This window comes from Gouania willdenowi, chromosome 6 (genome assembly GCF_900634775.1).
Source record: "Gouania willdenowi chromosome 6, fGouWil2.1, whole genome shotgun sequence".
NCBI classification, from domain to species: domain Eukaryota; kingdom Metazoa; phylum Chordata; class Actinopteri; order Blenniiformes; family Gobiesocidae; genus Gouania; species Gouania willdenowi.
In genome coordinates, this window is record NC_041049.1 from 63,333,700 (window position 1) to 63,571,454 (window position 237,755).

At 38.4% G+C, this 237,755-nt stretch overlaps 7 protein-coding genes across 10 annotated transcripts; 4 read left to right on the forward strand and 3 right to left on the reverse strand.

Annotated features, from left to right (window-relative positions):
- Positions 1-41,889: 41,889 nt before the first annotated feature.
- Positions 41,890-69,111, forward strand: trpm1b (transient receptor potential cation channel, subfamily M, member 1b). The gene is made up of 28 exons (XM_028448324.1): positions 41,890-41,968; positions 42,045-42,130; positions 43,573-43,649; positions 45,004-45,199; positions 46,698-46,911; positions 47,151-47,275; positions 47,354-47,525; positions 49,480-49,654; positions 49,723-49,846; positions 53,350-53,422; positions 53,507-53,607; positions 56,149-56,331; positions 56,405-56,539; positions 56,635-56,685; positions 57,502-57,642; positions 57,738-57,767; positions 57,856-58,148; positions 59,156-59,384; positions 60,154-60,285; positions 60,357-60,485; positions 60,585-60,713; positions 63,254-63,505; positions 63,578-63,752; positions 64,461-64,481; positions 64,567-64,711; positions 64,794-64,999; positions 67,504-67,636; positions 67,734-69,111. Exons 1-28 carry the CDS (start codon positions 41,890-41,892, stop codon positions 69,109-69,111), a joined length of 5,184 nt encoding a protein of 1,727 aa, XP_028304125.1.
- A 2,158-nt stretch (positions 69,112-71,269) lies between these two features.
- Positions 71,270-80,458, reverse strand: LOC114465311 (ras-related protein Rab-8B). Its single transcript, XM_028450235.1, has 8 exons — positions 80,196-80,458; positions 77,307-77,367; positions 77,138-77,198; positions 75,337-75,414; positions 75,152-75,241; positions 74,997-75,062; positions 73,174-73,224; positions 71,270-72,188 (listed from the first exon to the last, which is right to left on the reverse strand). Exons 1-8 carry the CDS (start codon positions 80,317-80,319, stop codon positions 72,096-72,098), a joined length of 624 nt encoding a protein of 207 aa, XP_028306036.1. The 5' UTR covers positions 80,320-80,458; the 3' UTR covers positions 71,270-72,095.
- A 2,324-nt stretch (positions 80,459-82,782) lies between these two features.
- dhtkd1 (dehydrogenase E1 and transketolase domain containing 1) lies at positions 82,783-99,548 on the forward strand. The gene is made up of 17 exons (XM_028450825.1): positions 82,783-82,951; positions 84,567-84,719; positions 85,584-85,795; positions 87,728-87,922; positions 88,040-88,309; positions 89,030-89,201; positions 89,938-90,136; positions 90,225-90,537; positions 90,943-91,027; positions 91,104-91,243; positions 92,172-92,322; positions 92,424-92,530; positions 94,158-94,322; positions 94,396-94,478; positions 94,621-94,787; positions 98,028-98,113; positions 98,625-99,548. The coding sequence occupies exons 1-17, from the start codon at positions 82,783-82,785 to the stop codon at positions 98,724-98,726; spliced, it is 2,769 nt and encodes a 922-aa protein (XP_028306626.1). The 3' UTR covers positions 98,727-99,548.
- A 2,568-nt stretch (positions 99,549-102,116) lies between these two features.
- Positions 102,117-144,721, forward strand: camk1db (calcium/calmodulin-dependent protein kinase 1Db). Of its 2 annotated transcripts, none has more exons than XM_028450155.1 (11): positions 102,117-102,571; positions 121,625-121,756; positions 123,443-123,517; positions 127,448-127,586; positions 130,302-130,428; positions 133,891-133,966; positions 135,595-135,707; positions 138,313-138,391; positions 139,119-139,206; positions 140,870-141,029; positions 143,072-144,721. In XM_028450155.1, exons 1-11 carry the CDS (start codon positions 102,477-102,479, stop codon positions 143,197-143,199), a joined length of 1,212 nt encoding a protein of 403 aa, XP_028305956.1. In that variant the 5' UTR covers positions 102,117-102,476; the 3' UTR covers positions 143,200-144,721. The 2 variants fall into 2 exon arrangements, with proteins under 2 accessions (XP_028305956.1, XP_028305957.1); XM_028450156.1 differs by lacking the exon at positions 102,117-102,571 and adding an exon at positions 106,309-106,370.
- Positions 144,722-149,507: 4,786 nt separating this feature from the next.
- ucmab (upper zone of growth plate and cartilage matrix associated b) lies at positions 149,508-155,129 on the reverse strand. Its single transcript, XM_028450157.1, has 5 exons — positions 155,062-155,129; positions 154,890-154,958; positions 153,850-153,945; positions 150,410-150,508; positions 149,508-150,341 (listed from the first exon to the last, which is right to left on the reverse strand). The coding sequence occupies exons 1-5, from the start codon at positions 155,102-155,104 to the stop codon at positions 150,262-150,264; spliced, it is 387 nt and encodes a 128-aa protein (XP_028305958.1). The 5' UTR covers positions 155,105-155,129; the 3' UTR covers positions 149,508-150,261.
- Positions 155,130-158,078: 2,949 nt separating this feature from the next.
- Positions 158,079-211,094, forward strand: LOC114464916 (cyclin-dependent kinase 17-like). Of its 3 annotated transcripts, none has more exons than XM_028449583.1 (18): positions 158,079-158,362; positions 183,323-183,471; positions 190,641-190,697; positions 193,328-193,492; positions 193,942-194,075; positions 201,392-201,514; positions 202,552-202,608; positions 202,926-203,040; positions 204,369-204,463; positions 204,552-204,614; positions 206,210-206,333; positions 206,502-206,622; positions 206,872-206,969; positions 207,059-207,164; positions 208,014-208,056; positions 208,556-208,646; positions 208,729-208,806; positions 210,251-211,094. In XM_028449583.1, exons 2-18 carry the CDS (start codon positions 183,345-183,347, stop codon positions 210,286-210,288), a joined length of 1,635 nt encoding a protein of 544 aa, XP_028305384.1. In that variant the 5' UTR covers positions 158,079-158,362; positions 183,323-183,344; the 3' UTR covers positions 210,289-211,094. The 3 variants fall into 3 exon arrangements, with proteins under 3 accessions (XP_028305384.1, XP_028305386.1, XP_028305385.1); XM_028449584.1 differs by lacking the exon at positions 158,079-158,362 and adding an exon at positions 166,063-166,189; XM_028449585.1 differs by lacking the exon at positions 190,641-190,697.
- A 1,593-nt stretch (positions 211,095-212,687) lies between these two features.
- LOC114466078 (ETS domain-containing protein Elk-3-like) lies at positions 212,688-230,453 on the reverse strand. The gene is made up of 5 exons (XM_028451529.1): positions 230,224-230,453; positions 223,130-223,338; positions 220,479-221,147; positions 215,507-215,629; positions 212,688-213,057 (listed from the first exon to the last, which is right to left on the reverse strand). The coding sequence occupies exons 2-5, from the start codon at positions 223,334-223,336 to the stop codon at positions 212,959-212,961; spliced, it is 1,098 nt and encodes a 365-aa protein (XP_028307330.1). The 5' UTR covers positions 223,337-223,338; positions 230,224-230,453; the 3' UTR covers positions 212,688-212,958.
- Positions 230,454-237,755: the final 7,302 nt, after the last annotated feature.

Here is a 237,755-nt window from a genome sequence, read left to right on the forward strand (position 1 = left end):
AATAAACCCATTTTCATTGTTAACCTCAATTCGGAATTACTATTTCCATGTAAACACGAAGCAGAACACTTTAATTACGAATAATTTAATTCGGAATAAGTAATTCAGAATTAAAAGACATCATGTAACCGTGGCCATTGATATAGCATCAGGTGCAGACAATGGCAAGGGAGGCTTGTGACTGTTTGTACATTAGAGCTTCATAGGATAAGATGATACACATCATACACACCACACATGCCAACACCCATGATTTGTCCTCATGCAATATCACTAGTATTTTAGGGTTTTTTTACAGCGTATTCCCAATAAAACAGCTGAGCCATAAATAGCCATCATAAGCAACCAGAGAATAGAGAGCTGAGCAACAGATGGCTACCCTTCATCTTAGCGTTTATTCCTAGGTCTGATTTACACGAAAAAGACATTTTTCTAAGAAAGACCAGCTTCTACGTGTAGTGTAGTCCCATGCACCACCCACATACAAAACCTGTTTTTGTTTTTCTCAGACAATTTTCTTTGTTCGTGCATTGACTATTTGTTTACAGATGTAAACAGGATGCGCAGTATAAACCTCATGGGGATACATGTACCCCTGGGGCTAAGCGATGGCACTACAGGGGGTACTTGAGCGAGAAAGAGAGAGTGGAAAATTAACAAATGAAAGCATTAAAAACGTGGCCTCATAATGTTTATTTTTTTGTTAAAAATGATAATCGGACTAAATATTACCAGAAACTCACAAAACGACAACAAAAGCACACAAAATACGAGAGAAAAGTACTGAATAATGGAAAGAACAGAAAATGACAAAATACACAAAATGACACCAAATACACACACTAAGAGAGAAAGATACTTACTATTACCACCAACTCACAAAACAACAACAAAGACACACTAAATGAGAGAAAAATACACAAAAATAACAGAGAAAGCATACAAAAGATAAAGAGAAAAATACTTACAAAAAAAGGAGAAAGGAATCAAATTAGGATTTTAAGATTAATTTATACTTGGAACAGCATTTTAATCATTCTAGGACTAAATATATTGGTAATATACAGTAGACAAGTTTCTTAGGTGCAAACAATACGAGGTGCACGAACAACCAAGGGGCAAAAGACTGCTTTGGAATAAACAGATATTAATGTCGTATTGTTTGTAAGTTCTCCTTCACTCAATTGCAATAAAATGTAATTTCAAAAAAATTTTCATTGCATCACAATAATACTCAATTTACCAGGATGTGGTATGGCAGCAGGTGGTAACGTTAAAGTCAAAGAAATAATGCTTATGACGAGGTTACTTTACAGTTTGTCAACATTTGAATATATTTTGGCAGTCTACAGAAAAAACAAAAAATAGAACAAACAACTGTCCAACTAATCAGTCATTCTGGTGTAGGTTGAAGGTAAAACTTATCCACACCTACCTATATATACAGTTTATACATGCACATCAAACATATATACATATATGTTCACACATGCATACACATGCAGGCTTCGTGGTTAGCATGTCTGTCTCACAGCACGAAGGTCCTGGGTCCAAGCCCTGGTGTGGAGTTTGCATGTTCTCCCCATGTTGCGTTGGTTTCCTCCGGGTATTCCAGCTTCCTCCCACAATCCAAAGACATGACTGTGATTTGAGTCTCTATATTGCCCGTAGGACTGAATGTGTGTGTGAGTGGTTTGTCTGTCTGTGTGTTGCCCTGCGATGGACTGGCATCCTATCCAGGGTGTACCCCCGCCCAGTGCCCATGTGAGCCGGCAGACCCCCACAACCCCAAAAAACAGGATAAAGCAAGTCTGAAATTGGATGGATGGATATAGTGTGGCAATATGTTGCACAAAAACCCATCTATATAAAATATCTGTCTTACTCTAATTTTTGGGTGGGTTGCGTCCCCGTTATCAGCTGTCTCCACCTCCTATGTATCTAATTCTGCATTTTCTTTGCTAATGGGTGTGAGCATAGAATGGTTGCAAAACATGAGCCAATACAAATTAAAAAAAAAGAATCACACAGCAAAAATAACTACAAAATGATGTGAACCTTCTGGGCATCAGAGATTCAAATGAATAAAGCAAATACATAAAAATAACACAGGGAAATTAGAATAGCACACATTATTATACAAAAGTAAAGTTCCGCTTTATTTGCACTGTTGAGTCAATTGGTTGAAGCCATGCTTGAGGAAATTGAGATTCTTTTGTGCGTGATGTTTTTCAAGACAGATAGCGAAGCATGGTTGCTTCCTTTCCACAAGTGTGCAAATATAACTCAAAAACATCCTCTGAGAAACTTTGTGGTTCCTGCCAACTGAAACAAGGTCAGCAGCTACAGGTGACGACTTCTTCAGTTCTTCCCCAATCGAGAAACGTGTAACAAAAGGGTACAAAATAAAACCTATAAATATGATGATGCTTTCCATTCAGTTATCCAATGGTGCTTCTTTTAATCTACATCAGAAATGACATTTTAAGATGAGTTTGCAGGTATTTGAACCCAACCAGGTTAGAAATAGCACATTATCATCAACTAAAGCACTGGTCAACAACCTTTCTGAAACTGTGAGTACATCATAGGGACTGTATAGTCCAAAGGGCTACCAGTTTAAAAATAGGTTATTAAATGCTTCATTTTCACGGTTTCACTTTAACTAGATGGTAAGATAATAATAAAGGCTAGCATTAACTTAAAAAGGAAGGAAATGTTTGAGTTTCAACATGCAACACTTTATTTACTAATCCTTATACTAACAAACCACTTTTAGCTAATTTTATAACATTTGTAAAACGTAACAATTGTCATATTTTGAAAATCCACCTGTTTTTAAAAATATGTTATATTATATTGTATATAACATACTACAACCAGTACACCAAATCTGCAACACTTGAAAACATTTGTCACAATGTTTCAGTGAAAATAAACAATTCAAGATGGTAATTTAATACTAAAACTTTATCACATGCAGCAGTAATTAACTCTAATAGGCACCACATCTATCATATGTATTTATGTACCTTTGTGAGTTTGAATCCTGGAAAGTAAGGGGGGCCATCACATGGTCTATGCGGGCTACCTGGTGACCCCTGAGCTAGAAAATCCAAGCAGAAAACAAACCAGTTGCTGCAATTGATAATTTCCACTGTTTTCTCAAGTCACTTGTTAAAACCAAGAACATTCTCAGCTGTGGTCTTGCACTTTTGCAGCTTTTTTCCATGCTTTGTTGGCCAGCAAGTGTAATTAAAGCCCATTTTATGGAGAGAAACAAAGAAACATGCCCTCCACTAGTACATGATTAGACCTGCCTTCCTACGGCAGCTGATGCTCTCCTCTGAGAATGAATGCACACTTTCAGCATTCTGCACAAAAGCCTGCACCAGAAAGTTCCCAGTGTTCAGCGTGAGCGAAGGGGATGTGGCATTCAGAAGGCCATCTGGCTGTATTATTTTACATATTCTCTCCCCACAAAAACGTTGCGTTCTTCTGTTCCTTGTGGTGTTTCGGCGATCCTTTCTCATGAGAGAAAAGCAAGTAAGTCTAGTTCCTCTTTCACAAAACTACTTCTCAGTGCTGTGTGAGTGTCAGGCTCCAGAAAAGCACAATCAGCAACGCCATCAAGCAGCTGTAGAAGTGATCATACCGTTAAGATTCAAAGGGAAACTAAAATATCTCTCTGTTGCTGAGGCAGCGATGTGATGATTCAAGAGGCCTTTTGTACATTCTGAGATATTCACACCAACCCCTCCTCGTGCAGTTTCCAAACAACACACTGTCTGACACTGACATAATGTTCTCAGGCAGGAACAGCCATTTCAGTGGCCTCTTCACTTTGGTTTGTAATGTTTCAGATCCTCAGTAAATACAGGACGGCCTGACCATTAAAGGGGCAGTATTATGAAAAATTCACTTTATAATGGTTTTACTACAGTGATATACATCCCTTTAACCTCATTCAGATGGCTAAAGTTGAAAAAGTTCAATTTACTCCCTCCCATGTTATTCCACGTTTTGTAAAAAGTCAGCTCCAAACGGACAGTTTGGATTTTCCACCCCTTATGCGTCATAAGGCGGAAACTCCTCCTCCTCACAATCCTGGCTCCTCCTACCATACATAAGAATGTGAGCTCCTCCCTCTCAAACTACCTCACAGGTAAAAGAAACATAGCAAAGGCAGGTTCGTATTACAGTTAATATCACAGTTATTATCTTTACGTTCAGTAATCCATTTCAGGTGTTAGCCTGCCCGAAACGTCACTGTGGTGCCAAAAAACTGGTGAGTATCGTATTTTTCAGACTATAAGGCGCACCGGATTATAAGGCGCACTATCAATGAATGGAACTGACTGGGTCTATTTTAATACATAAGGCGTACCGGACTATAAGGCTCACTGGTTTGTTTTTATTAATATTATTATTATTAAGACGCATTAAGCGAAATAAAATAGTCAGATTAGTCAAACTTTATTCAACTCATTAACAATAACTCTCAACATTGTTCAGGTTTAACACATAAAATACAGAACAATACACTCACTTTTTCAGTTCAGTATGTTGAAGCACAGTAATTAATTTCATGCATAAGGCGCACCTGATTATAAGGCGCGCTGTCGATTTTTGAGAAAATTAAAGGATTTTAAGTGCGCCTTATAGTCCGAAAAATACGGTAATTGCAGCAAGCCTTTAGCTTTTTCTATCTTCAGAACTGTAGCCTTAACTTTGCTTTTTTGGGTTGTTGTCCAATTGAAAAAGTTAAACTCTAGTTCCCTAAGGGACCAAAAATGAAAAAAAATAAATAAATATTATTAAAGAATTTTCACAATAAACAAAGTATCCCAGGTTGTTGCTAATTAGGTAATCTGGTCAGTGTACTAACGCTAACCCCACACAACTACGACTGAAAAGAAAACTTGAATGGTTGAACTGGACCACAGACCAATGGAAGAAGGCCTGATAAATCATCTACTCGTCTCACAACCTACAAGACCTAATTGGATCTGCTCTTAAGGTTTATTATTGGCGGTGGCTATTCGTATCAATATACTGACATTCTATCCGTACGCAGCGCCCCTCATTGGCCAGTTTAGGTGACGTGACTAACCCTAACCCTTAAAATTGTTGCGACATAGGGTTATAACCTAACCCTAATTCTAAACCTAACCCTAAGACGCTACATACGTGTACTTCGGTAAACGTACCAATAGCACCGGGAGTTGTCCGTACGGCAACCGTACGAATACGCACTTTCTTTATTATTACCAGATGAATTAGATACTTTTACAAATGCCACAACAATGTTATATAATAAGCAAAAATATTACAAATAGCAAAACTTTTTTACAACTGTTGAAACAGATTTACAATGGTGCATTGTAAGTGTAGGTACAGCAAACTATAAAGTCACTGCTTTGCTTATTTACTCGGAAAGTTTTGACCTTATTTCTGGGATAGATAATGTTTTGCCCGTTTTATGGACTCCAACATGGGCAGTTACGGTAATTTTTTCTCTTCTTGTGGATGGTCACTGGAGTTTATAAACAATGTGTGCGAAATTTCACGGACTTCAGTAAAGTCAGAAAGACATTGACACATTCTGATTCATCAGTTCAATAACTTGGGATAAAAAAGTGGTACAAGCACAATCTACACCTCTGTCTACTCACTGTAACACATGAGAGCACACACTACAGAACTGTTTTATTCAATAGAGTCTGTCTGCTTTTTTTTTTTAGATAATATTGTAAGATTGTTGTGGTATTTGTAAATGTCTTTTGCACTTCTCAGGCACCGTAATTTGATGATTCCTTAACATGTCACGGTTGGAATTGTGATCACAATACTACAGCAGCTCATTAGCAGGGTTTCTTCTTTGTGAGTCAGATAATAGCAGCTAACTTTAGTCTATTAGCTGTAGACAGAATTTGTTCCTTTTATGCTACGTTAAGAAAATATGCTGTAACCTTGATATTATCAACTTGATTTAAATTCATATCCATAAAAGGATTCTCTTGAAGTAAGAAATTGCTTACAATCAGGGGTGGACTGGTCATCTGGCACACTGGACATCGTCTCGGTGGGCCGTTGACCCAAAGCAGGCCGGTCTGCTTTGCTAAGTTTTTTTGTTTTTGTTTTTTTTTTTTGGAACGAACAAATGGAGGCAGTCATGGTCCAAAAGTGGCAAAAACGTGGGAAGAAAAGAGTGTGAAGTGACTGAAATTGACCAAAAGCAGTAACAAGTGGCCAAAAAATGGGCAATTTAAGAGGAACCAGCTGGTATGTTATAGAAAAGTGTGGCTTAAATGGGCAAAATGTGGCAAACAATTGTGAAAAAGGGCAAAAATGGGGAACAAAAAGAGGCAAAATGTAGGATTAAACGGAAACAAGTGATATTCACTGGGCAAAAGGTAGCTTGATCGGATGAAAAGCGGCAATAAATGGTAAAAGAAAGGACAAAAATTGGGTAAAAGTGTCAATAAAAACTTACAAAAATGGACAAAAAATAGTAAAAAAAAAAAAAAAAAAAGACATTTATTTGTAAAAGGTACTGTAGCTAATGTCTGAAAAAAGTGTCAGAGATTTTAAAAAACGGGCAAAAATGGTTGTACAGTTGTTGCAAAATGGCCAAAGGAAATTGGTAAAAAGTTTCCCCCTTTTATGGTTTTCTGGGGGAATAATAATAGCCACATGTTGAGCATCACTGACTTAATAACAGCTTCTATATGGTGTCTGATAATGTAGTGGACTGGTCTGGACAGAAAATTCCAGGGCTGATATGAAGTCCCAGTCCACCACTGGTTACAATAAACATCAGGTGATACCAGGTAAAAACACAGTGTAATGTGCTAACACCTGATAAGAAGCACTAAACGCTTCAATAAATTTGACAAAGTGTTCGAGTGCTACACGTGTTTATCCATAAACTAAAGGACTGGACAAATAAAAACTTTGACACAGTGTTAAACAGGGAACATTTTATGTCACCACCCATTAACCTGCACTTAATATCTAACTCTATAGCTAACAAACATAAGAACAACAATCAAAAGTTTTCTGACAGGATGACAAACTAAATTCGTTTTTGTGCGTTTTCTGATTTCTGGTGTCATTTATTAAAAAGGGTAACGTTGACTGAGAGAAAACAAGCTGGTGTGTTTGAGTAGCGATGACTCTTTGTGGTTTCTGTTCTGCCTCCGTGTTGTTCTGCAACACTTACTCATGGTTATTGACATAGTCTACTCCGTGACTAATGATGACAAGAAAAGCTGCATTTTCAGCTATTAAGACCAGCACTGGATTAGTCACACAGGTGTCGAAGAGCAAACGTGTAAATGAAGTACACGTGTGAGTCAACAGAGAGCACAGACCCCACCCACCCCTCAAGCATCGACCCACGTGTGCTCAGGTTTCAAAAGGACGCCGTCAGTGAAATGTTGTTATATGTAGTTCCCGTAAAGTGCAGATGAGTCAGTCAGGTGTAAGGGAAACAAGTAAACAAGTCCAAACTGCATCATATCGTGACAAAGTGCAGAACACCAGCTGTCTAGCAGGATCCGCTGGTTGTGTTCCTATTATCAGTGTTTGGCTGTCACAACATTACCTTGACACTGAGACATGCAGCGTTCAGCACGAGGCTGAACAAAGGCTGAGATAATCAGATTTAAATAGTTTGCTGTCATGGACAAACTGCTGTAAATTAGGGTGAACAGATTTTTAAAACTCAAAACCGGGAGATTAATTTCACCAAAGAAGACAACAGATTTTCAAGATGCTTTTATTTGTATTTAAAAAAGGTGGCATAAATTACATTTTGTATCTCTTCCTTTTTGATGAAATGTAATATTGCAACTCCTGAACCAATTTTAAAGTGTTCATCAGTAAAAAAAATTTTTTTAAAAAAAAACAATATTTTAAGTCAACATAAAATTGTTTTCAATACTCAAAAAAACTTGTTTGGCATGTTGAAGGAGAACGCATGAGAGGAAGCAAATTAGTAATATTGTCAATGCCATGACATCAATCAATCAGCATTGAGTTGCAAACGCGTGGAAGACTTTTGAGCTCTTTAATTGGTTTATATTACAAGTGCTACTATGGCAACTGCTGTGATTGACAGCTCACAGTCAAAAGAGATCACGTTTTTAAGCAAAATGCGCTTTCAGGGTTTTTTCTGTCAGTGGCATCAGACCAGACATCAATTTCTTAATAAACTAGACAAACAGGACTGAGCTCGTGAAAAAACGGAACAAATCAATGGTTTGGGGGAAATCGACCAGGACACGGGACGTGAATCAGAATCAAATGTTCTCAACATTGACATAGTATTACATGTATTATACCAGGGGTCACCAACTTTTCTGAGCGACTTCATAGGTACTGTATAGTCCGAAGGTCTACCAGTTAGAAAAGAGGTTAAATACATTTTCACGGGTTCACTTGAATTAGACGATACGATAATAAGGAAGGCTATCAGGCACTTTAAAAGGTTGGAAATGTTTTTATTTCTCCTAATTGATTCAATTGTTTCATTTTCTACATTAAATAGAAAATCCTCATGTTGCTATTTTACTAGCGCCTAACAAACAACTTTTAACTAATCGTAAAACATGTAAAATTTGTAAAATCCACCTTGTGTTTAAAAAAAAAAATATTTTATTTATATCATATTATTATAAATAACATACCACAACCCATACGCCAAATCTGCAGTATTTACAAACATTTGTCACAATGTGAAAATAAACATTTAAAGATGGTTAATTTTTTACTAAAACGTTATCACGTGTAGCAGTATTTAACTCTACTAAGAACATCTGTCATCTGTATTTATCATTGTGAGTTTGAATCTGTAAAGTAAATCATATTTTAGATGGAGCTCATTGGTGACTAGAGCGCCTGAGGGCCCCTCACATGGTTCATGAGGGCTACCTGGGGTCCGCGGACCCCTGTGTTTAGTATTTAGGCACTAGTGTCATGATGATGGCACCATAATGCAACCTCGGCTCCCACTCTACAACTGGTTTGTGCTGGTTCTCAGTCATCCAGGTCATGTTGACTTTTGGTAGATATAATTGAAGCTATTACAATCACTCTACAACTTTAATCTAAAGCAGTGGTTCTCAAACGTTTTGGGCTCAAGTCCCTTCTTTCTCTTATTTCTGAACCCAAGTCAATGATTTGGCTTTATTAAAAAAAAAATGAAGGTTTTTGAGAAAATTTCAAACATAACATACACTATGAAGTAGAAAAACGTATAATTCAAAAACTAAAAGAAAGCAGTGGCGCCTGAATTACGGCTCCAACATGCTGCAACAGATTGCGTTAATCCCGAACCGGTTTGCTTGGATGGTTTAGGATTACCCGTGATGAACTTCAGCGTTTCTCATTAACCGCCTTTTAAAAACACGCAGAGCACAAAACAGAACTGTACATTATATTTAAGGCTAAAATTACAAAAGGTTACATTTTAAAAGTTTTCTCATATCCTGTTTGGGCAATATCACTCTATCAAACCTTTTCTAACATTTCACATGAAAATAATTAAAAGTAAAAAAAAAAAGTATGATTATGTTGGATCAGTGTCAGTATAAACCAACACCCCAGGCTGCAATATCGGTATCGTATCGGGAAGTAAAAAAGTTTTTTGCGCACACCCCGAGCCTTTTTATTTTCCTTTTAAATGGTACCACATTTATAAAAAACATACATTGGTGGGATGAGTATGTGGGTTGCACCACAATGCACACAACAAAAAATAATCTGCAATAAAGGCATTTCCCTACTTGTATTATTATTTCAGCAAGTGGGCCCATGTGGCTCCACCTTAAGACGGGCATACACTGTGTGATTTTTGGCCCATTTTGAGCCGATTTTCGACTCGTGCGACTATTTTGTGGGATCGTGCGAGTCTCTGCTAAATCGTGTGTCATGCATCGTGTGGTATACATGGGGTCATGAGAAGCGATGAACACCTCACAACCAGCTCCCGATCAACAATCGTATGGTCATCAGGAAATCAAACATGTTTGAAATCCAGTCACTCCTCGTGAGGGTATCTCACAGTTGAAGCAGTGCCACGGACCGGCTTACCGTAAACTCTCACACTGCGCATGCGCGAACACCGTAAGACCGCTGTAAGATTGACTTTTCTTTTTTAAAGCTCTTTTTGCTGAGATTTGCGAGTGTCTCTCCACTTCCAGGTTTTTCTTCTTCGTCTGTTTTAATGGCGACACTTCAGAGTTCTTCTTCTTCTTCTTCTAATTTGTATGTTGCACTTCCGGAAACAAGACGTGTCGTGTATGAACGTACAGTGTGAGCAGTCAGATTGTGTCAGAGTGTCGGTCCGTACAGTGTGAGAACATGATTTGTGAGTTGCGCACATTCGGGCTCTGCGTCTGAGTCGCACAGTTTGAGCTGGAGCTGAGTGCAACGATTGAAAAAAATCACACAGTGTATCCTGGCCTTTAGGATCCAAACTGTAAAACAGTTTCAATGGATTTTCTTTATACTGAAAACACCAAAATGAAGGCTTCTGAAGGCCTCAAGGCAGTACGTAACTGATCATTTTGGAGAGGAGCTTGAATAAACAATACTACAAGTCCTTGAGGAATACCACTACTTCTATTACTTTGATTAATAAATGTATATTTATAGAAAGCACTGTATAGAAATAATACAGTAGTTTTAATTGTGCTTAGATCAGCAGAAACCGCTACATACAGTATGTTCTTTTATGAGCGTTTCCAGGTGCTGCTACATCACAGCCAGTTTTTTCCTCATTTTTACAATCTTTATGATCACATAATTGTTGTCTGGAAGAGGTTTATTACTCAGCATGTCCCTGAAAGAACGTATTTACAAGTAGCTATAGCTAAAACGTATGTGCCGAAAGAAGATTTACTTTAAGTGTGGAAGATTATAGGTTATACGGAGCTTAGTCATGTCCTTTGAGAACCTTGTGCAGACGTCTTTTAAATCCATGTACGTGCATACCTGTGATAGTCTGTAGGGAACCTATGCAATTAGGCAGTGCAGTGCTAACCTGAAGAATTCAAGCATGTGCACTCAGTGCACTGTTCTAAAAACCTCACAAAGGTCATCCATGACAGCTTGGTTAGATAATCTTTTTTTTTTTTTTTTTTTTTTTGCTTTTTCAGCAAAAACAATTGAGTTGGAACAGGAAACTTAGCAAACTGGTAGCTTTGGGTGATGTCTGATGGTGATGGCTTAATGCAGTGTTTCTCAAATGGGGGTACTTGTAACCGTAGGAGTACACAGTGGCACTACAGGGGGTATTTGAGGGAGAGAGAGTGGAAAATTAAGAAATGAAAGCATTAAAAATATGGGGTTTCATGATGTTTATTTTTTTAGGAAAAACTGATAATCATACTAAATATTACCAGTAACTCACAAAACGACCACAAAAACACAACAAATAAGAGAAAAATATACTGAATAACAAAAACGACAACAAAATGACACCAAAAATACACACTAAGAGAGGAAAATACTTACTATTACCAGCAACACACAAAACGACAACAGAGACACTAAATGAGATTCAAATACACAGTCACTACAAAATACACAAAAACCACGGGAAACATATGAAACAACCAAAATACACACACACACTAAGATAGAATGAGTGAAATATTACCAACAACACATCAAAACAACAACAAAAACACACAAAAGAAGAGAAAAATATACTGAATAATAAAAAGAACAGACCAAAAACACAAAATGACACCAAAAACACAAAATGACACCAAAAACGCACAAAATGACACAAAAAACACACAAAATGACACCAAAAACACACAAAATGACACAAAAAACACACAAAATGACACCAAAGACACACAAAATGACACAAAAAACCACACAAAATGATGATAGAAAATAGTCTTGATTAGAACACGAACTGAAAATACAAGGATCAGTGCTGGTCCCACATCAGGAGTGAAATGACCGTAAATGATAAACATAAACGTGTCTCCACTTGAAAACCCTCAGCCTGACATTTGAAAAATCCTCAAAACATTAACTGTCACAAACAATAATTTACATTGATTTATTGTGACCAAGCTAAGCACTTCAGTGAATTTATAGTTTGAAATGGTTCATCCATTACATTTATAATACCAGGAGGGGAATAAAACATTATTAAATATGATTACTCACCTGTTTATGCATAGAATTTTATTACACAAAGATAAATATTTTTGCCACTAATCAAGAGCCCTGAGTGAATTAAACCTTACAACAAGGTATCAATGGTCCGCCTCCTTTCCTTCTTTAAAATCAGTACATGACAAAGTTTTTTTCAAATTTTTCAAAAATGCTGTTTTTTCACCAAAAATCAACCTAGCACTAATCTTTTGGTGTGAGAATGGCCTACACCACTCTACACACAGACAGACAGACAGACAGACAACGAACTGATGACAATAGCCTAAAACTATAGAAATAAATCTAGGAGGCACTAAATACTGTTTCATTCCACTTATTTACAAAAGGAGATGTGTGTTATCACTCATTCATTCCATCATATGATTTATAGCTGTTTTTTCACAGAATTCTGAGCAAAATGTAGAAGTCGGGTATAACAGGGTACTTGGTTTCAAACGTAAGAGAAAGGAGGTCCTAAAGCCAATAAAGTTTGAGAACCACTGGTTTAATGAGCACTCAGGCAATAGTCTGGAACACCTTGGGGGCCATGGCTGCACGAGCTTTGCTGTCCGTGCATTCAAAGAAGTTTTGGACGTGTTGTTTAAGATAGAGTTCAGTGGGGTTATCATCCCCCCCCCCCCCCCCCCCCTTTGCCTCTCCCTGAAGCGCTCACTGTTCAGCTACACAACAGAGGCAGCCTTCTTCACGACTATGTTAATCCCGCCTCCCCCACCTCTGCGCTGCTTCCTCGACACTACACACCAACACAAAGAACACACACTGCAGCCGTACTTCACACACAGCACTTGTTGAGTTTCATGTGGCATCATTTGAAGAAACAGGACAACGGCTCAGCGCTGTGATGTGGGAGGGACGAGTCGACTATCAAACATGAAGAGTTGAGTTTGCCAACGCAGGCTCCGATCTACGTCACTCCCCTGACCTTGCAGAGCTATGACTGCGTACCACCGTCATTGTTGCCTCACAGTATGGGAGCTTTGTCTACTCGACACAATGTGGCACAAAAGGGCAAAGTGAAGCGAACACAGTTTTGCTTTTGCACTCATTTGCTGGTCAGAGGTGGCCCTATTCAAAATGCATTGATTGGTGAGTGCAGTGGCGGGAGAACTGGGGATGTGCCTTGCAGGCAGTGAAACACACTATTCAGCTGGATGGTGCATTAACTGCCCTGCCCGTTCTTTACAATGAGCATCCTTTTTCTAAACCCTTTTAGCTTGAGCACTTGAATGCCATCGTACTCAAGAATAGCTCTGAGCATCATAAATGTGATACAGTGAAAATACTAAACCTATCATGACGGTAAATAGGGCTGGGTGATATGAAACGTGCATTTATCTCAATGATTTTTCACAAAAAGGCAACATTTGTAAATATCTCGATATGAATTACTCAATAAAATCTACATTATTTTCTGGGATTAACAGCCCTGACGTTTTTTAAAAAGTTCAGTTTTCAAGCACCGAAACGTCGTTTCCATGTAAACGGAAAGCCAAAATGCAACAAAACTTCTGCATTTTAGTTAAAACGTGTTTTTGACCCAAAGAATAATAATTTGATTTTCTTTCAACCATTTATTTATCCTGGAGATTGAATATGTGAATTATTATTGTTAAAAGTGAATAGCCAATTGGGCTTTCCTGTAGCTTTTGCACAAAAGATTGCTAAAGTTTTTGAATTTTGGGATATTTCAGTGATTCATTGTCATGATTATACTATTTTCCCATTAGTTCTTGAAAGCTTACTCTAAAACTACAAGATTCAAACCAGCATTTAAGTTTTTTGCGATATACTATACTTCTGGTCTTAAATGTTTTTGAAACATATGAAATACAGACAAGAGGTCGTCTAACATTTTGTCAGACATTCTACCAGCAAAATAGTTCATAGTGATACAGCATTATATACAAATGAATGAACTCTTCATGTGAATTTCATAAATATACAAGTTAAGGAGATATCCTTAATCGGTTAAAAATCGATGCAAATAAAAAGTGATTAAAATGGATACAGCATAGTATGTGCTTCAATACTCTGCTTAAACAATAGGGGGCGCTGGGACTGTTTTAGTGATGCTTGTTTAGACATCACTGTCTCTGGTTCAGCCCAACCCAAGCTCGACAGAACACGACCCGAACCCGTCTGACCCGAAAGAAGCCGATGTCTCTTTAGGCAATAACCTGTTTCAGCCAGACACTATTCACGTCCATGTGCGTGAGGTGAGTCAGCATCTTTCTCGCGCTAATAGAAACGCATCACCTGATTGACTGCGCAACATCTCAACCCGTGGTATAACGATCGAAATTAAGCCTGAACACGCAACACGCGCACACACACACATACGCACACAGTGTCAAACAGTTGAAACGGTTTGTACGAAGGTTATAAGAAGAAAATATATTAGTAAAAAAAAAAAGTCTTGACAATTTAAAATAAAACAATAGGAATCTGTATTTTGACTAATCTGTTTTTTTAATCCAAAATATGATCTCTATGTATTGAAATTGAAAGAAGTTAAGTGTATAATTACGTCCCAATCTTTGATTTTTTTTTTTTTTTAATCGGGATTAGATTTGAATTGCTGGTTGAGTGTATATCTTACACCTTACACTACGAGTGACCAGATTTTTAATCGGGACAGTAATTTAACATACATTTCAACAATAGTTTAATTTGCACACTTTTATTTGTAATGAAAAAAGGTTACATTAATTACATTGATTTTTTTCTTCCCTTTTGATGAAATGTATTAAAAAAAAAACTTCTGTTTGGCATGTTGAAGGAGAAAGCATGAGAGGAAGTGAACAGGTAATCATGTCAATGCCACTTTTGAGCTTTTGAATTGGTTTATGTTGCAAGTGCTGCTATGGCAACTGCTGTGATTGACATCTCACAGTCCACAGAGATCACGTTTTTTAAGCAAAATCTACTGCTGCTCTCAGGGTCTTTTCTGTCAGCGGCAACAGACGTTAATTTCTCAATAAACGGGACTGATGTGAAAAACCGGGACAAATCAATGGTTTGTAGGAAATTGACCGGGACACGGGACGGAACTCTGAAAACCAGGACTGTCATGGGTAAATCGGGACGTCTGGTCACCCTACCTGACACCCTTACTCCTAAATATTTGATTTGATTGATCATCACTGAATCTGGCTTTTGTGCTGAGACATCTGGTAAAGTTTGAGGCGGATTTTGTCCAGAAAGGAAACTCTAAGACTTACAGTAAAAGTGAGTTCATATGTTGCTTTTTATAGTGTTTTACATTACCTGCTCGATGCTAACCCCAACTGTTATCTAACTATTGTGTTTTTACGGTTTAGTTGAGCTGCTTTTCTTGCAGTTGGGAGCAGCTATGACTCACCACAGCCCTGTAATTTCACAGACTGGCGCTCCACCTTTAATTTCTATGTGGCTGTAGACTGGGGAGAGTTCAAAAGAAAATCAGGTCAGGATATGAAAACATGGGATTTTCAAAGAGGTCCTGTTACATCACATGACTGTTTCTACCACACGGAGCAGAGTGTGCACCAAAAGTCAGCGGGTTCGAATTGGGGCGAGGCTCCACACACACATACTGGAGCCGCACACAACCTCAAGCTGGGCGCGTGGATCAGCCTGACCGCGGGAAAATATTGCAGTGTGAGGAGGGAGTTAAAACACACACACAGAGAGAAAGAGAGAGCGGAAGTTGCAGCGTCCCCCTTAAAAGCTCCTGTGCGTGCCTGCGTGCGTCGTGCCGTCGCTGCCACTACTCCTCCTTGCGGGGGGACGCACAGCTTTTTATCCTTAGATGACCCCGATGCTGAAGCAGGAACATCCCGTTCCTGAGATATTAATAGTTCCCCATGCGTCACTAAAACTGTGGTGCACTAGCTTTCCTAGACATGCAAGTGAATCGCCAAATTGTGCCAGCAACACATTCGCCAGCAAAGCAAACATGATTATGAAATAATCACCATCCTCCACTAAACAGGGCTGCTACTGCCTTCCAACCACTCCATGGAGGTGTTACACACGTGCACGCTACAGTCAACCTGCTGATACGATGCATCCACTGCACCGTGCATGTCTCAGCTTTAGTTTTGCAGCTTCTGTGCACTGATGAGTGTCAGTGCTCATGAGCTAAAAGTCCACACAGCACAATGAGCCATATGTTGACTTAGTCATTCCCTTCCCCCAATCCTGAAACCAAGTCAGGCTACAACCACAGATCCTGGCCTGCATCATTCTACAGAGGAGGGAGGGATCGAGGGAGGGAGCAGGTTTTCTGTTGCTATGTTCACTGGGAGTCTCCTGTATGCAGCTGGCTGTCTTTAGACTTGTTGTATTTAGGTCAACATGAGTCAAACAACTCAGACAGCCCGAAAACTTAACAAAAGCACTTTTCCTACCGCACAGCTGCTAATCTGTATCTATGGCATGCAGCACAGAGAAAACACAACCTCACACAGTCATCTGTGTTGCTCTGATATTTTTCCAGTTGAATCTTTTCCACACTGTGATCACATTGCTTCTACACACCTGCAAACACATGCTCACCAGTCCAGGACTTTTCTCCCATAAAACGCCCAAATGAGAAGAGTGAAAGTACATTTAAGAGCATTAAAGGAAGAAAAGTTCAAAGAAGAATCTTCCGCTGAAGATACATTTTTGTAGTTATTGTCAGAGTTAAAGTGTCAGTGATTAAAAAATAAATATATCACTGCACTTGACTAACCACAGACGGAGATCCTGAGGTTTTACAGTAGAAGAAGAGTCGTTGGGCTCATAAGCGCCCCCCACTAGAGGAACGCGCATTACCTGCCTTTTCATTGTGGTTTCTGATCGATCAGCAAGGCTAACACATTACACACATACTGTATGTTCGAAAACCAGGGGCAAAGAATGGCATTTAAAACATGTTGGTGACACACACTAATTCAATATCATGCAGCACATATTGTGAGGAATTGGTTAATCCAAAGTGATGACATTGCTATTTTACCCCTAAAAATCTGTATATTCTCCTCTGGCACACTTGGTATGTGGTCCCAGAAGTAAAATTAGTTTGAGACACTTGAGAACCACAAAATATCACACATCCTAAAATCACTCTCGGCTTGGTTATCTGTCTAAAGTATGCAGCTGTTGTCCCCACAATGGGGTTTTATTTACTCCTACTTGTGTTCAGAGGAAGTGTCTGTACGCATGCACTTATATTGGTTCATTGCAACATCACACTGCCATCTATTGGCCTGGCATGTATACTACATTGTGTTCTTTTTTTGATTCCCGCGGTCTCATGTAAACAGAGATTGTTTTGAAAACGTTGCCGTGGGAATGTTGAACTTTTTGGAAAGAAAAACAAAAATGTTGTCGTGTAAACGGGGCTCCAGAGTTTAGGCCCAAACATAGCCGGGCGGAACGTAGGCACCGCGGACTCCACGCGTAATGTGCTTTCATAGTTGAAAGCACCGGGAGTGCACTGCCACATAGTAGTTTACGTGAAATCCTACATTTCCCACAATCCATAGCGCTTCTCTGTAGTCCTTGTACTCTTTCTGGGACGTGTTTTAAAGGTGTCGGTACTTTTGTAGCTAATCTGCCAGTCTGTCCTCTAAGCTGGTCCCATCTCCCCTGCTCTGTTTCACCAGACCATGAAATGCAGGTCGGTGTTACATCTAATGTGGGTCAATGTGGAAAATACACGCCGAGCAGTGTTTTGTGTTTGTTTGAGCCTTGAGTCAGGAGTTGGATTTTCAGACAAGACGAGAGGACCTTAATGGATTTGTGATGATAACTGAGTGCTTTAGCCTCTGGATTTGAATGTGATTTTTTTTGTCTCATTATGTGTGTGTTTTCTCAGTTAAAAGAGGCTTGAAAGGTTAAACATGGTTTAGCTGTCAGTGCTGCTCTTATTAGATGACTTATTAGTCATTTTAGACAACAGTCCCATACACAGAACAGCAGCAATATAGATGACATGCACTAAAACCGTAACCCTAACTCTATCACAACGAGGGCCACAAACATCTGATTGTATCTGATTCGAGGGCCACATGATCAATATTCATGTCAGCATTGAGAATAATGACCAGTTAGAGCATTAATACAGGGGCGAATAAGGATTTTGTCTTTTTTTTGGTCTTTGTCTGTGGTTTTAATGTCTTATCAGTTTTTAGTCATAATGTGTGTTTTTGTTGTTTTTATGTTCTTGGTGTAATTTTGTTTATTTTTCTGTCACTTTCTGTATTTTTGATGTTGTTTTTTGTATTTTCCTGTTGTGTGTCTTTGGAGCGATATTCTGTAACTTGCTATTGTTTAGTGTGTTTTTTGTAATCATTTTGTTTAAGTGGTTGTTGTGTCTGTCTTTGTTGTTATTTTATGTTGTATGAGTCATTTTGTGTAATTTGGGATTTTTTTTGTGTACTTCGTGTATTATGTTGGGCTTCATATTCCTTCCAACTTCTTGTATTACAATTTTTGGGGATTTGCTTTGGAGGCCGCAAAAAATTAGACTCAGGGCCACATGTGGCCCCCGGGCCACCAGTTGCTCATGTGGACTGAAGGACCAGTTTGTCCAGTCTCCATCTATAGAGCTTTCACACGATCAGATTAGGTCTTTAAAGATTTGTCTGCTCTTGAAGCCCCAACTGATTACCTTCGTACTATTTGCTTTAGTCCCCCACTACCATCTGTGTTTTAGATCGTCTGAGGCAGTTCTAATTACAGTCCCAGGCCAGGACCCATACATAATGACAACGCTGCTATGATCAGCAGGATTAGACAGGTGCTCGTCTACTAGCTTTGACTCCAGCTTTAATGGTCTGCAACAGAATGGAGAATCAATGAGGAGATGAGAGGTTCTCTGACCTCTTGTCACTTAGGCACATGAACAATGTTGTAGAATTTCATCATGTGAGCTGCAGACAGCTAATCACAGTGATTATAGTCATTATTTATCAACCGTAGCCATGAAGATTTCACTGACTAATAATCTACACTCATCACCGTTTGATGAGTGTAGATTAAAACTAATACTTAATGTGAACAAAAGCTACCGTTCATGATTAAATCTATGACTAAAAGCAAACGAGGAGCAAACTAGAACAAAAGTGAATCACTGGCCTTCTTGTCTGGCGAAGAAACAAAATAATAAGTATAAATACTTCTATGCATCTGTCTACGAGACTCCACATCCCACAATGCAATGCACCAAACTGTTTGACTCACTGCCTTCTACTGTATATCCCCCCAACTAATAGGTCTCATGCAACGAAAACAAGAGCACTTAGAGAGCGCAAACCTCTGCCAAATTCCTAATATCCTTTTCTCCAAATATTCACAGTTACCTGAAATGCGCAATCCGCATCCGATCAGTATGAAACTCTGTGGAGTAATTGAAGAACCAACCCGACATTGACTGAGTCACATTTCATAAAGATCGGTCAATTACAAACTCAGATATGAAGTTATGAAATTTTGCCAATAATGAGAAATAGGAATTTTTAGATTTTTTCTTAAACTCACCCATAATCAGTATATTGATCTGAATCACATCCCAAATTTATTGGAATCTTCCATGGCAGTAAGGTATATATTTGGTAGAAATTTTGTCAAAATCCATGAAGCACTTTTGACGTAATCCTGACGTAAACAGACGCAAACCATTTCTTTTGTTGGTGGTTCTAATATTATGGCCGGAACGTGTAGAGAGTAGTGTTAGAAAACGTTCCACATCCGCTGGTAGTCAGCACTGTGATCAGATGACCTTTGACCTGTTTAACCTCTCTGTTAGTGCACAGTCACTAACGTCAGGTCTTTGGTTCACCATCACTGAGAGCTCTCTGTGTATCTCAGCACTTGATCAGTTCACCCATCACTTACCTAATCCCGAAACAAACAGGTGACCGGCCCTTTAAATGACAGTATACACTTCTGCTTTATATACTGTACATCATCTGGTTTGAAGGATATTTCACATATTACTATAACCCATAATTGTTGATCAATAAACACGACTGTTGATCTTGATCTAGTTATTTTGTTAACAAACACTCAGAAGCCAAAACCTCCCATGCAAGTCAACGTAGTTTCTATATGATTAAAGGCATACTGTGTAACTTTTGGCCACTAGGGGAACTAAACCTGTAACTTTCACATCAAGCGCCCCTAGTGGCCACTGCCGCAGCACTGTCGCAAAAATCAACAAACAGTCAGTCGGACCAGCCTCCCTTGTCTTTTGATTAGAGGTGTCCCGATCCGATATTGATATCGGATATCGGTCCAATATCAGCCAGAAAACAAATATCGGATTTTATCGGCCGGCATCTAAAATCACCGATATAAGCTTTCCGATAAAATTTTCCGCTCCAGCACTTCTATCCATAGGTGACTGTGGTTCACACTCCAACAAAGTAACCTACTGTTGCTGACTATTGTTCTCTGTTTGAGTAACATCACATGATCAAGCCTTTTCTAACATTCCACACTACAAAATAAGTAATAAAAGTATGCATGATTTGTGCTGATATCATATCCGATCAATATCGGTATCGGCCGATACGCAAGGCTGCAATATCGGTATCATGTCGGAAGTGAAAAAGTTGTATCGGGACATCCCTACTTTTGATTGTGTATGCAGACAGTAGTTGACCTGTAACTTCGGGATAAGAATTGGCTCTAAGGGCTGGTTTGGTCGGGCTGGGGTGCGAAGCAAGGCTGGGCACGGGCCCCGGCTGGAGGAGCAGCCACCGCTGCCACCCTCCTTTCCCCACCGCCGGAGGCCCGCCGCTTGTCCCCCCTTGCCGCGTCGGTGTTGCTCCCCCCCACTCCCTCGTCTCACCGCCATTGTTGGTGGGTCTCGGCGGCATCTTTTTAGCCTCCTCAGAAGCAGTTTTAAACTTTTTGCCTCGGCCATGACCAGGTGTTGATCAGGCGGAAAATTACTAGCAAAAGTCTTCGCCCAATGAATATATCCGGGCCTGTGGTCACGTGACTGCTGTAAAGTGAAACGTTCTCCAGGCATTCTCCAGGTCACATGACCTGGCCAATGACGGTCCATCTCTCCAAACTTACATAGTCAGTATTTGAAGAGGGAAGCCCCACTCGGAGCATTGATACTGTCAAGCGCTGCATATTGGCCTGAGGAAACATTTAAAAAAAACTCTTTAGGTCAGAAAGTCAGCTGTGTGCATTTAAATAATTAAAATGTTTTTTGTGGATTAACTAAGCAATATGTTAACTGATAAAATGCGCTGTTGTATAAAAGCAATATCACACAGGAGGTCATGTTGTTGTGAAGAAATAATCACACCACTGCTGATATTTCACACAACAGCTTTTATACAACAGTTCTACAAGCGCATTTTATTAGTCAACAGTAATAAGTGACAAGATTATGATTTGCCTGTTTATTTATTTAATAAAATAGTTCCATAAGTTGAGAGCACAAACACACACATTACGTTCACACTGCAGGCAAATGTGACCCAAATCCAATCTTTTTGACCATATACGATCTGTATCCGATGTGTTAAAGACAGTCTGAAAAGCAAAATTCTGATATGAATGAATTCTGCATCATTGAAACCACTGACATCCCTATTATATCCATATATGGTATATATATATATATTCCACCACTGTTGACTCCGACTCTGCGTCCAGTCCGCTGCAAATATGTAGCAGCATCACAGGAAACGGCCAGAGCGATAAACCTGGATCTTTTCTTTTTCACTCTCCTTAAAGTTTTGAAGTGTTGACTTCTCAGCGTCACACACAGTCCTACACTGGACACCTCCTTATTTACAGTATTCCGTAAACACATGGGGTCAAATGACTTGGCTGTAACTGTTGTATAAACTGGAATATTGTAGCATCAACAACAGCCTGTGGCTCAGATTAAGCAGAGAAAATATTCACCCTTTTTGGTCCCTAATGCTCAGTAATCCCATGGCTTCTGGTTGAGGAGGTAATCACAGGAGCACAGTGAAAATTCATGCTTTTGTTTGTTAGGATCCAACACCTTTAAACTGTGGTCTGATGTAAGGATAGCTGCGTCATGTGGCTTCAGTTCCTGGTGCAAAAACGTTGATCAGCAGTCCAGTTCTTCTTGTCTGTCTTGCTGCTGATTCCTGTTTGTGTATCTTCAACACCGGTGCAGGAATTTGGAGAATGAGGGAAATAATGAGGGAGATAAACTTTTTCGTATGAATCCCACATCAGGTTGGTCAGATTTTAGGCCATTCTGGATGCAGCCAAGCAGCAATTACTCAACACTACGACTGCCAATGATGAGTGTCTTCGCAGGAATATACAGTCACACACAAACTTTCAGACTAATCTTCTGATAAAAGAAAACGGTTTCTGTTCAGTTCATGGTGACAGATTGTGAAATCAAGTCAGTGATTGGTCTAACTTCCTGCAGTTTGAGAAAGTTGTTGTTTTACAGCCTCACTTCAACATATGGATTCCTTGTTAACCTTTGCATGGGCCCCAGGTCAGTGTTAAACATTCGTCATGCAGCATATGCTGAACGAGCAGCAAAATAGAGATATGCAGCATTGCTGTCTTGGGGATTCATGAATGCCTCTCTACAGGAGGGTGGGGGACAGGGTTTCTAGGAACGGCTTCCTTCTGATAGCTTGCCAATGAGCCAAGCTTTGTGTGTCTGTGTGCGTTTGTGTGTGTGTGTGTGCATGTGTGCATGAATCAACAAGAAGAGTAAAGACGTCAGACACTTGCAGACCTTCAGTCTGCCACACCTCCTTCCTGTCTACTTCCCTAAAACCGATTTTATGCTGACAGCAAAGTAAAGAGGCTGCACTCACTACACGATCAGATGATTAGATCAGATTTTATTATCATTGCACACATAAACTAAACAGTATGCACTTCTGAATTAGTCCTCACTTTATTCATGCCTGTCTATAGTTGTTGACAATTGAAAATAAGTTTATGGTGTTTTGGTGGTTAGCAAGTAACAAGAGAAGGAAAGAAGAACAGCAGCAACAATGGAATCTTAAAACAGTATGAGTGAAGATTTAGACACACAAAGCTAGTGTCACACCAAAGGAAGAAACCACCTCTGGGAAAGTTCTATACCTAGGGGTGGACTGGCCATCTGGTATACCAATAGGTCGGTCTGGTCTGCTATGTTTTTGGGGAGGGGTTTATGAGCGAGTGGAGGCAGATATGGTAACGGGTGGCAAAAAATGGTCCATAAGTGGCAAAAACATGGCAAAAAAAGAGTGTAAAGTGACTAAAATGGACCCAAAGCAGTCACGAGTGACCAATAAAGAGGAACCTGGTGGTATGTAATGGAAAAGGGTAGCTTTAATGAGCAAAATGTGGCAAACAATAGTGTTAAAGGGCAAAAATGTGATACAAAAAGAGGCAAAATATGGGGGGGAATGGTAAGATGTGGTATTTATTGGGCAAAAGTTAGCTCATTGGGATGAAAAGTGGCCAAAAACTTAAAGAAAGGACAAAGTGTCAAAAAGAACTTGCAAAAATGGACAAATAATAAGGGAAAATGGGTATTTATTGGCAAAAGGTTGCTAAAGTCTGAAAAAAGTGTCAGAACTTTTTGAAAAGAATGGGACAAAGGAAGTTTCAAAATTGTCAAAATAAAAAGGTAAAAATGGGTTAAAGTGACCCCCTTTTAAGGTTTTTTGACATAGTGGAAAAGTGCAAGGTAAGCTGAAACAGCGGCTTGTATGAGCGATGCGACTCCAACTTGTAAACAGAGCTGTGCACAAGGAAAACTGGGCTCGTGCACGCTCTCTCGCACACGTAGGCATTCCCTCTTGGAAGCAGGTAGAGTGTTGCGCATGTGCAGAGGGTGTTTCTTTTTTAAACTTTGTTAAAATCATCCTCTATACCTTTAATAACAGCTTCTACATGGTATCCACTGATAATATAGTGGGCTGGCCTGGACACAAAATGCCAGGGCTGACCATCTGTCCCAGTCTACCCCTGTCTACACCTGCTTATCTCATTCAGATTGATACAGAGCGAGTTATGCACGACTTTGCATGTTCTCCCCGTGCTTGCATGGGTTTCCTCCAGGTCCTCCGGCTTCACCCCACAATCCAAAAACATGACTGTTAGGTTGATTGGTCTCTAAATTGTCCATTAGTTGTGAATGTGAGTGTGAGTGGTGGTCTTGGTGTGTCTATGTGTTACCCTGCGATGGACTGGCACCCTGTCCAGGGTGCACCCTCGCCTAACGCTCAATGAGAGGTGGAGATGGGCACCAGCAGACCCCCGCGACTCTGAAAAAAAGACAATGGAAAATAGATGGATGGATGGATGGATAATGAGCACGACCATTGTTCTTGAATAAAGAGGATTTTTCTTCTCTTTGGACCAAAAGCTGCACATTTTAAAGGTATTACAGTGCTGTCACTGAAGATGTTTGCTACTATAATGAAATTTAAAAGCAACCAAAACCATATATACTTAATTTATGCTGGTGGCATGAAACCAGAGAACATGGAAAAAGGAGGAATCAAAGAGTAGTAGGCCTGGAAGACGAAAAGAGAGGAAATTAACAGAAGTGGATAAACAAACATCTTTCAAAATGTAAAACAGAACAAAAGAGAGAAAAACAAAACACTTGAAAAGGAATTTACAACAAAATGATGGAAAATTTGTGACATTTCAATTGAGGATGTTTCTCAGAACTAAACTCAGAAAAGGCTGCAGTCTCTTCCCCAAATAATGTTTCTTCATGAGGAAGATATTTGTGAAATAAATGTGAGATGTTTGACAACAGGTCCATGTAAGACAAATACATCTTAAAGCAAGTCATGTGTCCTCTATTTTAAGTTTATTTTAACTCGCCTGTTTTCCGGAGTTTTAGCCCTCTGAAAAGTCACTCTAATGACACTTCTAAAAACAGGCTGTTTTTGTGTGTCTGTAGATGCAGACTCCACACCACAGCTTTATTATCATAGCGATTGTCTTTTGCTATCCAGTATATCCACACAGTCTTGTTATTATTTTCAGCCAAAACACTGCACATTACAGTAAAATACATGGCTATTTAAGCGGCTATTGTGATTGTGAGTCCGACAAACACTTCTTCAGCGTGTGTTTATCACAGCAGCAGCAGCAGCAGTAAATCATTAAAAAGGAGACATATCATGAAAAATCGAAATTTGCAGTTTTTTTTAACACATATGCGATAACTTGAGTGTCCATCGGCAGTGTCCAAAATGTGAAATGAAACCATCCAGTCCTTTGTTTGTGATCTGTAAAAGTCTTACAACACAGAGAAAAGTGCTCCGTTTCAAATTTTCTGAGTTTGTGATGTCACAAGCTAAACTCCACTGGTGACAGGGGAGAGAGAGGACTGATCACTTCTGTGGCTGTACGTTTACAGCACTTATCATAGACAGCGCCGCTTTTACAGTTTAAATGATCAACTTACGAACAGAGCGCTCTCAAACAGCTGTTTTATACGTGGTGTTAAACCTCTTCTGTTGCTTGATTCATGTTATGTTTTGACCAAACCCCACCACAGTCACTGCCTTCTCCTCCTCACCTCTTCTGACCACAGGAATAGTCCATTTAAGACAATAGTCCATTGTTCTGTCCTACAGCTGTGGGTCTCAAACACATGATCAGATCACATCAAAGGCAATACGAGTCGGAATACAGTTCCTAAAAGTGAAACTGATTGTGAGCGCTTACTCAGCCTTTAAAAATCCCATATCGGTCGACCTCTATGTGAAATAGTTGGAGAGGGAGGAGCTCACTTTCTTATGTAAGGTAGGAGGAGCCAGGATTGTCAAGAGGAGTAGTCATTGGACCATTATGAGTCACAGGGCAGAAAAAATCCAACTCTGTAGAAAAACTATTATAAAGTTATTTTTTTATAATACTGCCCCTTTAAAGCAAAGAAATCCTTTGTTTTCTGGTGTTATTCCTATGTAGTGAGGAGCTTAGTCACAGACACAAATAGAGCAAAAGAAACAAGCCCTGACACCATCTAGAAACCACTAAACACCATCTTCTGACCAGAGCTTCAGTGTCAGCAGCACACGTGCACCATTCTGTGTTCAGTCTAATCTTACATTGACAACCAACCCGGTGTCATTTTGTCTGCTGGGTGTGTTTGTCTCTGTTGCACTGAGGGACTAAACACACCTGAAGGTCTCAGGTGAGGGTGTTGTTAGTTTCTGCAGCAACCAGGCCAAACACTGGGGGTTCACCAAGTGAAAAACCCACAAGGTTAATCGTTGTGTGGTTGTTGTCGATCACGCTGATAATAAAAATTAAAAAAAACCCCAAGATGCTAATGTCCCTTTGTGTGTTAGAGCCAGTCATCCTGCACTGTGTGAGTGGGTGAGAAACAAAAGGCTTCCACTCCAACGTTAAACACACTAAAGGGAAACATGTACTTTTCCTAGAACGCCTCCTCCATCAAAAACACATGTGCTTGTTGTTTCACCCTAACCCGCTTTCCAGCTGTTGGCTTCAGGCCTTCTGTCTTCAGGGTTTGAATTAGTCACACAGGGCATTTACAAATTAACAAGTCAAACAACTCAGAGTAAATTGAGACTAATGGAAAGCAGCAGAGAAGCTTCTAGTAACTCTGCAACAATGTCAATAGACATTTAGTTGTTTATACACTGACGAATAAGTCAATGCTGGATGAATCCAGCACAGGACTCACCAAACACCCAACGTCATTTAGACGTTCTTTTTGGGGTTAAATCTGGTCTTTCCGAAATTGGGGTGCGAAATTGCGGCAAAATGTGTTCAAATTTAGCCCCAGTATATTTGTTGAATTGGACCATACAACGGGGGGGGGGGGGATTAGCGTCAAAATTGGTCCAAATTTAGCCCCAATATAGTCGTTGAAATTGAGTTGTTATTGGGCTGTCCAACTTGGTCCACATTTAGCACATTTGGTCCAAGTGTGGCCCAAAAATAGTAGGACTTATGATTAAGGGTAAGTAGCTCAACAATTTTAACCCTTTTATTTGTTTATTTTTAAAAATAAGAAGAAAATGGTATTGTAACAACTTCAAACACAACAGCCCACAAACATAAACCAAAAACACAAATCTGGCCATGGTACAAGTTGACTACAAAGGTTCTCACAATTAGGTATTACATATTAGGAAGGTTTGATATAACACTTTGAATTAATCAATTAATTAGATAACTAACTTACTAAACTTTGAATTTTTCTACCAAACATTGACGTTGTTTAGTTGTGTGTCAAAAACCTTGTTGAAATGTCTTTTCAACCCTATTTTGCTATGTGGAGAACTCTGGAGGTAGACTTGTGTCTTTATTATTCAATTTAAAAAAAAAACATTTTCAAGAAAAAATTACAAAAAATAAATATTTTCAATTAAAAAAAAAATGTAAGTGTTCAAATGCAAAACAATATATGAGACCCAAATGATTGCATGTGAACACTTTTTTTCTTTGATTGAAAATGTTTATTTTGATTAAATATTTTTTATTTATTTAAATGTTTTATTTTCTTAATGAATGATAAAAACACAAATGTACTACCCATAATATGGCACAAATACCAAAAACATGACTTCAATCATAAAAAGTGTTCAAATGCAATTATTTGGGTCTCAAATATTTTATTATTTTTTTTGATTGAAAAGGTTTTTTTATTGAAGTTTTTCTTTTTTTAATTAAATTTTTTTTCTTTTTAATTTTAAATTCAATATTAAAGGCACAGATCTACCTCCATAGAGAACATCCTCTGAAACAAGCAGAGCACAACAAAGACTCTCTCACAGATACTCTGGGAACAATGGTTGAAAGTTCTGCTTCAGCTGTAGCAGAAGATGAGAGCGCCATCTAGCGGCTGAAATCATAGACATGTCCTCTTCTTTGCACCTGTGCCTCAGTCTCAGTCTGAGGTTGTGTCAGTGAAGGCTTTGTGTGGTACACCGTGTTCTCCACTGTGATGCACTGCAGCTGTTACATGAAGCCAAGCCGGGGTTATTTAAGTTCACCATCCTGCTACAGTCACTGTGAGAATCACAGAGATGCAACTCAGCTCATTGGGTTTTATTCCTGCAGGAGGAACTTTTTGTGTTTTGAAGGAAGACAAAAGTCACACACTGCAAAATAAACTGTTCACACATGCTTATGCATCATCTGCTCTGCTTCTTTGTTGGTATTAGTGCAGCTGGGGATAGAAAAGCCAAGGGAAATGGATCTGTATAGCGCATTTCATACACGGGGCAACTCAATGTGCTTTACATGATCAAAAAGTGCAACAGAAAACATTCAACAACTTAAAATCAATAAGAACATTAAAAATCATTTAAAATCATCAACAAACACATCTACAACAACATGACCAAAAATCTCCCTCTCAATCATACGCAGTAGAGAATAAAAAAATGCCTTTAATTTTGATTTCAAAATGTTCACATTGGATGCTGACTTCACTTCTTTGCAGCATAACAACTAAAAGCAGCATCACCATGTTTACTGTGAGCTCTGGGCTCCACTATCTGACCTGTGTTCATAGATCTGAGAGACCTGCTGGGTTCATACCTGACTAACATCTCACTGATGTATTCTGGACCAAACACATTCACAGATTTATACACCAGCAGCAGAACTTTAAAGTCTATTCTGAGGCTGACCGAGAGCCAGTGTAAAGACTTTAAAACTAGAGAGGATGTGTGGTTGGTTCCCAACAAATACCCAATGCCATTTAGACGTTCTTTTTTTGCTTAACCTGGTCGGTTCGTCTTATCCTTGATTTAGCTCAAAAATAGTCGTTGAAATTGGGGTTTTTTGGACTGTCAAAATAGGTCCAAATTAGTACCAATGTAGTCATTGAAATTAGGTTTTATTATTAGACAATCCAATGTAGTCCACTTGTAACCCTTATTTAATCGTTGAAATTGGGGGGATTTTTGACCGTGAAACATGGTCCAAATTTAGCCCCAATATAATCGTTGAAATATAGTTGTTATTGGATCGTCCATCTTGGTCCAGATTTAGCACAAAGTGTGGCCCAAAAATAGTCATTGGAAGTAGGACTTCTCATTTGGGGTAAGTAGCACAACAATTTTAACCTTTTTATTTATTTAAAGAAATAATAAGAAAAAATTATTATAACAACTTTAAACAGCCCACAAACATAAACCAAAAATACAAATCTGACCCTGGTTCGAGTTGACTACAAAGGTTTTCTCAATTAGGTATTATATTTTGAGAAGTTAAGATCCAACACTTTTAATCAATTGATTAATTATTTACAAAATTCTATCAAAATGTATCTTAAGTGAAGTACTACGACCAGCAAAAGACTTTCACTTTTGTACCAAATTTTGACGTTGTTTAGACGTGTGGCAAAGACGTCTTTTCAATGGCTTTTCAACTAGATTTTGCCGGGTGGGTAAGTTATTGAATCATTCGGTCCAAATAAAGATTGAATACCCTCCAGAGCAGGCATTAGTGTTTGTGTTGATACATCTCTCTTATCCCTGTTTCAATCAGAAATAAAAGGGGTTAAAAGTGACCAAAAATGGTGGAAAAGGTAGTGAAATGGGATTTTAAAAACCACCAAAATTAGTTAAGAGTTGCAAATTGTGAGTAATGATAATGAAACTTAAAAAATGTTGGGAAAATTAGTTTATGCTGGCAAATAATTGGGCATTACAAATTTTGAATGTGATTAAATTGACAAAAATAAACATAAAATGTGGTGAAAAGTACGGTTTACAAACACATTTACATTTTTGAGCAAAATACTTTTACAAATACCACAGCAAATTTACAATATTGAAAACAAATTTACATAATTATCTTAAAAAAATACAGAACGTGTGTTTCCACATTTGTAAATTCGTTTTTTTTTTTTTTTACCTTTTGTAAAAGTGTTGCAGTAATTTGTAAATTTGTTTTCAGCTTTTAATTTTTTGCCCTCATTTGTAAATGTGTTTTGCACTTCCTCCATAGAAAAGGGGTGAAAGGTGACAATATATGCAACATTAGGTGCAAAAGTGGTGAAAAGGGTTTATAAGTGCCAAAAATGTGTTGAAAGGGGAAAAATATACAGAAGAGGGTATAAAAAGAGTTAATAAACCCTTGATACCTCTGGACCTGCCACTCGGAGGGAAATTCACTTTGTACTATTCATGTTTTCTGATGTTAAATGACTGTAATATGACCTCTCTGCTCTGCTACTATTCATCATGGAGACAAACATGCTATAATCTCCTGCACTAACCAATGCAAAGCCACCCACAGATAACAAAGCCTATTTGTGTCTGCTTACAGGGAGAATTTATTGTTTATCTGTTGTGAGAAGCAGACGCGTCTCCTGGCTGCAAAGGAGGAAAAGGAATAAGGAACAAGACATTGTTATTCCTCTTTTCCAGTGTAAACACTACAGCAGGTATGGTGTTATCAATGTCTGTTTATGAAAATGGAAATAATTGCACAATAGTGTCTGTGGGATTTTTGTTTTTATTTGTTCTCAGGTTCTGCTAACCTTCATGATTACTATTATAGTCATTTAGATGGAAGGTGATTAGTGATTATTTAGTCCTCTTTGTTATTTATGATGCAGACTGTGTAGACAAGGTTCATTTTAGGATGTTTTAAAAAGTGTTTTCCACTTTGTTTCCAGCAGAGGGCGTCAGTGTGACGTCTCATTTTGCTCAAATTTGCATTTTCAACTGTGCAACTCTTCATGAATTATAAGAATTTAATTAGAGGTGTAAAGAGTATATATATATATATATATATATATATATATATCTACTACTCAAGTAGAAGTACTGTTACTTGATTGAAATTGTACATAAATGTAAATAAAAAGTAGCTCAATTACATATAAGTCAAAGTTAAAGTTACTAGTTACAATTGGAACTTCATTTATTTTCCACAAAGACATCTAAATAAAATAAAAGGTTTGTCAAAATGTGAAATTTAAAAAATAAAATAACACCAATGAATTCAATTCAAAATAAATTAAAACAAAAAGCATCAGGCTCTAAGTATAGCTACATTTATGAACTCTAAACCAGTCACATGCCAAATGTGCCATGTGGGTAACAACATAATAGAGGTTTTTCACAGTGCGTCATCAAACCAGAAGTCGCCATATTGAAGGTACTCAGCAGGTAAAAAAAGCAGATGCCGAACGTCAAACGAAAGGAAATGTTTAATTGTTGCCGTGTTTTTGGCTGTACCAATCGTGAAAAACATTTCGTTTTATAGACTGACAAAAGTTACACCTAGATCTACGAGGCAAAAATCTGGACAACATCTGAATTTGTTCGGCCCATTTCTTGTCAGGAAAGTTCATTGTTGATAGCAGCGGCTCTTAAAGGTATTGTGGACGGTGTTTAAAAAAGAAACGCCCTCTCCACATTTTGAAAAAAGATGCGCATGCGCAACACGCCTACGTGTGCGGGAGAGCGTGCACGAGCCCCGTTTTCCTCGTGTATAGCTCTGTTTACAAGTTGGAGTCGGCATCGGTCATACAAGCTTACCTACCAAAAGAAGATTTGCACTTTTCCCACTATGTCAGACTCGCCACCGGTAAGTGAAAATCCATTTTCAAAGGACCCGGTGCGCACCGGGCACGAGCACGAGCACGTACGACGGCCTTTCATAAACATGATTGACAATTAGGAGGACCAATAGTCTTGATGATCCACCTGGAAGCTAAACATCGTCCACAATACCTTCAACTAATTTTCTAGTGTGACGATAATAATATAATTCATATCAAGCTACTGCATGTGGCATTATTATATAATATAATCACATTTAATAGCCTGCTACAGTAGCAACAGTTGTTAAAAAGTAGAGCTAAAACATGCTGTATTTCTCATTGTATTCCAGGTAAAAGGTCTGATCTTTATCAAAGGATGACCCAGATTGTGTTAGGGTTAAAACCAGGTAGTTGATCATATCAGGATACGTAATAGACTGAAGACTCTCCTGGTCGTCATTGATCCAAGACGAGAAAGCCAACTCGTATGGCTCTGCACCACCAATAAACCCTAACTTTTCCAAATATTGTGTCTTTTTCTGTGGACCAAGTCCTTCCCTGTATGCTTTGCATATACAACATACTTTAAGGAGCTTTTCTGTGGTTTCGGACATTTATCCATCGCAGTGTTTACCTACGAGTGTCTCCAATATGGCCGCGCATCGGGGTTACTGCCCAGAACGTGACGTATAGTGAAAACCATTGATAGATAGAAACCACAATCTGAAACCAAGAAAGTGGTAAAATAACCTCCATTCAATGCTGTTTTGGTGCGTTGCATTGCGTTTAATCCGATCGGTCGGCCATGACGTGATGGATTTATTTGTTGTCTGGTCATTTCATTTTTAGTTTTTTGTTTCACAATGTCCGTTGATCATTTTCAAACATTTATGAGGAAGTCTTGGAGAAACTTCTTGAATGCAACAAGTTGGGTATAATAATTCTTAAAGCAGAACCAGTCGCTACTTGTGGGATCAAAGCTGTGGAATCCAATCCAAGTATTTTCTTGATACTTCAGACAGGAAGACGTTTTGTGTTTTCCAACTTTGACGTGTGCAAACATCTTGACGTCCTCCCTGTCAGACACACTGAGCCTAATTTGTGGAACAAGATGGCTCCTAGCCGGCTAACTTTAGCCTCACAGCTTGCACAGTCCCTCTAAGCCATCTTTTTTTGGTGTTATGGTGTGCCAAAGTAGATTTACCTTCAATAACCATTTATGAAATCTCTATCCATTAGACGCGCTTCATAAGAGCTGGCAGATTTAAGCCTGATTACGGGATGCTCGGCACAGGGAAAGGGTCTATGTGTCAAGTGTGTCATCGAGTGATTTATATCCCTGACAGGGATGTTGGTCTCCTCAGTTGGTAGAGACCTGCAGAGACGGGAGAAGTAGTAACATCTCCATTCTACACTGATGGTGTGGTCACTAAAGTTAGAGTGTGGATGCTTTGGTTCTGTGGTGGAACTCGTAGCTCTTTGTCTCCTGCTGATGCTGCTGATCTCTGACCTGAGGCTGATCCAAGGATCCTCACGTTCTAAATCTTCAACATGGACCCCAAAGGGCCAGCCGGCACCTTCAAACGGTCCTCTCTTAAACGCAGCACCTCTGGATCACAAAAGGTAGGAAGAAGCTTATAGAAGCGATGTCATGATCAACAGGTGATATCATCTTTATCTGTTAATCAGGGATGGACTGGGATGAAAACTCAGCCCTGGCATTTTCTATCCATTATCTACATTATCAGTGGCACCACTTAGAAGCTGTTATTCAGTCAGTGATGCTCAACATGTGGCTCTTTATTTCCTACTTTTAATTATTATTCCCCCAGAAAACCTTAAAAGGGGGAAAAATGTCAACTCCTATTTCCTTTGGCCATTTTGCAACTTCCTTTGTCCCATTATCGTCCCTTTTGAAAAAGTTCTGACACCTTTTTTCAGGCTTTAGCTACCTTTGCCAATAAAATCCCTTTTTTCCTATTTTTTGTTGTTTTTGAGACTTTTATCCAATTTTTGTCCTTTGTTAAAAAATTTTGGCCACTTTTCATCCAAATAAGACAACTTTTGCCCCAAAAAATACCACTTGTTTTCGTTTTTACCTACATTTTGCCTCTTTTTGGTCATTTAAGCAACTCTTTGCCATTACATACCACCTGTTCCTCTTTTTTGCCCTATTTTTGGCCACTATTGACTGCTTTTGGCCCATTTTAGTCACTTTTAACTCTTTTTTGCCACTTTTGTACCATTTTTGGCCACCTGTTACAATGTCTGGCTCCGCTCGCTCATCAAAGAAAGAAATGTAGCAGACTGGACCAGCCCACTGGGACGATGCCCGGTATGCCAGATGGCCATTCCACCTCTGCTGTTAAGTATTTTAAGGACAAGTTAAAAAAAAAAAAAAAGTAGCACTTAAGTTTAGATTGAGCCTTTTTTGTGACATGATTGTTCAGATGACTTGTCATGTGCCGAGTATCACATGGAGGTTTTACAATGAGCCAGTGGTCAGGGCTGGTGAGCACATGCTCTGCACTCATACCCTTTAAAGTTACCCTTAAGTGGTTTTTAAAGCTGGGCCACCAGTGGCTCCAGTGGGACGTACAGCCTAATCCTCCATAATGGCTCACTGTGAGTGGCTATGTGGACGACAGATTAAAGACGAAAAATCTGCCATCTTGTGATTAACACACAGCTGTAAGCATGTCCTTGAAAGCTCATCTATCATATATATCAAAGAGCTCAGAGGTGATAAGTTAAAAAAAAAAAAATTCTTATGTTAACTAAAGTTGTTTTAATTCAACAAGTCTGCAAAAATGTATTTCCAGCATGACTCATGTGATCGGATCAGGGGGGTGTTGGGGGGGTTTACCCCTGGCTCGTGAGCTGCATGTGATTCGCTACTTTTACTCTTCACTAAGCAACTTCTACCATTTATTTCTAGCAGGTCCAGTTTGAAAGAGAATGATCGTACAATTGCCTAAAGCACACTTTGTTTCGTTCTACTATAGAATATATTATATATATTAATGGTGGTCAGCCACCCCTGATACAGATATTAAAATTAGATTAATTTCACTCTTTGCTTCTGCCATTTCTGATGAGAATTCATACAACACTGACCAATAAATGACCCTGGTTTGTGTACATTACATTACAGCATTGTTTAGTGAGGTTTATGTGCTTTACATAATCCGCAGCCTTTCTCTACGAGGTTTAACACAGAAAAGCGATCAGCGGTTGCTCTGGCACTCAAATGAATGGTGCCATTTTAATGAGATTCAATAAGTTACCAAACTCTTTGGCAGCCCAGATGGTAGGGAAGTTTTATTGTCATTTTATTCAGATTGTACACTCTTGTTATGTCATTCTGATGGTCACTATTCAATACCTTAGCACTGAATTATTGACATGAGAAGCATAAAGGAGAACAAAATTGACTTTGGAGAAACAAGAGCACATTGTGGAATATGTGCTTGGAAAGTCTTAAAAGAAATCAGCCGAGTGTTTTATCTGTCGCTCTGAAATGAAGGCTCACATGCAGTCAGGTGAGAAATGAATTGTAGTCCTTTGTTGTGCAGCCAGTGTGATGATGATTTAGGATAAGTTTGTACTCAGAGACATGGCTTGACTTGGTTTAAAAAAAGAATGGATCCATGTAAAATCCTTTAACGTGGTTAAACCTCATGCTGTTATTTAGCTCATATGACTGCGTGACCCCATGTGTCAGGATCAGGCCTGGAGTCGTCGTAGAGCCGAAGACTATTGGGAGTCGGAATAAGTTCAACAACATTGAACATTACACCTCTATTAACAGAAGATACTGAAGGTGTTAAAATCCCAATTGATTCTAGAATATTTTCTATTTGCTTTATCTGTATTTTCATTATGAAGTGCTATAGAAAATACAACTACACAATCCTAAGGCAAGTATGGAAAACATGTATAAAACACTGAGGAAATGATTTAAAAAGATAGAAACTTGACAAGAAGGCACGAAACACTGATTAAACCAGATAAAACTGTACCTAACACTAGTAAAGCAAAATGGCAGAAACATGTAATGACAGAATTTATTATTGAAGCAACAATAAATCGCTCAAAACTCCAATAATTTCAGAAAAATTAAAGATGATAATGTCTTGTCAAAACTTCACAGAAGCTCCAATGAAAATAGACAGAGCTAGACAGCATAGTAATAAAACAATTTTTATATATATATATATACTGTACATACATACTGTACAAAATGCAAATAACTTATTTTCAATTGGAAATCTATGAATAATTAGTGCACATTTCCTATTCTCATTTTTACTTTAAAAAAGCAAACAATATCTGGATTTTCTTCCCTAATCCACCCACTATTTCATATAATTGCAGTAATCATTGCACAAACTTTAAAAATCGAGTCCATTGACAAGATGTTGCCCTCTAAATTTAAACAAAAAATGATCATTTAAAAAAGTGAATTTTGAATAAAATCCTGCAAACATTAATAATCCAACTTAAAAGACTAAAACATACAGTATGCCCTCATGTGCTTAGAGTATATACTTATTTTAAACTGAAAAAATAAAGTATACTTTCAGAGAGAGAGAGGGGAAAACCAACAAATGAAAGCATAAAAAATATGGTGTTTTATAATGTTTATTGTTAGATTAAAAAATGATAATCATTTTAAATATTACCAGGAACTCCCAAAATATACGTTGCAGTACACTGAAATGTATACAATAAAGTATATTTACTTCATACTCGCATCCAAACTTTTGATAAACTTAGTAAAGTATTTAAATTACCTTTAAGTATATTCAGCTTGTGAATGTGCAGATTTTAGTGATTGCAGCCTAATTAATACCTTTATAGCCATAAAATGCAACACATTTATATTTTGGGAATTCTTATGTTTTTATTAAAAAAAAAAAAAACACAGGTCTATTGGTAGAATAGTTAAGTTAACAAGTCTATGTGAAATAAAGTTAAAAGTATATCGCAGTGTATATATTATAACAAAAAGTTCTCATTTAAATGGAAGTGGGTTAGATTCTAGTATAGTCATTTTACCTGTTATACATTTGCTTGAAGTATGAAATAAAGCTTGTGGTAAACTTAAATTGGGCCAATGTAGTCCCAAGAAGTATTAAAAATGTTGAAGTATACTGCTAGTATATTGGGTAAGTGTACTTGGTACCTAAAAGTGTAAATTATACTTAAACTATACTCAAGTATACTTCGTATAATGCAATTTAGGTATTCTTCTTTTTGATAAGGGGAAACATGCAGAGAAGTTTTTTCTGACATTTGACTTTAAAATCTGAAATCTCATTCTCCTATTTTCCATTCAGACGTTCTCAGAGAAAAACAGCAGCAGCAGCAGCGTCTTATGACCCCCTCACTCATCAGCGTAATCAGTGACATGTTGGACTCGTGACGCTAACTAGATTTTCAAACTCATGAGGACAGTGAACGCATTTACCAGCAGCACTGGTGGAAAACACACAGTTAAGCAGCTCTTTGTCCAAATGTACTTTTGTATTTGAAAACATCCAAAAGGGAGTTGGTGATATGTTTTAGTCAGTAAATAACGGAGCACACAGGCTTACCACCTGTCACTGTGCATAAGGCTCCAACCACGGAACCAGTTAAACACCAAAGACCAGCAATTAGTGGCTTTCGTTCTAAACCTCAGCTGGTTCCATCACATTCCTCAGGACCCCCAAATCTTCTCTGATCCACCTACCTCTGCTTGCTCTAAAGCAGGGGTCACCAACCTTTCTGAAACTGTGAGCTCTATCATAGGTACTGTTTAGTCCATTGGGCTACCAGTTTAAAAAGAGCTTCTTAAACACTACATTGTCACGGTTTCACTTTATTTAGAGGGTCAGATAATAAGGTAACTTAAAAAGGTAGGAAATGTTTAAGTTTCAACATGCAACACGTATTCAATTGTTCAATTGTCTACATTTCATTTAAAATCCCCATGTTGCTATTTTACCAGCTACCAACACACTTTTAACTCTTTGTAAAACATGTCAAATTTCTAAAATCCACCTTGTGTTTTTTTTTTTAATATGTTTTATTTGCATAATTTTTATTACCAGAAGCACAGAAGCGGTAAAGTTAAGTTTTACCCTCCGTTTGTCTGTGTGTCTGTTAGCAAGATAACTTAAAAAGTTATTAACGGATTTTGATTACATTTTCAGGAAAATTGATAAATGGGACAAGGAACAGGTGATTACATTTCCGTGATTTTCTGGCTACCAAAAGAATATATGTATATATATATATTTATATATCCCATTCATTTTCCCACCCACACTGTGGAACTTCTTGTTGATGATGTCATAGGTTCTCTCAGAACACACTTTGTTCCAATTAGGAAAAGAAAAACTAAAATATAACTGGCCCTCACGGAGCATGATTTGTAACAGTGTTGCAATATTTTAATAAATAATTGACAATTAATAATATCATTGTTATTTCAAAAGCTAAAAGTATGTTTTGATCATCAATGAATCTAATAGTGTATATTATAAAATCAATGTAGGACTACAACATAGAGTGGAAATCACAATATGAGTGGAAATGAGCTGCTTGGCTGATGGCTACAGTTACCCTAACCACCGTGGTGTCATTACGAAGTCTGATTTATTGATCCTGTCCTATGCTCCTTTAACTTGAACAATTTTACTACCTCATTCTTTAAGTTGCTGAACATTTCAACCTGCATTTTGGATTGCAGCAGTTCATGTTATGGTACTGCAGCAAAAATGAAGTAGAAAGCGGCCGCCGGCTGATTTGATCATTAATTTGATTAGGGGTGTCCCGATACAATATTGATATCAGATATCAACCCGATATTAGCCTGAAAACGAATATCCGATATCGGATTCAATTTTCCGGATTCTCCATTTTTTTTTTTTCTTTTTTCCCAATTAATTTTTTATTTATTTCATTCAACTGTAGAATACTGTAGATATTATGATGAAGGTTGAAGTTTTCCTCATACCTACTGTTGCTGACTATTGTTCTCTGTTTGAGTAACATCACATGATCAAGACTTTTCTAACATTCCACACTACAAAATAAGTATTTATTTATTTTATTATTTTTTTTAATTAAAGAAAAAAAATTATGTATGATTCATGCTGATATCGGATCAATATTGGTACCGACCAATACGCAAGGCTGCAATATCTGTATCATATCGGAGATGAAAAAGTCGGGATGTCCCTAAATTTGATACATTAAACAACGCATCGATGCAAGTCAACATGATCAATTATGTTACTAACCATTTTTGCATAATTATTTAAAAAATAATAATTTTCTTTTATGTCCCCCTCTTCTCAAACTCTGCCTATGGTGTGAATATGTCATAAATAAATTAAATTCACTCAGATCTAAGACAGAATTTATTTTTTTAAACTGTGAGTATGCAGTGTGGGTAATTCGTAGCTTCACTGAAACAAATTGGCTGTGATGTGGTTGTTACTTAAGCTGTGGGTCAGGAGACCAGGGACCATGTGATTCTGGTGCAAAGAGAGATGAATGTATAGCCCAGTGTGGATGTGACCTTACTCTCACAGAGGCTTTTATCAGCAGCATCATGCCATGAGGCTTTTAAAGACAACAATAACAAGGAAGAAATTAAAGTAGAAATATTTAATCGTAGTTTGAGAAAATGAGATTTTTCTTTTCCATTGTGCACAAATGGCTTTTGTTTTCTGTTGTAATGAATGTTGTTGATTGTTTCCAGGCTTGGTTTAAGTCGTGTTAATGTGCTTGGTGTGACACAATCGGATCCAGCAGCAATGGGGTCTTTAAGGGTTTTTGTTGTCGAGTTCCTCAAAGGCTGGTATTTAATGAGCCAGTTGGATTTTGGTTCTAATTGCTATGGTTAATGAGTTTAAGTAAGCTGAAATAACGTCGTGTCGGCCCAAGCCTTCTGGAAATGAGCTTTGTTTTGTTTTGTTTTGGCCGTCTAATTAACAATGACCCATGTGCATTAAAGACAAAAAAAGAAATGTTTTAATCAGACTGAGAAACAAAAGAAAAGTGGGAAATGTTTGGGGTGCTGTTGGCTTCTCTGTGTCACAAGCCATGCAGGGGCTCATGGGGCTGCTCACATGGCTCACCGCAGCCATAAAAGGAGCGATTATGAAATCATCCGCATGAGAAACGTTTCAAGCTGAAAACTTTGTGCTTAGTTTCATCTTCCAGCTCACCTGATGCTTTCCTTTGCTCTTTTAAACCCCGAATATGCACAAAACAACAATAAAAGCCAGTTACAGGCAATGTGATTTAAACAGGCTATTTAAATCCAGAGGTGAAAGTAATGGATCACATTTCTGAGTAAATTATTATCATTATTTATTTATTTTTAATTTTTTTTTTTCCATTTCATGGCATATTGAACATAATCCATATGTTATTAATCAGAATCAGAATCAGAATCATCTTTATTCGCCAAGTGTATGTTGTACACACGAGGAATTTGACTCGGTCAACTGTGCTCTCTCCAATAGTGAAAACAAAAATTTTTCAACAATAAACAATCAGCTAGAAAAGATGATAATAAGTATAAACATAAGTATAAATATAACAGTAGTTAGACTAGAATGTGCAAATAACAAGATGATAATAATAATAATAATAATAATAATAATAGTATAAAAAATAATTAAATAGATACAAAATAAAAATTAAAAAATAAGATAAAAGAAGGAAAATAATAGAAAAGAAAGATAATAATAAAATATAATAATAATAATAAAAGGAAAATAGTGCAGTAGTCATGCCATTTCTGATTCTACCAATAATGTTGTTACCTTCATGGCCCATTTTGCACAGTTATAGAGTTATAACTTACTATAACTATAACTTACAGCCTATTAATCTATTTATTTTGAATTTAATTTATTGGTGTTATTTAAAAAAATAAACATATATACATACATTTTGACCAACCTTTTATTTCATACAGATGACTTTGTGGAAAATAAATGAAATTCCAAATGTGGTATATTTGGTCTCTTCCTTTTTAAGTTTCTACATGAGATGTTTACTGTATGCAAGAGAACCGTGGCAAGATTTATTACCAAAAATAAACATGGGGAGTGAAAGTAACTAGTAACTTTTACATTGATTACTATTTGATTGAGCTATTTTTTACTTGTACTTGAGTATTTTATGTATGACTTACTTGTACTTGAGTATATAAAATGACTCAAAAAATCTTAATATGACAACAAAAATGCACCAAATTACCTGTAGTACAAACAACATGACTCCAAAAAACACACAAAATGACTCAACAAAGAACCCACTTAATGACTCAAAAACACAAAATGACACAAATATACAAAACAAAGACAAAAAATATACAAAACGACAACAAAAACACGAAATGACCCCTAAAAACATAAAATGACCCCTAAAAACACAAAATGACACCAAACACACACGAAATGAAAGACAAATATACAAAATGACATAAAAAAAAATACACAAAATGACAGAATAATGTACAGAATGAAATAAAAAAGCATGAGATGTTTACTGTATGCAAGGGAACCGTGGCAAGATGTGGGGTGTACGTAACTAGTAACTTTTACTTTGAGTACTATTTAATTAAGCTACTTTTTACTTGTACTTGAGGAGTTTATGTATGACTTACTTGTACCTGAATACTATTTCAGTTAACAGTAACAGTACTTCTACTTGAGTAGAATATAACAGTACTCTTTGCATCTCTGCTTAAATCTAAATCAGTAATGGTTCTCTTCTACGTTCCACTCGACATATCTAAACAGGATGGAATGAAACTTTTTTTTTTTTTGTGCTCATCTTCAAAAAGCATGACAGGTGAAAATAGAGATTAACTGCAATTAGCGTTGACTGACCTCGCACCCAACTGGATACCAGTAATGTCTTAACAAGGCGCCTTCCAATCCAAAGGAATTCCCACATTCCAATTTTCTCAATTATGCAAATTGTGTTGAAATCAAAGTGGGAAAACTTTTTCAAGTGAAAACTTAGGGAGAATCAGAGCAAAAACTGCAGTGCCTTTTTAGCTCGGCCGCTAAGCGTCGTCCTCCACACTGGGACGGGAAGGCAAAGAAAAGAAAAGGAGTTTCAACAGATTGGGAGATTAGGGGCCAGTTATCAAAGTAGATTTCTTGTTCAAGCCAAGGATGAAAATACCCTGTGGGCATGGAGAAGGGTCATGGGACTCCCTAAAGGATTACCTTGAACTGGAGTCATGGGACCTGGGTGAACAAAGAGCCTGCTCACATGCTCATCATATTAACCAGCCCTCATAAAGTGCAGAAGTTTCATGTCCTGTGAGATTCAGTGGGACCAGTGGCTGGAGGAGAGCTCTGCTGGGACACTGAACACTTCAGCCCACTGACACCACTCTCTGCTACACCGTGTGTAAGTGTGTTCTATCCACAAACCCGCTTCTTCTCCTTCTTCTTCCTCTTCTTCTTCTTCTCATAATTTTGGCAGGAAATCATGGATTGGATCCTTGTTTGTTGTTTGTGGCAATACATTTCAACACTTAAGAGTGAGTCAGGATGTGAAAAATGAAAATCAGCAGCTAAACTCAAGCTACAGATGAGTAACACTGAGACCAAACCCAATGAAGAACTACTTTGTTAAATCATTAATTCAGCCAACTTTTATTTCCAGTGTTATTGATTAATACAGCAGCTTAACGGAGACAAGTCCTTCCAAACCATTTATTTACCAATTTATCTTTTATTTTATAAGACAAAAGTTGATAACTTGAAATATATCTGATATACATGCTTTACTAATGTCTTTTTTTTGTTTTTGGTATGGTTAAAATGTAGGGCAGTTTTCAGCGTTGTTGATGGTTAAACAGGCAAACTCGACCCTGTGAAGCTAGTGTTGTAGTACTCGAGTAGCTCTTGGTTTTGAGACCGGTCTCAAGACCAGATTTGAAATGTCTTGGTCTTGTCTTGGTTGTAAGTGCATCTTTACTCGGTCTCGGAGTGCCCGAACTCAAGACCAACAAAGATTTCTGCAATTCTCCAACTTTACTAATGTGATAATGAGGCGAACAACTTGGAAAAATGATAAATATCTTCAATTCATGCAGTAACTTTTTTTTGTCTGTCAAATATGTTTTAAAGAAACTTTAGAGAATATTTTTTAACTGTTTAACCTTGTCATGGTTTTTTAAATGGATTTAATGGCCTTGGTTTTGTCACGGTCTTGGCTTGTCTCATTGGTCTTGGTGTTGACTTGGCCTCAACTCCCAAAAGTCTTGGTCTTGTCTTGGTCTCGGTGCGTTCTGGTCTCGGGCAAGACTTGGTCTTGGATAATGTGGTCTTGAGCACAACACTAGGTGAAGCATTTCTATGTATGTTTTTAGTCGTGAAGCAAAGCGCTGCAAACAGCTTCATGAACTATTCTGTGAGTTTTATCTGAAATCCTGAGGTGGTGATCATGAGTAAAGTATAAACTAACTTGATGAGCGTAGAACTTGTTGCAGTTGTCCTTTCTGTGTTTTCCTTGTAATCTTTGCTTTAATTGGAGGTTTATTCCTGGATGTCGCCTTATTGTCAGAAAAAATCTCACAATAACAATAAAAATAAGAAAAACAACTGCATTGGCCGTAGAGCGCCTGTTTGATGCTTTTCTCATTTAGATAGTTGAAGTTAGTTAGACTTAAGGAACTAAAATAAGGATTCTCAGAGAATGTGTGTGTGTTTGTGTTTTTCCTCTTTTCTTTCTTACCTAATTTCTTTCACGGGGATTTCTAATCGTACGGGCATGACTGCCTTGTGACTGTGGTGTGACAGAGTTTCATTTGAGCCAAACATTGTCTTTGTTTTGTGCCCCTGCAGGCGCAGAGAGCCTGGATCGAACGGACCTTTGTAAAGAGAGAATGTGTTCACATATTTCCCAGCAAAGACCCAACACGGTAAATCAAATCATCTATATTCATTAAACTTTTAATTTGAACTATATTTATGTAATTGCACAAATATTTCAAATTTTGACTTAACTCATAAAAATGGCATTAGCTTATGTGCTAAATCAAATGTAAAAGTTTTTCAGAACATTTTTAGTATATATAATAAAATTCCGCTTTCATTCAATGAAGTAAATGTTTTTGGTTTTTTGTTTTTTTTAATTAAAACGCTTTTTCCTGGAATTTATTTTTGACCATTGAATTGTAATTTTTACAACCCCACACTGTAAACCTGAATAAGTTAACAGAATTGAGGCAATTTTTTAAAAGTTGATTAATTTAAAAATCTAAATTTTCCAGAACTTAAAAGGTTGATGACTGGGTTCTTGTACTTTTTGATAACAGTTAAATTTAAGTGCTATATGAATTAATTTTAATTTTTAATTTGAAATAACAGAAATAGCAGGACTCTTATCATTCTTATCATGTAATTACTTAATTATATTAAGTTGTACTTAAGTTGTGTTTTTAAGTTATGCTTACTTATTAACAAATATTGTTCCATTTGCTTGAAAAATATTAGTTAATGTTTCTCAAAAAGGAAGAAAATATTACACCAACCTGACATAATTAAGTTAATAGAGCTTTTTACTTAATTACTTTGAATGTTCGGGTTTAATAATACATTTTATATTAAAGCTAAACAGTATACAGTGATTAAAAGCACAATAAAGTAAGTAAAAACTAAAACTAAAGTTGCACAAAATACAAATAAATCAGAAGTTACAGAGAGCGTGCAACTCGGAGTAGATGGGTTTTAGTCTGAATATGAATGTTTATCAAACACGCCTGTATTTAATTTACATCAACTACCAATCACTAAAAGCATGTTAAAAAAAAAGTACATAATCAGAAACAGTGTAAATCTCATGTAATGGAACAGGTTTTCTAAGAGAAATATCTTTAGATCACTTTGGATAGATTTTCTGTTAATGAGGCTACGATGCAACGTGGCGATAAATGGAGATAATCTTTAAATTGCATGTTAATACTCACTTTCACGCTCCTTCTTCTACTTTATTCTTGCCTTTTACTGCTGCATAACAGCAAATGAAAAGCAGTCATCAGATGATATTCAGGATTAAAGAAGATTTTTTTTTAAAGCCTCCTAATGCGTCGTTACTAACGAGACACTTCGGTGTGACAGAAAAGTAAGAGCACGGGAAGGTTTTTGCTCATTTTAGGCGCATGTTTTACACTTAAAAAAAGCCTTTTTACTGTGATGTAAACGTGTGTAGATGCAACACAATTATTTTGGATGAATCGCTTTAAGTCCCAGCTGAGTTATCTGTGATGTGTGCAGATGTGCCTGTGGTCAGCTGACCACGCAGCACGTGGCCATCCCGCCTGGTGCCAACTCAGTAGAGGAAGCCCACCAGCTGGTGCAGATTGATGCCCCCAAGGATAAATGGTCGGTGATTAAATACACCAGGACGTACCCGACCGACTCCTACGGCACCATCGAGTTCCAGGGTGGGGGGTTTGTCAACAAAGCCATGGTGAGTCTCAGGCAGGGGTGGGGTCATTTATAATTGTAATCGCCTTAATTGATAGTTAATTACACTTAGGTTTGCTGTCATAATTGTAATTAAATTGTAATTGAGTTGTTTAGATAATTGACTTTGTAATTATAATTGTCATGAAAATTCTGCAAAAATTGTCAATTCTAATTTAACACAAAATTGGGGAACCATGTTACAGTTCTATATGTACAGTTCTACACATATGTAGTTGATAATTATTAAAATATGGTTAATATCAAGTTTTCCCACATTTTACCATTTAAAAAAAAAAAATTAAATCTAAGGGTATACAGACACAAAAAAGTTAAAACCAGGGTTTCATTTGTAATTGCAATTCAAAAATATGTTGCTGTTGTAATCGTAAATGAATGAATGTAATTGAGCTCAGATAATTGACTTTGTAAGTGTAATTGGCATGAACATTTTATAAAAACTGTGAATTACAATGTAATTAAACGCAAAACTGGGAAACCATGTTACAATTCTATGGCTTACACATATGTAATTAACAATTATTAAAATAACTCGAGGGGTATACTGACACAAAAATATTAAAACCTATATTTTCATTGATTAGGAAGCTTAACAAGGTAAACAATAGATAGGAAATAAATTAGGTTTTTGGTTTTTAGTGTATTTTACAGCTGATTTAGGACCTGTTATCATAACAGATGCTAACAGAAAGCTAACACAAGAGGAAGGTTAACTTTTATTAGGTTATTTATTTCAGGCTCAGTAATTGTGATTGATTGTAATTGAACTTAAAGGTAGGGTAGGTAATTTTCTCCAGATGCACTTTTTCACTTTTTGGTTGAAATTGTCTTCATATCCTGACAGAAATTGAGATCTTATGTGCTCTGAAAAAGGAATGAAGAAAATCTGTCATCTGTAGCAGCTGTAAACCTGTAAAAACTTTGACCAATCAAAAAAGACGGTTCGGGTTTTTTTTTTAACCAATCACGTCTCCCTGCTCGTTCTCAACACCTCGCGTGCACAAGCCCTCACTCAAAGTGTGTCACCGATGACAGAGTTAAAACTGAGTTTCTGGCCACGTTTTTTAACGTAGATAATGATAAAGTTTAGTGTTTATTTACCGCTGAATGAGACATGAGACAACATAGTTTCTACACAATACAAACGATGAGCTTTGGTCTGCTATTGGAGCACTGGTGCTCGTGCATGTGAGTGAGGGGCGTGGCTTTAGAGGGAGCACAGAGGTGAGAGGGGGTTGGGAGGATGCTACAATCACAATCATGCCAACTTTTGAAAATTACCTACCCTGCCTTTAAGTCATTGAGAACCTAAATGTAATTGACTTTCTAAAGATAAAAGAAGAATTGAATTGGAAAAATTGCTGGTCGCCCTATTCCTAATTGAACATGGGTAATTGAAAAGTATGTAAATGTAATTGACCCCAACCCTGGTCTCAGGAAAGGACCTCTCCAAATGTTTTGTCATGTTTGACTTCCTTCAGTATATCCGAGTTTCCTACGACACCAAACCAGACAATCTCCTGCATCTGATGGTGAAGGACTGGCAGCTGGAGCTCCCCACCCTGCTCATCTCTGTGCACGGAGGTCTCCAGAACTTTGACCTCCAGCCCAAACTCAAGCAAGTGTTTGGCAAAGGTCTGATCAAAGCGGCTGTCACCACTGGAGCTTGGATCTTCACAGGCGGAGTGAACACAGGTGGGATAAAGCTTTCAGGGTTCACTGCGCTAGTAACACATTAGGTGATTCCCTTTGCTGAGAATTGTCATTTCGTAACACCTCATTCTGAAAATTCCTGGAAGAGATTTGACAGGTCCATTGTTACGGGTTTAAGCTTAATTCTTACCAAATTACTGGAATCCGTCCCATATTCAAAAACTCATTAGGTTTTTGACTGATTTGTCTAAATCTCTCTGTTTTGCTCATTACAATGAAAGGGGTGATCCGCCATGTCGGAGATGCATTGAAGGATCATTCATCCAAGTCACGAGGAAAAGTGTGTGCAATAGGAATTGCACCGTGGGGAATATTGGAAAACAAAGAGGACCTTATTGGAAAAGACGTAAGAATCCTTCGTCTCACTGCAACAAAGTGTTCATACTTACGTGTTTTTTTGTGCAACTAATTCATTTCTTCACAGGTAACAAGACCCTATCAGACGATGGCGAACCCACTGAGCAAACTGGCAGTGCTCAACAGTAGCCACTCCCACTTCATCCTCACCGACAACGGGACGAGTGGAAAATACGGCTCAGAAGTGAAACTGCGTCGGCTGCTTGAAAAACACATTTCTTTGCAGAAGATCAACACGCGTGAGTCAGTTAGTTGACGTTTGAAATCCTCCATGTTGTGTGTGAGTGTCAGAGTTGGGGTCAATTACATTTTTCAGTTAAAATTATGTTTTCAATTATCCATGTTCAATTACAACTCAATTACGATTAGAGAAACCAGTAAGTTTTTCAATTACAATTAAATTACAATTTTTTTTTATCCTCACAACAATTATGTTCTCAATGACTAAAGTTCAATTACAATTACAGAGCTTGAAATAAATAACCTAATAAAAGTTAATCTTGCTCTTGTGTTAGCTTTATGTTAGCATCTCTTATGATAACATGTCCTAAATCAGCTGTAAAATACACTAAAAACAACAACTATCATCTAATTTATTTCCTATCTATTGATTACTTTGTTAGGATTCTTAATCAATGAAAATATAGGTTTTAATATTTGTGGTGAGGGCGTCTGAGCCTTTTTTGTGTCATTATACGCTTAGATTTCTATTTTTTTTTTTAAATGGTAAAATGTGGGAAAGCTTGATATGAAACATATTTTAATAATTGTTAACTACATATGTGTAGATCTGTACATATAGAACTGTAACATGTATCATTGACAATTTTTATAGAATTTTCATGGCAATTACAATTGCAAAGTCAATTATCTGAACTCAATTACATTTTAATAATTACGATTATGAAAGCAACAAATAATTGCGCCAGCACCATAATGGTAATGAATTATCAATGAATGTGTGCGTGTGTGTGCCTGTGTGTGCGTGTGTGTGTGTGTGCGTGCGTGTGTGTTGAATCAGAAGATGAAGGTACCTCTGTGACCTGTGGGCTTCCCTTTGTCATCCTATGCCTGGAGCTCAGATAAGGCAGGGACAGCAAAGGGATGCTCAGCCGTCACCTCTGTCCTCACCCCCTCCTTCCTCTGGATTCCCTCTCCATCCTATAAGTTCCCAAAGTGGGGTACGCCAATTGTCATATGGGGTACGTGAATAAAAAATAAATAAATAAAAACAGCTCGACAAAGAGTCTCCACACAAATCTGACGTCAGCTATATTGAAGTGATGATTGTGTTGCATTACTGGAATATGTTCATTCAACAAATGTTTGATAGATTTTATTTTTCCAAAATAAACGAGATTGTTTCTCTCTGAAAATGCCAGTACGCTAATTAATTAAATGAAGCAATAATTCTGAATAATCAGAATCAGAATCAGAATTCCTTTAATAATTCCAGGGGGAAATTGCTTTTGTTACAGCCACAGAAAAAAAAATCACAAATAAAAGAATAAAACGTTTAGCAAAGACAAAAGAAAGAATAAATGGTAAATATGTGTATAATTAAGTAAAAGGCTGTTAAAAATAGAGATCAGATACACACACATTACAGCTAATGTGTGATGTGTGTTTGAAAAATAATAATTAAAAAGATATTTAAAAAAAAAAATAGAATTTTAATCCGTTTTTACCTACATTTTCTTTCGATTTTTTTATTATTTTTTTCACCTTACCAATTACTAGACATTTTAGGCGACCCCATTTTAATTCTAGGCGACCCCACATGGGGTCCTGACCCCAAGGTTGAAAAAAACTGCAAGAACCTAATGACTTCATATCCATTGTTTGTATTTTATAAATGTGCTCTACTATATTTGAGTGGTTTATTGAATATTGTGTTTATGACATACTCCATTTTTAGGGCAGCTGTTTTTTTTTTTACTTTTATTTTTTTGGGGGGGGCGGGGGTATAACTAATATATATTTTCTTCACACGGGGCCCTTTTCATTCCATTATAAATAACCTAAACATCTTTAAAATGCGTTTTCGTACATATATATAAAACAGACTTCTGAGGGTACTTTACCCACCCCCAGTCCGACGCCCCTGGGTATAGTAGTGTGATCAGTTTGGGAACCACTTTTCTACATGAATAAAACTCAAGATGAGTGACTGTTGGTTTCTGTGCGCCCCAGGTTTGGGTCAGGGCGTACCGCTGGTGTGCCTGATCGTAGAAGGAGGCCCAAACGTCATATCCATCGCCTTGGAGAGTCTCAGAGACGAGCCCCCCGTCCCAGTGGTAGTGTGTGATGGCAGCGGTCGTGCATCTGACATCATTTCCTTCGCTCACAAGTTCTCTGAAGATGGAGGGTGAGGTGTTAGCAGTGTTCCACCACGGTTCCTTATCCAAGTACTGAAATGTCAATCCCCTCCTCCAGCCTGGTAAATGATGACGTCAGAGACCAACTTATGGTAACAATCCAGAAGACATTTAACTATAGCAAAAGCCAATCACAGCAGATCCTTCTAATGGTAATGGAGTGTATGAAGAAAAGGGAGCTGGTGAGTGAACCTAATGTCCACTTCATCGTCCTCATCCTCGTATTTGTGTTATGTGTGTTTGGAATAAATGTGTTTAATAAACATTTGTGAGTTGTGATGCATCTAGTCTCCATCATCATTCATTTTCTTTTCCATATAAAATAAATATATTCACAGTGACCCTGTTTAAGGTTAGGAAAAGACTTTAGAGCCCTGATCTAGTTTCAATAACACACTCAGACAGAGATCTCTCAGATAACAGATTAATCCCAAATATCTCACAGTTTCTTTAGCGTTTGCTCGAGACTTTGGTTCATAAATTGCAGACGCATTTGCACATTTCTGGCAGATTTCCATGGTAATGAGTGCTAAGTAGTTTTTCTAATACTCCATGCACATAATCTGAGTACTCCATACATTTGTGGGGGGAAAGATCAGCACTTACTGCATCTATTCAGAGTAAGCATGCAGCAGCACACAGATGGAGAACAGGCTCCATCCCGCTAATCCTCAACCAGGTTCCACTCAGCTGTCAGTCTACATACAGCTCTCATTGCACACTCTATCTGGAACGCATTACACTCTGCACCTAATGGTCCAACACCAATGGATAAGCAACTGACACTGTTTCATTTCCTCAAAGATCTTAGCATTGCTGATCTTTTTACATCCGATTTATTCGTCGCTAACTCTCAGTCATATCCGTCTTTTAGTGAGTATTTTAATGTATGAATATGTGAAACAGTTACACTGTTCATCCTATATGTGTCTGTGACAGATGAATAAAAACACTAACAAGAGAGCTGTAAACCCTTATTACAATTATTTGACTGGCTTATAAAGCAAACAACTGTCCAAAAGACTAAAGGACAATGAAATATTCTTCACTGCACATTATTAACGCATCCCAGGGTTCAACCAAGGCCTCGCACCAAATCTAATCACATTTACTGCTTTGCATGTGACCGAGCCATCAGTGTAATTTTATTCGATATCCTTGAGCCTGTCACAAAGGGAGTGTTATTATCACCCTGAAGAGTGAATCAGCTGTTTGTGTTTAAAAGCTCAGCCGCATGCAACAAGAAAAAAACACTTCATAGCACGTGGTTACAGTGGCATTCATTCATTCATTCATTCATTCATTCATTCATTCCATCAGGCATTCATTCATTCATTCATTCATTCATTCATTCATGTAGTCAAAGAGTAACTAAACCCCTGCTTTCTCCTGACCTAACGCTCTTCTTTGTGCACCGTTTGACTATTGCAAACTGTCCACTGCAGACACAAACCACACAAAACACTTATCTTGACAAAACATCAGCAAATTATGAGTAAACTAGCAGCAGTCAGAGCCGTATAGAGAGAGAGAGTAGCGTCAACAGACGTCCAAAATGCATGATTCGTGTAAGACTGAATTTTGGCGAGTTAGTGGCGGGCCTTTCGAATCCATTGACTCCTAACTGGGATTTTTGGTACTTTGTCATCAATAACTGCATTGATTTACAATATGTATACAGTACACCATCATATGTATGTGTATATACAATATATGTTTATGTAGTTCCATTAAAAAAAAATGTCCTAACGTAAGTTCGTATTAATAATTAGTGTAAACGGCTTACCTGCTTTTTTGACATAGTTAAGGCCAACATTAATTTGGTTAAAAAATGTGTTAATATGTATTGTATACAGGATGTAATGTTTTGAATTTTCAAGAATTAAAAAAAATCGGTCATTAAAACACACCACATCCAGACAGGACACATTGAAAACACATTTATTATGTTCATACATATATAAAAATAGACATTAGATTTTTTACTATGCACATATGTACCAAGATAAATTCATTAAATAAATGTCTAACAAAGTCAGAAACATTAATAACTTGTCATGCAGTTTGCGGTGCTGTATGGGGATGCTCCACTCGGGGGTGAAAATGTGCGGCTTCCCAACCGAACCAGAGAGGAGAAAGAAATGGTTAGCCAAAGTCAGCAGGAGCGATCTAAAAAAAGAAAAATCAGGAATATAACAATAAAAACATCTGTGATGATCAAAGACTTCATTTGCACTTTTTCCACAATTAACACAAATGAAAATCTGATTTAAAAAAAAGAAAGAAAGAAGATATGTAGCCTATGTGGGTAGATAAAACTGTGAAGTAAACGCTGTGTATCTGCTAATAGAAGAATTTAGATTTTTTTTTCCTTTTCTTTTGAACATGAACACAACAGCAGTGTATCTCACAATGAAAAAAAATGATAATAGTAATAAAAATTTAAATACAAAACATTTAAATAAAAATGTACTGGTTTTGAGGGGATAATCCACTAACATGCTTTAATACACATGTTAATGGATTTAGATATGTTGATAATAATAATAAAAACATCTTATCCGCTCGAGCTCCATTGGCTACAATAGTAAAATGATCGCTTCCAGGACAAAATGTGAGGCTCCATGAGCCGCCATTGCTGTAAAAAAAAAAAAAAAAAAAAACCATTGGAATGAACGAAGTTGTCGCAACTCTCTCTATCTACAGCTCTGGGAGCAGTTAGCTGCTAGCTAGCGGCTAAACAGCTAAAACAGTTGACTTCAGAGGAACACCAATATGTGTTCAGAACATTAAAAAAATGTATCAAGATAATTTTATGCTTAAAGCATAACTAAAATGCCTTGATTATGGGCGGGGCTCCTGGAGCAGGTAAGACACACCCAGTCTATACTATATGCTAACTAGCTACTCAATACTCAATATACATCTCTATTGACTATTCTCTCAACCCAACCTACTCACCATAGATTGTAGAGCACACAGGTGCTAGTTTTTATAAAAGGGGCGGGGCTAACAGTGCTTGTTTTTAATGAAAAATGCAGAGCCGTTTAGAGAGAGAGTTGCGACAACGGAAGTTTGAAGTGCTTGACTGTCACGTGATTCCTGTTGACTGAAATAGTTACCGGAAGTTATTGGCGGGCAATTCGAATCCATTGATTCCGAGCGACATAACTGGGATTTTTGGTAATTTGTCGTCAATAATGAGTTAATAACGCACCGTTAGATACTCTGATGATAATAATAATAATATCCTATATGATTATTTAAACGTGTTACCGTTCAAAAGTGTATCACTAACTGTCTACTCCGCTCTAGCTCTATTGCGCTGCAATAGCCAACTGCTCACTGAACCGCCATTGATGTAAAAAAAAAACAGAAAAAAAAACGGTCGTGAATGGTGTTGTTACAATTCTCTCTCTAAACAGCTCTGGCAAGATAGTACCTAAACATCACATGATCTTGTTCTCAGCCAATAGAAAAAATCAATTGTAATAGCCTGGTTTCAACCCATAGAGGGCAGTCACTCTGACATTTTATAACTAAATAAGACAAATTGGACCAGGATCAATCAACAGCACTACTTTTAAATCCAAATACATTTGTTGGTTTTGGGGTTTAGTTATTCTTTAATCAGTAACTTCATCCATTACCAAAGACCAACCTGCAGTTGTTTGTTTACATGTAGATCACAGTTTTCAGAATGGGCTCAGAAGGACAGCAAGATATTGAAATGGCGATTCTTACAGCCCTTTTAAAAGGTATCACCAAACATTTCATCAAACTTCTTCGTAATTTCCTCACTTTCTTCATCTTTTACTTCTACCTATTTTCCTCTGTTTCAGGCACCAACGCTTCAGCACCAGACCAGCTTAGTTTGGCTCTGGCTTGGAACAGGGTGGATATTGCTCGTAATCACATCTTTGTTTACGGACACAATTTACCAGTGAGTGTTATTGATTTATTATTAAATGTAGCTATATTAGTGATTAATTTCAGAACCATGATACAAAAAGTGCAAACACGGCAGACAATCCGAGGCTGACACATTCACTACTGATCAAATGACACACTTTAATTGGATTTGACGAGACCTTGCAGAACCTTTTGTAGCAGCCTACCTGCTCTCCTCCTAAATAGACCCTGAATGTGTGCAGGAATGTGTGAGCCTGGCATGACATTTGTCACAATGGAATGTATTTTGAGGACCAATCATATGATGATAAAGCTCTACCCTTCCATTTTGGTCTAAGGAATACAGCCCTGGCATTTTGTGTCCAGACCAGCCCATTACATTATCAGACATCAGTAGCCGTTATTAAGTCAGTGATGCTCAACATTTCCTGTTATGTGTTCATTTTAATTATTATTTCCCCAGAAAACTTAAAAGGACGGAACTTTGACCCCTTTTTACCTTTTACTCTTGGCCAATTGACAACTTCCTTAGTCCCATTTTTCAGCCCCTTTTCAAAATCTTTTTCCGACTCTAGCTACCGTTTGTCAATAAAATATCCTTTTTTCACCCTATTTATTGTTCGTTTTTGCAAGTTCTTTTTGACACTTTGTCCAATTTTTGTTCTTTCTTTAATATTTTTTTTTTGACACTTTTCATCCTATTTAGCTACGTTTTCCCCAGTAAATACCACTTGTTTCCTTTTTTACTATTGTTAAACACATTTTGCCTATTTAAACTTTCCTTGGCCATTACAAACCAACCTGGTCCTCTTTATTTGACCATTTTTTGGCCACTCTTGACTGCTGTTGGCCCCATTTTAGTCACTTAAAACTCTTTTCTTGCCACATTTTTGCCACTTTTAGACCATTTTTGGTCACTGTTGCCAGGTCTGCCTCCAAAAAAAAAACGTAGTGGACCAGGCCGGCCCACTTTGGGTGACGGCCCACCGGGATAATGCCAGGCATTCCAGATGGCCAGTCTACCCCTGCTTCAAACTTAGAATATCACCACAACTATACACAGCATTGTAGAGCTCATGACAGCCAAATAACGAAGACTGAAAAACAACTATCAGAACAACCCAAAGGTAGAGTAGAGTAGATACAAGTACATACGAGTAAAGTAAATACGAGTATAGATACGAGTAGAGTAGATATAGAGTAGAGTATATACGAGTAGATTAGAATAGATATGAGTAGATACAGGTATAGATACCAGTAGAGTAGATACGAGTAGAGTGGAGTAGGGTAGAGTAGAGTAGAGTAGATACGAATATAGATAAGAGTAGAGTAGATACGAGTATAGATAAGAGTAGAGTAGATACGAGTATAGATAAGAGTAGAGTAGATACGAATATAGATTAGAGTAGATACGAATATAGATTAGAGTAGATACAAGTAGAGATAAGAGTAGAGTAGATACGAGTAGAGTAAATATGAGTGTAGATAAGAGTAGAGTAGATACAAGTAGAGTAGATACAAGTAGAGTGAATACGAGTGTAGATATGAGTATTTGTAGAGTAGAGTAGAGTAGATACAGAGTACAGTAGATACGAGTAGAGTAAATACGAGTATAGATACGAGTAGATATAGAGTAGAGTAGATATGGAGTGGAGTAGGGTAGAGTAGATACGAGTATAGATAACAGTAGAGTAGATACAAGTATAGATAACTGTAGAGTAAATATGAGTGTAGATAAGAGTAGAGTAGATACAAGTACATACAAGTAGATATGAGTAGAGTAGATAAAAGTACATGCAAATAGAGTAGAGTAGATATGAGTATAGATCTGAGTAGATACAAGTGAATATGAGTAGATACAAGTGGATATGAGTAGAGTAGATATTAGTAGATACAAGTTGAGTGGAGTAGAGTAGGGTAGATACAAGCATAGATACACGTAGAGTAGATATAGAGTAGAGTAGAGTAGAGTAGAGTAGAGTGGAGTGGAGTGGAGTAGATACAAGTAGAGGAGATACGAGTAGAGGAGATACACGTAGAGGAGATACGAGTAGAGGAGATATGAGTAGAGTGGAGTAGAGTATAGATAAGAGTAGAGTAGATATAAGTGGAGTAGATACAAGTAGATATGAGTAGATACAACTACATAAGAGTAGAGTAGAGTAGAGTAGAGTAGAGTAGAGTAGAGTAGAGTAGAGTAGAGTAGAGTAGAGTGTATATGAGTAGATACAACTACATACAAGTAGATACGTGAAGAGTAGATACAAGTACATACAAGTAGAATAGAGTAGATATGAGTATAGATATGAGTAGATCGATACAAGTAGATATGAGGAGAGTAGAGTAGAGTAGAGTAGATACAACTACATACAAGTAGATACGTGTAGATACAAGTACATACAAGTAGAATAGAGTAGATATGAGTATAGATATGAGTAGATAGATACAAGTAGATATGAGTAGAGTAGAGTAGAGTAAACTGGAGTTCAGTGGGGTCGAGTTGTTTTGCAAAATGGATTAAAACAATGTATTAATAATCAATATAGTCACATACAGACTGTTGTTTCCTCAGCCAGCTGGAGCCATTGCTAACACCACCACCGCTTCAGCGCCAAAACCGGAGCGACAGAAGAGCCCTGCTGGAGCTCCACGTAACAAAGCTGCAGCACGGGGTAAAAAAGGCAAAGGCAAGGGAAAAGCAAAGCCTGAACCTCCTGAGGAAACAGATCCCAGGAAGCTGGAATTAATTCGCTGGGTATGAACGACTTATTTCAACTTCCCTCGTGATTGTGAAACGTAACCACTGTGTTGCATGCTTGACCAATCAGGTGAACTCTCTGGAGCAGGCCATGATGGACGCTCTGGTACTGGACAGAGTGGATTTTGTCAAACTACTCCTTGAGAATGGAGTCAATATTCACCACTTTCTCACCATTCCAAGATTGGAAGAGTTATATAACACGGTACAAGAAATAAAAAACAAAAGCAGGTCTGATTGTATGAAATAACACCTTGAGAGCGTATTCAAGGTTAATCTTTTGTTTGTTTGTTGTTTCAGAAACTCGGCCCTGCAAACACACTGCATGCTGTGGTCAGGGATGTCAAAAAGGTGAAATGTGCTTTTCTGCAATAAAACACATCTACCCAGGGTTGGGGTCGATTTCAATTCAATTCAAATACGATTAATCTAATTATCTAACTATAATTAGATTAGAATATTTTTTTATCCTCATAAAGTAAATTATAATTGTGTTCTTTAATTACTAAAGTTCAATTACAATTAATCACAATTACTGAGCCTGAAATAAATAATTAAAAGTTAACCTTCCTCTTGTGTTAGCTTTCTGTTAGCATGTCTTATGATAACACGTCCTAAATCATCTGTAAAATACACTAAAAACAAATATTAATATAAATAAATATAATCATCTCATTTATTTCCTATCTTACCTTGTTAGGCTTCCTAATCAATATATTTGAATATTTTTGGTGTGGGCATCTGAGCCTTTTTTGTGTCACTATACACCTCTATTTATATATATTTTTTAAATGGTAAAATGTGGAAACACTTGGTATAAAACACATTTTAATAATGCACTACATACTGTATGTGTAGAACTATACATAGATAGAACTGTAACATGGTTCCCCAGGTTAGAGTTAAATTATAATTGACAATTTTCATAGAATTTTCATGGCAATTACAGTTACAAACTCAATCACAATTTAATTACAATTACGACAGCAATTACGACAGATTTTTGAAAATACAATTACAACTATAACTATGCCATAATTGTAATTAATTATGAATTACGCAATTACGATTCAAATTGACCCCAACCCTGCATCTACCACCACCAAAGCTGTGTATTCACACATGTCACATTCTGCTATAATACATATTGGTGGTTGTTCTTTGCAGGGAAACCTTCCTCCTGATTATCAAATCACCTTGATTGACATTGGCCTAGTCCTGGAATACCTCATGGGCGGAGCTTATAGGAGCAATTACACTAGGAAGGCTTTCCGTAACCTCTATAATAACTTATATGGGCTGAAGAGGGTATGCATGGATGGAGAGCAATAAATGACTAATGCTTGGTCAGTTTATCTAATAATGTGTGACAGTAACTGCTATAATGTGTTGTCTCCATGCAGCCAAAGGCACTCAAGCTTCTAGGAATGGAGGTAGGCCATCTTATTTTGCAACAAAATATGCTCAGTCAGATGAATCCGTCAAACCCTAAACACATTTAACATTCCTGACTGTGTTCAGGATGACGAACCGAGAACAAAAGGTAAGAAAAAGAATAAAAAGAAGAAAGAGGAGGAGGTGGAGATCGACATAGATGACCCAGAGGTCTGTCGATTTAAGTTCCCCTTCCATGAGCTGATGCTGTGGGGGGTGCTGATGAAGAGACAGAAAATGGCACTCTTCCTGTGGCAGCGTGGAGAAGAGGCCATGGCAAAGGCCTTGGTTGCGTGCAAACTCTACAAGGCCATGGCTCATGAGTGCTCAGAGAGCGAACTGGTGGACGACATCTCCCAAGATCTGGAGAACAACTCCAAGTCAGTGCTACACGTGTAACACCCTCACTTAAAACTATTCTCATTTACATCAAATAATATTGCTTTACATTAGGACAGTGTTTCTCAAATGGGGGTACATGTACGTGAGATGGCACTACAGGGGGTACTTGAGAGAGAGAGAGAGAGGAAAATTAAATGGATGCATTAAAATATGGGGCTTTACAATGTTTATTATCAGTTAAAAATGATTATCTACTAGATTTTACCAGCAACTCACAAAACAACAACAAAAAAAGACAAAACAAAGGAAAAATAACAAACAACAAAATACACAAAATGACACCAAAAACACATGCATCAAGAGAGAAAAATACTTTTACTATTACCAGCAACACACAAAACAATAACAAAGAAACACTAAATGAGAGAAAAAGACACAATATCACTACAAAATAGGCAAAAATAACAGAGAAACTTACAAAACGACATAAGAAACAACCAAATGACACCAAAAACACACACACTGAGATAGAATAATCAAAATGATAGGAACAACACACAAAAAACGACTACAATAACACAAAAATTTGAGAAAAATATACAGAATAAAAAAAAGAACAGACAACATACACAACATGACACCAAAAACACACAAAGTGATGTCAGAAATGTCATGAACTGAAAACACAAGGATCAGTCTTGATAAAAAAGAAATAAATCTATTCAGGAAACACTAAATACTGTTTCATTTCACTTATTTACAAAATGTGAGTCTTTAAAATGTGTGTTATCACTCATTTATTCCATCATTATGCTCAATAGTTGTTTTTTCCGCAGAATTATGAGCAAAATCTTCTAGTCGGACATAAGGGGGGAACTTGGATTCAAAAGTTAGAGAAAGGGGTACTTGAGCCAAAAAAGTTTGAGAACCACTGCATTCGGACATACAGTATATGCTACTTAATTTTCAGATGAGCTACAGTTTCTTTTGGGTGAAATCTTTTGGACTTTGAGAAGCAAAACTAAAGTTTTTGTTTCTCTCACAGAGAATTTGGACAGTTGGCCTACGAGTTACTGGACCAGTCGTACAAACACGACGAACAAGTGGCTATGAAACTCTTAACGTACGAGCTGGTCAACTGGAGTAACTCCACCTGTCTGAAGCTGGCCGTAGCCGCCAAACAGAGAGACTTCATTGCCCACACCTGCAGCCAGATGTTGCTCACGGACATGTGGATGGGATGCCTAAGGATTGGAAAAAACCCCGGCCTTAAGGTTAGCAAAAGCAATACTTCCACCATTGCCTTCCATTGGTAGACACCAGGGTTGGGGTCAGTTATAATTGTGTCAATAAATAATTGATAATTAATTACAATTATGGTGTAATTATAATTGTAATTTTAGAAATCTGTTGCTGTTGTAATCCTAATGAAATTGTAATTAAGTTCAGACAGTTTGACTTGTCATTGCCATGAACACTCTATAAAAAATGTCAATTATATTTCAAAACTGGGGAACCGTGTTATAGTTCTATGTACATTTTATATGTAGTTAACAATTATTTAAGTGTTTCATATCAAGCTTTTTCACATTTTACCATTAAAATAAATTGAAATCTAGGGGTATACTGACACAAAAAAACCTATATTTTCATTTATTACGAAGCGTAACAAGGTAATCAATAGATAGGAAAGAAATTAGATGATAGATATTTGTTTTTAGTGTATTTTACAGCTGATTTAGGACCCGTTATCATAAGAGATGCTAACAGAAAGCTAACAGAAGTTGAAGGTTAACTTTTATTAGGTTATTTATTTCAGATTCAGTAATTGTGATTAATTTTAAATGAACTTTAGTAATTGAGAACGTAATTGTAGTTGACTTTCTGAAGACAAAAAATAATTGTAATTGAATTGTGATTGGAAAAAATGCAGGTCACTGTAACTAATTGAATCCATTTCCTCCATCAAAAATTGTCTTTCTTGTGAAGAGATTTGACTGATTTTCTTTCTTTCTGAAGTAAACACTGGAATATGTTTTGTAGGTCATTCTTGGAATCATCTTTCCACCATTGATTCTTCTGCTGGATTTCCGTATTGGGGACGATGCTTCTTATCAGGCACCCGGAGGCAAAGACGAAGGGAAAGACAAGGACGATGACAACAAGTCAAGCAAGGTCAAAGTTTATTTTGACCAAGTCAGATGATTTTTTTGTTAAAATATAAAATTATGTGCTGCAACTTTCAGGACCCCAATGATGCAGTTTCAAGAAAAGGAGACGAGGAAGAGGGTAGCACTGATGTCCATAAAATCCCTATTGGCAAACGCTTTTTTGAGTTCTATGATGCACCTTTCACCAAATTCTGGTTCAACACAGTAAGTCTCTTTCTTGAATGAAATACAAAGAAATCCTTATTTAATTTATTGAAATACTTCTCTCTTTTTTATATCTTTCTATTTTTTGCCTTTGGACAGATTTCCTATCTTGGATATTTGATGCTGTATAACTACATTATCCTGGTCAAAATGGAGCGATGGCCATCTATACAGGAGTGGACTGTCATAGCGTACATTCTAACACTTGGCACTGAAAAAGTCCGACAGGTAAAATGCACGAATGATGTCAGCTATGGCGGTAGATTTGTATCTTTATTATTCAATCAAAAAAAAACTTATCAATCAAAAAAAAAAGTTTACTTCAATTAAAAATAAATATTTCTAATCAAAGAAAAAAAGTGTTCAAATGCAAAACAATATTTGAGACCCAAATAATTGCATTTCAACACTTTTGAAAAGAGGTTTTTTTTAATTGAAAAGGTTTTGTTTTTAATTGAAATTATTTTTTATATATTTAGGCCATATTATGGGTAGTACATTTCTGTCTTTATTATTCATTCTTTAAAAAAACGAAAAGAAAAGTGTTTGAAAGCAAAAAATAATTGAGCCACAAAAAACTTTTTTTTTTATAAAAAAAAAAAAAAAAGAGCTTCAAAACCTTTTTCACTTTAATTTAAAAAAATTATTTTTTTAAATGTATTATTATTATTTTGCTTTGAAACAGTTTTTTTCTTTGATTGAAATTTTTTTTATTTATTTATTTATTTTTTCTACTTTATTTTAATGTTTTCTACTTGATCTAAATGTTTTCTTTTTTAAGACACTGGCTATCCGTACGTAGACGAATCAATATACCGACATTCTACCCGTACGTAGCGCCCCTCATTGGCCAGTTTAGGTAACGTGATAGGTCACGTGACTAAGACGCTACGTACTTGTACTTCTGTTGGCTATTACTATGTAGATTCTTAAAGTATGTTACGGACATGCTACGTATTTATGAATTGTTGTAATCATACGTAGTTCCCCTCATTGGCCAGTACTTCTGTTTGCTATTAATACATAGATTCCTAAACTACGTTACGGACTAACTAACCCTAACCCTAAACTACGTTACGGTCTAAATAACCCTAACCCTAAATTACGTTAGGGACTAACTAACACTAACCCTAAATTACGTTACGGACTAACTAACCCTAACCCTAAACTACAATACGGACTAACTAACCCTAACCCTAAACTACGTTACGGACTAACTAACCCTAACCCTAACCCTAAACTACATTACGGTCTAAATAACCCTAACCCTAAATTACGTTACGGACTAACTAACCCTAACCCTAAACTACGTTACGGACTAACTAACCCTAACCCTAAAATACGTTACGGTCTAAATAACCCTAACCCTAACCCTAAACTACATTACGGTCTAAATAACCCTAACCCTAAATTACGTTACGGACTAACTAACCCTAACCCTAAACTACGTTACGGACTAACTAACCCGAACCCTAAAATTACGTTAGGGACTAACTAACCCTAACCCTAAACTATGTTACGGTCTAAATAACCCTAACCCTAAAATTACGTTAGGGACTAACTAACCCTAACCCTAAACTACATTACGGTCTAAATAACCCAAACCCTAAATTACGTTACGGACTAACTAACCCTAACCCTAAAATACGTTACGGTCAAAATAACCCTAAAATTACGTTAGGGACTAACTAACCCTAACCCTAAACTATGTTACGGTCTAAATAACCTTAACCCTAAATTACGTTACGGACTAACTAACCCTAACCCTAAATTACGTTAGGGACTAACTAACCCTAACCCTAAACTACGTTACGGTCTAAATAACCCTAACCCTAAATTACGTTAGGGACTAACTAACCCTAACCCTAACCCTAAACTACGTTACGGTCTAAATAACCCTAACCCTAAATTACGTTAGGGACTAACTAACCCTAACCCTAAATTACATTAGGGACTAACTAACACTAACCCTAAACTACGTTACGGTCAAAATAACCCTAACCCTAAATTACGTTAGGGACTAACTAACCCTAACCCTAAATTACGTTAGGGACTAACTAACACTAACCCTAAACTACGTTACGGTCAAAATAACCCTAACCCTAAACTACGTTATGGACTAACTAACCCTAACCCTAAATTACGTTAGGGACTAACTAACCCTAACCCTAAATTACATTAGAGACTAACTAACACTAACCCTAAACTACGTTACGGTCTAAATAACCCTAAACCTAAAATACGTTACGGACTAACTAACCCTAACCCTAAACTACGTTACGGACTAACTAACCCTAACCCTAACCATAACCTTCTGAAGTGTATTTGAAGTTCTTGCCAGTGTGAATTCGTAGGCGTTTCGCTTGTTCAGCCATTTTTTGTCCGTACCGAATGGTCACATGGTCATCGGCCAGGTACAAATAGCACCGTGAGTTGTCCGTACGTCTACACACGGCTAACCACTTTGTTTTTTTAAATGAATAATAGACACAAATGTACTAGCTGTATGGCTCAATTACAAAAAGAAAACTTCGATAAAAAAAACTCTTTTCAATCAAAGAAAAAAAAGTGTTCAAATGCAATTATTTGGGTCTGAATTTTTGGGGGGTTTTTTTTGCATTTTAACACTTTTCTTTGATTGAAAAGTTTTTTCTGTTCATTGAATAATAAAGACACAAATCTACCTCCATAGTCAACATGACTGAATCTCAACTCGTATTTGAAATACAAAAGCATGTGAAGAACTTAATAAAACTGCTGCTCTTCAGATTTTAATGTCAGAGCCAGGAAAGCTGAAACAGAAGATAAGCGTTTGGATGGAGGAGTACTGGAACATCACTGATCTGGTTGCAATTTCCACCTTCCTCATGGGACTGATGCTTCGGCTACAGCACGAACCGTATATGGGCTATGGCAGAGTCATCTACTGCATCGACATCATATTCTGGTACATTCGTGTCTTGGACATCTTCGGAGTCAACAAATACCTGGGACCCTACGTGATGATGATTGGGAAGATGGTAATGACTAACCATGACACACAGATCAAATGAGACCTTCACACTAAATTCTGCTTGGTTCTTTCATTGCAGATGATTGACATGATGTACTTTGTGGTAATCATGTTGGTGGTGCTCATGAGTTTTGGAGTTGCTCGTCAAGCCATCCTTCACCCGGATGAGGAGCCCACATGGCGGCTCGCCAGGAACATTTTCTACATGCCCTACTGGATGATCTATGGAGAGGTTTTTGCAGACTCGATAGACCGTAAGACTAGAATTCATAGTAAGATTCTGTTTCCTGATTTTGGGCAGATGATCAGTGCTGCAATAAATTCTGTGCTCTGATGTATCAATAAACTTGACTTTAATACTTTGTCTCCCCCTGGTGGTACATGGATGATAACTCTTAGCATGTGGGAAATACTCTACTTATAAACACGTTCTGTTTCAAAAGGTTGTTTGTGAGTCTTTTCAGTCAATAGGCAAATAGACTTTATCTTTACGTAGCTTGTCATGGGCTACAAGGTCACTTTACAAGTGTAAAAACCTTAAAATGCTTTAAACAAGAACAAGAAAACAACTTTGAGTGAACTTGTTTGTAGGTCAGAGGAAGAAGTTTACACCATTACTTCCCCAATTATGATCATCTGCCTTCAAGTTTTTTTTCTCTCTGTGTTTTTTTTCTGTCAGGGTGAAGGTAATTCTAAACCATATGGCAAAAAAATTATAGCTAAATTCATTATTATGTGTGGACTTTAACAACAATGTTTTTCAAACAGAATAATGTGGGTTTAAATTGAGGGTCTTTTAAATATGAAGTATGATACAAAGTTGAATACTTAGGGATTGGATCAGCCACTTGAAAAAAGCTTTGACATCAGCTTGATCTTGACAGAAACAGAGGTGTGAAAATTCAGCATTTATCCATTTTAATGCTTTTTCTGTGCTTCTCTCTGACTGTGTTTTTATAAAGTTTATGCAATGGAAATTAACCGTAAGTAACCTTTGATTAAAGACATGTTGATCTCTTTATTAGGTTCAGTCCTCGGCTCTATTGCATTGCACTCCTCTCTCCACAGCTCCATGTGGTGAACACCTATATGATGAAGATGGGAAGAAACTTCCTCCCTGTATCCCTGGGGCCTGGCTTACCCCTGCTATTATGGCCTGTTACCTTCTCGTGGCAAACATTCTCCTGGTTAACCTGCTCATTGCTGTCTTCAAGTAAATATACATTCCAGTCTGTCGCTCCCATTACGTTGTGGAGACACCTTTTTACAGTTACGGTTCACGTTTTCTCTCCTAGCAACACTTTCTTTGAAGTAAAGTCCATCTCCAACCAGGTGTGGAAGTTTCAGCGATATCAGCTGATCATGACCTTCCATGATCGTCCTCTTCTGCCTCCACCTCTCATCATCTTCAGCCACCTCTACATCCTGTTCAACAGACTGTTCAAAAGATGTGCCAAGAAGAAGCAGGAAGGAGAGCTGGATGAAAAGGACCGGGGCCTCAGTGAGTTTCTTACACTGCTCTAAAACATAGAATAACATCCCCACAAATAAAATAGTGAAGTTGGTGATGACATTTGTGGTACCTTTGTAATAAACAAGCCGAAACCGAGTCAAATTCCTTCCTCGTATGTACAACATACACTTGGCGAATAGAGATGATTCTGATTCTGATAAGAGTGGAAGTGAAACATGCTGAATCCGTGTACCCTTTGTTCTTTGGTTATTCCGTTTTAAAACCAAATCAAAATAACTAATAAACGGTGTGGTTATTTTGTTTTCTGACTTCTAACCAAAAAAGAAATACAGAAAAATCAAAAACCAAACAAGCAACGGTTTTCTGTTATAGAATTAAATTAAATTTGAATATTTATGGGTAAGGTCTATTCAGGGGTACTGGAGAGGAGGGTCCGCCGGATAGTTGAACCTCGGATTCAGGAGGAGCAATGTGGTTTTCGTCCTGGCCGTGGAATTGTGGACCAGCTCTACACCCTCAGCAGGGTCCTTGAGGGGTCATGGGAATTTGCCCAACCAATGTTTTGTGGACCTGGAAAAGGCATTTGACCGTGTCCCTCGGGGATTCCTGTGGGGGGTCCTCCGGGAGTATGGGGTATCGAACCTCCTGATAGGAGCTGTTCGTTCCCTGTATGACCGGAGTCAGAGTCTGGTCCGCATTGCCGGCAGTAAGTCGAAATCGTTTCCGGTGAGGGTTGGACTCCGCCAGGGCTGCCCTTTGTCACCGATTCTGTTCATAACTTTTATGGACAGAATTTCTAGGTGCAGTCAGGGCGTTGAGGGGGTCCGGTTCGGGGGCCTCAGTATTGCATCACTGCTTTTTGCAGGTGATGTGGTCCTGTTGGCTCCAACATACCGTGACCTTCAACTCTCACTGGATCGGTTCGCAGCCAAGTGTGAAGCGGCCGGAATGAGAACATCCGAGTCCATGGTTCTCGACCGGAAAAAGGTGAAGTGCCTTCTCCAGGTTGGAGATGAGGTTCTGCCCCAGGTGGAGGAGTTCAAGTACCTCAGGGTCTTGTTCACGAGTGAGGGAAGGATGGAGCGAGAGATCGACAGGCGGATTGGTGCGGCGTCTGCAGTGATGCGGAGTCTGCACCAGTCCGTCATTGTAAAAAGGGAGCTGAGCCAAAAAGCAAAGCTCTCGATTTACAGGTCGGTCTACGTTTTAACCCTCACCTATGGTCATGAACTTTGGGTCATGACCGAAAGAACAAGATCACGGGTACAAGCGGCCGAAATGAGTTTCCTCCGTAGGGTGGCTGGGCTCTCCCTTAGAGATAGGGTGAGAACCTCAGTCATTCGGGAGGGGCTCAAAGTAGAGTCGCTGCTCCTCCGCATCGAGAAGAGCCAGATGAGGTGGCTCGGGCACCTAATTAGGATGCCCCCTGAACGCCTCCCTAGTGAGGCGTTCAGGGCACGTCCCTCCGGAAGGAGGCTCCGGGGAAGACCCAGGACACGCTGGAGAGACTATGTCTCTCGGCTGGCCTGGGAATGTCTCGGGGTCCCCCCGGAAGAGCTGGAGGAAGTGGCCAGGGAGAGGGAAGTCTGGGCCTCCCTACTGAGGATGCTGCCCCCGCGACCCGGAAACGGCTAAGCGGGAGAAGATGGATGGATGGATGGATATTTATGGGGAAATTAGGCTGAGAGCTTCATGTTTTGATCTCACCACACAAAGGGGGACCACAGACTTTTATTCCCGGACAAAAAAAAGGAGCAACACATAAGTCACATTACTGATGAACTGGTGAATAGAAACGCAATTAATACTTAAATAAATACAAACCAAAAATGGATGTTACAAAAATCACACATGATATATGTGATTAAAGGAACCAGAGGTGGTGTAATGAATCTACTGGTGCTCCTCGTTGAATGTGATCAGTTTTTGTGTGTGTTGACGGCTGCCATTAGTGGCTAGGCTTACTGCCCTCAAAAAAGCTGTAATTGTTTTTGCAAAAGTGAAAATGGTAGAAGTTCTAACATCTTTTCTTCCTCAAACCAGCCTCACAGTTGATAGTCAGTCACCTGTTCATTTGGATACTATTTGGACCGTAACACTGTTTGGTAAAGTTGGCAGATAGATTCGGACTTCCAGCATCAATAACTCTTTCACGAAACGTCATAGACACACAAATTACGCATTTGCCATCGGTGTGAGGTGGACAACATGATACAAGATCATTTTTATCAAACGCAGCTGAGTAAAAGTCCCCTCTGTGTGGTGAGATTAAAACATCATGCTCTCGTCCATAGTTTTCCTGTGAATAAACAATTATCACAAACAGAACAAGACTGAATTTTAAAACAGAAAAATGCTGCTTGTTTGTTTTTTTTTTTATTTTTCTGTATTTTTATTTTGGTTTGAAGTCAGTAAAACAAAATAACCACACTATTTGTTATTTTGATTTGGTTTCAAGACGAAATAACCAAAAAACGAAGGGTACACGAATTAGTAAAACATCCTGATATCTTTTTGTAATTTTTCTTTAGAGCTCAGGTTAAATCCAGAAGAGCTGAAAAATCTGTATGAGTTCGAAGAACAGTGTGTGGAAGAATATTTCCGTGAGAGAGAGGATGAACAGCAGTCCTCCAGCGACGAACGCATCAAGGTTACCTCAGAAAGGTAAATGAGTAACCGTAAAGTAGCTCATGGTGCATTCAGTATTTAAAGTATTTCTTCCGACATAGAAACGTATAACATTCTTACGTTTTCAAAACAGAGTTGAGAACATGTCAATGCGCCTGGAGGAGGTGAACGAGAGAGAGAACACAATGAAAGCCTCTCTGCAGACAGTGGACCTTCGTCTGGCCCAGTTAGAGGAAATCCACGGACGCATGGCAGCAGCTTTGGAAAAGCTTGCCGGACTGGACAAATCAGAGTTAACCCGAACCTACTCCCGTAATTCTTCCGTATGCGACCCTTCATCGCTCTTGCGTCAGGGCAGCATTAACAGTGCAGATGGTTACAGTCTTTACCGATTCCACATGGACATGGAGGAGATCTCATCCAAGCAAAAGGATGCAGAGGATGTCAAAGGCGACCTGGAAAGACAGCGGAGTCTGCGGCAAGCATCAAGTGTTGGTAACCTCAATGTCAAGGACGTTGGTCAGACCTTGGATGTTGACAGTTTGGAGAAATCGCGACCCAGCTCATGTGTGGACATTCTGATATCTCCATGTGAACAAAAGCCTGCCTCTTCAGGATCAAGTCAGGAAACCATATGCACCATTAAACATGGTAGCACAATGCTACTTGACAAAATATTGGACCTAAACAGACTAAAGCCTGCAACCCCTCCAAAAAGGACTAAATCCTTGAAACTGTATTCAGCTGAGGATCAACCTACATCTCCCGTGACCAAGAGGAGAACCATGAGCACCATCATCATCAGCCCCCCTGATGATCAAAATGAAGTACCAAGTCCTAAAGAGAAAGCCCAACTGCCAATGGGAACCTCATCTCTTCCAAAAAGGACTAAATCTCTGAGATATGTCCCAACAGAAAGCCAAGCCCAAACTTCTCCAATCACAAAGAAGAGGGCTATGAGCAGCATTATCTACAATCCTGTTAATTCCAGTGATGATGAGCAGCACACTGCAGACTACAGGTCACTGGTGGAGCAGGTCAGTAAAGCTCCAAATCAGTGGCCAGATAATTTAGAATATCAGGTGTATCAGAGCACTCTGGGTCACATACCTAAAGTATCAATGGTCAGAACGCTTAACCAAGCCGTTTCAGAGACCACCACACCTGCAGAGCTTAAACATCAGAGTAAGTCTGAGGTAGTTCCTTCAGAAGAAGAGCAACCCCTAGAAACAACAGAACCAGAACCACATCCAAAACGGACAATGGCGAGAAGAAATCTCTCAGATACCACAGATTATCTGACTGTAACCAATGAGCAGTACTTACCCTCTCACAAGTCACCAAGTTGGAATGCTAGGGAGAGGAAATCCAAGTCCATGAAGGAGCCCAGGGCCTCCAGCTGTGAGAGAAATGTTGCTGATGTGAGAAAAGAGGATTCTGGCGAGCGAGAAGACGGTAGAAAACAAACTGAGGCGACGGAGATGAAGGACAATGCACAGGAGAAGAAATGAGCAGAAAGGACAATAAAACTAGTGAGAAATGCAATAAAGATTTATTATGCACTTGATTTATGTTTAAGATGTATACATTATACAACTTAAAAAAAAATATTATAAAAATAAACTAAAAAGTGCTCCAAAACACACATGGACAAAGATATCTCCATTTGCAAACATTTCTGATGCACAATGGGTCATTCTGAAAAGCTCTGTGACTTCCAGCTTGGTGCTGTGACAGGATGCAGCTTTGCAATAAAATGGTCGGTGATAATTCATCCCTGCTGGATATGCAACAGTCAGCTGTAAGTGATCATATCAGGAAGTGGAAGTGTTGGCCATGAAGCAGAAGAACACATAAAATACCAGAGCAGGGTCAACGACCGCTAAAGCACATTGCACGTTAAAATGGCAAATCCTAACTTCCGCTGGTATATTATAATCTATAAATTATTTAAGCCATTTAAGGAGCATAACAGCATTTTTGTAACATAATGGCATCAATGAAAAAACTTGACTCAGGGCTATGATATTCTTAAAGTGAACCTATATAATTGACCTACTGGGTCAAAACTTAGCTTTCATCTATTACACTGTGAGTGTTTATAATGGTTTTTATGTTTATAAATGATTTTTTTTTTTTTTTACATTTCAGCTGGGTTTGTTGAACTCACATTGCTTGTGACATGGAAATAACACAAACATATCAAAACAACAATGTATGTGAGCATATCAAAATAAAACAACAATGCTTGTGAAACAAAAGTCATGTTTTTTTTTGTGTCCGATGCAACATGGGTTAGGGTTACACTCCAGTTTAGCCTTTGCCAGATGCCTAGGCTACTATGTGTAGATCAAGCAGGCTGCATATCACATCAAAAGCATAAATTATTGCTTGAATTATACAAAAATGCACAGTCTCTCATCTCCACTAAGTTTCCATGGCCGAGCTGCTGCTGCATGTGTTGGATGGAGTGTAGTATTGTGGTATATAACATAACCTAACCGCTAGAGCGGGCATGGGCTCGTCTGTGAACGGTCACATTTACAGACCGTGGAGTCGCTGTTAGCTTACCAATAAACAGGAAGAGATTCGTCACTTTTATAATAACTATTGACTAGGCCACTGGGAGTGAGGCCCAAGGCCAAGGCCCTGATAATACTGTATCATGTTTTTCTGCAGCCAGTGCCTTCTCCTCGCTCTCCTCTCTCTGCTCTGTGTCAGGTGTCGTGAAGCTGATGATGGCAGTTCCTGATCTGTGGTTCACGGCTCAACTAGTCTGAGACTCTGATGTTCTATCTCTCTATCCTGTTCTGTTGGTCCTTCTGTCCACTAACTCCAACCAGTCGACGCAGATGGCTGCCACCTCTGAACCTGGTTCTGCTGGAGATTTATTCCTGTTTAAAGGAAGTTGTTTCTTCCCACTGTCGCTAAATGCTTGTTCATGTGGATCTTGTTGGGTTTTTGCTTTCTTATTATGAATTTTATATTTTGATAAGCGCATTGAGATTACTTTGTTGTAAATTGCGCTATACAAATAAAGTTGAATTGAATTGAATAGTAAAGTCGGTACGCTACGGGTCTTTTGTTTTTGTTTTTTTGACAAGCAAGTGGAGGCATATATGGTACCAGGTGGCCAAAAATGGTCAAAAGAGTGAAAAGTTACTAAAAGCAGTCAAAAGTGGCCAAAAAAGAGGAAATAAAGTGAAGCCAGGTGGAATGTAATGGCAAAAGGTAGCTTTAATGGGCAAAATGTGGCAAACAATAGTGTAAAAGGGCAAAAATGTGGAACAAAAAGGGGACAAAATGTTGGGAAAAAAGGAAACAGGTGTTTTTTATTGGGCAAAAGTTAGCTTATTTGGATAAAAAGTGTCAAAAAGAATCAAAGAAAGGGCAAAAATTGGATAAAAGTGTCAAAGAGAACTTCCAAAAATGGACAAAAAATTGGAGAAAAAAAGGGATATTTATTGGCAAAAAGTAGCTAAAATCTGAAGAAAAAAAATGTCAGAACTTTTTGAAAAGGGGCAAATATGGGATGAAGGAAGTTGCAAAATTTTGATAAAACATTATTATTACACTTCCTGTTGGTGAAATAGTGATTTATCTGAACATATACTCCATTATTTACTTTACATAGCGAATCATGAAATAAAAGTGAATGCAGAGCAGTGCAAGTCAATAAAATATTTGTTTTTTATTGTCGTTACTTTCCACTAATGAAACACAACAGTTCACAATCAGTCACGTCACAGGTTTCAGCATCACTGTTTTGATGTTGGACTGTTGGGTGGAAAAACACATTCACTAGATTAACAACAACATCCTTCTGTCTTTTAATCTCAAATACTTTTTGAAACCCTTCTTTTCCCTTTTCACACAAGCGGTGCTTGCTAACGACACCTCAGAGGTATTGAGACAGCTTCCATGCAATACTGACAAGTGTTAACATCATACACAAAAAAAAACTCTCACATTTTCCTTCAGACACAAAAATCTGCATAAATAAAAAAATCTTGAAATAGGAAAGGATATTTAAGTTGTATAATTTCATAATTTCTATTATAATGGTGTGACTTATAGGCACAGAAATTATGTTAAGTGCTACTGGAGATACTTTACATGAGGATACACAAATACAATCAATGAGAGCTCAGATATGCTCGTATACAGTGTATATTAGGTAGTAGATATAAAATGATGCTACATTAACTCAAACAGTCTTTTAGGTATTTTGTGGCTGTGGAATATTTAAGACATTGAACTGAGGTGAATCCTCAGGCACTGCAGGGTCACAGTCCGAAAACGCAAGGCTTTTGCTTGAGTTGGTACAAATGATTCCTCGTTCCTCATTGATCCTCTTCTATGGTTACATCTCAACCTCTGGAGAACCTGTAACCTCAGCAGGCTGTGGTAGCTGCTGCTGCTGCTGCTGCTGTGGAAGCATGTGAGGCAGGAGTTTCAAAAAACAGTTACACTAAAAAGGCTGGAGTCACGCCGCCTAAACCAGTGAACACTTAAAGAGTTTGATTCTCTTTGACTTCTTCTCTGTGATTTTCACAGGTTTGCCTGATCCTCCTGTATTGTTGTCAGTCTGTAAAAAAACAACGGTGGAAATAGTTTAGTTTGAACACCAAATCAGCGATTAAATGTAACATTAAACAACATCTAAGTGCTACCATGTTAAATTACAAAATTATAATTTCAATTTGCAGACACATTTATTAACGCAAGGTGTTGTACATTGAGTCTCATAATAACTTTTGCAAAACAGTTGAATTATTCCATGACTTTTCAAGACTGGAAAATAGTTTTTAAAACCTTTAAATTGTCAAAATGTATAAAACAAATGTTGTGCATATTTCAAAAACAACTTCAGCTGACCAAAGTGCTGTACAATTTTTTGGAATTATTATAATTAACTATCAATTATTTATTTATTATTATTGACAATTATGAATTTATCAGATACTATTATCCAAAGTGGCATACAGAAACAGTTACCACTACTAATACGCGCACACACAGACACACACACGTATGCTGTAATGATCGCCATCTGAGGACTGTCCTTTTAAGGGCCCCATGGTAACGTAGGGATGGAGCTTTATTGTTACTTTTCTGTTGTCGTCCTGTCTGAAACAATGTATAAGCAGTGTTTGATCTTCCCCTGCTTACAATAAACGTGCAGTGTGATGATAACAAGTTGTCTTGAGTCCTGTTTACAATGTTATCGATCCGCGGAGACCTCCGGATCTCTACAGCGTGCACACACTCAGTGTTCTACAGTGGACAGAGGGAGGCGGAGCATTGCTATTTTAACGCAAAATGAACTATATCGATATAAACGATATTGTCCCGTGTGATATCGTGCTTACAAATATATCGATATATCGCCCAGCATTACTTGGAACTATCAGAAACCTTCTGAGATGCATCAAGACAGCAGAAAATGAAATGCTCACTTACTCTAAGACCATGTTTGCATGTTTCTTTTTCATTTGTGAGTCTTGTATCAACATTCAATAATGGCATTTTTCATGATAAGAACTTCCTAAAGATATGTTTTTATTACTTACATTCTTAGTGCTGAGATTGTGTAATATGTCTCTTCCCATGGTATAAAAAGCCTGAAAAAGGAGAAGAGAAGATGGTGAAACTGCAGTGCTAGAACGACAAAAGATTCCATTCTTAAAGCAATGCCAACCCATCACATGAGTGCACCTTAAGCTGAATAATAAAACTTTACTACTTATTTGTGTAAGAAATGTCTTTGGAATCATTCATATCAATTTTTGACTTTCACATACACATAAACGTCATACATTTTTATATGTGGGCATCGCCATTTTAGATATTATAGCCAAACAGCTGAAGTAGGAAGATGCCTTAAAATGGGTAAAAGTCTACTCTACAACTATATAAATGGTCTACTTCAATTAGTAATCACGACGTCACAGTGTGTCAAACATGTCAACCTTCAAAAGCGTACATTTAACCACTTAAGCCCCAGCCACTTTTCGCCAAAAATCACATACCCATAACAAACAACGTTTTTCTAAGTTTCTATATGACCTGCATGGCGAATTTTTGTTCAGATTTAAGTAGGAGATGATGTGAAATTTTGGAAATATATGATACTGAGTGACAACAAATCGTATTTTAAATACAGAAATCTGTAGACCACCCAAAAAAACCTAGAGATTTACTGTACATCAAATATAAAGCCAATTCTCATTAACGAAGGCTATAGAAGCAGAAATATTTGAACTATTGTATGGACATCAACTGCAGCAAGTTTGGTGATAATAATAAACATTAGGCCAAAGATACACATGTTTTTGTACAAAAAAGTTCAGGCAGAAGCCCGATTTGCCACAGCTGTGCCAAAGTTTGGAAACAAGTTTGGAAACAAGTTTGGAAACAAGTTTGTAGCTGTAATATGTCAGTCAAATTGATTCCAATCATTATTAGTCTTATGTTTGACTACTAGGTGTTGCAATTTGGCTTCTGGTCTTTGCGGTGCCATGCGTAATGCTATTTTTGGTTCCACTCTTTGGTGCCGTTACGCATGCGTCTAGTTCATCAATGCTTTGACCAATCAGAATGTCTGACACTGCGTTGTAAAGCTCAGAGCCTGCAGAATTTGGTGATATCAAGCACTATGGGAGTGGGCTTTAGCCCTGGCCAATCACAGCTGGATAAAGGAGGGACCAGCCATTTCATGCTCGAGCGCTACGCACCACATTGGACAGATTTCTCAACTGAGGAGTGCTCAGATGTGTATAATGGCGGCATCTGTTTGACTACACGATTTGGATTTATCAAAATATGGAGTTTTATTCACATTGGAGCAACTTTTGATAAGAAACAACAAAGGTAAGACACAATTTGTCATCATTGCTGACTTTTTCCGCTGTGTATTTACTGATTTTGTGGCGTTGTTTTGGTACGTAACATACCCGACTTGTACATCAGTGGATTCAGGTTGGCCTGTAGTTTCACGTAAGGCTCTTTTTATAGAGCTCTGTGTTTATTTTCTGACTCACAGCATAATAGCCTGTGCTGTGGTCTTTTGTTCTGATGGTGGGTTGGCTACAGTTTTAGCTGAGTTTCATAGGATTACAGTGAGGTACAGAATGTGTGATTTCATTCATTATTTACACCATTAAGACCCGTGAGAGTTACGGAAGCTGGAGCTGCCCCCGCCGGCGGGTCCGTTGGGGTTGAAGAGGTATTAAAGTCCTTTTTATTGCATATGCAGCTACGAATTGGCCTCTCATTCCTATTAGTAAAGTTTACAAATAGTTGAGCTGTTTTTGTCATTTGGGTTGAGAATCCCTTTAAGTTAAATCTTGTAAGGTGCCTCATTTAAAAAAAAAAAAAGAAAAACTTGACTTACCTCTTCTACATTTAAGCTTGACTTTGCACTAGTTTCCAAGAACTTTACTCCATAATCGATTGCCAGCTATTTGAAACGTAGTCAGAATGTTACGCATTGTTCAGAAGGGATTGGAAAGAGTTTATTCAGTCTTAAATATGGCTGCTCAGACTTACTTTTTCACCTCGGTCTTTGGACACCTGTCTCCTGTCAGTCATGTCACATTTGTTACCCAGGATCATCTTCTCTACATCAGATGTAGCATGCTGGGGAAAGAGGAAACATCAACTTATATAGTATGAATGATTTAAACCTATTGTTTTTAGATCCTTATTATTTTGTTTTTGCATTCAGAGCTTACCTCTTCAATATTCCTGATCCAGTTTTTTATGTTTTCAAAGGACTTTTCATTGCTTATGTCATAGACCAACATGATGCCCTGTGGAGAATCGACAAAATCTGACACATTACAGGTTTGCATTGTGTAACAAGTCATTTCAGTCTAAAAAAATTCTGAAATTTTTACTAATTGTTCTGTGATTATTCAATAGGCACACTGTTCACATAAAGAAAAAATGTTTTTGATCCCAAGAAAGAGTAATCTTTATACTTTAAATTAAAACAGAGATTGTGGTGACCCACAAGTGAGACTATAGAGACATTCACCAAAGGACTGTGCCTTTAAGGGAGGGATGCTATGTTTCCGGGTTTATGTGTGTGATGCATCATACTTCTCCAACTACCGAGGCTGCAATACTTGTTGAAGTGGAAAGTAAAGTGATCGGACACATCTCCGTCTCTCGTCTCCTCACTTATCACACTCCACAAGATCAGATTTTTTTCTTACATTCCTACATGCAGTTATGGGCCAATGAATATAGCCAATATAGTAAAAAAAGTACTTTTTCAGATTTCAAGAGACTGTCACTCAAGACCCAATGCATATATGTGACAAATCATTAGTGATGTGATCAGTCTATGTACATAGGTCGAAGCTGATCAGATTACAGGGAGCTGAGGCATATGCTAACATGCTCCAGACTCAAACACAAACTTTTTTCCATTTTCGAGGAGCTGGTATGTCCATCAGAAAGGATGTATAGAAGATATTTTTGTATACTGTATTCTATATATACAGTATGTATTGTGAGTAGACAGGGGTGGACTGGGACAAAAATTCAGCCCTAGCATTTTCTGAACAGACCAGTCCATTACATTATCAGAGACACCATGTAGAAGCTGTTATTAGGCCAGTGATGCTCAACATGTGGCTCTTTAAGTCTTAATTTTAATTATTATTCCCCGAGAAAACCTTAATAATAGGGGGAAACTTTTTAACCCCTTTTTACCTTTTTTCTTTGGCCATTTTGCAACTTCCTTTGTCCCATTTTTGCACCTTTTCAAAAAGTTCTGACACTTTTTTCAGACTTTCACTACCTTTTGCCAATAAATATCCCTTTTTTAACGATTTTTTTTTTGTCAATTTTTGCAAGTATTTTTGACACTTATCAAATTTTTGTCCTTTCTTTAATTTTTTTGGCCACTTTTCATCCAAATGAGCTAACTTTTGCCCAATAAATATCACTTGTTTCCTTTTTTTCTGCTACATTTTACCTCATTTTGTTCCACATTTGCCCTGGTTCCTCTTGACTGCTTTTTGCCTATTTTAGTCACTTTATACTGTTTACTTGCCACGTTTTTGCCCCTTTTAGACCATTTTGTTTCAGTCAGTTTGGCCACCCGTTATGATGTCTTCTGCCTTCACTCGCTCATCAAAAAAAAAAAAAGCGTAGCGGACCAGACCGGCAAATTCGGGTCAGCGGCCCACCGGGGCGATTCCCGTTATGCCAATTGGCCAGTCCACCCCTGATTAGAGTAGGTAGAGCTGTATTACTATACCAATTTTTAGTTTCCTATGTGATGTAGTTCCTGAGATATTATATATTATATAAACATACCCCCTCACTAAACTGTCAAAATCTCAAAAAGTATTAATCAAATCAAGCAAAAAAAGTACAGTGTGACTATTGAATAATCACAGAATAATTGGTTAAAAAAAAATCTGAATTTTTTTGAGACTGAAGTGCTTGGGATACTTGTTGAAATGACATGGAATGACCCTAAATTGATTAAATAGTTCCAAATTAAAATAGAGGCCCTACCATTGCCCCTCTGTAGTACGCTGTAGTGATGGTGCGAAACCTCTCCTGCCCTGCAGTGTCCCTGTATGGACAAAAAAGGAAAATAACGTTTTCCAACGAAAGTCAGCATTTCCTCAAGTTCAAATTGAAAAGAAAATAAGGGTGAGAAGCCAAGTGAAATCACACCAACCAGATCTGCAGTTTCACCCTCTTCCCATCCAGCTCTATTGTTCGGATTTTGAAGTCTATTCCTGCGTTTGCGAAAACAGGAAGATGCAATTAGAACACACACACACCCTAGCTGCACCGATTATTTCAATGACATCATAGAGTTTATTTGGTGCCTGGGATTCAAAGAAAACATAGTATTTTTGTGGAAAAATTATTTCTCTTTGTGAATTAATTTCATTATTTATTTATTTTTTTATGTCATGTTAAGAAAAAGCAGATTAAAGATAAAAAGTATGAGGGTTTATCATTATACATAAAAACAAAAACAAAAACAAAAAACAATCAGGGTTGGGTCAATTAGATTTTTAAATTACAATTACATCTTCAATTATCAATGTTTTTTCCCAATTACAATTAAATCACAATTATTTTTTATCCTCAGAAAGTCAATTACATTCTCAGTTACTAAAGTTCAATTTCAAATAATCACAATCACTGAGCCTGAAATGAATAACCTAAGAAAAGTCAACCATCCTCTTGCGTTAGCTTTCTGTGGTGTGAGTGGTCTAAGGTGCCTGACTCAAGTATTCTTCTTTCTGCTAATGTGGGTTCGAATCCCACTTAGACATATATATTTTTTTAATTTTAACATATTTAACATGGCAAATACATATACAAAAAAAAACACTTTTACACTTTTTAGAGTATTTCCTGGGTTAGGGTTGAAATGAAACGGTTCGCGGGGTAGCTAAAAATAAATATGAGCTAAAATAAAACTGACAGAACTTGAAGTCACGTGGTGCACCTATCACATGACCTAAACTGACCAATGAGGGATAGACATGCTAACTGGTCCTAAATCAGCTGTAAAATACACTAAAAACAAATATCTATCATCTAATTTCTTTCCTATCAATAGGTTACCTTGCTAGGCTTCCTAATCAATGACAGTATAGATTTTAATATTTTTGGTGTGGACATCTGAGCCTTTTATGTGTATTCTACTTATGGTCAAATGTGAGAAAAGTTTGATATGGAACACATTTTGATAATTTTTAACTAAATATGTATAGAACTGTAACACGGTTCCCCAGTTTTGCGTAAAAATTATAATTGACAATTTAAAAATAATTTTCATGGCGATTATAAAGTAAATTATCTAAACTCAATTACAATTGAATAACAATTATAAATTACAATTATAATTACGCCATAACTGTAATTAATTATAATTACGCCATAATTGTAATTAATTATCAACTAGAATTTTTGCATTTCCTGAAGAAAATGCAAGTGAGGATGCATGTGCTGGCCCGCGTCGCACTACATTAGCATAGCATTAACCTAGCAATAGCCTTAACGTTGTAATAACTTAGCAACAATCGCTAAAACCAGTTTATATACTAGTATAAGTAAATTCCCAGTATGAGCTGAAAGTGAACAAACAGCTGAAGCATTAGTTGAAAAGCTTAAAAAAGGTTGAAAAAGGTCAAAAAAAAGGTTGAAAAAGTTTGAAAAGGTTGAAATGGGTTGAAAAAGTTTGAAAAGGTTGAAATGGGTTGAAAAAGTTTGAAAAGGTTGAAAAAGTTAGAAAAGATTGAAAAAGGTTGAAAAATGTTGAAAAAGGTCAAAAAAAAGGTTGAAAAAGTTTGAAAAGGTTAAAATGGGTAGAAAAAGTTTAAATGGGTTGAAAAAGGTTGAAAAGGATGAAAAGTTTGAAAAAGGTTGAATAGGTTGAAAAGTTTGAAAAAATTGGAAAAAGGTTGAAAAAGTTGAAAAGGTTTGAAAATGGTTGAAAAAGTTGAAAAGGTTGAAAAAGTTGAAAAGGTTGAAAAAGTTGAAAAAGTTGAAAAATTTGGAATATTTTTAAAAAGTTGAAAAAGGTGGAAAAGTTTGAAAAAGTTTGATGAACCTAGTGTTAGCATTTACATTTAGCCTTAATGAGCTAGCATTAGCATTGTGCTAGCATTAGGACTGCGTTAGCATTGTGCTAACATTAGCATTGTGCTAGCATTAGCATTGTGCTAGCATTAGCGTTGGCATTGCGCTAACATTAGCATTGCACTAGCATTAGCATTGCGCTAGCATTAGCATTGCGCTAGCATTAGCATTGCGCAAATATTAGCATTGTGCTGGCATTAGTATTACGCTGGCATTAGCATTGCGCTGGCATTAGCATTGCGCTGGCATTAACATTGCGCTAGCATTAGCATTGCGCTAGCATTAGCATTGCACTAGCGTTAGCATTGCGGTAGCATTGCGGTAGCATTGCGGTAGCATTAACATTGCAATAGCATTAGCATTGCGCTAGAATTAGCATTGCACTAGCATTAGCATTGCGGTAGCATTGCGCTAGCATTACGCTAACATTAGCATTGTGCTAACATTAGCATTGCGTTAGCATTGCGCTAACATTAGCATTGCGTTAGCAATAACATTGTGCTAGCATTAGCATTGCGCTAGCATTAGCATTGCGCTAGCATTAGCATTGTGCTCGTATTAGCATTGCGCTAGCATTAGCATTGTGTTAGCATTAGCATTGTGCTAGCATTAGCCGAATACAATAGTGAGGATGCCAATGCATCCTCACTAATAATAAAGGGGAACGAATACAATAGTGAGGATGCCAATGCATCCTCACTAATTACGCAATTACAATTATAATTGACCCCAAACCCTGCAAACAGTGCATTAATTATGTGTGAAGGACAAACTAATTGAGCAATAATGTACTGGTTCACTGAGATTTGGCTCCATTGTCATTGTCCTCCTTCATTGCTTATTTAAACAGACTGAATAATATAATGCATTAATATGAGCTTCCGGGTTACTAATACCTAGCATTAGAACAGCGGTGGTGTTCTATGCTGTTCTATCTGCAGAACACACATTACTACTACTCACTCACCTATTGTAGATATGAAGGTGGTGTTGAAGGAGTCCTCGCTAAATCTGAACAGCAGACACGTCTTTCCAACCCCACTGTCGCCGATAAGCAACAGTTTGAAGAGGTAATCGTACGTTTTTGCCATTGAAGCGGACTTGAAGCGCCTATGTCCGGTTAATGTGAAACCGAGCTACCGGGAAACCCCGAGTCAGTCTGTAGCCGTCAGCTGTGTGAGGGAGAGGCCGGTAGATGCAGGCTGTGTCCGACTAGTCCCTCCTATCTCCTTTTCCTATCCACTGTTCCGTAATCCCGAGGATGACGTCACGAGGTAAAGGAAAGGTGTTAGGAGAGAAGTTAGGAAACGGCCATCACGTTTGCTCTGATTATCAGACGCACTTCAACTAGGTGACATCAATGAAAATGTAATAAACTTAGAATACTTATCAATGCTAGTGTGTTAGTGGCCATCTAATGAACTCTACTAATGAACTAGTAGAGTAGAATCTTCTAAAAACCATGTATAAAGCTCATCTGGAAAGTTTACCAAACAATTTGCAAAACAGATTCACCAAGAGAAAAAGTAGATATGAACTAAAAGGGACTGAGGTTTTCACAAAACCCAGGTTTCAATCGGCTGTAAAGGAAAGTCCATTTATGTGTTTAAAAAGTAAGTTAAATTATCAATGTTACAGAAATAGAACACTGCAGAGTAGCAGATCAACTTTATTTTGTGTTTTGATGTCTTGTAATTGATGACGGCTCAAAGGAAGTGTAAATCATTTTGTGTTGTTAGGGGGCAGACATTATAAGTTTTTACTTCTTTCTGCTCCTTTTCATTCATGTAAATACTGTTGTTGCAATTTTTTTTAATTGAATGAAATAAATAAAAGAATTAAATAAAATAATAGTAAAACCATTACATTTATTATTCAGTTAATTATTATTTTGGGCAAATTCCACATCCACTGCATGAAATGGACAGAAAAAAAACCCCTATTTTATTTGCTTTAATAATGAACTGCACTGTTACCTGGACACTAAAAAATACATCAACACCAAGAAAGCTACAAGGACTCTTTCTGTTATTGAAGAACTGAACATAACCTTTTGAACTCCAACCTTGGAATGATGTTTTCCCTTTGTAAAATGTGTGTATATATGTATATATGTGTGTTTGTGCTGTGATGAGTGTTTTGTTAACTGTAAAAAAAAAAAACAAAAAAAAAAACTAAGTGACGTAATAATCTGACGGCTGCGAATGTTTGTGGACGTCTGCCGTGGTAAAAAATTACAAATTTCCGAAAATGAACTAAAAGCACATTTATAACACTTTCTGCTGAAATAATCACAAGGTTTGAATGTACTACGAGGAACAAAAGTTGAGAATGGTTGCTCACACTCACCTTCAGAAATATGAATTATGTTGAATAAAAGAAACATAATGTGGCTAAAAATGTCTCTGATTTCTTATTCTTGAACCACAGAGTGTCTGTTTTATGTTATAATCTGATAATATGTCTTACATATAATAAGATATGGGTTTTAGATTATTTATTTAAAGTTGTTCAAGGCACATTATTGCATTGGTAACTTACATGATCTCTGTTACTTGTCAGCGCTAGGGTGTGCGTGTCCCTTTAAATGCAAACCTGCACTTTTTGTTCATCCTCCACAGAAACAATTAAACATTTATTTTTTAGTTTTGTAAAGACAAATGTTTTTTGGACTGACATTCACAGCTGGCTGTCTCTAAAGATCAATGTACCACCCTTTTATTCCAAATATATCATTTATTTCACTGACAATTTGGACTCGCGTATCTCTGATGTTATAAATGTTGTTATTGTAATCGGTAAATATTTTATTCATACTTGTAAATGGAAAGACTCTACTCCTTTGTGTAATGTGTTTATTATTTGGTTCACTACCTACTTCAAGTCTCTTAAACTAGTCAAACATACCAAAAAAAAAAAAAAAAAAATGTATAAAGAAATCAAAATGTCCTTGCTCTTATAAGTTGTCATTGCCTTGTATGTGCCCTTTTCCTTTTGTCTGTATTAATTATTTTTTGTTTGCTTCTTCAGCGAGTGCCAGAGGGTATTATTGTGCCTTGTTCCCTGATTTAAAATGTATATGTATTGTATGTATTGTTTGTTAAAAATAAATAAATAAATAAATAAATATTTAAAAAAATAAATAAATATTGTCAACTAATTGTGGGTCAACATTATCTCGTCTACTTTGGTAAAGAATGCATCAGTGTTTCCTAGGCTAAAGGAGGTAAAAAAAGAGGAAGCATTTAGCCTCTTTTCCTGAGTTTAAAGAGAACTCGGACGCTCTTTATCATGGCCACCACTTAAACACTTCCGGGGTTGAAGGAACAGTGGCTAGCAAAGGAGATAGGAGGGACTATTCGTGACTGCAGGCTGAGGAGAAGTGCACATTGTTGACGTCACTTTTCTTCTTCGTGGCTGTTTTTGACCGCGTGTGCACAGAGGCGTGGTGAAATGTCGCCTCCCTGTGGTCACAGCGACCGTCCTCCTACACTACAGCATGGCCGCCGCTCTGTAGCAGTCTCTGTCACATGTCAGAGTAACTGAAGCTGAACATGTCGGCCGTGTTGCTCCTCAGAGGCTCACTGAGCAGACTGAAGCCGGCTAAGGTCCTTAATGGCGGCTGCTACTGCTGCTACCACACCGAGAGAGGAGTCTACGGTTACCGACCGAAGCAGAGCGACCGACACCAACAGTTGGAGAGAGACGGTTCACTGAACCAAGGTCAACACACACTCATACATGACTTATTAACTTTAATAAAAAACACTTATTTACTTTACTTAAATAGCGTTTTTACTGAAGCGTAGAACTGCCACTGGGGAAAATATTTTAGATCATTATATTGTATGAACAATATAGTTATATTGTACAAACATGTTATATTGTACGAATAATATCACGTTTGCACAATATATGTTCGTACAATATAATTAAATTGTAAGAAAAATACAATATCATGTTTGTAAAATATAATTATTTAATGTAGTACAATATAATTATATAATTTTGTACAATATACTATATTGATGTTCGTACAATATAATTATATTGTACTACAAACAATATAGTTATATTGTATACGAACAATATCACGTTTGTACAATATAATATCATATTTGTACAATACGCTATATTGTTCATGAACCTACTATATATAAGGTAAAAAAAACAACTAATAATATAAGTAAGCAAGAAAGAGAAAAAGTAAATTAGTATGAGTTAATAAGTTAAGTTGTTTTTTTTTTTTTTTAATTTTAATATCAATACACATTGTATTATTGCTGTAGTAAACCAAGGAAATGGTTGGTTGACCAAAGACTATGGCACACGTAGCGATTAGTCGACTCAAAAAAAAAAAAAAAACGTAGAATGAATGAGCAGGTGCAGAGGAGGACGAGGAGAAAGAAAAAGAGACAAATATTTAGTTTTGGCGTTTTGTGGAGCCGATTTGCTTTTAAACACAGACCTTTTATGATATGAACCTTATTCAAGCTTTGACCCGAACTCGACAAAACAAAAGCCACGCTCGTCTGTTGCATCAGGAAGTGAATCTGATTGGATCGCTCAGTTGACCAATCCTGAATGAGACTGATGTTAGTCCCTCCTACCTCGTTAGCATACGGACATAGAAATGTGGAAATAAATAATTGTGGAAATAAATGAATGTATAAATAAATAAATGTGGAAATGATTAAATGTAGAAATAAATAAATGTATACATAAATTAATGTAGAAATAAATAATTGTATACATAAATTAATGTAGAAATAAATTTAATACATTTAATTATTTATGTCCCATTTATTTTCCAGTTTGTATTAATTTATTCACGCATTTAATTATTTATTTATTTATTCATTCATTCTTTTATTTATTTATTCCAATATTTATATATGCATTTATTTATTTATTTGTTTATTCATACTTTTGGCAGGTTTGGTCCTCCATACAAACAGTGCATTGCCCTACATTCTATACAGTTGTGCCAAATAAACAAAAAAGCTAGAATTTGAGAAAACAAACAAAAAAGCATTAAACAAATGACCGTAAATTCTCCCAAAGGTCCTTTTTTAGTCCCATTAATTAGATTTACAACATTATTATTATTATGATGATTGTGATTATTTTTAATAATCACAATGATGATGATAATAATAATAAATAATTTGATTAAAAACCAGCTTCACATATCAGACCAAAAAGTTAACACAACAAATTCAGAGTAGAGACCTCCATTTTCCATATTTCAGGTGTTTTTACTTGTTGCTGTGACTGTTGTTGGTGTGATGGTGCGTTCAGGGTCCTCTGATTGACTCCTCCTGTGCTCTGTGCTCAGATCATGGCTTGGCACGGCTGGTGGAAGCCTACAGAGCACATGGACACAAAGCTGCTAAGATTAACCCTTTACTCCCCCACAAGCCCGTGGTGGACGCCGTCCCAGAGATAGACATGCTGAGCGGGGCTGTGACAGGAGTCCTCAACACCTCCGGTAAGACACACCACACCACGGAGCAGGGTTGGGCTCAATTATAATTGTTATCGCGTAATTGATTATCAAATACAATTATGACATAAATGTAATTGAAATAATTTGTTGCAGTTGAAATCATAATTTAATTGTAGATAAGTTCAGATAATTGACCGGGGTTGTGGTAAATTACATTTTTCAGTTACAATTACATTTTCAGTTATCCATGTTTAATTACATTTCAATTTATGATAACAGTTACTAGCATTTTTTCCAATTACATTTAAATTACAAGTATATTGTATCCTAAGAAAGTCAATTACAGTTTCGTTCTCAATGACTAAAGTCAATTACAAATAATCACAATTACTAAGCTTGAAATAAATAACCTATTAAAAGTTAACCTTCCTCTTGTGTTAGCTTTCTGTTAGCATCTCTTATGATAACGGGACGTAAATCAGCTGTAAATATTTTATATTAACATAATTTATATAATTTAATTTCTTTCCTATCTATTGGTTACTTTGTTAGGCTTCCTAATCAATGAAAATATAGGTTTTTATATTTTTTTTTAAATGGTAAAATGTGAAAAAGCTTGATATGAAATATATTTTAATAATTGTTAACTTAACATGTTACATAGAACTGTAACATGGTTCCCCAGTTTTGCGTTAAATTAATATTGACAATTTTCATAGAATATTCATGGGAATTACAATTAGAAAGTCAATTATCTGAACTCAATGACAATTTAATTACGTTTACGACAGCAACAGATTTTTAAAATTACAATTACACCATTATTGTCATTAATTATCAATTACATGATTACAATTATAATTGACCCCAACCCTGCCTCTCTCTCTCTCTGTGTGTTTCCTCCAGGCCTGAAGCACTTTGGTAAGGCTCAGGCTGCTGCAGAGGAGGTGCAGGTCTACCTGGAGAACACCTACTGTGGTCACATGTCTGTGGAGACCGATCAGCTGAGCAGCCTGGCGGAAAAGCAGTGGTTCACCGACCGCTTTGAGGAGCTCAAGCTGCACAGATTCTCCCCTGAAGAGAAGAGGAGGCTCGCTAAGATCATGCTGGAGTCGCAGGTGAGCCGTGCTCTGTGTGGCTGCAGAAAGGCGTCTCCATGGAAACCTGGCAATGTGAACCTGTTGGCTGTGTTCAAAATGGCCCACGTACTCCACACTTAATGAGTATATATTATTTACTACAGTGGTCCTCAACCTTTTCAGCCCACAACCCCTAAAATAAATAAAGGTGCCAGAGATTTGGGCCATAGTGTACAGTCAACTTATAGATGTAAATCCTTGTTTTAATCAAGAATAAAATGGGTTGAAAGTGTCCAAAAATGGTGGAAAAGGTGATGAAATAGTTAAAAGTTGCAAATTAGAGTGGCCAAAAACAGAGAGAAAAAGTCGTAAAAAGGGTGCGAAGTGTCAATATTGGCTTAAAAGTAGGAACAATTAGTTCAAACTGGCAAATAATTTGCATGACTAATCGTGGATGTGGTTAAATTGGCAAAAAATAAGCATGACATATGGTGAAGGTTGATCGATCAGTGTCGATTTCTCTTATTTTGGGGGATTGGCGATCGTCCGATATGAAACCGATATTTTCCGCCAGTCTTTTCTATCTCTGCAAATGTCTTAAAGTCCGTCATAAAGTCAGCCGCTGTCTTCTTCCACGTGAAACACTGTGATTGCCTTTATTTGTTAAACCAAAATACTGCTGTGCACTTTATTTTTGGCAAGGAGCTCCAAACAGGTCTACAGTTTAACCTGTTGGACACGTTTAGTGTGTTTTTAAAAGTTGACAAATGAAAGACAAAAGGAAGCTATATAATTTAGTATTTTGGACAGCATTGTTTTAAACTTATAATCTATTTTTGAATTAACTACCTCAGTGCAGTTAAAACAGTATATTTGTATTGTTTTGTGGATGTTGTTCAATGTTTTACAATAAAATAAGAATGGAATATTCAACGTGTATGTTCCTGAAAAACAAAAATCGGGATCGGCAAATTGCAATCGGTGCATCCCTAGTTTAAAGTGACAATTATGGGTCAACATATGCAACAGCAAAGTGTGAAAAGTGGCGGAAAGGGTTTATAACTTAAGTGCTGAAGTGTCTTAAAAGTGGAAAACAATGTGCAGGAAAGTCATTGAAATTTGATGGAGAAGTGGCAGAAATGTGAATAATGTAGCAAAAATGCATTAAAAGGAGCAAAAGATTTTCAAGAAAAAGTGATGAAAATAGGTTAAAATATGGCAAGTTTGGTGTAGTTAAAGAACAAGATTAAAAAGAAGCAAAAAATGGGCTCAAATTGTTCAAAAATAATCTTGATTTCTTAAAGGCACCTGGCAACCCTAAGGCTGAGAACCCCTGGTCTACGATATACTATTGATTGGAATGATGAGCATTCCCTCTGAAGTATACTTCAAAGTTTCCCAAGATGCATTTGGAACCTACAACAACAAAAACCTGAATCACACTGAGGCTAAATATCTCTGTTGATTCTCCACCTTTGAAAGTTTTGAAAACATTTTAAGTGAGAAAGTGACCAAGTAGAATATCAACATGTGCTCATTTGATCCATAAAACTCACGGAAACACATTTCATGCCAACATTTCGGAGAGTCTCAGAGACCTGCCATTGTGCAAATGACAAAACTTCAGGTTAACTTTAAAACAAGAGCCTTATTTACAAAAGCGTTAAAAAATTAATGGAAGACAAGATGAGACGCTTTTATTTTGAAAAGGGGATTTTTGATTGAAGCCGTTACAAGAACCAATTTTCCGTTCCGCTGGCAATGCATCATAGGGCGGTTGAGTATGACTAGTGTGCCCACCGTGCATACTATATGGGGAACTGTTCCCATATAGTTTAAATCCGGGTATTTCTCACGTTTCAATCTTTTCATACTATCTAATGTGAACGCACGACATATTAATTTTGATGTGAGACTTCCGTAGTACATTAGTATGACATTTACAACACAGCCTGTCTGTCCTGCATGTAGGAGTTTGACCACTTCCTGGCGACTAAATTTGCCACAGTGAAACGTTACGGAGGAGAAGGAGCAGAGAGCATGATGGGATTTTTCAGTGAGCTCTTCCATCAGTTGGCTCACAGCGGCGTGACAGACGTGGTCATCGGCATGCCTCACAGGGGCCGCCTCAACCTGCTGGCTGGCCTGCTCAAGTTCCCCCCAGAGGTGCACATGCTGTTATTGTCCTAAGTAGAGTAGGCATTTGTGATTTCAAAATAAAAGCCTATTTAGAATAAAGATAGTAACATTGGTTGCTGTGGTGACATTTCCTCCTCCTTCCAGCTGATGTTTCGTAAGATGCGCGGCCTCAGCGAGTTCCCTGAGGACTCGCCCTCTATCGGCGACGTTCTTTCCCACCTCACCTCCTCGGTGGAGCTGGACTTGGGGGCCAAGCGGCCGCTCCACGTCACCATGCTGCCTAACCCGTCCCACCTGGAGGCCATTAACCCTGTGGCTCAGGGCAAAGCCCGAGCCAGGCAGCAGCTCAGGAAGGAGGGAGACTACTCACCAGAGGATGAGGCAAGGCCGGGGGATCAGGTCGTCTGTCTGCAGGTGAGTCGCCCACAGCCAGGGCCAGCATTTTTTCCATTTACGATGAAATTACAGTTATTTATTTAGCTGCTTAAAGTCAATTACAATTACATTCTCAATTACTAAAGTTCAATTACAATTAATCACAATTACTGAGCCTGAAATAAATAAGCTATTAAAAGTTAACTTTCCGTTAGCTTTCTGTTAGCATCTCTTATGATAATGGGTCCTAAATCAGCTCTAAAATACACTAAAAACAAATATCAATCATGTAATTTATTTCCTATCTATTGGTTACCGTGTTAGACCTCCTAATCAATGAAAATATTAGTATTAATATATTTGTTGTGGGCATCTGAGCCTTTTTTGTGTCAGTATACCCCTTGATTTTTATTTTTTTTAAATGGTGAAATGTGGGAAAGCTTGATATGAAACATATTCTAATAATAAACTACATATGTGTAGAACTGTACATAGAGCTGTAACATGGTTCCACAGTTTAGCATTAAATTATAATTGACATTTTTTATACAACTTTCATAGCAATTACAATTACAGAGTCAATTTTCTGAACTTGTATTTTCTAAAATACAATTTAATTACAATTACATCAGCAACAGATTTATTAAATTATAATTACAATCATAAGTACGCCATAATTGTAATTATGGTGATCTGTCAGAATTCCTCATCAGACTTCCTGCAGATCTAAAGACAGAATCTTGTGCTCCTCCTAAACAGATCCACGGTGACGCCTCTGTAAGCGGTCAGGGGATTGTTCCAGAAACCCTCACCCTTTGCAACCTCCCCCACTTCAGGGTCGGTGGGAGCTTCCACCTCATTGTGAACAACCAAGTGGGTTACACCACGCCATCAGAGCGGGGGAGGTCCTCCCTGTACTGCAGCGATGTGGGTCAGTGCTACTCAGGAGGGTGACTTTAACCCTCGGGACACCTTTGAAAAAACCGACACTCTTTGAGCTTAGGTACCAAAACAATAGCCTTCATAAAGCTGTTGTAAAAATGTGTATATATATATATATATATATAATTCAATAAGAAAAACACAAAATTTGCATTTTTTTCAAAAAATAAGGTGCAAAGTGGAATATTTGATTTGCAGTTATTATTGCCTTGAGTAGGTTAATAATTGATAGGAGCATTTATTTTGAGGCGTTATTTTTTTTAGCATTATGAGTATTTATTAGAAGAAAAAAACCTACACTCTTACCAAAATGGTACCCTTCATAAAAGTGTCTTTAAAATGTCATATATACAAACTTTTTCCTACTTTTTTCACATAGAAACTTTTCAACAACTTCAGATCGAACCATAAATATAAAGTTTTTCATTATATTTTTATGCATTTTGTTTTTTTTTTCCCTTTTTGAGAAAACACAAATGATGCATTTTTTCTCTCCAGAGATAAAGTGCATTTTGTATTTTGAAGGTAGAGGCCTAGATTTATTCAGCATTTATGGAAAAGCGACTTTTCTATGTCAGGATAACGGTATCTCCAAAATATGTGGCTGCTATGGGAGCAAATCGGTCCCGAACACAGAGTGTGTCGGTACATTTTATATTTCCTGTTGTATTCATCTTTCAATAAAAGTGATCATGGAACTATTCATGTTTGTGTGTGTTCTGCAGGTAAGATGGTGAACTGTGCTGTGATTCATGTGAATGGAGATGATGCAGAGGAAGTGGTGCGTGCCACTCGGTTGGCTGTGGAGTACCAGCGCCGCTTTAGGAAGGACGTGTTCCTGGACCTCATCTGCTACCGTCAGTGGGGCCACAACGAGCTGGACGAGCCGTTTTTCACTAACCCGGCCATGTACAAGATCATCAGGTCAGTCTGAGAGACCTGTTCGCTCCATGGTTACTGTCACCATTACAACATCATCATAATCATCATCGTCGTCGTCTTCCTCTTTCAGGTCCCGTAAGAGCGTCCCCGACTCGTACTCGGACCAGCTCGTATCTGAAGGTCTGATGACCGCCGAGGAGCGAGACCAGATCAAGTCGGAGTTCTACAGCATGCTGAATGACAAACTGTCCAACATGACCCTGTACAGCCCTCCGCCCACTAACCTGCAGGGCCGCTGGGGGGACCTGGTGGAGCCCAAGGACAGAGTGACCACATGGGACACGGGCGTTCCTGCTCCACTGCTGCAGTTTGTTGGAGCCAAGTCTGTGGACATTCCAGAGCAGATTCAGCTGCACAGCCACCTGAGGAAGACCCACGTACAGGTACGCTGCAACCTGAAACAACACACAACATAGGTGCAACCTATGTGGTGCAGCCATGAAAAGAAATTATAAAACTCTGGCACTTTCTGTCCGTTTCGGTTCTCCCTTCGACTCAATTCGTGAACTCTCGCATCGCTACTCAAAAAGTTAAAACATGGCGCTGTTGACTGGAAAAGGCAGTGACCAGTGGTGAGGTTTGGGGCGGACCAATCACAGCCCTTATAAGCCGCGCCACCTTGAAGCATGGGAGTCTACGTCGCCGTAGAACGCTACGTGTAGCTATGGCGTCAGCCTGACGCAGTAGCATATATCAGACTTTACAGAGCGACAGCCATGCGGTTTTTGTATATTGTTTTTAGATTCTGCAGCTGTTTGTCACACAGTGTGTGTGTGTGTGTGTTTTAGGGTAGGTTACAGAAGTTGGAAGAAGGAACTAAACTGGACTGGTCAACAGCGGAGGCTCTTGCTTTCGGCTCTCTGCTTTGCCAAGGTGAGAATTCAGGAAAGTCTGTAGATCAGATGTTTTGGTTTGACCCCACCAAGACATGGACGAATGGTTCTCACAGGCTTTAACATCCGACTCAGTGGACAGGATGTGGGACGAGGCACTTTCAGTCAGAGACACGCCATGGTCGTATGTCAGGAGTCAAACGACATGTACGTCCCTCTGAACCACATCGACCCCCAGCAGACGGCTTTCATGGAGGTAAGCAATCACAAGAGACAGAAACAAAGACTTAAATCAGGGTTTTTCACGGCATGGGGGATCGCGTGGTGCGTACGCGAGCACCACTGGTGTGGGAACATTTTGAAATGTATAATTCTTTAGAGCCAAATTTATTGAAGTAAAGCTGAAGTTGTTTTTTTGCTACTTTTTTGCTCACTGTCAAATGTTATTTGTTATTACAAGGGGTAGGATCATATAAGTTTATACTTACTCCTACTCCTTTTTGAACATGCAGGGTTTTGTAACCATTTATTCTCACTTTGCTTCGTTTGATTGATTTATTTTTTTTAGATTATTATTATTATTATTATTATTTTCATTGTGATAAATACACGGCTGTTGTTTTCCATGTTTGAAATGAAATTAAATCAAATAAAATTAATTGGTGAGGGGCAATGATGAATGTAGTTAGTGTTACTCATGCCTGGTGTGTATATATACTGTGTGTGTGTGTGTGTGTATATATATATAGAAAATAAATAACATTTTATTATACATATATTTTATACCTGCAGTAATATTGTACACTGACACACACACACACACACATTAGTCTTTGTTTGGATTATGAAGCGCACTGTTTATATTGGGCGGTGATTGAGTTACAAATCAAAGGATGCACACATTAATCGGACTGAAAAAAAACCTTACCTGGTCCCAGAACACGGCCTGAACCCGTCCGACCCGGCTGATTTATGTGTTTTTCGGTTATGCAGAGAGTTTAAACAACCCGTGCACGCCTGGAAGTCCCTTTTGTGTCCAAGTCTGCAACAATTATTACGACGGTACCGATTAAAAATGGAAAAAACAACAGAAAATCCCCCTACGCTGCTGAAAACTCAACGTTCGACAGCGCTGGCGAGAACCCTGATTACATGATCCTGTGACTTTGTTGTGCTGTGTGTAGGTGTGTAACAGCCCACTGTCTGAGGAGGCCGTGCTGGGATTCGAGTATGGGATGAGCATTGCTCAGCCGAAGCTGCTCCCCGTGTGGGAGGCTCAGTTTGGAGATTTCTTCAACGGAGCTCAGATCATCTTTGATACCTTTATATCAGGAGGTGATTCCTGGTGTCCCACAGTAACAAACGCACCACATTTTCAGCAGCATGTGGGTAGACCCAACCTTTCCAGGTGAAAGAAGTGAGATCTGTGTGTTTAGGTGAAGCCAAGTGGCTGCTGCAGAGTGGGATGGTGATTCTGCTGCCTCACGGCTACGACGGCGCCGGACCTGAACACTCCTCCTGCCGCATGGAGCGCTTCCTCCAGGTCGGTCACACTTTGAACATGTTGACTACATTGATTCAAAATGAGCTTCTATGTTTGATAACTGATAAGAAATCATAATTTTTTTCCCCAAGTTTATAATTTTAAAACAAGTTTAACGTTTAGATGAAACACTACATGTAACTTTATAACTTTGGTTTAGCAGACAATTTTTTTTTTCTTTTTCTGTATTTCACTTTTTATTTGGAAAACACATCGGTAGGCACAATGTGACTCATACAGTTTTTCAGAGTGACCTTGGCTTTATCTCCATTGACCTTCATTGAATGAAATGAACAGAGTAAAAACAAAAACCAATAATGAAGAGTCTCAGTCCACATTGTCTTTCCAGAGTTTTCCATTTTTTTTAAATTAAAACAGGGAAAGAAAAAAAATGTCCTTTTATCACCTGTGACAAACATCCCCATTCATTTTTTGTACACCCTTCTTTTCAAAAATATTGACACGCATGTTAGAAACTTGGTCAACTAAAATCTGATCTTGCTGCTTTTGCATATTCTGTCCATTTGGACGGATTTGTAGAATTTGTCCTTTGAGGGAAATTGACAGCTTCTCCATAATGTAGATCTTGTGTACAATACCAATCCAGTCATTAATGGTCTATTACAGCAGACAATGATTAATCAAAGTGCATTCATTAATGACAAGTTGCTTTTTTTTAAAAATATCTTTAGAGCTTTTTTTGGCAGTCTGTGCAGTGGCAGTTTCATTTTCCCTGCAAACGCAGTCATTCTTATGTTCTTTTCAGGTGCTTCGATAACCTAACTATCATCCATCCTTTATTCTTGCTTATTAAATATTATGTAGTTTTTGAAAATGGGGCATTTAAATAATAGTGTTTACTAACATGATGCTGGTAATAATGATAATAATGAGAACCTTTAAATCAGTCTAGTTTCCCACCATGCACTTCAGTTTGTTAGAGATAGTTCAGTGCATGGTGAGATAGGCTTCTCTCTGTTGAGTCTCACCTCCATTTGTAAATGTGGAATTATAATATTTTGCATTTTTGATTCAAGATTCATAGTGTTCATTGTCTTATGCACAGTAAGGAAATTCTTACTTTGCTGTCCACACTGGATGCCACAAAGAAAAACTAAACAAATCTGAAACAAAAAACAAAACAAAGAAAACAAAAATATAATTATTATTATAATAATTTATAAAGTATTTACAATAAATATGTACATGGTAGAAAAAATAGCAAAATCAAATATGAAGTGTATTGTGCAGTGGGAGAATGAATAGAGCTGACGGTGAAGCATGATCAGCTTTAACAGCTGTTGAGTCTGAGTTCCTCAGTCTGGTGGTTCACTAAACTTAAAGTTATGTGTGTTTCCAATGTCCAATAAAGTCTGTCTACAGTATGTTAGCAGTGCATGACAATTGTGCACTGCTGTAAGAACATAAAACACACAAAAAAGAAGAAAAAGCGGGCATCCAAGAGTGGAGCGACAATCACGTCTGCCACGGAGGGTGCCATGATTTTGATTCTAAAAAAAATATTTAAAAGTTTAACTTGATATGGGAAAAAAAACAACATCATTGGACAAATGTCCACACTGAGCGTACGTGATTATTAGTGTTTTCTGCTCTGTCTGTCCCTCAGATGTGTGACAGTAGGGTGGACGGGGTGGACGGGGACAGCGTGAACATGGCCGTGGTCAATCCCACCACTCCTGCTCAGTACTTCCACCTCCTGCGGCGTCAGATGATCCGAAACTTCCGCAAACCTCTGATCGTGGTCGGACCCAAGACGCTGCTGAGGTTCTCTGTAAGTGCTGAAGTGATGGTGAAATAAGCCGTGGGACGCTTTCACTTCCCTCTGATGTTTCCTGTTCTGTCAGGGAGCCGTGTCCAGTCTGCAGGACCTCGCCCCAGGAACATCGTTCAGGCCTGTGTTAGGGGAAACTGCTGTGTCAGCTGAAAGGTGATGCAATATCATTAACTGACAACCAAACATGGAGTAACCAGTACCTAAGAGGCTTATACAGTCAAAGCAAAGAGCACACATGTGGGAAATGGCTCCTGATTCTAAGTATTGTTACTTTACACATTGGCTGTTTTTGCAGCGTTCAGAAGGTGGTGTTCTGTTCGGGGAAGCATTACTACGCCCTGCTGAAGCAGAGGGAGGCCTCGCCAGCCAATCAGAACACGGCGCTGGTCCGAGTGGAGGAGCTGTGTCCGTTCCCCCTGGAAGCTCTGCAGCAGGAACTCAGCCAGTACTCTAATGCCAAAGGTAACGTCTTAGCATCAGGTTTACAGTTGGAGAACCAGTTGAACTGGATTTTTAAAGGCACGTAAGCAATTTAGCTTGGCTGGACAATCCGTAACTTGATTAACATACCCAGACAATGAGAGTGAGAACCACGTTTTCTTCTGTGACCAGAATGAAGCAGAAGATGCATATTTGCACAGATGAGGAAACCCGCTTCATGCCGCTATAGTCAAAACGTTTTAAAATACCTTTAGAGCTTCTTCCTTGGGTCAACTGGAACTATAATAATACGCACCGATATAGCGCCACCTATGGAGGCGGCGTCAGATGGAGTTTGACATGACTTTTCTCTCCTTAATTCACCTGTGAGCATAGCTTGATAGCTGTGTGAGTGGAAACACACAGCACTGCTTTCTCCACTACACATTAAAACTGGAACAACAGTATTGACCAAGGTTGATTGCTGCGAAAATGTAATTAGAGTGAATGTGCTCTGACTGGTTTTAATTTTTCACTATCAAAATGAGTGTTGTGCTCAGAATAGAAATTGCTAAGCCAGCCGTCCCTGCAGTGAAAGAGTAACTAAACCCCTGCTTTCTCCTGACCTGCCACTAGGAGGGAAATTCAAAAAATGCCTTGATTATGGGCAGGGCTCCAGGAGCAGTTAAGACACGCCCAGTCTATACTATAAAATCTCCAATGAACAATCTATGCTATGTTAAAGCAGAACTAAGTAACTTTTTCACCTTAATAAATCCTTATCGTAGTCCCTGTGAGGGTAATACAAGTGTTTATGGGGTGATTGGGGGTGCTGTCTGGCCAGAAAACCGCACTTGCAACTTTCCTGCCTCCAACCCAGTGGCAATACGAACTGCTTTATGGCAGCCCAATACAAACTAATGCTAGATTATGACCAATCCCGTGGCTGCACACGGTTGTCTACAAATTAACTTTTTTCAGACTTATATCATGGCGGAGCCAGGAAAAAAAAAGGGAGAGAAGACCTTTGTCCGAGGAACGGAGCAACTCCATGCAGTGACAGCTCAGCAGCAACACACAGCAATCACATATCGTTGCGGCAACAGACACGCACACACACTCACAACCCAGCGCTCCATCAGGCAGCACACACACAAATATCCATCCATCTATCCATTTTCAGAGCCGCTTTGTCAGCATACAAGCACACACCACACACATTTCCACACTCCCTTTCGTATTACTCCCACATCATTCATTTATTTTACTTGTCTCTCTTCCTCATACTGTTCACATGGTCACATTGGACTATATGTGTGAAAGCACCCTTAGTGTCACTGTTGTATTAGGATTTTTCAGTCATCGGGTGCTACCGTCTTGGGAGAGCAAAGGTGCACATGTAGCTGTGGGGTGGGGCAGGTGGCGGGGGGTGCAGAGTTTTTTATGACAGTGACATAACCAAAAGGGACCTTTAGGGGGAGCGCTAAGCGCAAGTTACTGAGTTCTGCTTTAACTAACTACTCATTACTCAATATAGCTCTATATTCACTCTTCTCTCAATCCAACCTACTCACCACAGATTGTAGAGCCCACAGGTGCTAGTTTTTATAAAAGGGGTGGAACTAACGGTGCTTGTTTTCAACGCAAGATGATCCAAAAACATCACATGATCTTGTTTTCAGCCAATAGGAAAAAATCAATTGTAATAGCCTGGTTTCAACCCATAGAGGGCAGTCACTGTGACATTTTACAACTAAATAATCCGAACCCGAGTCAACAATTTTAATTCTGCAGCTTCTTCTTAATGTATGTTTAATGTTTAAGATGTTTCATGTTCATTTTTCCTGAAGCTTTTTGAAGGGGCGCCGCCCTAGTACCCCCATTAACAAATTACCACTGGTCCATCGATGGTTTTTGTGGAAATCACTGGAGAATTCAGCAGAAAAAAGAAAATCTCCATAAATTGTGTCCGTGCTCTGTGAGGATCATGTTTAACCAACAGGTGGCGACATAACACTAACTATACAGCCATTCACTTGGATCTGACAGTTGGTAAACTAAGGTTATAATCATCTGTATGACTGACAGTCAATCAGACTGTCACCATCAGAGGTGACATGCCCCGCCCCCCACAACGACTCGGCGTGATGTCATTCTTTAAAAGCAATATTTAACGCAGACACGTATTCAATCACTTTCTGTGTTATCAGTTTTGTACAAAGCACTGAAAAGAAGCCAAACCTGAGTGAAAGGAAAAATAAATGCATGCACTGGCAGCCAGTGGAGGAAGATAAACTGGGAGGGATGTGTTCACACCGTGATAGAAGGCCCTGTTGGAGCCTAATATGTGACAATGAACAGAATTGTTACTAAAAAAATGTTTTAAAAAAAAAATGATCAAATGTAATAACTGGTCAATAATGTAACAAAATGCTGAGCCCAAAATGTAAAAACTTTTGCTTTTTTTCTAGTAGGATGAACAACAACAAACAACAAGAATTCACAAAAACCCTCCCTTCCAGCCTCAAGATTATTTGCAAAAAGAAAAATAATTGTTGTAATAATAATAGAACAAAATCACGTAAAAAAGCGAGTGATCATACTGTAGATAGGAAGGAATATACAGAAAATAAAAAATAAAATAAGAATACCTAAATAGAAATTAATTAACAAAATATTAAAAAGAAATAAAAAACTTAGAGGTAAAATAGCATTTTTTATATATATATATATATATATATATATATATATATATATATATATATTTATTTATTTATTTCTCCAAAAGGCTTTAATAATAAGTGTATATATATATATATATATATATATATATATATACTTATTATTAAAGCACACACACACACATTTACACATGCATTTGTGTATGGTACTGCTCTCTACATTAAAGCAATTAGATATGTAATCCATAAATCACTGACTTTATGATGTAATTAAATGTAAAAAATGTTTTGCCTGCCCCATAATGTAACAAACCCAAAAGTTGTTACTTGTTATTGACCAGTTATTTATAACACTTCAGGTCGTTGTTACATATTAGGCTCTAACAGGCTCTAACGAGGAACCCTGTGTCACAGGAACACTGTTTGTTTGCTCATTACATCCGAGCTCTGCAGCCGCTCAATGATTTACAGACTTTCACGTCTGTCTCTCATCAGGCTTCAGGTCTGTATGTCGGTATTAGAACTTTGTGTGTCATTCAGCCACTGTAACGTCAGACGCTGCCTTCAGGTGAATCCTGATCTGGTCTTTGTTTCTTCTCAGAGTTCGTATGGAGTCAGGAGGAGCCAGCAAACATGGGCCCTTGGTCCTTTGTTGCTCAGCGCTTTGAGAAGCAGTTGGCCTGCAAGGTAAGCACCTTGACCTGTCAACTGATCCACACAGGTTCTTTACACTAATTGGCCCTCATTTATCAACCTTGCGTGAAAATGGGTGCAAATTTGAGTGCACATTTGATTGTATGACAAGACCGTCTGATTTATGAAACATTCGCAACCGACCAATCCCAGCGTACAAATGATCGGGTATTGATAAATGTGGCGGCTGAATTCGATCGTCATTAACATGTTACGCCCTTAAATCGTCCCGGTTCGGAGGCCTCGCCCACTGAGGTCAAACAAACACTGGCAAGAAAATAAAATAAATCCTGACATCTTAGGTGAAGCAAAACAAAGATGTGCTTTTTAACATGCAAATTTACGTACAAACAGTTGATAAATGATGGCCAGTGAGTGTGGCGTTAAATTTGTACAAGGATTCTGCATGAACAAAGACTCATTTTGAGAACTTGACTTTGCCTGCATTGAATTGTGAAACAAATATGACGTTGTGGTAACTGCCAGTTTCCTCTGTCCTCATCAGCTGCGGTTGGTAAGCCGCCCAGCTCTGCCTGCGCCTGCCGTCGGGATCGGTGTGCTCCATCAGCAGCAGCAGGAGGCCATCCTCACCTCCACCTTCTCCTAAGAGCTGACGGAGCACATCCAGGGATTCATGTTTACAGGACACGTGTCATACCGGCACACTTTACACTGGAAAGGCAGTCTTAAACCTCTCATGTAGGACTTCTGTCTGACCATCTCATGCATTAGCTCAGACATGGGCAACAAAAAATACATTAAAAGACAAGAAAAACACAGAAAATACCCCCAAAACGACTGCAAAAATGAACAAAACAACAAAAAATTACTCCAAAATAATGTACAAAATTACAGAAAATGACAGTAAAAGTTCACAAAAAGACAAGAAAAGCATGAAAAATGACTTCGCAAACACTACTACACTACAAACAAACAAGCAAAACGACAACAGAAATACCCAAAAAGTACTCCACAAAATGCAACATTACAACACGAATACACAGTATGACTCCAAAAAACATACATTTTACTGGAAAAACTCACAAAAGAACAACGGAAATGCACAAAATTCCTCATAACAAACAAAATGACAACAATCATACAGTGTGACTGAAAAACATTAGATTATTAGTTGTCTGTCTTTAGATATAACTCATTGTTTGACACTTTTAGAATCAAAAGCACTTCAGTAGGAAACAAAATCTGGACTGATGTTAGAGGAGATGAACGTGTTTCTGAACAAACGAGATGTTTTCCATTTGATTAACAAAGGTGTGAAGGGGAAACACTCATCTAAGATTTGCATTAATTTCTACTTTTCCAATTCCATCTCGGAATTAAGACTTGAATGTTGAGAAATTGAAGTAAAGGACTATTGCGAATAAATAGAATTTGGTTATTTTGAAATAAATCTATTTTAATGTTTAAACATTGCATGGGGTTTTATTGGATTTGTTCTTCATTGTAAGTCTATACCAAGCAGGCTTGTGCAGATGGCTCACAGTTTGTCGACCAACACGAGCGTCCCCACAGTCGGCAGAGGAAGCAGCCCTGGGAGGTGACCAGACAACCATAATAACCAGTAAGGCACCAGTAAAATCTACCAAGGCAAAGGTCCTTGAGATGTGAGATATTGGGCAGTCCTCCACCACCCTAAGGCTCCAAGCCCCAATACTGTCTCTGTAGACCACAACAGTAAAGTCATAGCATAAAAATCACCTTTCTCCTTTGTTTTAATGCAGTTTTATATTTATACTTAGAAAATGTTCACATTTAAGAACAATATGACATTAGTAATCAAGTTTAAGTGCGGGTTCACATTAAAATATCCTCTCCTGCCTTGTAATTTAATAATTAAATTTAAAGAATTAATAAATACAATACTGTACTTTCGGTTGACCATGTGTGGAGCATTAATAGTGTTTTGGTCTTGAGCTGGCCGCACTAAAAAAATTTGGGGTTTTTATTCATTTGTTTTTTTAAATTATAAAAAATATGTATGAACGAAATATGGTGATTTCTACCCAATACGTACCCCATTGCACCATACACATATTCTGCTCAAGAGGAAAAATTATATAAATTACACAGAAACTTAACATATACCGAAGCGTACACACACATACAGTATATATACAAATAAACATAAATGAATGTATATTAATCGATAGCATTTCTTGCCAAGCAAATTGTGTTTAATAAATACGTCTGCACTGCTTGGTCAGATATGTTGCTAGTGGTACAAGCTGGGTTAGTGCCCGTTTCTCTCGTCCGCCTTGTGTGTTTGTATTTGTGCTGGTTACCTAAAGAGTGGGGATTAGTTGTTTAATTCTCTTATACATTAATGTTGATACAGAGAGCCAAACAAAGGGTCAAACGTTGTTTTTTTTTGTTTTTTTGCAGAGCTCAATCGACAACCATTAAACCAACCTACTCTATAGTGTGTTTTATTATTGTTTTTGCCATGTTTGAGGGATGTATTTACATGCACTAGCAAGCAGTAAATTACAAATAGCGCTACCTCCAGGATGAAATGATTAAAAAAATTATTGATTTATTGACATTTTCTAAAATAAATAAATTTAGCTGGATTTTTAAAAGTATTTCAGGGTGTACGATTTAAAGTAATTCCAATTACAGAGCGATGAGCACAGAGAAATTAGGATGTTCAATCGACATACTATATGTTTGGTAGATTAATTTTCCAAAATAAAATAGTTTCTCAATGAAAATGCCAGTACGCTAATTAATTGACTAAAACAAAAGATAATTCTGAATAGGATGTTTTCTTGTGTGCTTTCAGATTACTATTCTTTTTTTTATTATTATTATTATATATTTAACAGGATAGGTAAAATTCAGAGACAAATTTCACTGTAGGGCTACATTGTGTATGACATTAGGGGGTACACGGCTTCAGGTTCAATGTCTGAAGGGGTACGTGACTGTGAAAAGTTTGTGAACCACTGATCTAAAACATTAGAAAAACTGCATTATTGATTTTTTTTTTTTTTTAATTAATTACAAGTAAAAACTATAAAGCAATAAAAATGACATTTAATTGCTATGGTAAAAGTAAATGCTAGGTAAAACATTAATCCTAAACAGGGTTGGGGTAAATTATAATTTAACGCAAAACTGGGGAACCGTGTTACAGTTCTACACATATGCAGTTAACAATTATTAAAATATGTTTCATATTAAGCTTTTACACATTTTACCATTAAAAAATAAAATAAAATCTAGGGGTATACTGACAAAAAAGGCTCAGATGCCCTCACCAAATATATTAAAAGCTATTTTTTCATTGATTAGGAAGCCTGGTAAGGTAACCAATAGATAGGAAATGAATTAGATGAAAGATGATGTATGACCCGTTATCATAAGAGATGCTGACACAAGAGGAAACTTTTATCAAGTTATTTATTTCAGGCTCAATAATTGTGATTAATTGTAATTATGTATTTCTGAGGATAAAAAAAGTAATTGTAATTTCGTTGTAATTTGGAAAAAATGCTGGTCACTGTAATCGTAATTGAACATGGGTAATTGAAAATATAATTGCAACTGAAAAATGTAATTGACCAACCCTGATCCAGAAAGTACAAACATGAGTCTCTAGCCCCTAAATATTTATTTATGCTTTTTTTTTTTTAATAAACTGATTTATTGCTTAATTGTGACCATCACCAGCCCTCCCTAAGGAAGGGTAAGAAATCTTTTATTATAGGGAGGATATAAAAAGGGAGAGCAGTGTTACACCTGACCCTAAATAAACTGACTATCAACCTATGAACCACAATCCGTGTGTTTGGTGGCCCTTGGATGGTGTGGGGACCTTTGCGGGGGCAGAGTGCCCCCTGACTCCTGTCACAGTTGTGGGGACCCTGGCTGAGACTGTGTGACTGATGAAACAGTTTTTTTTTTTTAATCATGAAGAATGTCATGATGAATACGCGCGCACACACGCGGTGAGGAAAGAGCTGTTGCCGTTGCTATAACAACCGCGGTGCCGTTCATTCAGCCTCGCGCACCGACACAGGCCGAGAGACGGGCTGTGTGTCCCCGCCTCACCGTCATCTCAACCCGCGGGAGCTCCGGCTGTGGATGAGCTACGTCAGAGAGATTAAACCAAGAAGCTCCGTCCGTGTGTAGGACGGTCCTCCTCCTCCTCCTCCTCCCCCCGGGACATGGGCTCAGGCTGAGCTGACACACAGCCAGGGAGCTCCTCTACAGCACCACTTCTTCTGCTTCTTCTTCTTCTTCTTCTCCCTCCTTTGTGAGGGCCTGGCTCCGACACCGCGGTGATCCTCCACCTTTCTCCCATCCTCACCGCGGCCCTGCTCTGCTGCCAGACATGGCGAGAGAAAACGGCGAGTCCAGCGACGGGTCGTGGAAGAAGCACGTCGACGACATCAAGAACATCTTCGACTTCAAAGAAGTCCTTGGCACGTGAGTAGTGCATCAATTACCCGCAGCGGGAAAGTTTAGCGGCACTTTGTGGTGAACAACGGCCGGGGAACGGTGAGCCGTGCTCGGACTGACAGCTGTTGAATGTCCGCAGATACTGACAGTGGAGGATGACACACACGCGCGCACACGCACACACACACACACGCACACACACACGGTGGTTAGAGTTGGGGCTATAGCGTGTATAGCAGAGAAATTCAGGGGCCACAAAAATGTGACTGTCTGATCCTAGTGCCACATTTATCAACATTCATGTCAGCATTTAGCAGAATGAGCAATCTGAGCATTAATACAAGCTCGAAAACACACATTTCAAGTGTTTGAGTTCATTTTGTAGATTTTCTCGTCAATATAGCAATTTTTTGTTGTCTTTTTGTGTGTTTTTTAGGTCATTGTGTGTTTTTGTTATAATGTTACTGTTGTTGTCATTTTGTGTAATTTCACGTCTTTAAAGTCCGTAATTTGTAGATGTTGATGTTTTTGTAGTTATTTAATGTCATTTTGTGTGTTTAAGTGGTTGTTTAATGTGTCATTGTTGTCATTTTGTGTGTTTTATGAATATTGATATTAAATCTTGTGTTTTTGTTGTTGACATTTTGTGCATTTTGTTGTCGTTTTCTGTGTTTCTGGAGTTTTTTGTATTATGTTGTTCTTCATATAACTTCCAACTTCACGAATTACAATTTTGTTTTGGGGGCTGCACAAAATTAGACCGAGGACCGCCAGTTGCCTATGTCTGCATGATAGTGTGGGGGCTATGAGACAGTGTGGGGATCCTTGTGCAGCGTGGGGACCCTGGGGAATGTGTGGAGACTCTGGGTTGCAGTTGGGACCATGGGACTGCCTGGGGACTGTGAGAGTGAGTACCCCGAGACTGTATGCTAACCAGACAGTGTGATGACCCTGGGACAGTCTGGGTATGTGGACTGGGGACCCTGATATCTGGGATTGTGTGGAGACATTGCAAAAGTTTTGGGAGTCTGGTACCACCCTTGAGACAGTATGGGGACACTGATATCTGGGATTGTTTGGAGACATTGCAAAAGTTTGAGGACCCTGGGACAGTGTAGGGACACTGACGTCTCGGATATTTTGGGGATATAGCAGCAGTTTGGGGACTCTGACCCTGGGACAGTGCAGGGACACTGACACGTTGTGGGGACACTGATATCTGGGATTGTTTGGAGACATTGCAAAAGTTTGGGGACCCTGGAGACAATGTGGGAACAATGACCCTGGGACAGTGTAGGGACACTGAGACATTGTGGGGACACTGACATCTGGGATATTGTGGGGATATCACAGCAGTTTGGGGACCCCAGCAGGACCCCAGAGACAGTGTGGGAACCTTAACACAATGTGAGGAGCCCGGAACAGTGTGGAGACACTGTGTGGACCCTTGGAAAGAGTGGGGATCTTGAGACTGTCTGGGGACCTCTTTCTGACCCCTTCTATTCCTCTGAGACTGAAGAGTTGATACATTCCTCAGTTTATTTTGGTCTGCTGTTGTTTAGCGTGATGTCTTCCTTTGCTACAGATTAGTTTAGTAGCAGCAGGGACAAAGTGGTCCCCTGAATCAGAAACACGGATTAATACGCTTACAGTAGAGCTGCGCTCCCTGTGCAAGACTCCAGAGTGTGATCACACATCTGAGAGTGTTTTTCCCATTTCTGTAACATGCTTGGATCTATTAGACGGCGTCCTCTGAGGGAGGGGAGTGTGAGTGAGGGCTGGTGTTTACTTTGTGTGATGGAGTTCACCAAGTGTCCCATAAAACTGTTGTCACTGGGCTCATGGGGACCAGTGACTGCAGCTGGACTGAGAAAAAAGGGAGTTTTTAGAAATGACTGATTTCTAAATCAGTCATTTTACTTGTACTTAATTACATTTTAAAAGAAGCAAAGTAGTAACATTTCCACACCCAACCGTTACTGAGTAAATTATTATTTTTTGTTTTGAAATTATCAACGGACATTGTGAATCTAAAAAAAATTAATTGACCAGACAACAATCAAAGACATCACATCTTAGCCGAACAATCAGATTAAACGTAATGCACGGCACCAAAACACCATTGAAAGCTGGTTATTTTCTCAGTTTTAAACTTAATAGATTTAAGTATAATTATAGGCTCAATTTTGCATTGAATTAATTGCTGTTATTTCGTTTAAAAATTATAACATTTTGTACAGACACCTTTGTGGAACATAAATTAAGTTCCAATTGTGGTAGATTTGGTCTCTTCCTACATGAGATGTTTACTGTATGCAAGGGAACTGTGGTAAGATTTATTACCAAAAATAAACGTGGGGGGGTGAAAGTAACTAGTAACTTTCACTTTGACAACTATTTCATTGAGCTACTTTTTTACTTGTATTTGAGTATTTTATGTATGACTTACTTGTACTTGTACTTAAGTACAATTTCGATCAAGTAACATCAACTTGAGTAGAATATATCAGTACTCTTTACATCTCCTTTGTGTGATGGAGTTTACAAAGTGTCCCATAAAGCTGCCGTCACTGGACTCGTGGGGACCAGTGACTGCAGCTGGATGGAGAAAATAAGGGAGTTGATATGATGTGATGAAACACAAGTTCAGCTTGTGTTTGGTGAAATGTGAGGATCTGAAACAGTTTGATGTTTGATGAGAGTGAGAGGATGACTCACAGGCTGCCCTTGGACTCCTCTGTCAGACCTGAAGGCAGCATTGATTCTTCCAAGGCCTTCATCTCCGTGTCCGAAAAGCCTCCCTACAAAACCTGTGAATCATCTGTCTATATACATGCGCACACACACACACACACAAAGAGGATGGAGGAACGTTTGTCTATTCCGCCCACAGATTTAGGTTCGTGATATTTTGTTCCTGTGTTACGTACCGGTAGTTTTATTTATATTGTACTTATTGCCAAAGGTGTAAAGAGAACTGATATATTTATTCAAGTAGAAGTACTATTACTTGATTGAAATTGTACTCAAGTACAAGTACAAGTAAGTCATACATAAAGTACTCAAGTACAAGTAAAAAGTAGCTCAATTAAATAGTCCTAAAGTAAAAGTTATGAGTGACTTTCACCCCCCCACGTTTATTTTTGGTAATAAATCTTGCCACGGTTCCCTTGTATACAGTAACCATCTCATATAAACTAAAAAAGAACGAGACAAGATCTTGTACAATTGTAATTTATTTTATTTTCCACAAAGCCATCTGTACAAAATAAAAGGTTTGCCAAAAGTACAATTTCTTTTTAAATAAAATATCTCTAAACAATTCAATTCAAAATAATAAGAAAAAATCTCAGGCTCTAAGTATAGATACATTTATGAACTCTGAAACTGAGAAAATAAGCGTCATTCGATGCTGTTTTGGCGCTGTACATTACATTTAAAGGTAGGGTAGGTAATTTTCTCTATTTTAAGTTTTTGGTTGAAATTGTGTTTATGTCCTGACAGAAATGAGATCTTATGTGCTCTGAAAGAGGAACAAAGAAAATCTGTCATCTGTAGCAGCTGTAAACCTGTAAAAACTTGAAAAAATGAAAAAAGACGATTCATTTTTTACTAACCAATCACGTCTCCACGCTCGTTCTCGACCCCTTGCGTGCACGAGCCCACACTCAAAGCGCGTCACTGGTGACTGATTTTTAGTCACGTTTTTTTACCATATATAATGATGAAGTTTAGTGTTGACTTACTGCAGAATAAGACAACATGGTTTCTACACAATACAAGCGATGAGCTGAGGTCCGCTGTTGGAGCACCGGCGCTCGTGCATGTAAGTGAGGGGCGTGGCTTTAGAGGGAGCACAGAGGGGAGGGGGTGAGTAGAAGCGGAGCACTCGGAGGATGCTACTTTCAAAATCATGTTAGTTTTCAAAAATGACCTACCCTGCCTTTAATCTGATTGCTCGGCTATGATGTGATGCATTTAATTGTTTTCTGGTCATTTCATTTTTGGTAGTTTCACAATATCTGTTGATCATTTTAAAACGTAAAATCATATTTCACTGAGTAACTGTTGGGTGTAGAAATGTAAAGAATTACTTCACTTCTTTTAAAACGTACCTAAGTACTACAAGATACTACAAGTATCCATAAAAGCAACTCATTTACAGTAATGTGAGTACTTGTAATCTATTACTATCACCTCTGATTAATAGCTTTATAATTATTCAGTCGACTTTTCCTTTACTTTTACCACATTTTATAAATGAAACAGATACATTTACTGCACTGCATTTCTCATAAGTCTCTGAAAAACTAGTTGCTTTGTTTTTTGTTTTAGCATACAACAAAATGATGAATATATTAAAAAGAAGAAGAAAAAAAAACTAAACAGCAAAAGACGGATGGATTAAAACAACGACAACCTTATCTCACCCTCCTTGGATGGTATGTTTTTCCTCTTCCAAAGACCTGAGAGTTTAAGGCTTCAGATGTTGTTCCCCTCCTCGTTTGGGGGTCCCTGTTCCCAGTGCTACCGATACCACGGGGACCACATGCACATGCAGTTCAGTGTATATCCATTATATGAGCATTTACTTTGGCCAGATCAACTTACAAGACCATAAAAATCTACATAAAGATCATAAACATAAAAGCATAAATGACCTCAAATGCATTTTATATAAGAAACACAGAAAGCTTGAATTATATAGTAGCAGACTGTAATACCTGACAATAAAAACAGTATTGATGCGTACTAACCCCACATTAACATTCAGACGTGACTAATAACCAGGTAACACTTAGTTGGTGGTTTTTACGTGAAAATCATGAATTTTGTGAAAAGCGACCCATACTCTGTAAACTACGATAAATATACATAAAAGCTCATTTTGTGTGTTGTTATTTTTCCAGCTGTATGTTTATTGCGTATAGCAAACTTTGTTAGTCTGTAAGATAGTTTTACTCCAAAATAGATTTTCCATACTTTTACAGGATGACTCTGTGTTGAGTCCTCATCCATTGACTGTTTCCTCTGTGTCTTAATCCGTGTCTGTGTGTGCGTGTGCGTGTGCGTGTGTTAGAGTGGCTCTCAGACAGGCTTGGGGCTGCAGCTTTGGTGGAGGATTAACACTAGGCGAGTGAGGGCTGTTGGGCAGAGGAAGAGGAGGAGATTATCCTCCTGCTCTTCCTCTGACAACACCTTTAACGTCTTCATGTGCTTTGGCTGGCATCATTCACTGAATTGCTCCTCCCACTCCAGCTGACTTTGGAAAGTCACTTAGAGCAATCACACGTCATTTAGGGTTTGCAAACGAGGCCTCAGCGGGCACAAACATCCCTGTTTTATACCATATAAACCAGTGGCTCTCAACTGGTCCTATTATTATTGCTCCTAAAGAATAACCCAAAAATCAAGAAGTGTTCATATTGTCATATTTAATTAAAAGAACCTGATATCTGATGTTTTTAATATTGTAACCCTGTAAAGCCTGAATATTAAATAATTGACAGAAAATTCCAATGTTTGGAAACTGGAGGTTCCCACGAACAACAAAAAAAAAAAACATTTAATATAATTTTCTATTTATGAGTTTTAATTTGTAGCATATTTGATACATTCTGTCTCAATGCTTAAATATTGTTTTTTTTTTTAACCAAAAAAACATATTAAATAACCAACATGTGAACGAATTGGTAATTCCATACATACTATACATAAGGAATTGTTTTAGTGCTGCTTTTATGCAACAAGGAGACATCCACCAATGGAACTGGTACAGTGAAGTCTATAACATATAATGTTTCACTTATTTTTCCTCATTTCGTGGTTCACAAACCTTTCATTTTGCAGGGTGTTCAGATCGAGATGCTCTTGGCATTTCTCAGTACACACGTGCAAAGTGGCCTGCGCAATGCTTAAATCTCTGTCTCTTTCCCATGTTGGTTACCAGATTATACAATTTAAACATTTATTTAGTTTACTTGAAAAATGAAATAGACTTTATGTTGCTAGATGACATGTAAAATGTATGAATTGCAATAAAATGACAATTGACTGATTTAGAGTTGCATGACCTCATATACCTGCTGTAGAAAATCTGATACACCATTTTCAACATGATTTTAGCAAAACAGAGATTATGAAATATAAACTTACTGTATATCACACTGCATCATCCCAGAACTCTTCCTATTGATATTTCAGTAAAAATTTGAATGTTTTTCTGACCTTAATCTTTTCAAAATTTGAAAAGTTCTTCTTCTAAAACCACATGTGCATCTTTCCTCATAAAGGACATTCTTGTAGAGTTGCTGGAAAGGCCTCTGCTGAACTAATTACGGCTCCATGGGTGGATTGTCCTTGTATTGCATGTATATAATCATTTTTTCAAAAAAAAAAAAAAAAACATCACACTGATCATGTAGAAAAGAGGTAGGCAGCATTTATCACAGTAGGACCAAAAAATGTGTGTGTTTGATCGTAGGGCTGCATGATCAACATCCGCCACTTGCCTATGTCTGATGTAGAGGGTTTTAAAAGCCATGTATAGAATATAACACATTTGGCGTTATAATAATAACAATAATAATAATGAATTGTATTTTATAAAGCGCTTTTCATAGACAATCAAATCGTTTTATAGAGGGTTAGAACAGAAAATAGGGAGCGGTTTTATTTAAAAAAAAATATGAAGATTTGGACATTAAATGCAAATTGTAAATGAGAAAAAACTGAAGATACTTAAATTTTCTATAAATAATACAAAACAGTGTACATCCAGTTGAAGCTATGAATAAATTCTATTCTCAATGAATAAAATGAAATAAATTAGATGAAGAAACAGATGTTGGTCACATTATATTTTAGGAGGGAAGAAACTTGATGTGACATTCTGCTGGAGGTCTGAAACTGTGTTCAGGCAGGCTTACCCTGCAGACCTAATGAGATCCTGTACCTTTGCTGTGTTCACCTCAGGGCTAAATTCAGATGTTTAAGCCGCTGATTGGAAGCAAAAGAAGTAACCAGGCTTCAAGCAGCTGTACTCTATATTATACACCTACTGACTAACAGACGATATATCTGAGAAACTGTCACAGGATACCGAGATCACCTGTCAAACTGTTACACTAACAGAACGTTAGTAGCATTTGAGACACAGTCACCAGATAATATGATAACCCGTCCAACAGAGTCTCAGCATTGAACACAAGTTAACATGATCACCAGTCCGAGCCTTACACGTGCAGATTGTCAGTATGAATTGTGAGACAGTCACAAGACGACATGATCACCATTCCATCTGTAGCACCAAGAGTTTGTCACTGCCAACGAAGAAACTAGTCACAAGATAGCATTGCCACTCACCAGTTCAACCCTAACACTAACATACCGTCATCTGAGAAACAATCACAATATAACATTCAATTCAGTTCAACTTAAATTATTCAGTGCAAATTACAACAAAGTCATCTCAAAGTGCTTAACAAAATATAAAGTCCATAGTAAGAAAGAAAAAACCCAACAAGATCCACATGAACAAGCATTTAGTGACAGTGGGAAGAAAAAACTCCCTTTTTTTATAGGAAGTAATCTCCAGCGAAACCAGGTTCAGAGGTGGCATCCATCAGCTTTGACTGGTTGTGGTTAGTGGACAGTAGGACAAACAGAATAGGATAGAAGAATAGTCCATCCAAGTGTTCAAGACTAGTTGAGCCACGAACCATTGATCAGGAACCGTCAGCTCCAGCATCAAAACACCTGAAACAGAAAAGTGAGCCCTCGGAGGGTGAGGAGAAGGCACAGACTGCAGCAAAAACATGATACACTCGTTCCTAGTGATTAGGTTAACATTCAACTTTTTGCGACTACAGACAAGGATTTGTCTTGTACTGGTTGCACATAATCATATATGGGGTGGACATCAGTGTAAATGGTGTGAAGCAGTGTGAGCAGTATGATGGGTTATGCAACGAGGTACAGATGTGGGGGGTTGTCTACAACCCGGCACAACTCTAACATGAGCAAATCACCTGCACAAACTGAGAAACAGTCACTGGCAGGGTTGGGGTCAATTATAATTGTAATCACGTAATTGATAATTAATTACAATTATACTGAAGTGGTAATTGTAAAAATATTTTGCTTTCGTAATCATAATTAAATTGTAATTGAGTTTAGATAATAGACTTTGTAATTGTAATTGCCATGAAAATTCTACAAAAACTCTCAATTTTAATTTAACACAAAACTGGGAAACCATGTTACAGTTCTTTGTACAGTTCTACACATATGTAGTTAATTATTGAAAAATGTTTCAAATAAAGCTTTCCCACATTTTACCATTTAAAAAAAATATTAAAGCCTATATTTTAATTGATTAGGTAGTTTATTTCCAATAGATAGGAAAGAATTTAGATGATATATATTTTACAGCTGATTTAGGACCTGTTATCATAAGAGATGCTAACAGAAGAGGAGGTTAACTTTATTAGGTTATTTATTTCAGGCTCAGTTATTGTGATACATTTGTAAGTGAACTTTAGTAATTGAGAATGTAATTGTAATTGATTTTCTCAAGATAAAAAAATTATTGTAATTCAATTGTAATTGAAAAAAAAAGCTGATCACTGTAATCGTAATTGAACATGGGTAATTGAAAACATAATTGTGAGTGAAAAATGCAATTGACCCCCACCCTGGTCACAAGATAACCTGATCACCAGTTAATCTGTAACACTAACAGACCATCACTGCAATACTGTACTGAACCTTTCAAAAGGTAGTTTTAATATTAAACATTGTATTTCAGTCTAGAATTCAACCTAACCTTCAGAACTGTCTCATATAATATTTGAAAATCGAACTGTGCTTTGCTGAATAAACAACCTTCAAATGCAATAAACCCAACATGACAACGCAGCTTCTAGTTCTGGCTCTCTTCTTCTCTCATTACACTGTATTCACTTACGTTTTATTTCCTGTTGGAAAGAAAGAAAGTTTGTAAAATGTAAATCTGTAGAAAGTTTAGATATTTGTGCGAAACTATACATACTTGAAACAAAGTAGCCTACCTGCACTCTATTACTTTACTGACATGCAAAAGTATTTAGGTATACAGCCTTTGAAGGCTTAATCCTTGTAATTTGTAACAGTCTTATCGAAAGGATTCAAGCATCATTAACTGCAGTGACGTGATGAGGTGAGTGTTTCCAAATGTTTTTGGATGCTTGCCTTTTAAGGCCCATACCTGACAGTAGTAGTGCATACTTAACATTTCCAATAGAAGAGTGCATGTCTCCGGTTAGTGTTTTTTTTTTCTCTCTCATTATTCTGAATACGTCAAGGTTGGGAAATGCCCCTGATTGGTCGACACGCCGCGATATGACCCAAAAATTCAACAATCCCAACTCTAGCGTCGGCCGCGTTGGAGGCGCCTGACGCACGTAAAAAGCGTCTGCTGCGTTTTAAGCTTCAAAACGCGCCACACAGGACGCGTAGTGGGACCTCCGACGCTCCCTAGAAGCGCATCCACCATATATTGTCTATGCAAAACTGATGCTGTTGACGCTTTGGACGCGTTTGGTGTGAACGTGGCAGTAATATTGTTTGAATAACAAAGGGCTTTCCTCAAGCTATTCCCACAAAGCTGGAAGCATCACATAGTTCAAAATGTCCTGGTACGCTGAAACCTTAAGGTTAGCTTTTTAATGGAGATAAGCAACCTAAACCCAAACCTTATCTAAGATATTCTCGTGTTTATTCTTTTCAAAGTCATTAAAATGTAATCAAAAAATCAACCTCATGGCGTGCAGTGCCTTCCACTGGGATGCAGCGGTACTGCAGACCTCCTTCCTGGATTGTCATCAAATCAGCAAGTCTATCAGCCATGCAGCGGAGGTTCAACTCCTCTGTAATGGAAGTGTTCAGAGGATTATCAGAGGTTTTTATGTATATTCTGCCTTTGTTCATAGTTTTTTATATATCTGACAGGTGATATAAAATGAAAAACATTCTTTATAAACAGCAGACAGTGTTGTCAGACAGCCCTTCGCCCTAGCCCTTCTCGTCTGCGATGTATTGAAGTGCCTCTTTTGCATTGATTCTCTAAAACACACCTTGTGTACAGGCTCAGTGAGTCCTTACTGAGTATGATGATGAATGTGGCAGCTAGGCAACTGGAAGTCCTCACTGCTCCCCGTGAAGGAGACCATACGTCCTCTCTCCCATCCTCACCGCTGTTCTCCTTCACTGGAGCTCCACAGGGAGGATGCAGGGACCAGGTCCTGTAATCACTGCATTAACATAATTCAGCCTCTCGCCCCAGACCACATCAACCCTGACAGTGGACAGCGAGCTTTAAACACCAGTGGTTTACAGTCACAGAGTAATATTACAGTACTTTAAGTATCCAAACCACCACATTGACATTCAGACATGTGACTTATAGACAGGTGAGACTTTTGTTCATGGAAATTGACCTATACTCCATTAGGTGCATGGCTGTTATCAATCTAAACTGAGTTACTTGATGATTGATTGATGACTTCGTTACTTCCGTAACAGTGACTGCAAGTGGGCAGTGATGGAAAATGTCACAGATCATACCAATGGGGAAGAATTAGTCCCACTGCATAAACCAGTGTCTGCTTTTTGGAAACTGTGTTATTTTCACCAGCACAAACTGTGAGTGATGGCAGCGCTCACAGCGGAGCAGACGGTGCCAAAAAGGCTCTTAGTGTAAGTCTATTGTGTAACAGCTGAAGGATCCGCAGCTGCTTCAGACACACATTTGAAGTGGAACTCTGCATGCGCAAATCTATTCTGACAAACATCAAGTCTCTCCCTCGTTGCATTTTTGGGTCTTTTGAAGAACCTGAGCTGACTCCAATCTGTGAGCACACGTTTGGCACATTTTGCGATTATACCATCTGCTGTGTGCGGCTCAAGCTGAGAGGTGACTTTGTACATTACTAAGATCCAGTCCTGTATGAAGCACTGAGGAGCCGGACTTTAGTGAAAGTGAAAGTATCTCACTGACCAACGATTCCAAGAACCAATGAGAAATGTACTTCAGTCAAATCGCTAAAGTAGCAGTTGGTTTTTGGACTGTAGAAGTACCGTATTTTAATGCCACTTATTATGATATTGATTATGAGACTTACAAAGACCATGGTGCAGGGTTGGGGTCAATTACATTTTTCAGTTACAATTATGTTTTCAGTTATCCATGTTCAATTACAATTCAATTATGATTACAGTGACCAGCATTTTTTCCAGTTACAATTAAATTACAAATATTTTTCATCCACAGAAAATCAATTACAATTACATTCTCAATTACTAAAGTTCAGTTATAATTAACCACAATTACTAAGGCTGAAATAAATAAGCCCATAAAAATTAACCTTCCTCTTGTGTTAGCTTTCTGTTAGCATCTCTTATGATAACGGGTCCTAAATCAGCTGTAAAATACACTAAAAACTAATGTCTATCATTTCATTTTTTTCCCTATTTATTGGTTACTTTGTTAGGCTTCCTAATCAATGAAAATATAGGTTTCAATATTTTTGGAATAGTCAGTATACCCCTCGATTTCAATTTTTTTTTTAAATGGTAAAATGTGGGAAATTTTAATATGAAACACATTTTAATAATTATTAGCTACATATGTATATAACTGTACAACTGTAACATGGTTCCCCAGTTTTGCGTTGAAATTATAATTGACAATTTTTATAGAATTTTCATGGCAATTACAAAGTTAATTATCAGAACTCAATTACAATTTAATTACAATTATAACAGCAACAGGTTAAAAAAATACAATTACAAGTACACAAAAATTGACCCCAATCCTGCCATGGTGTAACACACTGATGTTTAGTCAAAATGTGAGTATTTACTGTATGTGACTTAAAAGTATTTGGAGGGACTTCACAGAAAGTGTGTGAGGTTTTCATACTGAGACCTGGGACAATGGTGGGACAATGGTGGGACTCTTAGTCAACGATGTGGAAAAGCCATTTAGTGTTTATGCAACTTATTACTAGTACTGCAGTGAAACACACTGATGTTTCATGTTTCTGTGGAATGGGAGACCAAGGGACACATCGAGTTTTCAAGTTTACTTGAGACCTATACGGTAAGTTCCTGGAATGATTTCACAGAAACTGCGTGAGGAACACCTGAGACAGTGCAGTGACCTGAGACCAGAGATAGGAGACTTTTCTCACTGTGGGAGGCACAGAAATGTGACCAATTTATCAAAATTCATGCCAGCATTTAGAATAATGACCAATCTGAGCTTTAATACAGGAAAGAACAAAGGCTTTGTCTGTTGTTATTGTGTATAGTTTGTGTAATTTTGTCTATTTCTGTTGTCCTTTTGTGTATTTATCTGTAATTGTGTATGTTTTTTTAAGCCACTGTGTATTTTTGTTGTCTTTTTTGTATTTTTTTCTGTAATTCTGTGTATTTTGTATTCTGTGCCGCACTTAGTTATGCCAAGGGCCGCTTGTGGCCCCTGATGCTGGGACGCCAGTTGTCCCATGTCTGCCCATGTCCACTGTGGGGACACGCTGAAACAAAGATGAACAAAAGCAGTTAGCAGACTTTCCTAGATTTGTCAGGGAGCGTGTTTTGAAGGTGTAGAACATTGTGAAATGAATTGCAAATGAGGACATCAAATAAAAAAATGCCCTCATTTAGTAGGTGTGTGATCATAAGCATGTCCTCAACGTCCTGCTTTGTGTTGCGTAACAAGCCGCGCGTGAAGCATTTTACACACAATGATCTAATCCCATTACTCAGCACCAAACATGCAGCAGTGTGTGAATATGAATGATTAGCTCCACCCCCCATCCAGTCCAGAAACCAAAGTGTTTCTAACACGGTGATTAGACACACACACACACACACACAGACACAGCAGCAGCCTACACTCTCATGAGTCACCCGTCTGCACACAGTGTGCTGTTGTGTGTCCAAAGCCTGTCACACACACACACACACACACACACACAAACAACTAATTTTTTCCTATGCATACATCCCATACATGTATCGAGTTTTCTATTTTGGCGATATAGTAAATTACAATATTGTCTATATCAAGATATATATTTGTATAGCTTATTTTGTATTAAAGAGGCAGTATTATGAAAAATTCACTTTATAATGGTTTTGATACAGTGATATACAGTACATTCCTTTAGCCTCATTCGGATGGCAAAATTTGAAAAAGGTCTGTTTCCTCCCTTCCTTGTTATTCCACATTTTGTTAAAAGTCAGCTCCAACACAGGCGAGTTGGATTTTTGACGACAACACAGGCAAAATGACAGCAAAATTACTCACAAAAAGTCACAAACCTGCAAAAATGCCAAAACAGGAAAAAAACACAAATCTGCAACCAAAATAAAACAATGATAATGTAAAAATGTAAAGTTGTGCACATTTACACAGTCCATTTTCACCTATATACAGTCCTATCCTTGTTCTGGAGAAGTGTGTTGTGTTGTTGTGTGTCTCGCTGTGTGTAACTGTGCGTGTGTGTGTGAGCTGTTGTGGGTGGTTATGATCACCATATGCATGACCTTCAGTGGACATCACGCTCCTTCTTTACTGCAGCGCATGAAAGGACGGCGTGAGTGCACAGATTGAGTTGAATTCATCACGCCTTGATTCGCACACTGACACAGCAACAGCTCTGAGTTCTGTAGTGTTGCAGGAAGCCAGGTTTGTGCTGTAGAGATGTTGGATGCTGCGAGCGCAGGGGTTTCCTGTGGTGGTGATGGTGGTGGCTGGTGCAGCGTGCAGAAACGAAGCTCAGCCTGCAGCAGCTCTCACACCTCTGCTCATGTCCACAGGCCACACACACACACACACTCACAGCTGTATGCTGAATAAAGACCATGATGCTCTTTGTGCTCACAGCTTCAGCTGCACAGGGAAGATAGTCGTCTTCCATTCACTAAATGTCTGACGTCATGTATTGCTCCAAGGTCAGGTCAGAAGGGTTGGTGTGCTCAATCACTCAGCTGAACAATTCTCACAACAAATCATCACTGAACACACACTCTGGTCCTCATTTATCAACCATTTGCACGTTCAAATCTGTATGGGGCACCAAGTGTAAAGTCACGCATGCTAAAATAAACAGCAACAAACCACATTTTGAAAAAGTATGGGTTTTACTTTTGACCAGATTTACAGCAATATTTATGATATTTACTTTTCTCATTAAAATATAATGTCAATGTTAAATCTAAATCTAAATGTTAAATCTAAATCTAAATGGTTAATCTAAATGTTAAATTTAAATGTAAATGTTACATCTAAATGTTAAATTTAAATGTAAATGTTACATCTAAATGCTAAATTTATTTATTAAATTTATTTTGGTACTTCAGGTGAATGTGTGTACTAGCTAAATATTTAGTTTCACCCGTGACATTTATGATTTAATATTTAGTTAGCCTGCAGCAATTTAACACAAATAAGCCCATGCAGGACAGGAAGTAGTGCATAGACACAAAATAAAATACGCCATGTTCAAGGCAGATTGTAATTCCATCCATTGATCAAGGTGAATCAATGGATAGAGGAAAACACCGACCTTCGGACTCTTTCATAAAACCTGCACATATATGGACTCAGGGGAATAAAACCTGTCTGCTGATACCATATTTCCAACAAAATTAACACTTTTTTGGCCCGAAGATTGTGCGATTCCGCTCTATTGGGTGCAATGTGGACTCTACCCAAAAACCAAGCACATAGTTGGACTTGGGGGGACAAGACCTTTCTGTTGATATGTTTGGTAGCAATCATATTTCTCATATACATATTACATTTATCCATGGTTGAATCACTTATATATATTGCGTGATTACATATGATCTTCTGAGTCTTTGCTGCAACAGATGCTCAGTAAAACTGGAGGCGGTGAGGATTGCTAGACTGCAGATTGCGCTGCAGTTACGCAGCAGAGCAGTTACAGATCCAGAGGAAGTCCAGGGTTAGAACGAACATTTTAATTAAATGTTTTTATAATAATAATAGAAATAATAATTATAATAAAGATAATACTAATAATGTTGCACCCTCAGTTTTAAATGATAAAAAGTCACAACCCTGGAATTGACACTAAAGTGAAACTATAAACATGCAATCCTGCAGACACAGTGATGACTCACATCATAGTGAGGATGTTTATATTTACATCAGTGTAGGACATTATTAAAAACAGATACAGATAGGCCCCTAACTTTCCAGGTTGTCACTATAACATAATGGTAGGGGAAACACTGCAGGTCGTCCTCTGAAGCCATGCTTTCTCAGCAGGTAGTGGTGTTAACTCTGCAGCTCTTGTTTGTGCACCATGACTCAAACTGACCCTCCCCCTCTGTGGGATTAGCATGGATTTGATTTACTGCAGTCTACATTGTGTGGGGAGCAGTGGATTACACTGGAAGCGCTTTCCATATCAGTCATGTTGTTTTAGGGTGAAAATAGGTATTTTCTTCTCAGTATTCAATCACTATGCTCACATATACTGATCTGTAAGAAGAAGGAGGCATTTTGAGAGAGCAATTTAATCAATGTCCTTGTCCACTGGTTTATTGGGTCAGTGGTGACTTAGTGGTTAAGGAAGCGGGCTTGTAATCATAGGGTCACCGGTGGAATTGCACCCAGGCACTGTGAATTGCACTGTGGGATAGTGAGCAAGTCCCATAACCCCCAACTGCTCCCCGGACGCCACATCGTGGCTGCCCACTGCTCCTCAGGGATGGGTCAAATACAAAGAACAAATTTCATATATGTGTAAAACATATGACGATAATTAAAGGCGAAAGCCCCAATTTATTTAAATTTGTGAAATGTATGTAAACAGGTTAGCTCGGCTGGAATCGGACTATCCAAAGCTTGGTTAACACAACTAGATAATGTGGTAGACAATCAAGTGCATGTAGGCACTTAAACTTGACTTTATCTTGACACGGCGAAAAACACAAGACAGACCTTTTGACCGACAAGGAAACAGATTTTATGCTGCCACAGTCAAAGAATCCGAACATCTTGAAATACAGGAACAGGAGGAAAAAAGCAGGAAAAAAGATTTGCATCCTCGTGTTTTATAAAGATTAAAGTGTCACCTAGCGAGGCAGTCAGAAAGTTTAGATTTCTATTTAGAATTTGAGTTTTCCTTTCACATTAAAAGTCCAAAAATATATAAAAACATCTGAACTTTTAGTGATCCTTAATTGTTTTGGTCAATGCCACTGTCACTGTGCTGCTGTAACAAAATATACGCCGATCCAGAGCATCCCAAACATGCTGCTTATACCATAACCACACCGCCAACATGGGCTACTCAATTCACAACGACGCCATACATGTCTGTCTGATTTGTTCTGTGAAATCCAGGATTCGTCAGTGAAAAGAACATATCTCCAAAATGCCAGACACCATCCAATGTAAGCATTTATAGGGCCCTACATGTTCCACGTTAACGGAATCGCGGACGGAGTCACAAAATTGACCAATGAAAATGGAATCCAGTGTTGAACGCACAAACTGACAGAATGTGGATGAAATGCAGTCATTGTGAAGCAAAGAACATTTTTCCAGGGGCTGCTCATTAGGTGCACCACCCGCCCGCCTCCCCTTCTGTTAATGATTAAAACTTGATCAATAAACTTGCTCAGATTCAGTAAACCATTGATCCCTGAGGACAAATATGGTGATATTAATGCTGCTCTCATACATCTTTATATGACATATACATAATTAAAAAGGAGCAGTCAGAATAATCCATGTCAGTACAACTTTCAATCTTCATTGTTTTATTTTATTTTTGCTATTTGTTTGTTTTAAGAACATTTTAGTATTATTTTGACATTGTAAACTTTATCTACTGCTGCCAGGAGATAATTAATCTCAATGTGGTTCTCGTGACTAAATAAAGGCTAATTAATAGTATTCTTTTTTTATTAGTATTTATTTTGTTTCCTCACAGGAGTTAAAAATGAATATTTTCTGAAAAAATTGCTTAATATTTCTAAAAAAAAAAACAACACAAAATGGAATTTTAAAAAATTAATGTAGAAAACATGGAATTTGGACTGTGGACTGTGCGGACTGTGCAGTCATGAACAGACCTTGAGGGGGACGTCCAGCACGCAGATGATCTTATCTGAGACGGTTTCTCACAGTTTGTGCAGGAATCCTGTAGTTATGCTACAGCTGTTTGGGTGGCTGGTCTCTAACCATCTTGGAGGTAAAGATGCTGGATGTGGAGGTCCTGGACTGGTGTGGTTCCATGTGGTCAGGGTTGGGGTCAATTGCATTTTTCAGTTACAATTACATGTTCAATTACATTTCAGTTACATTTTTTCCAATTACAGTTCAATTACAATTATTTTTTATCCTCTAAAGGTCAATTACAATCACCATCTCAATTACTAAAGTTCAATTACAGTTAATCACAATTACTGAAATAAATAACCCAATAAAAGTTAACCTTCCTCTTGTGTTAGCTGTCTATTAGCATATCTTAAATCAGCTGTAAAATACACTAAAAACAATCATCTATCATCTAATTTCTTTCCTATCTATTGATTACCTTGTTAGGCTTCCTAATCAATGAAAATATAGGTTTTGATATTTCTGTAGTGGGGTCTGTGCCTTTTTTGTGTCAATTTACCCCTTGATTTCATTTTCTTAAAATGGTAAAATGTAGGAAAGCTTGATATCAGTCAATTATCTAAAGTCAATTACAATCACGAGAGCAACAGATTTTTAAAAATCATAAATACGCCATAATTGTAATTAATCAGAATCAGAATCAACTTTAATGGCCATGTAATGTATGTTATGCACACGAGGAATTTGACTTGGTGAACTGTGCTCTCTCTAACAATGTAAACATTAAATAATAACAATCAACTAATAATAATAATAATTATTATTATTATAGGATAATAGTGCAGTAGTGCAGTGATGAGTAGTACAGGTGAACATCTAAATTAAATAGTATATGCACATGTACATTCAAGTGACAGTTTGTTCCAGGGTTGTTACATGTTTAGTTCCAGGGTTATTTCACAGCAACAGGTCTGATTAATTATCAATTATGCAATTACAATTACAATTGACCCCGTCCATGTCCGTGATGTGGTTACATGTGGTCATGCGTTTGAGGTCGGTTGGATGTAAATACCAAACACAAGTTTGAATCCAACCATCACTGTGGGATGTTGATCAAATCCCTGAACCGTGACTGCTCGTGTTGTACGTCGCTTTGGATAAAAACATCTGCTAAAGGAAACTGTCATTTTGTAATCTCGTCCAATCACAATCTTGATATCCCACACAAGTGACCAGTGAGGTGGATGGATTATCTCAGCAAAGGAGAAGTGCTCACTAACACAGATTAAAACAACATTTGAGAGAAATAGTCCATTTGTGTACAGAAACGAGTTTTAAATCATTTGAGTTCAGCTCATGGAAAATGGGAGCAAAAACCTGTGTTGCATTTATATTTTTGCTCAGTGTATTACATTCTTTCCATACTCGAGACCAAAAAAAAAGTGTCCTCAAAAGCCTCTTCACAGCGTGATAAAAATGTCATTTAAACATGAAACATGCGCCTCTGCTGTCGTGCGTCTCGGTGTGGAGCATGTGTTAAGTGTTAGAGCTGATCTGTGATAATCTGCTCCCTCTCAGATCTAAACACCGAGCCATCCTCAGGGTGCATGGAGGGAAACACAGATACAGGGGTTTGAAAAACAGCTCTGCAGCCTGCTCGGATAGATTTATTATCTGTGCGGTATCATAGCAACAGGCGAGGATGGCTTAAGCAAATATTCCCCTAATTCTGTGTTTAAAGGCAGATGGCAGAGGAAGGCACGCTGGGTGTTTTTTTTTGGGAGGTTTTAAATGTGTTTGAAGGTGTTTGCTGCTGGTGCACTCTGGCCCTATGTGCCTGTGAGTGCTCACTGATGATGTGTCAATATTGTCAGAGCGCGCACATAAACGCACCCTCTGTCTTTCTCTCTCTCTGTCTGTCTTCCTCACAGGGGTGCGTTCTCTGAAGTGGTGATGGCTCGGGAGAAAGCCACGGGAAAGATGGTGGCCATCAAGTGCATTCCCAAAAAGGCGCTGAAGGGGAAGGAGATGAGCATCGAGAATGAAATCGCCGTCCTGAGGAAGTACGTAGGCGCCGCGTTGAGCTGCAGGCGTGGGAGGGAAGAAGGGGTCACGCCCTGCCTTACCTTCATCTTTTCTCTCTCTCTGAGCTCTGCCTGAGTGGCTTTCCCATCAATAAAATTCATTTACCATTTTTGACACACACACACACAACTACAGAGGGTATAATAGGTTGGCATTGACACTGGTGACACTCATTCCTCCTCCTAAAGGCTAATTCCCTCAAGAATTTCAGTTATTTGTTGCTCACAGTGAACTCGTCCACCAGTGGTTGCCTGGTTACAGTTTCCATCCTTTGACTCGCCTTATCTTTTTTCTTGGTTGCTTGTCAGCCTTCAAGAGGTGGAAAAGGCACAAACCGAATCGTGCGTTACTGCACAAGGCCTATTGTTTTAACCATTGCCTAATGCAGTGTTTCTCAAATGGGGGTTTGTGTACCCCTAGGGGTATGCGATGACACTACAGGGGTCCCACCTCAGTCTCGGTCCCACCCTAGGCATTAGATAACCGGAAATGATACAAACTATAGGAATAAATCTATTAAGGAGCCACGAAATCAAAGTTTTTCAACCTTGGGGTCGGGACCACATGTGGGGTAGGCTAAAATTTCTGAAAAATGTAAATAGATTTTTGAAATTTTGCAATTATTATTCTTTTTTTTCTCCAGATACACTTTTTAAGTTTTTGGTTGAAATTGTCTTTATATCCTGACAGAAATTAAGATCTTATGTCATCTGTAGCAGCTGTAAATCTGTAATGACTTCGACCAATGGAAAAAAAAGAACCGTTTGTCTCCCTGCTCATTCTCGATTCCTCGCATGCACGAGCTCACACTGAAAGCGCGTTAAAACAGAGTTTTTGGTCACGTTTTTTAACATATATAATGGTAAAGTTTATTGTTTACTTGCTGCTGAATGAGACATGAGACAACGAAGTTTCTACACAATACAAGCGATGAGCTGAGCTCTTCTTCTGCAGCAGCTGTGCACATGCATGTGAGTGAGACGGAGCACAGAGGGGAGGGGCGAGGCGGGTAGAGGCGGAGGCATTGGGGAGGCTACATTCAAAATTATGCTAGCTTTTGAAAATCACCTACCCTACCTTTAAAACAAACACAATCTTAAATAATTATATCTCTATACTTTCACTTTGTGCATCTAGTTCAACTAAATTGCAGTAAAGGTTGGGATCCCCTACACTAAATACTGTTTATTTCCACTTATTTACAAAATGAGATTCTTTAAAATGGGTGTTATCACTCGTTCATTCCATCATTATGCTCTATAGTTGTTTTTATGTTGTAGTCGGACAAAGGGGGGACTTGGATTGAGAAATAAGAAAAAGGGGGTACTTGAGCCAAACCCTGCAGCTTCCTGCTTTGGTCCATATTATGTCCTGGAGGTGTTCTCCCTGACAGCAGGTGACACATGGTGACTCATTGATCAGTATTCACTGAGAATCCTCCTCCATCACGTTTTAAAGGTTTTCTCTCCTGGGAGAGCAGCAACATGTGCGGACACACATGTGCTCAAACAAAAGGGCTGAAATAAAAAGCTGAAGCTTTTAGCAGGATTTGATTGAAGTAAAAAGCTAATTGTGTCTCATTTGTGGCCTTGAGCTGAAGCCGATGCAAAATATGTTTTTGCTGCCCCCACAGTTTCACAGTCTCCCTCTTCCTCTCTCTGCAGGATAAAGCACGAGAATATCGTGGCTCTGGAGGACATCTACGAGAGCTCCAACCATCTGTACCTCATAATGCAGCTGTAAGTAAATCAACAGTGTGCACTGCAGCTTGTCCAGGTCAGCACTTTGCTTCCTGTTATTTTGCTAATATGTTTTTGACCTCGAGTGCAGCTCAAACAATGCAGCAGATGCCACCGATCATTGAACACTGTCATTTATTCTGTGTCTATTTGATGTCTGCGTTGGAAATTCAAACAGCAAACTGTGGTTTTACATTCATGAACTATATCTCAGCATCAGGGGGAAAATTAGTAAATAAAAATACTACATTACTGCACATAAGTAGCTGTTTTTAACATTTGTGCTTTACTTTTCTACTCTGTAGTGACTCAGTCGATCACATCAGTGAGCAGGAGTGTTGATCTTACATACAGTAATTAACGTATGTGTAACAGTGAGAGAGAGCAGAGCCAAACTACTGTTGAGTACTGACTAATTTACAGTCGCTGCCACTGGGCAGTAACCAGGTTTGGGGTCAATTACATTTTTCAAATACGTTTTCAACTATCCGCATTCAATTACAATTCAGTTAGTCATATCAGTCATTTTTACCAATTAAAGTGTGATTATTCTTTATTCCCTGAAAGTCAATTGCAATTACATTCTCAATTACTAAAGTTAACCTTCTGCTTGTGTTAGCTTTCTGTTAGCATCTCTAATGATAATGGGTCAGTTTTGACCCGCGCGTTAAATCAAAATGAAAAATACACAAAAAATATTATTTATCATCTAATTTGTATTTTATCCCAAGTTTTGCGTTACATTAAATTAAATTAAATTGAATTAGAATTGACAGATTTTATCGAATTTTCATTACAATTACAAAGTCAATTATCTGAACTCAATTAACAAAGTCAATTATCTGAACTCAATTACAATTCAATTATGATTACAACACCAACAGATTTTTAAAATCACAATTATAATTATGCCATGAATGTAATTAATTATCAATTACTTAATTACAATTAGAATTTACCCCAAACCTGGCAGTAACACTGGGCTCATTTCTGAGACACTCGTGTGTGATATTGCAGTGAAATTAAATTAATATGACATTAATAATTATACAGATATTTCATTGTAATCCTGATATTAATGAAGGAAGCTTGTGATGTACGTGATAATGACAGTGTGAGAAGATTGTAGCTTTATTTCAGAGCTTTTACAGCCACCAGGCTGATTACCAGCACCCAGAAATGCTCAGCACTACATGTTTTATACACTATGTACATTAGCACCGCTTGGCTATATTAGTCTTTTTCCTGCATGTCTGTGTCAGTGTGTGTGTGTGTGTGTGTGTCTGTAGGTGTGTTTGTGTGTGTCTGTGTTTGGTAATAGTTCAGAAAATACCAACCTAGTGTTTGATGGGGTCCTTTTGTCCTTTTGAATGTCACTGTGTGGGATGTGGGAGGAAATCAGACATTCAGAGGCTGGAACATTTATTTTTTGGCTTTTATATTCACGTGTTGGTTTGACTCATTGTAGCATCACAAAACCACACAGACCTTTAACCAAACCTATTTTAACTCTTTATTAGAAAAGTCTTTGTGACTGCGCACTCAGGGACGCTGCATAAATACACAACCCAACCTGGCAACGCAGCTTCTACAGAGGCTGTTCTTTCCACTCTGTGTGGTTACGTCTCTCACATAAAGTCATGTCTTTATTTCACTGTAGAGGTAAAGACAGAAACAAGTAGGGCTGAACCATTTTGGAAAATAATCTAATTGTGATTTTTTTTTCCTCAGTATTGCAATTGCGATTTAATATGCGATTATTTTTTCAAAGGCCTCTTGTCATGTATTTTTCAATGAACACAAGCAACAAATCAATCTGTTTCATAATAAACAATTTCAGAATTATTTTTACCTTTAAATAGATATAAAATATACATTTTACAGCACAGATTACAACAATAAAGCAAACAAATGTGTGGCTTTACCTCTTCAACATAACTAACTTCACGTTTCATGAAACGTGTAAACATGTGGACTGCACTTCTTAAACACTCTGAACTGAACTTAACAGGACAGTACAAGACAGGACAAGAAAAAAATGTAAAAAAATAAAAAAATTGCAGCTTTTGCAATCAGAAAATCACATTTTATGATATCGCAATAATATCGCAAATGTAATTAATTGTGCAGCCCTAGTAACAAGGCAGTTCTTAAACTGTAAGGAGTAGATGAGTAAGTAAACGTAAGTGTTTCTCAAGTATCGTTCTCCAGGTAAACGGTAAACCTACGTACAGTAATGAAGTGATTGATACTTTTCATGGCGGTGTTGGAGAAGTGTTTCTTCCTCTCAGTTTGTGAATGAGTGATGCATCATGCACCCTCTTTGTGTCTCTAAATGGTGCCTAATGTTGCCTGTGAGTCCCATTAGTGATGATGAGTTATGATTGCCAGGCGTTTGAGAGCGCGCTCACATAGCTGAATGCTCCGTCTAAAGGAAGCAGCACTCGGCTGAGTTTCTCCATCCTGAAACCTGCTCCTTTGTAATTCATCAATCGTACAAAGACATACAGTACGTACACTTTATCAGGATGGAATCATGCTAAACTGTTGTCATGGATTAAATCAGGGCTGAGATTCCAGGTGTGAAAGTAATGGATAACAACAGGGTTAATAAAGACTAAGAGGTCAATAACTTACAGAAACTTAAATGTTGGTTTGACAGGAATGGACTGTTGATTAAACAGTCCATTCCTGTAAAACAGATGGAGTTTTTTAAGTTGGAAATTGATAATGTAAAGATAGAAAGAGTTTATGAGACAAATTTTCAGGGTGTCTTATTAGAAACCACACATAAAATGTTTGTGTACGAAGATCTCAAGAAGCATTGGAATAATGAACAAAACCAGAAACGTTACATATGTTATACTGTGTATTAAATCTACCATATCAGTTTCATTGTGTTGAAATCTGGGGAAACACATACAAAAGCAACCTTTCAAATTATGTATAAAGCAAATTACAGAACACTTCCTTTTTTTCTTCTTTGTCTGCACATGCTGTCAAATATCAACACTACAATAAGTGCAATCTTTTTAAGGGAAGGGAACAGGGAGGAGAGACTCAAGGTAGGAAATGGAAAGAGTGGGGAAGAGTTGCTATTTTTGTAGTCATCTTGTATGTTTTTGGAGTGATTTTGTTTATTTTGGTCTGGTTTTTCTGTCATTTGTCTGTTTACTGTGACGTTGGCCTTAAATTTAATTTAAAATGGCATTAAAATGTCTTGAATTTAATTAGACTGAAGCTGTAGCAACCCTGTACAAGTACTTACTATTTTGTAAATGAGTTGCTTTTATGGGTACTTGTACTTTTTTGAATATTTTTCTAAATCAGTCATTTTACTTGTACTTAATGATGTTTTAAAAGAAGTAAAGTAATTTTCTACACCCAACCGTTACTAAGTAAATTTTTATCACATCACATCATAACCGACCAATCACATTTAACGTAATGCAATTGAATGGAGGTTATTTTGAATTCAATTCGTTGGTGTTATTTTATTTTTAAACATTATATTTTAACAAACTTTTTATGTCATACAGATGCCTTTTGTGGAAAATAAATTAAATTCCAATTGTGCAAGATTTCATCTCTTCCTTTTTCAGTTTATACATGAGATGTTTACTGTATGCAAAGGAACCGTGGCAAGATTTATTACTAAAAACAAATGTGTAGGGTGAAAGTAACTAGTAACTTTTACTTTGATTACAATGTAATTGGGCTACTTTTTACTTGTGCTTGTGTATTTTATGCATGACTTACTTGAGTACAATTTAAATGATATATCACTACTCTTTACACCTCTGACAGAGTCTAATTCTGCTGGTTTTCTTTGTTCCCACGTGCACAAGACAAGTTTATAAACTGTATCACAACATGTTACAAAATATTAACATTTTTCTCTGAACTCTAGCCTATGCTGTGTGCTCACAGGGTGTCAGGAGGAGAGCTGTTTGATCGTATCGTGGAAAAGGGTTTCTACACAGAGATGGACGCCAGTCGCCTCATCCGCCAGGTTTTGGATGCTGTTAACTATCTGCACGCCATGGGCATCGTACACAGAGACCTGAAGGTACCACCGCCTTTAGAACTGACAACAGGTCTGTGTATCCTTCCCAGAGGTGACAAATACTTTTTCTGTACTTAAGCAGGTTTTTTTTTGTATCTGCACTTTTTTTGTATCTGTAGTATTTATTATTTGGCGACTTTTAACTTTTACTTACTTTTTTAAATTATTATTATTATTTTGTTTATAGCTTTTTGTACAATACAGACAAGAACACCCAGCAGTATTACACAAAATGACAGAAAGAAAGAAAGAAACAGGCAAAGGGCACACATCAAGATGTCTGCCAGTAGCCAGCAAAAAGAACATCAAAAACTTAAAAACACACATATATGGGTGGGAATCAATAAAAATCCTCAGTCAGTATGCCAAATAAAACAGAATTTACATCAATATAAACATAACATTGCAGCACAGACCATCATAGTCAGAAAAGTTTTCCACACCTTAATGAAATAATCATGAGAGTTCTGTTCGCTAAAACGAATCTGCTCCATCATAGCAATGAGAAGCATTTCATTGAGCCACCTTTTGAAACATGGGGGTGTTGTGGACTTCCAGTTAAGCAATATCTATTTCTTAGCTGCAACCATGCCTGCATTAAGAGCTTTTGGTGGGAGGGAAAGGGCCTCGTCAAGTCAGAAAACCGATTAACTCCAAAAATGTATCAGCACTAGGCAATGCCAGAACAGGTGTGATAATGAACCTTCTGCAGTGCCACACCTATCACACAAGGGAGAGACTGATTCAAAAAAAATTACTGAGTTTAGTCTTAGAATAAGATGTTTGGATGTGAAACAAGTAAATCTAAGCACGGGACCGCTAAACGCACTTCTAGTGACTAGCTCCCAGAAGAGCAGTGGTTAGGAATAAAAAAAACACTATAAAAGCAAGCTCAACTCCTCAGCCAATTTCTGCAAATTAAACTAAAACATCTCTCATATCAACAAAATCACCTTTGAAAGCCAAACATTTACATATAGATGTGGATAACCCAATATACACAGAGTAATATTACACATTTTAGAATGCCATTGCCTCACCCGGGGTAGTAAAAACTTGGCCATTGTGTTTAACAAGAAGCTTTGCCGGGAAGAGGAGGCTATGCTCCGCCTTAAGCTTCCGAAGACCAGCCAGAACCTCATTGAATTCATGTCATTGTTGCATCACCTCCAGGGTGTAGTCGGGGAAAATAAGCACCTTGTTGCCTTTTTACTCCAACTCCTTTGTCCTCCAGCTGTATGAGCTCCTTCTCTCGATGGAAATGATCCCGGGTAATATTGGCGCGGGGCCTGGCTCCCTCCGGTGGTTTTTTTTTCTTGACACCTTCTATTTACATATTTTTTTTTATAATGAATGCTAAACTCTCCAGGTGTTCAAAGGTAATAGATACTTTTTTTTTTTTTAACTTTCACTCAAGTAAGAGAGCAACTTTGATACTTTTACTTTTACCAGAGTCCTTTTTTAGTTCAAGTATCTATACTTTTGCCACCTCTGATCCTCCCTGTGAGAAGGAGATCCAGATGATATAACCTGACGGGGTCAGATCTCCCACAGAGGGTTAACGTCAGGGTTTATAGATTATAATAACCTTTCAGTTTTTCACAGATGACAGCTTGAGTGAACGTTGATCCCCTTCGTGTGTGAGTGTGTATGATAATCTACAGGGCAGCAAAGCTGAGAAAACAATGGCACAGACACACACCACATGTACTGTATCCAGCCATCAACTCACGTATGATCCAACACATACAGCAGAGAGGAGATTATATCACATGGAAACTGGGAGGAAAATACTGTACACACTGCAGCACAAAGAGTCAATAGCTGCATTTCCATTACCCTTGGAAATGCGCAAAATCTTAATAGCGCAATAAAAACTGGTAATGGAATTTCAAAAACACTCAAATATCGCTGAAAAGTTTTTACGCTTTCACGAGGAGGAATTTCAGACGTTTTGATATTGAAATGTAACGCTAAAGCGCCATGGAAACACTTTTTCCGCAAATACACATCACAGGACGTGTCGTACCTGGTCACGTGACCACTGCTCTCTGAGAAAACATGACGCGGTATGTGTAAACAGAAGAAGAGACCGAGACATTTCTAAGCATTATACGTAAAAATTATTATTGTGTTATAAGGAGGTTCTGAGAGTCCGACTTCCTGCAGAAAAGTCTCGCGGGATGAGATTTCGCTGGAGTTACGAGGCTCCAAAACAACCTTTAATGGAATTAGCGCAATTATACTTTGCCGACATAGAGAAATATTGCTTTTATTTTGCGAAAATCTGTAATGGAAACCCAGTTATTAACTTCCATTGCAATGGCATCCAAGTGCAGCAAAAAAAGCTTAAAATACAATCAGTCTTTACTTTTTTCAGTATTTAACTAAACCCAAAAAGTGACACAGTGGTACCTCTCTATCTGTGACTGTATCTGACTTTGGGTAAAGCCATCATAAAAGAATTTAAAAAAAAATTAAATAATAAGAATAATTTGAAGTCAGAGATTAAAAGTTAACAGTTAATTTTCATTGATTTGAAAGCATATTTTGAATATTTAAAAATAACACTAAAGTCACTTCTATTTATACATCCAAAAGTTTTTCAGTATATATTGTTGTTTACACTGCACATGTTGTGTGTGTGTGTGTGTGTGTGTGTGTGTGTGTGTGTGTGTGTGCGTGCGTGTGCGTGTGTGTGTGTGCGAGCGTGTCCAGCCTGAGAACCTGCTGTACTTCAGTCCTCATGACGAGTCAAAGATCATGATCAGCGACTTTGGCCTGTCAAAGATGGAGGGGACGGGCGGGGTGATGGCCACCGCCTGCGGGACGCCTGGATACGTGGGTGAGGATGAACTTTGACCCCTCACTTCTTTTTTTGTGGAGTTTTTTAAAACTTTAGGAGCTCGGGAGTTGTGACGCGTTCCCACTTTAAAAACAATGGGCCTCATACGGGAAGAAAACAAAAATGTAGTTAGTACCCATTGTTTTTTTGTTTTGTTTTTTTAAGTTTCATTTTATAACAAAACAAACACCACAGCATGTGTTTGCTTAACGTTTCCTTACAGTGTTCATTCTCTACATTAGAGACATGAATCTTTAATCACAGCAGGACCACAAAGCTTTGATTGTATCCGATCTAAAGGGCAACATTATCAACATTCATGTCAGCATTTTGAATAATGACCAAACGCACATAATCAGACGACAGAGGGCTACATCCATGTCTGTTCTGTGTCTTTCTAACGTTCCTAAATTAATATAAAAAACAGCGGACAACAAGTTAATGAAAGGAAACCGTAAATGTACTTGAGAATTTTCATGAAGGATTTGGTTTATACGACACCATAAATGTTTATATAATATATATTTATACATTTTTGACAAGATTCAACAAGCAGTGTATTTCTTTAACTGGTCATCATTATAAGTTTTGGCACATTGATGCTGCCATTCGGGGGCGAATTCACAAAAGGGTTAGGTGTATTAAAACGTGAGCAAAGGTCATTCCACACGCTAATAAGGAGCACAATATCTCAATACGGCGATATATCGCGATATTTTTACACACGATCGATTATCGATATGCTTGCGCCAAGTATCGATTTTTTTTTTCAAAACCTTTTCTGCTTTTTCACTAAATTGTGCAGGTACGTCTTCACAGAAATGTTGTCACTGTTTATTGAAGGAACCAATATATTGTTTACTGGAATATTGCACTGGTGCCACTGGTAAGAAAGACCCTATTTTTGTATTACAGACAGCACTAATGGAGATACTTATTTGTTTACATTGATATGTTGACACTTATTTACAGAAATGTTGCACTAAAATAGTGTCACTGTTCATAGGACACTTTTTCAATTTATTGTCTTTCAGAGATGTAAAATAAAAATTGTGTTTTTTCACTTAATCTTTTTTTTCTTGTTATGTCATAGATTATCGTAGATTGATTTCTGACCAATATATTGGTAATTGCAGTATCGTCATATTGTGAGATAATTGTTATCGTGAGATTTGTATCGTGTATCGTATTGTATCGTGAGGTACCCAGAGGTTCCCACCTCTAATCAGGAGTATGCTTTTTTGTTACAAGAAAATAATTCATATAAAACAATAGTCAATATTAACATCTACTGAAAGAGAAAATAAAGCGTGAGTAAAATGTGTGTGAAGGAGAGAGACAGCTGGATGCTTGCAGCCCGTGTGTGCGTTCGCTCCGGTGCAGAGCCAGAGGATTGCTGTGCGCGGAGATCCATGAATATGATTATGGATCGATGTGGCTTCGGACACAGCTCCAGTCATCTCCTGTCTTTCTCTCTATGTTTTGACCGTCAAAGTCTTGTGTCACGTTGAAATCAGGCCAGCATCAGCTGATCAGAGATGCGTATTATTTACGCATGATGGTATAATGAGCGCATATGTGACTGTGGTGGTGACACATCTCTACTCAGGAGGTCAGATGGTCAATACATCATCTTCCAGATCATCTGTGGACTGATTGACAGACTGTGTTACTGTATTAACTCAGATCAATGGCGTCAACAGATCATTAGGATGGTTTCTGTCCAAATCTGCTTATTTTTTATGGACTGATCAGGGCAAGGTTACAGAACGTGACGGAGCACCCACATTAAATTAGGAGGGAAAAAATATCATTAGGTTTTAAAGTTGTTTTAAAAAAAAAAAAAAAAAAATGGTATTTGTTTATTTAGTTTTCTACATTATTAAATGTTTGTGCAGCAGACAGAGAAGTCCATCTTCCTCCAATTTAACTTCCTCAGATCTCATTGTGTGTTTCTGTGCACTCACGTCTCCACATTGAATGAGCAAAATGCTCATTTGAATAGGGCGGTCTGCTCCACTTCTGCTCGTGCACTAATCATTGCTGCAATCTTAGTGAATCACTCGCAGCAGGTCAGGAAAGGATTTAGGGACGCACCTGGTTTACCGCCCTTTATTTCAAATTTGAGTGAATCCTGCCCTCAGTGTGCAGCGGTGACACTGCATCACAGCTTTTTATAGTCAACGATAGAAAATAAAGCTACTTTTGGACTTTTTTTTAAGGTAAGGTAAGAAAATAAAAATAAATAAATACAAAAATAAATGAACAGAAAACAAAAACAATAATTTAACAAATGGTGAACATTTTCAGGGGCATTTCCTAGGTGTATTCTGAGGTGATCCAGTTAATAGTTGTTGGCATCACTTCTTTGTAAACAGTCCACTCCTGCCAGTTATTTTCATGGGTATATCCTTTAATAAGCTTTAGTTGGTAAAGACGGGTATACACTGCGATTTTTGGCTTATTTTGAGCCGATTTTTGACTCATGCGTCTGTTTTGTGGGATCGTGCGAGTCTCAACTAAATCGTGTGTTGTGCATCGTGTGATATACATGGGGTCACGAGAAGCGATGAACACCTCACAACCAGCTCCCGATCAGCAATCGTGTGGTCGTAAGGAAATCAAACATGTTTGAAATCCAGTCGCTCCTCGTGAGGGTATCTCACAGTTGAAGCAGAACCACGGACCGGCTTACTGTAAACGCTCACAAAATTGACGGACCGTACTGCCCACGTCTGTCCAGCCGTCTTTTCTTTTTTAAAGCTCTTTTTGCTGAGATTTGCGGGTGTCTCTCCACTTTCGTGTTTTTCTTCTTCGTCTGTTTTAATGGTGACGCTTCAGAGTTCTTCTTCTAATTTGTACGTTGCATTTCCGGAAACAAGACCCCGACGTGTCATGTATGAACGTACAGTGTGAGCAGTCAGATCGTGTCAGAGTGTCGGTCCGTATAGTGAGAGAACATGAATCGTGAGCTGCGCACATTTGGGCTCTGACCACGAGGCGCACAGTTTGAGCTGGAGCTGAGTTCAACGATTGAAAAAAATCGAAAGTGTATCCCAGCCTTAAGTCAACTTTTCCATCACAGATGATCTCAAACCAGTGCTCTTTCTTTGGGGATTCCACATTGTACCAGTTTGTGTAGATAGCTTTTTTTGCTTGCTATCAATAAAGTTTTTATCAGATACCTGTCTTTTATTTGTACAGCATGTTTAATTTTTCCCAGGTACATTTACAAAACAGTTATTTGGAATAGCATAGCCCATTATGTCATTTATGGTTGTGTTCACCATCTTCCTGAAAGGTTTTAGCTTAGCACAGCTCCAAAAATTACGGTATGTGTATGGTTACTTTTGGACTTTTACACAAGTGACATTCCCTTTGGTTCCTTTTACTTTAACCAAAGTACTTTGACTGTAAGTTCATTTTAGATTTTTCACGTATTGTTCTTGTTGTTTGTTCCAGCTCCGGAGGTGTTAGCGCAGAAGCCTTACAGTAAAGCTGTGGACTGCTGGTCCATTGGGGTCATCGCCTACATCCTGTGAGTAGTGAGGATCAAACAGTAATACCTGGGTTTAGTTTGACGCAGGAGTGACCCTGGAGGAGGATCAGAGCCTTATTTACAGGTTGAGTCAGTGACACGTTACCTTATTGAAGCATCCTCCGTGTGACAAAGCAAACTTTAAAATCAGTAAATATGCAATAATTCCATGTATAAAGACAAATTCCTTCCCGTGTTTAATTGAACTGTTTTTGCACAATCCTATATGTCACCTTTACCCCCACACCCCCCTCAGTAAAATGGTATGCTCTGTGCCATTTAAAAGCAGGTGACCCCAGTCAGCAGCTTTTCATACATTCATGAATTTGTTCGTTGGGTTGTCAGTATTATTCTCACCCTTGAAGGCAGCAGCAGTGTGTCCTTTTTTTTTTTCCAAATAAAACTTTTTGTGTTTTATTGTTCATTTCCGTCAGTGAAAGATGGTTTTATCAGCTGTTGCATCAGTACGACTGTGATGGACCTCACAGTCTGACTGCACTTATCCTAAACAGTCTACAAACAGTCTACTATATTCTATTATTATGGTTAGGATGATGGGCATTTCCACTGAAGTATACGTCCAAGTTTCCCAACACACATTTGGAACCTAAAACCACAAAAACCTGAAGCACACCGAGGCTAAATATCTCTGTTAATTCTCCACCTTTGAAATATCAACATGTGCTCCTTTGATCCATAAAACTTGCGGAAAACACATTTTATTCCGACATTTATGAGATTTACGGAGACCCTCCATTGTGATACTGACCAAATTTCCGGGTATCTTCAAAACAAGAGCCTTATTTACAAAAGGGTTAAAAAAAAAAAGCTAATGGAAAAGAAGAAGAGATGCTTTTGTTTTGAAAAGGGAATGTTTGATTTTTAGCGTAAAGCCGGTCCCAGGACCATTTTACGTTCCACTCACAATTAATCATGGGGCGGTTGAGTATGACTAGTGTGCCCACCATGCATACTTAAAGAATGCCCTGATATAGTTTACATCTGGGTATTTGTGGCATATTCAATCTTTTCATATCTTCTAATGTAAACACACTACATACTCATTTTGACATCAGACTAAGTATGAGTAGTACGTTAGTATGACATTTCGAACACAGCCAGTGACTTTTTCAGCCTGAGCTGGCGTCGATGAAATGGAAAAGAGTGCAAAAGATTTATAAGTAAATTCACAGAACGTGTTTTACCTCTCCTTCAGAGATTTCTCTGTGCAGAAATCACTCCGAGGGCCGGAATGAAGACTAACCCGGCCTTAAGTGTGGCACGTGTCTCATGTTTATCTAGCTCATGTTGCTCTTCTCAACAGAAACCTGAAAGTGGAATAACTCAAGGCCGACTTTATTTAAATCTCCTTCAGTTCATGCACTTATGAGTGTCTCCTCACAGAGAGAGAGAGAGTCCTTTTAAGGAGGGACAAAGAAACTGTTTCACATTGCATTCTGATTTATTAAAAGTTATAGTTAAAGGTTGTGACTGTATTGTTTTTAACCCTCTTAGTGCCCACACTGCCTTGATAATCTCTCTGTGGCTGTATGAATAATCCAATTATTTATGGATTGGATTTTTCACACAGAGTGCCATGTTGGGTAACCTTTGTCTTATCTCGTCAGGCTCTGTGGTTACCCACCTTTCTACGACGAGAACGACTCCAAGCTCTTTGAGCAGATCCTGAAGGCGGACTACGAGTTCGACGCCCCCTATTGGGACGACATCTCAGACTCTGGTGAGGGTGACGATGTCGTTACATTGATCTACAGACAGACGAAAAGTAACAGAGTACAAACACTTGGTTACTGTACCTGAGTGGGTTTGTCACTTATGCAGGGGTTCTCTACCTTTGGGTCACGACCCCATTTGGGGTCGCAAGACACTGGGAGGAGGTCGCCAGATGCCTTCAAGAAACTAAACATTTTTCTGAACAATTTGAGCCCATTTTTTTTCCCAACAATATATTTATTATTTTTAGATTTTACAACACACAACAACGGTACAAGCTCTCAGACACATATCCCTGCTTCTGTTTCTCCATTAAAAGTGTACAGAGACTTCCATAATTCCAGGAGACGAAAATGTAAACTCAGGCAAGGTACAATCCCAAGTCCAGTGAGTCACAAGAGTCCTCATTATGATCCTCGGATAGGTCCAAACATTCCACATGTGATAAATGGCCTCCAAATAGATTCAGACAAGTCATGTTTTCCCTTCAAGAGATATGTAATCCGTTCCAGTGGTAGAATTGTCAACATCTGTTTAGCCCATTGATTTGAGCCCATTTTTGTTTATTTTTAACCTTTACTACACCAAACTTACCATATTTTAACCTATTTTCATCACTTTTTCTTTTGCTACATTACTCCCATTTCTTTTGCCTTTTTTGCACATTTTTACAGTTTCAAGACATTTTCGACACTTATAAACCCTTTCCACTGCTTTTCCCACCTAATGTCACATATGTTGACCCATTATTGTCACTTTTAACCTCTTTTCACCATATATCATGCTTATTTTACCAATTAATATACCATGCTAATTATTTGCCAGTATACATTACCCCCAACTGTACCTCACCCAATTTCTGCCACTTTTAAGCCAATATTGACACTTTGAACCCTTTTTACAAGTTTTCTCTTCACTTTTAACATCTTTAAGATGACTATATGCTATGGTGCAAATAATAAACTTCCTGTGTAACAGTGGATATTAATCAGATAAATAAATAAATGTGGTTATCACAGATTCATAGAACAATGGACCATCATTTTGCTGACCTTCTAGATGGCCCTGTCTCCACATGACTGTTCTTCAATGTTAATGTCTGTGTTCAACTACCTTCAGGTACAGTGGGGGTCCCCGGTCTCTGGAAGCTTTATTTTGGGGGCACGGGCTGAAAAGATTGAGTGCCACTGCTTTTTTTGTGAATTTTGAACAGTTTCTCTGTGAATTACCAACTGTATATGGTAACGAAGAGCAGACAGCATTGCATATGAGGCACTATACAGACTCTGACCCACTGTTGAGTGGAAGGAGGAAGTTTTATAAAGTGAAAGGTATTTAATGATTCCAGTGGTATCATAGACGTATCTGTTTTAAGGTCTACGTGTAAATCTGCAGTAAAAAGGCTGATAGTGGCATTCAAATACTGTTTTTCATTGTCCCCGGTTCATTGTCAAAATCTGTCCACCATAATGTTCATAGTGTGTCTCACAATGGTAGCGGAAATAACAGTAGTCCTGATGTGACGACACCCTGATTATGTGAACGCTGATTGGCTGAAATCTCCAAAATGGTGACTCCCACATATACAGGGATATGTGTGTTTGACACTTCAAGTTAATATTTTAAATGACTCCAAAGACATTTCTGACACAAAATAGTAACATGGTTTTATCACTCAGCTGTAGACCGATCCTCTAAAGCAGTGTTTCTCAAATGGGGGTACACCCCTGGGGGGATGCGATGGCACTACATGAAAATTAACAAATGAAAGCATTAAAATATGGGGTTTTATGTGTATTTTTAGTTAAAAATTATTATCATACTAAACATTACCAGCAACTCACAAAACAACAACAAAAACACACAAAAAAAGAGAAAAATATACTGAATAGTAAAAAGACCAAACAACAAAATACACAAAATGACACCAAAAACTGTAGACTGACAGAGAAAAATACTTACTATTACGTGCAACAAAACACAAAACAGCAACAAAGACACAATAATTGAGAGTAAAATACACAAGATCACTGCAAAATACACAGAAATAACAGAGAAACATAGAAAACGACATAAGAAACAACCAAACAACACCAAAAACACAGAATTATTTAAATAATACCAACAAAATGACACAAAAAACACAAAATGATGATATAATTTATCTTGATTAGAACAAGAACTGAAAATACAAAGGTCAGTCTTAGTCCCATAACAGGAGGGAGATGACCATAAATAATAAATCTGTTCAGGAGGCACTAAATACTGTTTCTTCCCACTGAGATTCTTTAAAATGTGTGTTATCGCTCCATCATTTTAGCGTTATGCTCTAGTTTTTTTTTCCCACAGAATTTTGAGCAAAATGTGTTAGTCGGACAAAGGGGGGACTTGGATTCAAAAGTTAGAGAAACACTGCTCTAAAGCAGGGGTCCCCAACCACTGGGCCATGGTCCATTTGGTACCAGGCTGCAAGAAAAAAATAAAGTTTTAAAAACGATCTGTATTTATTTTACTTGTGCTTTATTTAAAAAGAAATTCCACTACTGTGTTAACGCTCATCACTTTATTGCTTTATTGAACGCAGCCACTCGCCTTCTCCCTCTTCTACGCAGCCAAAGACTTCATCAGCTGTCTGATGGAGAAGGATCCTGAGAAGCGCTTCACTTGTGACCAGGCTCTGGAGCACCCATGGTGAGAACGGAACCACTGCTACATTTGCATGGCGGCATGACGCACATTTCCAGGCATTTACGCACTTGTCGGGAAGAGCTCGTCCTCCCACTGTCATCTGTCGCCATGGCGGCGTGCCACGAGCCCACCGCCGGCCCCTCGCAGACCAGGCTTCAGAATATAAGCAGGCCAATTAGCGGCTGTGGTCCTGAAGGGTGTTTGAAGAATGTGGAGGCTTTAATGAGTGATTAGGATTTCGCACTAATTACAGAGGAGACAGTACACACATCTTTTACTGCAGTAAAAGTACAGATACACTAGATCAGTCTTTCTCAAATGGGGGTACGTGTACTCATAGGGGTATAGCACTACAGGGGGTACTTGAGAGAGAGGAAAATTAACAAATAAAAACATGAAAAATATGGGGTTTTATAATGTTTATGTTTAGATAAAAATGATAATCATACTGAATATTACCAGCGACACATAAAAACGACAACAAAAACACACAAGATCACTACAAAATACACAAAAAATAACAACACTAGAAACTAGAATAACTTAAATAATACCAACAACACAAAAACTATAACAAAAATACACAAAATAAGAGAAAAATATACTGAATAATCAAAAGAAGAGTGAATGGAAACCCAGCATGAAGATATTACACATACACAAATCAACAGGTACTGCTTGTGTGTGCGTGTGTGTATTAAAAGGATTTGTCCTTGACGTGGTGTTGCAGGATTGCTGGAGGCACGGCGCTCTGCAAGAACATCCACGAGTCTGTGAGCCGACAGATGAGGAAGAACTTTGCCAAAAGCAAATGGAGGGTGAGCTGAGTGGAACACAGTGCAGTCCTATCCTTCTGTAATACAACTATACATGAAGATGTCTGTGAAAGCTCTCAGTCATCCAGGGAACGCAGACACAAGGTGTAAAGATCTGATTTCAAACCCTCTGTCTATTTAAGCACTCCTTAGATAGTGAGGGTGATCAGGACGATGGGCCTAACCTGTGTGAGAGCAGAGGGAGATTTAACAATACACAATGGGCCTATACTACGAAGCTCGATAACGGGCTTCACCTAACCAAACATTCTCTGTCAGGCAGAAGCTGTCCAACGAATCTAGATTACAACTCATTAAATTAAGCAAATTGATTTCAGCCTGGCTACGTGTGTGCTCTTGTGACAGAGGTGGAGATTACAGCGTCAGACCAATCACATTTAGAGATAAACTGTGTAGAGCAATTTACATCACAATTGAGGAATAATTCTTTACAAATATGTAGAATTAAAATCCATAATTCTGTCCAAAAACAACACTTGTAGTAAAAGCAGGAAGGAAATAATGCAGGAATTGATGAGTGTTAATGCTTGAATTAGTGAGATTAAAAAAACAGAGAATAAACAGACACTCTGATGAGTTTCACTCTCACTTTTACTTTGTCTGTGGCCCTGATGCTGCATTCATACAGCTCAGCCTACATCATAAGATGGACAATATTTATATTATCTTACAGGACTGAGGCTCTCAGCATCACCTCAGATTACATACATTAATTAATGCATTAATTCATGGGTCTGAAAGCGTTCGACGCACGCAGGCTTTATCAGGTCAGTCCATCAGATATAAATCTATGTGATCAGTAAATGAAAGGATTGCATCAATGTCTAAATATTCTCTCCTGTCAGCGTCACAACAGATCCACACAGCAACGTGTCCACAGAATGATCCTCCTTTTATTGGGCAGGTTGATTTCTAAGAGAACTGATTGGGCAGGAGGCGGGCTTTAGTACTCACTCAGATCCTAGCCAGAACACAAACCTGGTCCCGACCAGGTTAGTCGTTCAGCCTAAGTTACCATGGTGATTTAGTCCCCTACAACGTTAGCCAGCTTTGTAGGACAGCACACACTGATCAAATCCTATAAGTTAGTGCAATAAGAGGAAATCTAGCTTTGTAGTACAGGTCCTTAAACAAAGACAGGACAGGGTTTGCAATAAACAAGAAGAAAGGAATATGACTCACATATAGAGACGCAAACCAATAGAAATATAGACATATTAACCCATGCAAGAACTCAATATCACAACCAGTCTACGAGAACAAAAGCAAAGGAAAGAATCACTGAGAAACAACCCCACAAGCGTTAGTAGCTACTACTGCTGAATGCTCCACATCACCAACACAACCCACAAATCCCACGTCATCACAGTCCTAATACTCTAAAGTTCATTGTTGTTTATGTACCTTTACACTGATTTACTTGCCCTTTCATTTGTAGGAGGAGTTTAAATGTAGCGACCTGTTATCTCTGGTTGCCAGCTCTGGTCCTGGAGGGCTGTAGTCCTGAGATTGTCTTTTTTTACAACTCACTCCTAAGTGCCTAAGTAATGTGACATTATGCAGCTCCAGAGATGTCTTAAACCTGCAGAACTGCAGCCCTCCAGAACAGTTTAAATGATGGTACGTGTCCTCTCTCTCCTCGCAGCAAGCCTTCAACGCTACGGCGGTAATCCGGCACATGCGGCGCCTGCAGTTGGGAACCAGTTTCAACAGCAGCATCCACAGCACAGGGATGCTGAGCGCTCAGAGCCGCGCCCCGGCCAAGAGTCAGTCCGTGGACTGCTCAGCGCTGACCCTCAACGACTGTGAGTGACACTTACATGTTCTCATCAGCTCTGCTGTCACTACGTCTTTTACACACAGCCTGAACCACATCACTGAGCCGGGTTTAACGCTCGTCTGTGGGTCAGAGAACAACCTTTATGCCCTGATAATTTTAACGCTTTCATTTGTCTTAATTTATGCTACGACTGACAGGAAACCCATCAGTTACAGAGCTGCTGGTTTGTCCCTCAGTTTGTCACAGACCTTTATGTAAAATAACCCCCTCCCCCTTTCAAATTATCAACCCTCCAAAAACCTAAATTATCAGGAGGACTCGACACACCCAACTTCCTTCATTACAGCATAGCAAATCATCTGCAATACTTACTCAAATGGATCCAGCCGAATCAAGCTGATAACACATGGTTGGACATCGAACAAACAGTCTGTGCAGACATTCAGATCTCAGACTTACTATTCTTACTTCATCAGCAAATCAAACGGCATCCACGTTTCAGAGCCATGATGATATCAGAAACTCAGACAGCCTGGTGAAAATACCACAAAATCACAAACATCCCCTTAGGATTATCCAAATTCACCCCCATCTGGAATAACCCCGACTTCCTCATCAATAAGAAACCCATTCATTTCCCCACATGGTCAGAAAAAGGCATCACTCACCTCTCTAAGTAAACGCACTGGTCCCTTTCTCTGACCTTGTCCAGAGGTTCATCATCGGGAATGATCAGTTCAGTATCTGCAACTCCAATCGTGCATCCAATCAAAACTAAGAAATACGACCATAAACCCCCATCTCCCATCTAAATCCTCAGAGTTATGAAATATCCCCACAACAAAAAAGGAATCATCAGTAATCTAACAAAATGCCTGTAAAATCGCCTGCTTTTGTCACATGAAGCCCAACCTGGCAACACAGCTTCAACGCCACTTGTTTTTCCTTTTTTGTTGAGTTTTTGTAACTTTTCGTAGATTTTCCGTAAACTGAAAGAAGCCGTTGTGAAAACACGTGAAAAGTTCAAAAATTTGTAAGACAAAAAAATCTCAGTAAAGGGTTGGGGTCAATTATAATTGTAATCACGTAATTGATAATGAATTACAATTGTGGCACATTTATAATTGTAATTTTGAAAATCTGTTGCTGTCGTAACCATAATTAAATTGTAATTGAGTTCAGATAATTGACTTTTTAATTGTAATTGCCATGAAAATTCTATGAAAAATTGTCAATTATAATCTAATGTAAAACTGGAGAACCATGTTACAGTTCTATATGTACAGTTCTACACACATGTAGTTACCAGTAATTAGAATATTCATATCAAGCTTTCCCACATTTTACCATTTAAAAGAAATGTAAATCTAGGGGTATACTGACACAAAACAGGCTCAGACGCCCTCACCAAAAATATTAAAATCTATATTTTCATTGATTAGGAAGCCTAATAGATTAATCAATAGATAGGAAATAAATTAGATGATAGATATTCATTTTTAGTGTATTTTACAGCTGATTTAGGACCTGTTATCATAAGAGATGCTAACAGGAAGCTAACACAAGAGGAAGGTTAACTTTTATTAGGTTATTTATTTCAGGCTCGGTAATTGTGATTAATTGTAATTGAACTTTAGTAATTGAGAATCAGAATCAGAATCAGAAATGTTTTTAATGGCCATGTACAGTTTTATGGACAGTACAAGGAATTTGTCTTGGTAGTTGGTGCACAAAACAAACAACAAAAATAATTTTAAAAAAAACAAAGAACAACCCAGCAACAATAATAATAATAATAATAATGATAAATATAAAGGATAGATAGAGAATAAAGGATAAATAGGATAAATATATATATATATATATATATATATATATAATGTCATTGTAATTGACTTTCTGAGGATAAAAAGCGATTGTAATTTAATTGTAATTGAAAAAATACTGGTCACTGTAATCATAATTGAATTGTAATTGAACATGGGTAATTGGAAACATAATTGTAACTGAAAAATGTAATTGACACCAACCCTCAAATACAGTAATAAAGTGTTTGTTCTCTCTCAGGTCCTCCTGCTGTTAAAACATACACTAACGACTCTGAGGCTCCGCCCCTAGAGGAGCCCTCAGTGGTGGCCGAGCCTTCCCGACCGCGTCCCTCCACCATCACCGTCATCCACACTGGGACTAAATGACGCCAGGTACCGCGGGAGGTGAGCTGGGAGACCACAGAGCTTTGAGGAAGGGGCGTCCGCCGTCGCCCAGTTTGCCAATCCCGCCTCCTCCCGTCTGTTTCTGCCAACCATGGGGGAGGACTTTTAGGAGCGCAGGCGAAGCTCCATTTACGCGGCACGGCTCACCCCTGCTGCCCCTGAAGCTCTGAGGGTTAAGACGGCTACGACTCAAGCTGTGTGCCACAAAAAGCAGCCAGTGCCACACTGTGGGGGTCTCCTTTCATCCTCCTGTCTGAGAGCTGTTGTGAGAGTCAAGTACAGATTAACGCTAAGAATCGCCCACCTCTCGGTGTTCTGACAGGTTTACATGTTTTCTCTGGTTCTTATATTTGTGCCACTCGCTCGGTTCCTCTACAGCAGGGGTCGCCAACCTTTCTGAAACTGTGAGCTAATTCAAAGGTACTGTACAGTCTGTTGGGCTACCAGTTAGAAAAGCACTTGTTAAATACTACATTTTCATGGTTTCACTTTAATTAGAGGGTGAGATAATAAGGAAGGATATCAGTGAATTAACGGAAATGTTAAGGTTTCAACATGAAACGCTTTATTTTTCCTAATTGTTTAATTTATAATACATTTTATTTAAAAAAGAAAAAAAAAAAAAACACCCTGCGTTTTTAAAAAATATATCTCATATATAATATACCAGTGACCAAACACCAGATCTGCATTACTTTAAAAACGTTTGTCACAATGTTTTAGTGAAAATAAACATGCTTAATTCATTTAATCAGCCGTATTTAACTTTACTAACGACATCTCTCATCTGTATTTATCTTTGTGAGTTTCAAAGGCAGCTTTATTGTCTAATCCACTACATGTACAAGACATGTAGAGAATCCAAAGTTCTGTTCTCTCCGCCCCAAAGATACACAAACACAAAAACACGACAAAGTAGAATATATCAATTCTGTCAGTACAGTCTGATGCTGCATAAAGTGGTTAGTGTGAACGTTATTCCAGTTTGAATCCTGGAAAGTAAATTTCGATTTTAGATGGAGCTCATTGGTGACCAGAGCTCCTGAGGGCCACTCACATGGTCCGTGCGGGCTACCTAGGGCCCACGGGCCCCGTGTTGGTGACCCCTGCTCTACAGTGTGACACTCTTACAAATGTACAGCCTCTGTGTTTGTGTTTCCTAACGCTTTAATCACAGCTTTCACAGCGGCTGTATTTCCTCTCTACAATACAATTGAAGAGTCCATTTTGAAAGTGTAGTTAGAAGAAAGCACAGTGTGAAAATGTAAGAAGTAAAAGTATACGGTTCTACCTGAAAAACCAACATGAGCTGCAGGTCTATGACTCCCCGTCTGTAAAGGTCACTGTATCCCTTAAATTTGGGTCAAATGTACCCACTTGATGTGGTCACAGAATAGATCAGGGGTTCTCAACCTTGGGGTCGCGAGACACTGGGAGGGGGTCACCAGATGCCTTCAAGAAACTAAGAATACTTTTTGAACAATTTGAGCCCATTTTTGCTTATTTTTACCCTTTTTCTGCAGCTACACTAAACTTGTCATCTTTTAACCTATTTTAATCACTTTTTCTTGCCATATTTTTGCTACATTTTTCCCATTTCTGCCACTTCTACATCAAATTTCAATGACTTTTCTGCACATTTTTTCCACTTTCAAGACATTTTCAGCACTTCTAAACCCTTTCCACCACTTTTCCCACCTAATGTCACACATGTTGCCCATTATTGTCACCTTTCACCTCTTTTCACCATATTATTTTTGCCAATTTAAGCACATTTATAATTTTTCATGCCCATTACTTGCCAGTTTAAACCAATTATTCCTACGAATTGTTCCAATATTGACATTTTTGAACCATTGTTACCACTTTTTCAGTCCATTTTTGCCCACTCTAATTTGAAACTTTTAACCATTTTCAGTGTTTTTTCAAAAATCCTATTCCACGACCTTTTCAACCATTTTTGGTCACTTTTAACCCATTTTATTTTTGATTAATACAAGGATTAACATCTGTAAATGACTATGGTAAAAAGGAAATGGACTTGATTTATATAGCGCTGTTATGCCTACACTGAACTAGTCCCAAAGCGCTTTACTATATCAACTTATTCACACACCAAGGGGACTGAGCTGCCATGCAAAGCGCTGGTCAACCACTGGGAGAAACTTAGTGTTCAGTGTCTTGCCCAAGAACACTTTGAAGTATAGACTGGGATTGAACCCCAAACCTGTCGATTAGAACACTACCCCTCTCCCACCTGAACCACGGTCGCAAAAAATACTAAACATCATGTATAACATTGGATATTATTCAGATAAATAAATAAATGTGGTTATCACAGAATCATAGAACAATGGACCATCATTCTGCTGACTTTATGGATGGACCCCAAAAATCTCTCTCCTGTATTCCTCCTTATAGATGGCCCTGTCTCCACATGACTGTTCTTCAATGCTCATGTCTGTGTTCAACCACCTTCAGCTACAGTGGGGGTCCCCGGTCTCTGGGACCTTTGATTTGGGGGTCACAGGCTGAACAGGTTGAGAACCACTGGGATAGATAGATCACCTGACTCCTCCAAACACCTCTCAGTAAAAGTCAGTTAATGCTCATACATATGATAAAGATGGATGTGACAAATGGTCATTTAATACACATAAGGTGTTGCCATAGCAATATGTCTGATGGCTAGGGAATATAATAATGAATGGCCTTTTTTAAGTTATGACCAGGGTTGGGGTCAATTACGTTTTTCAGTTACAATTATGTTTTCAATTTCCAATGTTCAATTACAGTTCAATTACTATTACAGTAACCAGCATTTTTAATCCTCAGAGTAAAATACAATTATGTTCTCAATTCCTAAAGTTCAATTACAATTCATCACAATTACCTAGCCTGTTCAACAACCAAAAGTGACATGAGTAAAAGTACACAAAAGAAAAAATAAGAGAAAATAAAATTGTATATATATATGTATATATATATATATACATATATATATATATATATTTAACCTAAGTATCAAACTATATAATTTTCTTGCATAGACATTTTCAATTTTTTCTAGGAATCTTTGAAACAATAAAATATCAGATTTTAAATGATGGGGGCATTTAGCAAATCTGCATTTGTGTGTATAATATTTTGTTATTGTAATTAAATTATTGATAAGAAATTGATGCTTTTTATTTTTAAGGAAGATGCCAAATTGAATATTTTTGACATGACCAGAAATCAATGTTTATATGATTAATAGAAACATCTATATGGAAATCTCTATCTGATTTGCTCAGAGTAAGCAGGAGCAGAACTGTGGCACAAATATAACGCCATATTTTTTGCATCTTGAGTGTGTCAGTGTGTGTTTTCCTCCACTGTGTGTGTGTGTGTGTGTGTGTCCTTTGTATGAAGAGATCCTCCGACTGCACAGGGATAGTGTTGTGTTTAAGTTTAGTGCAGCAGATTAATTACATTTTTCAAGAGAATCGTTCACTTTGATATCAAAGCATGACATTTGGCACAAATCCTTTCTAAGGGGCCACGATTTTGGAAAAAGGTGTGGCCACTCACTCCACTGACACCTCATTTGACCAGATCTGAGCATTTTTGGATTTTTCTCAAGTTTTTGGAGGCGATTGAGTTTCGTCTCTCGCGGGCGCAGTCCTGACTGGAGGAGATGCAGAAATTTCTGTTGACACCTCTTTTTGGCCCGACCCGAGCATTTTGAGGTTATATAATACTGACCATTGAATAGCAACGGAGGCCATCTTGAAAAATGGCCGCCATATTAAATTTTTGAGTGGCCAAAGCCTTTTTCCATAATAGTGACCCTTAGATAACTTTGCCTGCAAGATGGATTCTCCTGGTGTTCACCAACACCAGCAGAATCCATCTTGTACTGTTCCCGTCTTTGCCTTTTGAATTCGAACCGAAACGGTTTGAACCAATCATGAGGCAATGTTGTGGTTCAGGGCGGGTGTGACGAAGGCAGAAGTGCCGAAGCAAAACTGAAACATGCGCAGTTATGGGGAGAGGAACTAGCTGGGCTACCGCTATTAGCATAGCTCTGAATCAAAATAGAAAGATGTCGACACAGAAGGATGGTTAACGACATAATGGCCGCAGCATTACTATCCCAAAAGAAAGTTTTCGCTAGTGGAGCTTTGTTGTTGTTGTAGCAGCGTCTCTGTGGCGCATGCCGATGACATCATCATTTGTTACCGTGTGATTGGCTAAAACATCATGGTGGACAGGCTCTTCGCCCAATCAGCTTCAAGCATTCTGTTCATGTCCCTCCCTGGTTCTGAAAGGATTCTCCAGACTCAGACCTAGATCAATGTGGAGAACTTGAGTTAGAGGGAGGGGCTACACATCAATCTGGCTCTTTCCAGATTAACCCTTAGAAGTGAATGATTTTTTTTTAGTAATCTGCTGCACTAGGTAGTCAGCTGCTAAAAAAATTTAAAAAAAAGTTAGTCAGCTGCTACTTTTACTGTTTGTTGTTTCATTTGGACGCGACTGTGAAGCCCTGTTTGACCACCAGGGGGCGTTAATGACCATGTCTCAGGGAAACCACAGGGATGAGACACCACTGCCTCAGAGGAAGACTGATGATGATGATGATGATGATGATGGTTTTGCTTTAACATCCTTTGCACTTAATAGTGACTATTTGCTGTGGCACTACATGGAAATAATAAGACCGAGAAAAGACTTTTGTCATTGCAGCAAATGTTTGTGAATTCTTGCTTATTTTTGAAGTTTGTACAGAAACTTATGGATGTAAACAAAGTATCGACCTGTAAAATGTAAACCTGCCTGTGTAAAATGTAAAAAACAAAACAAAAAAATGACGACCGAATGCTGATGCTGATGTTTATTTGCAGAGTGCTTGAAAGTGTCGTGCTCTGCCTGCAGTGCTCACTCTGTGCTCATCAATCTCTGCGCTTTAATGCCGACCTGTTGAATTTAGCACAAAGATGCGAAGGAATGTGTTTTTGCGTCTTCTTTCGCTCGCTCAACGTCTACGAGTGTTTAAAAGAGAAAAATCTGCAGATCATGCTCACAATGAAGGAAATTATATGAATTATTAAAAGAAGGTGAAGTTCTGTGACTGTAAATACAAAAGTTCTCATGCACTTCAGTCTGGACTGCGTCTGTTTGTCCGTGCATTGTTGATCTAAAGTAAGGATGGGCAACTCTATCACAGCAGGGGCCATAAAAATCTGATCCGAGGGCCAATGAGCAATATTCATGTTAGAATAATGTCCAATTAGAGCATTATTACAGGGGGGGAAAGGGTTTTTGGTTTTGTCAGTCTTTAGTCATTTTGTTTGTTTTTGTTGTTTTGCTTTTTTGGTTTAATTGTGTGTATTTTGCTGTCTTTTGTATATTTATAGAATCATTATTATGTTTGTTTTTTGTGCTATTTCTTGGTGTAATTGTGTGTATTTTTCTGTCATTTCCTACATTTTTATTGTCGATTTGTGCATTTTTGGAGTCATTTTTCGTGTTTCTGTTGTCCATTTGTGTATTTTTAGTCATTTTGTGTATTTTTAGAGTCATGTCGTGTGTTTCTGTTGTCCCTTTTTGTGAGTCTTTTGGTGTAATTGTGTGTATTTCTCTTGTGTTTTTCGGCATTTTTGTTGTCTATTTGTACATTTTTGGGGTCACCTCCTGTATTTCTGTTGCTGTTTTGGGTATTATCCTGTCATTTTGTTAACAGTTTGTGTGTCTTTGGGGCTATTCTGTAATGTGTTGTTGTTTTGTGTGTTTCTGTAGTCATTTTGATTTTTACAGTCAGTGGTTGTTGTTTTATTAGTCGTTTTATGTATTCTGTTTTTAATTCCTTGTACTTTGTGAATTACGTTGGGATTCATATTCCTTCCAACGTCATAAATTACAATTTTTGTGGATTTGCTTTAGGGGTGGCCCCCGGACCACCAGTTACCCATCTCTGATCAAAAGCCTGAAATAACTGAGATTTCACTAAAGTAGTGTGAAGATGTTCAGCTTTAATTTCTGAGTATTTATGGTTCACCACACTGTCAGGCTTTCATTATAACACCATCAGTAAATCAGGAGATGCATCAGAAACAGGCAGAACAGGAGCTCTCCAGGACCCGACTTGAGCACCGCTGCTCATCAATAGCATATAATAATGTACAGTAATAATAATCCCACTAAAAAAAAAACTGATTACATGAATGCAACCTCATGGGAGACTCAAGGAGTGCTTTATTGTCCACCGTAAAGAACAATAAGAAACACCTGGAAAGGCTGGATATTTAAATCCATTGATATTTATGAAAGAGTGAACAAAACAAAAAGGTTTTACTCATACAACAGTAAGATGTACAGTATATAAGTCATTAAAAGGCCAGTTTTTGAGTTAGATATGATGTCAGATGCTGCTTTGTTTGATACAGATGTTAAATTCTACTCATAAGTAAGGGTGTAAGAAAGAATCCATTTGGCAAGATATTCCGATATTTCACTTTGCGATTATCGTATTGAGCCGCATTTTTTTAAAATCATGTTTTTTAATGAAAAAAAACATTTAATAGCGCTAAGATTTGCATGGCACATTAACGCCTGGTCACTGGGTGTCAGTGCTTGGAAGTTGTTTGCGCTTTATTTTGCTAAAACATAATGGGCACTTTTATAGATGTCTGTGGTTACTTTCAAAACAAAAAAAGAAGAAGAATTTAAGAACTTGACAGAATCTAAATTTGCTGAAGTAAAAGTTTAACTTTTTTGAAAAAATGTAATTTGACAGTTTAAAAAAATAAATAAAAATACCACTTGTTTTTTATATTGGTTCTTGAATTACAGTTAGTTGCCATTTATGTAAGTTTACGTACACAAGTTTATAAAAAAAAAAAGTAAATAAATTGATTTCATACCATTTTTTACTTGTAAAGGGAAATTGTGTAATTAATGATATTGTCATGTATATTGTATCATATTGTATATAGTATTATGGAGATATATTGTATTGTGACATGCTGCAAATCATCGGGTTCACAGCCATGTACATCCCTACTCATAAGGAGGATTCATGCCGTCGTAGTGGAACTCCCTCCACTGCTCGCCACTCTCCCTGCTCCTCTCGTCTTGCTCTGCAGGGTCAGAGGTCAGAGGTCAGTGAGTGGATGTGCAGAAGGTGAAGCAGCACATCTTTACCCACCATCGTGTTCCTCCTCAGCGAAACTCTCAAACTCGTTTCTCTTCTCCTCGTGAAACTCTCGCATCCGTTCGTCTGCTGCCAGAACCTGCCTCTGTTCAGCTGAAGGAAGGACAGAGGTATAAAACTTACTGATACAGTACATCTACTCAAGTACTGTTACTTGATTGAAATTGTACTCAAGTACAAGTACTAGTAAGTCATACATAAAATACTCAAGTACAAGTAAAAAGTAGCTCAATTAAATAGTACATAAAGTAAAAGTTATTAATACTTTCACCCCCTACGTTAATTTTTGGGAATAAATCTTGCCACGGTTCCCTTGCATACAGTAAACATCTTATGTATAAACTTAAAAAGAAAGAGACAAGATATTACACAATTGGAACTTAATTTATTTTCCATAAAGGTATCTATCTCTTATAAACTCTAAAACTGAGAAAATAACCTCCATTCAATGCTGTTTTAGCGCTGTGCATTATGTTTAATCTGATTGGTCGACTATGATGTGATGTATTTGATTGTTGTGTGGTTATTTCATTTTTTTGTAGTTTCACAATGTCCGTTGATCATTTTAAAACAAAAAGGGTTAGGGCTAGGGTTTAGGGTTGGGCTAGGGTTAGGGTTCCCCGCGACCCTGATAAACAGGAATAAGTGGGTCTGAAAATGGATGGGGTTAGGGTTAAGAATTTGGATTAGGGCTAGGGTTAGCTAGGGTTAGGGGTTAGGGATAAGGTTAGGTGGGGTTAAGGTTAGGGTTAGAGTTAGGTTTAAGGTTAAGGTTAGGGTTTAGGGTTGGGCTAGGGTTAAGGTTAAGTTTAAGTTTAAGTTTAGGTAGGGTTAGGGGTAAGGGCTTTTAATGACAGCCTTAATGACACCTTATTCATGCTAATGACGGGTGTTCATGTCATAATAATGATAGCGTAATGTTAGTCTTTATGTATAAAACTTCAAGTAAAGTGTTACCCAATTAAATAACAATAAAAATATCGTAATTTAATAGTAATCAAAAAATACAAAAAGATTATTTTAATCAATTTTTTTTTTTTTTTTTTTTTTTTTTTTTTTTAAGGATTTTTTGGGCTCTAGTGGCCTTTATATGACAGTTGCTTGACAGGAAAGGGATCAGAGAGAGCAGGGAATGACATGCAGCAAAGGGTCCCAAGCCGGGAATCGAACCTGGGACCGGCTGCAGGTGAGGAACTACAGCCTCCATTTATGGGGCGGGCGCTCAACCCACTGAGCTAAACACCACCTTTAATCAATTTTTTAAATCAATTACTAGACATAAACACGAGACTAGACTACAAATTTCAGGTGACCCCCTTTTAATTCCAGGCAATCCCACAGTGGGTCACGACCTCAAGGTTGATAAACACTGCAATAGACATTAATAATCTTGTGGTAATGGAACCAAATTTTTGGAAAGAAAAATTTGCAGTTGAAGAATAGCCATGCATGCTTATATTTGACTTTACGCTAGGACATACTTACAGTACGTACATACTTTTCAACTCAATAGAATATTTATCTATAAAAGCAAGGAGCGTCTGTGTATATGCGTGTGTGTGGCTCGAATATCTCCTTGACGTGGTGTCTGGTCGACCTGAAACTTTCTTACCAGACTGCTCGAGGGTCTGCGTCCTTTATTTTCAAAACGTTTATTTTTACAATAGTTTGACTGCTAGATTGTTAGAGTTAGATCGGACGGACGAGACACAGAAGTTATTGGCGGGCGGCTGTGCTCAAAGCGAACAGCGAAACGTGCGCATTTCTCCACGAACACGACATTATAAACGCTAATATTTTCACTGCATATTTATAATCTAATGCGCATCTTGGATGTAAATGCCACACGCACACAGAGCCGTTTAGAGAGAGAGTTACAACAATGGAAGTTCGGAATAGACTCTTCCCGGAACTTATTGGGGCCAATTGCAGACCATCGAGGCTGTTGATATCACAAACTATCTACTACACCAAACAGTAGATAAAGCCGTATGGAGGAATATAACCTTTGTGAGCGGGTGAGTCCACAACCTCGATACAAAACGGCTCTACGATGATTACCGTTTGGTCTTCACAAGGGTGAGTGTTTGTTCTTATATTATTCTATGTGTTAAGTTGCTAGCAGCTAGCAGTATATAATAATGTAAACAAACATGCAAAAATCTTAACGACAACGTTAGCCTGACAGTCAAGGATATAAGAGGTTTATTTGTCACATATATATATATATATATATATATACTACTACTGAATAGTACTTTCTGACGTAGTGAAATAGCATTTGGGTACTCAGCTTTTACTGTGCGCAATGTCAATGTGCATCAGGGGTGAAAGAAAGAAGGAGCAGGGGGCAGGGCAGCATAAAAAGTCCCAATGAAGTCCACATTATATTACCGGTAACTTAATAATCATTATTTGGTAAATGAGCATTTAACGACAACCTAATGCTATACAAACACAGCCACAAAAACAAAGTTAGCTCGCAAACGTACCTCTGACGAAGTGGTCGCTACAGACTGGGGCATCAGCAGACTCTGCTCCTCCCGACCGCAAACGTAGGTTTAAAATTCACTTTTTAAGGCGTTGTTCTGTGAGCTTTTTACATTTCTCACCTTTGTGAACGACAATCTTTGGTACTCTATAAAATCTATTTTCTCTTTCTCGGTTAGAACGATTGAAGCAGCCATAAACTACACAAAACATGGGCATTTTGATTATTTCAGACGGAAGATTCTCAAGCTCCACTTCCTGCCCTCCATCTGAATCTTACACTCTTGCAATGCAGCAATGTGATGTCACGTGAAATCAACCTATAGCAGCGGTCGTGCTCAAAGCGAACAGCAAAACACGTGTTCATAACCTAATGGGCAACTTCGCTGTACATGACATGTGTGTGTAATTAATCTACCTACTGGGTTTTTTGAGTTCTTTCTTGCGGAAGGATGGTCTAAGGACATGAGGGGATGCTCCGGGACATTTATTATCCATTTACTTAAGTCCAGCGAACATTGGTGCAAACTTTATTTATCAATTTATCATGCGCATGTCCCTTAGAATTAAACCAGGGAAATTGCACATGCTATTTTATTTTGCACCCACAAATAAAACCCATTTATAACACTACAGACTACAGAGTATGTACATCCAACCTTCAAACACAACTCTACTTAAGCTCCCACTATATGAATACATACAGTACTTCCGATGGGCACTGTACTAGTAAATGATGAAATCAAACCTGAGCTCCATGCTGTCCTGGGGCTCCTGCAGAGGCAGCAACAGGAGGCCTCTGATCGTTCCAGCTGCTGCCTCTGCAGGAAAAACACACTGGCTGCGTTCACACCTGTATGTCTCTGCTGCCAAAGGTCGACATGAAACACACACACACAGACACACCAAAGAACACGCCAAAACCCAAACAAACCCCAACTGACCGCTGATCTCATCCTGAGACTTGGTTGCACGTCTGTTGCGTCTTCTGAAGAAGTCTGAGGCATCCTCCTCTTTCATGAAGATCCTCTGAAGAGTTCCTGCATGAGAGCAGGAGCAGGGCATCAGCTCACAGCATAATGCAGCCATGTCCAAAGTGTGGCCCACGGGCCAAACACGGCCCCAGGTTGAATGTTTTATGGACCAACGTGTGTTATTCTATTAAACGTGACTGTGAGAGAGAAAAGTGAGAAAGGAGGAACAATAGACAACAGCTGTAGAAACGTGGTTGCCAGGTTGGGTTTAGGGTGTCTGAAGAAGGACTTTTAAAGGATGTATCCTGATGTATCTGGCAACACAGAACAGACAGCTTAGTGCTGACATAGGCAACTGGCGGCCCGGGAGCCACATTCGGCCTTTGGTTTAATTTTATGCAGCCCCCAAATTTGTACAAAAAGACAAAAAAAAAATACACAAAACAAGAGCAAGAATACATTGAAAACAAAAAATAATTACAACATTGCAGGAAAATACAGTAAAAGGCAAGAGAAAAACACTGAAAATACTCCAAAAACACACTGAACGACTACAAAAATCAACAACGAAACAAAAATGACAACAGTAATACCCAAAATTACTCAAAAAAATATACAAAATTACGGAAAATGACAACAAAAGTACAGTAAGAACAACACAAAAAATGACTCCATAAACCCACAGTAGTAATTAATAGTTTTTATAAAATGTGCATGACAATTACAATTACATAGTCAATTATCTGAACTTAATTACAATTCAATTACAACAGCAGCATATTTTTTCAATTGCGATTTCAATTATAATTACATCATAATTGTAAGTAATTACCAATTATGCAATTACAAATACAATTGACCCCAACCCTGGCTCCATCTGTAACTTGTATTTAAATCAAATTAATTCAATGCAGGCGAGTATCTTAGAAGGAGGTAATTTGAGGATTTTCTGCCTCTAAATTCCTGTTGTGGACTTTTTGGCTGTAAACCTGCTAAAGTGTGAGACTCACCTGGTACATCTCTGTTGCTGGTGCTGCTGGTGCTGCTGGGCACAACCACAGAGTCGGCCCCTGGGGACCCTGAGGAAAAAAAATACAGCTGACTGAGATGCTCAAAAACCGTCATATTACAATCTGTGTCCAAAAAACATGAAAAGTCATTTTCTCTTTAAATCCAACTCACAGCAAAGAGCGAGAAGCAAGGTGAGGAGGGCCAGGAGGAACATCTTCACCTCAGCTGTACAGGTTATCAGTGGGTGTGAGGAGGAGAGTGAGCAGAGAGTCAGAGATGAGAGAGGAGGAGCCTGGAGGAGTGGAGGAGAGAGACTGGAGAAAAATGGAGGATTAAGTAGTTGCTAAATTGTAAAAGAGGAAAAAAGAAAGCTACAAGCCATCTATGGAATCTAATTGGACAGCTGAGATGAGGTGCTACCACAGCTTATTGTAAGGTGAACTTCCTGTTGACAGACGAGGAGTTTCAGTAAATTAAAAAGGTAAAATAAAAATGATTTAAAGGAGCATAGGGCAGGATCTAGAAATCAGACTCCATAGTGACACCACGGTGGTTAGTGTAACTACAGTCATCAGCCAGGCCTCCGCGGGAGCGCGCATCAACAGTTTGTTTAGAAGATGGATACCCGACCGAACCCTGACGGGACCCGATGACACCAGACGGATCGGGTTTGTACAGATATTTAGGACTGGTGTTTGGATTCAGTCACATAGTGTGGTTTGCGCGCAGCGTTCTTCCTTTCCTGCTGCAGCTGCTGTAGCCCTGAAGAATGGAGCTTTAACTGTAACAGTGAGAGCTGGATCCATGGATCAGGGAGAATGGAGCAGAGGAGGACAATTATAAAGGAATACAATGTTGAAACATATTTTTTCTGCACAACAACATGGATTATCTTTATCTGTGATACATGGACTATGTAAATAAATCCGATGGGTCTCTTGCGTGCACTGCACCCCTGTTTGTGTTTCACTTTCACTTGTTACCCATGCGCTGATTTGATGTTGACATTAATGGCGCATTCATACCAAATGCATCGAAAGCGGCAGGTATACATTCACAATACATGGTGGACGCACTTCTACGGAGCGTCGGGGGTCCTGCTGCGCGTTTTGAAGCTTCTTGCACGGCAGATGCTTTTGACGTGCGTCAAAGCATGTCTGCTGCATTTAAGTTGCCAAAGAGCATAGTGGCTTCCATAATCCTGAAATGGAAGTCCTTTGGGACAACAAAAACTCTTCTTAGAGTGACTGAGCAATTGGGGAGAAGACCTATGGTGAGAGAGGTAAAGAAGAATCCAAAGATCATTGTGGCGGAGCTCCAGGTTGTAGTAAGTCAACCATCACTGCAGCTCTTCACCAAATCGGGGCATTATGGCAGGGTGGCCTGACGGAAGCCTCTCCTCAGTGCAAGACACATTAAAGCCTGGATAGAGTTTGTCAAAAACCATGTGAAGGAGTCCCAGGCTAAGATTAAGAAGATTATCTGGTCAAATAAGACCTTGATTGGACTATTTGGCCTCGATTGTAAGCGGTATGTGTTTACAACAGTGAAGCATGGTGGTGGCAGCATGATACTGTGGGGGTGTTTTTCAGTTGCAGGGACAGGATGACGAGTTGCAATTGAAGGAAAGATGAATGCTGCCAAGTACATCAAAATTCTGAATGAAAACCTTTTCCAGAGTGCTCTAGAGCTCTAGCTTAGGTTTCCCATTTAAACAAGACAATGACCCTAAGCACACTGCTAAAATAACAAAGGAATGGCTTCGGAACAACTCTGTGAGTGTTATTGAATGGCCTAGTCAGAGTCCTGACTTAAACCCAATTGAGCATCTCTGGAGAGACCTGAAAATAGCTTTCCATCAATGTTCACCATCCAACTTGGTTGAACTGGAGAGGATCTGTAAGGATGAATGGCAGATGATCCCCAAATCCAGGGGTGAAACACTTCTTGCATCATTCCCAAGAAGACTGTAATATCCCAAAAGGGCTCTTCTAATTAATACTGAGAAAAGGGTCTAAACACTTTTTTTTTGTTAATAAATTCTTAAAAATGTCTACCTGTCTGTTTTTTTTTTCTGTCAAACTGGGAAGTTGTGTGTATATTACTCATGAAAAAAGATAACTTTAATGATTCTAGTATATGGCTGCAATATACCAAAGAGTGAACAATCTAAAAGAGTCTGAATACTTTCTGTACCCACTGTATCCATATATCTACAGCAGTGTTTCACAAACTTTTCAGTCCCGTACCCCTTCAGACATTAAACCTGTTATAATGTAATGCAGTGTTTTTCAATCTTAAGGTCATGACATAATGTAGGGTCGCCTGGAATTCAAAAGAGGTCCCCTGAAATGTCTAGTAATTTATAATAATAAAATGACTGATTAAAAATTTATTTTTGAAATGTTTTTAATTATTATACTCTTTTTTTTTAATTATTTTTACATCACACACAAAACAATCTTAAATAACTGTATGCTATACTCTCACTTTTTTAAAAAAAAATAAGTTTAAATAGAATGCGGTATAAAAATATCTGAGCTATTTGTGTGCTAATCATGGCAACAATAAACATTATCAAAAGCTAATTCTAAAAACAAAAAAGGTTTCTGGAAATACCAAGAATTTGTGATAATAAAATGAGGTCATGACCCAAAAAAGGTTGGGAACCACATACAATGTAAAATGGTAAATGGACTTATTGAATTTATAAAGCCTAGTCCTACAGTATGATTTGTCTCTGAATTTTACCTATCTGGTTGAGGAATAATGTATGATAATAATTAAAAAATAATAATAATAATAATCTGTGAGGAATTTAAATAGGTAAAGCAATGTAGTACTCGTCATATGTGTGCATTTTTGATGAGATTGTTTCTCTGTCATGGTTTTACATCGAATAATGTGTAATTTGTGGCAATGCATGAAGGTTCCAAAATGCTGGTTGATTTATATTCTAGTTTCCAATTTTTATTTTTTATTTATGTACCGCCCTATGACAATTTGCGTTACCCTGGGGGTACCCGCACCCCACTTTGGGAACCAGGATCTACAGTATGTTCAAAACTGACTTCTTTCTTCCAGTAGGAGGCGCTGTGTGAACACAGTCCGGCTCTCTGGTTGTCATGTCCAGCTGTGACGGACAGAGGGCGCTGTTTTGCGCTAATATTCATGTTGAGTGGAGGAGGAGGAGGAGGACACCCGGATCAGCGCGTGTAATCACCGCAGTCCGTCACACTACCGACAGACAACACAGACCATTTCTTCGCCTCCACCCGGACTGAAGCGTTAAAGCCTGGGAACTGAACATGGGGGCCGTCTAGTGTCAATAAAGGCGACATATTGACGCTGTAGAGAGGTGTGAACGAACCGTCGGTGCTGCGTGAAAGGCTGCCCGGGGAAACACGGCTTCGAGCCGGAGAAAGAGCTCCGAGGTCGGGGACGCTGGTCGGAGCGGCGGTAACCGTTTCTGGTGAGTTTCGGTAATTATCGGTATTTTTCGTCATCACGAACACCGCTGTATGGAGTTAACTGGCTGTATGAAGAGTTTTGTGTTCAAATCCCCAGCGTGTAGAGGTTTGTAGAGTCACTGTAGAGAGCGGAGGGTTGGTTGAAGCGGGGCGGGCTTCCTTGTGCTTGTGTCGGCTTGTATCATGCTTGAACTACGACCAAAACATCCACTGCCCCACATCTCACACTCAGGTGTCCCGTGTTATTAGTCCACATTTTTCACACACCACACAAACACACACAAAGATACACACACTCACTGAAGCTCACTGTACCAGTCTGCAGTCTTATATAACCTTAAAGCCAAACTTCAGTAAAGGTACTCAGAAGTGCAGAGAGTACTAATATATTCTACATACTCAAGTAGAAGTACTGTTACTTGACTGAAATTATACTCGAGTACAAGTACATGTAAGTCATACATATAAAATAAATGATTTGTCAAAATGTACAATTCTTTAAATAAATAAACCAATAAATTCAATACAAAATAATAAATAAAATAAAAAATCTGGCTCCAAGGTTAGCTAAATTTATAAACTCTAAAACTGAGAAAATAACCAGCATTCAATGCTGTTTTGGTGCCATGTATTATGTTTAATCTGATTAATAGTTTACTCAGTAACGGTTGGGTGTCAAAAAGTAATGAATTACATTGCTTCTTTTAAAACGTACTTAAAGGTGCAGTCCGCAAGTCTAAGATCCCTCTCTCCTCCTCCCTCCCTGCCGCCCTCTTGCTCTGCCTCCAAACTTTCCAAAGTCCCTCCATCAGATCAATGATTTACTGTATCTGAGCAGGTTTATTGATTAAGTTTTGATCAACTTAATTTAAATGATCTTGATGACATCATTCCAGACCGTAATGATTAAAGAAAAACAAAGAATAATAACAATAATAATGCATCAATTTTATAAAGCGTTTTTTTGGACACTCAAAGTTGCTTTACAGAATTATGGGATTATTCTTTCACTCCATACTTAGTGGTGGTAAACTACTATTCAGAATCAGAATCAGAAATGTTTTTAATGGCCATGTACAGTTTTAAGGACAGTACAAGGAATTTGTCTTGGTAGTTGGTGCACAAAACAAACAACAAAAAAATTAAAAAACAAAGAACAACCCAGCAACAATAATAATAATAATAATAATAATAATAAATATAAAGGATGAGGGATAAATAAAGGATAGATAGAGAATAAAGGATATATATATATATATATATATATACACACACATACATACAGTGCAGCAGATAATGTCATCATGGAGGTGGTGATCGGGTGGGGGGGTTCAGTGGGTGACTTGGGGTGTGTTCATGTGGATGGTGGCAGAGGGAAAGAAGCTGTTTTTGTGTCTGGAGGTTCTGGTCCTGATGGACCGAAACCTCCTTCCAGAAGGGAGAGATTGAAACAGTTTATGACCGGGGTGGGAGGGGTCGCCCACAATCTTTCCTGCACGCCTCAAAATCCTGGAGGCGTACAGGTCCTGGAGGGAGGGCAGATTGCAGCCGATGACCTTCTCTGCAGAGTGGATGATACGCTGCAGTCTGGCCTTGTCCTTGGCCGTAGCTGCAGCGTACCAGATGGTGATGGAGGAGCAGAGGATGGACTGGATGATGGAGCTGTAGAAGTTCACCATCATCTTTGTTGGCAGACTGAACTTCTTCAGCTGCCGCAGGAAGTACATCCTCTGCTGAGCTTTTTTGATCAGGACTTGAGGTCCTGAGTGATGATGGTCCCCAGGAAGCAGAAGTACTCCACAGAGCTCACTGTAGAGTCTCCCAGGGTGAGGGGGGCTGGGTTCTTCCTGAAGTCTGCTATCATCGCCACTGTCTTTAAAGCGTTGAGCTCCAGGTTGTTCTGGCTGCACCAGGACACCAGCCGGTCTGTCTCCCATCTGTAGTCAGACTCGTCTCCATCAGAGAGGAGACCGATGATGGTCGTGTTGTCTGCAAACTTCAGGAGTTTGACCGACTGGTGAGAGGAGGTGCAGCTGTTGGTGTACAGGGAGAAGAGCAGCTACAGCTGCCCAGGGGCAGACTGACAGAAGCGAGGCCGACCACCACCAACACTCACTCACACATTACATTCATACTAGGCAATGTGGGTGAAGTGTCTTGCCCAAGTACACAATGACAGATACCACTGGGGTGACTGCCCCCCACTGTGGCACCTGGAATTCTCAGTGGCCTCCCATCCAACTACTGACCAGGCCCAGACCTGCTTAGCTTCAGAGATCTAACGGGGATCGGGCAATGACAGGCTGATATGGACTTCAGTTTGCATCAGTTAGTTCAACGCTAGGGCACAGAATATTTTAAAGTATTACAAGTTATCATTAATCTACGATGTTTCAGACTCTACAGTCCCTGGCATTGATGGTCTCGTCCACAACAACACACAGCTTTTACCACCAATCTTCTGTAGCTCTGATAAGATGTTGTTCAAACGCTCTGAGCAGGTGAAGCTGATTAAAGCTGCTGAGAAAAGGACAGAGCATCACACAGTAAAGTTAAGCAGGCACTGGTTGGCTCTGATATAGGAGTTAGCGATGATTTGCGTAGTTTTTTGCCAGTTTAGATGGTGTTTGGGTGGTGTTTGAAGGGGCCAGGATGAGAGTGGGGAGGACATTTTTCGCATTACAAAAACATCCTTTTCCTCACGGTAATGGCGTTTCATCCCGATTCTGTCCATTTCCACATTCAACAGTAGATTCTGTTTTCATTGGTTGATTCCGTGTTTCCGTTAACATGGATTTTATAGGACCCTAGTGTAGTTGTTGGCGAACTTAGAGACTCGCTGTTTGGTCAGCAGCCCAGGAAGGCGGTTTTCGGCAATTCTGATTGGTGAACATATATATCACTCAAATGATGGTGATAATCATTCAGCATTGGTATTATGTCTTTAATATTTGATCTATTCATCAAACTTGCTAACTGTGTGGCGTTCGCTTGTTCTCCCTTGGCATGCAGAGGGAGATTCCCTGCAAAGTTTGCATAATTTGGCCCGTCCAAGTGTAAACAAGCAACCCAGACTGGCACGGATTAAAGTCCAGATGGGGAGGGAGGTCTGCAGGGGTGAAATCAGACTCTATTTGTTTCTTACCCTGTGCTGTGACACAGCTGAACTGCAGCACCATAGAAGTAAAACTTAATCAAAACTGTAAAACAACTGGTATGCAGACGTGGAGCAGTGAGGAGGAGCAGCGTGTGTAGATGTTTGTTGAAACTGACAGGAATAACTTGGTTTTCAGCATGTTTAGCAGCCAGATGGAGGCTGTAGAGTTGCACAGACGTAGGGCCCCCGATTTTACGTTTAAAAGTTCCCCAAAATCTGTTTCAGTGTTTACCTATTTTCACACCCACGTTACAATTAACAAAGGGCCTGTTTATCACAAACAACTAGCGATATAACGATTCACTCAACTCCCGATACGATTCGATTCACGATACTGGGTTCACGATACGATTCTCTCACGATTTATTTTACAAAATGGGACTGTAGACACATTTTTTTTTGGGAAAAAACTAGAAAATACTGCATTATTTTCCTTTTATATTTCATTGTCAAAAGAATCCCTTGATAAACTATTCAAAACAATACAATTTAACTAAAAATAAATATTGAATGAAATAAATAAAGGAATAATAGAAATGAAAATGAAGCCTATTAATTTAAATTCTGGTTCTATAATAAACAATGCAAAACTGCATAATAGTTCTTTTTCTTTTCAAAAGTGCAACTGAAAATGTATTTTGTACCTTAACAATTGGACTTTAAAAAAAAAACCGTGATTACACTGATTTACGTCATATTTGTTTGGACCAGCAGAGGGCGCTGGTAACACAGTGGTCGGTTGGCATGCAGAAATTCTTGCAGTGAAGAAGAGAAGCTATGCTAGCAGACAGAGCTAATAGAAAAACGTGACTTTTACAGATATTCAAGTAATATTACAGATATTCTTTCGGTGCTAAAGGGGCAATGAATCATTTATTAACATATTTAAGAGTAGAAGGCGGCCAGAAAGAAAGTATTAGCAGACTCCGCCGCCGCCTACACTTGTACACTTGCCCTCTGCTGGTTAAAAAAAAGTACTGCGATTCAATTTTCAGAAAATCGATATCAACCGTGATACCTATGAATCGATTTTTAACTGCCTTACGATTAATCGTTACATCCCTACAAACAACACATTAATAACACACTTCAGATGAAGCTCTGCATTAATTTTCAAACATAACATAACATGATCACCAGACAAACCGTAACATGTAGCCAACATGATTGAAAATCATTTTTGGTGGTATTGGACATATTTGTCAGTTTGTTAAGCTTTCTAGAAATTCAGTCCCCCGTTTTCCGGGAAATAAATAGATTTTAAAAACGTGATGTCGCAAAAAACAGAAAAAAAGTAGTCAGAATAATTTCACTTTCACCTTATTTTTATTTTTTTCCGTTTCAGAATGTGAATTCCGTTATTTCGCAATCAAGGAAAACCAGAGACCGTACAGATGTTAACCTGAAACAACAGTAAATATAGGTCAGTGACTAGGGCTGCACGATATTGAGAAAAAAAAACGGACATTGCGATTATTTGTAAACCTGCGATATATATTGCGATATGAAAGCGTACAGGAATTTTTACCATATGACTCAAATTAAATATCACTTTATGTAACGCTGCACTGTGACTATTGCGCACATGTACACTGTGATGACGATGCTAGAATATGTTGTGCAACCTTATCGGTGACTGACTCATTTCGCATTTGCTTGTATACTGTCTTTGCTGATAATCATATGAAGACTGTATTGTTTAAGTTACCACTTCAAAAGACGGCAGTAAATCTTTGGAAATCTCATTTTTAAAGGGATCCTCCACTGTTTTTACAAATGTGGCCTATAACCTTTAAAATGTCCTTATTAGAAGATCCATGTCTAACAAAATGCATTATTTTAGGTTCTAGGTTTTAGGCCACATTTGTAAAAACAGTGGAGGATCCCTTTAAAACAAATTCAGCCAAGTCTCGGCAATGTCCTGAGGCCTGTACCAGTACGAAGCTGGATTTTCTTTTATCGAGGAAACTGTAGGATCAACCCAGGCATCTCTGTGCTGTAATAAAGTGAAATGGACTCATCAGTCCGGTTATATTGTCCCATTAATTTATTTTATATTGTATAACCTCACAAATTTACGCATTAACAGAGTTGGCTGTTTCTTCCAGCATTGCCTCTTTACTGTTGCTTTTAGCCTAATTTAATTCACTCAATTAATTTGTCATATTATTCTATAATAATCGTTTTTTGATTGAATAAGCTGCTCTGCACAGGTTATTTATGTTTTGCCTTCGTAGAACAACTGATCTGGATTGTGAATATTTGGTTGAGTCGGGCCTTCTAATGGAGAAATAACCCTGGATAAGTAAACCTAGGTTTGTTGTAGTGTTTAGTTTGAATGATGTGGTACTGAAATACATCTGAGAACAATTTGTTCACAAGAGATTTTATCTTTTAAATATCTGTTTTGGAGTAATATAGATAAGATATCTTACCAGTACAACTTGTTCATCACTTCTAACATCTGGCAGACTCACAGTGGTTTGTAACCGAGAATTATGGAGAGAGATCTAGTCTTAAACATTTGTCTGCACAGATTAGTTTTTTAAGCAATAATACATTGGGCAAGCTCATATGATTACATTCTATATCTAATGAATTGTATGTAAGTTCAGTAACAAGACTTTAAGGTGGTTTTAACCACATCAGCATCTCATTGATTCACTCACTCAGCAACACGGCAGTTACACTTTTGAGCAAATAAGAGTTTAACTCAAACCTCTAAACAGGTCGCAGTGAGTCCCATCAGTTACTTTTTAAACAAAGGTAAATATTAACCCTTAATCTGCTGGTGCCTGCTTCTATCCATGGAAACAATACAATGGTAGTGATATCATTGTTTGTTTTTTCAGTGCATGCTACTAGAGCTGCAACTAGCTATTATTTTTGTGGTTGACTCATTTTTCAAATTTCATTTCAATGAGCTGATTAGTGACAATTATTTAAAAAAAAAATTATAAGCACATATTTTGGACTGTTGTTTTAACGCAGCCACTACTAATTGTCATCAGATTCCTTACAGATCAATAAATGTCTCATTAATATTATTCAAACTGCACAGTTGATAATAAATAAAATGTTTATATTTCAGAAGTTTGTGCATTTCCTTAACATTAATCATTTAAAAATGTTCATGTTTTGGCAGTCGACGACAATAAAACAATACAAAGAAAAAATATATTGCCATGTCCATTTCAGGAAGTGAATTCCATAATTTTCGTCCGTTTTCTGCGATCGTGCAAAAACGGAGGCCTTTAGGCTGCAGTTGTAGTTTCCTCATCTCACTGTATGTGAAAACAAAGGAATGTACTATAAGTGCTCGGCATTGTTTGAGCAGCTCAGAAGCAGCTAGTGCTAGCGGCTTTATTTTCCTGTCCAAAACAACAATAAGACAAGAGCTCATTGGGAAAGAATTACTGAGACATATTCAACATCCTGATATCTACAGTGAATATAAACAACATATGTCGAATAACTTGCTCTTTCATTTTTTTGTAGTTTTAATAAAAATTGTAATTAAAAATTGCATATTTAGAACAAAAATTGTGTATTTTATTCTTAGACAAAATGATGCATGCCTAAAAAATAATGTAGGGTTTCTGAACCCTTCTACACTCCTTTAAATTAACAAACACTTGTACACCTTGTGTACACAAGTGGTCCATTTCATAAAAGTGCAATTAAATGTAATGCGTAATTCAAAATAAGATTCACTGAAATTTCTCTAAAACTTTATGCAAAACATATTTTCCCTTTATTGTGAAGGCATGGGCTTAGATCTATTAGGTATTCATTGATGGAAAATATGTGGTTACAATGGGAGTCAATGGGGCAAATTTGGTCACTAAGTGTCAGTATGATACATATCTCCTTTTCTATACACTGCCAATACACAGGACTTTGGAATTAAGCAAATTAACTTGAAAAAACAATAGTGGCAAAATTTCATACAGCTAGCCTTTAAAATGACCGGAATATTGAGAGGCAAAAAATAAAAACACCAAAAATGTCACTTTTGGTACTCAAAGATGCCAGTGTGCTGATGGCCCAACATGCTCCCTGCAGCTCTGATGCCTCCATGGGAGGACGAGGAGCTGCTGGAGGACGGTGTGCCCGTGTGTGTTGTTTTGACGTGAGGTCGTTCCCTTGGTGAGGGCCTTGGGGATGCGTGGTGGCACAGTAACCCGAGTCGCTGTGAAACAGCTGTAGCCACGCGGTGCTGATCCTTCAAGTCCCAGTGCAGATCAGGTGATGGTCCAGTATGTGAATGGGCATGTGATAGGAGACCAAAATGCATGGGGTTTTTTTTGGTTCTTTTTCGGCTAAAATACCTCATGCACAGTCATAAAAACACAGTTTGATATTTTGTCTTCCTATTGTGACCATGTGTTATGTGAGCAGGCTCATGTTAATGCAGCGCGCTAAGACAACTGGCTGAAGGTTAATGTGTTGCCCCTCCCTGAGAAGCAGCTGCTATGTCACTAGCTCTGCTGGGGTCTATAGATAGCTATGAATACAAACGCTTTCTCTTTTCTCTGCGGTGCTAACAGAAGATCTGTGGCACCAGCAGGCAGACAAATGTAGCCTCTTCTTCCACTCCCTGATTCCTCATCCCTGCCTGTGTCTGGGAGTGTCTTCCAGTAAAAGCCAGTAATAATTATTTCTGAAACAGGTGAGGTACTAATATTGCTTTCTTTCCCATCAGCCTTTGCTGTTACAGTTGTCTGAATTTGATTTGGAAGGCATTCACATTAATTTAAGGCAGTGTTGTCATTTGCGCTCTATTCATGATTAGGTCCTCTGTAAGGAAATCCATGCTAAATGTGGGCGTTTGCCCTTTAATGGGCTTAGATTAGAGCAGTTCAACACTCATTGGCTTCTATCACAGTCATGATGCTTACAAACAACTGACTAGTAGGGCTGGGCATTATATAGAGATTCAAGATATATCAAGTTTTCTATTTTGGCGATATAGAAAATGACAATATCGCCTATATCGATATTTTTTCTTTTTTCAAATTTGTTTTTATTCATACAATCACAGTCCAAATCACATCATAAAACTATTTAATATTATTCATATAGTTCAGTCAGTGTCCTTTTATTTTTATTATCTATATTTTATAGCTTATTTTGTATTAAAATACTTAGGTCAACATGGTCCCGAGACCTGCTGCTGTCCATCTACAGGTGTTCTGTAGAGAGCATCCTCACCCACAACATCCCGGTGTGGTTCAGGACCAGCTCTCAGGCTGACAAGAAGGTTCTGGAGAGGGTCAGGAAGTCAGCACAGAACATCATGGGAGTGCAGCTGTCCTCTCTGTCAGACATCTACAACACCAGACGTCTGCACAGGGCCACAAGCATCACCTGTGACAGTTCACACCATCAGGGAAGAGGTACAGGTCCATCAAGGCCCGCACTTCCAGATTCACTAACACTTTTTATCTGAGTGCAATCAGGGTACTGAACACACAGTAATCACACCATGTTCCATTGTTTCAGTCACTTTTCAATGTGCATTATATATATATTCCCATTGCTGCTATAATGCTCTCCAATTGTGTATTTTATTATTTTATTTCATTTCATATTTTTACTAGCTTATTGTGTTTTTATTTTATTATATACTCTTGCACCACCATACATACATAGTGTATGATGACAATAAAAGCCTTCTATTATTCTGTTCTATTCTATTCTATTTAGGAGTCACTGCTTTTGCAATTTCTCAGAACCACATGAAAAGCAAAGCTAGATGGATCACTGAGTGCGTCCTAACCCAGACCTTCCCCTAAATAAGCCACACTACAGAACTCACTCACACGTGCTGTCCCTTAGAGGAGAAAAAGCCAAAAGTGGCACATATTGTGCAACTGTTCATTAATACATGTGCCTGTGTGGTATTTTTCATTAGCAAATTTACCCCAACATGGTCTTTCTGGTCAGACTTTATTGAGTTAAATGTATCGGGATTAATATCGTATATCGTCAAAGACGATGTAGTTTTCATTAACACCATATGTTCACTTGACAAAAGCGAGATGTTGACCTAATTTTTTATTTTTAATGCATGTGAATGAAAACTATAGTGAAAAACTAATAAACAATAAATGATTATAAGACACAGATCCAAAGCTACATTGGCCTCATATAAAAGATTTTCAATATTTGCGAGTGCTGAGATAATCCAATGTTGGAGTCAAAATAAAAATGAAGTCGCATAAAGAAAAATGGTTTCATATATATTTAAGAAATGGTAATCATTATACTATAAATTAAAATGGAAATCAGATTTTTTTCTTACATTCCCACATGCAGTTATGGGTCAATGAATATAGTAAAAAAACGAAAGTGTTTTTTTTCTGATTTCAAGAGACTCCCCAAAGAACCAATGCATATTATGTGACTAATCATTAGTGATGTGATCAGTCTATGTTTATGGCTCAAAACTGATTAAAATACAGAGAGCTGAGGCATATACTAAGTTGTTTACTGAAGGCCCAAATATGTTCCAGACCCAAACCCCGAAAAACATTTTTTCATTTTTGAGGAGCTGGCATATCCAATAGATAGGATGTATAGCAGATGTTTTTGTGTATTCTGAGAGAGTAGGTGGAGCTGTGTTACTATATATAGTATTACTATTCCACATTTCAGTTTCCTATGTGCTGTAGTTCCTGACATAATTTAAGATGAAAATGGAATAAAAATAAGGACAGATGAAAATTGACACATACTCTCCTCACTAAATATCTCAGTTTTTATCTGATCAAACTAAAAAAATTACAGTGTGCCTATTGGATAATTAAGGAACAATTGTTAAAAAAAATTCTGATTTTCTTTAGACCAAAATGCGTGTGATGTCCTGTTGAAATGAAATAGAATGACCCTATATTCAAATGTATTGACAATTAACAAATAAAAAGCCAACTACACTGTATAATGTTCACGCGACAAATAATCTAATCAGAACTAAGTTTGTTCAAAGTCCGAATGAACATGTGTATGTGCATAATTATTTTGATCAATATTGTGATCACAATTATTCATCATATTAGTGATAAAATCTGTTTTTAATGCACTACTTTAGAACAAACAATGTGTAAGTTTACAGTGTAAAATTGATCTTTAAAATTTAATTATAATTTGTTTGTTTAAATAACCCAAGAATTGAAAATGTACCAAAGGCTAACTGAATAAATACACTATTACAGCGTGCATATACCGTATTTTAAACATAAATATTGCCAATAATCAGGTTTTTATTTGTGGCAACCAAAATCATGATCACAATTAAAATTCGATTAATTGTGCAGCCCTAGGATGGTCTTATTTGAACCCTTATCAAACTAAACTATTCACCAAAAGAAGGAGCAGATAAAAGTTTTTGCTGGGAAAACCAGCATGTCAACTCTTGCTGGTTTTAAAATCCTCGTCACGTGGCATATCAAGACGTCTTATATGATAAGAAGTCTTATATGTTGATGAGACATCAAATCTTCACACTACATATACTGAATTTTATCAATTTTTTAATTACAAGCAGTAAATAAGTGAAAACCAACATATTTCTGGAAAGAGCAGAGTTCATTTGAATGAGTTTTGTTGTTTTATTTTAGTCGACTATTATGTCTGTAATAGTAATTTAGTCAGTTAAAACTAGACAATAACTGAAATTGTTTTGATGACTAAATTTGGACTAAAACCAAATCAAGAGTTGTTTGCGGAATGTCTGTCATTGTAGTGCCGGTAAACCTTTTAAAGGCAGCTTGAAATGCTGGTTCTAAGAATGAAAGAATCTTGTTGAGCGAGATCAGAATTGTTTTCAAGGAAAGCTTCAAGTCAGTCCTGCAGCTGGAAGATGTTTTTACTCGTCTCATGCACGTCACTCAGACCTTTAAAGCCAAGCGTTCATAGCAACGTCGCTTTTTCATCCTTCCATGTAGGGCTGGGAAATACTCCGTCTACATCGCGATATATCTATATTTTTACAACTTGTTTTTATTTATACAACCACACAGTACAAATCACATTATACCAGTATTTAATACTATTCATAGAGTACAGTCAAACAGTGTCCTTTACATATATATTAAATTTTTTAGCTTATTTTGTATTAAAAAACTCGTTTTAGGAGTCGCTGCTTTCGTTACTTCTCAGAACAGCATGTAAAGCTTAGTTAGATTGGATAACAGTGCGTCCTAATCAGACCTTACCCTAAATATCCACACTACACAACTCACTCACACGTGCTGTCCCTTAGAGGAGAAAAAGACTGGCACATATCATGCAGATGTTTGTTAGTAATTGTGCCTGTGTGGCATTTTTCATCAGCAAATTTAACCCAGAATTGTCTTTCTGATAAGACTTTATTGAGTTATAAATATTGAGATTTATATATCGCCATTTTGAGAAAAAATATTGAGTTATGAGCTTTGGTCCACATCGCTCAGCCTAACTTCCATGTCGACTCTTCCTATCATTGTGAAGCAGATTTCACCAAGCGTTGGATTGTTGACCCACTAATGGGGAACGTGAGCTGGGTTTTTATTTACTAAAGTTAAATTACAATTAATTACAATTACTGAGCCTGAAATAAATAACCTAATTAATGTTAACCATCTCTTATGATAAAGTGCCCTAAATCATCTGTAAAATACACAAAAACCAAATATCATCTAATTTCTTTCCTATCTATTGGTTTCCTTGTTAGGCTTCCTAATCAATAAAAATATAGGTTTTAATATTTTTGATCTGGGCATTTTTTGAGTCAGTGTATCCCTAGATTTATTTTTTTTCTAAATGGTAAAATGTGGGAAAGCTTGATCTGGAACATATTCTAATAATTATATGGTAATTGCAAATTTGTACTATAAAAATATCCCCAGTTTTGCGTTAAATTATAATCTATTATCTAAACTCAATTACAATTCAATTACGACAGTAACTGATTTTAAAATTTACAATTATAATTTCACCATGATTGTAATGATCAATTATGGGATTATAATTATCATTGAAGTTATCTCTGTGACAGAGCATGTTAGCCATGCGTTAAGTCTAGCGTGTTCTAGTTGTGTGTTCATGTCAAGTGTAGCTACATCGTGCGTATACTTGCTTTGAAATATTTCCACATGTAATCATTTCTATGTGTGAAGCTGCTGCCACAGATCTGTTTCAGTTATGCATCAGATGTAAAAAGACCCCTACGTTCAAATGTTGAGCTTGGTGATGATTTATGCGACTGCAGGCAGTGTTTGGGTCCAGAGGAATCTGTCACTCACGCATCTCCTGTAGCCATAGCAGCCATGTTGTTAATTAGCCTGCTTCAACCCACGACTGTACTCACGTCACTGATCTGCTGTGGAAAGGAAACCTTCTACTGTGAGCTCTGAATGAATGAATGAATGAGCTGCTGTGTCTGCTCTCCACTTCCTTTGCCGTCCACCTCTGACCGTGATAGCTCTGTGTCCGTCAGTGATGGTGCGTCATGCACTGAGGTGTTCAGGTTAGCGCGACACTCTCAAACCCACGCTTCTTCCTCTCCTCACACAATGTAGTCTTTATGCTACTCGCCCTCCACAGAGCCTGGCTCTTCTCTCTTCACTCATGTCCTTTTTGTCTCAGCCAGGTTGAGTAAAGGCTGCTCTTTATAAAAGCAATGCTGAGGTCACCCATGAATCCTGCCAACACTCGTGCTCCTTCATCGTCTTTTCTCTCTGAGCGAGGCTGCCAGGAGCGTTAGCAATAGGTTCAGACTTTTTACGTTCCTTTTTAAGTTCTCTCACAGGGAAAGGAGTTTGGAGGTCTGCTGAACTCGTTTAAAGGTTGTGACTTTTGCACAGTTTGTTGTGAGGATCACAGGATTTCAGCCAGGGTTATGGTCAATTATAATTATAAACGATAATGAATTACAATTATGGCATAATTGTAACTGTATTCGAACACATCCGTTGCTGTTGTAATCACAATTGAATTGTAATTGAGTCTAAATAATTGACTTTATCATTGTAATTGGCATGGAAATTCTATAAAAACTGCAATTTAAATAAACACAAAACTGGGGAACCATGTTACAGTTCTATAACTGAGTTTTCATTACCCTTGGAAATGCGCAAAATCTAAATAGCGCAATAAAAGCTGGTAATGGGAACACCTGTATTTTGAAAAAACAGTCGTATCGCTAAAATGTTTCCACGCTTTCATGAGGAGGAATTCCAGGCGTTTCGATATTGAAATGTCGTAAAAGTGCTGGTTGTGATGTACCTAGTCACATGACCACTTCTCTCTTAGAAAACATGACGTTGTACATGTGGGCAGAAGAGGAGACCTGTACATTTCTTAGCATTATACTTGAATTTTTACTACTGCCACATTAGACGTGAAACAACAAAGGAATACGGTGAGATCTTTCTGCAGCAAAGTCTCACTGGATGAGATTTCGTTGGAGTTGCGAGGCTCCAAAACAACCTTCAATAGAAACATGTTCAAAGCTCAATTATACTTTGTCGACATTTAGAAATAACATCGCATTTATTTTGCGAAAATCTGTAATGGAAATCCAGCTTATGGTTCTCTTGAGTATCATTTTATCTTTATTTTTTAATACTTGAAATTACCATGAGCTGAGAAACAAATTGGATGAAAAATATTTTTACAGCTGATTTAAGACATGGGTCAAAACTGACAAGTTATCATAAGAGATGGTAACAAAAAGCTGATACAAGAGGGAGGTTAAGTTCTATGGTTTATTTATTAAAGGCTCAGTAAGTTTGATTAATTGAATTTGAACTTGGAAAAATAATTATTGTAATTTTAATTGTAAAAAATACTGGTCACCGTAATCTTAATTTAGTTGTAATTGAATAAGGATAATTGAAGACGTGATTGACCCCAACCCTGATCTCAGCTACTGCATAGATTTCTGCGGAGATGGTGTTTTGCCGATTACTGTACGCAGCTATTTTTAAAATAAAGGACAGATGTATTCCACAGCATCAGGCTTCTGTCTTTTAAGTGCAGGAACTACTGTTCAACCTCTTCCATCCTCCTACTTCTGCATCCGAGATGGGTTGATAAAAAACGCTGATGCAGCTGTCGCCGAGCTGCAGGGACCGAGTGGGGGTTGGTTGTGGGAGGTAAGCTCGAGAAATCAGAAAAAAAAAAACATATGCATGCAATCTCCTGCGGCGTTCCCCATTCTGTTGCATGGAAAAAACAGTGGGGGTTGCTGTAGCAACAAATCGTAACTCGACGTACCACACAAACCCCTTTATTCCACCTCGATCCTCCTACTGAGCTCAGAGCAGCTCTCGTAGGAGAGCAGGGATAAAGCTGATGATAAGGATCATTTCCAAAGCTCCATGTTCAGTCTGAGCCATGTTTAGAGGTGCACATTGAACAGCCCCCCCTCCCCCACCATTCCCTCTTTAATCCCCTTTACTCTATTTGAATATTTTCCTTTGAAAGATTTTTTTATGTTTACAGTTGCAGACGCTCCTCTATTGTTTCCTTTTCAGATTTATTTGAAACTCCTTTATTGATATCTGGACAACCATTAACCTTAACTTTTTTTACTTGTGATCTCCTCATTAGGGATGTCACGATTGCAGGTTTTTTTGGTACAACTATTTGTGAGTGCATACAGAGAATTATTCACGATTTTACGACTATCACGATTATTTTAGTTTAGATTCGGCAGCGGTCTAAACAGCTGTTGGGCTGCCGTACCTCAAAGCTTGACCTGAAAGTGCAGGTGAATAAGAAAAGAGAAAGTACATTTAAAAACATCCAGTTCAATACACATAATTAAATAAGTGATAGCTATTAAAATCATTTGTCTGTCTAATCTTATGTCTTGTATAAATATGTATCTATTATGTTGGTTCTTTCTTGCCACAATAAAATAGTAATAAATGAAAGTGTTTTCACTGCTTTTTGCTCACTACAGATGGGAGACAGCAAAAGGAGGTAATGCTAAGTGTTGACTGAGGACCTTTACAAGATTAAATTACTTTTTCCCATACAGGCCATTGCACAATGAGACTACAACTGTTGTTAACTATTGTCAATCATGTTTTCATACGAACAGCTGAACAACTACAGCCCAACAGATGCGTCTGGCTTCATGCACCATTAACTTGTCCTGTTGCACACAATTATTAACTGTTTTCTACCAATTCCTTGTTATGTTAGGTAAACATTGACATAACTTAATCCAGTTACTACCTGTACTTTGGAAGACTGGTGGTTATCCAGCAGTTGCTGAAACTATTTGATGTATTGCCTGAGTTCACGGCAAGTTTTGGGGCGTGTTTTACAATTAGGCTGGCTATCTTTCACAATGACACCTTCTGTTTTTGTCGTATCAAAAAAAACACACGGCTGACTTCAACCGAATATTTGGAGGGAATAAACCATGCTTTAGCCAGCTTGGGACTGTGACACGAGTCCACCTGCAACTGCACAAATTTTGTTTTCGTTCCGGGCGAGTTGTGCTGATGCACCACCAGTATGGTGTTTAGGAATTAGGAAACAATTCACTAATCATTAATTAATCATGAAGACGGGTAATCGTGACACTCCTACTCCTAATAAACCCTCTGGTCATCCAGCTGTGGCCCTTTGCTGGGGCCTCTGTCCTAAACTCAAACAGATGAAACTACAGCTGCTTCGCCAGAATCGCCACTGAAATTACCAAAACGTTTTTGTTTGGCGTAGTCATTGCCCAAAACGACATTGTTGATGTCTGTTTTCACCATTTCTTCATGTCCTGCGACTACTATACATGTGATGAGACTCGTAACATAAGGAGCAACAGCAATAAAGCGATGCAGACAAGTAAAAGTTATTGTAGCAAGGGGGAAAGTTGCTGTGGTGCAAAGGAGTCTTCATTCTCTGGTTGCTTCTCTTCTTTTCTGCGTGATCCGAATTAGAGGATTGCACATTTTGTAGAAATTAACAAGTTTGCAGTCAGTGGTTAACAGCAATGGAAACATTATCTCTTGCAAATGGCGAGTAGCGTATAGTAGGATCTCTGATTTTCAGTGTTAATGAAAAAACGGACAGAATTCACTTCCAGAAATGGAAATAGCAATATGACCCTCGAATGCATGTTTTCGGACATTTTCACGTACTATTCCCCCCTCTAAATGGGTGGTTGAATCATGCATAGCAAAGACACAGAAATGTGCACAAATCAGTTATTACAAAATCTTTCGAAATGAGACTTCTCCTGAAATTGAAATAATCCCTCACCTATATGGTTTACATAGTATATTTTCCCTTAAACAGTAGCTGAATGTAGCAAACAGACTACATAATGAGCGTTGTTGATGCTGATATGGAATTTTTGAAATTGTACACTATTAGTTGCATTTAATTTAGAAAGGACATTTACACACACCACACTAAACACACTATACATAATAATAATAGAGTAACATGAGCCTCTCAGTCCGGTTCAAATATTAAATTACAGCTATCTGAATTTAGGACAAGCAACAATCAGATCAGAGGGCTCTGGCAAAAAATGTAATTAGAATAACATGGATAATCATACCTTGTTTGAAAAGGTTAATAAAACCATTAAAAGGGCCTGTGTGGCATTTACTTTGACCCAATCTAAAAAAATATGCCTATCGCTATTTTAAGGAAAAATATTGAGATATGTATTTGGGTCTGTATCGCCCAGCCCTAATCCCATTACATCTACAGAAGGATTTTACTGTGGAGAGTTTGCAGAGGATTCAAAGGGCGATTCTCTCAAGAGAACAAAATTGCTCTTTACAGTTGCAGTACCCAATGTTCACTGTTGCTAATGGGTCACGTCTCCTCTGCCTTTAAGACAAACCACAATGGTATACAATCAGCTGGTCAGTTGCAAGGATCTTCCTATACAGTACACACATTAGTGTGGGACTGCAGTGAGTACATTAGTAAAGCCGAGGTGACAGATTGCTCGCCTGCTGCACGCAGATATGAAGCCGTTTTGTCAGTAAAGGCGACTTTGTCTCTTGTCTTGGGTCCAACCATAATCAGCTTAATTGCTATTTGTATTACAGCATGACTTGTGGAAATAGTTATAACAATGTGGGGAAAAGCTCTGTAACACAAAGACTGTGGATGCAAATCCATGCCATGTTTCAAAGAGCTTTGTTTAATTTTCCTGAGTTTGCAAGTATCACACAGTCCAAAACATACTGTACATGTTGGATTAACATCAGCCTGTGATTTTCTGTTCTAGGGGCACAACCATTTCCAAATGTAGCCTGTACACTGGGATGGCGTTATGCATAAATCTCTGTACATTGTGCTCTTCGTGATTATGGAAATTGGACGTGTGGTTGAACGTGTATTAAAGTGATGGAAATCTATCAAATCTTGCTATACAGAATTTTGCCAAATGACAGACTTCACTTTCTAAACTTGAAATGGTTTGACGGGACTAAATCCTCCCCTACATGTTTTTGGGACATTTCCATGATATTTTCCCCTGTAGAATGGGTGTAGAAAACAGACGTGTCAAATTTTGTGCAAAATCTTGTGCTGCGTAATCTCGTGATTTCAGCGCGATGGCCCCTTTGTGCATCTGAAGCGTTGAAATATAAAATGATCAACAATAGGTCACTCAATGAACCCTATTTAGCTTGTTGGGCAATATTTTGGGACGTTTAATTGCCAGTAATGACTATGACAGTGCTCTGTTTAGGAAAAGTCGGTTAAATGGAGATGGGGAATGTTTGAAAAGAAAAATCATAGAAAATCTTAACACATGCAAAAGGTTCTACATGTGTTAAGAGGGTTTAAAAATTATTTTAAAAAAACTAGGGTTTAGCCATGATTGTTGCACTTTAATAAGTGAAAGTGAAAAAGTAGGGAATTTACTCTTGACCAGTCATGGCTCCCTGATGAAGTCGTTTTGGTTCAGGAGTTGCATATAACCCAATTTGAAAAAAATAAAACACTGTTGTGCCACCAAGATATTTTATTGGCTTACACAATATCCAAGCAATGTAAAAAAAAAAAAAACAACAGAAGTTTTACTTCTTGCAACATTTTGCAATTAAAGAATTGTTGCAATCCAAGTCATTTACACGGGAATTGGCCTGAATTTGTGAGTTGGTTATGGACCGAGATATCGGAAACTGAATTAAATTGCCATTTACATCCTAATTTATGTTTTCTGCCATTTTTACACCGAGCAAAATCTTCCGGCAGGCTGAAGTGGATGCTTCGGTGGGCCGGATTTGCTCCACAGTCCACCTGTCATGTGGTATGTAAAGTGACCTTTGATGGTTGATGTAAAGCCTTGTGTGTAGTCGAGCTGTTTGATGTATGATAGTTGAAAAACAACCTTTTATTGTCCTATAATTACCATAGTTAATGTGGCTCAGCATGGAGGGTCCCTCGGTTGAGTTTGATCCCAATCCCTCGGTGGAACACAGGCTGACTTTGAAATGTACAAACACACAAAAGTGTTACACTTATAAGAATGACGCTGTGGTCCATCCTTTGTGTCACATATTAATTTTTATTCCTGTGGAAATAGTAACAAAACATAGCAGTTTTTAAGTCTGTGTTGCTCCGTGTAACTAGCACTTATTGATGTCTTACTCTATTAGTGACTGACGTCCACTATTGACACCGATTGCCCACAGCTCTACCTACTGGCCAGGTACTGCCACTATGTAAAATGTACCCAGACCTGCTAGAAAATAATGAAGTCACACAGAGAATAATAATAATAATAATACGGTACTTGTAACATGTTTTAAAGTCCTTAGCTGTTTTTATTAATTCAGATTAATCCAACTTTTAAATAAATGGGGGGCAAGATATTTCAATCAAGTCTATCATGTCTCTGAAAACACAAAAGCAGTTGGACAGCTGGTGTTAAACTTGATAATCAATTAATAATATTATTTTCAATTATGAATGGATTCTTGCATATCCAAAGATTTAATATTTACATTTTTTAATTTGGAATATTTCAATTACACTATACAGTACTGAAGGTGCTATGAGGTGTTACGCAAAAGATAAGTCAAATAATTTAGCAGCTGGCAGATGATACATGGAAGATCATTAATCTGCAATCATCAAAAATAAAATTGATGATAATCAATTTGTAAACCAATTGCGGTTTCAATAATCAGTCGTATAGATCACACAATTTCACACCAATCCTTAGTTTAAGTCACAACAAGCTGAGCTTCGTATCGTGCAGTGTTGCCTCAGCTCTGATATCATCTGTTAAAGTGCTTCTGCAGGATTTGCTCGTTCTTTCCTGGTGTGCAAACAAACCAAGTGCTTTTCCTGGCCTGGTTATTCCTGTTAGCAGTGTGATAGACACAGGGTCAGTGATGCAATCATGTATGGATGCATTTTTTTTCTTGATGGAAAGTCCAGGTTTGACCCTTTATGTTTATCACTGTAAACTTTGACATTTGCAATGGAATCAGCATTTATTCAGGCTGAAGCACTGAACTAAATACAGTGGTTTCCGGTCCTCTCCAAAAGTAATCTTAATGGAAGTTACAGATGATCCATCTGTGGCCCTCACAGCTGCAGTGACCTTAAAACTAATTGTAGGATTAAAAGAAGTCTGTCTGACTGTGGGTGCAGTTTTTACACCAGTCACTGAAGTTTGATTCAGAGATGAATCAGCTACTCTGTGGCTTTTATTTCAGCCCACATATTCAGTAATCAGACTCAAGCGTAGGTTGTATGATGATTAAGTATTCTTCAATCAGCTTCAACAGTATGAGGAGCTACTAAGTGTTGTGGAGGTCCTTTTACCCCTTAATTCCAAATCCATGTCGTTGCTACTCTTATCCAAGATTAGAGCAAACCTTTGTGTATCCAGCCTGGCCGAGTGACTCAGCTCTGACACAGTTCCGGTAATTTGTAATATTTCAATGACAAAAAGCAGTTTGACTGACAATGACAAAGCCCTTTGGGGCTTTTTTGCCCTGGTACGTTTTCATCTGTGGCTCCTCTTGTTGTAGTCATCACAAACAGGCACGTTCAGATCTGCAGAGGATCAGGAGCTGATATCTCTACAGTGAGGTCACGGGGAGAGGCTGTCGGTAACCTGCTTGGGAAAGCCACCTGCATGTCTCACTGAATGCACGCACGCACATGCATGCATGCAGCCTGAGAAAACAAATGTCAGTCTGATAGTAACTGGCAGGGCCAGCCCTAGACATCTTATGCCAAGGCTTGGGCGGTGTCCAAATTTTGATACCATTATACAGTCTTCCTATTTTACAGTGGTATACAGCATTACTGTGACTAATTAAAAACTATGGTGCAAGGCTCATGGTGCATTCACACAGAATGTGTGTGTCTGTGTTTTAAAAGGATACTACTGTAGGGATCTCGCCTACAGCTACTCTCTCCCTCTCAACGTACACACTCGCCCATCAACTTATCGGCAGCAGCAATGCAGTCTAAACGAGCTGTTGGATCAGCCTAAAACACGGAGGCTGCTGCGAGTTCAGCACACACACAACAAAGGCAGTAATCACACAACAAGCTTGTGTTTGTGTGCGCTGCCGCCGTACACGCCCCCATGCGTTGTCGCTACAGTAGTATCGTTTTAAGTGTGTGTCTGTCGACAGGGCCGAGTGACAGCGGAGAGGAGTGATCGCTTCTTTTCCTTCTCACTCTGGCCATTTGTTTACAGCACTGATCATTAACAGTAGAGATCGACCGATATGGGTTTTTTTTTTTAGGGCCGATGACCGATACGGATTGCCGATATTTGGAGCCGATACTACTTTTGGTCCCTCAATTTAAATCATAAAAATTACACAAAGATGATAACAAATGGTGCAATTCTCAATTTTAAAAAAAAGGAACATTTATTGAAATCAACAAAAGTGAGGTAGAACGACAACAAGTAAAATGTATTTAACAAATAATAAAAACAGGTGATGTAGAACAACAAGTAAAAAGAGTGAGTGTAAATATATAGAATTATAGTATAAACACAAAAAGAAACCATGAATAATAGTCCATTCCAACACAACCCCAGAACATAAATTAACAGAGTAAAATAACGTGATGTCAGATGCGCATTAAGCAACAAACTGTTCAAGTTTTTGTTCTAAATTGCATCAACATTGACAAGAACAAATATTCAAACAAGTAGTAAACTGCTTCTCAAAGTTAAAAACAGCGCAGCGCTGAGTGAGAAGCAGAGAGGGAGAGGGAAAGAAACACACACACATGCCAAACCTCCAGCCAGCTGCTCGTTAACTACAAGTTCTCAGCAACACGGAGGAGCCTGTAGCAACCGCTCTGTTAATAAGGTGGATCGGTGAACGCAGCAGCGCGATGAATCGGTTGATCACTAATTAATAGCGCTGCTTTTACAGTTTAAATAATCAACTTACGGAGTTACAAACAGGATGAGTTCACTCGGAATGTAGGCTCATTCAAAAAGTGAAAGCTGCAATGCGTAGAATCCTCTCTCCGCTCCATATTTAAACTGAAACTGATCCTCCCTTCCCGGTATATTTTCTGAACACTCTTAGCGACTTTTTTCTTAATATAGACTATTGACACAAATATATGGACTTTATCTTGCGTTATTGGAGATTTTTCTGTTGTTTTAGAGACTCTGACATAAATGTATCACGTTAGTGTCCCAAACAGTAACTGTTGCTGTCAGGTCGTCACGCCCGAGCTCACACAGAGGCGGCTGTGATCGGCTTTCTGCCGCTGTGAACGGACTGACAACCATCACTCCGCTTTAAATGACTGCATTGAAACTGATACCTTTGCTATTTTTATGACACTGCGGTATACCGCATTACTACCCAAGCCTACTCGGGGCTCTTGTGGGATACCTTATGGGGGCCCGATACTGCCAATTATGGACAGTAAGGAACACAAAGGCAGATACCGTATTCTATTATAAACCTAATTAATTACATTTTACCCTCTATGAACATGATGGCCATATACTGAATTCATGTTGGGTGTGGGATACATATGTATGTGTATATACGTATATATGCATATGTGTGTATCCATAAAATGAAGAGTCCGTCCTTAAGACTGCTCTACTGGAAAGTGTCTTGAAATACCATTGGTTATGATTTGGCGCTATACAAATAAAAGATTGATTGATTGATACTAACTGCTCCTCTACTGTCCAAATGTTCGTCATTGTTGAACGTTTTAAACTCTGATGAACCTTGAGAGTAAATGAAATGTAAGTAAAGCCACTTTAATGGAAGATGAATAAATAAAACAAAAGCCTGATTTTAAATGTATTCCTAAATGATAATTTTCAATAAGCCAATAATACTTTATTTGCATAAGGGATTCCTTCAAATACACGTCCTACTCTGAACTATTCTACTTGGCAGAAACACAATGAACAAGGTAATAACTGCAAAAAGACATTTTTTGGTAAAAAAAAAACAAAGTAAAGTAACCATAAATAGAAAAAAGAAAGACGCTCATTGCAACAAAAACAAGTGGTAAATGTATTTGTTTATAAAAAGGAGCCTCAAAAGAAATGTGGAAAGTCTAAACATACAAATGAAAAATAAATTAAAATATGGTTTAGAAAATATTGCAGGTTATCTCCAACCACTTTTTAAAATTTTCTTTCTTCTTGCTAATGACTAGTTTTTTTTTTTTTTTTTAGTTTTCTGATAAGCACAATCTTTTATATTGTCATCATAGGAAATCTGCCTTACAACCTTATGGTTGATACTGATGTGATAGTGACGTTGACGGTGTTTTATGAAGGATGGAGTAAGTAGCAGTTTGCTGTAAATAACAGGTTTATTTTTATTTTATTTGCATGACTTGAACAAATGAAGCTGGATTTCCAGGGTAAAGAACCCTGGCATGGTTAAAGATGTCTAGATACAAACAAATAACAAGGTTTTGACATAAGAGCATGTGGACTGTTCCTTGTTCAGGGTAACAGAGATGTGTGAAAATATAAACCTACCAACAATACATAGAGGTCTGTGAATGATGAAGCTGTTAATTCCTAATCACTAGGCTGTATGTGGTTGTACAGTCTAGAGTGGCAGGGACCGGATTCAGAACTTGACTGTAAGAATGTCTGGCTGAGTCATCAGCGAGGGAATAAAAAGAAGCGTGCCTGAGCTGGGTTGTGACATTCAATGTCTTTCTGCCGATCGCTGCACATTGTTGTTCGCAGACAGACACCTTAATGAGAGACTGAAACACTGCAGCTGCATGAGGCGTTTTATTCTTCGAAAAAAATAAACCAAACCAACAAAACGTCATTTTCATGTTCTATAAAGCTTTGTATTTCCCTTGCTTGTATATGTCTTTTGAAATGTTTCAATTTTGCTTCATAATTCTCATCACACCAATTTTTGGTCTAATTTGGAAGTGATTCGTCTCATTTATGCTTCTCTATTTGATCAGCCCCCCTACCCCATGTCACTTTGATATAATTGGCTTTGTGTTCAATTCTTTTGTGAGATTTACTCCATCCATGATATTTCATTTTGGTTGAGCTCCATTGAAAATAAATCATAGATTTGGATGGAAGGTAGTTGTATACAGTATTAGAGTTTGTAGAGTTTGAGTTTGGACAAATGCTGCATTCGATTGCACTCGGAACCCGGATAAATCAGACTGAATAAATCAGCGCATACCATTAACTCATTCGGTGACAGCCATTTTCAAAATTTCTACCTCCTCAGTGCCAGCAGTTTTAGAGCATTTTGACTGATTTTTTTTTTTTTTTTAAGACCCATAGAAAATTTAGTCCTATGACAATCTAACATCTGAAAACACATTCTGAAAGATTAGACTCTACTTTCATCAGAAAAAAAGCGGTAATTTTGTTTCTAGCTTGTTTTGTTCTTCTGTAATCAGCATCAGAGGGAAGTTTCACACATTTTGACAAAAAGCTGAGAAAAATATTAGTGACTTTGAAGCAATTTTTTTTTTTGCTTTAGGGACACCTCAACATTGGTTTCCTTCTATAAAACTACAAAAACAACACTGAGACTTTTGATGGCAAAAATATTCTTATTTTGCTATCTAGGTCAGAGTTACATGGTTTGCTTACTGTATTTTGGCCGTAATTTGGCATTTGTGTTACTAAAAGTGTAGAATAACTCTGTTCATTTGAACACACTGCGTAAGTAGTGATTCCCGTATAGTTCAAAGCATTCTTTATACAATTTATGGTTCAATGAAGCATGTAGGATCCCCTCGCTGGTGCGTTCTAGTCATATTTAAAGTATACCCTCTTACCCTCAATTAGCTAATATATATTACCCCAGCAGGAATTTTTTGCTCCCCCAAATATATCAAAACAAACATCAGCTAACTGTGCCAAACATGTTGTCCGAGCTCACTGAATGAAATGCATTTCTCCCAGAGGTCGAAATTGACCATATTTCCGGTTTCCGAGTACAGTTAAATTCAGCATAAACACACCTTTGATCCAGAATAAATGTCATACCTCTCAATCTGATCTGTTAATATGGGGATGCTTGCACTAGGATCCTCTAAATAAGATTAATTTTACTTTATTTTTCTTTATCCTCTATCCTTTATTTATCCCTTATCCTTATATTTATCACTATTATTATTATTGCTGCTGGCTTGTTTTTTTTGTTTTTTTTCCGTGCACTGGCTACCAAGTCAAATTCCCTGTGCTGTTTTTATTTATTTTTTAAACTGTACTCTGCAAATAAACCTTTCTGATACTGATTCTGAAGAAATCATACAGGAGGTGGGCTTTAGTTTTCAGATTCAGTTAAAGTAGCTTCTTTGTTCTCCTCAGGCCTCCCCTTCCTGAGAGCTCCATGGAGAAGATGAAGCGGTTCAAGAGGCGTCTCTCTCAGACGCTACGAGGCAGCCACACCATCGACGAGTCACTGTCGGAGCTGGCTGAACAGGTGACCATCGAGGAAAACGGCCTTAAAGACAACGGTGAGAGAAGCATTTCACCTTGAGTAGTGGAGCAGTGATGCAGCAGATCATTTCCATGTGTAGACAGCAGGAGATTCTTTTCACCTACGTTATTCTGCTCCCAGAGGCCAAAGATGTGGATATTTACATGGCACTCACCATGGGTTGCTCCGAGCATCACACTGATGATCTTTTACTGGCCAGTTTGGACTCTTTGCAGTCATAAAACAACTACAAGTTAGCCCGATATAGCGCGATTACGTTGTACAATTAAAAAAAAATATATTTTTATATTTTTATTGTCTTATTTATTTTTTTACCTTTATTTAACCAGGAAAGTCTTTTCCACTGCAGGAGACATTGTAACTGCACAAAGAAGTGCAAGTCAAAGTTGGTTTAAAAGCCAGAGGCAGAATAGATTGTTTATTGTTTGATTTTAAGTTGTTGGCACATGGCATGTTAAAGCCAACGTTTTGAGTGTAAAATATGCCAATAAAATGTATTTCATACATAATGTTCTCATGAAGTCATACACATTTACAGATTAGTTGTTTCTTAAGTCATATATTTAAAAAAATAAAAATAAATCGCAATAATCGTCTTATACTTTAATATCGTATCGTATTTTGACCTATGTATCGGGATACGAATTGTACCGCCAGATGCCAGGCAATACACACCCCTACTGATCAATACCTTTTTCACCACATCACATCAGGGTATTTTACTCTGATCTATTCGTCTTTCAACCTGTGGTTGAAATTGAGTTCGGGGCAACGATTTGATTAGAAGAAGTGTTAACTGTTCAGTCGCAGCCCTGTGTAAAGCTGACAGCTGAGGAATGATTTCCTTTATGAAACTATAGTTTAAAAAAAACATTTGATCAACTGGTGAAAAGACGACAAGGTCCAGTCTCTCCTGGCTGTCTTTTGAGGATGAAGTCCAGCACCTTTCCTCCGCTGGTGTTTCACACCGGGTCAGGTGTGCGGTACAGTAAGGAAGTATTAGTGGAAAAGGAAGCAGACATCAATGGGCCACCGGGCAAATACTAGTGTTCTTGTGACATAACTACCCTTCAAAAAAAGTTCAGGGTGAGTTGTTCGCAAAGTGGGGTACATGTTGACGACCTCTCAGGAGATACAGAGAAACATTTGTCAGTTTATTCTTTAACATTATAGTGTTGTTTTTTTTTTACATTTTTTTGTTGCACATTTCTTTAAAATACACCAAAAGGTTAAGTTCGAATGCAAAAACAAGCAAAATATCAGAAATAAATGAATAAAAAGGCCTAAATTCAAGATGAATGTTGAATGAGACACAGGAAAGAGTTTAGACGAGCCTACAAACACAAATAAATAATGTGAGCTAAGGCAGGGGTGTCAAACTCATTTTAGTTCAGGGCCAAATACAGAGCAGTTTGATCTCAAGTGGGCCACAGAGTTTATGCGGGAAAACGAGTAATTTCAACATTATTCTGCCCTAGTTTCCACTTTTACGTATATGTAAAGTGCAAAATATGTAAGAAACCGACAATATCCAAGCAATAAGTGACAGATATCAATCCCAACAGGGTCTTCACTTTAAATTTCCTAGATTTTGTCATAATTTGGGCAAAACTGAAGGATTTTGTAAGAGTTTTAAGTTTTTTCCACTGTTTAACATTAAAAATGACTGCATTATTGCGATATAAGCACCGGGAAAACTGTGAGCCCCTGCAAATATTGTTGCGTTTCATAATTCATGTTTTCTGTCATTTTTACTTTCTCCTGCGGGCCAAATTGGATGCTCCAAAGGGCCAGATTTGACCCTCGGGTCATGAGTTTGACACGTGAGCTGAGGGGTACATGGGGCAATAAAGTTTGGAAGACATTGTTCTTGCAAAATCCGGTGAAAAAACAGCTCAACATGCAATGCATCCCAGCCATTCTCCATAAACAGAGTGTTATGTGCTCCAGGCGTGTATTGCATGTGTGATGACGTGTGTGTTTGAGGGTCCCATGCTGGGCTGAGGGGAATGTGAGTGCAGGAGTTGGTGGTTTTACAGCATCTACACCACAGGGATCACCAGTTTGATGATTGCACGGTGACATGACATGGCGTGACATGACATTGCAGGTCTGGTCAACAACACATATCAGCACAATAGAAAGGAACCCATTGGTGTCTGATTTGCGTTCTTCCAACAGTTTCATCTCTGTGTAAATTCCCTGTTTATTTATGTCATAAAGTACTTTTACATTTCATCAGAAAATTAAGGCCAAACTTCATTAGAATTGCATTATTTTTGTGGCACATCTATCCAAATCTTAATCTACGGCTTATCTGAATCTGACCCAGAATCAGACGCACATACTGAGCCAGGTCGTAGAGTCACTGGATGTTTCCCCAGTTATAGTTACAGACTGTATTTTGGAGTCTTGGTGCATTTAGTCATGAAGCATATTCTGAACGCTGGATTTACTAGTAATATTAAAACTGGTGGCACGATAGACTAGGGCTGGGCGATATGGCCTTTTATAAATACCGCGATATTTTTAGGCCATGTCACGATACACGATATATATCTCGATATTTTGCATTACCCTTGAATTAATACTTTGATGCACAAAATCACACCAGTATGATGATTCTATATGTCTACATTAAAACATTCTTGATCATACTGCATTAATATATGCCAATTTTAAACTTTCATGCAAAAAAGGGGATATCACAACTAAGTCAAAGTTGACATAACTGTATTTATTAAACAGTGAGTGGCTCAAACATAAAATTGTCAACAGAAAGTGCACGTTCTGTGCAAAATTGTCACAGAGACATTTCAAAACAAGACATTAGTGCAGGATGCAACTCACATGGCATTTCAAAACACAAAATTAAAGTGCACTTTTTGTACATAATGCCACTACAATATTTTAAAACAAATAGTGCCCTTTTGTGCATGTTGTCATTAAGATGACATTTCAAAACAACACTAAATTTAAGTGCACCTTTTGTGCATAATGCCACTAAGATATTTAAAAAAAAAAAAAAAAAAAAAAAGTCCGAGTTTAACGGTATGGTCATTTTCAACACCGCACAGACTACAAGCTGCGATATATCGAGTATATTCGATATATCGCCCAGCCCTACGATAGACAAGATAGAGTTCAGAGATGATGATGGGCTCACGATATATGATGTTTTGGAAAGGGAATTTTTCCACAGAAGGTTCATGTTGGCACCAGAATGTTTTATTAAATACATTTACTTTATATTGTACCAAACTGTCAGGAAAACATTAATAAATGTAATATATTCTTAGTTGCTGCCAAGACTCAATAGAGTTGATTGCCGACATGTGTAAATTAGATAAAACAAAGTTATATATACTGTAATAGAGTTTGATGGTAAAACAAACACATCTTCTTGGTGAGCTTTCAAGGCAAAATGATCAAACGGTAACACGTACACCAGATTAGGCAACTGGTGGCCCTCGGTCTTGTTTTGTGTGGCCCCCAAAACAAAATTGATGTGATATGAATAACAACATAATACACAAAACTCCAGAAACACTGAAAATGAGAGCAAAATGCACAAAATACAAAAATTCAAAAAGATAAAAAGAAATCTATAAAAACTATAAAACTCAATGACAAAAAAGACTCACTAAAGAACCACTTAAACACACAAAATGACTTCAAAAACAACAACATATACAAAAGCACTTCAGACACACAAATTTACACAAAATGACAACAAGAACAGAAAAAAATATAACAAAAACACACAATGATTACAAAAGACAACACATATTTGCCATGTTGATGAGAAAATCTACAAAATGAATTTAAAAACACTGTGTATTTTCAAGCTTGTAATAATGCTCATATTGGTCATTTTTCTAAATGCTGACATGAATTTTGATAATGTGGCCCTCGGATCAGACACTCACATTTTTGTGGCCCCTGCTTTGATAGAAGTTGCCCATTTTTAACGTACACGATGTATAATTACAAAACAAATGGTTATTAGTAATGTTTAGTTTTGATTTTCTAAACAAAATCTAAACTTGTAAGTAGATTTGATGCCCTACTTGCTTGACATGATAAGTGACCTTAGAACATTAACGTAAAGCCCTGCAGCATCTAAAGCAGTTGGCTTTCTGCTCTTCTGTAGAGGTAAGGAAAGTAATGAAATGAGTAGAAAGTACAGGTATTTTTTTCAAATAATTAATGGACACAGCTATATATTAGCTTTGTTCTAACTTTTCACCTTTTTAAACTAATTAACTTTTTATAGGGGACACATTGTGAAAAATCCGCTTTTGTAACTTGAGTGTCCACCCTTTATCTTTTCATTTTCCCTTCCACATTTTAAACATTTTAAACCTTTAACTTAGAACTTCAGCCATTCACGTTCAGTTGTCTGTTCATTTTCAGTACATTTCAACACATTTGAACTTTTTCAACCCATTTCAACTTTTTTCAATCTTTTTAATCTTTTTAAACCTTATTACTAATGTTCAGCTAATGCTAGGTTAGTGTTAATGCTAGGCTAATGCCATTAATAGGCAAATGCTACCGCTAGGGTCATGCTACAGTTAGGCTAATGCTACCGCTAGGTTATTGCTGGGCTAATGTTAAAGCTAGAATAATGCTATTGCTAGGTTAATGTTAATGCTAACTTATATTAATGCTAATGCAAGTTTATGCTAATGTTAAAATTAGCTAATTCTAACATATGATAGCTAATGCCAATGCTAACTTATGCTAAAAAAATGTTGTTTTGCCAGCACCTGCATTCTCACTTGCATTTTCTTCAGGAAATGCAAAAATTGTAGTTACAATAAATGTCACTCAAGCTAGTACACTGTCTATCTAACCGGGAGACATTCTGCTCAGTGTTTCCCTGATTTCTAATATAAACAAACCAGCCACACAGCTATGTTTGCAGCCAGGCCCTGACGCTACCTCTCTGTTATCACTACATGAGTTATACGATGGTTGTATAATCGGCTCAGGCATGCAGCGCATTCCCCTAATCACAGAGTTGAGATCAAATCTCATCTGGCTCATTCTGTGTCCTCCCTACCCTACTTACTGTGACACAGGCTTCTAAAATCCTCTCACACACACACACAAAAATACTTTACAATTGTGTGTCCCTCTCTCAGCAAAGCACAGAACATTCTGGCCAAACTTGGTGTTAATCACAACACAAAAAGCTCCTTACAAAGCATTGGAGCTCTTAGAAAGTAGCAAAGAGGGGGAGGGGGTGGGGGTCAGGACGGGTTGGTCTGATGGATTTCAGTGCAGAAAGATACAAAAAAAAGGAGGAGGGGTAAGATGCCTGGCTGGTTTTATCAAGTCATCCAAGTCGCTGTGGTAATGTCATGGAAACTCCTAAATGTTTTCAGACCCCGAGCGCCATGGCAACGACACCACAGCACACGGAGGAAACACTCTCACTCCCTGTGGGTGTTCTGAAAATCGGCACAGATAAGCTGCTGTGTCGCCCTGTCTTTATTTGACCTTTTGAAGGTCATAACCTTCAGATGAGTCCATATGAAAGACAAATATATTCACTACCTGTCAGCGCTGAACAAGGTGTTTTGCACCAGCATCGAATCCTTGTTTCCAAGTGTAAAATGATAAGTCTTCACCCACTGTGACATCAGTGCAGGCCAGCGTCGATGCTGTAGTTCAGACATGAACAGACTGGCAGCTCGGGGGCCACATGTGGCCCTCAGTCTAATTAGTTTAGTTAGTCTAAGAAGTTGAAAGGAATATAAAGCCCACAATAATAGACAAAATTACTCTCAAAACACATAAATTGCCAGCAAAATGCACAAAGTACACCAAAAACGGCACATTACAGGATAGCTCCAGAGACACGCACAATTTCACAAAATGACAGGAAAATATAGAAAACAACAAAAACACAAAAAGTGACCCCAAAAAGGCACAAATAAACAACCAAAATATACAAATAACTCCCAAAACACACAAATCGACAGCAAAATGCACAAAAAAATATACAAAAACTGCAAAAATACACAAAATGACAACAAAGACAGACACAACTACCACATAAACAAAATTACTATAGCTCCAAAGACACACAAACTATTAACAAAATTACACAAAACGACAGAAAAATATAGGTGACCCCAAAAAGGCACAAATCGACAATAAAAATGCAGAAAATGACAGAAAAATACACAAAATTACAACAAGAACTCAAATATTACAAGAACTCCAAAAAATGACAAAAACACACATAATGACTCCAAAAAACTCACAAAACGGCTAAAAACTGACAAAACCTCAAAACCACAAAGACAAATAAAAAAAGATAAAACCCTTTTTTCTCACCTTGTTAATGTTGACATGAATGTTGATCATGTGACCCTCGGATCAGATACAATCACAGTTTTGTTGTCCCCGCTGTGATAGTTGTCCATCCATGCCATAGTTATTAATGCAGACCAAACAAATGATAGATGATACATTAGTGTATGAAAATATTATCCATCCATCTTCTCCCGCTTAGCCGTTTCCGGGTCGCGGGGGCAGCATCCTGAAATATTAATATAACCAAAATAAAGCTCAATAACCAACACATACATAGTACATAACATTAACCAAAATCTACACAACATAAAAATACAAAAATCGACTAATTATTGATGAAAAAAATTAAATAAATAAAAAAACTCCACCTGTTTGTTAAATATTCAGGTATAAAATGATGCAATGCATTACATATTAAGATCCAGCACACCAATGCTTAGTTTAATTATATGATAATTCATATTCTTGAGTAAATGTGAATAGTCTCACTTTTTTGGAAAAAATCTATATATTCTGATGGGATTGATCGCAGACTTCTAACAGGACAAAATGCTTTACTTGTATCAAATTATCAGTTCAGAGTTCCATTAGCCCATCTCTTCTTTCCTGATATGATTAATGCAGTGTAAAGTTCTTCTCCAAAGGTTTTTAATGTTCTCTTTACAACTTCCTGATATATTAAAAAAAAAGCATATGTTGTGAGTAAAAAAAGAAAGATAAGAGTTTGATAGGAAATACTGGCATTTAAACAACGTTTGTAACCTCTGTCAAAAAACTGCTTTTGTTCAACATATAGTAAGAGCATTAAAGTGAATAAAGCTGCCCCTGACACCCTCCCCTTTTGCTTTCTTACAGATGCACACAAGGGACAACACGCCCGAAAGTCACAAAGGAATTTGTTCCCCACACAAGGTCCGGTCACATCCTATGTTTTCAGTAACAAGTTGTGCATTTGTGCTTGTTTAACCAATGCTGCAACTAAGCCCTGTGGTTTCAATAACAGTGTTACTAATACTAACCCAAGTACAGTCACAATAAAATAACACTGTGAATAAGACAAAACAAGAGAACCTGCTACATTTACTAATAAAGCTGAAAGAAATCTATGAATGCTACAGCTGCATCACATTAAAACAGACATTCTCAACTTATGGGTCGAGGCCTAAAAGTTTCCTGTTTGCAGGGAAAAAAATTACATTTAAAAAAAGAATGTTTCCTCCTCTATCATCATTTTTCTTGTTTTAGACACAGCTTAATATGAAGAACAACCTCTGATTGTTTTTTTTTTTTTTTTTTTTTTAATTTTTGCCCAATTTCATTTAGTTGCGTTTCACCTACTGTACCTCATTACTGGCTATTAAACTTCCAGAAAAATGAGTGTGTGTGTGAGTGCTATGGAGTTTTGTGAACAATTGGAAACAATAGATACAAGTTGCTTGTTCAACCTGCAGATGTCTGTAATAAAGTTGGACTGATATTTGTCACTTATTGCTCAGATATTGTTGGTGCCTTACATACTTCAAATACTATTATACAAAGTGCAAACTAGGGTTAAAGAACGATAAATATGCTCGTTTTACTGCCTATATTCTGTGGCCCACTTGAGATTAAACTAATCTGCATTTGGCCTTGGAACTAAAATAAGTTTGACCTCCATGATTTAGGTTATTGTCTAGTTTTAGTCAACTAAATCTGTCGCTGAGGTCCTGTTTACACTAGTGAAAACGCAAAAGTTTTGTCGGTGCATTTACAATGCATTTAAAACTGAACTTTTCAAAAATGGGCTCCAGAGTGGAAATTTTTTCCCGCTCCGTGTCCGTGGAAACGATACTTTCTGTGTCACGGGTATGTTCACTGTGGCTGCAGAGCCTCAGATGTGAGCTTTAATCAGACCTACAAAGTTAAACTCAGCCCAAACCAAAATAAAGTCACACACAGAGGGACATCCTGATGGTTTCGCTCTTTGAAACCAGTGCACACATGTTGATGATGTCGATACACTGATGTTCACCTCTGGTCTCACCCACCAATGCACATGTCTGTGTTAACAAACGGATGCTGTAAATGCAGTGAAAAGAGAATACAAGCAGAAATGTATCAGCGCTTTCAGACAGAACTATTATATTTGCTCCAGGTAGTTTTTATTTTTATAATTTTTTACAGTGCAACAGTTCTTCTGCTGCTGTATGTACTGTCCTGCTTTAATTCCTGCTGCCACTGTTACACGTCTCCCACCTCCTCCGTCCCAGTTTGGGAGTTTCACTCTGTTGAGAATAAATCTGTCATCTCTGACAGCTCCATTCAGACAGCAGGACAAACGGGCTTCTGTCAGCCAATGATGGACCTCAGGGTCTAAAGGACAGCCTGCACCGCTCAGCCCTGAAGGTCATTTGTTTACAGCCTCTAATTTCTCACTTTTTGACTTTTAAAGTTGGATTCTCACAGAAAAGTAGTGTCTACCAGAGAAAAGATAATACTGTGTGTGTTTAACACTCTCCTGTTTCTTGTAAATGTGTCTGTTTAATTGTTTAAGGTTCTGGTTAATATAAAACATGACAGTGTCCTGCCTTAATCAATTGTCTTCTCGTGGCAGGACAGGACAGTGTAGCATCAGAAATATGGGACGAGGCTGCAAACCGACCTTCTTTAAGTTATAGGGGATATTTAATGCCTTTTAAGCGAAAGCTGGGCAACTTCTATCAGAGTGGGGCCACAAAAATGTGATTGTCTGATCTGAGGGCCACATTATCAACATGTATGTTAGCATTTAGATTAAAGATCTGAGCATTAATACAGGAATGAACAAAGGGTTTTGTCTTTGTAGTCCTTTTGTGTGGGGTTTCTTGGTGTTTTTAGAGTTTTTTTAATTCATTTAGTCTGTTTTCTTGTCAATACAGTACATTTTTTTTTAGTCATTGTGTGTTTTTGTTATATTTTTTGTTATTGTTGTAATTTTGTGCAATTTCGTTGGCACTATGTGTTCCTTTTGTATATATGTATTTTTTTTTTTGTAAAGTGGTTGTTAAGTGTCTTCGTTATCATTTTGTGTACTTTTCTTGACATTTTGTGCATTTTGCTGTCATTTTGTGTATTATGATGTTCTTCGTATAATTTCCAATTCATGAATTACAATTTTGTTTTGGTGGCCGCACCAAATTAGACCGAGGGCCGCCAGTCGCCTATGTCTGCTTTAAGCCGTGAATCCTGTTCTTGATCCAGGATTATCATTCTTTGTGGATTTTAATACATCAGCTCATCCAAACATCACAATGTACTCTAATGACAAAAATACACATGTAGGCCTAATTTAGTTTAAGCACAGACTTTTCTTATCCAAAACCCCCTTTGTCGAATTACAATGTTTCAATTTATTGGAGAAAACTATTAAAAAACAAGTATTGAGCATGTGGAAAGAAACAGTATTTAGTGCAGTGGTTCCCAACCTTGGGATGAGGTCATTTTTGTAAGAGGCGAGGCCATCATTTTATCCTCGTCCAGTCTGGAAACGAGCTGTGTTTCAGCTGCTGCTCTTCTCCCCACAGATCCCATCGTGAGGAATGGCCGCCCGCACTCGGCCCACAGCGTGCACTCCTTTCTCCACCAGTACACTGGTTCCTTTAAGAAGCCACCACTGCGACGACCTCAGAGCGTGATTGGAGGAGGCCTGGGCTCCCTCGTGACCATGCCTCGCAACGGCAGCCGCCTCGGTAAGACGTGTGTGTGTGTGTGTGCGTTTGCAGAATCAGGACTTCTGTGTACACAATGACTCTTGGTCTTTATTAATGCAAAAATTACCCTGAAATGATACCAAAAAATGAGTTTCAGGTGTTTTTTCTGATTTATTTGTTTTTGCTCATTCTTCACTTTTTCTGCTCAAAACTGTCTAATGTTCAACAGAATAACATTTTTTGAATTCTCTTTACTTCTCAATGAATGTATTGTGGATGAATGATATCAGATGTGTTTTATGTGAGCAAGTATAAGCTTCAAAAGATGGAATATACTAGTTTTTAAGAGGAGGAAATCTTCTGAAAACCTTAGTCATTCTCCAGCTGTATGAGAGTCGAGTTTGTTTGGATATGAGAAAGTAATGTTTTTAGGTCCTGGGGTAGTGTCATGAATATATTATCAAAGGTGGTGTTCTCTCCCTCTTTAGACATAGTCCATGAGAATATGAAGATGGGCTCAGACGGAGAGAGCGATCAGGCTTCAGGGACGTCTTCTGACGAGGTTCAGTCGCCCACAGGCGTCTGCCTTAGGAACCGCGGGAACAGACACATTTCTGCCGAGGTAAGGCCTGCTCCTGTGTTTCCTCCTGAGCTTTGCTATTGTCATAGTCCCAAAGTACCATAAGCTGTGTTTCCATTACCCTTGGAAAAGTTCAAAGTATAAATAGCACAATAAAAATATGTGATGAAAACACCTCAGTTTTGAAAAAACACTCAAATATCACTAAAATGTTTTGACGCTTTCATGAGGGGAAATTTCAGACTTTTCGATATTAAAATGTAACACTAAAGTGCTATGGAAAGACTTTTTCCGCAAATACACGTCACAGGATATGACATACCTGGTCACATGACCACTTCTCTCCGAGAAAACATGGTGCAGTACTTGTAAACGGAAAAGAAGACCTGGACATTTCTTGGCATTATACTTTAAGATTATTACTGCCACATTAGACATGAAACAACAAAGTAATACAGAGTTTTATAAGAAGGTTCTGAGGGTCTGTCTTTTTGCAGCAAACATGTTCAAGAAGAAAATATATTGGTTAAAAAAAAAAGATTTACAATTTAAATTATAGAATAAGAATCTGTATTTTGACTAACTTGTTTTTTTTCTCCAAAATGTGATCTCTATATGTTCAAATTGAAAAGAGTTAAGTGCATCATTACATCCCAATCTATGATTTGAGGTTTTTTTTTGTTTTGTTTTTTAAAATCTGGATTTGAATCAAATTGTCGAAACATCGGGATTCAAATCGAATTGTTGGTTGAGTGTGTCCTTACACCCCTACAACCCATGGATTGTTTCAAAAGGAGACTGTTTAGTTCATGTATACACACAACATTTCTGCTTGTGAACTACTTTTGTATTTGTCGGGTCATCTCATGCAACCAGTGCAGCTTATTTGTAGATGAAGCTTCATTACACAGAGCACTAATGTAGTTCCTACCTCTACAGAGTGAAACTGAGATCGTTGTCGACGTATTGGGGTTTGCCCCCCTGATTAACTGTTTAAAGATATGTGAATAAAGGTCCATGACACAAATTCAGAAGAATTGTCTTTACACTGACACTATCGTAACATGTCTTGCTTTGCTTCTTTACCACCGACATCCAGCCACAGAGTTTAGGCATCAGTATAAACACTATTGTAATTTCCTGCGCTATGAATAAAACGTGAATAAGCAGCAAGCACTTTCTGTTTAGTGAATAGGTTTAATTTTGGGTTAGACAGATGAATTGTAAATTACATGGTCATTAATTTGGTCTGGTCATGCCTCATGAATTCTTTTCTGAGAGTCCAGCCAAACATGTTTATTTCATGTTACATCTGGATGTGATGATGGGATGTCAAACTGTCTAATGTCCTGTAAGCCTGACCAGAAGAATGTCAGGAAAAATGATTACAAATACACCAGTAGATTTTTACTATTCACAATTAGTGGAAATCTATTTACAAATCATATTGTTATGTGTCTGGCTCTGAGATAGGTGACGTTTACTTTACAGAGAAACCACTGTTTGTACTTGAGCACAATTTAATGAACAGGCTTTGAGTCACTTCCCAAAGACTCACTCGCCAGGTTATTTTCTATAATTGCAGCATGTGCAGTTAGACTATTGCACCATCATTTCAAATAATAATGGCTATTCAACTTAAATTATTATTTATGTGTAAATTTCTGTGACACCTTTTAGATTTGTTTGTATTGCTATGGAATCAGGATTCGATTCCCCTCTGTCTTACTGTCTCTGCACCAATAATCAGGAGTTTAAAACCATCTTAAGTGCTGCTAATGGACTTTAAGGGACGATCCCTGACTGAAGGAAGTCTAGCCTTCTGTTCAGCTTGGCCAGAGAAATGACAATTATCATGTTTTTTTTATGTGAACGCTCCTCAAAGTACAGAGATTTTGCACAAAAACATGTGAAAAGGCAACTGTATCCTCATTGTTTGTATTTCTGTAGTTTCAGTTTTAAAGGTACAGTATTATGATATTTTTCCACATATCTCCAATTATTCTAAGAACCCCAACAACAAAGTGTTTGAGGTTTATTTTTCCAAAACTCGCCTGTTTTCTGGAGTTTTAGCCATCTGAAAAGTGACTTTCAGAGTGCTTCTAAAAACTGGCTGTTTTTGGGCCTTCATGACTATGCATGAGTAGGTGTAAACACATGCACTGCTCAGCGCTGCATCAGCATGTGTTTATCACAGCAGCAGAAAATCACTTCTCCTCACCTCAGAAATGGTCCATTTAAGACGATATTCCACTGTTTTGTCTGACCGCTGCATTATATTGGGTCACAAACACTTCATATCATCCCATAAAAGCGATACAAAGTATAACGGCTACTAAAAGTGGAGCTGATTGTCACTGCTCACTCTGTGCCGTAGGGAAGTAACCTCTCAACTATCAGCTGAGTCAGCTCTTTCACAAACACTCACATGAGTTGATACGCCATGTTCTAGTCGTCCTTACCTCTTATGACCACGGAAATAGTCCATTTAAGACCACAGTTCTTTGTTTTGTCCAACCGCTGCATCTATTTAGGTCACAAACACTTCAGATCATCCCATAAAGTTGATAGATACAAGGTGGTATAACAGCTACTAAAAGTGGAACTGATTGTGAGCGCTCTTTGGTTTGTCATTATACTGAACTTAAAGATATTAACTGTACCATCAACCTGCCTTCGCTATGTTTGTTTTACCTGTGAGGTAGTTTGAGAGGGAGGAACTCACATTCTTAAGTAGGGTAGGAGGAGCCAGGATTGTCAGGAGGAGGAGTTTCCGCGTTGTGACGTCACAACGTGAGAAAAATCCAACTGGCCCGTTTGGAGCTGACTTTTTACAAAATGTGAAATAGCAAGGGAGGGAAGAAATAGAACTTTTTAAACTGCCCCTTTAAATGTTTAACTGTCTTCCTCTGTCAGTGCTTGAGTTTACACACTAGGATAATGAATAAATCCTGCTGTTTGTGCTGCTGTGTGTGGTGATGCCTTCTGTTTATAAGTTTCTGTGGTTGCGAGGCCTGCAGAGATTTATGAGCAGTTTACAGCATCGAGATCGAAAGCTGGCAGACAATAGAGTGTTTTTAAACACTTCACGCTGCCCGGGAGCACTTTGTATTTCCATCTCAGATGTCGAATAGAATAAAACACATAAAAGGGAGAAAGTGTTTTCACGTGATCTGTGGATTTACCCCAAGCTCCTCTCACACGGTCCAACAACAACACTGTGTTCTTTGTGAGCAGCGAGACTGAGCGTGGTGCTTGTTGTAGAATAGATGAAGTGGTCCAACAGTGAAGTCACTGCACGCCTTGGCTGTGTGACTTCTTTGTGTGGCCGTGACACTCGGAGAGCAGGCGGAGAGCAGGAAGCAAAGCGTGGCTCTGTCCACTCAGGTAGACCATGGTCCGCAGAAGCTGTTTGGAGATTACATCACTGGGATTAATGTAATACAGCACAGATGGGACCCTGTTGTAACAGATTAGGACGGGATGATTGGACGGGTGGAGAGGGTTGTAGAGGTCGGATGTAACCGATTGCTCTGTGGGTAAAACATCACTGCTGGCACTTCACACTGAAGTCTGCTTAGGTAACGCTATTGTGCATGTTCGTGGTTATCACCAGGTCCTCCATGATTGAAGTAGGATATGAAACAGTATTAAACCCCCATAGCCATGCTGGAGACAGTGCGATGATCACTGACAGTAACCATCCACACATTTTTTTGGAGCTATGCTAAGCTAAAACCTTTCTGGAAGATGGTGAACACAACTATAAACAATATAACGGGCTATGCTATTCCTAATAACTGCGTTGTAAATGTACCTGGGAAAAATGTAACATGCTGTACAAATAAAAGACAGGTATCTGATTAAAATTCTACTGATAGCAAGCAAAAAAAAGCTCTAACCAGTAACTGGTACAATGTTGAATCCCCAGAGAAAGAGCACTGGTTTGAGATCATCCAAAACATCTACACTACCGGTCAAAAGTTTTCGAACACCACTTTTTCCCCTTTTTTACTGAAAGGTATTCAGTTTATTGTGTCATTGCACTCTGAAATGAAAGCATAGAACAAATAAGAAATTTGAGTTGAAAAATAAATCATGGAATCCATGAACAATACTGTTCATCTGATGCTCATGAGGGTCTGGTACCACAGTGTGTTTCAACATTGCTTTTATGCAGACAGAGGGGGTTGTAAGTTGGAACACCAGTAGGAATTAGTAGCACCAGATTTCAAAGCTGATTCAACCTTCATTGCTGCAGAACAGCTTTAAATTGTGAACTCACTTTGTGTTCCCTGAAAAAGGGAACACAATTTATATAATTCTGAAATGTACATTATTTTTCTGTTTTGGGTAACCAAACCTTTTTTTAACCTCTGGCTGTTCAGTACTTACCTTTGTGCCATTTCAAGCTATTAATTGGACTTACACGACTTGAATTGCAATAAATAACTGGAAAAAATTAGGGCGTTCTAAAACTTTTGATGGATAGTGTATATGATGGAAAAGTTGACTTACCAACTAAAGCTTAAAGGTCGTGAAAAGAACTGGCAGAAGTGGACTGTTTACAAAGAAGCGATGACAGCAATTAACTGGATCACTTGAGAATACGCCCATAAATGCCCCTGAAAATGTTTACCCTTTGTTAACTTATTGTTTTTGTTTTGTTTATTTTTTGGTATTTTTTTATTTTTATTTTTAAATTAAATTTTTGTTGTTGTTGTTTCCTTTTCTAACATTTATAAGTCGTTTGTATGTTATTCATTGCAAAAAAACAAAAAAAAAACAAAGTAAAAAAAAAAGAAACAGTATTAGTAGATGTTATGGAACCAGAGAGGGCAGTAAAGGCAGAGCAGGTAAAGGTTCAGGTTCAGGGTAGAGGTAGTATTAGTGCAGCTATTAGTAGGAGGTGCAGATATGTTGTGACACTGGTGTAAAGTGGACTATGAGATACTACACCAGTGCAATGACACTGGTTTCTAAAGCCAGTTTTATCTCACTTTAAACCAGGTCAACATACAGCCAGTCTGATGCAGATCAAAGAGGTAGACAAACTCCATATTGATTCCTGCCTCGTGATATAAAGCTGATGGCTGCACTGCAGAGGGATTTAACTAAAACCCAACCTTGCAACGGTTATGGGTGCAAAAATCAAAGTGAGCACTAACACTTTGGCAGAATTGAAACAGACCCAGCAGTGTCTGCACTTCCTGTGAGTCCTCATGAAAATAAAGCAGGATGGAGCTGCTTCTGTCCTCTATAGCTGCTCTGTCTGCTTTACTGCTGTTTCTGTCTGGGTTGAGGGTAAATATCACCCTTTCTCTTCTGTAAAGGACCTGTATAGCCCCCGCTGTCACAGGTGGGCAAGGCCCTCATTTACCAACCTTATGTGAAAACAGGTGCAAATGTGAGTGCACATTGTGTCGTACGACAGGACCAATGTGGCACTTAAGAAACATTCGTATCTGAACAATCCCAGCGCACTAATGGTCGGGTGTTGATAAATGCCGTGGCTGAATTTGATCGTCATTAACATGTTACGCCCTCAAATATTCCTGGTACAGCGGCCCCGCCCACTGAGGTCAAACAATCAATGGCAAGGAAATAAACGTTTCAGAGATTAATATCAACACAGGTGAAGTGAAGAAAAACAAAGATGTGCTTTTCGGTAGTGTGAAAACTGGAATTTAAGGAGCTGATTTAAATGCTCTGGAAGAAAATAACTGAGGAAGTGAACAGTGTTTCTGTATCGGAGTGGACTCAGGCTGAGGGTTGAATTAAATTCTCAATAACTGAAAATGATGGTTTAAATTACATTTTTCTCATCCACAGCCTAATAGTGCAAATTCCTGCTATTTGATCACGACAATTCTTTACATTTAGACTAGTTAGGCTGACGAGCGTGCGCCAGTGGACCCCTTTTCCCCCCTCCCCTGCCGTGTGCACGCAGCGCTGCACAGCGGCCAAACCTCACATCAAGGCAGATAGCCTGGAGAGACACAGAAATATGACTTTTATTGGCCTCAGTTTTCCGCACGCTGGAAGCAATAAAATAAATATGAAAAGAAATGAAGGAATCCTGCTGACACTGGTTCAGCTTTGGCACCTCACGCAGCGCTGATATTACATCAGACATCGCTCCATTCACCAATGAAATGTTATGCAAAACAGGTTAAAATAACGTCACACATCCTCTGTACACATACAGCAGCCTTCCAATGCTGGTCCAACACAGCCGAAGCAGATCTGAACGTACGAACAGTTAATAAATGAGGTCCCAGGTGTATAAGATGCTTCCCTATGGGAGAGGAATGTGGGATCTGAGGGTGCACACAATTAGACCTGATCAATAAAGCATCTGATTAGTGATTGGTATGACCTGCTGAAGGCACCACAAGCAAAGGAAAGTGCACACCATCATGAGAGAGATGAAGAAGGATGCAATCTTTAAAGTTAGACCTTTTCTGTGTAGTGTAGAAAAGACAAATGATGTAAAACCTATTTTAGAGGCCAAGGAAGAACCAGATGTTTAATGTTAGATGTGCTGCCTTTCCGGTTATTTGCTACATTATTCTGCAGTATTACTCATCAAACCATATTTAAGTTGATCTTCAACAGAGCGTTGCATCTACAAACCGCATTACACTGTCATAGTTTATTTTTGTCCCTTTACATCTAGAGAATGAATATCATTTTAGTATTTTTACATCCTTTGTTTTTGGTTTAGGTAATTCCCCAAGTTTAAATATTAGATATGTGATGGGGTGTCAGGAAAGGTTGTTTTATTGGGTGTGGAAGCATTCATCAACACTGGTTCAGGACTCAAACACTAATTCCCTAAATTTAGCTGTAAATATGTTTTAACATTGTGCACTTTAGGGTTGTGCTTACTTCGTCTGATGTAAACACTGCAGGCTGAAGATGTTTTGTGTATCAGCAGCAGGCAATAAATATGTCATCTGTGCTGCTTGGTTGAAAAGGTTTGTCGTGTGCATCATCGTGTTTGTTTTAGAGCTGTTTATAGTTCTATCCAGTGCTGTTACCTCACTCATGTCAGAGATTTAAAGCCACAAGAGCGTCGTGTCAGATTATCCGTAATCCAACAATGGAGGAAAAAATGCATGATGGGAAAGATCCCACCACCGTATTTTATGTAACAAGTCATTAGGATCGAGCTTTGGTACTTTGTTTTCTCTAGAACAACTTAACTGTGAACCCTGTACACACACACACACACACACACACACACACACACACACACACACACACACCTCCTACAGTCTGATCTCCATGTTTATTCAGTTTCCATATATACAGTATATGTTATTTAAAGTGATATTTTGTTTGTGTGTGTCCAGGACTTGAACAAACGCCTGTCGTTACCCGCCGACATCAGGATACCAGATGGTTACCTGGAGAAGCTGCAGCTGAGCCCCACATTTGATCAGCCGCTGAGCCGCCGCTCCCGCAGAGCATCCCTGGTGAGAGCACGAGGAGGGATTCCATTCAAATACCTGTGCACACATGAACCAATGAGTCCACAGCAAGACCAGAATAACTAAACCCCTTCATACTCAAATACAAATGTATTTGAGTATGAAGTAGTGCTGTTGATTGATTCTGGTCCAACTCTCAACATTTTAATTAAAGTATTTGATTATATATTGGGCGTATTTAGTTGTAAATAGTGACTGCCTTCTTTGGGTTGAAACCAGGCTATTATAATTGATTTTTGCTATTGGCTGAGAACAAGATCATGTGATGTTTTGGGACCATCTTGCATCACAAACACAAGTACTGTTAGCCCCGCCCCTTTTATAAAAACTAGCACCTGTGGGCTCTACAATATGTGATGAGTAGGTTGGATTGAGAGAAGAGTGAATAGAGAGCTACAGTATATTGAGTAATGAGTTGCTAGTTAGCATAGCATAGCATAGAGTGTTCATTGGAGATTTTATAGTACAGACTGGGCATGTCTTATCTGCTCCAAGAGCCCCGCCCATAATCAAGATGTTTTTTTTAATTTCCCTCCTCGTGGCAGGTCAGGAGAAAGCAGGGGTTTAGTTTAGTTTTGTGTTTTCTAACTCGAGGTATTTGTCAGATGTAACGCGGTATCAACAGCAGCCTAACGCTCTAGTTCATTAGCACAGAAACTAGCTACGCTAACAGAAGGTGGTCACCACTTACAGTGGAACTGAAACATTTATTCTAAGACCTTCACGTCACACCTCATGCCTAATCCTTTACATTGGTTTTAAAAACTGAGATGAAACTGTTGAATAATATTTAAAATACTTCCTACCATAAACACATGGAACTGTATCAGACCCTGCAGCGGTGTAGAGAGTAACGTATGAAACGCTTCATCTCTTCTGCTTCTGTAAACAAACATCCCTGCCCCGCTGTCAGCAGTAATTAGTGATTAATTACTTTACTGTGATGTGACTGATGCATTCGTCAGGCTTGTCACTGCTAATAAAGATGTAAATATGTGTCTGTTTTTCATTCTGGTTTGCAGTCAGAGATTGGTTTTGGGAAGCTGGAGACATACGTCAAGCTGGACAAACTGGGCGAGGTATGTGTCGACCTTGACTGATTTTTGTATCGTATTCCAGGTGCTAATGTTCCCACATGAGCAATGATGAAGAAAGCTTTTACCTGGTTTATTTTTAACTAACCCTCCTCCGTGTGTGTGTGTGTGTGTGTGTGTGTGTGTGTGTGTGTGTGTGTGTGTGTGTGTGTGTGTGTGTGGTGTGTGTGTGTGTTGTGTGTGTGTGTGTGTGTGTGTGTGTGTGTGTGTGTGTGTGTGTGTGTGTGTGTGTGTGTGTGTGTGTGTGTGTGTGTGTGTGTGTGTGTGTGTGTGTGTGTGTGTGTGTGTGTGTTGCTCTGCAGGGCACGTACGCCACAGTCTTTAAAGGCAGGAGTAAACTCACTGAGAATCTGGTGGCCCTGAAGGAGATCCGACTGGAGCACGAAGAGGGGGCTCCATGCACGGCGATTCGAGAGGGTACGAAGGTTCATATAATTCACTGCTAGAATTCCCTCGGCACATTTCAGAGTTTCAGCCAATCAAACTTCAGTAAAAAATGGTGATGTTAATGAACTCGAGTTGGCCAGACTAGTAAAGTCACAGCTTTATAACCTAGAACGGGTGAACAAACGTTTTACATTGAAAGGCCAAAATGATTCACAATGGAGAGCCGTGGGCCAAAACTAAACATTCATGTTCCAGTGCATGAAATGAAATAAGACAATAACATAACTGTGAAAAATAAACACTTGAAATAGTTTTGAAATTGAAGAACACTTTTCTTACACTCTTTACAATTTTTGTGTTTCATGGCATAAAAGTATGAAACATCTAAAAGTCTTCAATGACGTTTAGTGCAATACAAATTCAACAAAATGGAACACAACATACCACACCTACACAATTAAAACACTACATTTTCCCCTGCCTGGAAAAATTCTTAAAAACTCGAGAAAAACAATGTAATAGGACCTCAGCTTTATTAATAATAATAATAATAATAATAATAGATCAGTTTTATATAGCGCTTTTCAAAGAAAACTCTACAGGAAGCTTTAGATTTTTTCTCATAAATCACTGTACTGCATTACATATTTTTTACATTTTAAAAATTATCAAAAAAAAAAAACATATCAAACATGGGTAGTGTGTCGAAACTAATCACTCGCAGCCCTCAAATTGGATAGCCATGACCTAGAAAATAACTTTTACCATTTGGTTTAGTCCAAATAAGTGAAAGTACACATTACAAATTTAGCTGTTGCATTAAAATGCTTTTCCCAATTTAAAAATGAAGGCTGATTGTGGCGTATATGTCCATTTTTATGCCTGCAGTGCCATCTAATTTGGTGTTTTCTTTGTAAATTGGTCTAATTTTAAGCACTCTCCAAAACAAATAGAATGACAACAAAAAAATAAATAAATAAATCCCACACAAATTCAAAACAGAAAAACCGTGTTTTTTCCAGTAATAATCCTCAGATCAGTCAATATTCTGAATTCTGTCATGAATGTTGATTATGTGGCTGTGAACAGTTAACACCCAATGATAATAACTGGCTTGACACATTAATAATGTTTTGCTGTCCTCTGCTGGTCAGGTCTGGGCTTTGGTTTTAAGTTATATCTCACTTTCATTAAAACAATGCGACCCCCAGTGGACAAAGTAGGAATAGCAACATCGAATGCTGGTAGTTTTCTTTCCCCCTCTGACACAAAGGATTGTTTATATAACTATAATAAATAGTATATGAATAAATTCTAAAATGAATGTAAGTGAGTAATCCTCTCTTCCTTTCGCCCAGTGTCTCTACTGAAGGACCTGAAACACGCCAACATCGTGACGCTGCACGACATCATTCACACGGAGAAGTCGCTCACACTCGTGTTTGAGTATCTGGTGAGCTAACGTCTGTCTGTAACTGTCAGTCAGTAGGTCGTCAGTAGGTTGTCTGCTCTAACACCCGCCCCTCCCCCTCCTGCTGCAGGACAAAGACCTGAAGCAGTACATGGATGACTGTGGAAACATCCTGAGCATGTACAATGTCAAGGTGAGTGTGGAGCATGTTCATCAGCTGTCAGCAGCAGGGTTAGCTCAGTGTGTGCGCCCCCTGATGGTGCAGATCAAAGATGTGGACCAGGGGTCACCAACATGGTGACCGCGGGCATAAGGTGGACCATGTGAGGTGCCCTCAGGCCTGTTCTTTAGCTCTCGTCAACAATGAGCTCCGTCTAAAATCTGATTTATTTGCCAGGCTTCAAAACGTCAATAGTTAGTGCCTTAGTAGGAGAGCTGCACAGTTTTTTGGTTGCCACGATTAAATTAACCTGATGGGCGGCAATATTTACACTAGAAATACAGGCTCTGCACTTTGTAATAGTGTATTTATTCAGTTAGCCTTTGGTACATTTTAAATTCTTGGCTTCATTTTATTTTTTAATCATAATTTAAAGCGTCATTGTGCACTGTAAACTGTACACATTGTTTGTTTTAATGTAGTGTAATAAAAACACAGATTTATTTCCTTATATGATAGATAATTGTGAATAAAATCGTGATTACAAAATTGATGAAAATAATCGTGATTAGAATTTTGGCCACAATCGTGCAGCTCTACTTAGTACAGTTACATACTGCTGCACATTATACGTTTTTGTATTCAATTAACCTTCTTTAAATGTTATTTTCACTAAAACATTGTGACAAATGTTTTTAGGTGTTAATAAGATATGTTTTTAAAATAAAATGCAGAGTGGATCTTTGTACAATTTAACCATTACGTAATTTTTTTCAAACACGTTGAGCCTACGTATTTTACAATTATTTAAAGTTGTTAGTGAAATAGGAACAAAAGGATTTTTTGTGAAACGTAATGAAAATGAAACAATTGCATAAATTAGGAGAAATGAAGTGTTGCATTTTGAAAATCTGAAGTGAAAACGTAGTATTTAATAAGTGCTTTTTAAACTGCTAGCCCTTCGGACTATTCACTAGCTTTGAAGTAGCTCACAGTTTCAGAAAGGTTGGTGACCCCTGATGTGGACTCTTATCTGCTTAAAACTTTGGCTTCATTCCTAAAAAAAGACGAGAACCCACTGGTATTTGTTACAGTTGTTGAGGGATGTTTTTCAGTATGAAACATAATCTGATGCATTGTACAGGGTCCCCACGGTCATGAAATTCCTGGACGAGTAAAGGAATTTATAAAACCGATTTTTCCAGTCTTAAAAAGTCATGGAATATTTGAACTATTTTGGAAAAGTTTTGGAAATAATGCCCATTTTATTTCGTTGTTTTGAAATATGATAGACCCCAAAGATGTTAAGTATTCATCTCAAAGTGAAAAATACCGGCAGCATAAATGAGCGGGAATCACGAAATCTCACAAATTCACGCAAATTCATCCTCCGCCTCATTTATGAAACTGTGCGTGGGTAAGATCACTTCAGCTGGTGCTTGGCGCTTCAGAACTAAGTCATGGAAATTTGGTAAAACATTTTGGGAAAGTTTTGAAAAATCATCAGTCAGCTAATGTAAATGATCAGTTTTTAAAAGCACTTGTTTAAACAAATATTCGAATCATTTAAAATAGTGCTTCTATCTAATATTATATATCATATGTAATATGTTTCTTTTCTCCTGCAGATCTTTCTGTATCAAATCCTACGAGGCCTGGCTTACTGTCACCGACGGAAAGTTCTCCACAGAGACCTGAAGCCTCAGAATCTGCTGATCAACGACAGAGGGGAGCTCAAACTGGCTGATTTTGGTACGCCACATAAAGTCATCCCGTTAAATATTTCTTATAAGTCCTCATATTCACTGACTGGCTTTAACTCCAGTGAGTTAAGGAAAAGAAATACAGAGTAGCATCTAAAACATGGAGGACAGGATCTCTGTAGGACCAGACATGGAGTTGTATATTCTGCCTGTGCAGGTCTGGCTAGGGCCAAGTCTGTACCCACTAAGACGTACTCCAACGAGGTGGTGACACTGTGGTATCGGCCGCCCGACGTGCTGCTGGGCTCCTCTGAGTACTCCACCCAGATAGACATGTGGTGAGGCACACACACACACACACACACACACACACTTTTACTTTACTTTACTAAAAATATAGATATTTCTGTTGGAAGGTACTGTGGTTAAAGATGACGCTCACTACTCTACGTTGCCAGATAAAGCTGGTGTTCCCATTTGGAAATCATGTCTCTTACATACAAGAAAATGATCTTAAAATAAGTACAAATGTTAGATATATGTGTAAAATAGTGAATCACAGATGCTCTGCCTCACTGTCCTGTCAGGGGCGTGGGCTGTATCTTCTATGAGATGGCTGCTGGCAGACCACTGTTCCCAGGATCCACCGTGGAGGACGAGCTGCACCTCATCTTCAGGCTGCTGGGTCAGTGCTGCCCCCTGCTGGCTCATTCTGTTGGCCCCTCTCACTTCTGGTGTAGCGTTGGTGGTGCTCAGTTTGCATGTTCTCCTCAGGGACCCCCACTGAGGAAAGCTGGCCTGGAATCTCCTCCATCGATGAGTTCAAGACCCACAAGTTCCCCAAGTACAAGGCACAGCCCCTCATTAACCATGCACCCAGGTATGGACACGCACGCACACACACACACACACACGGAAGAATTTTAGAAATAGTTTAGGTTTTTTTTTTTTACTGCATTTTATTTGAACAAGATTTCTATTTGACAAAGTGAAGTACAGTTTTATAAAGGGATCCTTTACTGTTTTTACAAATGTGGCCTAAAACCTTTGAAATGTCCTTATTAGAAGATCTATGCGTAAATGCAAATGGGACTACTTTATCACTTTCGAGCATGTGTGCCGCCATGTTGAAATGATGTCATTGATGACGCGAATCGCCCGTTTCAGTTATTGAGTTCTATAGGAGGTGAAGCATTCAGGATCAATTGGCAGCTTTTTCAGTCAAAATGACGTCTCACAAAAAAGTTTTTTTTTTCAGTCATTTTTTTTAACCAATTACTAGACATTTCAGGTGACCCCATTTAAACTCCGGGCGTCCCCACATGAGGTCTCGACCCAAAGGTTGAAAAACAGTAGTTTATTGTGTCCAGAGAAGCCGGTTTAGAGGCATTTTGGTCGATTTACTGAAGTAAAGAATGTGTGTACTTTTGCCACCTCTGCTGACCGATGCTGGCTCAGCATCCTGGCCTTGCTCACTGGTTCTCTAATGATGGCGGAGGAGGAGAACGAGGAGGAGGAGGAGGAGGAGGTCTGTCTCTGTCCAATGAGACGCAGGTATCAGAGACAGGCTGAGGCGTAGCCGCTCGTTCTTAGAACCAGACTTTAATCTTTAGTGTGCAGCATCTGTCACATCCTGTGAGGACGTCCTGTGGAGTAGATCAGTGTGTTTCCTTCCTTAACACACACACACACACACACACACACACTGACCTCCGTGTCTCTCCCTCAGGTTGGATAGTGATGGGATTGAACTGCTGATGTCATTCCTTAAAGTAAGTGTGCATGAGTGATTGATTGATTTTTTTATTTTATTTTGAACATGAACACATCAGCTGTGTATCTACCAAATGACAGTAGTAATTAAAAAAAATTATAACTCAAACAAAGCAAAGAGAACAAATAATTACAAAATCCTGCTCGTGAAACCTGTACATGTTCAAAAAGGAGGAAGTATAAACTTATATGATCCTACTGCTGGTAATATCTAGTACTATATATATAATCTTCTTATAATATACACCTATTTAGACTTTAAATATACATATATGTATACACACAATTTATTGATATATATCTATATAATTACACAATTCATATGATCCACTATACATTAATTTGTCCGTATATACACAAGTATATACACACCTATTTACAATGTTATCCCTTTAACACTTGTGCTTTGAGAAAATAAACTGTGTGCGTGTGCGTGTGTGTGTGTGTGTGCGCGTTACAGATGTTCATCTCACTGCGTTTGTCTTTCTTTCCTTTCAGTACGAATCCAAAAAGAGGATTTCTGCTGATGAAGCCATGAGGCAACCGTACTTCAGGAGCCTCGGCCCACGCGTGCACACACTGCCAGAGAGTGAGTACACACACACACACACACACACCTGTGTACTCTGAGCTGCACTCATCCTCTCTCTCTCTCTCTCTCTTTCTCTTAGACGTATCCATGTTCACACTAAAGGAGGTTCAGCTGCAGCGAGACCCTGGCTACAGGAACTCCTCCTACCCTGAATCAGGTGAGCTGCTCAGACACTTCACCTATATTTAAGACACATTTTTAACTGAGAAAATGCTCAATAATAAACAAAACAGACTGTGATTGAGTTTCATCTGAAGTCTCCGCCAGTTCACAGGTTTGCTCCTTATGTTAAAGAGAATATCCACTGTTTTAACACATTTGTCCTAAAACCTTCCAGGAACTGTATATTTATTAGAAGATGTTTTAATTAAAGTCTGTGATCAGCCATTCTGAATTGCTGCAAAGCATCATGGGTCGGTAACATGTAGTGGTACCACCTAATATCTTTGTAGTGAAGGCTCATTGAGTTTGCTTAGTTGATGTTGGTAATCAGGAGTAGAAAAGACAAAATATAGCAGATTCTTCCCTAAAAGCTGGAGGAGAAAGTGAAACAAAGTAGTGTAACTGTACATCTATAACTGACTTTATCAGCACTCCTATCATCAGTCATTACAGCCTTTATTTCATTCAACCTGTGTATGTTCCTAATCTGCCTCAGTGGCACAAAAATTACCACCTTAACTCCTATTTTCTCCCCTTCGTTCACTGTCAAACATCCATAAAGTACAGCCCATAAAGTACAGCCTTGCCTTCAGTAGTGTTTGACTGTAACACAGATGTTTATATAGACATGAAATACAATACTTTAGTTGGTTAGGATCCTGAAAAAGGAGCACAGGTCAGAAAATGGATGGATGGATGTTTTGGCTTGGAGCATCAATGGTGTTTTGCTGCCACCTGCTGTTCAGTTAGCTTTGTTTTTTACCTCTTCAGCTCCAGCCACTTTTCTACAAAAATCACATACCCATAACAACTAAAGTTTTTCTAAGCTTCTACATGACCTACATGGCTAATTTTTGTTAGATTGAAGGAGGACCCTTAGTGGTTACAGATGATGTGACATTTTGGAAATCTATGATACTGAGTGACAATAAATCATGTTTTAAATACATAAAAAAATTTGAAACTTCACATCAAATATAAAGCCAATTATCATTATTGAAGGCTATAAAAGCAGAAATATCAACTGTAGCAAGTTTGGTGTTCATAAACATTAGGCCAAAGATACACATGGTTCAGGCGGAAGCCCACTTTGTTACAACTGTGCCAAAGTTTTCCACAAGTGTGGGAACAAGTGGGTAACTGTAATATGTCAGTCAAATCGTAATGCTACTTATCCGTTCCACTCTTTGATGCCGTTACGCATGGGTGATATTCAGAATGATTGACATAGCGTTGGAAAGCTAGGAGTCTGTAGAAATTGGTGATATCAAACACATTGGGACCGGGATTTAGCCCTGGCCAATCAGAGCTGGATAATGGCCATTTTACGCATGAGCACTGATTACATAGAGTAACGTACTTCAGAGGATTATGGGAAACGTAGTGTGGTGGTGATAAAGTAGAAAAGTAACCATGAGCTTCTCCTCTGTGGCCGTCAGGTAACGGGAAGAGCAGAAGACAGAGCATGCTGTTTTAACCCTGTGCTCTCTAATGTTGGTGACGTTACTGTGGACCACCACCATCATCACCACCACCACCTCCAACACAAACCACCAGAGGACTCGCCGTTACTCGGCAGTAACAGTAACCCTCTCCTCCACCTGAAACAGAGACATTTCTATATATTGTACATCTATATTTATTGAGACGACAATGTGCTGCTAAACTCCAACTACTGTGTAGACTTCAAACTGACTCAGTCACTTTACTGGATCCATGCAATGTGTATAGATTTTTAATGTGTCTTTGAAGTGCTGGTGTGTCCTTAGTTTTTCCCTCTCCTACATGAAACTCTGCCTCAACGTGTGTGTGTGTGTGTGTGTGTGTGTGTGTGTGTGTGTGTGTGTGTGTGTGTGTGTGTGTGTGTGTGTGTGTGTGTGTGTGTGTGTGTGTGTGTGTGTGTGTGTGTGTGTGTCGCCGTCGTCTGAAGGTCCAATGAACAAATGCAGGGTTCCACTGATGAGGGCATTAGAGCACAGGATGAGACCTCTTCACTCTTTGTTCCCACCTTAATGTGATGCATAGAGTCTGTTACAGGGACAGGTTCCCAGTGTGATTCCTTTCCTCCATCACTGTGTTGGTATGAGGAAGCACAAAGCAGCAGGAGTGGATTCGACAGTGTTACAGGACAATTTACAAGTTTTCTATCATATTCCCCAAAAAATCATCCATGGAATTTTGTTCTTGGTGTTGGATTACTTTGCAGACACCCCCTCTCCTCCTCTCCTTCTTTTTCTTTTTTTTGTTTTTTTTCCAAAAGTAAAAAATTTAATTTTAAACAAATTGCTGTTTTGGTTTTTTATTCAATTTTTTTGTGTGAATGTAAACAGTTTTTATTTATTGTGTATTAAAAAAAAAAAAAAAAAAAAAAGCTTATCAAGTGAGATGCTGTAATGAGTGACTTCAGCATTTGAAAGGAATAAGGCTATTGGCTTAATCACACATATCAAAGTCATGGCCCGGGGGCCAAATCGGGTCCTCTGGAGCATCCAATTCGGCCCGCATGACTACAGGGAAAACATGAATCATTGTGTAAATGAAACTCAACACTCATGGTGCTTATATCGCATGATTGCAGTCATTTTTAATGTTAAACTGTTGAAAAACTTGTACCCAGTCCTTCAGTTTCCTGAAATTACAAGACCGCGTGTGTGTGGAGCGAATTTGTATGTATATGCTGAACGCACACAGAGCCAGTTAGAGAGAGGGTTGTGACAACGGAAGAGTTCCCAGAAGTTGTTGGGGGCTGTTCTCACTGGACTCTGAGGCTGATGGAGACTCTTCTTAGGAGGACGGACAGACGGAGTGGAGATAGTTCACGGTAAGAAGAGCGGACGAAGCGGTGTATCGGTCTGGTTCAGTAAAAAGTGAGCATAAAAAGCTGTAAATGGACTGAGATGTAGACGTGGGGCAGTGAGGAGGAGACTTCATGTAGTAAAGGAAACTTATTGGTTGAAACGCGGACATTTCCGTGCAACCTACCAGTACAGCAGCCCGCCCTTTTTTTTATAAGTATGTGTGTGAGAAACAATAAGCACCCCTGCACTAAGAAATGTTAAACGCTAACTAAATAGTTTTATTTGTACAAATTTGTGTCTTCTATCAGATTCTACCTAAACCGCTGCTCCAGCCAAAGTCTCACTCTGAACTGAGTTCAAAACTTGAGAGCCTTGTACTATAATGTACAGGGAAAGATTATAAACGCTGAAATTTTCACCACGCGTTTATAACCTAATGCCCACCTTATGTAAATAAGTAAAAAGCAAAACAAAAGCATGTGAGGAAGCGCGTGATGCTGTTACATTTCGCGCTCCATTGGCGCCACAGGCAGAATGAGAAGAATCTGGTGTAAAACCCACATGTTTTCTGTCTCTCTTCTCTGGTAGGATGTTTATGTACATGACATGTTTGTGTGTAATTAATTTTTCCCACTGTGTTTTTTCAAAGAAGGGATAGGGGATGCGCCGGGACATTTATTATCCATTTGTTTAAGTCCAGCAAACATTGGTGCAAACTTTATTTACCAATTTATAATGTGCATGTCCCTTAGAATTAAACCAGCGAAATCTGGTTTAATTCTGAAAACACACGCTATTTTACCTTGCACCCACACATATACCCCTTTATAATACTACAGAGTATGTACACCTTTGTACATCTAACCTTGCAACACTTGAACACTCTACTTAAGCTCCCACTATATGAATACATACATCCAACGGCCACTGTACTAGTTTACATAAATAAACAGAAATTAGTCAAAATCTAGGAAGTTTAGTGAAGATCCTGTTAGGATGTCATTTTGACTCATGTACAGTTAGACCCTGACATTTGTGTCGGAGCTTTTCTATGATGAAAAAAGTCTAAACCAAAGTATTTATTTCAATGCTTTGTTTATTGAAAATAACATTTTATTACAATAATAAAAACACAGAATACAGTCTCTATACAAAGTCAGTATAAGGAAAAACAACAATACAAGTTGTTAAAAGACGTTTGAAAACAAGGCACAGTCTGGACTTTATGTGCGTTTGTTGCACCAAAGATGAATCGTGTGTTACTTACACATGCTGCATCTGAGTTGTAGGTTGGATTCAGTCTTTTTATAAAAGTAAAGATGCAGCATTTGGGTTTTCTTCTCCCTGGATCAGGACTGGTGGGTGTTGGGGGACAGGAGCAGGGCGGAGTGTGTCCCCTCTAGGCTGGGCAGTGGGAGGGGCATGTGTGTGTTGATCAGGCTGGGGAACTGAGGAGGAAGAGCACACTGTTAGTGTCACTGCTCTCAACTTCCTGTTTCTCTTTAACTCATTGTGTGTTTCTTTCTGCACAACACGAGAGGCCGACATGATCTGCTGCACAAAGGATACTGTGTGTGTGTGTGTGTGTGTGCGTGCGCTGCTAAATGAGGAGCAGCTCTGTAAACGAGTCAGACCGACTCCCCTGAGCCCAAACGGGAAGTACTCGCAGGATTTCCTCTTCCTGAAACAGGACACCGACTAACTGAATCCCAACCAGTTTCACGACACTCTGAGCACAGAGACCAGCTTGTTTTTAAAGCATCTGTAGGATCAAACTACGGTATTCACTGTTACACCTCATGTGTGCTTTAACCAAACCTCCAAGGCAATTACTTCATATTTAATCCAAAGGGAAGCTACATTTTATTTTACGCTTGATAAATAAACAAAAGGTGCTTTTCTGAACACTTTGATTTCTCGGGGTACAGTTAATGTGGAGCAGCTGTTGTCGGCCTTTTATCTGCTCATTGGATGTGTTCGAAATTGCATATTAACAATAATACTTATACTAAGTCTGATGTCAAAATGAGTATGTAGCGCGTACACATTAGATAGTATGAAAAGATTGAGTATGTGAGCAATTCCCGGAATCAACCGCCCCATGATGCATTGCGAGCTAAATATAAAACGGTCCTGGAACCGGCTTAAAGCTAAAAATCAAACATCCCCTTTTCAAAATCAAAGCATCACATGTTTTTCTAAACACTTTTTTAAACTAGGCTCTTGTTTTGAAGTCAATCGGATTTTTTTGTCAGTAGCAAAATGGAGTGTCTCATAGAAACGTGTGAATGAATGAGTTTTATGGATCAAATGTTGAGATTCTACTTGGTCACTTTCTCACTTAAAATGTTTTCTGAACTTTCCAAAGATTTCCAAAGCATTTGCACATCATGTTCTGGACACGTTAGGCGTACTAACTCCGCCCTGCTCTGATCCACTAGATCCTTCATTCAGTTCCATGGATGTTATGATGCTATTGCTAGAAATACCAGGGGCCTCATGTACAAAAGGTACGTACGCCCCAAAACGTGCATATGTCAAAATCCACGGCTTCACTTATAGAGGCTTTAGTATCAAAGTGTTTTCCACTGAGTCACATGTTACACATTCACAGCCTGTTTAATGATCAGATGGACAGAGACAAACATTAAGCCTGATGTGCGCAATCATAACGCCATATTTTGCTATTATTATTATTATTATTAGTAGTAGTAGAGCATTTTTTTTTCTGTTTCCCACTTCTTAACACACCCACAGTCAAGCACTCAGTAAACTGTGTGTCTATATTATCGTTTATATTAATGCCAGTATCTTCACTGTTGAATTATCTCCATCAAACATGTGACTGTTGGTCTAATAATGTTAACAATCTCTTCTTTCCTGGTAGAAGCGCAGCTTTTACTTTGGTGCAGCATTTGGATTACAGCTGAAAATCTTTGTCCGAACCTGACGGACCGGGTCACTACGTCACAGTTTGTCAAACGTGTTGACCTCCACGTGCACACATTTAAAGGACTTATTCTGTAGCATTTGTGTTGAATATCCCTTTAAACTCTAGCTTCTCTACTTCCTCCTCTAAATCACTCCAGTGTCCACCCAGACTAGACCCCCGGTACGTCCAGCTTTTCTCAGCTAGGACTCCAACACACATCCTTGTGTTTTGTGGTGTAATGGAATAAAACAACATTAGATGAAGAAAAAAATCTAAATGAAAAGAAAAAATCAAAGAAATCAGGTGTGACCTGATGTAAACACTGCACGGGAATCAACGACATAACGTCACATTCGGCCAAACATGGCTATTTAAGTAAGTAAATCTGCATATTTTCTTTATTGGGAATACTTTAAACACATTTTATATACAACGGAAGAATCTTGCATTCACTTGGAAAAAAAAAAAATAATTTTTTTGGGGGGGGTTTAGGCATTTTTTTCTGTTTTTTGGACTCATTTTTTCTGTTTTTCTGAATAATTTCTTGCCCTGTTTTTCAGACTATTTTTGCTCAGAGGGGATTTGATGCATTTATTTCTTTATTGAGAGCAAACATGGCCGGCTTGTTTAATTTGATAAAAAAAAAAAATACTTTCAACTTGGTTTCAGTTCTGTCTTTAAGCCATAATGTTGATGGTATTATAATATGATCAGAAGAAATACTGCTAAAAATACACAGAATAGGTAGAAAGTTGAAGCATCTCAATAATTATCTTAAGTATCCCACGAAAAACAGAAAAAATATTTGTCTGAAAAACAGAATAAAATTACACTGAAAACAGGAAAAAAAAAACAGAAAAAAATGAATTATTCAGAAGTTGTTTTTTTTTTAGTGAATGCAATACAATTCTGTATATTATTTCTTCCAATGGAGCACTTCAGGTGAGTGAGTGCCGTGGTCGTACCTGGAAGAGCGAGCTGTGGCTCTGCAGCCGGGCTGGGCTCAGCGGGGCCACGGGGCTCAGGCTGCTCCAGAAGTGGATCCCTGACAGCAGGGGATTGTGGGCCAGCAGCAAACCTGAGGGAGTCTGCAGGAGGAGAGGAAGACGAGAAGGTTCCATCACTCAATGGAAAACAGGCCGAGCGTGCACGGCTGAGCTTTGGAAAAACAAACCGATCCGACAGGAAGGAAGTGAGCAGCCTCTACTCTGAGAATACTCACCACCACCACCAGCAGCAGAGGCTCCAGCCCATCTGAGTGAAAACACATGCAACATATAGTCCCCCCCCCACACCCTGCATTACTGCTGTTATTGGATCATATGGCATCACTTAAACACACCAGAGCAAACTTTACCATTACTGATCATGTGAGGAATTAAAGATGAAGCACTTTTTACTAGCACGGACCGTCAGCTCTTACATTTTCCATATTTTCCATCCTATAATCCGTTATTTTTTTCAGGTAAAGTTGAGGATGCTGCAAACACAGCCGAGCGCTCTGTGTTTACATTTATCAGTAAGTCGGCTCATATTTGTCCAGTAAAAATGGCGGTCGGAGGCAGAAGTGCGTACAGACCGTCACTCCTGGGGGGATAATTAAAGTGGCTCAGCCAACGTTCAAAAACAAGCTTCAGAAAACGTGACGCACGTTACTAAAATCAGGCCCCAACATGACACGTAAGGGACTTAAAAATGTGTAAAAACATGTTTGTATTTACATTTTTTTTAAACCAAAAAATAGGTGCAAACGGATTCATTTGTGCAATTTTTGCTGTAAAAAATCTAATGCTACGTGTTATGGTGAGACGAGTGATCATGTTATCCTGTGACTGACAATTTCTGTTTAATGTGTTGTGATTGTAACGGTTAAGGAAGTGGGCTTTTAATCAGAGGGTCATCGGTTCAAATCCAACCTGGTCCATCACTGTAGGAACTCGTGTTGTACGTCACTTTGGATTAAAGCGTCTGATAAATTGTAGAACTGTAATAATGACTCATTTCAATCTGAAAAGGCTCTGGTACAAAGACAACTGTAGCTGATGGTGTATTACTTTAACTGGTGACATGGTGGAATATAAAGGTTTTGGGACCGTTTCACACACTTCTATTGAAAGTCTAGCTGTGTGGTTAACGTAGCTGTAGCGATGTAATGATTCATCTCATTTCTACTTTATGTAAATCATCTAAGCAGTGGTTTTAATCTGTGGAACAGCAGGCTCCCCTAAACCCCTCAACATTGATTCCTTAAGTCTTTAATCTACAAATTCAAAACAATGAGTAGAATTTAAAGTGGATTTTTCTTTTAATTTACTTTTTTAAATGTCATGCAACTTTTGTGATTACATCAATAGTAAGTAAATATGATCTCCTTTGTAAAATGTATCAAACTATTGTCTCTTATTGTCAGAACAAGTGTGATAAAATGGCCTTCACAGCATAAAAGAATCCTGTTTCAATAAATTACTAATTTTATTGAGTAATAGTACTGTTAGTTTGCCTAATAGCCTAAAATTAAGAACATTTCACAGTTATTTTTAAATTAACTGTTAAATCTTTACCAATACCCCCTGCAATGTGCTCCTGTACCCCTAGGGGTACACGTACCCCTGTTTGGGAACCACTGGTATAAAACATATAAATGCAAAATTAATAACATGAGTTGACCCTATTAACCCTGTTTAGCATGTTTTGTATTATATCCAGTAAAGTCATCTAAACAGGGAAAGATGATGAAACATTAAACGTCAAACTCATTATGACCATAGTTTTCTGCAGTAAGAACCAATACTTATTATAAACAATGGAACCACCATCAGTTAAAATATAAATAACAGTTAAAATCACTGCTAAATGTTTGACAATAACAGTAAAAGCTTTGCTGCATTGTCTGCTAAACGTGCTGAAACCTGTTTTTTCCGGTGAGCTTCCTCAAACACGCACACACATGCACCGTCGTCCGTCTGCATTAAAGCTGTTTTTAATGTTTTTGTAACGAGCTTTCTGTCAGACGTGTGAATTCAGATGCAAACATTCACAGTTTGGCCAAAACAAAAACTCTAGAATTCACTTTTCACTCCAGACGTTATTTACTGGTTCACATCAACCCAAACCACGTGAGAGTTCCAGGATAATGAATCTAGGAGCAGTTAAAACGCTCTGGGCTCTTTCTTAGCTCCGCCCACTGATGGATGACATTACAGTCAGTGATCGTAGCAGTTGTTATTGTGGTCTGATGTGGGTGTGTTTCATTTACTTCTGTTGTTTGATAGTTTTTTGTTTCTTTTATAGTTCTTATTAGATTTTTTACATGTTTTGTTGTCATCACTTTATTATGGTATTGTGTGATTTTCATTATTGATTCAATGCCTTTTTTCGCTCTTTATTACCTAGTTCACATGTGTCAAACTCAAGGCCCGGGGGCCAAATCCGGCCCATCAGAACGTCCGATTTCGGCCCGCAGGAGAAAGTGAAAATGACAGAGAAAACATGAATCATTGTGTAAATGACTAAATAATTAAGTTGTAATTTGTTGTTGAAAAAACTCCTGGTACAATTTTTCTCAAATTATTCCACCAAATCTCTCCAAATTAAATCAAAATTGGTCAAAAAATAAATGAATCAAAAGACATTTAAGTATCTGTCACTTATTGCGTAGATATTGTTGATGCCTACCATACTTCATGTTTAATTTAGTACAGGAAGTGCAAACTTGGGCACATTAATGGTGAAATTGTTCGTTTTACCACCTAAAACCTGTGACCCACTTGTGATCAAACTGGTCCGTATTTGGTTCTTGAACTAAGATGAGTTGGACACCCCTGACAGAGTTGCTACCTTTTTAAACAGCCTGAATGTGAAACCTTGTATGATTAAATCGTGCAGTCTAACCCTGGATACGTATCGGCACCGAAACTGCTCCGCTGCGTAACTTCAGCCCAGTCCTTCAATCCCCACTGTCTCAGGTTTTGCTGCTGATCTGTTGCAGTAAGTACTCAGGAGGTCTCGCTAATTCACGTGTAATCGTGCAATACATACGTGTGATTCAACTATGGATAATTGCAATATTTATATGTAAAATACGATTTTTAAAGTGCTCAGATTGGGGCAAACGTGGGATCAGCAGAAAGGTCTCGTCCCCCGAGTCTGAATATGTGCTTGGTTTTTGGGTAGAGTCCGAATTGCTTCCGCTAGAGCTGGCCAAAAAAATCGATTTATCAAATTTGTAGATAAAAATTTTTTTTTTTCTTTTTTTGTAACTTTCTTTCTTTTTTTTTTCCACCACGTTTTTTTCGGACTTTTCCGCGTTCCGTCCTTGTGGGTTACCGTAGCGCGATGTGAGCCAGCCCCCTCTGTGTTTACCCTTTGAGTAGGTTATATGTGTGCCACAAACATGTTTCATTTTTTATTCGCTCTATGCTGAGATGCTAAGGAAAGAGTCCATAATTTTTTTAATTGTAATGTTATATGTTATAAATCATGTAGTTATTTGATTTCTTAATCAGAAAAATTAAGCTGCAGTGAAGTTGCTGTTGTACTTTTGCTTAAACCTGGTTAAAGCTTAAAATAGTTGAATGACAGAGGCTCATTTACTTTTTATTTTGGGATTGTTTTATGCATTTTAACTCCTGAGGACAATCACAACAATAACGTTGCACTTTTGACAAAATATCTGGTGTCTGCAGTCATTTTTAGGTGCATTGAAAAAAAAAAAAAAAAAAATCGAATCAAAACTAAATTTTTTTTTTTTAAAAAAAAAAAAAAAAAAAAAATCGGATAATTTTTTTTAGGCAAAATCGCCCAGCCCTAGCTAGAGCCTAAATGCAACATTTTATTGCCGAAAAAAATGGTAAAAGCGGACAGGTTTTATTTTGCTGAGTCCGTATATGTCCTCAGTTTTCGGATAGAGTCCGAAATAGGCCCGTTTGAGGTCCCAGAAAGTCGGTGTTTTCCCCCTTGAACACGTATTTTATTTTGAAAATAATCCGGATATTTTATTCTGTGTCTATGCACTACTTCCTGTCCCGCACAGGCTTATCTTTGTTAACTTGCTGCAGCAAAGCTCCAGCGTCCAGCAGAAATAGAAGTGCTGCGCATATGCTGCAGAGGGTTCCAGCATGACTCAGCAGTTACGGTGCTGTGCTGGAGCAGATTTGCACGCGGTGGAAATTGACACATTGACACAGCTGTGTGTTGCTGTTTCACATCAGTTACGCATCCTGTGGAAATCCAGGCTAAGATGTTCTGCTGTGTTTGATCGATGATGCCTTCATTGGTTCTTCAGTGACGGAGCAGAAACAGCTGCAACCAACACGGCAGCCAATCAGGTGCAGCAGTTAGCAGCTGTATCGAGATTCAAGATATATAGTTTTCCATTTTTGTGATACGGAAAATTACAATATCCCCTATATCAATGTATATATTTTTTTAGCTTATTTTGTATTAAAATACTCGTTTCAGGAGTCGATGCTTTCGTTAATTCTCAGAACGGCATAAAAAGCACAGTTAGATACATTAGAGTGCGTCCTTACCCAGACCTTCCCCAAAACATCCACACTATGGAACTCACTCACACATGCTGTCTTTTATATTAGTCTGGTCTGTTAGAGGAAGAATTATGCAAATTTGTCTACAAGTTTTAAATTTGGCATACTGGCAGTTTTTGGCCTCATGAATTTAAATCTGGCAGGAGGCGGAGCCAATCCTAAACGTGGTCGCCATATTATTTACAAAATGAGATTCTTTAAAATGTGTGTTATCACTCGTTCATTCCGTCATTATGCTCTACGGTTGTTTTTAAATAGTTTTCTAAGTAAAATGTTGTAGTTGACAAAGGGGGGACTTGGATTCAGAAATAAGAGAAAGGGGGGACTTGAGCCTAAAACGTTTGAGAACCACTGTTCTAGATGATTCTTAGTTTCCAGGCGTGTTTCTCACCTGTGCAGTGAAGAAGGCCGGAGTGAGAGATCCAGACGGCAGCGCGGGGCTGTTGAGGGCGATGGAGCCGATGTCGCTCCCGCTCAGCAGCAGGGACGGAGTGGAGATCTCCAGAGCTTTGGGCTTCTTGTTTTTAGGGAGTTCTTCTCTTTGGCTGCTGCGGTTCTTCTTCTCAGGAAGCTGCAGAGCTCGCTCCCTCTGCCCTGAGGACAGGTTGAGAGGCTGCGCACTGAGGTCGTCCTCCTCCTCTTCCTCCTCCTGTCTGTTCGGGGACGAGTGCGAGGTGACGTTGGAGGGTCTGGAAGCTGTCTGGGACTCTGGCTTAGCTGAGGGAGGGGGGCTCCTGTTGGTGCCAAAGCGAATAACTGAGCGTGGCTCGTCCTGACACTCCCTGAGAGCCCGGAGCAGATCCGGTTGGTTCTGGAGCGAATAAAGACCAGAGCGCAGGAAGTCGTTCCTGCACTGCAGAGCTGCACGAGTCCTCCTCTGGGCCTCTTCCTCCCTCTCCTCCTCTTCCTCCTCCTCCATCTCCAGAACTTCTCCGTCCTGGAGGGGGAACGTTCCTGAGGTGAGACCCATCTCCACGGCCTGGGGGTCCATCTTCAAGATCTCAGGGAACGACACAAACTTGTAGACGAACTTCTGGCCGATCACCTTCTTGATGATGTTCTGTAGAACAGACGAAACAGGTTATAAAAACACAAAACAACAAAATAAAGGCGCTAAACTGTCAAACATCGATTACGAGATAAATATAAAAAAAAAAAACCTTCACAAGACACAAATCATTTCAGACATTATTGTAAATTTAATTCAACTTGTTTAAAGCCTAATTTAATATAATTTTCTATTTTATTTAAGTCAGTCAGCCCCTACTTTTCTCAGCATTTAACAAAAATCACAGGCAGTAAAGTGACCTAGTCATAGTTGAAAGTCTATCAAATGCCACAAAAAAGTCTAACATCACCAGAAAATATTGCATCATATCAGAAATTATATTATTATAAGCAAAAATCCAATTGTTCTTGCAAAAAAGATGAATAATGTTTTATTCTTTGGCTTAAAGGCAGGGTTGGTGATTTTCGAAAGCTAGCACGATTTACCGACGGCTCCGCCTTTATCCCCCTCCCCCCTCCGTCTCACTCACATGACGAGCACCGGTGCTCCAGAAGCGGACCTCAGCTCATCTCTTGTATTGTGTCGAAACTGTCGTCTCATTCAGTGGTAAGTGAACACTAAACTTTATCATTATAGGTGTTAAAAAATGTGATCTAGAACTCAGGTTTAACTCTGTCACCGGTGACGCGCTTTGAGTGTGGGCTTGTGCATGTGAGGTGTCGATAACGTCTTTTTTCATTGGTCGAAGTTACTACAGGTTTACAGCTGCTACAGATGACAGATTTTCTTCATTCCTCTTTCAGAGCACATAATTAATTTCTGTCAGGACATAAAAACAATTTCAACCAAAAAACTTAAAAAGTGTATCTGGAGAAAATTACCTACCCTACCTTTAATTGTGACCATCAATGGAGCAAAGGAACAATGGAACATTTCCTGAATCCTCAGAATCCCTGACGTTACTCGATGCCACTCAGGGTTAGGGTCAGTTATAATTGTAATTGATAATTAATTACAACTGTGATATCATTATAATGGTAAATGAAAATGTTTTGCTATTGTGTTCGTAATTGAATTGTAATTGAGCTCAAATAATTTACTTTGTAGTTGTAATTGACATGGAAATTCTATAAAAACTGTAATTTAAAATGTAAATAAACACAAAAACTGTGAAAGTTATATGGCTTACACATGTGTAGTTAATTATTAAAATATGTTTCATATCAAGTTTGCCTGTCAGTTCTCACAAATATAATTTTACCATTTAAAATAAATAAATAAATAATCCAGGGGTATACTGACAGACACCCACATCAAAAATATTAATACCAATATTTTTCATTGATTAGAAAGCCTAACAAGGTAACCAGTATATGAAAAAAAAATTGCTGATAGATAATATTATATTTCTTTATTTTACAGCTGATTTAAGACAAGGGTCAAAACTGACCCGTTATCATAAGAGATGCTAACAGAAAGCTAACAGAGCTAACAAGAGTTTCATTATTGTCATTTTGCTGAACCAACACTTTAGTGCAGATAAGATAACATAACGTTAAAAACTAACACATCTACCATACTGCACATACACACATCCCTCAGGTGTTTTTATAGTTCATTGTAGACATCGCTCCAGTTGTGTTTTCGGCTTTGGGAACGGAAAGAACACGACTCCCCCAGCCAAACTCTTGGGGTACCTGATAACCGACGTGCACAAGTCATGAACACACCACTTCACCATTGTGCCTGTGGGAGGTTCTCCTTCTACTGCTCTGAGCATGTTGGCTCTTGTTTACATAGCAATGGTTGCTCGGACGTATGATTGGACAATGACTGTTTGTGTGGGCGGGGTTTTACGAAAGGGCAATTGAGTTGTAATTGAACATGGATAATTGAATACATAATTGTAATTTTAAAATGTAATTCACCCCAACCCTGATGCCACTCAAAGAAACAAATACAATTCAGGCCGAAGGGCTTCAGTACCTTCGGTCCCCGTGTCACCTGGGGTGGTAGAGAGAGGACGAACCCACCTTGTCGTAGTAGTAGCGCAGTGCTCGGCTCAGCTTGTCGTAGTTCATGTTGGTCTTGTTCTTGCGGAGCCCCCACAGCTTGGCCACCTCCTCAGACTTCAGCAGCTTGAACTCTCCGTCCGTGGACGTCCAGCAAATTAGGTGCTTGTGACTCTGATCCAGCAGCAACTGCAGCAGGAACTGCCATAGCGTGATGGCACTGTCCATAGCTGTGAGGGAGGGGGGGAGGGACACCATTTACCATTTACCATTTTTCTGCAACTACACCAAACTTGCCATATTTCAACCTATTTTCATCACTTTTTCTTGCCATATTTTTGCTCCTTTAAATTACTTTTTGCTACATTATTCCCATTTTCTACTTTCAAGACATTTTTGGCACTTATAAACCCTTTCCACCCAACGTCGCATATGTTGAACCATTATTGTCACTTTTAACCTCTTTTCACATATTTCATGCTCATTTTTTACCAATTAACCACATTCACCATTTGTCACGACCATTATTTGCCAGTTTAAACTAATTGTTCCAATACTGACACTTTGAACTCTTTTTAACATTTGTTCTGTCCATTTTTGCCTACTCTAATTTGCAACTTTTAACCAATTTCTGTGTTTTTGAAAATCCCATTTCGACACCTTTGACACCATTTTCGGTCAATTTTAACCCATTTTTATAATTTTTGTAATTTTTTTTATAATTTTAATTACTTTATTAATCCCTGAACTGAAATTATAGCCCAAATAATACTAAACTTCCTGGATAACGGTGGATATTATTCACTGGTTTAATGGAATAATAACTTCATGCTACAGTTTCAGGAGAAGTTGAACAAGAAGGATGCTTCCATCCTCCGTCCACACTCTGTTGGAGAGGTTCAAGTGTTACTATTTGGTGTCATGTCATGTTTATTGCTTCAGCTCTCTGTGACGGAGGAAGGCAGTCAGATACAGAGATACCACTGTCATTACTAGGGGTGTGCATTAGAAAAAGAATAATAATAAAGTGCATTCAACTTCTAGCTAAAATGCATTAAGGAGTAAGGTAGTTTAACAAGGTCTGATGGTGCGTTCACTGTCACCTAGTAACCGGCCGTTTATGTGTTGTGTTAATGTTAACGTAATTAAATATGTTTTTCATTTAAATTTAAAAATTCAATTTGGACATTTTTTGGATTTAAAAGATAATCGAGCGGTGAAATATTGCGATATATTAGCAAATCGATTTTTTTCTTACATCCTTCGTCAGTACTGGTTTTTATTAAAGTCCCAGTAAAGCAGAAATAAATTTGTGTCATAAGTTTGTCACACCACAGAAATGTGTGTAATTGACCACTGAGCCAAGTTTGAAAGATGAAAAAAAAATCGCTAAGTACTGTATACAAAATTAGGTCTCAAAATCACAGAAAAACAAGCATTTCTCTCTGCTCTGAGATGCTGGGGGCGTGTCAGTTAGAGACGCTGGAACCACGCCCACGTGCAGAAAGGGTGCCGCCTCCGTGTATTAACCCTATGGGAGTGTACCGTCTATGGGAGACAACAATGTGAAAGCAGCTCCAGCGTCGATGGTGCTTCCAATAGTGCTCGGATCTGGCCAAACAAAGTGTCTGCAGCCTCCGCCCGAGTCCGAATATGTGAATCTCTCTCGGGTTGAGTCAAATCTGCACCCGCTAGAGGCGAAAAACAAAATCGCGGTGTATAAAAGTGTTCATTTCATGAAAGATGTGGCACCAGTGGATGTGTTTTATTCCCCCCAAGTCCAAATGTGTGGTTTGTTTTTGGCTCGGGGGCCAATTTGGTGAAGTTTGGTGTGCCTCAGCAGCAGGGTCGGGTTTATGCTAATGATGGCTCCATTACGTAACGTGGCTATGATTTCTGACCCGCCCATTAAATCCTGAACACAGAAATTTGCAACACAGTTTGTGAAGCCTAGCTCCACAATTAAGTTATAAATGGTTGAATGGCTTTGTATATGTTTTAAGGAATACATTTATGACCTATTTAATGTGTTTAGAAGAAAATGTCAAAATTTGCTTTACAGGGACTTTAAATGCTGAGAAGAGTGAAGGCTGACCAACTGTTTTTTTTTCATATCATGAATCTGATCTTCTTTATTGGTAGATACTGTAGCTTAGCTTAGCTCTGCCTGTGAGGAAGAGCTGCGGATGAATAGAAATGTGTGTGTGTGTGTGTGTGTGTGTGTGTGTGTGTGTGTGCGTGTGTGTGTGTGCGTGTGTGTGTGTGTGTGTGTGTGTGTGTGTGTGTGTGTGTGTGTGTGTGTGTGTGTCGGCCCCGCGGTGGCTTATTTCTTTATTAGAGGAATGTGTAGCCGCCGAGCACTGTGTGTGTGCGTGCGTGCGTGATGGCCCCGCGGTGGCTTATTTCTTTATTAGAGGAATGTGTAGCCGCCGAGCACTGCGTGTGTGTATGTGTGTATGTGCATGTGTGTGTGTGTAACGGAAGGAGACGAAGCAAAGTTTAGGTTGTGTGATAAAATGCTTCATGAATTGGGCTGTTTGAGACTAAATGTATCAGTTTCATGGCCTCATAAACACACGCACACAATACCTCATTACTGTACTTATGTATCTTTTTCTCGTTTTTTGACATTTTCTGACATATTTATACTGCACTACATTTCCCAGAAGCCTCTGATGTGCTCCTTTCTACAGGTTTGGTTGTAGCAGCCGACGTGTGTGTAGATCATGGCTGATTCATTGATAACGCTGTAATAAAGTATGTAGATACATTAAAGATTAATAATAATCCGGCAATATCTGTCAAAACCTTTCAATATTTTCTATTATCCACTGCGATTTCTTATATTATTGTTTCTTCTTGTATCAAGCTGCTGTGAACAGAGTTGGGGTCAATTCCATTTTTCAATTACAATTACGTCTTCAATTATCCATGTTCAATTACATTAATCAGTTATGATTACGATAACCAGCATTTTTACCCAATTACAAATACATTATAATTATTATTCTCGATTACTAAAGTTCAATTACAATTACTAAATTTTATTCATGTAGCGTTGTGATAATTGTATGCGTTTTTCTTTATGTGTACGATGTCGTTTTAGCATCTTTACATTTATATTCTAGTGCATTTATCATATCTTATTGCTAAATTCCAACTCGTGTTCATGGTTGGGTTTTTACATAACTATAAACTCTTTGTACAAAACATCAGTTACATTCATACTATTGTTACTCTGTAAAATTATATTGTCCCTATTAAAAAAAATCTATTATGTCTAGGGCTGGGCGGTATCACCAAAAATGTACATCATGGTGTTTTTCAAATTTCTAACGGTTTCACAGTAATTTTTTGTCATGCATAATCAGGCGTTCACAGCATTTTCTACTGGTTGAGAGAAGAATTACTGCAGTAGATTGACTTATGATGGTCTATTTTACTGTCTTGATGAGTGAATATTGTAGAATAATTCCACACTAGTAATACAAGTTTGCAACAGCAGCCGAATAGCTCTTTGCAGAGCTAGCTTAGCTTCAGCATTAGCTTGATTTCTAGCTTTAAATGCTGCATACTCAGTGGTGTGGCGGTTTCTTATGGTGAATAAGGGAGTGTTGTGTTTGCAGCTCCACCAGGACTTAATTCCGTGTTATAGGAATTACAAATTGTTGTTCTCCTGTAGCAGAGGCATGCGCACGCAGACACATGCTCACGTGCAGCTTCAGAACTTTCAATTGTGTTTTTCTCATCCATTTACACGTATGATTTACACCACAACTAACACCAGAGCACTACTGTTTACCTTCATATTTAGGAGTGCAACGATGAAAAGGGTCCGGTCTGAAACGCGGCGCAGCGTAGCGTTCCAAAAGTCGTGTAATCAAATACACCGGTATGGCGGTATATAAAAAATTCATATCATAATGAAAATATGAACCGGTATACCGCCCAGCCCTAATTATGTCCCAACTCTGAGTGTGAAAATTCACTGACAGGTAGTGGGAAAATTTAATTTGAAATATAATTTAATATACGTGTAAGACATATACCTGTTTTGTGTTTAGTTAAATTGTAATTCACAATTATTAGTTCATTTCCATGGTAATTACAATTACAAAGTCAATAATGTTACTATTAATTTATGCTTACAACGGTGACAGTTAATATTATAATTATGCCATAATAGTAATTAATTGTCAATTATGCAATTCAAATTATAATTGACCCCAACCCTGGCTGTGACACCCGTTTTCCTATTGGGATGAATAAAGTAGATCTAATTAAACACGGTACTCAGGTGTGAGCAGTGATGGGCGATCATGAGCAGCCCTCTCTCTCTCTCCGCCCTAACACCAGTGATAACAGTTTCCGACAGTTCTCGTGCTTCCATGTGAAACCATGAAGCTGTCAGCTACGGGACTTCCTCCCATTCTCCTCTGGAGGACAAATGTTGGAGGAGAGGGGATCCCACAGCAGGGGGGGGCGGCGCTTCCCTCACCCTGCTGCACCAGGGTCAAAGGTCAGGTCATTGTCCTGTTTTCCACATCTCCACCCTGGGACTGACTGAACACAGATGTCCACATACAGATGTGTAATTGTAGCCTCGACCAATTACATTTTAACGTCCAGCGAGATTAAGGATGAAAAAGCGACGTCAGCAGCATCTTTGCACGTTCTAATGAACTGTGTTTGTGCAGTGAGCGAGCGGAGTGAAAAGAAGTTTAAGTAAATGATATATTGTGTGAACACGTAATATTAGAGCCATCTCAGTGATAGTTCAGGTAAGCTACAGCTCTTTAATGCAGCGTTAAACAGATGTGACAATTCCCCAGTGATCCCAGTAAGGGTGTAAGAAGAAATCGATTTGGCGATTTATTGCAATATTTCACTGAGGGATGTCCCAATATAACTTATTCACTTCCAATACAATACCGATATTGCAGCCTTGCGTATTAGCCGATACCAATATCGATCCGATACAATATCAGCACGAATCATACATACTTTTATTACTTATTTTGACGTGTGGAATGTTAGAAAAGGCTTGATTAAGTGATGTTACTCACACAGAAAACAATAGTCAACAACAGTAGGGATGAGAAAAACTGACCCATTTATTATTAACCCATTGGTTATATAATAATATCTACAGTATTCTGAATAAAATAAATAAAAAATAAATTATAAGACCCTTAACAATAACCTAAATAAATCCAGTAAAAACTAATTATACTTTTAAAGTGCAAACAATTCAAGTTCTCTTCAGTTTTTTTTTGTTTTTTTTTTTCTTCAGTTATTTTTTACTGTCAATATATGGTGGGAACAACTGAGGGTGGGAACAAAAACAACAACACAATATTCTCCACTGCTCAATGTTAATGGTACGTTCACACCAAACGCATATCGGGCGTCAAAATCAGGCCTTACGCCCGAAGTTGGACGCTTGGTGCTCATTGAATCAGACGCTTGTCACCAGCATCGAAGATGTGCGTCCAAACAAATTGGAAAGGGAGCGCATTGAGGGGAGGGGCTTCTCTGTTGCCAGTGGTGTTCATACAATGGATGATATTGTGGCGATCAGTTACGTTCATAATTCACCCAGTGACTGTGAAGTGGTGGAACATTATTGTGTTGAAGACGATGTTTCCGGTCGGATGTATTTTGGTGTGACTCAGTGTGTGCACTGTGATGTTAGAGGTTATAGAGAAGTGTGGCTGAATGGAGAATAAAGTTTGGAGTTTCTTGCTGAACACGCTGCCTCCGACTCACGTTCATCAGCTCTACATTATCCAGAGAGTGGCTTGGCTTAATTTGTGCCTCGGCAACGTTTCTGGATTCACCAGAGCTGAACTTGGACAACAGTCGCTTTCAGCACTACTTCCGTCTCTCCTGTGCCCAGTTTGTCGACCTGCTGACCAGCATCGGCGCTCGCATCTCCTACCAGGACACCAACTACAGCCGCTCTATTCCATCTGGCTCCGCCTCCTGTTAGTGTTTTTTTTCCTTCATTATTCTGAATACGTTACAGTTGGGGAACTCTTCTGATTGGTCAACGCACAGCGATGTGTGCCAAAAATTCAACAATCCCCAACTCTAGCGTTGGCCGCACGGCAAGAGCGTCTGTTGCGCAAAAAGCTTCAAAACGCGCCAAAAGAGTTCACAGCTGCAGTTTTACTGACTGTGCCCAAAACAATGTGATCATTGCTCATTTATCAGAGACTGATGTTGGTGATTTTAGATGTAATCCGATAAAATCAGATATTCGTTTTCTGGCTGATATTGGATCAGATCGTGACATCCCTACATATAATAATAATAATAATAATGTTTCCATACTAGTGACAGTCTGCTTCTGCTTTGATGATGATGATGATGATGATGATGATCAGTTGTTTTGGTTCATGTTACATGTTCTTATTAATTGAAATGTTAAACAATAACATGTCACACAGACCACGCTGTTGTCTAATTTCCTTTGTACGATCAGCCATGAGATGATATTTGAACCGACTGATGAGCACAAAGGGCATTCAGTGTGTGTGCGTGGACGGAAACTCCTAATGAGATTAGTGTGTGTGTGTGTGTGTGTGTGTGTGTGTGTGTGTGTGTGTGTGTGTATGTATGACTGAGCTATGACTGCATTGGCTCACTTCCCGTTGACAATAGAAACTCACAGTGAGTCTTCAGACTAGAAGAGGCTATAATATAATTTTATTATTATTAATAATAATAATAATAATAATAATAATAATAATAATAATAATAATAAGTAATAGAATTAACAATTCGGTTGAAGTTTAAGATGAAAGATTTTTCTCTTTAATTTGGAAAAATGTGACATAATATCTGCAGGATTAAGGCCGAGAGTGTTTTGTGGCATCGAAACACACAGTTCAGAACAAACACACACACACACACACACACACACACACACACACACACACACACACACACACACACACACACACACACTTACTTCATCCAAGTTACTAAATACGCTTAAGGTTTAAACTTTATCAAAGCACGCGCTCTCTGTTACACTCACGCACGCACACCTTGAACTTCTCGTGTGTGTGTGTGTGTGTGTGTGTGTGTGTGTGTGTGTGTGTGTGTACCTGAGGTCCGGTGCTCGTGCCTCGGTGCTCCCTTCACGGTGTCCGCGGGGCTCGGTGCTCCTCCATGCCGTGTGCGGGGCTCTGTAAGCGGACTGTGAGACTCCGGAAGCGGGAGCCCGGCTCACTTCCTCGGCCTGTGCCTCCCCAGACGCTCCGTGTGTGTAAACAGCCTTTTCCTGCTGACGGCCAGCAGCAGGCCTCACACATGCTGACGCTTAGAACTCCGACAGCCCCTGAAGTGACATCACCCCTCCGTGCTGCATTCAGGGACGCCTCGGGTATTCCATAACTCTGATTTACTGACTTTAACCAGTGGTTTTTTTAAAGGTTTAAAACACCTTTTACCACAGCGGGGCCGACAAACATGTGACTGTCTGATGATCCATGGTCACATTATCAACATTTATCTCAGCATTTAAATTAATGACCGTTAGGACACCAGTGTCAAACTCATGGCCCGGGGGCCAAATCCGGCCCTTCGGAGCTTCCAATTTGGCCCGCAGGAGAAAGTAAAAAATGACAAAATTACAGCGAAAACATGATTAATTGTGTAAATAAAACTCAACAATATTTGCAGGGGGTCACATTTTTTCCAGTACTTATATAGCAAAATTGAAGTCATTTTTAATGGTAAACAGTTGAATAAACTCAAAATTCTTACAAATTCCTTACATTTTCCTCAAATTATGACATAATATTTGCGTTATTTAAATAGAAATTGGTCACAAAAACAAGGAAATTTAAAGTGACGATCCTGCTGAGACTGGTATCCGTCACTTATTGCTTGGATATGGTTGGTTTCTTACATATTTTGTATTTTATGTATACGTAGAAGTACAAACTAGGGCTAAATAATGTTGAAATGACTTGTTTTCCTGCATAAAATCAGTGGCGCACTTGAGATCAAACTGGTCAATATTTGGCCCCTGAACTAAAATGAGTTTGTCAGCCCTGATATTGGGGAAAAAAACAATCAAACAAAAACAGCAAATGATTTGTGATTTATTTTTGTTTATTTTAGTTGACTTTTTTTTAATTTTTTTTAGCATTGTTAATCTTTTGTGTATTTCTCTGTCATTTTGTGTAGTTCTGTGATTTTGTGTATTTTTGGAGCCATTTTGTGTAATTCTCTATTGTTTTGTGTATTTCCTTTCTCATTTTGGGCCTGAAATACGAAGCTGGGTTTCTTCTTATTGCACTAACTTCCGGGATTTATTTGGTGTGTCACACACCAAATAAATGCTAAAACCTGGAAACATTTCGGGGACATCGGCTACCGGAGACAGAGTATTTGCGGCCCCGTTCCTACTGCATATTTACAAGCTTGTAAATATTATTTTATTATTGTGCATAATTCTTGTTATGAACATATACATAGACTACTTCTGAATGAGGTAATAATCAAAAAATAAATACATCATAAAAATACAACTGGTTTCCATGTGTTTCCGAGCAGTAGAAACTAATTGTACATTTATTGGACTTAAATGTATTATTTACTGTAACTGTTACAGTATTATGAGTATTGTTTAATTCCAATTTGTTGACAAAATCATCAACAGTGAGAATCTGATGGTTTTTTTTAATGATCAACACTGCCCTCTAGCGGTCAGAAATGAAAAGTGCAACACAAGCACAGGTAAATGCACAATTCCTGCAGTGGTTGTGTGCTTGATATGAATCAGACATTTCAAACTTGAACTGTTAATAACTCCAATTAAAGCAACTATTTGTAACACATGGGTTTAAAATACACAAGAAAGTATTAAAATGGCACTTTAAAAAAAAATTACAACAAGAGATCAAACTTGAAACTAAAATAATTTAATAATGAATACATCTCTAAATGTGTATTATTACTTTACTGTGTCCACTGCATTGTTGAGGTCTCTGTTCTTCTGTAACTACAGCAGACATGGGCAACTGGCAGCCCCCAAAATGAAAACAAAAATAATAATACATAAAATGTACCAAAAATCATAAAATTATAGAAAAACACAGTATAAGACAAGAGAAAAGCACAGAAAATACTACAGAAATACACAAAAATACTACAAAAATGAACAAAAAACAACAGTTATACACAAAAAACAACAGTAGGTTAATACTTAAAAAACATATGAAATTACATCAAAAACAAAAAGACTCTGCATTGCTACAAAGAAACAAAGCAACAGAAATAAACATAATTGACTCCAAAAAAAAGAGAAAACGAGGACACAAATACACTAAAGGACAACATGAATGTGCAAAATGACAGAAAGTTTCTCTAAAATATTTCTTGTAATAATGCTCAGGTCGCTCATTATTTTAAATGCTGACAATAATGTACATTCCACATTTTTGCCCTTTTCCTCTATTGTTCGCCACATTTTGCACATTTCAGCTACCTTTAGCCATTACATACCACCTGTTTCCTCTTTTCTAAAAAAGTGTTTGCCAGTCTTGACTGCTTTAGGCCCATTTTAGTCACTTTTCACTCTTTTCTTGCCACGTTTTTTTGCCACTTTTGGACCATTTTTTGCAACCTGTTACTATTTTTTTTGTCATTTTCCTTACACTTTACTCATCACTGTTAACTCTTTGTTTACGTCTCAAAATGGCATCTTTGTCAAACGCCTGGCTGTGATTGGCTCGTTCACCATTTGATCAATCTCACTTTGAATCCCTCTGTGTAAAGTGAGGGGGATGAATTTTTGTTCTTATGAAAGTGCGGGTGTCACATCCCTCATGGGTGAGACGCGTCTGTCTGCAGGTTCTCCTCCTGCTCCACCGACTCTCATGACACATCACTGTATCATCTGCAAACATCTAACACAATCAACACGTGTAATCCCACCTCCACATTTAAAGGCCTCTCTCACGCAGACAGACTTCCTGTACCACTCTGAGATACTTCTCAGCCATGTCTTATGGACTACTTCGCCTTTATTATGTTTACAGCTCCGCCTGGATATGAGCTGACTTCATCAGATTATACTCCGGGCCGATACGGGGTAGGCGTGGAAATTATTGACAGATAGTTTTCCTGTCTGTGCTCACCTGTAATTACTTCCTGTGATGCGCGTGATTGCAATCGTTTGATTTCCTTTTTTGTCGCGGCCTTGTTTATTTACAAAACCAACACAGATGCAAACACAGATCTGATCTTTTTATATGAAACTAAAAGGATGCAGCTTCAGCGCGACCACAGAGGCTGTATTTACAGACCTTGTTCAGGGTCCCCATCCAGGATTTACATACGATTGTTATAAACAGGTTTTAATACAAAAAGTAGTCAAGTTCTCTTAGTTTAAAGGGGAACAAGATGGAATTTTATGCATTTTTTTCCTCGTAAGAAAATAGTTCTATCCTCCAATCAAAGGATGGGATATTGTTTTAATCTGTATGGAGTCTTAAGAAATGTTGCCTTGACAGTAAAGCTGGAAATGCATGTTGTAAAGGAGGCTTGGATGTTTTCAAATTAAAATTTAAAATCTCTCAAAGGTGGCAAAATGCGACATTGGAGAAGTGTTGAGTATTATCTGACCTATAATACAGACCTGGGGTGCGTCCGAATAGTCCATCCTATCTCCTTTCCTATCTACTTTTCCTTAGCCCCTGGAAGTGATAACAAACGTTCCAATTCTTCAATTTTAATTTCACTTTTGTTCCTCGTTGCCTCCTGTTCTTTGATTTCAATTCAAACCTTGTTATATTTGAGATTATATCAGCATTTAGAGGCACAGTTTTCAGCTGTGGTGAACCAAGTATAAATCATGCAGGACCGGGACTCTCCAGGACCAGACTCAGCCAACCCTGCCCTAAGGGAGACTAATAATTAAACTATCACATTATTATTTATGTTTTTTAAGTGAACTTGCAGCATGTCTGTTACCCTCTGCTGCTACCTCCTCCTCTGCGTTTGGCTCCTCTACAATCACTCCTTCCAGCATCTGCTACAAACCCAGACAGACAGAAAGTATGAGGACGATGCTGCTGAAATCACCAATAAATACCAGAATTTATTCAAACTGTGGAAATATCTTTCTCCTCCATTTCTTCATAATATGCATCAAGTCAGTGATGGACTGGTCATCTGGCCATTCGTTGACCGGAGTGGGCTGGTCTTGTCCGATACTAAGCGAGTGGAGGCAGACATGGTAACAGGTGTCCAGAAATGGTCCAAAACTGGCAAACCCGTTGCAAGGAAAGAGTGTAAAGTGACTAAAATAGGCCAAAAGCAGTCAATAGTGGCCAAATAAAGGGGAACCAGGTGGTATGTAATGGCAAAGGGTAGCTTCAATTGGCAAAATGTACAATAAATAGTGAAAAGGGGAAAACGTGCAACAAAAAGAAACAAAATGTAGGTAAAAAGGAAACAAGTGGTGTTTATTGTGCAAATGTTAGCTTATTTGGATGAAAAGTGGCCAAAAAAATTAAAGAGAGGACAACAATGGTTAAAAGTGTCAATCAGAACTTTATTGGCAAAGATATAGCTAAAGTGTCAAAAAGGGCAAAAATGGGACAAAGGAAGTTGCAAAATGGCCAAAGGAAATAGGTAAAAAAGTTTCCCCCTTGTAAGGTTTTCTGGGGGAATATTAATCACAATGAAGACATAAAAAGCCGCATGTTGATCATCACTGACTTATTAACGGCTTCTACATGGTGTCTCTGATAATGTAGTGGACTGGTCTGCAAACAAAATGCCAGGGCTGAATTCTTGTCCCAGTCCATCCTTGCTTCAAGTTAATGATTCATTATAGTGAGTGATGAAGCAGAGGGTTGAGATGCCACTTCTTGAGGTCATGGGTTTGTTTCCAATCCAGAGTTTGTTGATATAATCTAACTAAGCTCTGATCCTCATCAGCTCATTTAAATGATTCCATGATGGGAACATGTCGACCTCCTTTATTAAACTGCTCTGTCATTATCTGATGCACTATAATGATCTCACCAAAGGCGTCTGAGAGCTAACAAAGCAGAGCGATGGTGGAGGGATGGTGGAGGGATGGTGGCGTGAGCATCTCCTAAATGAAGCCTGCAGGACGTCCAATGGGTGACCAGCAACAATCCCATGATTCACTGTCCTGAACCGACCTTTTATCCACTCTGAGGGACATTAAACCTGGCTAGGGTTAATATACAGTGAAGAAAATAAGTATTTGAACACCCTGCTATTTTGCAAGTTCTCCCACTTAGAAATCATGGAGGGGTCTGGAATTTTCATGGAAGGTGCATGTCCACTGTATGAGAGATAACCTAAAAAGAAAATACATTAATACATTGTTAAAAAATCATAGATTGTGATTTCTGGATTTTTCTTTTAGGTTATCTCTCATACAGTGGACATGCACCTTCCATGAAAATTCCAGACCCCTCCATGATTTCTAAGTGGGAGAACTTGCAAAATAGCAGGGTGTTCAAATACTTATTTTCTTCACTGTATATATATATATATATATATATATATATATAGAGAGAGAGAGAGATCTGTTATCCATCCATTTATCCATCCATCACTTCATCCATCCAGTTATCCAGCCCTTCTACCATCCATCTAAACCATTCAACCGTCCATCTCTTTGTGATATCCATCCATCCATCCCTCCATCAATTTATGCATCCATCCAGCCATCCCTTCTACCATCCATCCAAACCATTCAACCATCCCTCTATCTACTAAACGTTGTATTATCCATCTGTCCATTTATCTATCCATCCATCCATCTCTTCAACTATCCATCCAAACCTTTCATCCATCCCTCCATCCACTAATCTTTCTGTTACCCATCCATCCATCCATCCATCCATCCATCCATCCATCCATCCATTCATCCACCCATCCATCCATTGTATTCTGCAGGTTAAAGTGACCCAGAAAGCTGTTTATAATCTTTATAAACTCTATATAAACTCATGAACACGTGCTCTCTGGTGTCTCTGACACTGACATTTTGCAGCTTGAACCACATTAAGACGAAACACAAACTGAAAATAGAGCTGGGTTGTTGCTTTCCAGGTGTTGTGGTTGAAGCATCATTTCAGCGCCACACGTCATGCTCGGAGGTTTCCGTCTGTGAGCATGTGTAAGGTTTACCACCAGAACCACGTTTTCCATCGTTCATCCTTCATCTGCTTCTTTCTGCTCCCCACCAAGCCCAGGACCAGAGCCAAAAGTGAGAGACACACACACACACACACACACAGACAGACACACCCCACAGGCACACAGACACCCTGTATCTGACATACTTGGCAAATACATCAGAAAAGCCTGAAGCTATGGCAGAAACAGGAGCTCCTCACACAATCAGGTGAATACATCGATGACACCAAAGTGTGAAGCTCTAAACTCACACGTAGAAATTGTTTCAGTGTGGGTTTACTTTAGAATACATAGCATGTAATAAAGAAACATGACACAGTAGAGTCATAAAGGAACAATACTCTATACCATGTGGACTTCACTTTTCTACTTGTAAAACCTTTTTTACTCCAGATGTTAATGTGGTTGGACAGCTGTGAAGTCATGAAATGATTCCTCTAAGACATTTAAATAAAAATAAAAACACACTTTTTGTGTGTGTTTTTTCACGAGTGCTGCTAAGAAACCACATCAAAGTAACATTATATCACTGCTATGATAACAGTATCCTGCTTCAATGACACCATTATTAATTCACCTTGCATGCATACTGTTATACGTTACTGTTTTACCCGCAGGGAAACCGTGCTGCGGCCTCAATGAGGTCATTTAATCACAGTAATTATACACACCAGTGATGTGTGGTGAGGCTGAAGCTGGCAAGCCTCTGATATTTCCAGAATCAGGTTGAGCTTATTCCCTGTTTGATTGGTTACAGAGACGGAAAGAACATGTTTTAATGGTTCTACCTTTTATTAATATATGTCTAGTATAATATAAGTCCATTCATCTTGACTACAATGTCTGTAGTTTACTGGTCTTTCTCTGAGGCTGTATGCGGTAGAAGAAGATTAAAACATCATTGGGATCTTGAGCGGTTCATTGCTGTTTCACTTCTGTAATATGATGGATCAGTAAAACTAAGCATGCTACACACATATTACTTTACATAGATCTAATATCAGGTTTGTCAAACTCATGGCTGATGAGCCAAAGTCAACCTCGCAGGAGGGTTAGTGAGACAATCAGAACCCTTCCCAACCCCCACACCTAAAGCAGAATTGAATAAAGCCGAATAAACCGGTTTTCCATGTAAACCTCAATTTGTAAACATGAAGCAGAGCACTTTAATTTTGAATGATTTAATTTGTACTAACTAATTCCGAATTAAAAACACATCATGTAACTGTGGCCAATAACATCAATCCTGATGTATATCAACATAAAAAGAAGTTTCAGGTATCATCTCAAAATTGACAAATTCAATCAACTCCCCATACACATACACATATGTCGAGGGAGTTGCACATGTTCTCTGCTCATCCTTACATGATTGCAGTAATTCTGAAATGCAAATGGTTTCTCTTTTAAACGCTGCCTTAAATATACCACAGAGACTAAAGAT

Excerpts from the sequence above, each read along its gene's own strand:
- trpm1b (XM_028448324.1), top strand. The coding sequence starts at position 41,890 with ATGAAAATACCCTGTGGGCATGGAGAAGGGTCATGGGACTCCCTAAAG. Across the intron at positions 45,200-46,697 it reads GGTTTGTCAACAAAGCCATG|TATATCCGAGTTTCCTACGA; the intron begins GTGAGTCTCAGG and ends GACTTCCTTCAG. Across the intron at positions 59,385-60,153 it reads GAAAAAACCCCGGCCTTAAG|GTCATTCTTGGAATCATCTT; the intron begins GTTAGCAAAAGC and ends TATGTTTTGTAG.
- LOC114465311 (XM_028450235.1), bottom strand. The coding sequence starts at position 80,319 with ATGGCAAAAACGTACGATTACCTCTTCAAACTGTTGCTTATCGGCGAC. Across the intron at positions 77,368-80,195 it reads CACCTTCATATCTACAATAG|GAATAGACTTCAAAATCCGA; the intron begins GTGAGTGAGTAG and ends TCGCAAACGCAG. Across the intron at positions 75,415-77,137 it reads CGTACTACAGAGGGGCAATG|GGCATCATGTTGGTCTATGA; the intron begins GTAGGGCCTCTA and ends GATTCTCCACAG.
- dhtkd1 (XM_028450825.1), top strand. The coding sequence starts at position 82,783 with ATGTCGGCCGTGTTGCTCCTCAGAGGCTCACTGAGCAGACTGAAGCCG. Across the intron at positions 90,538-90,942 it reads TGAGGAAGACCCACGTACAG|GGTAGGTTACAGAAGTTGGA; the intron begins GTACGCTGCAAC and ends TGTGTGTTTTAG. Across the intron at positions 91,244-92,171 it reads AGCAGACGGCTTTCATGGAG|GTGTGTAACAGCCCACTGTC; the intron begins GTAAGCAATCAC and ends TGCTGTGTGTAG.
- camk1db (XM_028450155.1), top strand. The coding sequence starts at position 102,477 with ATGGCGAGAGAAAACGGCGAGTCCAGCGACGGGTCGTGGAAGAAGCAC. Across the intron at positions 133,967-135,594 it reads GGGGTCATCGCCTACATCCT|GCTCTGTGGTTACCCACCTT; the intron begins GTGAGTAGTGAG and ends TTATCTCGTCAG. Across the intron at positions 135,708-138,312 it reads GGACGACATCTCAGACTCTG|CCAAAGACTTCATCAGCTGT; the intron begins GTGAGGGTGACG and ends TCTTCTACGCAG.
- ucmab (XM_028450157.1), bottom strand. The coding sequence starts at position 155,104 with ATGTTCCTCCTGGCCCTCCTCACCTTGCTTCTCGCTCTTTGCT. Across the intron at positions 153,946-154,889 it reads CAGCAACAGAGATGTACCAG|GAACTCTTCAGAGGATCTTC; the intron begins GTGAGTCTCACA and ends GCTCTCATGCAG. Across the intron at positions 150,509-153,849 it reads GTCTCAGGATGAGATCAGCG|CTGAACAGAGGCAGGTTCTG; the intron begins GTCAGTTGGGGT and ends TCCTTCCTTCAG.
- LOC114464916 (XM_028449583.1), top strand. The coding sequence starts at position 183,345 with ATGGAGAAGATGAAGCGGTTCAAGAGGCGTCTCTCTCAGACGCTACGA. Across the intron at positions 204,615-206,209 it reads TGAGCATGTACAATGTCAAG|ATCTTTCTGTATCAAATCCT; the intron begins GTGAGTGTGGAG and ends TTTCTCCTGCAG. Across the intron at positions 206,623-206,871 it reads TCCACCCAGATAGACATGTG|GGGCGTGGGCTGTATCTTCT; the intron begins GTGAGGCACACA and ends CTGTCCTGTCAG.
- LOC114466078 (XM_028451529.1), bottom strand. The coding sequence starts at position 223,336 with ATGGACAGTGCCATCACGCTATGGCAGTTCCTGCTGCAGTTGCTGCTG. Across the intron at positions 221,148-223,129 it reads TGCGCTACTACTACGACAAG|AACATCATCAAGAAGGTGAT; the intron begins GTGGGTTCGTCC and ends TCTGTTCTACAG. Across the intron at positions 215,630-220,478 it reads CGGCCTTCTTCACTGCACAG|ACTCCCTCAGGTTTGCTGCT; the intron begins GTGAGAAACACG and ends CTCCTCCTGCAG.